We start from the raw sequence: 228,623 nt of genomic DNA on the forward strand, positions 1-228,623 counted from the left end.
GGTCATTGCCTGGCACTTGTCTGATCCGAATGTTACTTGTCACTTGTCAGCTCAAGTCTGGATATTGTCCAAGTCTTGCTGTATTTTGACATGGATATACTGGTTGGGCCTGGGACACTATCCTGAGGAACCCTGCAGTGATGTCCTGGAACTGACATGATTAACCTCCAACCACCACAACCATCTTCCTTTGTGCTAGGTATAACATCAACTAGTGGATTTTTTTCACCCTGACTCCCATTGATTCCAGTTTTGCTGAGACTCCTTGATGCCACACTCGGTCAAATGCTACCTTGATGTCAAGGGCTGTGTTGTAACCTACACGAGATGCATGGGGCCGGGTTGATTAAACTCCCTGTGAGTCTTGTGGGGCATAATCTTCCCTGCTGAGGGGCAAAGCACTCTCATCAACGAGGGAGCAAATTAGGACATTAAAAACTCTGATCCGAGTGTGAGATGGCACGGGTAGTTCCTTCTGGCACCAGTGCACATAGTGTCTTCGTTCTCCATTAATAAAACCTGTTGTTTCCTTGCGCTCCTGTTTCGTCGCTTCCACAAACTCAACACAGGCTATTAACGTTTTATCATCAATAATGCCGGAGAAATTTGAGTTGTCGACTGTGTTGTATTCCTGTGTGTCATCAGGAATTGGCTTAGTCATTTTGACAATGATCCTTGCTAATGAGATATCTTCAATGAATGCTTCATTGTCTGAACAAACCTTTCAGCCAGCCCATTTGTGGCAGGATGATAAGGAGCAGATCAGATGTGTTGAATTCCGTTCTCTTCTAGATACTTTGTGAATTCTTGGGAAATGAACTGTGGCCCATTGTCACTAACAAGTTGTTCAGGGACTTCCGGTTGCGGCTATGAAACTTCCGGTTGCGGCTATGACCAGCTAAGTCGCACGTTTGGCTGCTCCTGAGAGGAAGGTGTTTTCGGGCCGATTGGAGGGCCCCTAACGGCGCTGGAACGACGATTCCCGGTGGGGGAAGGTCCCCAGAGGAGAACCCTGCGAAATTTATGGTCATCACCCGAAGTGGGGCAGGAAAAAAAGCGGCAGCAGCGCCCCGAAAAAAGCGGGGGAAGAAATCCAAAATGGCGGCCGGCGGCGCACCCGAGGACTGGAGGAAATGGGCGGAGGAGCAACAGGCCGTTCTCCTGCGCTTCTTCACGGAGCTGAAAGTGGAGCTGCTGGAGTCGATGAACGCGACGACCACCAGGCTGATGGGAGCCCAGGCGACCCAAGAGGCGTCAATTCGGGAGCTGCAGCAGGAGATGGCTGTGAGGGAGGAGGAGGCCACGGTCCTCGTGGGAAAGGTGGAGGTGCACGAGGCACTCCACCTGAAATGGCAAAACCAACTGGAGGAGATGGATACCCGCATGAGGCGGAAAAACCTGAGGATCCTGGGCCTGGCAGAAGGGCTGGAGGGGTCGGACCTCCCGAGGTATGTGGCAGAAATGCTGGGCTCACTGATGGGGGCAGGGGCCGTCCCTTCGCCCCTGGAACTGGAGGAGGCCTACAGAGTAATGGCCAGGAAGCCAAGAGCAAACGAACCCCCGAGGGCGGTGCTGGTTCGGTTCCAGCGATTCAGTGACCGAGAGAGGGTGCTGAGGTGGGCCAAGAGAGAGAGGAGCAGCAAATGGGAGAACTCGACGGTGAGGATCTACCAGGACTGGAGTGCGGAGGTGGCAAAGCGGCGGGCCCGGTTCAACCGGACGAAGGCAGTGCTGCATGCCAAGAGAATTAGATTCGGGATGCTGCAGCCAGCGCGCTTGTGGGTGACCTATAAGGACCAGCACCACTATTTCGAGTCCCCGGAGGAGGCGTGGGCCTTTGTCCAGGAAGAAAAGTTGGACTCGAACTAGAACCAGGGGATACTTGGCGGTCGTTGCCGCTCTGGTACTTTAAGCTGGACACGTGGCTTTCTTTTGGTTGGATTTTCACTTGGCTGTATTTTTGGACCCATTTTTTTTCTCTCTACCAGTTTTTTTCTTTTTTCTGTTATTTATAATGTTATGTTGGGGGGGCGGGGTGGGGGAGGAGTGCCGGGGGTATGTGTTTCTTGTGGGGTTTTTCTTTGTATCAGGGTGGGATCGGGGACAGGGGTGGAACTGAAGATGGAGGGGTGGGGAGTGGCAGGGCGAAAGCGCGGGCTTTCCTCTGGTTTCCCGCGCGCGGGGCAGAGGAGGGAGGAGGGTGGGAGGAAGGGGCGGGGTCAGCAATGGCTCCCTTTCCCGCGCTGGAGCGGGGTCGAGGAGGGGTGGTAAGGGGGGGGATGTCCCCCATGCCGGGAGGAGTCGGATTGTGGCAGGGGCAGCCGGGTCAGCATAAACCAGCTGACTTACGGAAGTACTATGGAGGGTGCATCGCGGCTAGGAAGGGTCCTAGCCTGGGGGGGGAGGGGGGTGGGGGGGGGGGGAAGGGGAGGGGGGAAGGGGGGGCTACCGGGTTGCTGCTGAAAAGGCCAGGGAGGAGAAGTTGAGGACCGGAGGGGTGGGGGGAGGGCGCCATCGCCATGGGGAGCGGGTCAGAAGGGGAGGGCTGACTCGGGGCGAGCAGGTGACAGGATATGGCTAGTCGGCAGGGGAGAGGGGCGGGCTGCCCTTCGACCCGGCTGATCACTTGGAATGTGAGGGGGCTGAATGGGCCGGTCAAGAGAACGAGAGTAATCTCGCATTTGAAGGGACTGAAGGCGGATGTAGCAATGCTACAAGAGACCCATTTGAAGGTGGCGGACCAGGTCCGCCTGAGGAGGGGGTGGGTGGGACAGGTGTTCCACTCAGGACTGGACGTAAAGAACCGAGGGGTGGCGATCCTGGTAGGGAAGAGGGTGTCGTTCGTGGCGGCGGAGGTGGTGGCGGATAAAGAGGGTAGATATGTCATGGTGAAGGGTAGGCTACAGGGGGAGAAAGTGGTGATGGTTAATGTGTATGCCCCGAATTGGGACGACGCTGGCTTCATGAGGCGCCTACTGGGCCTCATTCCGGACCTGGAGGCAGGGGGCCTGATCATGGGGGGGGACTTCAACACAGTGCTGGACCCCGTGCTGGACAGATCGAGTTCAAGGACGAGTAGGAGGCCGGCAGCGGCAGAAGTGTTAAAGGGGTTTATGGAGCAGATGGGAGGGGTAGATCCCTGGAGGTTTGGGAGGCCGAGGGCGAGGGAGTATTCCTTTTTCTCCCACGTCCACAGAGCCTATTCTAGAATTGACTTTTTTGTATTGAGCAGGGGACTGATCCCGAGAGTACGGGAAGTGGAGTACTCGGCCATAGCGGTCTCAGACCATGCGCCACACTGGGTAGATTTGGAAATGGGGGAGGCGCGAGACCAGCGCCCGCTGTGGCGCCTGGATGTGGGGTTGCTGGCGGATGAGGAGGTGTGTAAGAGGGTCCGGAAGAGCATTGAAAGATATCTGGCCACTAATGACACGGGGGAGGTGCAGGTGGGGATGGTCTGGGAGGCCCTGAAGGTGGTGATCCGGGGGGAGCTGATCTCCATACGGGCACATAGGGAAAGGAGGGAGAGACAGGAGAGGGAGAGGCTGGTGGGGGAGCTTTTGGACGTGGATAGGAGATATGCGGAGGCACCAGAGGAGGGGCTGTTGGGGGAACGGCGCAGTTTGCAGGCTAAGTTCGACCTGTTGACCACCAGAAAGGCAGAGACACAGTGGAGAAGGGCGCAGGGCGTGATTTATGAGTATGGGGAGAAGGCGAGTAGGATGTTGGCGCATCAGCTCCGCAAGCGGGATGCGGCCAGGGAAATTGGGGGAGTGAGGGAGAGGGGTGGGAACGTAGTGCAGAAGGGGCCAGAAGTAAATGGGGTCTTCAGAGACTTCTACAAGGAGCTGTATCGGTCAGAGCCGCCGACGAGGGGAGGGGGGATGGAGGGCTTCTTGAACAAATTGAGGTTCCCCAAGGTCCAAGAGGAGCTGGTAGAGGGGCTGGGGGCGCCGATAGGGTTAGAGGAGCTAGTCAAGGGGATTGGGCATATGCAGACGGGGAAGGCGCCGGGGCCAGACGGGTTCCCGGTGGAATTTTACAAAAAATATGCGGATTTGGTGGGCCCTGTGCTGGTACGAGCCTTCAACGAGGCATGGGAGGGGGGGGCTCTGCCCCCGACAATGTCGCAGGCACTGATCTCTCTGATCTTGAAGCGGGACAAGGACCCCGTGCAGTGTGGGTCATATAGGCCTATCTCGCTCCTGAATGTGGACGCCAAGTTGCTGGCAAAGATCCTGGCTACCAGGATAGAGGATTGTGTGCCAGGGGTGATACACGAGGACCAGACGGGTTTTGTGAAAGGGCGGCAGCTTAATACGAACGTGCGGAGACTGCTAAACGTCATCATGATGCCGGCAGTGGAGGGTGAGGCGGAGATAGTGGTGGCATTGGACGCGGAGAAAGCATTTGATAGGGTGGAGTGGAAGTACCTGTGGGAGACGCTGGAACGGTTTGGATTTGGGGAGGGATTTATTAAATGGGTGAAGCTGCTCTATTCGGCCCCGATGGCAAGTGTAGTGACGAATGGTAGGAGGTCGGAATACTTTGGGCTCCACCGGGGGACCAGACAGGGGTGCCCCTTGTCCCCCCTGCTCTTCGCACTGGCAATTGAACCGTTGGCGATGGCACTGAGGGGCTCAGGGGGGTGGAGAGGGCTGACAAGGGGCGGGGAGGAGCACCGGGTATCGTTATACGTGGACGACCTGCTGCTATACGTGGCAGACCCAGAAGGGGGAATGCCGGAGGTGATGGAACTGCTAGCAGAATTTGGGGACTTTTCGGGGTACAAGCTAAACTTGGGCAAGAGTGAGGTATTTGTGATACACCCAGGGGACCAGGAAGAGGGAATCGGGAGACTCCCGTTTAAGAGAGCAGGAAAGAGTTTTAGATATTTAGGGGTGCAGGTGGCAAGGAACTGGGGGACTCTCCACAAGCTGAACTTCTCCAGGCTGGTGGAACAGATGGAGGAGGAATTTAAAAGGTGGGACATGGTGCCGCTGTCGCTGGCGGGCAGAGTGCAGTCCGTTAAAATGACGGTCCTCCCGAGGTTTTTGTTTTTATTTCAGTGCTTGCCCATCTTCCTCCCTAGGGCCTTCTTCAAAAAGGTGACGAGTAGCATCATGAGCTACGTGTGGACGCACGGCACCCCAAGGGTGAGGAGGGTCTTCTTGGAGCGGAGTAGGGATACTGGAGGGCTGGCATTACCCAATCTTTCGGGGTATTACTGGGCGGCAAATGTATCGATGGTGCGCAAGTGGATGATGGAAGGGGAGGGGGCAGCTTGGAAACGAATGGAGAGGGCGTCCTGTGGCAACATAAGCCTGGGGGCCTTAGTAACGGCGCCATGGCCGCTCCCTCCCACGAGGTACACCACGAGCCCGGTGGTGGCGGCCACCCTCAAGATCTGGGGGCAGTGGAGGCGACACAGGGGGGAAGTGGGAGGTCTGATGGAGGCACCGTTAAGAGGGAACCATAGATTCATCCCGGGGAACATGGACGGGGGATTTCAGAGCTGGCACAGGGTGGGCATCAGGCAGCTGAAGGATCTGTTTGTAGATGGGAGGTTTGCGAGCCTGAGAGAGCTGGAGGAGAAATTCGGGCTCCCCCCGGGAAACATGTTTAGACATTTGCAGGTGAAGACATTTGCTAGACGCCAGGTGGAAGGGTTTCCCTTGCTCCCCAGTAGGGGGGCGAGTGATAGGGTGCTCTCGGGGGTCTGGGTCGGAGGGGGGAGGATATCGGACATCTACAAAGTAATGCAGGAGGCGGAGGAGGCATCAGTAGGGGAGCTGAAAGCCAAGTGGGAGGGGGAGCTGGGAGAACAGATAGAGGATGGGACATGGGCTGATGCCCTGGAGAGGGTTAATTCTTCCTCCTCGTGTGCGAGGCTTAGCCTCATTCAATTTAAGGTGCTACATAGAGCCCATATGACGGGGACAAGGATGAGTCGGTTCTTTGGGGGTGAGGACAGATGTGTCAGGTGTTCGGGAAGTCCAGCGAACCATGTCCATATGTTTTGGGCATGTCCGGCACTGGAGGAGTTCTGGAAGGGGGTGGCAAGGACGGTGTCGAGGGTGGTGGGATCCAGGGTCAAACCAGGATGGGGGCTTGCGATCTTTGGGGTTGGGGTGGAGCCGGGGGTACAGGAGGCGAGAGAGCCCGGAGTACTGGCCTTTGCGTCCCTAGTTGCTCGAAGAAGGATACTAATACAGTGGAAGGACGCGAGGCCTCCAAGCGTGGAAACTTGGATTAATGACATGGCAAGCTTTATTCAGTTGGAAAGGGTCAAATTTGCCCTGAGAGGGTCGGTACAAGGGTTCTTCAGGCGGTGGCAGCCGTTCCTCGACTTTTTGGCTCAGGGATAGGGTACAGAGGTCGTAGCAGCAGCAACCCGGGGGGGGGGGGGGGGGGGGGGGGGGGTGGCAACAGCGGTTGTGGTGGGTTATTTACGGTTGAAACGCGGGCAAATTTGCTCGCAGTTCATGTCTGATGTTGATTGTTGCTTTGTTTGTTTTTGGGGGAGGGGGGAGGGGGGGGAGGGACAACGCGCGCGAGTTCGGGCGGGGGGGGGATATTTGTTAAGAGGGAATATTTTGTAATATTTTATAGTTAGTTGGGGTAAATATCTTCATGTAAAAAATTCTTTCAATAAAAATTATTTTTTAAAAAAAAACAAGTTGTTCAGGGTGACCGAATCTTGCAAAAATCTTCCCTAGTCTTTTTATTATTCTCTCCGTGGAAATATTCATCACTTGGCCATTTCAAGTCTGGGCTACCACAATGAAAAACATTCGTCCTTCGAATGGTCCAACATGAATTTGATTTCTTATCACGTGCACCGAGGTACAGCGAAACATATTGTTCTGCGTACAGTCCAGAAGGGTCGTTCCTTACATGAAAAAACATAGGACATACATAAATACACAATGTAAATACGTAGGCACATACATTGGGTGAGCATACCCGATATGAACTCTTTGCCATGGCCCGCCTGGCCATTCCCATTGGGTGTAATGGCGCCAGTGGCAGCAGGTTTTGAATGTTTGAAGGAGCCAAACAGATGCCCGCCTCCTCTTCAATTTTGCTATGGATTCCTATTCCTGGCCATCAAAAATAGCTTCTGGCTATCTCCTTCATCCTTACTATTCCACAATCACCTTCATCAAATTAAAATTTTTGAAATTTAGAAATTTTGACCTTCCTGAAGTTGGTTTAGGAAATCTTTCCGTAACAATGGCAGAATGATGACCCTTATTCTCCAGAGAAGACAACCAGCCTGTACAGTTGTCTTTGAGAAACATCTCGCTTCAACTCCGGATGCTCCTACCATCTTGCCATGAAGTATCATGCCCACAACTTCTGACAGTAGTGGATTATTTCTGGTATACCTCTTAGTTTGTCCTGAGGTTACAGGAGTGTTATTGACTTCTTCTAAATAGAAAATATTACCACTCGAACTATTCATTGATGACTCATTAGGCAAAGGTAATATGGAGAGCCCACCAGCATTCCCATGGAGATGTGATGGACAATATGTTATCATGTATGTATGTGCTGACATTAACAATGCCCATCTCAGCATCCGGCTCGCTGCTAGTGATGGAATACCGTTGTGTGGCCCAAGTATCGTTGTCAGTGGTCGACGATCAGTTAGTAAAGTAAGGTTCCTTCCATATAGGTATTGGTAAAAACATTTCATTCCGAAAATGTTGCCTGGATCTTCCTCCTCTTTCTGTGTGTAGTTCATTTCAGCTTTGTTCAAGAATCTTGATGGAAAACGTATTGGCTTCTCTTCACCATTGGTCATTTTCGTTGAATTATAGAATCTCTACAGGCAGATGGCAGCCATTTGAGTCTGCAGTGACCTTCTGAAAGAGCATCCACCCAAGCTCCCACCTCATCCCCGCAACCCCACCTAACCATATGGACACTAAGGGGCAATTTAGCACGGCCAATCCACCTAACCTGCACATCTTTGGACTGTGGGAGGAAACCGGAGCAAACTCACACAGACATGGGGAGAATGTACAAACTCCACACAGACATGGGGAGAATGTACAAACTCCACACAGACAGTCACCCAAGGCTGGAACTGAATGCGGGGGTCCCTGGCACTGTGAGGCTACAGTGCTAACCACTGTGCCACCGTGCCGCCCTAAACAAAACAAATAAAAACCTCCCAAAAAAATAAGAATACTGTTCAGAACTGTATTTTCTTGTTGGCAGTGCCTTGAACATGCTGGTTTGTCACACAACTTCCAAAGTTTAAAACTTGGCTTCACCCAAACTAATCTAATATTTTGAAGTTGATAACTGAAGCTTGCGGGATCATATCATTCCTGGAAGACCATTACAATGGTGATGAAAGCCAATGTTTGGGCTGTTAAAAAAACAGCTTGAATTTGAAATTTAGGAAGGAAGATTGACTTTGAAAAACTTGACAAGTGCAGTCAGTTCCTTAATGTTAGGTTGATGAAGCAATCCATTTATGAGCATACACAGCATGCTTGGTGGTGATCAAATTCATCTGTAGCCTCCATTAACTGAAGATCATATAATGAGCTTTCTTTTCAAAATTGACATCGTCTCCTTCCCCCATACATTTCTCCCATTTGTGAAGGAGCAGGGTCATGCTGGAACACAGTTACACTCATGTAATGCCCTGTGGACCCCTATGGTGTTGGTACCTCACAGTTTTTTAATGTGTGAATCTCGAGGCGGAGTTGAGAGAGACAGCTTCTTGAGTTTGAGGAAGCGACCAAACAGGAGCGTAAGGAAGCAAAAGGTTTATGAACATAGAATGAAGATTTTACGGACACTGGTCCCAGAAGGGACTGCCTGTGCCCATCCCAAACGTGAGCCGGGGTTTTTAATGTCCTGATTTTAATGTCCTAATGACGGAACTCCATCCATCAGCGGGGAAGCTCGTACTCCACAAGAGTCACGGGGAACCAAATTGGCCTGGCCCATGGGTCTCGTGTAGATTACAACGATTCTCTCCCCCCCCCCCCCCCCCCCCCCCCCCCCCCCCCCCCCCCACCCAATTCCAAAAAAGCATTCGCCAATGGAGGGCGTGGAGGAGGAATCCAGCACTTCTTAGCCCGTGGCTGGCGCTCAGGCATCTTTGGGGCAGGATCAGGCGGTGAATAGTGTCAGGAAACCGACATTTTCTCGTCAAGCGCCTTGGTGGTACTACCCCAGTGCCTGGTCATCAGGAGACTTGTCCCCGGCAATATCTGGCAGCACAACCACCATCTCGGAGTCCGAATCATCGGCATGTGGCATCTTGGTGGAGAGATTCTCGTGGGATGGCATCAGAGGTGATGGCAATGGTAGTGGGGAGTCAAGGGCTACGCTGGGCACTCCAAAAAGGCACCACTTAACCTCGAGTTTCTGCTGCAGAGGTTGTCAAGCTGCCTGTTCAGTTCACAGTCCCGCACACGAACCTGTAACATGCTGGCCCTGTCGGCCGAACGATAGTTCCTGGAACCACTTTGCACCGTCTCCAAAATTGTGTATGTGGACCATGTAGCCCGGCGCAATCCGTCAAAGCAGGGCATGCCTGCCAGGGCCATGCTCCAGCTGCTCGTGTCCGCAGTGTACCTTCCTGCCTATATCAGGCAGTGCAATCCTGAGGCGAGACCGAAGTTGACGAGCCATAAGGAGTTCCACCGGGGACATGCCGGTGGCGGCATGCGGTGAGGTGTGGTAACAGAGGAGAAAAGGTGCCAAATGAGTGTTGAGGGACTCCGTGGTCTGCTTGTTCTTCCCAAGTTTGATCATCTGAACTGCCCGTTTGGCCAAACTATTGGATACGGGTTGATGCGGACGTTTGTGCTCATGAAAGTCCCAAATTCTGCTGGTTAAGGACGTTCCATTAGGGGAAACGAAGATCTCCGGAAAGCCGTAGATACTGAATGAGCCGAAGTTTCTCGACCGTTGCCCAAGAATTCTTCAACGACATCCAGTGGATGTCTAGCCACTTCGAGTGACATCGATGAGGAGGAAGAACGTGGAGCCCTGAAAAGGGCCGGCAAATTGGTATGGAGGCACACCCATGGGTGACCCGGCCACTACGAGGGATGAGGTGGGAGTGCCGGCGGGAGCTCCTGCTGCCCCTGGCATACCCAACAGTGTTGGATGAGTCGCTCGATCTCCGCATCCAAATCTGGCCACCTCATATAACTTTGGGAAAACATCTTCATTTTTGACACGCTGGGCTGCCCATTGTGAAGATCAGTCGGGATGGGGAATTTCCGTTTTTGTGGAACCAGGATGCGCGTCCCCCAAAGAGGATAATATCTTCAATGCTGAACACAACAATTTTTGTCGTAAAAGCCCTCAATTCGCTGGGCAGGGCACAATGCTGAGTCCTGTACAAGACAGACCTTGGACATCAATGGGTTGCTTTGCGTCCATGCACTTATCTGGGCCACCGTGGTGACCAATGTATCTGTGAAACGCATGAGAGTGACGGTCTCATCGTACCTGGGAGGTATAGGCGGCCTTTTTGAGAGCAGGAGCCGATTCCAGATGTCCGCCTGTGCGATTTGAGTCCCGGGAAGGAGTTCCAGCATGTATTGGTACACTGCCAGTATGAGGCCCCACTGCTGAATCCTGGCCAATGTGATGGGAGGAAGGGCCCTGGAGTGGCCCTGCCCTCCCTGAACAACGCCAGTAATGTCTTGTGATTGGTCAGTACTATGAACCGATGCCCGTAGATGTACTGATGGAACTATTTGATGGCAAAGGCCATGGCCAAGCTCTCCTTTTCAATTTGGGCATAGCTTTGCTCAACTGTTTCAAGCACCCTTGAGGTGAAAAGTATTGGGAGCTCTTTGCTGTCGTTTATCCGATGGAACAACTGTCCCGATGCCATATGGCGAGGCATCACAGGTGACCAAGAGTACTTTGTGGCGTTGAAGTGAGTGAGCAGCCGAGTAGAAGTTAGCTGCCTCTTCACCTCAGTGAACACCGCCTCTTGCGGCTCACCCCAGACCCACACCTGGCATTTCTTGAGGAGACTGTGCAGAAGGGGGTGTCAGGCAGGTATCTGCAACATTGTCGGCAGGCCCGGGATGAAATTGCCGTATTAATTGATGAACCACAAGAACGAAAGGAGTTCTGTCGCTCCCTCCGACACGGAAGCCGATCAGGAGCCCGTACCTTACCTTCGACCAGGTGAAGGCCCTCCCAGTCCATGTAGTAGCCCATATAGATCACCTTGCGGACATGGAAAACACATTTCTCCCTATGGAGGCGAACGGTAGAGTCTGCGAAGCAACGGAGTACCTCATCCAGGCTATTGAGGCGATCCTGGTAGGAACTTCCGGTGATTATTACATCGTCCAGAAAAACCGCGAAGTGTGGTAGGCCCCGTAATATGTTTTCAATCACCCGCTGGAAAATGGCGCCGGCTGACAACACTCCGAAAGGTATCCCAGCGCTTTCATACAGACTCCGATGTGTGTTCACTGTCATATATTTGCGAGACTCTGGGTCCAGCACCAACTGGGGTTAAGCATGGCTCATGTCGAGCTTGGTGAAGGAGTGACCTCCGCTCAGCAGTGCACAAAGGTCCTCCATCCTTGACATGAAATAACAGTTCAGTTTGGAGGCCCTGTTCACGGTCATCTTACAGACACCACAAAGGCGCATGGTGCCGTTGGGCTTCATGACGGGACAACTGCCGCTGCCCAATCCGCACATTTTACTGGACAGATGATCCCTAAAGGCGATTGAACTCTGCTTCCACTTTGTGCAGCAGCATGTAAGCAACCGGGTGAGAATGGAGAATGGAAATACCACGGCTGTGCTTCAGAGTCCACGAAGATCTTCGCTATGGGCCTGTAATGGTGCCCAGACCATTTTGAAAACAGTGACGTACTTCACCAATGTCGTGTGGAGGCCACCGGAGCTCATCCAGAATACCTGCTGCCAATCAAGGCGGAGGCATTGCAACCAATTGCGCTCGAGCAAACGGGTGCCATTGCCCTGCACTATGACCAGGTGGTAGGCAGGTGGATTGCTGCCCGTAGGCTACTGGGGTCATGGGTTCCAGCTATTTCCTGTGGTTCCCAGGTGTATGTTGCCAACAGAACCTCGGTGTCCTGAAACGACAGGACCTGTACTATCTCCAAAGGCCTTAAGAGTGGTGGCCAAGCACAGCAAAAATGGTACCATTAATAGTTCTCTCATGTATGGAATGATCTGTCTGAACTGTTTGCAGAACAATACTTTTCACTGTACGTCGGTGCATGTGACAATAAATCAAAGTCATGTTGGACATTCGAAGGACGAATGTTTTTCATTGTGGTAGCCCACACTTGAAATGGCCAAGTGATGAATATTTCCACAGAGAGAAGAATAAAAAGACTGGGGGAGATTTTTGCAAGATTTGGTCTCCCTGAACAACCTACTAGTGACAATGGGCCACAGTTCATTTCGTAAGAATTCAGAAATTATCTAAAGGGGAATGGAATCCAACACATCCGATCTGCACCTTATCATCCTGTCACAAATGGGCTGGCTGAAAGGTTTGTTCAGACATTGAAGCATTCATTGACGGTAACTCGTGAGCAAGGATCATTGTCAAAATGACTAAGCCAATTCCTGATGACACACAGGAAGACAACACATTCGACAACCTAAATTTCCCCAGCATTACTCATGATTAAAGGTCAGAGGCCGCGCATGCACATGGCGGCGGCCTCCTGCGACTGCGCCGTGCTCCATGGTGGACTCGGACCGCAGAGCCAGACCAAAGAAAGAGACTTTCGATCGGCCGCACACCCAAGCCTCAACCCCGGCACAGTAAATCCCCAGCCATCTACAAAGTCTCCGATCCGCCCGCACCCGACCAGGGCGGCCGCGGGCTGAGTCCGCAGCCGCCACGCGAGTATCCCGACCGGCAATACGTGGTTCGTTCCACGCCGTCGGGAACTCGGCCGGTCAGGAGCGGACGATTGCTGAGCAGGCCACTGGCAATCGCCCCCCCGGCAGCGCGACGTACTCCACGGTGACCCCAATTTTCGGTGCCCGGAAAATCGTCGAACCAGCGCCAGACCTGATTACTGCGTCAAACTGGATTCTCTGCGCCGCCGCCGCCCATGATTTCAGTGTCGGGCTGCGGAAAATCCAGCCCAATGTGTGGAGATAGTGAGAAAAGACAAGAGAATGGTACCAAATCATTAATAGTAATAATGGAAAATTGTTGTTTACAAGGGAATGTAATGTAAAGGTGAGAATGTTTTTCTGCAGTTGTCAAGGGCATTGATGAGGACACATCTAGAGCACTGTGTACAGATTTGGCTTCCTTACTTAAGAAAGAACGTAGATGTGTTAGAAGCAATTCAGGGAAGGTTCACTCAACTGATACCTGGGATGGGAATGTTATGAGGAAAAGTTACAGGCTAGCCCTGTGTGCACTGTAGTTCAGAAGGTTGAGAGGTGACCTTGTTGAAACATAAAAGATTCTGACAGAACTTGCAGGGCGAATGCTGAAAGAATGTTTCCCTTGTGGGAACTAGTGGGCATAGTTTGAAAAGGGGTCAGAGAAGCCCTGTAGTGCAGAAGGAGGTCATTCGATCCATTGAGTCTGCACCGACCCTCTGAAAGAGCACCCTACCTATACCCATGCCAGCCCCATTCCCATAACCCCACCTCGCCTTTTATACACTAAGGGGAAATTTAGCACATTGTTGGACTGGGGGGGGGGGGGGGGGGGGGGGGGGGGAAACCGGAGGAAGCCCATGCAGACACAGGGAGAATATGAAAACTCCAAATAGACAATTACCCAAGGCTGGAATTGAACCCAGAATCTCTGGCATTGTGAAGCAGCCATGCTCACCACTATGCCACCTTGCTGCCCATTTAAGATTGAGATGACAATAATCTCTTTCTCTCAGATGGTCATGAGTCTTCAGGAACTCTCTTCTCCAAAGAGCAGCAGAGGCAGGGTTAATGATTATTGTTAAGGAAGATGTTGACAGATTCTTGATTAACAAGGGAATCAAAGGACATTGGGAATGTAGAGTTGAGGCCACAATCAGATTAGCTTTGATCTTATTTGATGGTCGAGGCAAGCTCAAGGGACCAAGTGGCCTACCCCTGCTCCTGATACATTTTCTCTTACACCCGTATGTTTACTGGCCTCCATGATATTACGAGATTCTTCACTAATGTCTCTGGCAAATACGAGCTTGACATTTGTGTATGTAAAACAGATCGGAGGCAACTCAATGACTGGAAATGTATCGGTCTTCGTAAGAACATCTGCATTTGCATAATCTGCTGACCTATGATATTTAATCATGTACTGATGATTAATTTTATAATTTTAGTTCACCTTGCTCAAAGATCAGTTTGTGCTCTCTTAGCACTTTCTTAATGACAGAATTAAACCTACTGATCCATACCGTAGATAACTCAGCCCAGTATCAACATATCTTCTTAATTAAGCCAATTCCTTTCCCTCCAGGAGACCTTTCCCTCCTATTGTTACTAATGATAAGTAACAGAATGTATCTTAGTTTTCCTCTTTATCATAAACTTGAACACTACAATACTGCTAATAGAGTAACTGATCAGTTTCACACCAGTCTTCTGTAAGGGAATGTGACTTAGCGACTTTTGATATTTTCCTTCTGAAATAACGGACACTGTTATTAACAATGAAAATAAGTTGGAATTGCTGACCTTCATTTTTACTGTGGGCACTGGAATTATATCTTCAACCCTATCACTCTCATCTTTCATGTGGTGTTTACCTTGCTCTCTAACTGAGACTAACTCTTGATGTTCGACAAAATCAGCTTCTGTTTCCATATCTGTCCTTTGGACATTTAAGGATTCTCAGACTCCTGAACTAACATTACATCGACCATGGCCTTGACCTGGAGGATCTTGACGGCAACCTGGAACATTATTGTTCCTCTGCACCTGCATGCCATCTGGATATCACCGGCTTTCTCATAGGCATGGCACTTTGACTGAAAATGGAGGCATTTAAATGGTTGGTGGCTGCCTTAGCAACAGTAACATCTTAATTTCTAATTCCAAGATTGTGGACTTGGATGCCATGGCCTGGATCTTATTGATATCTGGTGGATCTCCCCCGCTGGCCCAGGAAAAGAACTCTCTTGACGTTTGCAAATATTGCTGTCTGCCATTTCCATGACTGGATTTTATTGTTCTCTATACCTCACAGGAATGCGCCTCAGAGGTTGATTACTAAATTCTCACAGTACCTACAATGTCTTACTTGCAAACTGCTTTCTTTCTTAGAAGGCAACTCTCAGTACAATCTCATTCTTAGTCATACCAATATATGAGTCCAGAATCTCATTAATTTCAGAATAGCCCACATTCTTGGGGCTGCATGGGCAACATTGGCTGGACAGCACCTCATAAGCATCCTTCCTCATCATGGTGAGGGAAATATTCACCCTTTTATCATCATCTGCTATCTTACTAACTTTCGGGCAAATATGTAATCTTCATTCATAATTACTCCAGTCCTCTTTATTGTGGTTGAATTTCCCAAATATTTATTCATTGCCATTTTTTCAATTATGAACCATGCTATGTACCTGAATACGATGTGTACACACAGAGTCATCTTGCAAATTGCTCAAACTTGTCAAAATCAACTTCAAAAGTTCCAAAAATGTGCCACCCTGTTATTCAGTCCTGAATTTCTCAAACAATATGTCAAGAAAATTCCACCCCACCCTCATTGCCAGATTTCTGTTGTGCATTGCATTGAGTAAGAGTAACACATACTCAGTTACAGGCAGCCATTGATGAGCAATTTGATTTATCCCCCCCCCCCCCCCCCCCCCCCCCCCCCCCCCCCCGGCCACTGACAGAGATGGCAATACAACAAAAATCTTAGATTTTGCAATATACTATAGCTGGGACATTTGTAAAGGGGGTTGTGGCTCTGGCAATATGCAAAGCATGCAGATAATGAAGTCAATCATTGTTAAAAATCAAAGCAATAGGAGGGGGGGAGAAGGGATTCCAATATTGCTCCCTCCCAAAGTAACCATTACTTTCTCCTCAACACAGGTTAAACATGAGGATATGCTTCTACCCCTCCATTAATTCCGACTGTCCGTTACGCACCACCTTCTGCAAGAAAGAGTGAAAGAGTATATGTTTGGAAAGTGTGGTTGTTATGGTGAATAGCTGCCAGTTTGTGTAAATTGTGAAACATGTGTGTGAGGTTTGACTCAATGCCAAGTGCGTGAGAGCAAGGCAAAGCTTGTGTGCGTTGGGTATGAGTCCTGATTGATAGAGGTTGTTGGCAGGTAAATGACGGGGGTTGTGGTGAATGTCTCAGTGATTGAGGTTACTGGTGTAGTTGTTAGGGTTTGGCTTTGGAAGATGCTGTTATTGTCCTTGAACACTCATGTGAGATCATTAAACTTCCTCCTGCATTACAACCATGTTATTGCAGTTTTACTGTTAGCATTGACCCTTCTCCTCTATCTCTTGCCACTGCTTTCTGAGAATAAACCGGGAGGACCTCTGGCCCCCTCACGGTACAAGACATTTTTTCTTCTGTTCTCATCTTCAACTAAGACGTTCAGTGCAATATCTGAAAACCTTAGTGGCCGCACTTTTCCATGGTCAGCAGTTATTGATTGTTGCACAGCAGAATTCCCAATGGTCCCAGACCCTTTCGGAGCCACAATGCACGTCTCTTTTAAGTGGCACAGGCTGGATTTAAGTAAACTTGGGCAGGAAGTACACCACCACAACATTAAAACCTGCAATTTACTCTCTGTGGGATATATTTTTGGGGTCAGGAAAATTAAAAAGTAGTTTTCTCAGCACCAACAGAAGCTCCAATGGTACAGTTGACAATGATGAACCCCGCAGAGAAGCTCATTCGACTCAGCATTCAAGAGCTCAGCCAATTTTAAACAAAAACAGGCACAAGACTATTGCCTCTGAAGCCCAGCTGTTTGCAACATTGTTGGCTTATTCTGGCCTTGGGTGAGTTTTACAATTCCAGTCTATATGCAGGTTACGTAGCCAGGATTGAGTAATGAGGGGAATTGGGTAAAGCTATTCTTAGGCGTGGTGCTGTGCACACAATGCTGATTCCAGGTATAAAGTGAAGGGCACGATGAAGCTAATACATATGAACAGCGAGCACTGCTGGCTGTATGCTCTCAAGGTAATGTGCAGACAGCATGATATTGCTGTCCAGTCTGCCTTTCAATCAACGGGCACAGCTTAATTATACATGCCGATTTCTGTGCCTGTTTCTGGAATTATCCAGTTTACCCCCCAACGCCTCTTAAATAAGTTGTAAAAGCACTTTTTTTGATGGTTCTGTAAGAACTCTGCTGAGACCAGAAGTTGTTTAAGCCACTGAATTGGGTGTTTCCTGTCTGTAGCATGACTTTAAAGCTAAAAGGTGCCCCTTAGTGGTGAAAAGGATGAACTGCGTAGATAGCATAAAAGATAAGTAATTAATGGAGGAAAAGGAGACCAAGGCGACACTTTAGAATTTATTTTACTTGTATTTATTTAAGTTACTTGCTCACTCAGAAAATCTCCACTTACTATCTATTAGTGTTTGCATTACGAACTAAAACCTTTAATTATCTTGACATGTTGTGCTTTAAATGCATTACTTTAAAATTGAAATGAAAAAATGAAATGAAAATCGCTTAATTTCACGAGTAGGCTTCAATGAAGTTACTGTGAAAAGCCCCTAGTCGCCTCATTCTGGCACCTGTTCGGGGACGCTGGTACGGGAATTGAACCGTGCTGCTGGCCTGCCTTGGTCTGCTTTAAAAGCCAGCGATTTAGCCCAATGTGCTAAACCAGCCTCTCTGCACAGTTGCTCACAAAAGGTGCCTCAAACAGCAATCATGATTGATGACTTTTTGGAGGTCCAGGTTGAGGGAGGAATATTGGTCAGGACACCGACCAAATCGTCTTTAAAACTGCCACAGGACCTTTAAAATTCACCTTAGCAAATTGAACAAGTAAATGGGATGTTGAAATGAGGGATAGCATGTTGACATTTCCACAACTCCCTTTAGTCCACTGACTATCAGACTGAGCGAACTAAGCTGTTGTAGGAATCAAACCTACAACCTTATGACACAAAGGCAGGAGCATGATCTATTGAAACAAGTTGTGCACAGAGGGAGTACACAACTGACAAGAGTCTGTGACTCTAGTTAGCCTGGTATTGTCTCTTGTCATCCCTGATGACTTTGCAGAGGTCATATCTAGATTTGTACAGGTCAGGGTCGCCTGTCTTGAATGCCTCAGATCTTGCCTTCAGTCGGGAGTGAATCTTCCGGTTAAGCCACGGTTTCCATTTGGGGAACGCACGTACTACCTTCTTTGGCATGCAATCTTGTTCACACTTGCTGATGAAGCCTGTGACGGTGGTGGCATACATGTTTAGGTTGGCCGCTGAGTTCTTGAATATAGACCAGTCCATTGACTCCAAGGAGTCACGTAGGAGCTCTTATGTTGCCTTGAACCAGCACTGCACAACCATCTTAACAAGAATCTCCCGCTTAAGTTTCTGCTTGTATGGCGGGAGAAGGAACACCATCTTGTGGTCCAATTTTCCGATGTACGATCGGGGGATGGGTCGGTAGGCTTGATATTTGTGTGGCAGTGGTCAAGGATGCTGGTGCAACTGGTGGGACAGATGTGTTGGTGGAATTTTGACAGTACACTCTTGAGGTTAGCCTGGTTGAAGTCCCCGACCATGATGAACAAGGCCTCCGGGTACTCTATTGTTATTTACAGCAGTGTACAATCCAGAGTCAGGTGATTCAGAGGCCTGGGGACACTGGCTCAGCATGACTCACATGAGGGATCATTTTTTACACTAGGTGTGGGTGAGTTGCAATCTGGATCACGCCCATCCACCTGGCGAGATTCACCCCATGTCTCCTGCCCAAAATGACATATAGGGTGCGGCCTTAGCCTCCTGTTGGGCCCTGTGCACCTCCAGCTCTTCTGGAGATCAACGGCGGAGCCCCTAAATGGGTTTTGCATCGGGAACCGAACGGAGTGCGATGCTCCCGTCCCACAGCACCCGAAAAAAATCTGGTTCACTCCCTTGCCAACTGTGAAGCAGACTCACAAACCCATGTTCAGCCTGTTCGAAGCTGGAGCATCCTGGCTTATGGGATTCACTGCCCCGCAGGCACAGCATGAGGCCAGTGCGAATCACTATTGGTTTCCAAAAGCAGAAACCAGACGTAATTTATATGCCAAGAGGCTCAGAGGCCATAGGAGCCCTTGGGTGGTCAGAGGCCGCGAAGGGTAGTTCCCCAGCACTTCTCTGGCACTGCTAGGGTGCCAGGGGGCAGTGCCAGTATGCCAAGGACAGTGCCAGGGTAACGAGGGGTACTGCCATGGGTAGGGGCCTGAGAGGGATGACTATGAAAGAGGGAGGGGGAGAATTGAGTGGGGGGGTGGGGGGGGGGGGGGGGGGGTGCCTGAAGGGGACACATGGAAAGGGTGGCCATCAGTGTTGTGTCACTCCCTTGGAGAGGGTGGAAACAATACCCTGATTCTCTGATGCGGCAGGGTGAATGGGGTGGGGGTGGCCTGGTCACCGTCGTGCTTGTGTGGTGTGGCGGGGGGGTGGGGAGTTTGCCCTTCCGGTCAAAGTTTGGGGGTGTTGCCCAAGTCTGCGAGGGTGGCGATGTATGTGGGTGGGTGGTGAGGGGACCTACAACTTAACTTTAAGATTGGGGGGAGCCAGTCTTTCTGGCGTCTTTAGGTCACAGTCCAGAATAGTTTCAAGTGTTGGAGAATTTAGTGAGAATCTAAGCTCGAGAAACATTGGGCACAATCCTCCAGCTGCGCAGGAAAAGCAGCTCGCCACGGAGTAGCATGACCGGTGGAAGTTAGGAGACCCCATCCCGGGATCTACCCGGCTCGCAGCGCCTCACGAGATTCAACGCAATATCGCGCAACGTTGCAAGAGGAATCCATCCCAGAAAGGGTGGGACCACCTTTTAGCAAATCTGCACATTAGAGTGAGGCAGTAAGCCTTAGTCTAATGTGCAGATTCCTGAGGCACCTGAGGCTTTGGGATTCAATCTCTTTGCCTCGGGGACCTCGGCCGAGCGCTGTTCCCCACAAATGGGGACCAGATGGAATGGCACTTGTGGGGGTCTCCAGGGGGATTGGAGGCTCCCAGATGCATGCCATTTGGGCAGGGTGATGCCCTGGCACTGCTGGTGCCACCTGAGTATCCTGGCAGTGCCAACCTGACTGCCAAGGTGCCCAGGTGGCACTGCCAGGTGGCAAGGGCACTGACAAAGTACCATGCTGCCATTGTTTGTGTGTGCGCGATTGGGCCAAGTTTACCTGCCTTGGGGGTGGAGCCAGGAGGCCCTTCCATGTTGTGTTTGGGCAACAGGGGAGGTCGGGGATTCTTTTTCCGGGCCTCGGAGATCTCTCACTACAATGGGGAGTTCCTGCTAGCGGAGCTCCCCTTTGTAGAAAATGGGGCTATATGCAGCCTCGGCCGTGTGGTCCCTGTTCAGACCCTTATTCAAAGAGAGTCGCGTTGAATAGCCATGTATTTCTCAGCAGTGCATTATTGTGTGTGGGTGGAATGCGATGGGAATCGCGCTGGAACAGCCAGCGGCATTCTCACCAGCTTTCCCACCCGGAATAACACTTAGGCCGGAATTCTCCAGCCATTCACGCTGGCGGGATTCTCTGGTCCTGCCGGTAGTACACCCTCTCCCGTGGGTTTCCTGGTGGCGTGGGGCAGCTTCAATGGAAATTCCCATCTAGTTAATTCAAGATGTATCACCAATTCGTAACAACTTTCATTTGCAGCAGCTTTAACTTACATGCAAGTTGTGATAATCTGTTGTTCTCTGCCCCCCACAACCTCCGTGTCTTTTTGTACAGTACGTGGAAAGCCCTGCAGCCTGACTTCTCGAATTGCCAGTTTAAAATCGTACGGGCCCTTCCTTTGAAATCTTGCCCCACAGGATGGCACAGTGATTAGCACTACTACCTCACAGCGTCGAGGACCTGAGTTCGATCCTGGCCCCAGGACACTGTCTGCGTGGAGTTTGCGCATTCTCCCCTTGTCTGCATGAGTCTCACCCTCACAACCCAAATATGTGCAGGGTAGGTGGTTTGGCCACGCTAAATTGCCCTTTAATTGGAAAACAAAATAAATGGATACTTTAAATTTATTTTAAAAATATTAAAAATAAATCTTACCCCTAAACCTTATCGGTTCCGATGCCAGCATTTATGACCTTCTGTTAATCAATTGATCTGTTGAAGCTGCTCCACCCCGATGGCTTTTGTCTTGAAAAAGTTTATTTTTGATCCGTTCCTCATTGGCAGTTTTCTTTCGTAAACTGTTGTACCTTTAGCCTAAAGAAAACTGGATTGCAGATCCACGTGATTTTAATGCAAGATCAACACAGGTGCATTGAATAGTTCTTCACACTATAAGGTTTGGCACTACACTCCTCTGAAGCCCACCAAGTAGCCGGTGGTGTCACGTATGACACAAGACTCAGTTCTCAGAGACATTGCACACAACTACAATAACCCACATATATAACAGCAGTGGTTGCTTTTGTCTTCTTAACCTTGCTTAACTGCACTTGAGCGCTGGTAGAAAACTGCACCAATGCTGGACATGGGAGGGTGGTGTCTGTGGGGGAGGAGTGGTGGTGTACAGGAGGATGAAATGATGGTGGAGAAAAGACTGCACCTGGGAGACAGGCTGACTGGGGAACAGTGGGGTAAGTATCTGGGGAAGAGGGGGAAGGAGAGGAAGTGTCTAAGACTGTGGGGTCACTGATGTTGGAGTGGTGACCGAGGGACTGAATTCAGGGTTCTTGTGATAGGAGGATACAGACACAGGCAGTTGGATGCTGTAGGGTGAGTCTAGGGTCTGGTAAATGTAGGTTTCCCCAGGGTGGTCATGGAGGGGGCTAGAGAGGTGTCTCAGATAAAGGGAGGGGCAGGGTGTTCATGGGGACGTAATGTGTGTCAGTTCTGAGGGGAGGGAAGGCATGTGGAGGTAGTTCATGATAGGGTACAGGGTAACGGGGGAGTTTCAAACATGACAGAGGGAGAGGAATGGCCATATTAGATGGATCAAGGATGATGAGGAGGGAGGTTGGTAGTTGACAGGGGAGGGTAGAAGGTGATGGAGCAGATTTGAAAGGTGACATGTACCATTTTCCAAATCTGACCTTGGCCACATAGTTAATCAATGAACTCCCTCAAAATGGCAGGAGGGACTTTTCAGGTTGAATTCAAGTTTAGCACAAGTGCCCGACTAAGGGGACATCCCAATTATCGAGGAAACTAGATGTCAACCATGCCCAGTTGTGTTCTCCTCTCTCCACACTGCCGATTTGTTCCCGACTCATGGGTTTCACAACATGGAGATTCCAGCAGTGTGTGCATTCTGCAGTGTGTGCAGTGCTGTGCATTCTGTGACATTTGCCATTGGCTGCAGTCAGGAGCAGGATGAAGGGGGGGGGGGGGGGGAGTTGATGCCTTCAAGGGACACATCTGGTGGACGGATAACTAACTCGTGACTCCAAACCTCCATCCTCACAGGTGAATGGTCAAGGCTCACAAGGGCCCAATGGTTAGTCTTTTTAGGTTACAAAGGCAATGGTCAATCTATAGAGTCTTGGAGTAGTGGAGACAAGTGGAATAGTGTCAGAGGGAGGCTTCTTGCACATGGCTCTCACCTGGTCAAAGAGCAATGTCTCCACACAGTCATGTATGAATGGAAGGAACACCTATCTCTGGGATGTCCTTTACATCAAAAGGGTGGCTTGAGAATGCCATGTCTAGTAGGAGACTCAGTGAAGGGCCTGCTGGTTTTGAGATGGTAAGCTGAAAACAACATGCTCACTTAAATATACCACTTTAATTCATTCACACATCCAGTACCGTGTCAATACAGGCTGCAGGCAACTCTGCCTTGGTAATGGCTCTCATCAAATGAGGAGAGTGAGGACCCATCGCAGATTGGAACAGAGCCATGAGGAGCAAGGGTCTGATCAGAAAGAAGCAGCGGGGCCTCCAGAACGTCAAGATTCTGGTGAACATAGACCACTGCAATGGCACGAATTGGCACAACCAATTGTAGGTGGTGCTCTTATCTAGAGATTAGTGAAAGGCAAAGCCAGAGGCACCTTCGTATGCCACGGGATATGGTTGTTCACATCTTCTCAAGCATGAGCTGCATCTGCAAGAACCCTGGTGGAGCAATGGAGAACTCCCAGTCTGCAATGAGTTAATGTCTGCACGGGTGCCGTTTAAATCTGGTACAAGGACCTTTGACACAATGTGGTAACGTTGGGGTTGGCGACATCCTGCCCACCCTGCCATGGGATTTGCCGAGCTCCACGTGCATGCATAATTATTGAGCTGACTAATGGACGTTTGTGCATGCTCATCTGTCCTGCCGCCCAACGGGAACCACGCTGCATTTCCTACCACCACTGGACTTTTGTCTCCAGAATGGAAAATTCACCCGTTCATTTTTAACAAGATCACAGGAAGACTAAATTTACGAAAATGAGAAAAACATTTGGAGATGGTTGATTGGACGATAATATCAAGCACACTAATTGTGAAAATTGAGTGCTTTTAAAACCTCTTATTTTGGGACTAAAAGAATTAAAAGGAGGGTACATTGTAAAACAAAAATGAAATAGTTGAATGATAATGTTGGAAATATTTTCCGAAATATAAGCAAGACATCTCTCAAGAGATTAGGGATGAGACAAAGATAAGAGAGTTAAATCTGCTCTCAGATTAACCAAAACAACAATGAGGAAGGTTATTATGGGCGTGGTCAAATTGGAACAATAGAAATTAACTGTTCGAGCCAGGATTATTCTTGTTACAATGGATCGGTCTGCCAATCCTAATGGTATTCATCTTACAATATTAAAATAAACAGCACCGAGTTCTCCTGTCTGAGGACTATGTCCAGTGGCAGGTGAGGGAACGTGGATTGTTTTCCATCGTGGAGGCCAGCAGGAAAACACACCATACCTTCCAACCCTGACCTCATTAATTATACACCCGGGGGTTTTATGCTGTATTCTGTGGCAGGTAGGCCTGATGATCCATAGTTTTCTTTAAATTCATTTATGGGATGTGGGTGTCGCTGGTTAGGCCAGCATTTATTGCCCATCCCTAGTTGCCCTTCAGAAGGTGGTGGTGAGTTGCCTTCTTGAACTGCTACAGTCCTTGAAGTGTAGGTACACCCATTGTGCTATAGGGAGGGAGATGGCAGTGGTCAAGGGTTTGGATGGTACTGTTTAAGGAACCATGGTGAATTACAGCACTTAATCTTGTAGATGCTATACATGGCTGCCACTGTTTGTCAGTGGAGAAGGGTTTGAATGTTTGTGGAAGGGGTGCAATCAAACGGGCTTCTTTGTCAAGGATAGTATCGAGCTTCGTGAGTGTTGTATTCCATTACATTCCTGACTTGTGCCCTGTAGATGGTGGACAGGCTTGGGGTGGGGTGGGGGGGGGGGGTGGTGGGGGGGGGGGGGGGGGGGGGGTGGTGGGGGGGGGGGGGGGGGGTCAGGAGCTGAGTTGCTCGCCATAGGATTCCTAGCCCTTGACCTTCCCTGGTAGCCGTAGTATTAATGTGGCTAGTCCAGTTCAGTTTCTGATCAAGTGTAACCTCAGGGTGTTGATTGTGGGGGATTCAGCAATGGTAATGCCATTGAATCTCAAGGGGCAATGGTTTGATCCTCTTTTGTAGGAGATGGTCATTGCCTGACACTTGTGTGGCATGAATGTAACGTGCCACTTGTCAGCCCAAGCCTGGATATTGTCCAGGTCCTGCTGCATTTGGACATGGACTGCTTCATTATCTGAGGAGTCGCAAATGTGCTTAACACTGTGCAGTCACCTGCAAACATCCCCACTTCTGACCTTATGATGGAAGGGAAATCATTGATGAAGCAGCTGAAGATAGTTGGGCCTAGGACACTACCCTGAGGAACTCCTACAGTGATATCCTGAAGTTAAGATGATTAACCTCCAACCATCACAACCATCTTCCTTTGTGCAGGTATGACTCCAACCAGTGGAGAGTTTTCCCCGATTCCCATTAACTCCAGGTTAGCTAGGGCTCCTTGATGCCACACTTGGTCAAATGCTGCCTTGATGTCAAGGACAGTCACTCTCACCTCACCTCTGGCATTCAGCTCTTTTGTCCATGTTTGAACCAAGGCTGTAATGAGATCTGGATCTGGACCCTGGTGAAACAGAAACTGAGAGTCCATGAGCAGGTTATAGCTGAGTAAGTGCCGTTTGATAGCACTGTTCATGACTCCTTCCATCAGTTTGCTGATGATGGAGAGTTGACTTATAGGGCAGTAATTGGCTGGGTTGGATTTGTCTTGTTTCTCGTGTGCAAGACACACCTGGGCAATTTTCCACATTGCCGGATAGACGCCAGTGTTGTAGCTGTACTGGAACAGCTTGGCTAGGGGTGCGGCAACTTCTGGAGCACAGGTCTTGAGTACTATTGCTGGGATATTGTCAGGGCCCATAGCGGTTGCAGTATCCAGTGCCTTTTGCACATGTGTTCTGGTCTCCTCCATCATTGAGTGTGGGGATATTTGTGGAGCCTCCTCCTCCAGTGAGCTGTTTAATTGTCCACCACCAGTCCAAAGATGTGCAGGTTCAGTGGATTGGCCATTCTGAATTGCCCTTATTATCCAAAATGGTTAGGGGGGTTACTGGGTTACAGGGATAGGGTGGAGGTTAGGGCTTGAGTAGGGTGTGCTTTCCAAGGGTCGATGGGCCAAATGGCCTCCCTCTGCATTGTAAATTTTATGATTCTATGATTCATTACGGCTGAATGTGGAAGGACTACAGAGCTTAGATCTCATGTGTTTGTTGTGGAATTGCATGGCTGTCTATAACTTGGTGCTAATCCATCATATCCAAGTGTTAGTTTGAAAAGGCACCCAACATCACCGACCTATGAATCATCGAATTTACAGTGCAGGAGGCGGCCATTCAGCCCATCGAATCTGCACCGGCTCTTGAAAAGAGCACCCTACCCAAGCCCACAACCCCACCCTATCCCCATAACCCAGTCACCCCACCTAACGCTAAGGGCAATTTATCATGGCCAATCCACCTAACCTGCACAGCTTTGGACTGTGGGAGGAAACCAGACACACAGAGGAAACCCACGCACACACGGGGAGAACATGCGGACTCCGCACAGACAGTGACCCAAGCTGGGAATCGAACCTGGGACCCTGGAGCTGTGAAGCAATTGTGATAACCACTATGCTACCGTGCTGCCCTATGACTGAAGAAAGAAAATGGACATCCTGAAAATGAAGATGGATCTCCGGGAGCACTTTGATGCTGGAAGGTGGACCTCCTGAGAAAGACGATGGATCTTCAGGAACATTCTGAAGCTCAAAGATATGGGACCCTCCAGTGCATTGAATTTGGAAGATCCACCTGCAACCCCCACCCACCGCTGTGGTGTTCATGGGTCCAGGGTCCATTCAGCCCATCAAGCCTGCTCCGCCATTCATTATGATCATGGCTAATCATCAAGTTCAATACCCAGATCCCGCCATCCCCATTGCGCAGGTGAGTCCAGAGATCTGCAAACCACATTGTTCCAGACTTGTTCTACACTAGCCTCGTCTCTGAGAATTGGTCAGGCATTTATCAGCATTTCATTAGCAGTATGCAAATCAGTTTCATGCCAGCCTCCAGTGGGTTTTCTGATTTTCCTGGCAGGCACCAGTGCAAGATCCCGTGAGATATTCACACTGGCGTAAAACCAATGTTTTGGATCTCCCTCCGAATTGTCCCCCAAGCACCCACCATTGAACCTGCCAGCGCGGGTATGGGAGAATCCGCCGAGAGTCAGTCTTACGTCAGCTGCTATATCACGAATCTTATTGTTGGTTGAGATTTGGGAGTATTGCCATGAACTGGAGAGAGACCCATATGGTAGCTGTTCTCAAAAGCAGCTGTAAATCAGAACCTACAATGCAGATTATATTTCCATTGATGAATGAGCTAAAATTAGCAGACATGTTTCTTAATCTGTATCTATCTTGTGAAAAGGGATCATAAAACAGAAATGTAGAGAAGGCACATTTATCGACTAAAAGAATAACAAACTTATTATCTTATTACAATTGAATCTTCTTGTTTTATTTCATGAAAAAAACACAGGCTATTTTACACCACAAATTATTATGTACAATTGAGGATGTCAAATGGAATTTAGACAACTGCCTTCAAAATTTCGATAAACATTGTGTTTCTCTGTAAATTAATAAAAAGGCACATAGCAATTACAAACTTTGGAATAATTTCTCACATTTAGTTCGACTATCTGGACAATTAATCTATCTTTTCTACTCTAATAAGCCTAGAAATTATGCTGTTTGAAATATTACATAAAAGCGCTTCAAGTATTCATATGAAATTAGTATCCAAGGCTGTTTTTTAAAATGCATTTATGTAGCACCTTTCACATCCTCAAATTGGTCCAGAAGTGTTTCACAGTAAAGTGTAGCCACTGTTACAAAACATGAAGTGTAATGCAATTTGCATACTGCAAGGTCCCACAAATGGCAAGAGATAATTACGTCTTTTAGTGATGTTGGTTCAGGAATGAATATGGTCAGGAGACCAGGAAAACTCCGCGGCTCCTCTTCAAATAATGTCTTTAGAATTATTTGCAACCCCCTGAAAATAGCCTTGTTTTAATGACTCAACTTAAAGGATGGCATCACCAACACTGGCTAGGTAATGTGCTCAAAGAATTTGCATGCAGTTTCACCCACAGAGAGGCTCATGTTATATCACTGAGCCAAGATTAACGCCTTAATTTCATACAATTACGTTAAGCAGCCATTTGTTAATATAACATTGTATAATTTCTAGGCTATATCCAAGCAACAAATGCTTGCTCTTCCAAAATGGTAACTAATGCACAGGTTTTAAATTTGATTAATTTAGTAAGACTTGCACTTCAGCAAATTATACAACCATGGTATGGCTTAATGTACATCTACAAACTCAATACATCCATGCGGACTGTTTTCTAACACTTCAGTCCAAGTAGTATTCCATACGCTACTTTCAGTATTTTCCCTTCTGTTAATTAAATATCCATGAGCAATCATATTTAAACAATTTGACAAATCCTATTCTATAATATCTGAAATACAGTTTGTGGATAAGTTGCTATTGGCAACAAGAAGGATTTATTTTTCTAAAAGCAAAATACAGCTTTGTGCTTACAACACATGAAAATATAAACCAACTACATAACACTTTATTTTGCGCTTGAGTAACAATGCCACATTTAAACTTTAGTTTATTTGTGTACATTTCAAAGGGGTTATTATTCATCTTGCTTCCTCTTGGGTTTTTTAGGATTACGAGACCGGCTTTTTGCTTTGCAAAGAGGACAGATGGGTGCATTCCGATGGATTTGTTGATGACAAGACAAGCAAGCCTGTGGGCATAAAGACAGTATAGTTAATGCCTATACACGGAGCAACATAGACAGTGGATAAAAACAAATTACTGCAGATGCTGGAATCTGAAACCAAAGAGAAAATGCTGGAAAATCTGAGCTGGTCTGGCAGCAACTTTGTCAAAGCTACATTAAAGTTTTATTGTAGCTGTACAGGGCCTTGGTGGGACCATATCTGGAATTTGTGTACCGGTTTGGTCTTAATTGAAATAAGATGTTTGCCTTAAAATCAGTACAGAGAGTATCATTCCTGGGATGAAAGGCTTATCCTATGAAGAAAGGTTGAACAAGTTGGGCCTGTACCCATTGGAGTTTAGAAGAATGAGAGGTGATCTTATTGAAATATATAGAATCCTGAGGGGACTAAATGGGGCAGATAGTGAGAGGATGCTCCCACTTGTGAGGGGGAGGGGGGGGGGGGGGGGGGGGGGCGAGAACTAACAATACAATCAAAGAATATGCGTTCTCCCTTTTAAGACTAAAATGAGGAGAATGTTTTTCTCTCAGAGGATCGTTAGTCGATGGAGTTCTCTTCGCCAGAAAGCAGTGAAGACTATGCCCAAGGCAGAGGAAGCAGATTTTTGATAGACCTGGGAGTCAAAGATTATTGGGGGCAGACAGGAAAGTAGAATTGAGATCACAACCAGATAAGCCATGATCTTAATGAATGGAATAGCAGGTTCGAAGGGCCAAATGGCCTGCCTCTGCTTCTAAATCCTATAAAAAGGCAATCCATCAGTTCATTTTCTCCAGAACTGGTCATTTCTATCAAATACTTGCACTCCTCACTCTACCCAACACAGCTGTTGTATGCCCGTCAACGTAAATGTACCAATCAAGCAACAATGATTGGTAAAACAATAATGTGGCTTCTTTATTTGGAAATAAGACTACATGCAAATAGCGTTAACTCGGAGGCTAAGTATACATGTCTTACTCAGACCATCTCTTGCTGTGAACTGAACACAAGTCATGGGACTAATACATCACAAGCTGTCGAGGAGGCAGTGATTGACAATAGTTTAAGTTAAACTTGATTAAAGATACATATAAATAAAAGGATAACATCCCCTTTTTAAACTAGTGGTTTACTTTTAAAGAATCAAACTATTTACAAAGATAATAACATTGTGTCTGCACAATGGTTTCAAGTTAAATATATACATTTGTGTGTGTGTGTCTATATAATATATATATGACATGGGTTAAAAGTTTAGTGACTGGGAGGAAAACAGAAAGCAAAAAATCACTTTACTGTTGCCTAGCAATAGTGGTCAAGTGACACATTCACAGTAAAAAGATCGGGTCAAGTGACACATTCACAGTAAAAAGATCGGCTGGTTTCCCATCTTAAACCTTAAAAAGGAACATTTCACTGAAACACAAAGACTTAAAATTGCTGCCAATTTGCATCTGTGTAGCCAAAGTAAACTTCATGGAGATGCAGAATCCACGGAGGCTTCCGAGAGAAAGACTTCCCTGGAGGTGTGAAAAGCTACCTTCCTATCTCATCCAAATGGAAGAGTGAACCATTCAAGGGTTAATTGCTGCAACATTAAAAAAAGTATCTGCTTGGATATCACAAAGGCAAAGCAGTTCCGTGCTGGACATGAGCTGATTAACCTCCTATTAGAATATACAACCAACATTTGGAGGTCATGTGATGCAACCTTTTATGGGAGTGCTTGAATTTGGGGTTTGGCAAAGATATTCTAGCTGCTGGAGTCAGTGGCAGTCTCTTGCTCTCTCTCTGCAACATTCCACCCAAACTTTGAAACCTGTTCTGCTGCGTTAGAAGCGTGTTTACATTCCGTAGCAAGCACAGACGTTCTACTGGAAGCCACTGGATTTCGAGGACAGTGTTTCCAGGAGAAAAAGGGCATATCAACCACAACTTTAAACCAACTGCCTCAAAGGAAGAACCAACACTCTGGATATAATCAGTGAATCTTTATTGATTTCACTTTTTTATTCATCGGCACTTTAACTTAACCACATTTAACATCTGTAATGTTGTATTTTTTCTGATTTCTTGGTGTTTGAGTATGTGTTTGTGCACATTAGTGGCAAGTTAAGCTATTTTGTACATTTTTTACTATATTTTACCTGAGTGGATTTCAGCAAAATAAAACTAACCCGTTACATGTTTAACACAAGAATACTTGTCTGGCTTAATTCTTAAAAACTGCACAATCAAGTACAGACTGAATTGGCAAACCTGCATCCTTTTAAATTCGAAGCCTCTACTTTAGCCAAATGGACAAAGAGTGGAAAAACAGGAAAAGCAATCTATCCCACCTCATCTGGCCAGAACAAATTGGGTTCTATTGTCAGAAACAACCTCCTGTGGTGCTCCAAATAGACTGAAGAGCAAACTACAAGGAGTGATTTTGAGCCCTCTCTCTCCGTCCGCAGGAAACTTGGCACGGGCTTAAAATCAGGAGAAAAGCGAAAAATGTGATTCCCTCCGGCGTGATTGGCTTTTGGAATTTTCACACCCCCACCCGGGACATGATTCTCCCACCCCTGTGAAAACGGTCGTGCACGAACCCGAGAATCGGGCCTCAGAACGGGCGCCGGAGTAAAGTACTCCCGTTTTGGCGCCGGGCTGCACAGAGAATAGCGGCAAACGGCCGTAGTGGCGATCCTCCGGCGGCGCCACGATTCTCCGGCCCGGATGGGGCGAGCAGCTGTCCAAAAAAATCCGAGTCCCGCCGGCGCCGTTCTAACATGCTCTGGGCCGGCAGGATCTCGAGGTTGGTGTCCGGTGGCGGCCTGGGGGGGTGGGGGTGTCCAACCCCAGGGAGGCCCTCCGTAGTTTCCTGGCCCACGATCGGGGCTCACCGATTGGCGGGCAGGCCTCTCTGGCTGTGGACCTCTTTTCTTCTGCGCCGGCTCCTGGATCCCTGCGCCATTTGGCATTAGGGCAGATTGCGGGGTGATGGCCAGTGCACATGCGCAAGTTGGGGCCGGCCCAACTGCGCCTGCGCGGACCCCGCGGCGCCGGGTCGACGCCTGCAGTGGCAGCTGGAGCGGCGTGGGCCGCTCTAGCGCCGTGCTGGCCCCCTCCCCCAGGACCCGAGAATTGGGTCTCGGAACAGGCGCCGGAGTAATGTACTCCCGTTTTGGCGCCAGACCAGAGCATCGCAGCCCATGTACTTAGTTTGTGACTCTTTCCTAACCATCAATTTAGTTGGCAGAAGGGGAGAAAAATCAATAAATGTTTAATGATTAAACATTAAGTGGTTATTTGGTGGATTGTTCGTACAGGACTCATTCGGTGGTTTAATTGATCGGTGCACACCCAGACATTGGTTAGATACCATTTTCACTACCAACTGTCAACCACATAATTCACACTCCACGTGATAAAGAAAGCAAGAAATTACTCTCTGGACAAATATGACAATAAATGCCTTATTACTACGAACGGCTAATATAGTAACATTAGGCGGGAGCAATGGAAGTATTTGCCCAAACAAAATAAATGTTTATATTTCCAGGCAATTCAATGTACAGCCTTGGTAGATTTAAAATGCGGCTTTGCAGGGGACAGTAGGTCACACATGGCTTGCCTTTGATGCACATAGGTTTCCAGTCTTGACCTGAAACCAGAGGGTACAGCTCTGCTTTTCACAATATAAAATAGCAAAAGGATAGCTGCACTACGAGGCAGCATTTGAACAATGGTTTTAGACAATTTATGAAACAATCACGACAAACATTTATCAGCTTTACCTTCATAGGAGGTGGTTGTTGTCGGAATGTGGCTGTTTGCCGAGCGTCCTGTTTCCTGGCCACCTGAAGCTGCTGGGCAGCAGCAGCTGCTGCTGCAAGTGATTCTGGGATAGGTGGCTCCTGAGGTTCTGTCTGCCACTCTGCTTTCTGTTTCTCAAAGTAACTAAACAGCAAAGATATTGAAATTCTTACCAATTGGCAACGTCAATGGTCCTCAGGTATTTTCTGAGGTCAATGCAAGATTAAAATGCAATGCCATCGCCTTGATATGCAGGCAGTTATTAATAACAACAATTCTAGTATGGCTATCCTGCAGTCTTTAGTATTTCATCTCCCACACTCTGGAAGTCCAAAAGCACTGGGTATATAACTATCTTAAGCCATATTTACACACTTTCGCCTAAAGGTGCCGATCCTTGTTTCTATGGCTGCTGACAATCCTCCAGGACTTTATTCATGAGACCATTCTCCAACAGCAACTTGCGTATATATGTTCACTATTTGCCTTTAACAAGTAAACATGTCTCAAAAGAGGGATAGGGGGCGAACATTGAGAACCTATTCACAGAGCATCACAACAGAGCCTGATCCAGTCCTTGTCTAAAATCCACATGTATACTTACCAGCACTAATAGCACTCAGAAGCAGCAACCCTGACTATCCCCTTCTAGATGTCAAGTGCACTGAGGCCAATTATAATGCCCTGCTTCTGTCCTGGCTGAGACAACTAGTTCAGCAGAGAGCTAGAAATGGACAAGGGAGTTTCTAATCTGTTATGTTTTAATATTATATTGAACAATGTCTCCGGATACTGATGTACTGAGGAGTATTTGAGGAGGATTGTTCACAAAGGCCAACGCAACTACTTTTTTGTCACACTTATTTGCCACTCGTTGGCTATGAGGCACTGCCAGTACGAGCTCTCAGAGATGGGGCTGAATACCTTTATAAAATTCCCCCCCCCCCCCTCCATTCTCACCTCCAAAGTCCTTTCTGTGCGGCTGATAAGATTCTGTCCAACGCCATTGGTCCTCCCAATTTTTAATTGAATCAGCTGGAGGTTCAGCTAAGAGTGGTTGTTGGACAAGCAGTCTGACAACACAGGCGCAGCAGAAATTCACCTCAGCAACGAGTTTCTATCCGAACTTCAGGAAAACAACCCCTCCTTCTCCAGCAACATCACATTGTCCCATTTCTCACACTAACTGTTTGAATACTTTAAGCTGATTTAATTAGTTATGTTATCCCAACATCCTTACACTCAGGTTTGTAACTATGACAATATGTGCAATCTATGCATATACATACACAAGTACCTATATTACATTAGCATGGGTCAAAGTTCTATTATAGTATAAGAATAGGATCAGGTGCCCTTTAAAACATTTCAGGAACATGCGCCCCAAGGAGGCCTGGGAGTTGGGAGCTGGTCACTCCAGGACACATGCTGCTTGCTCTCTTGGCCCAGAGAGCTTTCTCAGAGGTAGCTGCATTCCATTTCTTACAAATGGAAGACCAAATTAGTTGCTGCAAAAAGCTTATTTCAAAAAAATACACACAAGAGTGAATCTTAAGTGGTTGCCATCGGTAAACTAACAACCCTATGTTGTGACGGTAAACACTAAGAAATCCGCCAACAGCAGCCATTCTTGGTCTTTAATGTGAAGCCACTAGCTGAAGGGTATTTTTCTTTTTGCTGTGGGCTCATGCCTGCCTGATTCAGATAAGTCTGTTTTTATAATTAATAAAAAGATGCTGGAAAAAAAGCAGCCAGTCTGGCAGCACCTGTGCAGCGAGAAACAAAGTTAATGTTTTGCGTCCTATATGACTCTTCTGGATTTCTTCATGGGATGTGGGTATCGCTGACAAGGCCTGCATTTATTGCCCATACCTAATTGTCCTTGACTTGAGTGGCTTACTAAACCATTCCAGAAGACAGTTAACAGTAAACCGCTTTGGCATGGATCATATGTAAGTCAGTCCGAGTAAGGCCATTACTAAACCAGATGGGTTTTTGTGAATTATAGGTTCAGAGTCACCATGAGACTAACTTACAATTCCAGATTTTATTAATTTAATTTACATACAACCATGATTACATTTCAACCACTTCTTCGGCGATCACTCACTAACATGTACGATGGTCCACCTATAAATTCCATGTGACTGGTCACGGTTCTATGGGTTCTTGCATGGCTGACGAGCCCGATCCGAGAGCCGTAGTTTCAACCGCACACTTGGCAGGTGTTTCCGGGAGGTGGGATCGGACCTTGCATTCTCGATCGCTATTCCGGGTTCCTTTCCCGGGTCTCCTCTTGCCATCAGGTTGTGTCCCTTCAATCAGAGGGTTCGTCCCAACGGTCTCTTCTGAGCAAGGGTCTCCCAGGCATTGATACGATGATGTTGCATTTCTTGAGGTAAGCCTTCAGAGTGACTTTGAATCACTTCCTTTGTCCTCCTCTTGTTCGGAAGCCTTCCTTGAGTTGGGCAAAGAAGATTTGCTTTGGAAATTTGGACTCTGCCATCCTAAGCACATGGCCGGCCCAGAAGCTTGGTTTCAGAGAATTATGGCCTCGGTGCTGGTGCTCTTAGCTCCTTCAAGGACGCTAATGTTTGTATGCCTGTCCTCCCAGCTGATGTGGAGAATCAGTCTCAGACAGCACCGATGGCACATCTTTAGGGCCTTCAGGTGGCGTCTGTACATAATCCAGGTTTCTGAGCCACACAGAAATGTTCGGAGGACGACTGCCTTGTACATGAGTATTAGCATGGATGTCGAAGACACTCATCCTTGGGCGTCCGATGGCAGCGTTCACAGATTGGATACGATATTGGATCTCAGCATCAATATCAGTTGATGAGTCGATTCCCCAGGTAGGGGAAATGTTCCACGTTTGGGAGGGTTTCTCCACCCTCCTTAATGGAGGGAAAGAACGGATCTTGTCCTGGGGTGGGTAGGTAAAGGGCTCGAGTCTTTTTGAGGTAGAGGCTGAGACAATTCTTTGGTATGCTTCCACGAAGGCGGTAAGCATAGCTTGGAGATTCTCTTCTGATGAGAGAGGAGATGGCGAAGTCATCCGCAAACTGAAGTTCCACGAGCGATGTCAGTGTCGCTTTCTTCTTGAATTTCAACCAGTTGAGGTTGAAAAGTTTTCCGTCGATCCTCCACCGGGAAGTTTGCTTTTGACATAGTGAAGGATGGTGGTGATGGAGAAAAGGGTGGGAGTGATGACACATCCCTGTTTGACTCCAGTTTTGAGGTCAAAGGTTTCTGTCTTATTTCCGACGGTGAGGGCTGTCCCTGACAGCTTGTCGTGGAGGAGTTGGAGGATGTTGATGAATGTCTCTGGACAGCCGGCCTTTGACAGGGTCTTCCATAGCACTCCCCAATTAACAAAGTCAAAAGCCTTGGTCAGGTCGATGAAGGCCATGTAGAGTAGTTGATATTGTTCCTGGGAAGTTGCCAAGCAGTGAAAATCATGTTCGCAGTTCCATGATTTGGTCGGAAACCACACTGGTTTTCTGGAAAGATTTCTTCGGAAACTGAGAGAAGGCAGAGAGGATTCGGGCGATGATTGTCCCGGTGATGGAGCGCAGGGGATTCCTCGGTAGCTCTCACAGTCTGTCTTGTCTCGTTTCTTGAGGATGGTGGCAATGATAGCACCCCTGAGGTCTGCAAGAATTTCTTCTCTGTCCCAGATTTTCAGCAACACCTGATGGAGAAGACAGGTGATCTCTTCTCCAAGTTTGAAAATCTTCACTGGGATCCCGTTCACTCTTGCGGTTTTTCCATTCTTCATGTGTCTAATGGCGACTTTGATGTCTTCCATGCTTGGTGGGAATCCAAGATCAACTTTGATGGTGAGTAAGGGGACTTTCTCAAACATATCTTCATTGATGGTTGAATCATATTTTAAGTTCTGTGAAGTCGTCTCTTCATCTAAGGCCATTATTTACTCTGTCTCCCAAAGGGTTCCATCCTTGCTCCGCACAGATTTGAGGCCTAGGATATTGGGTGCATAAATTGTCTTGGTGGCATTGAAAAAGCCCCAGGTGTCATGCTCGTCAGCCAGGAGTTGCAGCTCCTTAGCTTTCTCAGTCCACTATTGGTTCTCGATTTCCCTAGTTCTTCTTTGTACCTCAACCTTGGCTGATAGATGAACTCTCAATCAATTGCCTTGCCTTTGCCTTGCTGGTTATGTCATTTTGCCAGGCATGGAGATCTTTCCTCATCTTGTTGATGAGGTCTTGGATGGTGTGGTCACTCTCATTGAACCAGTCTTGGTATTCCCGTTCTTGTAGCTGATGGTTTCTTCACAGCTTGAGATGATGGCTGTCTTCCAGTTTCCCTGCATTCCATTAGAATGGTCACTTTGGAGATTTTGGAGAAGACATTGTTGAAGGTTCACTCGCGTGCTTCGCCCTTGAAACCACTCAGTGTTTATCCGTTTTCTGAGCTGTTTCGTCAGCTTACGCTGCTCCTGGTGGAGTTTGATGTATATAGAGGTGCGGATGAGCCAGTGGTCTGTCCACCAGTCATCTGCACTGGTGATTGCTTTGGTATTGAGAGCACCCATTGGTCTTGGGATCGGATGCTCATGTGCCAGTGCTTTGATCGTGGATGTCTCCAGGAAGTCTGGAACTTGTCTTTTTGGCGGAACAGTGTGTTAGTGGTGACAAACTGGTGTTCTGGGATTTAGCGAGCAGAAGAACCGCAGTGGAGTTGCAATTCCCAACTCCTTCCTTTTGATGGTTCCTTCCAGATTTGGGAGTCCTGTCCAACCCTGGCACTGAACTCCCCAAGGAGGATGATCTTATCTTCTTCTGGAATGTTGGAGAATATGGTGGAGTAGAAGCTTTCTTTGGACTTATCACTGGCATCATTGGCTTCAAGGTTTGGGGCGTAGGCACTCAGTACCATTGCCTCCTGGTTCTTGCCAAGCTCTCGATGGAATGTTAGGAAGTGGCCGTGGGTGCGGTCACAGAGATCCGAGAGTCGATTAATGTGTTTGTTCTTGATGGCGAAACGAATTCTATGATTCCATTTCTGATCCTTGGGTTTTCCTCTCCAGAAGAAGGTGCAACCACCGCCATCTTCCCTCAGCTGCCCTTCAGGTCTCTTGCAGGGCAGCGACATCAATGTTGAAGTGCCTTAGTTCACTGGCAACAAAGGCAGCTCTCCGTTCCGGTTTATTCTTTTGCTCATTATCCATGAGGATTCGTACATTCCAGATTCCAAAATTCCGTTTAACTTTGATTTAGGAGGCCATTCGGCCCATCGAGTCTGCACCGGCCCTTGGAAAGAGCATCCTACTTAAGGCCACACCTCCACCCTATCCCCCCCAACCCAGTAACCCCACCTAACCTATTTATTTTGGACAGTAAGGGCAATTTAGCATGGCCAATCCACCTAACCCGCACATCCTTGGACTGCAGGAGGAAACCGGAGCACCCGGAGGAAACCCACACAGACACGGGGAGAATGTGCAGACTCCGCAGACAGTGACCCAAGCCAGGAATCGAACTTGGGACCCTGGTGCTATGACGCAACAGTGCTAACCACTGTGCTACCATGCAGCCGACCCCAGGTTGGTGAGTCTGCTGAATGCAGTTTTCCTGCCAGATTCGGGACAAAACAGACTATTTTTAGGGCACCTTTTCGAGCCCTTTCCCCATGCGGAGTGTGCAGAGTAGATCCTGAAGAGGAGTGCTCAGTCATGAAGAAAGCTGCTGAAATTCCAAGAGTGAGATGATGGAATCAAGCTCCGCTGCCTACGTGCCGCCCGAAGCTAGGGACTTTCTGTCCTAAGCTAGGGACTCCAGATCTCTGTTCTGTCCCTGTCACCACTTGTTGATCACCGCAGGGCTTGTAGATGTGTGTGTGTGAGAGGGGGGGGGGGTTGCTGGTTTCCTCTAGGAAGACAGCTGGTGTGGGAAATCTTTTAATGTTTGTATGCCGTTACCCCTTTCCTGGACTGCCACCTTGCCGTGGTGGAGAAGAGTAAACATCCCGTTGATCCCGACCCCCCGCAGGTTCGGAGAATCGCCCGGGGCCGGCGTAAATCCCGCTCCCGCCGTGGCCGGAATTCTCCACCACCCGGGAATTGACGGGGGCGGGAATCGCGCCGCGCCAATCGGCGGGCCCCCCGCGGCGATTCTCCGGCCCGCAATGGGCCGAAGTCCCGCCGCTGAGAGGCCAATCCCTCCGACGTGGTTTCAACCACCTCTGGTGGCGGCGGGATTGGCGGCTGGAGCAGGCCCCCGGGTTCCTGGGGAGGGGGGGGGGGCGCGCGCAGGGCGATCGGACCCCGGGGGGTGCCCCCCACCGTGGCCTGGCCCACGATCGGGGCCCACCGATCGGCGGGCCGGCCAGTGCCGTGGGGACACTCTTTTTCTTCTGGCGCTGCCACGGCCTCCACCATGGCAGAGGCGGAAGAGTACCCCCTACCGCGCATGCGCCGGTGGTGACGTCAGCGGCCACTGACACACCGGCGAATGCTTGAACCGGCGAAGGCCATTCGGTCAGCCCCGTCAGCGGCCGGCGGGTGTCAAAGGCCGTTGGCGCTGGTTTTGGCGTCAGTCGGCACGGCGCCAACCACTCTGGCGCAGGCCTAGCCCCTAAAGCAGCGGAGAATTCCGCATCTTTGGGGAGGCCCGAAGACGGAGTGGTTGGCGCCACTCCGCTACGCCGGGACCCCCGCCCCGCCGGGTAGGGGAGAATCCCGGCCACGGTTTTGCTTCTACCTGCCCAAACATATTCTCCATTAGAATTGTGCTTTTAACTTTCACGAAATGGATGAAACAGTAAATGACTAAAAATGGTGCACTTTTAAATCAAAGATACTTACTCAAGGGACAGCTTTTCTTCTTCCTCGCACAACTCCGGTAATCTTTGCAAACCCAGAGTCATTCTCAAAGCATCCACGTGTTCTTTAAGAGGCTTGTATTCCTCATGCAGGCGCCTTGTAGATTCAAGCAGCTTATTTAAGTCATTTTCAGATTGTTTTATTGTGTTTTCCATCTGCAGAGGGAGATAAAACTCTATTAACAGAAGCAAACTAACCGAGTTATTTCCCCGCACCCCCATATTTCTCTCGGTGCTATCTCCCAGTGGGATATGATTTCACATGCTCAGGGAGGTGTAAAATGTTTTACCCAGGTATCCACTGTTTAGGTGTGAAATGAATGTTGGTGGAATATATATCACAAGGTTCCACAGCCGTGTCTTCCCCTGCCATCTAAATACACATTTTCCAGTAAGATTATTAGATAGACATCCGGAATGCGAATCTGTGCTAATTTGTTCTCTTTCTACTCCAGCGACTGCAAGGTCAAATCTTCATACACTTACCACAGTCTGCGACAACATCAATGGATTCAACACAGGTGAAGGTTGAATCTTCAACCCTGACATTATGGTTCAGTCACTCACCTCCTTAGCCTCGTGAGCCATAGGGATGTCATCAAGATGCTGATTATCTTTTGGGGATTTGAATGGAGGTAAAACCAGGTGAATTGACCCAAGGTGACTTGCCCTAAGATCTTCCTTCCCTCCGAATAAGGAACGACTATCAGTGCTGAGTGCTTTCTCATTTAGCATGGCCCATACAGCATCATTACTGTTCAGCACAGCCAGAAGGTTAACTATTTTTGAAAGTCAAGTGCAAGAGCGTCCTGAGTGAAGCCACGTTGCAAGGCCTAAATTAGAGGTGTGTGGGGTTGCATTTATGAACTTACCGGGCGAATTCTGGCAGGTGGGTCGTGACCCAGTGCTCATGTGAAGTGACATCAGGATTGTCATCTAAATGCTGACTGCAAAACAAATTCCCCAATCTTGGTATTTTTATCAAGGTGGGTGGGTTCTGTAAAGGTCCTTTCCATTGATTCGCTTATTTCCCCTTTCTTTATCTTTGCCGTTGCCATTTTTGATCCATGGGTGTTGAATGGACATGTATCTTTAAGTCAAGCAGCAGACGTAATGAGGAATTCAAAAGTTACAACAGAGAACACCCTGCTAGCTTCAGATAGAAAAAACTTAAGACTTTTAGGCACCCGAGAGAGGGGGTGGGACTCGATTCGATTGGTTGGCTGGCGACTAACGAATTGGCCAAACGGCTGTATTCTGCCTGCCCGGTAACATGTGGTGATTGGATCCTACCTGAGTGGGATGATGTCCAGAGACCTAAGGAGCTCAGTTTGAATCCTGGACACTCGGGGGAAGGGCCTGCTCTTTTCTCTCTCTCTCTTCAGAAAGGCTGTGAGTTGATGGATTTCTGAACCTACAGAGAACTTGAATGGATGAATCTCCCATGAAGCCATTACAGGCTGCAAACAGCGACCTGGATCTGAAAGCTTACTTTGAAGGAAGGTCTGCTGACTTATTATGTTGACCCCTCTCATTCCCTCTGTGTTTTTCCATCTTTTTCCACAATTCTGTAAGTTTTATGGTACTAAGGAGCAGCATGGTGGCACTGTGGTTAGCACTGCTGCCTCAAAGCGCCAAGATCACAGGTTCGATCCCGGCTCTGGGTCACTGTACGTGTGGAATTTGCACATTCTCCCCGTGTCTGCGTGGGTTTCACCCTCCCCACAACCCAAAGATGTGTAGGCTAGGTGGATGCTAAATTGTCCCTTAATTGGAAAATATGAATTGGGCACTCAAAACTTTTTTTTAAAGTTTTAGGGTACTTTTGGACAGGGGTGAGGGTAACCCTCGGATTAAAGTGTAAAACTTCATTGAAGCCTACTCGTGACAATAAGCGATTTCATTTCATTTCATATTCAAATGAAAGACAATTCCAACACAACTGCCCGACAAAAAAAAGCTAAACAAAGAAAAGATCAAACAAAAGATTCAGCATCTAACAAACACACCTCCATCCCCCAGCAGTGCAAATGTAAACTTTAACTCACTCAACTCTGCAACTGGCCCCAAATCAATACAGAAGGCATTACAAATAACGTCCACAGAATGAAAAACGAGAAACCTTTTTAAACATGAACGTTGCAGCAAAGTTCAAAGTTCTCAGTCCGCCACCAGTCCTTTCCTTTTCGCAAAGTCCAGCGCTTCCTCAGGCGACTCGAAATAGAAATGTTGTTCCTCGTACGTGACCCAGAGAAGGGCCGGATACAGCAGTCAAAACTTTACCTTTTTCTTAAAAAGTGTCGACCTTATCTGGTTGAATCCCGCTTTTCTCCTGGCCACCTCTGCACTCAGGTCCTGATAGATCCACAGGATACTGTTCTCCCATTTACAGCTCCGTGTCTGCTTGGCCCACTGTAAGATATGCTCTTTGTCCAAATACCTGTGGAATCTCACCACCATTGCCCTCGGAGGGGGTCTTCCATTCACAGCTTCCTCGTGAGCGCTTTGTGAGCCCTGTCCACCTCCAAGGGTCGGGAGAATGTCCCCTTCCCCAACAGCTTCTCAAACATGACCACAATGTATGCCCAAGCATCCACTCCTTCGGGCCCCTCCGGGAGCCCAACGATTCTCAAGTTCTGCCGGCGGGACCTATTCTCTAGGTCCTCCACCTTCTCCAGAAGCCTTTTCTGCTGGTCTCTCAGCAGCCCCACTTCCATCTCCACCGCAGTTTGATGTTCCTCCTGGTCAACCAGTACCTTCTCTACTTTCTGGATCTCCCGACCTTGGGCATCCAGTCTAAGCTCCAGACACGCAATTGACTCTTTAATCGGGACCAAGCAGTCCTGCTTTTGTTTGGCAAAGCCCTCCTGGAAAACTTGCATCAGCTGCTCCATTGACCGCTGGGTCGACAAGCCAGAGCTCCGGTCCACCGCCATGCTTTCTCCCACTGTCGCTTCAGCCCAAGCCTTCTCTGTCAGTCTGTTTCTGACTTTGAGAGCACTTCTAGTCCGCCTCTCCATGCACCGGTGTGGGAATTCAGTACACAATTGCCTCCATCATCAATTTTCCAAATCAAGTCCGGTAAACAAATTGGAGTAAAAAGTCCAAAAGTCCGAACCGAGTGGGAGCCACCAAATGTGCGACTTACTCCTTCATAGCCGCCACCGTAAGCCCCAACTTAATTAAAGTTAAGTGTATGAAGACAGAGTTGGCTCTTAATGGATAAGACTGTAGAGAAGCTGTGGCAGATATTTAAAGAGATAATTCCTAACTCTCGACAAAGATATATTCCATTTAGAAAAAATGGATATTGTTTAACAGAGGCGATGAAGATCTTGCCCATCGGCTGGAAAGCCAGCAGGAGCTAAATGTGGCATCTCTTAGGGAAGGCGTGCCACGTTAACTGTAAATTAGACATTAAACTGAGAAGCTTTCCCAGAGATCAAGGACCCCAGAGACAGAAGTGCCACCTGCTGAGAACTGCTGGCCAAGCAGAGGTTTGATGTGGAGATGACAGCTTTTCATTGCTCGACAGTTCCACTGTGGAGGTGGTGGCTGTTGCTGGTACTACACCCACCTGAGGCCAAGGATCACCATCGATCTAGGCACAGGTAAGCGGTAGAAGTCGCAGAACATGAGGAGAGGAAAGGACAACAGTAAGGGCAGGGGCTGGCGTCCAGTTCTCACCCCCCCCCCCCTCCCCAATCCTTCCCTTTTCAGGTCCCTGGATCAGGCACCAAGTGCTTGACAGTGCGGGGCTCTCCTGGAACACTGCATGGTCAGCCACCGACTTCTGCTGGATGAATACCAATACTGTTGGGATGAGGTCCTTAATTGGACATCAATCGCTCACTTAAGGGCTTCGCTTGGTGAGGCGCGAAGACCCATGGATGGACAGACTTAATCAGGGCAGGAAGGCAACAGGATCCCCACCTGCCACATTCCCCACTAATTAAATGCCCCTCATCACCAAATTCACCATGGGAGAGGGGCATTCAATTGCACCCAAAGACTCTATGAAAAGGATGCACCATCTCTGGATGACAAAGAGAGTTAAGGATGGTATCAAATTTTTTTTAAAAAGACTTACAGTGATGCAAAGCTTAGTGGTAGGCCAGTATAATTTTAAATATATAGAAACCAGCAAAAGATGACTCTGATAAAGGGAAAAACTAGACTATGAGAGAAAACTAGCAGGGCATATAGAAACAGACAAGAAAAGCTCCTACAAGTATTTAAAAAGGAAAAGGCTGGCTGAAGTAAGCATCGGTTCCTTAGCGACTGAGACTGAAGAATTAATAATGCGAAACAAGGAAGCGGTAGAGACTTTGAACAAGTATTTCAAGTCTGTCATAGAACCATAGAATTTACAGTGCAGAAGGAGGCCATTCGGCCCATCGAGTCTGCATGGGCTCTTGGAAAGAGCACCCCACCCAAGCCCACACCTCCACCCCATCCCCACAACCCAGCAACCCCACCCAACACCAAGGGCAATTTTGGACACCAAGGGTAATTCAGCGTGGCCAATCCACCTAACCTGCCCTGAACCGCGAGAAGAAACCGGAGCACCCGGAAGAAACCCATGCACACATGGGGAGAATGTGTAGACTCCGCACAGAGTGACCCAAGCCGGGAATCGAACCCGGTACCCCGATGCCGCAAAACAACAGTGCCAATCACAATGCCACCATGCAGCCCTAAATCCTGCGCTATAATATTCCCAGTGCATACACAGTCCCTGTCATTCAACAGGCCATCTGTAGTCAGACACATACCACTTTGAAGCCAAGTGGTATATGCCGCCCATTCAAACCTCTTTGGCTTTTTCCCCACATCCTCCCAGATAGATGAGTACACTGTGAGCCAACTGGTCTCCCTGGACACTGGCTTCCACACGGGTGTTTCCAAACTCCATTCTTCACATGGCAGAGTTGTGAGACGTGTTTCTTCTTTACCTGCTCAGCTCTGACTGCCTTGGGTCCAGTTAAAACTAACTCAACAAATCCTTCTAACTCAAAGGTGACACCTAGTTGCTAAGCAACGGCCTAGTCCTTCTTTATTTGCTTTTCAGGTTGATAGGAGGGAAGGCAGTTTATAAGATATAAATAGTTTGCAGATATTCATTGAATTTACAGTGCAGAAGGAGGCTATTCGGCCCATTGAGTCTGCACCGGTCCTTGGAAAGAGCACCTTACTTAAGCCCAGGCCTCCACCCTAACCCCACCTAACCTTTTTGGACACTAAGGGCAATTTAGCATGGTCAATCCACCCAACCTGCACATCCCTGCACCGCGGGAGGAAAGCGGAGGACCCGGAGGAAACCCATGCTGGCACGGGGAGAACATGCAGACTCTGCACAGACAGCAACCCAAACCGCGAATCAAACCCGGGACCCTGGAGCTGTGAAGTTAACTACTGTACTACCGTGCCATCCGAGCTTTGACAGGTCCTCATGGTTAAGACACAAATAGCATCCCAAAAATAGTAGAAAAGCAAGGGACAAAAGGGAGGGAACAATAGTAATAGTTAGATAATAAATACTGGAAAAACTAGTGGGACTAAAGGCTGCCAAGTCTCCGGCCTGTTGGCCTGCATCCCAGGACCTTATAAGAAGCAGTAGCAGAGATAGTGGATGCAATGGTGGTAATCTTCCAAACTTTTCTCAATTCTGGGCAGGTCCCAGTGAACTGGAAAACTGCAAATAATACACTCCTATATTAGCAAAGCGGGAGACAGAAAGCAAGAAAGTATAGGCCAGTCAGTCTAACATCCATTATTGGGAACATGTGAGAATCCTTTATTAAGGAAGTAGTAGCAGGACATGCAGAAAATCGTAATACCATCAGGCAGAGTGAACATGCTTTATCAAAGCGAGGTTGTGTTTAGCAAATTTATTGAAGTTACTTGAGGACTTAACAAGCAGGGTGAATAAATAGGAAACAGTAGATGTAGGGGTGAATTTTACAGTGGGACATTTTCCTCCCCCAACCCGGTTGAAAAGTCAGCAGGCTTTATATCTGGCTGCCCCGCAGCAATAATATGCTCGCAACAACATAAATGACTTGAGAATGGGACTTCCGGCCCTCGGGATGAGGAAGTGATCTTATTGAATCATGTAAGAGGGGCTTGACAGGGTATATGCTGAGGATGTTCCCCCTTGTGGGGGAATCCTGAACTAAGGGGTGTGTCTCATTTAATATTTACATGGGGAGAAGGTTCTTCACTCAAGGGATCATAAGTCTTTAGAACTCTCACAGAAAGCAAATGAAGATTGGATCATTCCAAACATTCAAGGCTGGATTTTTGACCACAAGACAAATAAAGGTTCTGGGGGCCAGGCAAGAAAGTGGAGTTCAGGCCACAATCAGGTCAACCATGATCTTGTTGAATGGCAGAGCAGGCTCATGGAATGAATGGTTTATTCCTGTTCCCATTTCTTATATTCTTCTGAATGCATGGCCAAGCTCCAAACCCCAGTAATGGATTTAGCTCAGTAAGGGATGTTGACACAGCTGTGGAGGGGACTGTGAGCTTTGTTTGTTTGACAGTTTTATGAGTAGAGAATGGGTGTAAATGTTTTGAAAAAGCTTTTGAATGGCTGTTTATCTTGATAGATTAATGAGCACAAGAGGAGTTTTTTACATTGATTTTTCAAGGGCTTTGTTCACAGTTTAATGAGCTTCTAAGAGGGGTGCTTTTATTCAAACATAGCTGATTATTTTGATTTCATGAGCATTCCTACGATTTCCCAGTGTAATTATATGGTTCATGAGTTCTGTACATAATGAATACTTAGTGAGTGGAAATGAAGAATATATGGAGTTATGTGGGAGGTGGGTTGGAGCAAGGGCTAGTCGACTTATCCATGTAGAGAACTCGGCTTATGTCACAGAAAACGGAGACGGAACTCCTAACCTGCCGATCTTGGCTTCTGCCCACCTCTTTTCCCACCTGGGGACTGCAAAAGGAAATGGGGCCCCCACTCCAGCCCTCCCAGGACTCTGGAAGATGAAAAGCTATGTCAGAAAATGGCATGACTCAAAGGGGGAAATCCTTCCTCTTGTATTGGTGCATGGAGCCCAATAGAAATCAGGTGAACAGCCTGAACAGCTTATATTTGGGAATAGGAGAATTCTCACCAATATCAAATTGTACAATAGTATAACCCAGGTTGCAGCAATAAAATCCTCTTGTTACCTGAACTGGATGCCTTGTGTTTTGCATTTCCACTTCAATTCATCAAAGATAAGATTTAAACACTTAAATAGGATGAGGCAAATTATTAAACACTTTAATTTTACAAACAGCACATCAACATACAGTGTAAGGTATAGTCAAATCTCAATTCAACAAACTTCAGATCCCGCCTCATAAACAAGGAAAAGCAATAAAAATCAAAATGCTAATGACAACGGGAGCTTGTCCCACCTCCGAAAATCACCCCTCATTTGGTCCACCAGCCGGGCCAGATTTAGCTTATGCAGACGTTCCCTATCCCGCCCCACTTGGATGCCTAGGTACAGAAAGCTTCCCCCTACTGCTCTAAACGGCAGCTCCCCCAGTCACCTCTCCTGTCCCCTTGCCTGGACCACAAACATCTCACTTTTCCCCATATTTAGTTTATACCCCGAAAACCGGCCAAATTCCCCCAAAAACCTCGTTACCTGAACTGGATGCCTTGTGTTTTGCATTTCCACTTCACTTAAAATAGGATGAGGCAAATTATTAAACACTTTAATTTTACAAACAACACATCAACATACAGTGTAAGGTATAGTCAAATCTCAATTCAACAAACTTCAGATCCCACCTCATAAACAAGGAAAAGCAATAAAAATCAAAACCTCATTCCTATTTCTGAGCTCATTCAACCAGAGCGTTAACTTAAAAGGTGTAATAACTGAAGGGGAAATAGAGAACTAAAATAAGAGAACAACAACATCACCCTGTCTGCTCAAACTCAGTGGTCTGAAACGTATTTGTTTCAACGCCAGAAATATAGCAGGTAAGGCAGATGGACTTAAAGCATTGATTAGTACTTAGAACTATGAGGTTGTGGCTATCACAGAAATGTGGCTAAAGGGCAGGATTGGCAGCTGAACGTTAGAGGATATAGGTGCTTCAGGAGAAATACAGCGGGATTGAAAAGGGTGGGGGGAAAGCATTACTGGTTAAGGAAAATATTATAGCCATACTTCGGGAGGACACCGCGGAGGGTTCATACAATGAGGCAATCTGGATAGAGGTCAGGAACAGGAAGGGGGCAATCAGAATGTTGAGGTTTATCACAAGCCCCCCAATTGCCAGCGACAGATAGAGGAGCAGATAGGTAGAGAGATTTTGGATAGGTGCAAAAGTAACAGGGTTGCTGTGGTAGGGGAGTTTACCTTCCCCTATATTAACTGGGACTCACTAAGTGCTAGGGGCTTGGAAGGGACAGAGTTTGTAAGGTGTATCCAGGGGGGCTTCTTTTATTTTAATTTAGAGTGCCCATTATATTTTTCCAATTAAGGGGCAACTTAGTGTGGCCAATCCACCTAATCTGCGCATCTTTGGGTTGTGGAGGTGATACCCACGCAGACACGGGGAAAATCTGCAAACTCCATAAGGACAGTGACCCAGGGCCGGGTTCGAACCCGGGTCCTTAGGCAGCAGTGCTAACCACCACGCCGCCCCCAGGAGGGCTTCTTGATGCAATATGTAGATAGTCCAACTAGGGAAGGGGCAGTACTGGACCTGATATTGGGGAGTAAGCCTGGACAGATGGTTAAGTTTCAGTAGGGGAACATTTTGGAAGTAGTGACCACAATTCCGTAAGTTTTATGGTACTAAGGGGCAGCACGTTGGCACTGTGGTTAGCACTGCTGCCTCATATCGCCGAGATCACAGGTTCGATCCCGGCTCTGGGTCACTGGATGTGTGGAATTTGCACATTCTCCCCGTGTCTGCATGGGTTTCACCCTCCCCACAACCCAAAGATGTACAGGCTAGGTGGATTGGCCATGCTAAATTACCCTTAATTGGAAAATATGAATTGGGCACTCAAATTATTTTTTAAAGTTTTAGGGTACTTTTGGACAGGGATGAGGGTAAGGTGCGAAACTGGGGAAAGGCAAATTTCGATAACATTAGACAGGAATTGAAGAATTTGGATTGGGTGCAGCTGTTGGAGGGTAAATCAACATTCGACATGTGGGAGTTTCTCATCAGTAATTTTATGCTGGAGTCTTTGAATAGAATCATCCCACGATAAACGGTATGAATGTTCGTTAGGCCATCTGAGATAAGATTGAAAACTGTTTAATGTTCGAATCCCCGTGGAGATCTGTTCAACATTTGGCTCATTAACATATGGTTCAAAAACAGCTCTGTCGCAGAGCATGCAACCTGTTGCTTTTTGAACCCGTTTGAATTCGTTGCCTCAGAGTACAACACTTAAATCTAACAAAGCGCTAAATCCTTTAGGTGGGCAAAATAGAAATCCCGAAATTCTGAAATCGCAGCTACATTTTGTGTTTTTATTTTAAATTTTCCTTCTACTTCAGGTTTGTTTCGGTTTTGGTGTCAGCCACTCTCACAGGGTGAATAATCAGTTATGCCCCAGAGAATACTTTCAGTTTATCTTGATAGCAAAGAAAGTTTGTGATCTACCACGGGAACAAACAGGGAAGCCGCTTCACTTTGTTTGGGCTTATTCATTTTGACAGTCACAGAAGATTAATTGAGAACAGACAAAGGAACGCAGCAGGGTAACACCACGGTAAATGGTAATTTAGGTTTCAAATCCCAAACAAAATGAAATAGCAATGGAATAATTGAGGAGTAGTAATAGTATAACACTGATTTTACTATATTTACTGGATTTTAATTTTTCCTGTAAAAACTAGGAAATATAACATTAGCTGCACTGAACTTTTAGAGGCTGGTTTAGCACAGGGCTAAATCGCTGGCTTTGAAAGCAGACTAAGGCAGGCCACCAGCACGGTTCAATTCCCGTACAGCCTCCCCGAACAGGCGGCAGAATGTGGTGACTAGAGGCTTTTCTCAGTCATTAATTTGAAGTCTACTTGTGAGAATAAGCGATTTTCATTTCAATTCATTTTTCATTCTTACACAGGCCCTCACAGTTTCCAGGAAGCTATTTGGCCTAGTTTTACCAACTGAAGGCTCAGACAGACTCAACACTTTGCACCAGAACAACCACACCAGAATCAAACAAATAACTTTTCTTGTTAAATTCAAATCTAAATTGGGAAAGACAGAGTTAAACAAATCCCACAAGGTTTGTTGAACTGAAATTAAAACAGAAAGTGCTGCAAATACTCAACAGGCCAAGCAGCAACTGTGGAGCGATTTGATTTCCAGCAGAACACGGGGGGGGGGGGGGGGGGGGGGGGGGGGGTCATTGACCTGGTACGTTAGCTTTTCTCTTTATACCGATGCTGCCTGACATGCTGACTATTTCCAGCATTTTCTGTTTTCAGTTTGCTTTTTAATTAGACACTTTCAACTGAATGACAACCATTTTCTTGAACACAGGGCTGAGAAAAGAAGGCTCACTTTTATGGCGATATCTGAAATACACCAGGACCTGTTTGGTTAATTTTAACCCCGTATGCACCAGGATTGAAGAAATCAATAGCAACATTAACTCTTGATGCCCATTTTTGTCACAGTCCCCTTTCTTGAGGCTGAAGAATTCCAGCAGATAAAAAACAATTATATACAATATGCCTTCAACATACCACATTGATATCAGCATGGATCAGTCGCAATTCTTCTACATGAGCCATCTTCTCTTGGAGCAGCAGATCCATTTCATGTTTGTAATCCTTTAGGTGCCTTTCTTCAGACTCCAGTGCATCAAATTCTGCCTTCAACCGGGTTTTAATTTTTTCCATTTGCACCGTCTTAGCTCTGCAATTTCAATTTCACACAAAAAAGTTTAAAGCAGCATGATGCAGAGTTTCAAAGACTTGCTTTCACACATGCGCTCCATCATTTTGTTTCACAGTATATGAGTAAATTACTCTTTATTATGTTGAAGAAATTCAATTTTACTGCTAAATCAGTCTTCGTCTCCAGAGTGTTTGAAGAACTCTTGAGGCCAGGGGAAATCTATGTTCTTAAAACTGGTGTGTTCATGGTCCTTTAATGGCCCAGTTAGCAGCAACACTCAGTGTGCGCCAAGACCTAATGTTCCCTTTCCTGGTCTGCCTTCAATTTGTTGATCTCCGCAGGAGCAGCATTTGAGATACAACTTGCTTGAACTGCCCTGATCTTAGGGTAGCGGCGGGTGTAAGGGGTACTGAGCGAAGTTGAATGCTATGCAGTGCGGCAGTTCCTGAGGAGAGTGCATGTCCAAATATTAGTTGGGCTATTAAGTTTGACTGTGGTGCCTCACATGGACAACACTGCACTGTTAAGTGACTGTGGTGTTAGAATGCTGTCAGCACCTGTTGAATCACAACAGTGCATAAGTCAACATATTCAGATGAGAAAAACTCTGCAAAGTAGAAATGTATCTCTAAATAGATCTTTAAAATCCATCTGCTCTAATGAATAAGGGATAATGTGGCCGCAGTTTAATGTCCTATGTGAAGAACAGAGCCTACAGCATTGCAGTATTGGTACATTAGCCTAATAGGTTCAAATCCTGGAGGAGAGTTTGAATTCTTTAACTTAGATGTAACAGGCTATCTTCCGTGGGTCACCACTTTGATGTAGTGGAGAGGTTTGTTATTTCTGATAGTCTCTTCAGTGATGCTGGCGGGAGCTTCTTGCTCCTGGTAGGGACATCCAGGCTAGCAGGTTCCAGGGAGGCACCAGGCAAAGTCCATCCAGAACACCCTCAGTGGCAAAACATGTGAAGAAAGACCATGTGCAGGAGCAAGGCGATCCCGGTCATTGTGGTCCAACATATCACCGGCATCTGACCACAAACCCGTCATGATGTGGACAATGACAACGCCGCAAAGCCCCCACTTACAGGCTTTGACCATTTGCCAAGCCCTGTGTCGATGGAGAATTGGTGACATGCACCGGGCTGTGTACCTGGGAGTCCCTGGCCTAGATCTGCAAACAGGCTACAGATGGATGAAGGATATTGGACACCATTGTCGGACACTAATATTCGGGCAGCAGCAACTATGATGAAACAGTCCTCTTCAGGCTACTCTCCCCCCAAATGGGAAGGGGGCGCGAAAAGGTGTCCGAAAAATAGGCTATCCCACTTTCTTCTGGCTGGGGGAATCACAGTCTGTGGGAACACCAACTTTCTGGTCAAAGAAAGAAAACTTTAAACTTAGAATCTTAGAACACTCATGGACTATCTCAGATGTGACTGTCTGGAAAGAAGAACGGCAATGGTTTCACAATGAGCTATAAAGAAAAGTCAATGTGCCCTCCCTACAGTGCACTAGTGAATCTAGGAGTATGGTGTACAGTATTGGTCACCTCATTTAAGGGAGGATGCAGTTCAAAGAAGTTTTACGAGACTAGTACCTGGAATGGGCAGGTTACCTCATGAGGAAAGCTGGGACCGGCTAGCCATATCCGCTGGAGCTAAGAAGAGTAAGAGGTGAATTGACTGAAACATACAAGATGCTGGGGGATATTGACAGGTTGGATGTGAAAAGGATGTTTCCTTGTGTTGATTAATCTAGAACTAAGGGTCACTGTTTAAAAATAAGGGGTCATCCATGTAAAAGAGAGATGAGGCAAAATTATATCTCTCAGAGGGACATGAGTCTTTGCAACTCTCTTCCTGAAAAGGCACTCAATGTCTTTGAACATCTTTAAGGCAAAGGTGGATAGATTCTTGGTAAATGTTTTGTGAGGCAAATTAATAGGGTTTACTAAATTTATTAGGGCAATCGACAGTTATTCCTGAGGACTTTTGAACTTATATAATGTAGTACAATATAGTAGACTAGAAATCGATAATTCCACAAAGATGTCAAGCATTAATATGCTGATGTGACAAAATGGACACAAACAATGCTAACTGAATGCTGACATAGCACCACTTGCAAAGAGTCAAGATAAGGGTCAACAACATGTTTTCTAGTTTAATCTATAGATCAGACACATCTAACTGTTCGAACAACAAGAAAAGAAATTGGGGAAAGGGTCATAGAAAGGAAAGGGTAAAAAATACTCACTTTTCCACATTCATCAGATGATGCAAACCAAAGATACCATGCAAAACACAGCCAGTTCATACAGGTACCAGAGGGCGTCCAGTACTTTGGAACTAAACTCTAAGGTGAGAATGAGGCATATAATTTCACTATTAGGACACAACAGGGATTGATGAAAGAGTGGGTGTTGGGTGGGTAGGAGGGGAACAGGTTTGTGAGGAACAAATAAAGACTGAATATTCACAAAACACTGAATGGAGATTGCACACAATGGCAGAACTCTGAACAGAGCAAACCTGAGTGCTTTCTCTCATTTTATGCAGATTTGTGTCCAAGGATTTATTTCAAACCCGATTCTGGCAATGCACCAGAGCAGATGCAAATAATTTGAATCATTCTTCATTATATTTTTTATTACAATTGGTCCATGTTCAATCTGGCGCTCACTCAGTCTCCTGACATCCTTATTTTCTTTTTGAAGTGTCTAATGATCTGTAGAGTACTTTCTGTTTTCCATTTACCTCGACTGTAACACATGTTCTGAAGAATAGCCTCACAAATGATCTGGTGGGTAAAGAATCCTGCGGCTGTGGAACAACGTCTCCCAACAATCAGAGCCTTCACTGGAAAAAAACTGTTCGAATGAGAATGCATAAAGCATCAGGAGGCACTGAGGTGAACATGGCCTGTTAAAAAGATGTGGGGGGGGGGGGGGGGGGCAATGCCCCTTTATTTTTGAAAGTATGATTTTTCAACAGACTGTAACTGTTGCAATTTGTACTGCGAGAGAGCAAAGTGCTTAAAAATGGACGGCCACATTCCAAGGTGAAGGTGAGACACAAACAAATTACCCTCAAGGGAGTATGAAGAGAGAGACACTTGCTTTAATCCAGACACCCATCAAAACTCGTAACTATCTGGGAGAGACATTAAAGATGCAAACTACTGGATATTGAAACAATGGCTACCATCAACAGACCCACTCAAAACTTCATGGAAATACACAGGGCTGGACACGCCGCCCCCCCCCCCCCCCCGGTGTGTTTTCCGGCAGCAGAGACGGCTCATCATTGACCGCCGGTGGGGTTTCCAATCTCGCTGGTTTTCACCCGTCCGCTGCTGGGAACACACCGCGGGTGGTAACCTTTGCCGAGACTGGAAGATCCCCCCCCCCCCCCCGCCCCAGCAGGAAGGGTTGGAAAATTCCACCCACAATAATTCATGGTAAGGCTGCCAGCGCCAGTACAGAGAGATTGCACGTGACCCAGGTAATGTCAATAAAGCCTTCAGCAGAGGAAACAACCTGCAAGCTGCTCGCTTTCACTCTCTCCCTCTTTTTGAATAAATAGGTTACCTTGTTCAGGGCCAACTCTGCCAGAAACCTACCAGCGAACCGAGAGCTCGTAATAATTGCAATATATTCCACATCTGACCATATCCAAAAAACCAGCTAACTTAAGTTGCCGCAATGTTTAAAATTGACACCTTAAGGACAATCAAAGGACACTTAACCATATATTATTTTATCTTTTGGACTCTAACACTCCGTATTTCTGACATCTATGTGTGTGTAGTTCCATTGCAGGCGTGGAGGCTATTGAAATAGTACATCAGTAAAAGCAGAAATCCTTCATGAGTGAGCCCTCACATTCCTTTCATACTTAAATCTAAAGCTCCCCTTGCCCTAACCTTGAGTTAGCAGGTTTCTCTAATTTCTTTCCTCACTCCCCTCATGTCCTCACTGAACTCATCTTGTCCATAAGGCCCATCTCCCATTGCCTTGATCCTCATAAGATAACCCCTTCATCCCAGGAAATAGTTACGTGAAACTTCTCTGAACAGCTTCTACAGCAATTATGTCCTTGCTTAAATAAGGAGAACAAAGCTGTACACACTATTGCAGATGTAGTCTCACCAATGCCCTGTAGCAAAACCTCCCTACTTCTATATTTCAGTCCACTTGCAATAAACGACAACATTCCATTTCCCTTCTTAATTACTTGCAACTGCATACTGACATTTTGTGATTTACGTACCAGGACACCCAGATCCATCTGTACCACAGGGGTTCTGCAATCTCTCTCCATTTAAATAATATGCTGCTTTTCTATTCTTCCTGCCAAAAGTGGACAATTTCATTCCGTCAAATGTTTGTCTGTTCGCTTAACCTATTTACATCCCTTTGCAGATGTCCTCTTCACAACTTATTCCCTTACCAGTCTTCATACAAACCTAGTGACCAGACATTCGGTCCCTTCATCCACGTCATTGATATAGATTGCAAATAGTTGAGACACTCAATTCATTATATCTTGCTTGATTCCAGCATTTTCCCTATGACAGATGTTCAGCTAATTGGCCTGTAGTATACCACACCTGAAAATCGCTTCAGATATCTTTCTAGCCTCTCACAATCCAATGCCTTTTCAACTCTCTGTGATTTGACTGAACAGTTCCCTGTTCGAGTATCTCTAACCTCAGCCTTCTTGTCAACTTCTCTTTATTTCCCTAGTTTCCTTAACTGGCTGCTCGTAAGAACTCTGCACTTGTTTCCTTAATCATTACTTCATGGTATGGCCTTTCTTCTAGCAAAGCTGAGAGACGTGTACCCCTTTTAGCCTTCTAAACCCAATGCTTCCAGCAGGGCAGTGAGAGCTGCCTTCACTCTCACTATCTATCTCCAAGTGCCCACAAATTAGCTAAACTAAAACTTAAAATCTTCTCTACCTTGAAAGGCCCCAGTTACTAAACACACACATGATTATGCATTGTATCTCCAAACTCTAACCCATAAACACACTTTAAAATCTTCTCTCATTCTTTCCCTTAGCAGTTTGCATTCCACAATCCAGACCAGGTTTTCCAAATGGCACTTTTAAACAAAGCTTCTCCTCCACTTTTAACAACCAATTCAGTCCAGGAGTTTACACCAACCCTGTTAGGATTTCTTTGTTTTGACTGCTGTGCAAAATGTCACAATTGCTTGAACTCTCAATTCCCAGACTGTATTCAAATGGCTTTGAACATTTCATCTACCTCTGAAGTCAACTGTCACTGCAATTATCTCTTTAATGTAGAACACTTTGTTTATTCTTCCTTGAATTGTTCTGAACAATAGCTTGGTTTCTGTTCTTTTGCCTTCAGGTTTCCGAAAGGTTCTTTCTTTCCCAATTCCCTAGTTATCTGGATTGTATCTTGGTCCTTAGGAAGATCACATCTTTGTAATTCCCTTGTCCTGACCAGCTTCTCCTGACAGACTTGAGAGCTGTTTACTCTTCAGTGCCCTATCTCCAACTGACCACAAATTCAACTAAAACTAAAACTTAAAAGCTTCTCAACCTTGCAAAGCCCCAGTTGCTAAGCAACACCCAGGTGCTTACGCCTTTTATTTATTCTTCACGCTGTGGTCCTCTCTAAGCATAATAGAAGTACAGTTGGAATTTAACCAATCCCCACACAAACGTCTTTGTCCAGCACAAGCCTAACTGTAGGTTTTACCCTTCCAGACACAGAAACATGAAATTAAACCCACTTGAAACTGTACCTTATTGTGAATGTTTAAATCCCTTAAAACTACCTTTGTTTCCCTAACAGGATCTTTCCAGAGTCTAAGGAATTTTTAACGGGTGGAACGGTAGCACAGTGATTAGCACTGTTGCTTTGCAGCGCCAGGGACCCGGGTTCAATTCCCGGCTTGGGTCACTGTCTGTGCGGAGTCTGCACGTTCTCCTTGTGTCTACGTGGGTTTCCTCCACATGTCCCGGTTTCCTCCCACAAGCCCCGAAAGATGTGCTTGTTAGGTAAATTTGACATTCTGAATCCCCCCCAATGAGGGTACCCGAACAGATGCCGGAGTATGGCGACTAGGGGATTTTCACGGTAACTTTATTGCAGTATTAATGTAAGCCTACTTGTGACACTAATAAAGATTATTATTATTCCTGTAGAAGCTATTACTATGTTTTTATATTTCTAGCTAGCCATCTCTCATCTTACTTTCTCCCTCCTTTTTAGTCATTCTTTGCTTTTTTATTATATTCTGTCCAATCTCCTGACCTGCCACTAATCATCGTGGAACTGTACGCTTTTTCTTTCAGTTTGATACTATCTTTGACCTCCTTAGTTAGCCACAGATGGTGAACCCTTTCCTAGAGTTTCTTCTTCCTCACTGAACGCTGAGGGTTTTGAAATAACTCCTGAAATGTCTGCCTCTGCTACTCCACATCTGACCTAAGCCTGAACCTAATTTCAAGGTTCACTTTAGCCAACTCTGACATCATATACTCATAATTTCCATTATTTAAGTATAAAACACCAGTCTTAGACTCACTATTCTCTCCCTCAAACTAGATATGATATTCAATCATGCTATGATCACTGCTACCTTGGGGCACCTTTACTATGAAGTCATTAATTAATCCTATTGCACATTACCAGATCTAGAATAGCCCGCTCTCCGACTGATTCTAGAACCTGCTGCTCTAAGAAACTGTCCCGACAACACCTTGAGCTCATCTTCCAGATTACCTTTTCCAATCTGATTCCTCCAATCTATATGTAGATTAAAACCACTCATGATTATCGCCATATTTTTCTCACAAGCCTCATTATTTCTTCCTGTGTAACCCATCCAAACAGTGTGTTTACTGTGAGGGGACCTATAAACTACTTCCACAAGTGGCTCCATATTTGCTATTTTTCATCTCTATCCAAATTTATTATATATCTTGATTTGTAGTCCCCTCTCTTTATTGTACTTGTGTCATCCTCAGTTAACAGAGCTATCCCATCTCCTTTTCCTAGCTTTTGTCCTTTCAAAATGAAATGTGCCCTTGAATATTTTGGTCCCAAGCACGGTGGCGCAGTGGTTAGCACTGCTGCCTCATGGCGCCGAGGTCCCAGGTTCGATCCCGGCTCTGGGTCACTGTCCATGTGGAGTTTACACATTCTCCCCATGTCTGTGCCCAAAAGATGTGCAAGCTAGGTGGATTGGCCACGCTAAATTGCCCCTTAATTGGAAAAAATGAATTGGGTACTGTAAATTTATTTTTTAAAAGAATATTTCGGTCCCAGCGTTTGTCAACTAGTAGCCATGTCTCTGAAATGGCTATCAGAACATACATACTTATTTCTAGTTGAGCGGACAATTTTCTCTCTTGTCCTTTTTGCCTTGACTGTGGCCCCCTTTCCAATGTCATCCAGCTGAATGAGGCTGCTTCACTTGCTTCCGTTCTTCTCTAATCTTAGACAGATTATCACTTGCAATGGCTTCTCTTCCTGCCCTTGCAGGCAGAGATGGACTTGCAATGAAACACACAGCACTGCAGCGCGAGACCCTGGCCAATGGTTCAATCCCATACTGAAAGGTGATTGTGTGTGCCCCCAAAAGTGCAAGTCTACCTCTGCTGCGAAGCCTTCAGCAAGGCAAAGAAGAGGCGCTGCCCAATGGCTGTGGAGGGGAGGAGCGGGTCGACTCTCGACCTCCAGATCAGGGCTGAGGAGGGCAGGCAGGCAACCAACCAAAAAGAACAGAGGTCACCAGGCCAGATAGTCAGCAGCAGCAGCCAGGCAGGAGCACACGCAGTCGTCGAGGCTCAAGGCCCAGCCACCCGAACGAGAGCCGAGAGGTGAGCAGAGCAGCAGTCAGGAGGTGCAAAGAAGGCCTGGCAAATATCGGCATCATGACTTGGGGAATCGGGGAACAGCAGCCATTGGGTGTGGAGCGACTCGACCAGAGCCAGAGGCTAGCCAGGTAGAGCTGAGAGTGAGCGGGCTGAGTTGGGAAGCCAACGAATTGGGCAGCGGGGGTGAGATTTTGGATTTCTGTGCCTTGCATTGTGTGAGCTGAGAGTGTGTGGGGTCAGGAGGGGTCACTGACATCACTGGGGGTGGGGCTCGACATCATTGAGAGTAGAGCTCGACATCATTGTCGCCGAGGGCAGGATGTGACGTGGGGCCTCCACATAGAGAGAGAGCTTGGGGCCCCCAAAAGTGTAAGTCCACCTCTGCCTGCACGATTACCGCTGGTGTCCCCGAATGGCCTATCCCTAGACCCCTCTTATTTCTCACCGATATGCTGCCTCTTGGCAACATCATCCAAAGGCACTATGTTAGTTTTCACATAAATGCTGGTGACACCCAACCCCACCTCACTATCACCTCGCACAACTCCTCCACTATCGCTGAACTGTCATTCTGCTTATCTGACATCCAGTACTGGATAAGCAGAAATTTCCTCCAATTAAATATCGGGAAGACTGAAGCCAGTGTCTTCGCCCCCACCCCTCACTACAAATTCTATTTGTCTCGCTGGCAAAGGTCTGTGATCAAGCATGTGATTGAGGTTCACAAACGTGGCGTCACTATTGATCCCAAAATGAGCTTACAACCACATAATCCTGCCATCACCAAGACCAGCTGTTTCCACCTCAATAACATGGCCCAAATTTGCAGCGATTGTAGCTCATCTGCTGCTGAAACTTTCATTCATGCCTTTGTTACCTCTAGACTTGGCCATTCTAATGTATGCCTAGTTGGTCTCCCACATTCCACCCTGTGAACTGGAGGTCATCCAAACTCTACTGCCTGCGCCTTCACACGCAGCAAGTCCCACTCCCCTGAATGCACTGACCTACATTGGCTACTGTCCAAAGCAAGGTCCTGATTTTAAAATTCTCTTCCTCATTTTCAAATTGCTCCATGACTTCGCCCCAGTGCCCTGGTTAATATTTTTTCATCAATTAACAAAAACAGACAATCTGATCATTTCACATTACTATTCGTGGGAACTTACTGTGTTCAAGATGGCTGTCATTTTTCCTACAGTACAAGAGTGACTACTTTTCAGAAGTATTTTACTGACTGTAAAGCACTTCAGGATCTGCTGTAGTGATTAAATGGTACAAACTAAATGTCAGAATAGTGAAATTACCCGCCTCGTTCTCACCGCTCCTTAAGAGTTTAGTTCCAGAGTCCCGGACACCCTCTAGTACCTGTATGAAATGGCCATGATTTGCATGGTGTCTTCAAGTTGCATCATCTGATGAAGGTGAAAAAGTGTTGCAGTAGAACCTGATCCTGTCATAAGTCAAGGTTTTACAGATGCTGGTGGGCATCTAGAGGTTCATTGAGGTTTTCACATTGAGAAAAAAAAGGTGACATTACACAGGCCGCAAAGTTAAATCTTAAGTTTATCTTTTGTTTCAATTTTTTACCATCTTCTCCCGATGCTGACAGACAAACCATTCAGCTCCTGAACCAAATGGCTGTGAGTCAAGACAGTAAGTATCGGCTAGCAAGTCCTATTATTGCAGGAATTGCATTCTCAACTGAATGGCTTTGTTTATTTTTTTCCTTTTACTGAGGCTGCTAGTGGCTTTACCCTTTTGACATAGAGGCACCTAATCAATTTTACTTTAATAATCTCAAGAATTTGGCACCTTCCTTTCCAACAGATTCGATGTTGGGATAAAAATGAAAATTTGCCAAGCAAGTCATTAATAAATAAAATTGGCAATTTTAAGATCAACCAATGTTTTTTGCATCACATCCCTCAAAGGAACTGCAGCTGAAAGAGTGAGCTCGGGGTGTCACAGCTCGTGCATCACCCAGCCATGAGACTGAAAGCCATTGTGATTGGTTGTTCTCATTCACTATTTTCTTTCTTCACTCAGATTAGTTTATATATCCAAATTCATTTTTTATAAATGGGGAAAAAGTTACAAAATTCTGGAAACAAGCCTTTTGGTCATTAAATGTTAGAAATGCCTATAATATGCTTCCCTCATATAAAACTACCCTGCTGTCTGGAGATCTGGGGAGTTCTGGCTCCTGTGGAACTACAGATTACTGCGATCTGGCATAAAATTTGCAAATGCCAACTATAAAATATAAACGGCAATGGAAAACATGATTTCATTTATTCCAGTGTTTCAGGTTGAAGCCATTAAATAGAAATTCTGAGTTCACAGTATTGTTTGGTTTGAGGGTTCCTTTCTATTGCTCAGAAAGGAACCTTTTGTGCTGAGGATTCGTTGACAAGATGCCACCCTTGGGTATCATAATGGAGGTTAGTCAGTTTATTGACCTGCCCTTCAAATAATCACCTGGTGAAGCATTCAACAATGGGGGGAAAGATCCCTTGGTTATTGCCCTGTGACAGAATCAGAACTGTAAATGCATTGTGGAAGAAAAAGTATTTTCATATTCATGCAGGGAGGGGGAACGACTAAATAAAGCTTATACTTTCTCAGTAAATTCTGAAAGTCTACCAAGAGGGTTAGAGTTACGAACATTTTTATAATATAAATAGCAAGGAATGAGTGATTGGAAGAGGGTAATAAAAAAGTTAGCTCCATCGTATGCAGGTTCTCCAAAGTGCGGGAAAATAGTATTAGAGTACAAACATATCCCTGAAACCGAGGCAGAATTTCACATTTCCTCACCGGCCTGTTCATAGGCTGGTGAGCAGCTGCAACTTTTTATATCACTTTCCTACAGTGCTCTTGCCCACCCCAGCCTCTCTGCAATTTTACTGTAGGTTGGACTAGGCCTTAGCCAACTGGCCAGCTCCTTCCCCAGTTGAGGCTCTAAAGTGGGCAATTAATGACCACCTGAGGGCCATTTCCAGCTCAGCCTCAATTTTCAGGCTGGCGTGAGGAGTTCAAGGACAGTGGAAGGGGAGCCAGAAAAAGTGACACTGCTCAGGCCTCAGGCAGGTGGGCGCCATCAACAGCTTTCAACAATCGGGCACTTCCCCCCACCCCTCAAAAGGTCATCTTCCCTCCCTGCCCTGAGACCTCCGCACTTGCCTGGTCCTGTACTCCCTGGACTTAGAATCTGGTGACTGCTTGCAGTTTCAGTCCTATGCACTGCAGGTTCTGGCACTGCTGGGGAGGGGATAGGGGTGAGACTAGAGGGAAGGAAACCCATCTCCAATCAATTAACACTCATTAAAGCAATAATTGGTTACAAGGCAGCCCGTTTCGGCGGCAACTCATTTTGATTTGATGTTTCAAGTTTCATTGGTGATTTGATTTCTATTTAAGGCAGCGTCCCTTTATGGGCTTGCCCCTTTAGTTTATCCTTCAGTTCATTTGATTTAGTTAAATTGGTTATCTGTTCTATCCCAAAATAGGAGCATCGGTGGCAATCTCCTTGGATGGCAGGAAGGAAAACCCCTCCGTACTTAATATCCTGCCTCTGGAACAGTATTACTAAGGTTTGTGACGTTATCACATCAACAAAATAGATAGTATTTTCACTTCATCACGGTCATGTGAATTTGCTATATCAAGATCATACCTCCGACTGCACCAGGACATCAGAAACTGCACTCTGTCCCAAATTACTCGTGATCAATGCCACCCATGTAAGATCAACTAAAACTTCAGCAAATTACCAATCACCATTCAATCAGTTAACTTGTCTGACATGTTTTGCCTCGTCAATTTATCAGTGATGAACTTTCTGTAGAGAAGTGTTCCTAAAGATATGACCACAGTGGCAGCCTTCCATCGCGAAAGACATTGATTTGCTCCATGGCGGTCAATTTTGCATTAAGCCTCGCTCTTTGACCATACTGAGGGTCCCAAAGGATTCCAATGTTGCCCTATCATGGTTGACTTTACCCATCGTGTTGTTGTGGAAAGAGAAGCTCTTTTTGAGCAACTTCAGCAGGCAGACAATTTTCTCCAACAGTTTTAATTGACCCACGTGGTCAAATGTCTTGGTGAGATTGATGAATGTAGTACATAGTGGTCCCCTTTGTTCACAGTATTTCTCCTGCAGCTGCCCGATTGTGAAGATTGTGGCAATTGCAGATCTGGGATAGGTGCTCAGCAGGAAGTTGCCGCCACAGTTGTTGTAATCGCTGCAGTCACCTTGTTCCTGTACATCTTTGCACATCACAGATCCTGATGCGTTGCCCGCTCACTCCAGCAGAGGCAGTGAGGTTAGTGCAGCTGCTGCAGAGTGCCAGCTTCCCGTGCTTATGGGTTCAGCTGGAATGGCATCAGCACCTGGAGCATTGCCCAGGGCAAGCGAGTCAATAGCTTTGTTGTAATGTAAGTATCCAACTCTGCCATGACCGGCAAGCTTTCTATGGTGTCCAGAGCTTCCTCGGTGACAGTGTTCTCCCAAGAGTAGAACTCAAATTAGTGTTCCACCCATTTCTCCAACTGTTTACTGATGGCCTCCCCTGCATTTGTTTTGAATGGAGCAGTTTTCTTTGCTGATGGACCTGTTGCCTTTTTGATCGCTTCATACATGCCCCGAACATTCCCACCAAAGGACTTGTGGATGTTCTGAAAAATTATAACCAATATTCATTGGTGCAAGCAATATTTCAACATTACTTCAAATGGTTCTGAGTGCATTCAGAGTCTTCTCATTTGGATCTCTTTTGCAATTAATGAAGGTGAGCTGCTTGGCTTCAATGACAGTTCTATCACAGTATGTCAGCCTCAGAAAAATTCTGCTCTTGTTTCCATATGTGGAAAGTGTGATAGTGTAGATGGCACCTCCATGCAAGTTCCATTTCGCTCTGGTCTCTGTTGTGGTATGTCAGAGAGCATCTGTTCAACCAAGCTGAGGAACTGTTGTTTTTTTTTTATCTGGGTTGGTAGTATGGCTGACATTGATACCGGGAAACATTTCTGCTTTGAATGAAAAAACTTCAAGGGTTGCATTTGAACCCTGGGAATGACCTGTGTCACAGTTGGTGATGTGTAGCTGTGGGTGTTCAGAATACTGTTCAGAGAGTCATGTCTCGTGACGATCGGATCCACTGCCCTGATCTTGGATGTCTCCAGGATACTTTTCTGCACGGTTTGTTCTGAATGAATGTGCTAGTTACACAAAGCTTGTGGTAGCAGCAAAGTTGAAGTAGGCTCCATCCATTCTCATTCATCTTTCCCAACCCATGATGTCCAAGGCAGGAGATCCATGCCTCATGGTTCGCATCTACTCTTGTGTTGAAATCCCTTAGTAGGTAAAGAGGTTCTGTCTTAGGGATTCTGCTAATATTAATGACAAGCACCTCATAGGACTGGAGTTTTGCCTCTGTAGTAGAACACAGCATTGGAGAATAGATAACCATGAGTTTAACTGTTTGAGATGAGAAGCAGTTGCAGGGAACATTTTCTGAAATATTTGTGGGAGGTTCTATCATTGAGAATAGCAAGTTCCTTACAGCGAAGCCTGCAACTTGCTCATGCATTTCCTCTGAATTCTTCCCCTACTAGATGAACTTGTAATGTTTTCTTTTAGTGATCTGCTCTCAGTGAAGTCTGATCTCTCATAGGAAAGCTATGTCAATATTCAACCCTCAAGTTCCATGTTTTTTTTTTTTTTTTTTTTTTTTATAAATTTAGATTACCCAATTATTTTTTCCAATTAAGGGGCACTTTAGCGTGGCCAATCCACCTACTCTGCACATTTTTGGGTTGTGGGGGCGAAACCCACGCAGACACGGGGAGAATGTGCAAACTCCACACGGACAGTGACCCAGAGCCGGGATCGAACCTGAGACCTCAGCGCCGTGAGGCGGTTGTGCTAACCACTAGGCCACCGTGCTGCCCTCAAGTTCCATGTTGATCATGGCTGTCTTGCGTACATTATTGAGAACCATCAACTCCTCTGTCAGTCCTTGCACATGGTCCAGATGTTCCAGCTTACAAATCAACAAGTTTGCATCTTCTTTCTTTACAAATGTTTGCCTGGTGCAATGGATACTGCCAACTTGTTGAGCAAAAACACTAAGCTCCAAGCACCAATTGAAGCAGGTGGAATATGGGCTATTAAGCACCTTAATAGTTGGAGAGCTGCCTGACTTGAGGTTGGCAGTGTCTGACCAGTGAAACATGATGGTCTATCCCGCCATCAGAGTTAGCTTGTAGCAAATGTTCTCTATGCCAAGGTTTTTCAAACTCAGGGTCACGGCCCACGATCTTCCTGATCGAGGGAAGACGTGCCCAACGGCCGCAACCAGCTTTTAAGAATGCCGGCTGTGGGCAGTCCCAGATTGGCTGCGGCGTTCGAGGGGGCGGGGAGGCGCGAGACTGGGCGGTGTACTGGTCATCACCCGCCGGAAGGGACAGGGGCTGACAGGTGGCCAGGTGGGCGCGCGATCTTAACGATGGTGGCCCCAGCTTCGAGCTCCGCTCTGGTGCTCACCCTCTGCGTGCTGCTTGGCTCATCCCCCACCACCAATCAGCAGTATGTGACCTGCGGCTCCGTGGTCAAGCTGCTCAACGGCCGTCACAACTTGCATCTACACTCCCACCATGTGAAGTATGGGTCGGGAAGCGGTCGGCAGTTTGTGACTGGGGTGGATGCATCTGTCGACAGTAACAGTTATTGGACAGCGAGTGGGAAGCCAGGCCAGATTTATCAGCAAGGAATACCGGTCAAATGAGGCCAGTCAATATGGCTGGCATATGTCAACACTGGACGAAACCAACCCTATCATCACTTTGTGTCACAACTCTATGGAAACCAGGTAGTAAGTGTTTTTTGTGAGAATGGAGAAGGAGATGACTTGGATGTTTGAATAGCAATGCAGTGAACTCAATAAGAAATATTGTGACATTGTGTGTGTTTGATAAGTTACTTCATCTCATCTAGAGTCAAAGTTTGTAAAGTAAAAACAAGATTGTTCTTTTATCCATACAACAAAGTTTGTACGTAAATTGAAGGATGTGCATGTTCAACTGAAATTGCTTTAAATTTCAGTAGTAAAAAGTCATAACTTAGAAAAATCAAAGGCTGGATTCTCCGTTTCAGGGACTATGTCCCCACGCTGTCGTGAAAACTGTGGTCTTTTACGCCAGACAAACTAGCATCAAAAGGCCACAGATTCACAGCCTTGCAGAGGGGTAGCAGGCAGCTGTCATGGAGCTCGCAGCTCCAGCTGCCGATACGGCCCCACACTTCCGAGTCAGATGCTGCGCATGCAAACGGCGGCAGCCTCCAGTGGCCCCGCCATGCTCCGTGGCTGACATGGACCACGGAAATAATGGCCCCGATTGGCCGCGCGCCCGATCCGGACCGCCGCTCAAAAATACCCCAGTCCCGAATGAGGCCACCCTGCCTCCTGTCGGCCCGCCCCTGACTGTGCCGGCCACGGACTGAGTCCACAGCCGCCTCGCGAGTAACCCGAACAGTAGGACCATGAGTGCCCACACTGTCGGGAATTCGGCCGGTCAGGGGTGGAGAATAGCGGGACGGGCCTCAGGCAATGGCCTCCGGTGGTGGATAATCACCGGAGTACGCCGCTTTTCAGGGGGAGGGAGTAGGAGAATCGCTGAACTGCCGCCGGTCCCGATTTCATGCGGGAAACTGGATTCTCTGCACCGTCGCCGAACGAGTTTTCGGGGTCGAGGTGCGGAGAATCCAGACCCGGGTATTGGAAATAAAGTTTCAAAGTCAGAAAAAAGAAAGCTGGCTGCAACCAGCTTAAGTTGAGAATGCCGCTGCGACCAGCTTTTAAATACAAACTATGGAGTCTTTCCGCCAGGAGCGGTGGCACAGTACATGCCATGGGCCCGGCATGTACACTGAACCCATGCTTTGGGTGCAAAACCACAGTGGAAAAATTGCTACATTTGTCGCTGCCAGCAAGCAAGGAACAGAACTGTGTGAAGAATTGAAGCTGGATTGTTTTGTAAATGCCTCAAACAGGGCAGAATCTCACAAATGAATCTCCTGGAAAGAACTGCACAGGAGAGTCCACGGCTGGACAAAGCAGTACTATTGTTATCTCTGTACAGAGCTCAGGGCTTCTGGTGAACAACCCATTAGGAAGAAACTGAAATCAGGAACAAAGCAGTATAAAGATGAGTTCTTGATGCATGGCCTTAATTGTCCCACTGCAAATCCTCAGGATGCAAAGCCTATGTGTTTCATATGCAGGGAAGTAATAGCAAATGCAAGTTTAAAATCCTCAAAACTTAAAAGACATTTGAAGACTAAACATGGCATGTGCGAGGACAAATCTCATGATTTTTTTCAAAAGATTCAGTGGGAACTTAAATCATCAGCTGAAGTCCTTAGCAGAAATGTAACATTGACTGACAAAGCAAGTGAGATTGTCAGGAGCAAGCAGGCTCATCTGTCGCATTAAAGGTGAGCAATAATGGTGTATCACGAAGGTCAGCAAGAGTCGGTCACAAAGGTTGACCTGTGTGGGTCGCGAAGGTCGGCCGACGTGCGTCGCAAAGATCGGCCAACGTGGGTCGGATAGGTCGACCGACGTGGGTCGCAAAGGTCGGCCGACATGGGTCGCAAAGGTCGGCCGACGTGGGTCGCAACGGTCGGCCGACATGGGTCGCAAAGGTCGGCCGACATGGGTCGCAAAGGTCGGCCGACATGGGTCGCAAAGGTCGGCCGACATGGGTCGCAAAGGTCGGCCGACATGGGTCGCAAAGGTTGGCCGACGTGGGTCGTGAAGGTCAGCTGGTTGGTAAAAGTGGGTCCCGGGGAAAAAAGTTTGAAAAACACTGCTCTATGCCAATTGGGTTTGGCTTATTACTCTTTTTTTTTAAATATCCAATAAGGGACAATTTATCGTGGCCAATCCACTTATCCTGCACATCTTTGGGTTGTGGGGGTGAGACCCATGCAGACAGAGGGAGAATATGCAAACTCCACACAGACAGTGACCCAGGGCGGAGATCGAACCCAGGCCCTCGGTGCCGTGAAGCTGCAGTGCTAACAGTGCTACACCGTGCCGCCCTCGCTTATTACTCATAACTGCCATCTCCCGCATTGTATTAATGCTTCAGAGTGAAAACTGGAATGTCCTCTCCAGAGTGCAAGCCTGGGGAAAAATTATGAAGACCCGAGGCTGCCCAAACATCAGTGTACCCCTCGCAACCTCCCCAGTTGAGTCGAAAGAAATGCAATGCATTTGGTACTGGTTAACTTGCAATAATTGCCAGAAAAGTGACATGTTTAGACATCAGTCCATCTTTGGGCTCCATTCCTGTTACACAGTGTTACTCAACTATAGCATGTCAATCTGCGTTAAAAATTCAACGCCTGGTTTTACATTAGGCTCTGCAATAACATTACTGTATACTGTAAAACTCCGCAACAACCTCGCGAGGGCCTGAAAACTGACTTGGTTAGGATATGTTTTTCTTGCCAACCACTCAGAACTCAAAATGCAATACATTAAAAGTTCACTGACAATTCTTACAGCAGCGTATCAGCCTCCCCGGACAGGCGCCGGAATGTGGCGACTAGGGGCTTTTCACAGTAACTTCATTGAAGCCTACTGGTGACAATAAGCGATTTTCATTTTTCATACTTCCAGGTGACTCAGAGTGCCGATACCGAACCTGCCTGAGGATTGTCACCCTCTCGAATGGTAAACACATTTCAAGAACGAGGGAGGACTTTTGAAAGAAAAATAAGTCTGCAGCAGGCGTTGTTTTCTGCTCATTCTGGGGCTCTATTGTGTAACGGAATCAGTATGCGTGGCAGGATACACAGCCTAGCGCCGATAGGTTCTGGTACTCATGTGGTAACAATAAGCGGTTTGCAATGTGGTTGAAAACAGCACTGAATGCTCCATAACATCCAGGCGCAGAACTGTCAACATCTGGGACCTGCTCAGAAGATGTGATAAGTGAGCAGAGCTGATAGACGACTTTACTTGAAACAGGCTGAGTTCTGTTTTGAGAGTGAGACCGTTGAAAACGTGCTAAATATTGACTCTGGGTGAAATCTGACATATCTGCAAATGCATTCTAGGCGCGATGTACACTGATAAAGGCGCACACACTTCTTTAAAGAGGAAAATCGAGAGTGGATACCACCATTGCGAATGGGCACAGAAAGCATCTAGCCCCACATATCGTTCGGATCGCGCTTTGGGTGCAACAGAGATGATTTAAAGGAGCATTTAAGCACTTCGTCCTCACCTTATTTCTTTAATGCTTTCCAGTTTGCACATGATCTCCTGCTCGTCCGTCATGTTGCTTCCAGTCGGTGTGCAGTAAGAATCTGAAAAATGCTAACAAAAGAACTCCTCTCCCTGCGCTCTTCCACACATCACACAGCGAGCGTGCACACGGCGGGGGCAAGCAGGGAGTTGCAGTTCCTCCCGCACTAAACAGAAAGAAAACCCCCCCAGTACAAACTACCATTCCCGGCAGGCTTTATATAATTCCCTCACTCACTTCCTGTCCTTCAGGACTTCACGCGGAAAGTGGGGAGAATGAAGCTCTCTGCTTTCACCAGTGAATTTGTAGCATTTCCATTTTCAGCCCTTATTTATTCGCCACACATCAGCAAAGTGGGGCCCGATTTGAAGTGGGGCTTCTTATTTGAGATTAGAAGTAATGAATGGGCGTTCCCATTCTTTACAAAGCTCCATGTAATTAAAATTCACATCTTTTTTACATCGCAAATATTAAATAACGACGGAAAATATCGGAAGTAGAAAGCTAGGCTGTCGGTGTCGAGAAAACTACATTTATCAGCGTAGTCTTTTCATCTCTACTTCCAAAATCTTAACTGACATCGTTTCAGATGAGGGCACCTACTGTGTAGGTCCAATTTCGTGTTATTAAATGGGTTTGAATTAGTTTATGGCTATCTCACTCTTTTTAATCGTAAATCTTCCCCGTGGCAGTTTTTGAATTTAGCAGCTTAAATTAGTAAATGTGTAACAGGTGTCAGAAAAAGTTATAACATTAAAAAAAATCAAGGAAATCTAGTAAAAGGGATATGTTCTGCTCGTTATAAGTCTCTTAAAAACCATTTTAAATGGAAGCTTTCTAATGACAGGGACAGTTTGGCTAGATTAATGGAACTAGTGCTTTCGGGATGTTAATGAGCCTAGCAACACTGCTTGCAGATGTTTACCCAAGGCAAGTTGGTAACAGTGGGGAGTAAAACATCAAAAGTTTGAGTAAAATGCCAGAGGATCAAATCAGGGGACAAGGTGTGAACTTTGCCATTGCGTTCCATAAAGTGGACTCACAAAATTAAGGTTTGACTTCTGAAGGGGTTCGTTCAGATAAAGGAAGATCTTCTGGAGAAAATGGTATATCAGAAACCATTCAACCTATGCCAGATAGCTGTTTTTGAGATCTCAGTCCACACAAGGAATAGCTGTTTGAACTCCCAGAAAGCCGTGCCTGTGAAGAAAGCCTGCTTGAGCAACCAGTTGTTCTGTCCTACAGGCAATTATATATGTTGGAGTTATATATAATTGCCTGGTGTGGTAACTATTTTTGGATTTTGCTAATAGTTTTTGCGAACCTATAAGGTGTTTGGGGAGAATTAGCTCTGAAATTAGGGTAATCAAGGTATTTGAACTGGGTAAATTTAGGGATACTGTATACAGCCATTGTGTAAGATAGGTGTACTTCTAGTTGACTTTATTGTTGTTTATTCCATTGTTTAATAAACATTTATTTTATTTTGAAAATCATCACTAAATGTCTGGGACATCTTTCTCGGGTTTTCAAATCTTTCTTCACATTGTATCAAATTTCTAAATATAGTTGAGGGCAAGTGTTTCAAGTTTCCCTTCTGGGATTTAGAAGGGGCTAGTTTAACACAGTGGGCTAAACAGGGGGCTTGTAATGCAGAACAATGCCAACAGTGCGGCTTCAATTCTTGTACCGTCCTCCCCGAACAGGCACCGGAATGTGGCAACTAGGGACTTTTCACAGTAACTTCATTGAAGCCTACTTGTGACAATAAGCTATTATTATTATTACCCTGGATTTTACCATCAGCTGTGCTCTTAACACAGAGATAATCATAGAATTTACAGTGCAGAAGGAGGCCATTTGGCCCATTGAGTCTACACCAGCCCTTGGAAAGAGCACTCTACTTAAGCCCACGCCTCCACCCTATCCCCTGTAAACCAGTAACCCACCTAACTTTTTTAGACACTAAGGGCAATTTATCATGCACATCTTTGGACTTTGAGAGGAAACCAGAGCACCCGGTGGAAACCCACACAGACACGGAGAGAATGTGCAGACTCCATACAGACAGTGACCTAAGCCTGGAATCGAACCTGAGACCCTGGAGCTGTGAAGCAACCGTGCTAACCACTGTGCTACCGCGCTGCCCCATGGCAAAGCTGCTAATACTGGGGCGAATTATATATAATTTTATAGGAGCTACACAATGCAACCAATACAGCAAGAGACAATTAGGACAAATCCTGGGTCTGAGACTTTTCCAGTCACAAAGTCAGCTGCAGAAACAAGGGTGGATTTCCAACTTGGACATTAATCCAGGATTCTAGAACAGCAACCCATTTTAGATGCCATCTAGTTTTCATTTGCTTTGAAATCAAGTTGAAAATTTAGCCCAGTGAGACACCTTACGCCAAAAGGGATTGGAAATAGTGAGCTGCGGTTATCAGATAGGTCACAAGTATTAATTTGTTTCTAATCAGTTCTAAATTTCCTGTCCTTTACTGTTGATCTGCCTGTCGTACATCCAGCAATACCAGTTACTGCTCAATTTTACTGACCATGGTTCTGAAATTCTGGGGCGGGATTCTCCGTCGGCCAACGGCAAAATTGGGAAACGCGATTGGGTGGACAATTGGTTCCGATGCCGAAATCGTGGCGGGCGCCGACTTCACACCAAATCGCAATTCTCCATCGCCTCGACAGCAGTGTCGATACGTTCCAGAACCCACAAATAGGAAACACATTTGCATATCATTAGCGGGACCGACCAGGTATTCTCTGGGACCTCCGCAATTTTCAGCCTACAATGGACCGAGTACGCGACGGCGAGATTCACTTGCGTTTTAAAAATCGTGAAACCGCCGTTGTGGATGATGAGAGAGAGAGAGATTGGAAGTAAGACAGGGAGAAGTGGGACAATGGGCTGCCAGACCAGACATAGGCCGGACTAGCTGTGGTGGGGCCATGGCAGGGGGGAGGTGACTGGGGAGCGGGTCATGTAGCAGTGGTGAACCCCCATGTGACTGGGGTGGTACCCAGGCATGGATCGCCATTGCCATGGCTTGCAAAGCAGCCATCTTGTCGTGCACCCCACTGGCCACCCAACTTGGTCCCTGATTTTCCAGAGCGTCACTGGGCGTTTGGGTGCCCCACCCTCGCACTCCAGCCCCTACCTACCACCCCACCCACCACTCAAACCCTAGCGTCCGCCATACCACCACCCACCATCCAACCAGCCGACTCCTGTCGGCGGGGCATCAGACAGCCTATCCAAGGCGGCGGCCACTATAGCCCCTATGAGGGCCGTGGACGGAGGCTGTGGAGTGTACTGCTGGCAAGCGCAGTGCCAGCCAATGGAACCCCTGGCAGCAGGGATGGGCCAGAGTCCCCACAATGCCGGGCACCGATGGGGCCAGGGGTGGTGGGGTGGGGGGGACATGCGGGGGCAGAGTCTGCAGTGCCAACCGGGGCACCGTGTAGCCTGTTGGACCAGGTTGGGCACAGGGGTATGCAGCATGCTAACATGTCGGTCTTTCACCCGCTGCAAATGTTGGCCTTCCTGCTAGCAGCCTCAGCCATGACGGATGCCCTGTGGAGCTGCTCGAGGAGGAGGAAGCTGCATCAGCGGAACGTGCAGCAGCAAAACCTGCACCAGAGGAATAGGAGGCAGCAACTCAGGATGGACAGCCAGCTGCCCAACAGGCCCAGGAAGAGGAGGTACATAGGAGGTGGCACATGAGGCCTTGTGTGTACCGGCAGCGCCTGCTATTTGAAGACATGCTGGATCAGGCATGCAGTCGAAGACGCTGGTTGAACAGGGAGACAGTGCAACATAGGCAACATGGGCAGCATGGTAGCATGGTGGTTAGCATCAATGCTTCACAGCTCCAGGGTCCCAGGTTGGATTCCCGGCTGGGTCACTGTCTGTGTGGAGTCTGCACCGCCTCCCCGTGTGTGCGTGGGTTTTCTCCGGGTGCTCCGGTTTCCTCCCACAGTCCAAAGATGTGCGGGTTAGGTGGATTGGCCAGGCTAAATTGCCCTTAGTGTCCTAAAAAATAAGGTTAATGGGGGTTGTTGGGTTACTGGTATAGGGTGGATCATTGCTCGGCACAACATCGAGGACCGAAGGGCCTGTTCTGTGCTGTACTGTTCTAATATCTGCCAGATCACGGCACACCTGACATCGTGGAGGGGATGGGGGAGGTCACCCACTCCTGGTAGCCGTCAAGCTGAAGGTCGCCATGAACCTTTACAGTGTCCTTCCAGTCGCTGAGTGGGGACCTGTCCAGGATATCACAAAGATCGGTGCACAGGTGCAGCCGTGCCGTCACAGAAGTCCTGTATGCCCGGTTGGGCATACAACCATTTCACTGTGGGCCGAATCCACTAGGATGCCCGGTCAGCCGGGTTCATCACCATCGCCAACGTGCCCCAGGTCCAGGGGGTGATCGACAGGAAGCATGTCCCCCTACGAGCACCTACAGATGACAGGCCTCTCTACACAAACCAAAAGGGGTTTACTCGATGAACGTGCCCATCTACCACTGGGTAGATGCCAGTGTTGTGGCTGTACTGGAACGGCTTGGCTAGTTCTGGAGCACTAGTCTTCAGTATTATTGCTGGGGTATTGTCAGGGCCCATAGCCTTTGCAGTATCCAGCGCCTTCAGCCATTTCTTGATATAACGTGGGAGTGAATCGTATTGGCTGAAGACTGACATCTGTGATACTGGGGACCCCCATCTACTTAGCACTTCTGGCTGAAGATTGTTGCCTTATCTTTTACACAGATGTGCTGGGCTCCTCCGTCATTGAAAGATGGGGATTATTGTGGATCCTCCTCCTCTAGTGAATTGTTTAATTGTTCACCATTCACGGCTGGATGTGGCAGGATTGCAGAAATTGGGCTGGATTCTCCAGTCGCCGACGCCAAAATCGCGTTCGACGAATGGCCGAAGAATCACAGATCCCGACCAAATCGGGGGCGGCGCTGCTTTTGCAATGCTCCGCCCCCTCCAAAGCAGTGTACTCTAGGATTACGCCGCGCTACTTAACGACGGTCTCATGCCATTGCCTGAGGCCTGATCCCACCCCATGATGCTCCGCTCCCAACCGGCCGAGTTCCTGACGGCGCGGGATATGTGTGGTCTCATCCGTCGGAAAATCACCGTGTTGTCTGAGGACTCAGTCCAGTGCCGCCACAGTCGCAGGAGGGCCGATCCGCGGGCAGGGGAGACAGTATTCGGGGCTAGGGGCACTCTGGTGGGGTGGTCCGGGGTGCACGAGCTGGCTGAAGGGGGGTACTATTTTGCAGGCTGGGTCTGCGAGCAACCTCCACCAAGAATCACGGCGCAGCCACTACAGGCCGCCGGAGCCACAGGTGGAGAACACAAGGGCATCAACATAATACAATACAATACAGTGGTGAATTGTGGTAGCAATACGTTCACCACAGTCGGTGCTAGCCCATTAACAGTTGCCGAATGGAGGAAGAAAAGATAAAAGACGGGTCCTTTCCAGACCCCCACCAAGGCCAACCTCAGCGTGACTAGACCGTGACTGGGCCTCGCCAGTGAAGCGGGAATACCCGAGCCAACCATGGAGCGACAGGCATCCGCCCATTCCCACTGGAAGGTGAACCCAACCTCACCGCCCCACGAGACCAGACCGGCCCACGCACAACCCCTGCAGTGACCCTGACACCGCCGCCATCCACCACCTCTCCGAACACAATCACCTACCTTACGCAAAGCCAGCCCTGCCAGCCGAGAGCAGCCGTCGACCCAGGAATAGAGGAAAACGTACCGGCCTGAAGGTGAAACTTAAATTACGCAGATACAAGACTCCTCTCCCCAGCGTAATCCTGGCGAATGTCCAAGCGATTGAGAACAAGCTGGACGACCTCAATGCTAGACTCACCTCCCAGAGTGAAGTGAGAAACTGTTGTGTGCTCTGCTTCACCGAGACATGGCTCACTCCAGCCACACCAGACTGCGCCTCCAACCCAAAACTTTTTCAATCCACAGAATGGATCACACAAAGGCCTCAGGCAAGTTGAAAGGCGGGGGTGTTTGCCTCCTGATCAACACCACCTGGTGCTCGGATGTGGTGTCCCTAGCGTACCATTGCACCCCAGACCTAGAATACCTAACCGTGAAGTGTCATCCCTTCTATCTCCCACGTGAATTCACCTCTGTACTCATCACAGCAGTCTACATCCCACCCCAGGAGGAATTAAAGAAAGCACTTGACGAACTACACTCCACCATCAACAACCAAGAAACAAATCACCCCGAAGCCCTGACAATCGTGGCTGGAGACTTCAAGCAGGCCAACCTCAGGAAGGTCCTACCCAAGCTCCATCAACATATCTCCTGCTCCACAAGAGGTGCAAACACTCTGGACCACTGCTAAACGGGCATCAAAGGAGCCTCCCACTCCATTCCCCGACCACACTTTGGCAAATCCGACCACAAGTCAGTATTCCTACGTCCGGCTTACAAACAGCAACTCAAGCGTGCTGAGACAGTTAAGAAAACCGTGCAGTGCTGGTCCGAGGAATCTGAGGACATCCTCCATGACTGCTTGGAGACTGTGGACTGGTCCATATTCAAGGCCACGGCAGCTAACTTGGACGATTACGCAACCACCATCACAGACTTCATCAGTAAGTGTGTCGAGGACTGTGTACCGAAGAAGACAATACGGGTATTCCCCAAATGGAAACCCTGGCTCAACCAAGGGTTCACTCCCTGCTGAAGTTCTGGACGGAGGCGTTCAAGTCTGACGACCCTGACCTATATAAGAAATCCAGGTACGACGTACGGAAAGTCATCAGGGATGCAAAAAGACAATACCGCATCAAACTAGAGTCCCAGGCCAACCACACTAACCCACAACGACAATGGCAGGGCCTACACAAGATCACAGGCTATAAAGCAAGGCCAGGTGGAATATCTGGGGCTGGAGCATCCCTACACGATCATCTGAACAAGTTCTATGCCCGCTTTGAGCAGTCAGCCAATGTATCAGTGCCACCCGCCCCAACAGCCCTGGGCACACCCATACCCATTATTACAGCCTCAGAGGTAAGAGCTGCCTTCTTGAAAGTGAATCTGTGGAAAGCGGCAGGCCCCGACGGGGTCCCTGGGCGAGCACTTAGAGCCTGCGCAGACCAGCTGGCAAGTGTATTCACAGATATCTTCAATATCTCACTCCTCCGCTCTGAGGTCCCCATCTCCTTCAAGAAGATCACCATAATACCAGTACCAAAGAAGAACAAGGTAGCCTGTCTCAATCACCACCGACCGGTGGCCCTGACGTCTGTTATCATGAAATGCTTCAAGCGGCTAGTCATGAGAAGGATCACTGCCAGCCTCCCAGACGGTTTGTTTGTTTGACAAGCTGCAGCCCACACACAGCATCCCAGCCAACAAGATGGCAATGAGGAGAGCGGGGCTGCAGACCCTCCGGGACGCGGTTGAGGAGAGGCAGGACACCCTGTACCTTGGCCCGGGAAGCAGGCTGCCAGCCACCGCCGTTCTCTGTACCAGGAGGCAGTCAGCGCCACCAGCAACACCGTCTGGACCAGCTTGCAGTGCCGGAAATAAATGCACAACCTCGTCAGGGTGGCCAGGGTGAGTAGGCAACGCTGTGCCCCTGGCACAACTCCACTGCAGTTTGCCTATCACTGCAACCGTTCCACAGCAGATACTGTCTCACTGGCTCTACAATCAACACTCAAACACCTCGACAACAAGGACACCTATGTAAGACTGCTGTTCATCGACTACAGCTCCGCCTTCAACACCATTATCCCGACAAGACTAATAACCAAACTCCGCAATCTTGGACTTGACCCCTCCCTGTGCAGCTGCATCCTCGACTTCCTCACCAACAAACCGCAATCTGTCAGGATAGGCAACAGCACCTCCTCCACAATAGTCCTCAACACCGGAGGAATGCAAGGATGTGTGCTCAGTCCTCTACTGTACTCCATATACATCTAAGACTGTGTAGCAACATTTAACTCCAACTCAGTCTATAAATTTGCGGATGATACAACTGTGGTGGGCCGTATCTCAAACAACGACGAATCAGACTACGGAGGGAGATAAATCACTTGGTTGCATGGTACACCGAAAACAACCTCTCTCTAAATGTTGGAAAGACCAAGGAACTGATCATCGACTTCAGGAAGCGTAGCACGACACACACTCTCGTCTACATCAATGGCTCCGAAGTGGAGATGGTCGCTAGCTTTAAGTTCCCGGGGGTCACCATCACCAACAGTCTGTCCTAGTCCACTCACGTTGATGCCACAGTCAAGAAAGCCCAACAACGTCTCTACTTCCTGCGGAAGCTAAAGAAATTTGGCACGTCTGCATCGACTCTCACAAACTTCTACAGATGTGCGATAGAGAGCATCCTATCCGGCTGCATCACAGCCTGGTATGGCAACTGCTCAGTTCAAGATCGCAAGAAACTGCACTGTGGTGAACGCAGCCCAACGCATCACACAAACTTGCCACCCCCACATTGATTCTGTATACACCTCTTGCTGCCTCAGGAGAGCAGACAGCATTATCAGAGACCCCTCCCACCCAGGCATTGCCTGCTTCCAGAAGGCAGAAGGTACAGAAGTCTGAAGACAGCACATCCAGTCATAGGAACAGCTTCTTCCCCACAGCTACAAGACAGCTCAACGACTCCCCCACGGACTGATCTGTTCCCTGTAAGAACACTATTCACAACGCCCTATGCTGCTCTTGCTCATGTATTCACTTTGTTTGGCCCCTTGTTCTGCACCGTAACGAATCACTGTTTTGTCGATGTATAATTTGTCAATGTTTCCTGTTGATTATTCTTATATCTACTATGTACGTTCCTCGGCCACAGAAAAATACTTTTCACTGTACTTCGGTACATATGACAGTAAATCAAATCAAATCAAAATTGGTTCAGGTATGGCGGCAGTTTTGCTGTCGTGTTAGTCCACAAATCCTGCCCCGGCGTCAACACTCAGTCTCAGGAACGGAGAATCCCACCACTGGTCTTTAGCAACCTGTAAACATTCAACATCGGCACCAATGATATCAACAAGGTTCTTAACTATTTTGCCAATCTATAGGGTCCTTCTTAGGGCTTAGAAAGCACATTGTGTTCTGCAACACCGAGTGCATGTGTCCCTCAAATCTCAGAAAAGTTCTGCACGATAAGTCAGTGTTACTTGGCATTGTTCTCTAATAGTGATCTCGTTCCTTCCACTTGTTCTTTCCTCAAACAGCTTTTAGGAATTCAGCTTGAATTTATACCATTGATACTACCATTCACCAAATAGCACAGTTCCTCCCAGTAAACTGACTCAGTAAGCCTTCAGTCTGACCATCATTTTCCATGGGCTGTTAAATGCTAAGAACCCCACTGATGTTACCTGCGAGAGTGTTGCAAAACCCCGAAGGATAACTTGAAGCAATGGTTCTTAGAGATGTATACTTTTTGGAATAATGTGAGGAAGAATGTATAACAGTGAGGAACCATCCCCATCATTATGTAAACAATTAATAAAGACTTCTGATGAAAAGAAAGAAAAAAACACAAGACTGTACACAATGACACTTAAGTATATTAATAACTGAACACACCATTTTATCTGAAGTTACCTCTTCTTCCCAATATATACCCACATTCCCTGAACTTACTGAGACAGCCCTTTTCACCAGCGACATCCAATTTTAGTAACTCTATAGGTTAAATCCAGCTAATAGTTACCACACAATACCGCTTAGGTGACCAAGTCTGGGAAAACATCTCTTCCTGGTTCAGGAAAGACACAAAACTGCATCTTTTAGAGGAGAATAGCTGTAATCTGACGTGGCTTATAATGTTAAATGGAACAGGCCTCGGTGGCTCAGATTATAGATGGAACTGGCCTGTCGGACTGTTGAAGCTAACCTCCTTCCCAATGAGGGCGCTGGCAGTCATACTGTTCAGTCTCTTTGATATCCCACCCGGTGGATTCGGCTGCCCACATCTCTCAAATTCCTTGCCTTGAGAAGTTATCATTCATATAGCCCCACTCAACAATGGCAAACAATGTTTTTGATATTGCCATTTGTACCTCAATGTCTCTGGACACCTGCTAATCTTGTTGGAAAAATTGCATCTCCTTATTCCTCTGGACACCTGCTCGCTGTTACTTTGCTATTATTTAGTTTTTATCTCAAGTTCACTGTTGACTTTGTTAATTTCCTAAATTCCTAACATTCACCTTCTAGATGGTCCCTTACTATGCACTGTTTGCTTAAACACCAAAACAGTAGAGACCTCAAGAATGTCTCGCAGGTAGATGATATGGAGTTGGGGACCAAGGGCAATGTGTCCAAGTTTGCAGACGACATTAAGATGAGTGGTAAAGCAAAAAGTGCAGAGGATACCGGAAGTCTGCAGAGGGATTTGGATAGGTTAAGTGAATGGGCTAGGGTCTGTCAGATGGAATACAATGTTGCCAAATGTGAGGTTATCCATTTTGGTAGGAATAACAGCAAAAGGGATTATTATTTAAATGATAAAATATTAAAACATGCTGCTGTGCAGAGAGACCTGGGTGTGCTGGTGCATGAGTCGCAAAAAGTTGGTTTACAGGTGCAACAGATGATTAAGAAGGCAAATGGAATTTTGTCCTTCATTGCTAGAGGGATGGAATTTAAGACTAGAGAGGTTATGCTGCAATTGTATATGGTGTTAGTGAGGCCACACCTGGAGTATTGTGTTCAGTTTTGGTCTCCTTTCCTGAGAAAGGACGTACTGGCACTGGAGGGTGTGGAGAGGAGATTCACTAGGTTAATCCCAGAACTGAAGGGGTTGGATTATGAGGAGAGGTTGAGTAGACTGGGCTGTACTCATTGGAATTTAGAAGGATGAGGGGAGATCTTATGGAAACATAAAATTATGAAGGGAATAGACAGGATAGATGAGGACAGGTTATTTCCACTGGCGGGTGAAAGCAGAACTAGGGGGCATAGCCTCAAAATAAGGGGAAGTAGATTTAGGACTGAGTTTAGGAGGAACTTCTTCACCCAAAGTGTTGTGAATCTATGGAATTCCTTGCCCAGTGAAGCAGTTGAGGCTCTTTCATTAAATGTTTTAAAAATAGAGATAGATAGTTTTTTGAAGAATAAAGGGATTAAGGGTTATGATGTATGGGCCGGAAAGTGGAGCTGAGTCCACAAAAGATCAGCCATGATCTCATTGAATGGTGGAGCAGGCTCGAGGGGCCAGATGGCCTACTCCTGCTCCTAGTTCTTATGTTCTTATGTCTGTTTGAAAGCATTGGACTTGATGGACATGGCCCAGAAAGCTCTTGACTATAAATGATGGTATACTTTAATTAATGAAAGAAAGATTTAGGATATTTTTATGTAATTGTGCTCACTTACGATTGAATATAGGAAGATAGAAGTAAGAGGAGGCCATTCATCCCCACGAGCCTGTTCTGCCATGTAGTTATAACGTGGCTGATCTGTTAATCAACTCTATTTACCTCACTTTGTTCCATATCCCTTGATACCTATACCTATATCAATCTGAGTCTTAAAAGTTTCAATTTACTTTGCATCCACGACTTTTGGGAAAGCATGTTCTAGACAATTCCATTACCTATGTGAGTAAAAATTCTCCCTATTTTATTCCCAAATGACCTACCTCTAACTTTCGGATTGCAGTGCAAAGTTCTGAACTGTCCCACCAGATGAACTGGTTTCTGTGTTCCTACCCCATCAAACACTTTAATCATTTTAAATACCTTGATTGTTTCATCTCCCAACCTTTTAATCTCAAACAAATTACAGACCAAACTCATGCATCCTGCCTTCATAATCTAACCCTTTAAACCCTAGATTAATTCTGGTAAATCTGCGTTTCATATCGTTCAAAGTCAAAATATCTCTTCGAAGTTTAATGCCCCAAACTGAGCACATCACTTCAGACAAGATCTGACCAAACTGCAACTGAAGTTTGTACAACTGAAGCATAATTTCCTTGCTTTTGAATTTCAGTCCCTTGAGATGAGGGCCAATACTCCATTAGTTTTTTCATTATTTTGTATACCAGAGCACATGCTTTATGTAGGTGGGCGCTTCAGTCTCTTTTGCAGCTGCACAGTTCCTAATCTCTCATCATAAAGAAAATATCATGGTTTGTCTTTCCTCAGACATATATAGATGACCTGTCATTTTGTCGTATTGAACTCCATCTGCTTCAGTTTTTCCACACTCAGCTACTCAGTCTAAGTCCCTTAGCTACATCATAGCCATGTCATCAGTGGCTCTGGGGTCAAGACCCATTCCAGAACTCGGGCACAAAAATCAAGGCTGATATTTCAATGCAGTTCTGAGTGCTGGCTTTTGGATGAAATATTAAACAAGGCCCTGGTTGCCCTCTCAAGTGGATGTAAAATATCCCCTGTCCCTATTGTGGAGAAGTGCAGCAGAGTTATCTCTCGTGTCCTGGTCAATAATTATCCCTCAAACAACTTGACAAAAATAGATTACCTGGTCATTACTGTTTGTGGGAACTTGCTGTGTATAGGTTGACTGCTGCAATTCTGGCAGCATCTGTGGAGATAGAAATAGAGTTAGTAGTTCAGGTGTCTCTTCATCAGAAGGGTTTTGTGTGCTTGCTTTCCCGGCAGCTACCATGATGACTTCTTCCCCAGTCAAAGGTACTGCAGCTTTTTGTATCACCACTAAGACTCCACCGATGGATTTTTTGGAACAAGGAATATTCCTTGCAGAAATGGCTACTTGGCCTTGTACCCTACCCCAAGATGGAGGTAGAGAGGTACTACAACAAAAGTTACCTGTTCATTAGGACCACCATCATATAGGTCATTGGGCTTCTGAAGATGCAATACCAGTGCCTGAACTGATTGGGCCAATATATTCCCGTAAGGGTCTTGTAGACTGTGGTGGTCTACTGTCCTCTCCAAATATGAATCTCCAGTTGGTCTGGAACTTAAAGAAAATGAAGTACTAGATTGATATAGTTCATGGGGCAGCACGGTAGCACAGTGGTTAGCACTGCTACCTCAAGCGCCAGGGACCCGGGTTCAATTTTAGCCTTAGGTATTAGTATGGAGTTTGCACTTTCTCCCCGTGTCTGTGTGGGTTTCCTCCGGGTGCTCCATTTTCCTCCTACAGTTCAAAGATGTGCAGGTTTGATGGGCTGGCTATGCTAAATTGCCCCTCAGTGTTCAAAAGCTTAGTTGTGTTTACTGGGTTATGGGGATAGTGGGGACGTGTGCCTAGGTATTGTGCTCTTTCAGAGGGTCCATGCAGACTCAATGGGCCGAATGGCCTCCTTCTGCAATGTAGTGATTCTATGATTCTATGATGGGAGAAGGAAGAGGAAAATACATCTTGAATGGTGTGATGGTTTTAGCTTTGTCACATCCATCTCCTCTGAGGACCCCAGTGATTTTGCTCCAGCTCTGGCATATTCCCCCTCTACAACTGGACCTGTGGGAGATAGGAGGAGGAGATCTTGGGAATCCTCTGACAGCTGATGCCACTGCAGCTCCAAGGCTTTCCAATGCAGCTGGCATTTTGATATGTTGTCTGATCAGGAGAGTTGTCAGGAAAATGAGTTTTAATATTATTTTGTCTGTAATATCACTGTTGTATTCTCATATACTGGTAAACAGGAACTTCTAAAGGATTGTGGGAAACAATAGAGGGCAAGATCGAAGGGGGAAAACAGATTTAAGAAAACATTGACGACTATGTGGGGGCATTGGCTGGTAAGATCTCAAGGAAGAGTGTGTAGATGAAGCCAGACCTGGGAGAACCAGTTAGCTGTCACCCTCAGAGAGCCCTAGGGCATCAGGGCATCATGTGATAAAGTTACTGGAATTTTATAGATTACAAAATCTATAAGGGCAGTTGCCATCAAAGGGGTTTAGTTCTGAGTTATTTGATTGGAAATGTTTTAAAATTATTGTTAACTGCGTCAAGGTGTTCTTGTGTTTTCCGTGGAATTCTTTTCCTTTATTTTTAATAACTATTTACTTCAATGTAAAATCATTGCAATTGGTCTGAGAGTTTATTGGGAATGTCAGTAAACCTCCTCATGTTACACAAATTGCAAAACTGTTCTGCCAGCTGTTTCAAGATTCCCTTTCGGATTTGGCAGCTCAGCATTTGCCAACTGCCATGCCATAACAGCATGCTGTTAACACTCCATCCCCTTTATCTACAGATTTCAGTATCTTTCTCCTGCAGGTTTACCATCTCTCCATTACCCACTTCTTAATGCAACACTGCTCTCATGATGTCCAGTGCCACTTCCTCCATTGAAGTAAGGATAGTGAGCTCCTTCGTCTGTGTGGGCCCCCTCCCAAGCATTGTATGCCCTTGTCTCCTGCAAGGACAAAAGCAGGAGAGAGATTCAACAATACTGGCCTCTCTCACCAATTCAACCAACTCATTTAAATGAGGTGCTGCATTTATCAGTGCTGCCACTGTAGAGACCTGACTCTCATTTATGGCCATTTTTAGTAGGATCACATTGCGGTTTACCAATTTATAACAACTCTATTGTTACCTTTGAAATCCCTAGCTGTTTTTAAACAGGCTACTTTTTGCACACTTATTATTTTATTTGCATCCCTTTATTGCTTCTATAATTCTCCAATGAATTTTCATGCTTCAGTGCATTTGTGTACCCACTGGTGCTGCTTCATCTACTTAATGATCTTTATGACCATACAATGCGCTGCACTCTAATCTTCATTTGTAGGAGCTTTTGATTTCTCTGAAGAACTTCAAGTACCACTCTAGAGGTGCTGTGCTTTCACCTGACAGCTCTCCTTCCCGTTGCAGTTATCTTAACAAGACCCTGATTAGTGGATAAACGTTTAGCGAATTTTAACTTTGTTTATGCTGTCAGATGGTGAGACAGAGAAACCATTGGTCATGTCATCTCCAGTCAAGTTTGCTTTATCAGCAATTACAAATCCCAGCCTTTGTGATCACAGTAATGCTCCACATGGCTGGGCACCTTAGCCTGATTGTCCATGTTAATTTGATTGGCAGTCACCTTTGTCTCAAAACCAGCCAGTGGTGTGAGATTTCCAATGTATTTAAACAATGCAATGGAAAAACAAAAGGGAATTCACAATTATATGATTGATTGCTGTGTCAATCTGAAACAGCAGGAACCCTTTATAATCTTATACTTTCTGGGGGGGGGGGGGGGGGCGGCGAGGCGAGGCGAGGGCATTGAGCACATAGGTTTTCAACTCCAGTCCAATCCAGATTTTAAACTCTGAATGTATCACGATCCTGTTGCTGTAGCTTCAAATCCATATCGACTGCAGGAAAACCTCTGCACCTCTGCAATATTGCCAGCTTTTTCTCCTACTGGTGGAGACAGCTTTCACACAGATCAGAAAAGCTGCCAAGAGAATCATTGTGGTTAAAGTAAAGGAGGGCCAAACTAAAGATAGTTGCTGTACTCATTTTTTCTCTCTTAGTTCACTGCAGCCATGTGATAAATGCTTGATTTGGATTGCGCTTTTAATACACTGGATCCAATAAAATGAAGAGGAGGCAGAGGAAGAGGGGTGATGGAACCATCAATTCAGCGAACACGTGTAGTTGGATCTGAACAGAGGCTTTAATACACTTACAATAGAGTCAGGCTATTCGTCATTGAACTTCAGGTGAAATGGCAGGCTGGCTCTAAGGCACTGATCTTTATACATCAGTCCCAGGGGGAGGAGTCCTGGGCGGAGCCAAGGGAGGAGCCCAGTACAACTCTCGCGTGCTCCCAGAGCAACTCCCCCCTGGTGGTCAGATAGAGCAACTGCACTTACAATGGGTAGATAACGAACATATATACATGGAGTGATATTGGCAACTATATATAGTATGAATCACATTCACCCCAAGGGGCACCAGCAACAAGGTGCCAGGAGAGAGGAGCTGCAGGTGGGCAGCAGGGAAGGCATTCAGAGAATGGGCATGGATATCAGAAGAAAACAGAATCAGGCTAGGACCAGTGCAAGATTCCTGCCTTTGTGCAATGTATTCATCCAGATTTACATGTCAAGAATGACTATATGCATGAGTACAGGCAATTGCGATAATTGCGACATTTGGAAGTCTCTTAGTACAAGTTAGGTCCATTAGAAGACAGCATGACTAAGGACTCAACTGATTGAGGACTAAATATCTTGTGATCTAATTAAAAAGGCAAGCGTGCCCAAAGGAAGTAGCATGCAGGTGAATAAAATTAAGATTTCTCAAATTATGTGCTAACATGATCTAAATTTGTCAGGTAAGAACATTGATGTGTGGTTTTCTCCTGTGTGGGTTTGTATAAATTGTTTATAACCTCTTTGTGTCTGTATTGCACTGCAGACTGTTTTATTGTTATAGTTATGCACATTGATTGAAGTTTATATACATTTATTATGTTTAGGAAAATGAAAATAATAAGTTGAGGAAGAGAAGCAGCTGAATACAGAATTTATACTGGGCGAAATTCTCCGTTTGGGAGACTCAGTTCTCCTACCGGAGCTGAATTGCATTGAGCAATTCAGTATCTCTCACCGTGCAAATTTATCAATGGTGAGGAATACAAGAGATTCTCTAGGGAATCACATTACTGGGCCACCATTTTGAGCAGGCGGCCCAATAGTGAAATACCACAACTAGGAAGAATGTTAAGTGCCGTCAATTGCCAGCTCAGTACTTCAAAATCACTCAAGCGTGAAGGGGCATGACCGGAATCCACTTAACTTTTTTTGATGTGGTTGATGTTTGCAAACATTATGGTTGGGCAGCATGGTGGCACAGTGGTTAGCATTGTTGCTTCACAGCTCAAGGGACCCGTGTTCGATTCCCGGCTTGGGTCACTGTCTGTGCGGAGTCTGCACGTTCTCCGGGTGTCTGCAAGGGTTTCCTCCGGGTGCTCTGGTTTCCTCCCACAAGTCCCGAAAGATGTGCTTATTAGGTGAATTGGGCATTCTGAATTCTCCCTCAGTGTACCCGAACAGGAGCAGAGTGTGATGATTAGTGGATTTTCACAGTAACTTCATTGCAGTGTTAATGTAAGCCTATTTCTAACACTAATAAAGATTATTATTTTTATTACAGTATTTAGAGTGAAGAAGATAAATGAAGCAAAGCTAACAGTTGTTTTGCGGAAGCTGTCATTCACAACCCACTATCAGAAATGAGGGAACCCAGGGAAGAGATTGCAGAGCCTTTGGATTTGATTTTTATGTCATCATTGGCTACAGGATTAGTGCCAGAGGACTGGAGGATAGCAAATGTGGTCCCTTTGTTCAAGAAGGGGAGTAGAGATAACCCCGGTAACTATAGGCCGGTGAGCCTAACATCTGTTGTGGGTAAAGTCTTGGAGAGGATTATAAAAGATACGATTTATAATCATCTAGATAGGAATAATAGGATTAGGGATAGTCAGCATGGTTTTGTGAAGGGTAGGTCATGCCTCACAAACCTTATTGAGTTCTTTGAGAAGGTGACTGAACAGGTAGACGAGGGTAGAGCAGTTGATGTGGTGTATATGGATTTCAGTAAAGCGTTTGATAAGGTTCCCCACGGTCGGCTATTGCAGAAAATACGGAGGCTGGGGATTGAGGGTGATTTAGAGATGTGGATCAGAAATTGGCTAGTTGAAAGAAGACAGAGAGTGGTGGTTGATGGGAAATGTTCAAAATGGAGTTCAGTTACGAGTGGCGTACCACAAGGATCTGTTCTGGGGCCGTTGCTGTTTGTCATTTTTATAAATGACCTAGAGGAGGGCGCAGAAGGATGGGTGAGTAAATTTGCAGACGACGCTAAAGTCGGTGGAGTTGTAGACAGTGCGGAAGGATGTTGCAAGGTTACAGAGGGACATAGATAAGCTGCAGAGCTGGGCTGAGAGGTGGCAAATGGAGTTTAATGTGGAGAAGTGTTTGGTGATTCACTTTGGAAAGAATAACAGGAATGCGGAATATTTGGCTAATGGTAAAATTCTTGGTAGGGTGGATGAGCAGAGGGATCTCGGTGTCCATGTATATAGATCCCTGAAAGTTGCCACCCAGGTTGATAGGGTTGTGAAGAAGGCCTATAGTGTGTTTGCCTTTATTGGTAGAGGGATTGAGTTCCGGAGCCATGAGGTCATGTTGCAGTTGTACAAAACTCTAGTACGGCCGCATTTGGAGTATTGCGTACAGTTCTGGTCGCCTCATTATAGGAAGGACGTGGAAGCTTTGGAGCGGGTGCAGAGGAGATTTACCAGGATGTTGCCTGGTATGGAGGGAAAATCCTATGAGGAAAGGCTGATGGACTTGAGGTTGTTTTCATTAGAGAGAAGAAGGTTAAGAGGTGACTTAATAGAGGCACACAAAATGATCAGAGGGTTAGATAGGGTGGACAGTGAGAACCTTCTCCCGCGGATGGAGGTGGCTAGCATGAGGGGACATAGCCTTAAATTGAGGGGTAATAGATATAGGACAGAGGTCAGAGGTGGGTTTTTTACGCAAAGAGTGGTGAGGCCGTGGAATGCCCTACCTGCAACAGTAGTGAACTCGCCAACATTGAGGGCATTTAAAAGTTTATTGGATAAGCATATGGATGATAATGGGATAGTGTAGGTTAGATGGCCTTTAGTTTTTGGACTTCCCATGTCGGTGCAACATCGAGGGCCGAAGGGCCTGTACTGCGCTGTATCGTTCTATGTTCTATGTTCTAAATGCAGGCTTATGAAAAATTTGAATAAAAATTATTTTTAAAAAAACAAATGCAGGCTTATTTTGCTTAACTGACCTGCATATGTCCAAGTGACGACTAATTTTGTCTCAAATTTGATTCAACATGGATTCAGGGCAAACTTAATTTTCTCAAGCCTGTATAACCCAGCCATGAATTTCCCCATTATCATTTCCATCTGTTGGTGTGAGGTTTTGGAAGCCCATTAAAAGCACACCAGATTTGACAGCTCTTGAAGAAAATGGAAAACCTGCTGAGGAATTGGGAACATTCTCCAAGGTTTTTGGTTCAAAACAAATCATTGTTAAAATAAAGCCAATAGTACAAAAGCAGTGCTGGCATGTAGATGCATGTAGAGGTTTTGTGGATGAGAAGTAGGTGGCAATATTTTTCAGCAACATCCAGACAAAGTTTGGGCAAAGCATGATATAAGAGTTCTTTGTTGGGACTAGACTTCAGGGTCTGAACTTCCTATTAATTAATTTAAATCCGTCTCATGCTCATGTGTGTTGTGCTACTGTTTCCTGCATCTGCTGCCCTTGTTCTTCTAGGCAGTTGAGGTTGAAGATTTGGAAAGTGATGTACACCATTGTGGAGGGAGTGAATATATTAGGTGAATGAGGTGTCTTATGAGTTGCTTTCTCCTGGATGATGTCAGGTTTCTTGAATTCTGTTGGAGCTGCACTCAGTCAGCCAAGAGGGCACTGCCCAGACATGTCCTCCTGCCCCCAGGGGCTACACTTACCTCTGTACCCTGCAGGAAACACCTTGATTACCTCATGCCTGTCCAAACCTGTTGAAAATGACACTGGCCTGACGTCATATCAGCGCTCGGTTAATATTCACGAGCGGGGGAGGTCAGGAGAGAGTACTCGCTAATGAATTCAAATGGGGTTCATGGACTCCCACCGCATGATTTGCACACCACGAGACAGCACGGTGGAGCAATGGTTAGCACTGCTGCCTCACGGAGCCCAGGTCCCAGGTTCGATTCCCGGCTTGGGTCACTGGCCGTGTGGAGTCTGCACGTTCTCCCTGTGTCTGCGTGGGTTTCCTCCGGGTGCTCCGGTTTCCTCCCACAGTCCAAAGATGTGCAGGGCTAGGTGGATTGGCCATGCTAAATTGCCCTTAGGTTAGACGGGGTTACTGGGTTATAGGGATACGGTGGAGGTGTGGGCTTGAGTGGGGTGCTCTTTCCAAGAGCCGGTGCAGACTCGATGGCCTCCTTCTGCACTGTAAATTCTATGATCTATGTGCAGGGTAGGTGGATCGGCCACGCTAAATTGCTCCTTGATTAGAAGAAATGAATTGGGCACTCTAAATTTAAAAAAAATAATTTTGGGGAGTGGGGTTTGGAGGGGGAGGGGAGGGGGGAATTCCAAAACCCAATCTGGAGAGAATCGCATTTTTTCATTCTCTCCAGATTTTGAGCACGTGCTGAGTTTCTCACGGGTGGAGAGTGCGAGCTCAAAATCGCCCCCAATGTCTCAACATTTACACTGTCAAGCCCCTTCATAACCTTGATTGTTTCAGTGAGTTCACCTCCCATTCTCCTGTATAAAGACTACTTGGCCAGAATTCTCCCCTACCCGGCGGGGCAGGGGGACCCGGCGTGTTGGAGTGGCGTGAACCACTCCAGCGTGAACCACTTGGCCGCCCCAAAGGTGTGATGGGGCCAAGACCTCACATTGAGGGGCTAGGCCTGCGCCGGAGTGGTTGGTGCTCCGCCAGCTGGCGTGAATGGCCTTTGGCGCCATGCCAGCCCGGGCCGAAAGGACGTCGCGGCCGGCGTAAGTCTGCGCATGTGCCGGAGCGTCAGCGGCTGCTGATGTCATCCCAGCGCATGCGCAGAAGAAGGGGTCTCTTCCGCCTCCGCCATGGTCGCGGGCCACCATGGGGGCACCCCCCGGGGTCAGATCGCCCCACACCCCTCCCAGGACCTCGACTCCCGCCCGCGCCGCCAATCCCACCGGTCAGGTCGGTGTTTTGATTCCGCCGGCGGGAGAAGTTTGTCAGCAGCGGGACTTCGGGCCGGAGAATCGCCGCGGGGGGCTCGCTGACCGCCGTGGCACGATTCCCGCCCCTGCTGTATCTCGTTTGGCGGAGAATTTGGGACACAGCGGGGGCGGGATTGACGCCGGCCCCGGGCGATTCTCCGACCTGGCGGGGGGTCGGAGAATCCCGCCCCTTGTTCGTGTTCTTGGTTTGATCTCATTTGGAGTATTGCATTTAACTCTTGGTATCACAAACAATATATTTGCCTTGGAAGCAGCATAGCTTCACCAAAATGATCCCAGGGCTTTAAACAATGAGGACAGATTACATTGACTAGTGTTATTGAAAATATGGAAAGATGTGTCATTTGAAACATGAAAGTCTGGCAATATCTGGGGCGCGATTCTCCGCACCCCACGTCGGGTGGGAGAATCGCGGGAGGGCCGGGCGAATCACGCCATGCCACCCTGCCACCCCCCGTGATTCTCCCACCCTGCCAAAAATGGCATGTCGCATTTTTCGATAGGCCGCTCGGAGAATCGCCGCTCGCTGTTTCTCACGGCGACCACCGATTCTCCGGCCCGGATGGGGGGGGGGGGCAGGGGGGAGAATAGGGGTCGAGGAGCGGCCTCCGACGCCGGAGTGAAACACTCCGGGTTTCACTCCGGCGTCGGCACTTAGTCTCCCATTGGGAGAATCGCGCCCCTGGTCTGAGAGAAACATGAGAGGATACAGGGAAAGATCCCACGAAGGGTTAATAGCAGCTGCAAAGAGCAGGGTTATAAAATGCAGATTCTTTCTCCCAAACAGGCTTAGCAAGCACACAAGATTCTTGTATGAAGCTAATAACAATGGCTCACACCTTTATTGAAATTAATTATCTTCATAAGCATCTGGAAAAGCATGGATGGGGGTTTCAGTTGAGCTAAGTGATAAATGTAAACCTTTCAAGTTATAACCAAGTGGATTTTAGCATACAGCTAAAATCAATGTTTTACACCTTTATTTAAATTAACTGTCTTAGTTAGCAGCTGGAAAGGAAAGGATGAGGTTCAGTTGAATTTGGTGACAATTCTAGGTGTGAAATTCTGCTAACACAAGGTAAATTAAAGAAAATTGGAGACTAACAGTCCACGAGAAACATAATTTAGAGCCAAAATCAAAGTCAAAATTATGAGCTGGGGACACAATTGGAAAATAAAACTGTAGAAATGACTGGTACCAAACCAAAATTCATACCCCTATTGAAACAAAAGGATTTTTGAATATCACAAAGGAACTTTGAACATCACAAAGGAAACAATGTAATCAGAGATCTGAGAGGTGAGGCCATGTCAAAATGAATACTTAGTCGTGTCAGAAAAATTTAGATTGAAGGTACTTTTAAAATCAAAGTGAAATAAAAGTTACTTTACAATAAAGTCATAAAAACTTAATAACTGTTAGAAAGAGAATATAAATGCAGAGACCAGAGCAGGAACTACTAGAACTCAGAGAGAAGCAGAGAAGGAACAAGAGAAGCAAGCAGAGTCAACTTACAGTCAGCTCGGTCATGGGAAAGATAAGACACAGCAGCCGAGCTAAAACAGCTAATACATCAAAGGAAGACTAGAATTTAAAGAGGAGGAAGAGTCAGCTCAGAGACAGCCAGCAGAGCTAGCTCTCACAGCTCGGTACATGGGAAAGATAGGAAATAGCAACCAAGCTAACCAGCGAATATATCTAAAGAAGACCAGATTTTAAAAAGAAGATTGATTGTCAAGGTGGGCCTGAAGGTCCCTTCAACCAACCAGAAGGATCCAGAAGCAAGATCTTTTTACCTTTCTGTAAAGAAAGTGATTGCAGCTTTTAAAAGAAAAAAATATAATAATAAAATAACTTTAAAGTTTTAACTTGAAACAGTGGTTATTTGCCTACTTTACTTACTTAGCAACGCAGGACCCAGGATATCAATGCTACTAAGAGGTAAGTAGGTAAAATTCTCCAGTGAAGGTATGGGTTATACCAGGGGATAACTTGAAAATATAGTTTGACCTGAATAGCACCCACCGAAGCCTGCATCGGAGTCAGTGAGTGAGAATCCATGTTCACCATTTAGAATATCGACCCTTTTTGGTATAGGTGGAATTCTAAGAATAGTGGTGAGTTTTCAACAACACTAGCCTTGTTGTCCCTTGAATGTAGAAGATTAATAGATGGTCTAACTAAATCATTTAAGATAAGCAAAGAAGTTGATAATGTTGGTAAAGAGAAAATGGTAGACCAGGACAAGCAGGCATCAATCTAAAATTAGAGTTAAGCCACTGCGGCGTGATGTCAGAAAGGCACCTCTTCACAGAAGGGGCAGTGGAAATGTGGAGTTGTCTCTCCTGTGGAAGTGATCATGGCCAGGTCAATTGAAAATGTCAAAACTGAGAGTAACAGATCTAATCTGGATAGATTCATTTACCATCATATATAATTGATTGTACAGGATATGCTGCACAGAAACAGGCCATTTTAACCAACCAGCATTTATGTTCCACTTAGGTCTCCTCACAATTGTTTCTCATCTAAACCTATAATTGTGACCTTCTGTTCTCTTCATATGCTTTTCTAGCTGCCTCTTAAATGCATCAATGCTATTCATTTCAGGCACTCCCTGTTGTAGCGCGTGCCACAGTCGCATCATAGTTGTTAAAGATGTTTTTCCTGAATTCCCTATTGGAATTCCTGGTGACTATGTTACATTGCTAGCCTCCAGTTATGCTCTTCCCCACAAGAACAAATATTTTCTCTGTATTCGTGTTATTAAAAAAAAAATCATATTTTTAAATACCTCTGAGATCATTTCTTAACCTACTTTTTCAAGAGAAAGTACCAGCCTGTCAGTCCTTTCCTGATTTGTGTATCCGCACATTTCTGGTATTATCCTTATAAATCTACTCTGTGCTGTACCCTTTCCAATGTCTCTATGTTATTTTTATAATGTGCTGACCACAACTGCACTTTCACTGTAAATGTGCTCTAACTAAGATTTGATATAGGTTTAGCATAACTTCCCTACTTTTAAATTCTAAAAATAAAATCTCTTCTTTGGTTTGCCTTTTATATGGCCTTGCTAACTTGTGGTGCAACTTTTACTGATAGGTGTGTTTGTACTCAGAGACCCCATGTTTTCTACCTCAACAAGACTTGTACCTTCCAATTAATAAGTGCCCTTCCTATTCTTCCAACAAAAATGAACTGCATCACATTTATCTGTGTTGAATTTAATTTGCCAATTATTTGCCCTTTCGTCAAATTTATTAATGTCTGACTTCCGGAGACGGTGATGTGCTGAGCAGTCTCACATTAGGGTGACTCACCTCCAGAATACACTTTTACAGAATTGGTACTTTTAGACAGAATTAGCCTGAAAATTCGGACTTATTTCACCCACAAGTAATAAAGGGAGAGAATAGTTACAACATGCCAGCGAACGGGAGTTCGAGAGACCACAGAGAAGGCAGAAGCGAAGGAAAATTGCAAGAGTGGGTAAGCGAGTTGGCGGACCCAAGAGGCGAGGGGTCCTCGGTCACCCTGGAGAGAGGGAGAGCGACAACCCGAACAACAGCCTACCCCCACCCTGCCTGGACATGGATGGAAGACATTCCTGACGAAGGAATTGATGGCGATGAGAGAGGCGATAAAAGTGAAGATCCAGGTGGCGGTCAAGGTGGCAGTGACGGAGGCTTTGGTCGCCATGCAGAAGGTGATAGACGGAATGGGAAAGAAACTGGAAGCTCAAGGGAAGATGATCCTAGAGCTGGAAAAGGCGTCGACGGACCAGAGTGACAGGATTGTTGCTCTGGAGGCTGAAATTAAAAGTTTGTTGGCAACCGAGGGGAGTCTGAAGGGGAAGGTAGAGAACCTGGAGAATCGGTCTCGGCGCCAAAGTATCTAGACCGTGGGCCTACCAGAGGGGATCGAAGGCAGGGACCTGTTGGACTATGTGGCCCGGATGCTGGGCAACCTAATTGGGAGGGACAGCTTCCCCAAGCCAACATAGATCAAAAAGGACACACAGATCACTCTGAAGCCCATGGGGGAGAGACAGCCAAGGGCAATAATTATGTAGATATCAGGATTGATGGAAGATCCTGCAGTGGGCAAGGCAGATGAAGGTGAGCAGCTGGGAAGGACACCGAATTTGAGTGTACCAGAACGTTGGGGCAGACCTGGCAAAGCACAGGGCCGGGTTCAACCAGGCGAAATCGGCCCTGTACGAAAGCGGAGTGAAATTTGGAATGCCGTTCCCAGCCAGGCTCTGGATCATGCCCAAAACAAGGAATGTTATTTTAACACCTCAGAAGAGGTGGACATGTTCGTGAAGACGAATGGCCTGGACAAGGGGCAGACAAGGCAGCCTTGAGGATGAAGCAGAGAAGGAAACGAGAAAAGAACTGTGATGGACTTATATGATGTACTGCCTCGCTTTGAGCAGAAATATCAGTTCATAGGTAGGGGCATAGACAGCGGAACGCAAGAGTGGGTGAAGAGGAGACAGAGGGAACAACTATCATGCGGACAAAGGAAAGGGATAAGATCAGCCCCAGGAGGGGGGCCGACACACCAGCGGGGAAAACTAAAGGTAGGAAACATGAAAGCAAGGGGGGCTGCGGTGCACCTCCCGGCAGGGAGGGACCGTTTGATGGGTCGGGGGGAGGGGCTGGGATGGGAAATGTAAGGGCAGAGATAGGGAGGGAGGACACAGGGGGGAGGGGGTGAGGTTAGAAGGGGGAAAAGAGGGGTTAAGAGGAAACACAACGATAAGAAAGGGATGGATCTCAGATTGGCTTCAGCAGGTAAGGTGCAGGTTGAGGGAACAAGATGGCACCACAGGCAGCAAATTTGGAGGGTCCCTAAACAAACGGAAACCCCGGAGTGCAGGGACGCACACCCATGTGGCATACACACAGTCGGCGGCCATGTTGGGTGCCCCTTGGACAAAGGGAAACCCCAGAGCACAGGAGTCCAGCCTCATGGTGACAACGGTAACCACAGCTATTTTGGGGGCCCCCTAAGACAGGGCACATCCACCAGGTACATATGGCTGATACCGCAGGAATAGATGGACAAACCCCGCCTCCCCAACCAGGATTATCACCTGGAACGTCAGGGTACTTAATGGCCCAGTGAAGAGATCCAGAGTCTTCACCCACTTGAGAAGTTTGAAATCCGACATTGTCTCCCTTCAAGAAATGCACCTGAGGGAGAAGGACCGACTGCAGGTAAGGAAGCGCCGGGTGGGACAGACATGCCACTCACGTTACGGGATGAGGGCTGGGGAGGTAGCTATCTTGATTTACAAGAGGATGGAGTTTACAGCGACAAGCATGGTTACGGACCAAGGGGGACGGTACGTCATGGTCAGTGGCACAGTAGTCCTTAAAAACATGTACTCGCCCAACTGAGACACCCCGGATTTTATAAAGAAGACCATGGTGGAAATCATCGACATACGAGGCCTTCTACTGGGGACTGTACATCTCTGAGTCCCTCGACGGGAACGCAGTCATGCAGGTCACGGGAGATGATAGACAGAGGGCGCTAGAAGCACAATTAATAATAATAATAATAATAATCTTTATTATTGTAACAAATAGGCTTACATTAACACTGCAATAAAACACTGTGAAAATCCCCTAGTCGCTACACTCCAGGGCTGGTTCGGGTACACAGAAGGAGAATTCAGAATGTCCATATTATCTAACAGCATATCTTTTGGGAGTGGGAGGAAACCGGAGCACCAGGAGAAAACCCATGCAGTCACGGGGAGAACATGCAGTCTCCGTACAGACAGTGACCCAAGCCGGGAATCAAACCTGGGACCCTAGCGCTGTGAAGAAACAGTGCTGACCACTGTGCTACCATGCCACCAATTAGGACTGGGTGAGGCCATGGAGAGCATCAAGTCCATGCAGGTGGGGAAGGTGCTGGGACCCAATGGTTTCCCGACAGACTTGTATAAAATTTTCTCACTAGCCCTTGCCTCACACCTACGGGAGATGTTCACAGACTTGCTAGCAAGGAGCACTTTGCCTCCGACGCCTCAATATCGATGGAATGCGGATCATATAGAGCAATTTCACTGCTTAATGTAGATGCGAAGATACTCACGAAAGTCCTGGTCAAGAGCCTGGAGAACTATGTACCAGAAGTGGTCACGAAGGCCAGACAGGCTTTGTCAAGGGTAAACAGCGAACTGCGAACATCAGACGACTGCTGAATGTTAAACTGACCCCATCCGGGGAGAGAACACCAGAAGTGAAAGACAGAGTCGAATGGATGTACCTCATTGAGGTACGAGAGTGGTTTGGGCTAGGGACAGGGTTCACTTCATAGGTGAAACTCCTGTGTAATGCCCCAAGACAAACGTTAGGGCTAACACCACCAGCTCTGAATACTTCCAGTTGCACAAAGGTACGAGGCAGGGATGCCCGTTGTCCCTGCTGCGATTCGCCCTGGTAATTGAACCACTGGCGATTGCTCTGTGAGATGCCAGAGGTTGGAAGTATATCTGAAGTGGAGGCAGAGAGCACAGAGTCTAACTCTATGCGGATGATCTGCTCCTCTTCATCTTGGACACTCAGAATGGCTTGAAAGAAATCAGGAGGCTCCTGGAAGGGTTTGGGGCCTTCTCAACCTGGGCAAAAGTGAGGTTTTCCTGGTGAACCTGAACGGGGGAGGGACAGAGCTGAAGGCTCTATGATTTAAACTAGCCCAAAACAAATCCTGGTACCTGGGGAGCCAGATAACCCATGACGGGACACGGATCTACAAGTGGAATCTGACCAGTCTGGCGGAGGAAGTTCGGTCTGGTTTCCCTTTTGCACAATATAAAGAGGCTGTGTACTGTCTGTGTCCCAACTTGACCACAATTCCCATTATCCTTTGCAGGCGGCCATTTTAGACGGCTACATCCTGTACGGGAATAGCCCTCTGAGCGCTAGCCACGACAGCGCTCCCATCCCCGCTGGGAAAGTACACATCCAGCCAAATGGTGGTAGCAACGCTAAAAACTTGGAACCAGATGAAAAAACACTTCAACTTAACCTAGGTGTCCACCTTGGCCCCCATCTGTGGTAACCACAAATTCCCACCAGCCATGCTAGATCCCACCTTTAAGAGGTGGAGACAGGACAGGGGACGCTAGCGATTAGGGATTTCTACATGGGGGACAGACTTGCAACCTTGGATGAGCTGACGGAGAGACTGGAACTACCAAACGGACAGGAGCTCCAACAATTACAAATCAAAAACTTTCCCCACAAGGAGACGACGAGGTACCCTCGGGCCCCGAGGGACACAATGCTGCTGGAACTACTGGACTGGGACAGTACGGAGAAAGGGAACTGTGGGACATATACAGATGACTTTTAGAAAGAGCGAGAACACCACTAGATGGAGCAAGACAGAAATGGGAAGACAAACTAGGGATGGGGTCGCTGGAGTGAAGCACTAAGTAGGGCCAACTCCACTTTCTCCTGTACAAGGCTAAGCCACATGCAGTTTAAAGTGGCGCACAGAGCGCACCTTACCAGAACCCGAATAAGCAGGTTCTTCCTGGAGGTGGAGGACAAGTGTGAACTGTGTGAGGGAGGCCCGGCCAACTACACCCACATATTCTGGGCCTGCCCCAGACTTGTCCGCTCTGGACAGCCTTCTTTGAGGCGATGTCCGAGGTGGTAGCTGTGAGTGTGGAGCAGTGCCCGAAAGTGGCAGTATACGGGGTATCAGACCAGCCAGAATATCATATGGGGAAGTGGGCCCATGCCCTTGCTTTTGCTTCTTTAATCGCCCGCCGGAGGATCCTGCTCGGCTGGTGATCAGCAGCACCACCCACAGCTGCGGACTGGCTGGCAAACCTGTCAGAACTTCTCCATGTGGAGAATATCAAATACACGACATGAGGATCGGAAGACGACTTCCACAAAGGGTGTGGGCTATTCATCAGCCTGTTCAAAGATCTGTTCAAAGCCAATAACAGATAGAATGGGAGAGTAGGGGCAGGGGGAGGGGAGGGGGGGGGACCCATAGGAGCTAACAGGACCATATAAAGCAGACAGGAACAAGCCGGGGGAGGGGGGGGGGGCAGCAAGGGAGGAACTCAGCAAAATATCAGGAGGGTACAGAGGGAAAGAGTGAAGTGAGTCCCCCCCGCACAGAGCGATAAGGACAACAACAACAAAAACAAGATGAAAGATAAACTATAACATCTACGGCGGAAGAAAGGGCCGAAGACAGAGCCCAAATAATAGAAAAAGAGAGGGGGGAGAATGGAGGAGGGGGAGCAAGGTGGGGAGGAGGGGTGTGCCTAAGAAAGGAAAACAAGTAAATTGTAAATAATAACCATCCCAATCACCTCCTGTATAGTGTAAAAATGTAAAATTCAATAAAACTTTTTGACAAAAAATTGATTGATGCAAAGAACATGAGCAAAACAAATTTTATAACGATGGAAATAATAAAGCCAACCTCTCTTATCAACAAAAGCATTGTTAGGGTTCTGCAACGATTCTTTAATATGATCTGTGGAAATCTCTTGAGACATTTAATGAAATTTACATAGCAACCTCTCAGTATGTTTTCTCATTAATAAAACTGATATTACATATGTTATGAATAATAACGAGAGCATGCGCACATTGCAATAAAAAAAACATTAATGTCGTGCAATTTTGACTTCCCCCCCCATACAATTTGGTGTCATCCACAAATTGGGAACTGATTCTGGAATCCAAACCAATAATGCAATTGAATGGTGGAACAGGTTCAAGTGGCTGAATGGTCTACTCCTGTTCTAAGTTCCTAAATGTTTAATGCATTCATATGATTTTCCTCTGTCTGTTATTTCAACAATGGTAAATACTTTTTTTTTAACGTAAATATATTATACTTTTTGAAAATGGTGGGCAGATCATATCACCAACAGAAATTCTAGGCTCAAAATACTGGGTGGCATAATGGTTGAAGGGGTCTATTTTAACCCAGTGGAAACTTGGTGGGCACTTAAGGTCAGCCATGTAACTTACTGGAACCATTAGACTTGACCACTCCCCATCTTAACTTGCTTCACTCTGCAGTGGCAAGAACACCTCCAAATCTGTTTTTTAAAGACATGCATTTCAGGTCACAATTATGTCACCAGCATTCAACTGAAATTTTTACTAGGTTGCTCGGCAGAAAGCCACAGTAAGGTTAACATGAACGAATATCACGGCTTGAAAAGGCTCAGAAAGGATACGGAAATATCAAAGGAATGGTAAAAGGTTTTGAAACGTTTTTGAAGGAGAGACATCAATAGCTTAGTTAAAGAAACTGGTTTGAAAGAGGTCTAAAAGGAGGACAGGTAGAAGGATTTGGGGAGAAAATTCCAGAGCATGGAGCCGAGGCAGCTGAAAGCATGGCCTCCAGTTGTAAGGTTGAAGGGATCATATAAGTTATCTTCATGTAATAATACAAAGCAGTGAATATACTGGCCTTCTCCACACCAGTTGATCATTTACTTAGCCTAAATAATATAGTTCCAACTGTTCATTGAAAGCTAAACTGCTGAGGAGCCTGGCGAAAAGAAAGAAAAATACTCTAATTTATATGGTGAATTCTATAACCAATATGCATCTCAAAGCACATTTCAGCCAACGAAGTGTAATGGAGTGTAGGCACTGTAGGAAATGTGCAGCCAAATTGCACACAGCAAACTCTCACAAATAGCAATGTGATAATGACCAGATAATCTGTTTTTGTGATGTTGATTGAGGGATAAATATTGGCCAGGACATGGAATAATTATCATGCTCTTGGTCTAAATTGGGATATTTTACATCTACCCAGGCAAGTAGACAGGGCCTCGGTTTAACACCTCACCCAAAAGGTGGCACCTCTGCCTCCCTCGGTATTGCACTGGAGTGTCGGTGTAAATTTTTGTGCTTAGCTCTCAGCGTGGTACTCAAATGCCAGAGTGTAACCAACTGAACCACAGCTTTTGCAGCTCAGTGTTTAAAATCCTGACTGATTTCCTATGTCTCCAGCGCTTCATCCCACTGTCTCCACAACACGGCTGAAGGACCAATACGTGCTAATCACTGCTGAGCACCTGGAATCAAGGGCTTTCCAAAACAATGGGTATGAGATGTCTAATGAGTGCTGAGACAGACTAAGTAACCACTTGGAAACTAAAATTAGATAATAGCCAGATAATCTGTTTAGAAACATTGGTTGAGGGATAAATATTGGCCAGGAGACCAGCTGTTCTTTAAATAATACCACATGATCATTTACATTTACCTGAGAGGTTGCATGAGGCCTCAATTGAACCTCTCCTGAAAGACAGCAGCTCAAATAATACTCTTTTCCCACAGCACTACACTGAAGTATCAGCCTAAATTATGCGTTAACGTCACTGGAATAGGATTTGAATCCATTATCTTCACATTTTCAGACAAGAGCACTGCCACTTAGCCAAGGTGGGACATTGAAGGGCTCAAGATGCTACTTAAGAAAATCAGGAAGATTTTCTGGCATCCTGGCCAACCTTACTGCATTAGCCAGCACTACCAAACACAGGTTAAGGGTTATTCATTGCATTGCTGTTTGTGGACCCTCCTCCACATACATGGTGGCTGCATCTGTCTGCACAACAGTAGTCACTGGATTTCAAAACAATCTCCTTTATGTGTAATCTGAAATGTTTCTAAGCTAAACAAGATGAAAACATAAGTATTTCTTTCAAACTGAAAAATTGTACAAACATCTTTGTAAATCCTCCAACTTATTGAACTCCTGCCCCTTGCAATATTTTACGGTTGTTAACATGGATGCATACTGGTTGTTATATTGCTTAGTAAGATATGAAACGAATGGGGCTATTCTAATATATTGATTGTGTGGAAATTGAGATTGTGAATGAATATGATTTATGAACATGATCACAGCATTGCAATGTTAACATGAGATGCACGAATGAATAAACGTAGACATTTTGCTTTGTTAAATATATAATTTACAATTCACGATGAATCTTGCCACCGAGGTGAGCTTTTTAAAAACATTTTGATTGCGATTTTCCACAAAAATGGGCAAGTCAACGCATTGGGTTGTAAACACATAGGCAGATGAAGCTCGATTCGAGCCTGTAGAGGGAAGTGTCGAGTATTGAAGAAAATAGGGGGGTGGGAGATAGAAAAAAAGGCGAGAGAAAGAGACGCAGGATCATGAACGAGCGAGGTAGCAGTGAGGGGGAAAGGGGGTGGAGGAGGAGGAGGAGGATGAACCGTTTCCTGCTGTAGTTATCCTCTTGCCGAGGGGAGGGGGGGGGGTTGAATCCTGGGTCTGTTTTTTTTTGGGGGGGTGGGGTGGGTGCAGGGTGCTGTCATCCTTTTGAAGACACAACGGCCCCCCCGGGGTTGACGGCATCGAGGGGCAGGAGGAAGATCATCATGTTGGATTTCGTGATCCCACTGAGTGCCAGCGCCAGGCTGGAGAGCCTCATCCCTCACATCGAGAGGCTGTTCAGGGTGAGGATCAGCGCTGGGCCTGCGGCAGAGAGCAGCAGATGGATCCACATAGACCAGGCGGCAGAGGCACAGCAGGGGCTCAGGAAAGCCAAGGTAAGTGAGCCTCCCAGAGGGCAACGATCAAGCCGGCCTGTTCCTAAAATTATCACTCACTTATTGAATGTAACTGACCCCTTTGTGTTTGAGATCGCCTGCCAAAGGTTTGAGGGTGAGATGGGGGGTGGGGGTGGAGATATATGAATCTGCACTTGTTGCTATGAGACGATATAAAGCACCACCAGGGCCTTTTGTGCTCCATAAATCATCCAGGCCTTTAGCTGTTGGTTATTTGCTGGATTTTGGTCTCTTGCACTTGTGCTACATTTGGTCAAATAAAAATACTTCATATTCCTCAATAGAAATGCTTAATTTTTAATCAGGGTGAAGGTAAATGTTTTTTGATGCAGCGCTTCCAATTTTACAGATTTTGTTTGAAATTACTGAAATATATGCTTCGGGAAAATCATTTTAAAAATTTAGTTACCTTTTTATATGGCCAGCTGGGCTGCCGAACCTTTGAAATGCCATAATAGCTTTAGCTGGCAGATAGTTTGAAAGAATCACTGCAACAGCTGGTTACCGGGCCAGGTGAAATGATCAATTGTTTTTAAAAACAACAATTTGAAAATAACACAATGAATTGTGAGTATTTGCCTCCCTGATTATTGTAGTTATTAAAGATTCAGAAAATATTAATCAAAAATCAAATTGAGTGGTATATAAAGTGAAGTTGATAATGACTCTGTAAACTTCTTTGTATCTATCAATAGATGGAGGGCGAGAAAGATGTTCTGGGTGACGAATGCAATTGCACTATCACCAAAAATCAAGGATGGAATCTTGCACATTGTTTTATTTTGTTTAAGGCCTGAGGATGTGATTTGCCGGCTGATGTGTTCACTATTGTTCTTTTATTTTAGTTGTAAATCAAATCACTATTTTTATTGAACATAGTACAAAGTTAAATGGACTTGATACTCTAGTCATTCGTATTTTACATTATCAAGGAGCATCACTTGAAGTATTTTGTCAGTGACACAACGCTATACATTTAGTTTCCATTGTCACATTGAAGACATTTTACAATTTCATTATGAGGCTCTTGCTACAAGTGGTGCTACATATTATTTTATCAGTTTAGTTGTGAAGAACAAATTGTTTTCCGGGACAGATTTTTGAAAAAAAAAACGTTAATCAGTGTTTTAACAATAGGCAATTAACTTATTCAGGCCTGTGGTCAGATTATGTCATATGTGGGTATTCAGTTCCTATGGTATTCTCATAGTTTCGGAGTGGTCAAGGAGCTTATTTCAAATTCAAATATTGGAACTCAACTACAATATTGACCAAAATTTGATTTTGCAACAGGAGTTTATCATTTTTAGGTGTTTATAAAACTAAATCTCCTTTATGTCTTTCATGGGATGTTGGTTTTATTGCACATCCCTAATTGCCCTTGAAAAGGTGGTGGTGAGCTACCTCCTTGAACTTCTGTGGTGTAAGTACACCCACAGTGCCGTTAGGAAGGCTGTTCCAGGATTTTGATCCAGTGACAGTGAAGGAACAGTGATCTAGTTCCAAGTCAAGTGCGTGGCTTGGAGTGGAGCTTGCAGGTGGTGGTGTTCTCAAACATCACTACCCGTGTCCTAGGTGGTCGAGGCCAAGTGTTTGGAAGCTGCTAACAAAGGAGCCTTGGTGAGTTTCTGCAGTGCATCTTGTGGATGGCACACACACTGTGTGTCGTTGGTGGAGGGAGTGGGATGTTGAAGGTGATGGATTGGGTGCAATCAAGCATGCTGCTTTGTCCTGGATGGTGTCATGCTTCTTGAGTATTGTTGGAGGAGCTGCATTCATCCAGGCAAGTGAAGAGTATTCCATTACACACCTGACTTATGACTTGTAGATAAGTGAACAAACAGGCTTTGAGGAGTCAGGAGGCGGCTTACTTGCCACAGAATTCTCAGCCTCTGACCAGCATTGTAGCCGTATTAGCAGTATTTGGATGGCTGGTCTTTAAAACAGCTAGAACACTAAACCTTCCTAAATACAATATGTAACTGCCTTATAACATGTTGTTTTATTGAGGAGTGTAGGCCCATATCGCGCAGGACACCACAGAGGTTAAAATAAAAGAGAAAATTCAGCCAACCAGGAATTATTGATTGAGCAGTGTCAAGCTTGTGTTTAAATGCTTGAGGCTTGAGGCAAAGAAAGAGATCCTGGGTGGGATTTACCAACCAGCCCGCCGTGTGTTTTTTGGTGGCGGAGGCGGCCTGCCAGCGGGATCTACCGGTCCCACCATTGTCAACGTGATTTCCCGGGAAAGCCTTGCACCAGCATGGGACCTGAATTTCCCACCGGTGTGAACAGCTGGTAAATCCCACTTCCTGTGTTTTGAGGTCCTGTGTAAGAATGAGATAAGCCATGAGTCCCACAAGTACCAATTTATCTTCAACAGCAAGTGAGCAGAGCTAACTGAGGTGCAGTCAGCTCTCCCAGATGGTAAACTAAATGGTTTACCTGTGAAAATGAATGAAAGTAGTAATTTTTTTTGTGGCGCATTTGTTAGTGAGTTTCACATCCTTGAAATAATTGGCCTCTGTACATTGACTGCAATGAAGACTGGGTTCATTTTTATTGAAGTTCTTCCTCTCAACGTCACATTCTGTTTAAGCAAGATAAGCACTGGATTCTCAGAATTAAATATTGGAGGACTTGGATTAATTATTTGATCTTGTCTTCCTCTTGTAAGGTAATCAAGGCTCGGAGGAAGTTAGGCTCTGCCGAGCAGCGAATATTTGAAACAAAGAGAAGCGTTATGCCCAGAATGTAGGACTTTATTTTCAGATGGGAATAGATGGCAAAATTATTTGACTGCCTTGTTGGGTTTTTGCTCAGAAATGTTTTGAAAATTATTTGTAATTATGTATGCTTTATTGTTATAAATATTGAAACTATTCAGAACAATGATGTCTGACAACAATGAGAAGCATTAATTGACAGAAACAATACTTTTTGGATCATTGGAAAAGATTATGAAATCTTCCAAATTTGCACATTTCCAATCTGCAAACATAGATACAATCACAAAGGTCTGATGTGAGATTTCACTTTGAAAGTATAAGGTAAAAATCAAATTTTTGAAAATTCCTGGTACGTATGATCTTAACATCAGTTAATGTAGCCTTTGTGAAACGTGAGTAATTTCCCACCTTGTCTGTTCCACTGTCCACTTTTAAATGTTACCACATTTTGTCTGTGACCTGCACTCACATCTTTGAAGTTAGCAGAGGGTTTAGTAAGTTTTCCTCACTGTTGCTACAATATTGACTATAAATGCTAAATTCTTATTGGCAATTTTTCAGTCTTGCCCAAATAAAGCAGGTAATTTTTCACCATGCGCATTTCATATTGGCCAAACTTTGTTAAGGGCAAAGCATGTTTAACTAACTTGCATGAGCTTTTCGACAAAGCAACAGAGAGTGTAATGCTGTTGATGTAGTATATGTTCACTTCCAAAAGACATTTAACACGTGCCACAGGCTTGTGAGCAAAGTTACAGCTCATGGAGTAAAAGGAACAGTAGCAACAGAGATACAAAATTGGGAGAGTGACAGAAAACAGAGTAGTGGTTAATGGATGTTTTTCGGGCTGGAAGAAACCTTAATCGTGGGGCTCCCCAAGGGTCAGTGTTAGGACCCCTGCTCTTCCTGATATATATTAATGACCTAGATACAGAGCACAATATCCAAATTTGGGAATGATACAAATCTTGGAAGTATTGTGAACGCTGGACGATTTTGTAGAACTTCAAAAGGACATAGACACGTTGGTGGAATGGGCAGAGGTGGCAGATTGAATTTAAAGCAGAAAAGCATGAAGTCATTCATATTGGTAGGCAGAACACCGAGAGACAATATAAAATAAAGGAGATGCCAGAGAAGCGGGATCTGGGTACATATGTACATAAGTCATTGTAAGTGGCAGAGCAGGTTGAATTAAGTGGTTAATAAAGTATATGGCATCCTGGGCTATAGGGGCATAGAGTGTAAAAACAAAGAGGTTATATTCAATTGTAGAGATCACTGGAACACTGGTTCAACCTCAACTGGAGCATTATGTCCTGTTCTGGGCATTCCATTTTAGGAAGGATCTGAGGCATTAGAACATACAGAAAAGATTCACAAAATTGGTTCCAAGGGATGAAGAACTTCAGTTATGTAGATAGATTGAAGAAGCTGGGACTGATCTCCTACGAGAAAAGAAGGTTGAGTGGAGATTTGATAGAGGTATTCAAAATCATGAGAGATCTGAAACTGGTCTCGTGATTTAAGGATCAAGAACCTGAGGGCACAGATTTAAGTCAATTGGCAAAAGAACCAATTGTGGCATGAGGGAAAAACTTTTTCATCCAATGTCAACATCATGCACTTCCTCAATCAGTAAAATCCTTGTACTATTTAACAACAATGCAACTTGTTCGGAAAACAAAGGTAGTTTTAAAGGATTTATATTTGTATTAGTAAATATTGGGCAGCACGGTAGCACAGTAGTTAGCACTGACCCACAAGTCCCAAAAGACATTCTTGTTACGTGAATTGGACATTCTGAATTCTCCCTCAGAGTACCTGAACTGGCGCTGGAGTGTGGTGACCAGGGAAGTTCCCCTCCAAGTCACTCACCATCGTGAGTTGGAAATATATCACAGTTCCTTCACAGTCGCTGGGTCAGTACCCTGGAACTTGCTCCCTAATAGATAGCACAGTGGGTGTACCTACATAAAATGGACTGCAGTGGTTCAAGAAGGCAGCTCATCACCTTCTCAAGGGCAGTTAGGGTTGTGCAAGAAACGCTGGCCTAGCCAGTGAAGCCCACATCCCATAAAAATGAATTTAAAAACTTATCAGGACAAACACAAAAATGCCAAATTTCAAGCTATCACAACAATTTATACTACAGGTGAAAGGGGCACTGATTGTTGGCAAGCCGACTCCAGCCAGTGGAGAAAGAATTGGGCTCCCCAAGCTCCTCGGTAGTTCAAAACGATGCAAGACTTGAATATATTCCCTTTGTTTACAACAAATGGGTTAATGCGTATGAATGTGTGTCACTTCTAGCCAAAGCCTGTCCATCTACAAGGCACAAGTCAGCGGTGTGAACGAATGCTCTCCAATTGCCTGGCGAGTGCAGCTCCAACAGCAGTCAAGAAGCTCAACACTATCCAGGACAAGGCAACCTGCTTGATTGACACCCCGCCCACCACCAATGCAGTGACAGCAGTGTGTACCATATACAAGATCCACTGTAGCAACGTACCAATGTAAAGATTATCACCACAGCCCCCGAGGGCCATAGGCTGTTCTCCCCTTTGAGAGTTGACTGGTGGTGATTTAACTTTGGGGTCACCACACCTCAGGCAAGGGGCAAGGTTGAGAAGGCGAGGCCTTCATGAATAACCTCAGCTGGTACAGCAATTGAATCCGCGCTTTTGGCTTTGCTCCGCATCATGAACCAGCTGTACAGCTAACTGAGCTAACTGACCCTTTGACAGCACATTCCAAATCCGCGACCTCTAACTATGGAAGTACATGAGCTGAACATGCATAGGAACACCGCCACCTGCTTGTTCTCCTCCAAGCCACACGCCATCCTGACTTGGTACCATGTCACCATTCCTTCACTGTTATTGGGTCAAAATCCTGGTATACTCTCCAGAACAGTGCTGTTGGTGTACCTGCACCAGATGGACTGCAGCAATTTAAGAAGGTGGCTCACCACATTCTCGGTCAATTTGGGATGAGCAACAATTGCTGGTCTTGCCAGAAATGCTCACGTCCCATGAAAGAATATAATAAAAATTGGGAAAATCAACACATATGTGTCACTGTTGGTTTGATGCTCAATGTACCATTCTCTCCAATGTATTAATCTGGATTCAGCTTTCATCCCTTCCTTTGAAATTAGATCTTTTACAATCGAATACTTTTTCTGTTTGGCTGTGTTTTTTAAATTTTCAGTGTGAACTAAATTTAATCATGGCTGCTATTTCCCATGTGATCTGCCAAACTTCATGCCAATTACTTTGTGCTGTGACATCGCCAATTACTATACCAGCACTTTATCCTTCTTTGATGGACATGCCCTATACTGATAAAGGAAGCAGTCTTGATATATTTTTAAGATCCACGTTTTGACCACAGACCTTTCTTAGTTTGACTCAAAGGCAGCATTCCTTTTTTTAAAACTTTAGCGTACCCAATTCATTTTTTCCAATTAAGGGGCAATTTAGCATGGCTAATCTACCTACCCTGCACATCTTTTGGGTTGTGGGGGCGAAACCCACGCAAACACGGGGAGAATGTGCAAACTTCACACGGACAGTGACCCAGAATCTGGGACCTGGGCGCTGTGAGACAGCAAAGGCAGCATTCCTGTTCCCTCAAAGTTTTGGATTCACCCTGAGGATGTGAACACATGGATTTGAGTTTATTGTCACGTGTACTAAGGGACAGTGAAAAGTATTGTTCTGTTACAGTCCAAACAGATCGTTGAATACATGAAAAAACACATACAAAATAGATACGCAATGTAAATACGTAGACATCGGGTGACCCCTATATAGTATAGTGCGACACAGTAGAGACGATGTGTGGAGAGATCAGTTCAGTCCATAAGGGGGTCATTCAGGAGTCTGTTAATAGCGGGGAAGAAGTTATTTTTGGACCTGTTAGTGCAGGGGTGGGCAAACTACGGCCCGCGGGCCATTTCTGCGGCCCACCAAGTCATTAAAAAAAAAAATTTTAAAATTTTTTTTTTTTTTTTTTTTTTAAATTTTTTTTTAAGGTTAATGGGGGGGGTTCTGTTGGGTTACTTACTGGTATAGGGTGGATACGTTGACTTGAGTAGGGTGATCATTGCTCGGCACAACGTCGAGGGCCGAAGGGCCTGTTCTGTGCTGTACTGTTCTATGTTCTATATGAGGCGCCCAGAATCATAACCGGGTGAAGTAATTATTTTACTTAATATACTATGCGGCCCTTTGTGAATTGTGAATTTCTGAATGTGGCCCTTGCACGGAAAAGTTTGCCCACCCCTGTGTTAGTGCGTGTTCTCAGAATTTGTATATCCTGCCCGATGGAAGAGGTTGGAAGAGAGAATAACTCGGATGGGAGGGGGTCTTTGATTATGCTGCCCGCTTTCCCAAGGCAGCGGGAGATGTAGAGAGAGGCAATGGGTGGAAGGAGGCTTTGCATGATGGGCTGGGCGGTGTTCATGACTCGTCGTTTCTTATGGTTTTGGCCCGAGCAGTTGCCATACCAGGCTGTGCATCTGTAAAAGTTGTTCAGAGTCAATGTGAGCATGCCAAATTTCCTTAGTTTCCTGAGGAAGTATAGGTGCTGTTGTGCTTTCTTGATCGTAGCGTCAACATGGGTGGACCAGGACAAATTGTTGGTGATGTGTACACCTAGGAATTTGAAGCTGTCAACCATCTTCACCACGGCACCATTGATGCGGATGTGTGTACGATATTTTGTTTCCTGAAGTCAATGGCCAGCTCCTTAGTTTTGCTGACATTGAGGGAGAGATTGTTGTCATTGCACAATGCTATTAGGTTTCCCTCCTGTACTCTGACTCATCATTGTTTGAGATCCGACCCACTATGGTCGCGTCATCAGCAAACTTGTAGATGGAGTTGGAGCCAATTTTTGGCACACTAATGATCCATCCCCTGACCGCACTTTGGAAAATCGGACCACAGAACTGTGCTCCTTCTCCTGGCATACAATCAGAAACACACAGTCGTGTGTGTGTCTAAGGAGTACTATAGGGGGCTAACTGCACAGATTTGTGGGGCCCTGGAATTGAGGACTATCTTGGCAGAGGTGTTGTTGTTTATCCTTACTGATTGTGGTCTATGGGCCAGAAAATCGAGGATCCAGTTGCATAGAGAGGAGCCAAGTCCTAGCTTTTGCAGTTTTGATATGAGCTTGACTGGGATTGTGATGTTGAAGGTGGAGCTTTAGTCAATGAATAGGAGTCCTTGTTGTCGAGATCCTCCAGGGATGAGTGTAGGGCCAGGGAGATAGCGTCTGCTTTGGACCGGTTGTGGTGGACTGGTTGTGATGGTGTGTGAATTGCAGTGGATCAAGGCGTTCTGGGAGCATGGAGCTGATGTGTGTCATGACCAACCTCTCGAAGCACTTCATAATGATAGATGTCAAGGCCACCAGACGGTAGTCGTTGAGGCACGTTGCCTGGTTCTTCTTTGGCACCGGTTTGATTGTGGTCGTTTTGGAGCAGGTAGGAACCTCGGAATGGAGTAGGGAGAGGTTGAAGATGTCTGCAAACACACCGGCCAGTTGGTCCGTGCAGAATCTGAGTGCATGACCAGAGGCTCCATCAAGACCTGTAACTTTCCTAGGGTTCACTTTCAAGAAGGCCGAACTGACTTCGGAAGCTGTGACGGTGGGTATAGGTGGGTCCGGGTCTGCTGGGCAGTTCCAACGGTTAGTTAGTTCCCTGCTCGAAATGAGCGTGGAATGCATTGAGTTCATCGGGAGGGGTGAGCTGATGCCGGAGATTCTACTCTGCTTTGCTTTGCAGCCCGTTATGTTGTTTAAGCCTTGCCACAACCGACGAGAGTCCATGTCATTAGTCTGGTATTGTCTCTTGGCATCCTGATGGCATTGCGGAGGTTGTACCTGGATTTCTTGTATAGGTTAGGGTCACCTGTCTTGAACACCTCAGACCTGGCCTTCAGTAGGGAGTGAATCTCCCGGTTAAACCATGGTTTTCGGTTGGGCAATGCACGGAGTACCTTCTTCGGCATGCAATCGTCCACGGACTTGCTGATAGAGTCTGTGATGGTGGTGGCATACTCGTATAGGTTGGCCGCTGAGTTCTTGAATATCGACCAGTCCACTGACTCCAAGCAGTTCTGCAGGAGCTCTTCTGTTGTCTTGGACCAGCATTGCACGACCTTAACCGGATTCTCCCGCAGTTTCTGATTGTATGCCAGGAGAAGGAGCACCGTTCTGTGGTCCGATTTTCCAAAGTGCGGTCGGGGATGGATCATTAGGCGCCCTTGATGTTTGTGAAGCAGTGGTCAAAAGGATGTTGGGGCTCCTAGTGGGACAGGAGATGTATTGGTGGAATTTTGGCAGTACACTCTTGAGGTTGGCCTGGTTAAAGTCCCTGGTCATGGCGTACAATTCATCAAGCGCCTTCTTCACTTCCGCCTGGGCGGGAAGTAGACAGCCGTGATGATTGCAGAAGTGTACTCCTGTGGAAGATAGTATGGGCGGCACTTCACGGTCAGGTATTCGAGGTCCAGGGACCAGTAGTTCACCAGGGTCGCCACGTCCGAGCACCAGGAGGAGTTGATGAGGAGGCAAACCCCTCCACCCTTCGCTTTGCACTACGATGCCGTGCGGTCCATCCATCCATCCAGTGTATTGAGAAGCCATCAGGTTGTATGGCACATTTCGGTGATGCAGGGGCGAGTCATGTGTCCATGAATTAGAACACACAGCATAATCTAGATGTGACTCTTCCATGCAGTCCTGAGACGGTGCCACATTGCCAGAAGTACCCACCTTTTGCTGAGATATTAAACTGCAATCTTTGATCCTATGTCTTTTGTTTTAAATGCCAAGGAGTGCATCCAGTTTCCCAGACAGCATTCTTCCCTTAACCCCAACCAAACAACTAATTTGGCATTCATCGTTTTGCTCTATGGTTGACCTTACAGTGCATAAATTGACTGATTACCTTAAAAGTACCCATGACAACATCAAAAGTAATAAATTAGCTGTGAAATGCTTTGCGGCATCCCAGAAAGTTTCTATATATAAATCTTTTGGGTATTTTTTTTTCTAAATGATAGTTGATGTCCCCATTTATTATCAGGAGTGGTGTTTGCTTTCCAGAGCCCTAACACAAAGGTTAGATTTGGACCTCTACATTATATTCCTTAAACATATTAACTGAATCACAATAAAGCTTGCATTTTGCTTAAACATTCAATTACTCTACCGATCTCCATGTTAGTTGACTACCTAATAGTTCTCCACCCTCACGTACCATCTCTACATTTTAAAAACCATCGTTAGAACCTCCCCTCAAAAATTGACTATCAATTTATCCACCCTTCAGTTATTTCCCTACTCTAAGTTCCCTTGTCTTTTTAACATTCTTGAATTGGGCTGTAACATCCGACAGTGTAACTGGGGGTAACCTATAGATGCACTGGGGAACCACCCATCCCCCCAAAGATTCCCAGGTTAGGTTTGCACAGCAATTGCCTGGGAAGTGCAAAATTCCCATGGATAATGAACCTTAACTGGGAACCAACCCAAATCGCAATTTAAATCGCAAACCTTGGATGGTTCCGACTGTGTTGCATCAATAGTTACCCAGAAAAAGAAAACTGATACGGGGCAGCACGGTAGCATGGTGGTTAGCATAAATGCTTCACAGCTCCAGGGTCCCAGGTTCGATTCCCGGCTGGGTCACTGTCTGTGCGGAGTCTGCATGTCCTCCCCGTGTGTGCGTGGGTTTCCTCCGGGTGCTCCGGTTTCCTCCCACAGTCCAAAGATGTGCGGGTTAGGTGGATTGGCCATGCTAAATTGCCCGTAGTGTCCTAAAAAGTAAGGTTAAGGGGGGGGGGGTTATTGGGTTACGGGTATAGGGTGGATACGTGGGTTTGAGTAGGGTGACCATGGCTCGGCACAACATCGAGGGCCGAAGGGCCTGTTCTGTGCTGTACTGTTCTATGTTCTATGATACCACTTCTAACATCTGGGTAATTATTGCACAGATCCACACTGAACCCCTACAGGACATCCCAACACCATGAACCCTCCCAAAGGACTGTCCGACCCCTGACTCTCACCATCCTCCACCAAACTGACCATCCCCACTTCTCCGCCAAGGCTCGGCCATCCCACCAAGCCCCTGCCTTCCACAAATGGCTGATCCCTCCCCACCATAAAATCCTGCCTAATTACCTTGTACACCCGTGTACACCTGCCTTCTCGCTGGCTTGTCAAACACCTTTAAACCTGGCTGGATCTTTAAACCTGTCTGCTTAATGGCTGCTGGTGCTGTATAAAAGGCGACGTGGCATTCTTCCTTCTGATGTAGTAGCACCAACTGGAGGTCTCTGTAAACAATATTTTGCTTTTCCTGTTTTTCTGCCAATGTGGTCAAGCTCACAATTTCCCACATTATACTCCATCTGCCAAAGTTTTGCCCTCACTTAACCTATGACCCAGATTTTCATGCAGTTGTGGGCTCCACAGAGCTCCCAAAATGGTGAATGAACCCGGATCCATTGTCTCATCCCCATTTATGATAGATACCATTTTCAACAGTAGGTAAATGACAGTTGTGGAATACCCGAACAGCAGGACTATGTGAACTCCATACTGAGTTGAGCAACACCCCTTTTTCACTGTAACAAGGCCTTAACCTGCAGTGTGAGAGTTCTGAATTTTTAGAGTAGTTGCAAAGGCTCTTGAAAGGCAGATAAGGTCTGTAGAACTGTCATGATGTGACTTTATTTAAATTTCTAGTCTTTTTTTAAAATTGAGGAACAGAGCTTGCCTTTGTTAGCAAGAGGTTTTAAAAAACTCAAGCTGTGAATTTATTTAAATCCTCAGCCCTTTAAAATAGAAAAGGCTGCCTGAGATGTTGACATTTCCCCAAAAGCTATTACTCTGTGATCGTTAATTCTTGGCTGCTTTCTACTGCTATCATTTCTCAGTAGGACATCCTAAATTCACAGTTTAATTGACTGTTCAAAGAGATTATTTAAGCTTTAGCTGTCTTTGATAAAAGTTACGAATACAAATCTTTGATTTTTTTATGAGGGTACCTAACAGCATGTAAATGTTTTGAATTATCTTATGGGAAAGTGAGTTTTCTTTCACTATATTAAAGACTGGAATAGCTATCTAGACCTATATTTTATTTTATCACAACATGGCTCCTGAGGTGGGCCCTTGGTACATACTGGATGAGTTGGCATGGAGGGGGTAAACAATAAAATCATGATGAGTCATATTCTGATGACACAATTCTAGTTTTTAAAATTAAAAAATATATATATATTTATTCTTTCACAGGATTGTGTATTGCTGGCTGAGCCAGCATTTATTCTCCATCTCTAATTGATCTTGAGAAGAAGTGGTGAGCTGTCTTCTTTAACTCCTCATGTGGTATAGATATACCACAATGCTGTTAGGAAAGGAATTCAAAGATTTTGACCCAGCGACAGTGAAGGAACAACGTTATTGTTCCATGTGATCTGGAGGGAAACGTCCAGGTGCTGGAGAGTATCAGTGGGTAGGTTATTGCTGAGTTTGCGCTGCTTATTCAAGAGTAGACTGTTGGGGTGGAATTGGCTAGGTTGTATTTGACCTGGTTTTTGTGGACAGGACATACCGTGGCAATTTTCTCAGTGGTAGAGCCATTGGGTTTGGGAAGTGCTGTAGAAGGAGCCTTAGTGAGCTGCTGCAGTGCATTTTATAGAGAGTACACACTGCTACCTCTGTGAGTCAGTGTGGAGGGGGCGAATCTCGAAGGTGGTGGATGTGGTGCCAATCAGGTGGGCTGATGTGTCCTGCGTGGTGTCAAGTTTCTTGAGGGTTGTTAAATCTGCATTCGTCCTGGCAAGTGCAGAGAACTCCATTACACTCCTGACTTGCGTCTTGTAGATGGTGAAGAGGCTTTGGTGAACCAGGAGGTGAGTTACTCGCCGCAGAGTTCCTTGCCTCTGGCCTGCTCTTGTAGCCACAGTATTTATATGGCTAGTCCAGTTCAGTTTCTAGACATGGTAACCTCCAGGATGTTGATAGTGGGGGAATCAGTAATGGTCATACAACAAAATGTCAAGGAAAAAATGGTTAGATTCTCTCTTTTTGGAGATGGTTATTGCCTGGTGCTATGTTATGTGACGCAAATGTAACGATACTTATCTGCCCAAGCCTAAATGTTGCCCAGGTCTTGCTGCATATGTTCATGGACTGCTTTACTATCTGAGGAATTGCGAATGATGCTGAACCTTGTGCAATCATCAATGATCATCCTCACTTCTGACCTTATGATGGAGGGAATGTCAGTGACGAAGCAGCTAATGCTGCTTGACCCTGCCATAAGGTACTCCTTCAGCAGTAGGACTGAGACGATTGACCTTCAACAATCACAACCATCTTTTGTGATAGGTGTGATTCCAACCAGTAGAGTCCCCCCCCCCCCCCCCCCCCCCCCCACACCCATCTCATTGACTATAGTTTTGCTCCTTGATGCCACACTTGGCCAAATGTGGCCTTGATGTCAAGGGCAGGCACTCTCACCTTAACTCTTGAGTTCAACTTTTTAATCCATGTTTGGACCAAGCCTGTAACTAAGGTCAGGAATTGAATTTCTCTAGTGGAATCCAAATTGAGCATCAGTGGGCAGGTTATTGTTGAGTTTGCGCTGCTTATTCAAGAGTAGACTGTTGCGGTGGAATCAGCCAGGTTGTATTTGACCTGGTTTTTGTGGACAGGATATACCGTAGCAATTTTCATATTGCTGGGTAAATGCCAATGTTGTAGCTGTACTGGAACAGGTTGGCAAGGGACACGGCTAGTTCTGCAACACAGGTTTTCAGTACTATTGCCGGAATGCTGTCAGGCCCTATAGCCTTAGCAGCACTCACTGTTTTCAGCTGTTTCTTGCTATCACATGGAGTGAATCGAATTGGCTGAAGACTGGGATCTGTTATGCTGTGACTGAGATGGACATGCACTCGCTGCTTTTGGTTGAAGATTGCTAGAAATGCTTCAGCCTTGTCTTGCACTGATGGTGCTGGGCTCCCCCATCATTGAAGTTGGGGGTTTTGTGGAGCCTCCTCTTCCATTTAGTTATCATTGTCCAACACATTCACGACTGAATGTGGCAGGTCTGCAAAGTTTAGGACGGATGCCTTGGACATGTTTGGTTATTGCATGTAGCTTCCGCTGTTTGTCATGCAAGTAGTCCTGTGTCGTATCTTCACTAGGTTGATACCTCATTTTTAGGTATCCTTGTGCTACTCCTGGCATGACCTCTTTCACTCTTCATTGATCGAGGGGTTGTTCACTGGCTTAATGGTAATGGTAAAGTGGGAATATGCAGAGCCATGAGATTACAGATTATGGCTGAATGCAATTCTGCTGCTGTGAAATTCCACAGTGCCTCATGGATGTCCAGTTTTGAAATGCTAGATCTGTTTGAAATCTATCCCATTCAGAATGGTGGTAGTACCACACAACATGATGGAATGAATCTTGAATGTGAAGACGGGACTTCTCTCCACAAGGGTTGTGTGGTGATCCCTCCTACTGTTATTGTCTTTGACAGATACATCTACAACAGGTGGATGGGTGAGGTTATATTTAAGTTGTCAACGAAGGTTGTGTCTAAGTTGTGAAATAGTGTTCGATACAGTGCTACACAACATACTTGTGAGCAAGACACTGGCTCATAGAATAAGAATAAAAAGGAAAGTAGGGACTTGGACAAGAAATTGGCTGAGTGACTGGAAGCAGAGGCTAGTGAGAGGGGCAGGTTCGATCGAGGTATCCAATAGGGAATTGAATTGCCACCTGAAAAGAAAAAATGTGCCAGGTTACAGGGTTAGTGAAGGGAAGTTAGACTAGGTAGAATGCGCTTTCAGAGAGCCAGTGCAGACTCCCTGGGCCAATAGCACACGGTAGCACAGGTGATTAGCACTGTGGCTTCACAGCGCCAGGGTCCCAGGTTCGATTCCCTGCTGGGTTACTGTCTGTGCAGAGTCTGCACGTTCTCCCTGTGTCTGCATGGGTTTCCTCCGGGTGCTCCGGTTTCCTCATACAGTCCAAAGATGTGCAGATTAGGTGGATTGGCCATGATAAATTGCCCTTAGTGACCAAAAAAGGTTAGGAGGGGTTAGTGGGATATCGGGATAGGGTGGGTGAAGGCTTAAGTGGGTCGGTGCAGACTCGATGGGCCGAATGGCCTCCTGCACTGTATGTTCTATGAATGACCTCCTGCACTGCCAAAGTTCTGTGATTCTGAGTCCTTCCTGCAGAATAGCACAAACCATAGAGCAATGCCTGTGATTACCCAGAATTCCACACTGGTAAGTCTGTCTGAGTCAAACTAAATTCATCATATGACCACGTCAACCAGTCAGAGTGGAGTTAGAACACACAAGTATGGTCTCCTGTGAAAAGAAGTGCAAACCCTACAGGTAGAGCTAAACCTGTAAGAAGGTTAAAAGTGTCGTTGATAGGTCAGCACGGCGGCGCAGTGGGTTAACCCTGCTGCCTCACGGCGCTGAGGTCCCAGGTTCGATCCCGGCTCTGGGTCACTGTCCGTGTGGAGTTTGCACATTCTCCCCGTGTTTGCGTGGATTTCGCCCCCACAACCCAAAGATGTGCAAGGTAGGTGGATTGAACACGCTAAATTGCCCCTTAATTGGAAAACAATTAATTGGGTACACTAAATTTCTAGAAAAAAAAAGAAAAAAAAGTGTTGTTGATTGGAGAGAAGGTGAACTTGTTACAGCAAGTGGAAAATCGTGGTTCGCAGAGGAAAGTGGGCATCAAAAAGGGGTGGGAGATTCCACCTATGAGCTGGCACGGCATTATGAAATACAATGAAAAGATCTTGAAACAGTTTGACAAGCAGGCATTCTTTCCAGCAAGGAAGAGGATGAGAATGACTGGCAATGGGTCCAATGGATGTCTCTGCAGCAACTGTTTGGGAAGCTTTGAAGGCAGTAGTCAGAGGGGAATTAATCTCGATACGGGCCCACCGAGAAAGGTTGAGAGGGATAGGTTAGTTGAGGAGATACTCCAGGTGGACAGGAGATACTCGGAGGCCCCGAACGCGGGGCTACTGAGGGAGGTTACAGGCGGAGTTTGGGCTGTTGACTACAGGGAACGCGGTGGAACAGCTGGGGAAGGCAAGAGTGGCGATTTATGAGTATGGGGAAAAGGCAAGCAGAATGTTAGCGCACCAGCTCAGAAAAAGGGAGGCGGCCAGGGAGATAGGGAGAGTAAAGAGTAGAGATGGGATTACGGTCCTGGACCCAGTGGGGGTGAATGAGGTGTTTAAGGACTTTTACAACAAATTATATGAGTTGGAACCCCCGGCTGCGGGGGAGGGGATGAGACAGTTTTTGGGTCAGTTGAGTTTCCCGAGGGTGGATGAGGATCCGGTGGAAGGACTGGGAGCCCCAATTGAACCGGCTGAGGTCGGGGTATTTTAAACTACACCGAGGGACGAGGCAAGGGTACCCCCTCTCCCTGCTATTGTTTGCTCTGGCCATAGAGCCATTGGCCATGGCGTTAAGAGCCTCTAGAAACTGGAAAGGGCTGGTTTGGGGGGAGGGGTGTGTGTGGAGCACCAGGTCTCGCTTTACGCAAATGACCTGCTCTTGTATATTTCAGACCCGTTGGAGGGGATGAAGGAAGTTATGCGGACCCTCGGGGAATTTGGTAATTTTTCGGGGCATAAATTGAACATGGGGAAAAGCGAGATGTTCGCGATCCAGGCAAGAGGGCAGGAGAAGAGATTGGGAGAGCTGCCGTTCAGAATGGTAGGAAGGAGCTTTCGATATCTGGGAATCCAGGTGGCCCGGGAATGGGAGGCACTGCACATCCCGGCTCGTAGAACAAATGGAAGGGGACTTGAAGAGATGTGACATGCTCCAGCTATCACTGGCGGGGAGGGTACAGACTGTGAAAATAATGGTCCACCCCAGATTTCTGTTTGTCTTTCAGTGCCTCCCCATCTTCAGCCTGAGGGTTTTTTTCAAGCGGGTGAATAAGGTTATTTCGGGCTTTGTGTGGGCGGGTAAAACCCCGCGAGTGAAGAAAGTGTTGCTGGAGCGTAGTCAGGGGGAGGGTGGGTTGGCGCTGCCGAACTTCTGTAATTATTACTGGGTGGCTAATATGGCCACGATTAGGAAGTGGGTAGTGGTGGAGGGGTCGGTGTGGGAGCAGAAGGAGGCGGCGTCATGTAAAGACACCAGTTTTGGAGCACTGGTAATGGCACCTCTTCCGTTCTTGCCGGCCCGATACTCCACAAGTCCGGTGGTGGTGGCGGCTCTGAGAATCTGGGGGCAGTGGAGGAGACATAAGAGAGTGGAGGGAGCATCAGTTTGGACCCCGATTTATAATAACCACAGGTTTGTACCGGGTAGGTTGGATGGTGAGTTCCGGAGATGGCAAAAAGCAGGAATTAGGAGGATGGGAGATCTATTTATAGACGGGAGCTTCCCCAGTTTGAAATCCTTGGAAGATAAATTTGAATTGCCAGCAGGGAATAGGTTTAGGTATCTGCAAGTGCTAGACATCTTGAGAAGGCAGGTTCCGGCCTTCCCGCTGCTGCTGCCATGGGGGATACAGGATAGAGTTAGTTCCCAGCACCTGGGTGGGAGAGGGGAAGGTATCGGATATTTACCAGGAACTTTTGGAATTGGAGGAAACTCCGGTGGAGGAGCTCAAGGGCAAGTGGGAAGACGAGCTAGGGAGAGAGATAGAGGCGGGTCTATGGGCGGATGCCCTAAGCAGGGTTAATACATCCTCATCATGTGCCAGGCTTAGCCTGATACAATTCAAGGTAGTCCACCGGGCACACATGACAGTGGCCTCGATCAGCAAGTTTTTTGCGGTAGAGCACAGGTGTGCGAGATGCGCGAGAAGCCCAGCAAATCATGTCCACATGTTATGGGTACGCCCGAAGCTTAGAGGGTTTTGTCAGGGTTACCCTAAGGCGATGTGTACAGTTACTCAAAACACGGCTGGTGCCGAGACCGGAGGTGGCGATCTTTGGAGTGCCGGAAGAGCCAGGAGTTCAGGGGTCGAAAGAGGCTGCGTCTTGTCCTTTGCCTCCCTGGTAGCCCGGAGACGGATCTTATTTTTTTAAAAATAAATTTAGAATATCCAATTCATTTTTTCCAATTAAGGGGCAATTTAACGTGGCCAATCCACCTAACCTGCACATCTTTGGGTTGTGGGGGTGAAACCCACACAGACACGGGGAGAATGTGCAAACTCCTCACAGACAGTGACCCAGGGCCGGGATTCGAACCCGGGTCCTCAGCGCCGTAGGCAGCAATGCTAACCACTGTGCCACCGTGCTGCCCGAGACGGATCTTATTAATGTGGAGGGACTCGAAGCTCCCGAGTGTAGAGTGTAATTTCTCACCGTCATGCTAAGCTTAGAATTGCTTTCACCCCTCTTGGCAATTTTCCCAACTTCTATTCTCCTTTTACTGACATAATTGATACTTTGAAGGTTGCTGTGATTTGAACTCTTATGTGGCCAAGTTCCTTGAATGTTGGATGTCCTTTAGTATCATACCAAGTGGCTGTTATTCACATGGTTATGATCCTAGACCAGCAGACCTCTAAATATTTTGTTGGGATGAATATCATTTTATTTAAATAAGATAAAAGTATGAGATTCAAAACACCTACTAAAAAAATTAAACTACAAGATTCCATAGGTTTTGAACAAACAGAAGTAAATTTTACAGTACATGGTCAGAAAGTTAGAATAATTTACAATATCCTTATATGCTAACATTTAAATATGAGGTACGTGGGAATTAACAGGCAAACTGTGGTTGAACACACCACACTGAAAAGTAGTTGGCAGATGCAACCAAGACAGATTCCACAGATTTCTCAACAATCTACCCAGATGCCAGTAAACACTGTGAGTCAACCAATTTCATTAAATTCTGTCTCTCATGAGGGATTCTACTCTTTGCCTTCGAAGATGTTGCCTTGAAATTTTCTCTAAAAGTCCCTCCCACTCGGACGGTGTCAACGATGGCTCTCATCATAAGATTTCAATCTCATCTTCTAGGATTCTGTTCCCCTGGATTCTGGAGTACACATTCCAACAACAAATCACGAGCATAACTTGAGCTCTTCGGCTGCACTGAACAAATCACTTTCTCCTTTCGGACTGCTTCCCGTCAACTTTCCCCTTTGGACCTTCCCTTTTCCCTGCCTGGGACAATTGTCGGCAATGGCATGCCGCTCCCAGTCACATGACATGGGTTTTTGTGCCATTTTCTGCTCAGGCACGCTGGGCTCCTTCTTGGCCCAAATAACTTCAAATGCTGAATTGCGCATGTACAGCTTGTGTTCCTGGTCCAGACATGCTCGGACACTCTGTGGTCTGCCGGAAGTTGGCTTTCATAGCAGCATGTCAAGCCATGTCATTGGCATGTCAAGCCAATGTATGAAATTTAGGTATTAGTAAATAATAAAGCTTTTTCTTTTTTTAAATAAATATTTTAATTCTCTTCTTTTTTCACATTTTCTCCCAAATTTACACCCACCAACAATAAACAATAAGTAGTAACAAATGCAATGTCAATCCCCATGTCAACAACAACAATCCCATCTTCCCACCAAACCCCCAAACTGCAGCCCGTATGTTAACATAAACAAATAACAAAAAGGAATCAGGAATCACCCATAGTCACCATCAACACATACAGCCCCCCCAACCCTCCCAGCCCCCCACCCCCAATGTTCGATGTTATCCAATTCTTGAAAGTGCATAATGAATTGTAGAACTCCTCCATCCTTCACCTCAGTTCAAGCTTAACCGCCTCAAGAGTTATGAATTCCAGCAAGTTCCCCCGCCATGCCAGGGCACAGGGTGGAAAGGTTGCTTTCTATCCCAACAGGATCCGCCTTGGGCGATCAACAAAGTGAAGGCTACAACATCTGCCTCCGCACCCGTTTTTAACCCCGGCTGGTCCGACACCCCGAATATAGCCTCCCGAGGGCCCAGGCCCAGTTTCACGTGCACCACTTCAGAGATTACCCTAAAAACCTCCTTCCAGTAATCCTCCCGCTTTGGACAGGACCAAAACATATGAATGTGATTTGCGGGGCTCCCCCCCGCAACGTTCGCACACATCTTCTACCCCCTCAAAGAGCCGGCTCATCCTCACCCTTGTGAGGTGTGCTCTATATATCACCTTCAGCTGTATCAGCCCCAACCTCGTGCACGTGGTGGAGGCATTCACTCTCCGGAGCACCTCACACCCAAACCCCTCTTCCATACCCTCTCCCAACTCTTCCTCCCACCAATAAAGCTTTTCAAACATGAGTTCTGTTTTACTTATATTTAGTTTCTCTTCTGCCTGAGCTGCTAGCAACATTACCTATGACTAATATCCATTCTAGACAGAATCCTTTTCTAGATGGTGCCAACTTACTGGCATAGGGCTAGTGTAGGACTTCAAGGAGCTATTTGGAGACATATTGTGAACTTTTATGGCCATTTGCTTGAAGAGCAATAAGCTCTCAAGTTTTGTTTGTTTTAATCGCGGTTCACTATGATTTTACATGTTTTATTAATTGTTGGGCCACTTACTTTTCCATTTCATCGAGAACTTTGTTGTGATCATTGCCTCTAGGCCCACTTAACTCTGTCCTTGGTCGACCTTTCATTACTGGCATGCAGTTGACCCTGTGTTACATCTTCGCTTTGGTTTGTGCCTCTGTCTAAGTTATGTCAGGTAGTGCCCCTGGCATGCACATTAGCAACCTCCATTGAAGCATGGTTTGCTTCAAGATTAAGTTGTTAGAGCAGTGAAGGACCTATGTCCTTCAAGCCTTGGCCAGCTCAGTCAATTGTGATACCATTGAGTCAATCTTGGTAGACCTTGACATTCCCGCCCCCCCACCCCCAATCTAGAGTATATTGTGTGCTAATACACTCCGAACTGTGTTCAATACAAACTACTGAGTTGTGAGTCACTGGAAGAACAGTCGATGATATTCAGAGAATCATAGAATTTACAGTGCAGAAGGAGGCCATTCGGCCCATCGAGTCTGCACCGTTCTTTGGATAGAGCAACCTACTTAAGCTCACACTTCCACCCTATCCCCGTAACTCAGTAACCCCACCTAACCGTTTTGGAAACTAAGGGGCAATTTTAGCATGGTCAATCTACCTAACTTGCATGTCTTTGGACTGTGGGAGGATAAGCAGGTGGTGTCTTTGAACTTGTTTGTCTGAAGCTGTGAAAGTTGATGTTTTGTGTACCTTCTGGAACTATTCCTATATCCTGTATCATCATCTTGAGTGGATATAACCAGTGGATATAACCAGTCAATGGGAGAGGACATGAAGGAGTCTGTTTTATTGCGTAGCTAAACTGTCAAATTGGTCTCCCAAATTGAGCATCATTCCACAGATGTTAGTAACTTTTCAAAGCTGGTATTGTAGGGCATCTGGTCCTGATCTGATGCTGATCAATTTATCCAATTTAAATTTTATATCCTGATTTGTAAGCAGTTGTTTTACTATTGAGTAGCTCGCTACATCACTTCAAATGCATTTAGGGTCTTCCATTTATTATGGTTCTTGTTTTTAGAAGGCAGCTCCAATTTGGATATAAAGCAAGTTAACATTTTGAATTCCAAGATAATACTTTGTAGTGTCAGTGATATATTCAACCAATGTTTTAAAAATCTTCCCCCAGTGCAATTATGATACATTAATTGGATTTAGATTGAAGTAAATATAATTTTGTTTAATGGGGGTTATGGATTTATGTCTTTTAATGCTGTTAGAGAAAGTCTTATGAAGTTTAAAAAGCCAAGTGTATGAGACAACTGCACTGGGTTCATTTGTAACGCACATGAAACATAAACTAGGGGCTGGTTTCGCTCACTCGGCTAAATCGCTGGCTTTTAAAGCAGGCCAGCAGCACGGTTCGATTCCCGTACCAGCCTCCCCGAACAGGCGCCGGAATGTGGCGACTAGGGGCTTTTCACAGTAACTTCATTGAAGCCTACTCGTGACAATAAGCGATTTTCATTTCATTTTTTCAAATTGAAAGCTGCCAAAATGTACGGGCTGCGATTCTCCAATCCTGCGGTCAAGTTCTGACGCCAGCGTGAAAAGTGGAGCGAGCCACTCCGGTGTCAATAGGCCTCAACTAGCAGCTCTGCACCCCTTGCTAGGGGGCTAGTGCTTCGCCAGGGTGGTGTCCACAGCGCCAGCGCCCGAATGCCTGCGCGCCACGACTGGCGCGAGTCCGTGCATGCGTGGGGGTTACCGTCTCCACCCCGGCCCCCGGGCAATTTGGCGAAGCCCTACAGGGCCCGGTGTGGAGGAACACAGGCCCCCAGGGAATGAGCCCGCCCGCCGATCGGTAGACCCCGATCGCGGACCAGGCCACCGTGGAGGCCCCCTCTGGGGTCGGATCCCCCCATCCCCCACCAGGACGGCCTCTGCAGACAGAACTTCAAGGATCCGCTGGGTGGGACCATACGTAACCCACGCCAGCGGGACTTGGCCGAACTTGGCGGGCACTCGGCCCGTCGAGGCCCGGAGAATCGCCAGGGTGGGCTGCTTTCAAAGGCCCCTGGCCAGCGCAGCTGCGATCCTGCAGGCGCCCGAAAATTGGCGCCGGAGAACTGGCAAGCTGGCGCCGTGCCCTCCCGCCGATTCTACGACCCGGCGCGGGATTGGAGAATCCCGGCCATGATATTTGACATAAAATGACTGCCATGCTTGAAGGTCATTATTTGGAAGTGTCACATGGCTGAAGTCACACATGCACCTTATTAACTTGCCTCATTCTTAAAGCAGCAGCAAATCATAACTGACTAATCTTGCTTCAGCAGTTGCGTCAAGTTGCATCAATTTTGAGTAAATTGGTGGCATCAAAGTGACCAACTGCATAATGCACAACTCCAGCTTAGCAGCAAACAACTAACCCTTTTGAGGTTATTAGGAAAATTATATCAAGATGTAAACACTCCCCACCTTGTTATATAGCCCATTGCATTACATGGTGCAATTGTTCTGTTGTGGTGTGTTGAATTGCTAAGATATCATAATCTGTACATCAGGAGGAATAATGACTTGTTCAAAAAGGGTTGTCAAAGCCTTGTACAGTTTCTGTTGGTGGAGGCAATGTGGCAGTTTGATGACTGTATATAGAAGACTGAATGCTTTGTTCAAAGCTACCCGTTGTACTGGTGTAACCCGGGTGGCTAGGACATCAGGATCATTGGGCACGAGGAAAAAAGACAATTTAAAAATGGCAGGAGTTAGATATTGGTAGAAATGTTTTGACTTCAGTTTTGGTAGCATTTATTTCCTTTCTAATTTGCTTTGCCAGTTCGTGTCATGCCTGCCTTTTGTACTATTTACTGTGAGCTGCCATATCCTTTCTACCCTTCAGTTCAGAAAGGGCACAATGGGTTTCCATTGACATTTTTCCCTATAGATTTTCTTTTTGAAAGAGAGGAAGAAGCAATAGAGGGATATCTTGGTATACAGAGCATGCCTCTCACCCACAAGTATCTCGCATCAGAATATATAGGTAGAGATGCTTCTGTATTCTACTGTCTCATGAACAGTGATTGTGGAGGCTTGCATTCCAAGCTATAGATCATCTCCTCCACAGGCATTACACTGCTGGCAACAATAATGATCATAACTGACCTGAAATGCAATGCCATGGACTTATTTCAAACTACCACTGGAAGTACTAGGAAGGATGAGGATTTTAAAATCAAGACCTTGCTTGACCAGGAGCTCATCTAGATCAGTAGGTGCAGTGGAATGCGACTTGCTACGAGTTAAGACACAAGGAAGCCTAAGTTTGGATGACCGCCAAGAGTAGAATATAGGACAATTTGTAGAATGAAAATATGCTGAGAGATTAAAGACTTTCCAGGATTATTAGTTAGAGGTCACAACATTAATAAATGAGCTACGTCAATGACCCCATTCTTATTGTTGACTCTGGGTGGCTGGTAGCAGAGTGGTTACCATTGCTGCATCGCAGCGGCAAAAACCTGGGTTCGATTCCCACCTTGGGTGGCTGACTGTGTGGAGTTTGCACGATCTTCTGTGTCTGCATGGGTTTTCTTCTGGTGTTCTGGTTTCCTCCCACAATCCAAAGATGTAAATTAGGTGGATTTGCCACGCTAAAATTGCTCCTTAGTGTCCAAAGATGTGCAGGTTAAGTGGGGTTACGGCGACAGGGCGGGGGAGTGGTCCCAGGTAGGTTGCTCTTTCAGAGGGTTGGTACAGACCTCGATGGGTTGAATGGCCTCCTGTACTGTCAGGATTCTATGATTCTATGATTTCAAAAAGGTTTTGGATAGAGTAGTGAGTGAAAGTGATAAAAAAGGGCTGAGGATAAATTGTAACAGACAAAAAATATTTCGTAGTGTCCAAAAAGAAAATTATACCAGAATGGAAGATCACAGTGCAAAATTAAAAGATCAAACAGGTAGATAAATGTTGTTACCTAGGAAGTATCATAGAATTTACCGTACAGAAGGAGGCCATTCGGCCTATCGCGTCTGCACCGGCTCTTGGAAAGAGCACCCTACCCAGGCCCTCATCTCCACCCTATCCCCATAACCCAGTAACCCCACCCAATACTAAGGGCAATTTTGGGCACTAAGGGCAATTTATCATGGCCAATCCACCTAACCTGCACATCTTTGGACTGTGGGAGGAAACCAGAGCACCCGGAGGAAACCCACGCACACACGGGGAGAACGTGCAAACTCCGCACAGACAGTGACCCAAGCCGGGAATTGAACCTGGGACCCTGGAGCTGTGAAGCATTTGTGCTAACCACTATGCTACCGTGCTGCCATGCCCTAAGTATATTAACATCGGATGGAAAGCACAGCCAAGAAATAAGACAAAGGATTGGAATGGCCAAAGATGCATTTCAAAAAAATGACCTTAAAAATTAGCTATGGAAACTAAGCTCAGACTCCTAGATTGCTACATCGCAGCAAATCTGACGTATGGTAGCGAGTTTTGGATGATCAGCGAAGCGATGCAGAGAAGAGCGATGCAGAGAAGAATAGAGACTGCAGAGTTAGAGTTTTTGAAATGAATAATGAAGACATCTTGGACAAGTCGCAGTAACAGTGAAAAGGCACTAGCAAACTTTGAGACCAAAATAACTCAAAAAGAACTATTGGAATTTCTTTTGCTGGAAATAAGAACTAATGATTTAGAAAGTCTGATGCTGGTGAGAAAGATTGATGCTAAAATAAATCTAGATGGACAAAGAATAACCTATTTAAAGAGCCACGAAACTGGATGAATGTACCACCAATAAAGTAATCCACACCTCGAGAGCAAGAGAAACGTGGAGGTCCATGGTGACCAATGCACACTCAACGCACGGAATCTGAAGAGAGAGAGAATGGGGGAGACCAGCCAGGATTGCATTGGAATAGTCTAGAGGCAACAAAGACAGGATGAAGGTTTCAGCAACAGATGAGCTGAGTCCAGGACAAAGTCTGGCAAATTATGGAGGTGACAATAGGTGTCTTAATGATGGTATGAACATGAAATTGGAAGCTCATCTCTGGATTGAACATGGCACCAAGGTTGCAATTATACTTGCTTAATCTCAGACTGCTTCCAGGGAGAGAGATGGAGTCAGTAGCTGGGAACAAAGTTTGGAGCAGGGACCCAAAATAATGGCTTCAGCCTTCCCAAAATTTAATTGGAGGATATTTCTCATCCAGTACTGGATATCCGATATGCAATCTGGTAATTTAGCAACTCATGGACAAAATGACCCCTGAGAGAGTATGAGGGAAGATGGGGCTGATTTAGCACAGGGCTAAAGAGCTGGCTTTTAAAGCAGATCAAGGCAGACCAGCAGCACGGTTCAATTCCCGTACCAGCCTCCCTGAACAGGCGCCGGAATGTGGTGACTCGGGGCTTTGCACCGTAACTTCATTTGAAGCCTACTTGGGACAATAAGTGATTTTCATTTCATTTCAAGACAAACTAAAAAGCATTATGATTTCAGGCAGGGAGCACTGGCGAGCCTTGGAGGAGATTTGTCCCAGTGGGCAAGGAGAAGAGAGGAAAGAGGCTACTGATTTTGGAGATAAAGGAATGGGCGAGCATCCTTCATGTTTGGTTGGAGGCGAGTGTAGAGGGGACAGGGCAAAGGGGTTTTAACAGACAGTTTGCAGCAAAGAAAAAAATATTGAAGCAGTCCATGTCCATATGCAGCATTCAGCATTCAGGCTTGAGCTGGTAAATGGCAAGTTACACTTGTGTCACAAGTACCAAGTAATAACCATCTCCAATAAGATCCAACCATCTCCTCTTGAAACGCAATTGTATGTGGAATTCTCATCCCCAGAAAACAAGGAAAGCTGGGTCATTGAATTTATTCAAGGTAGTGTTAGACAAATTCAACAAGAAGTGGTTCCTGTTGTACCAGGACTTCTCGTAGACTCTACTTCAGGAGAGGGACACACATGCACAGGTACTTAACCTACTCCTGCGCCCACAAGTTCAGTTGTACTAAGTCCAGCATCACCAGAGCTGATGGGCATCACCAGTGGTACTATGAAGATCACAGAAGATTCACAAGTAAAGCTTCTGAAATGCTGAAGTACAATTAAGGTATTCGTTTCATTGTATTTCAGTCTTTAAAAGGGATTAAAAGGGGTCAAGCGGCGGGCGGGGGGGGGGGGGGGGGGGGGGGGGGGGGGGGGAAGCTGGAGTCTTATTTAAATTAATTGCTGGTGTCATTACTAAGTGCCGTGATGTCATTATTTGTTGTTACCTGTGTTTTTGACTGTAGTTAGTTCAATTCTATTCTATTACTGTAATTTTGATGTTTAACCAGCTCCCCCTGTTTTTGAGTCTGTACTATATTTTAAACTTCGTTATTTTTATATATTAAAGAAGATTAATTTAGAATATATTTTCGTCTACCTTTCTGTGGTCAAGTTACCACAGCATATTTCAGGGACCTCATTTCAGTTTAACTTTAAAATCATCCATGGAGGGGATGGCCTGTGAAGTTGGTCATTGTTATACTGTTTTCCACCCAGAAAGTGGGACAGAGGGCAAGGTTGGTGTGAATTTTAATTTGAATAACACTCTCCAGATTACAGTTCATGAAAAGTAAAATGTCACTCTGGGCTATTTGGTAAGGTCTTTGGAGATTGTACGAAGAATCTGATGCTGAGAAAGATATAGGGCTGGATTCTCCGTACTCTGACTCCGACGCCAAAATCGTGTTCAGGCGGAGAATGGATTTCCATGCCGGCTTGATGCTGGTCTTCCATGCTCCGCCCCATCAAACTGGCGTCAGCGTGATGCGCGGCGCCTGCTGTTCAACGGCGTGGCACGCCTTCGGCCGGCCCACCCGCGATGCTCCACCCTCGATGGGCGAAGTTCCCAACAGCGCAGGCCACGCGTGGTCCCAGTCATGTGGGAACCCGGCGTGACAGCTGCAGACTGTGTCCAGCGCCGCCACACTCGGCCGGGATTCATGCCGCTGACTGGGGGGGCTTCTTCTAAGGCTGAAGGGACTGGTGGGGGGGTGGCCAGGGGATGGGCTGTGGGGGATGCGGTTGGTGGGTTGCGGCCGGCGCCATGTTGTATGGCTCGACCAGTGCAGGTCAAAGCCGTGTGTATGATGGGCCTGGGGTCCGGCCATTCTCTGGCCGTTTTCAGCATGATCCGCATGGAAGACCAACGTTAAACCGGCATGGAAATCCATTGTCGGCCCGAATGCCGAACACGATTTCGGCGTCGGAGTCAGAGTATGGAGAATCCAGCCCTGTGTCTTTCTCAGCATCAGATTCTTCGTACGATCTCCAAAGACCTTACCAAATAGCTCATAGTGACATTTTCACACTCTGCCGGTGCTAGACCCTCACCGGAATCGGTGAGTAGTTCACGCCTATTTGCCGGTCGTGAAACACCACAGCGGCATAGGCACTTCGCCACAGAAACGGAGAATTCCCTCCATGATAGTTCTTGCCCTGGTCATTAACTGAATTATCATATGCTGTTAATTCTCTGGTGAATTATCTGGTAATGTGACACATTTTATGAGCAAACATTTGTCAATGATGCCACTAAATTGGCCACCATTTTTTTTAAATTTTTAAAATTTTGTTGTTTACTTTGCCAATTATGTTGAATAGTCATGCGGTAAAATATTCCATAATCACATTGGTCTTCTACATTTGGGCGGCAGGGTAGCACAATGGGTAGCACTGTTGCTTCACAGCTGCAGGGTCCCAGGTTCAATTCCCGGCGTGGGTCACTGCGAGGAGTCTGCACATTCTCACTGTGTCTGCGTTGGTATCCTGCGGGTGCTCCGGTTTCCTCCCACAAGTCCCGAAAGATGTGCAGTTAGGTAATTTGGACATTCTGAATTCTCTCTCTATGCACCCGAACAGGCGCCGGACACATAGTAACTTCATTGCAGTGATAATGTAAGCCGACTTGTGACAATAAAGATTATTATTATTATTGATTAAAGAAGATAAAATGGAATTATAAATGTTGAATTGAACAATTGGTGCTATACAACTATGCCACGCTGGCCAGAGCTTTGGTAATCAAAAATAACATTGCATCATGGGAAATATGTTCATTGTGTAACAATAATAATAATTGCTTATTGTCACGAGTAGTCTTTAATGAAGTTACTGTGAAAAGCCCCTAGTTGCCACATTCTGGCACCTGTTCGGGGAAGCCGGTACGGGAATTGAACCCGCGCTGCTGGCCTTGTTCTGCGTTACAAGCCCACTGTGCTAAACCAGCCCCTCTGTGGTTGGTTGCTAACTGTTCTCTTTCACTAATACTTGTAAATCTATTTACTCATCTTGTCTGAGACACTGTTTTGAAGGATGCTCAGGTATCTTTCCACTTGCCTTCCTAACACTTTTTCACATAGCACTGACATCCAATTTAAGATTATCAGTCGGACCCGCAATATAGTTCACTTAAGCATGCCAGAAGCAGCATATATTCACACACAGAGCCCTGCCCTTTGCAAACAGGAAGAACATGCCCAAACATTTCGCCTCTTTCAACTAAACTAAAACTTGGAGATAGCCATCCTGATTTAATTCTCCATGGCAATGCCTTGACCAATCAGAATCGACCTGCCTAGTTTGAATTTAAAGAAAAGCTTGGCAGCAACTTCTCCCTAGTGCATTCCCCATCGCAATGCCTCCACCAATCTGTCCACTTGCCAACTAATTAGTGTCCTCTTGTGCATTATAAATGGTTGTTCCCTTTTGAGATTTTGCATTCTTGTGAATCTGTCCTGATGAGTGCAAGATGGCAAGCTTCAACAGCATGTGACCTTTTTTAGCAAGACCTTCACATTAGTACACCTTGTATGCCACCTCAATGTTACTTAACTGTGGGTATCAGAATTTCTTGCCCTAAATCTTATCTGTGCACGAATATATTTGTGTAAAGGAACTATAAATTAGTCAAATCATCATTGCTGCAAATTACTGTACATTTGTTAACTGCCCAAACTTAAATTTAATAACAGTATAGAGATAAATATTGATGCTTTATATATATTGCATTTTCTAGTTCTGACATTCTCAACAGATCTTTCAGTTGGGTGGTGCATATTTCCATTAAGTGTACCTAGAATTTGCATTTAGCACTTCGACATCAGTTATTCCAAATTGAGATCCAAAATAAGGGGCGGAATTCTCTGATAATGGGGCTATGTCCCCCACACCTGCGAGAAACGGGCGCGAATCACTCTGGACTTTCTTCAGGTATTCTCCTACCTGAGGGTGGTTAGCAGGGCCCCGGAGTGCTCCTCGCAACTACGGTTGGCAATACAGGACCCTGCACTTCCGGCCGGGGGTCCGCGCATGTGCGCAGCGGCGGTGGCCCCTCGCAACATGGCGGACTCAGCCCGCGGACCGGCCCTTACAATATAAGCCCTCCCAAGATGACGCGCGCCCGCCGATTGGTGGCCCCCAATCGCGGGCCTGGCCGTCCTGGAGGCCCCCCCCGGTGACAGATTCCCCCACCAGGGGGGCCGCGGACAGAGTCTACAGCCACCACTCCGAGTGCCTGTCGGGTGGAATCATGAGTGAACCACGCCGGTGGGAACGCGGCCAGTTGCCGGCGAAGAATCGCCACGGGGCCTCTTTCAATAGCCCCCAACCGGCTCCGTGTTGACTGCGCGCACGCGATTGGCGGCAATTCTCCAGTCCCCAGAAAATCGCGGGAGCGGCGTCGGACCCGATTGTGGGTCTGATACACATTCTCCACCCCTGTGCTGAGCGCGAATCCCGGCCATGGTTCCTTCTGCCAGCACTGCCCTTCCTCGACAATTATTTCTAACCTCATAGCTTTACTGTTGAATCTTGTATGTTTCTTTTGTCTTTTTCTTTTCTGGCAGGAGGTCCCAAACTGACTATCTCTGCATCTGTTTTCAGTTGACTAGTTTTCTAATGTTCATTTTCATTATTCTTCACCTTTTTTTTTAGAGCTCAATGCTTTTGTTGTATCCTGTCCCGACTAAGTGAAAGTGTGATGGAAACAATAATTAGCTCTCAATGAATGAAGAATAGCTAAAGAGTCTTTGAATGTAAAAGAAAATTTAGAAATGATGGATTGTTATGAAAGATAATAATAATAATCTTTATTGTCACAAGTCAGCTTACATTAACACTGCAATGAAGTTACTGTGAAAAGCCCCTAGTCGCCACATTCCGCCACCTGTTCGGGTACACAGAGGGAGAGTTCAAAATGTCCAATTGACCTAATAGCATGTCTTTCGGGATTTGTGGGAGGAAACCGGAGCACCCGGAGGAAATACACACTGACACGGGGAGAATGTGCAGACTCCGCACAGATAGTGACCCAAGCCGGGAATTGAACCTGGGACCCTGAAGCTGTGAAGCAACAGTGCTACCTAAGTTAGTAGAACAAAATTTCAACTCCTGTCAACAGGAAACAGATATTTTTTTTCTCCCGTCAAATTAAGTGCCCTCACCCGCCCCGATTTCCACTGCTGGCGAGAATGGAAAGTTCTACCCAGAGCTTCTCGTGTGTAACAATACGGGAGTATAAATAATCAGACTTATCAAACCATGGGGATTAATTATTTGTCAGATAGACTCTGCATTCTCTCCGTAACCTGTCTACATTTTACAATATTGTTTCCGTTCTCATAATTAAAGCCTAATGACATTCACTCATTGTCTAGCAAGTTATTAATAATAACACTTGGCCAGTGCTCCCAAGGCGAGCGTTCAAACTAATACCACCAGCTCTGAATACTTCCAGCTACAAAGAGGCACCAGGCATTGTCCCCGCTCCTGTTTGCAGTTGCAATCGAACCCCTGATGATAGCCTTGCGGGACGTGAAAAGCTGGAAGGGCATCCAAAGAGGAGAGAGAGGGTACAGAGTTTCACTCTATGCGGATGACCTGCTCCTGTAGGTCTCAAAGCCACAGGAAGGACTGAAAGCAATCAATCAGATCCTGAAAGAGTTCGGAAACTTCTCAGGTTACAAACTCAACCTGGACAAAAGTGAGGCATTCCCAGTGAATCCAAACGGGAAAGGGGCAGAGCTGGAGGGACTCCCGTTCAAAATAGCCGAAAACAGATCCCGATACCTGGGGATCGAAATACCCAGAGACTGGACACAGATCCACAAGTGGAACCTGACAAGACTGGCAGAGACAGTCAAAAAAGACCCTCAGAGGTGGAACGCATTCCCACTCTCCCTGGCGGGGAGAGTGCAGACGATCAAAATGAACATGCTGCCGAGGTTCCTCTTCCTGTTTAGATCCATACCGATCTTCATCCCAAAGCCTTTTTCCGAAACATTGACTGCTTAATTATGGCCTGCAATATTACCACTGGGCAGCAACAGCGGAAAGAGTGAGGAGGTGGATGCACGAACCCAACTCGGAGTGGGTGCGGATGGAAGAGGCCTCCTGTAGGGGGACGACCCTCCGGGACCTAGCCACAGCAGTACTCCCATACCCCTCGACGAAATACACTTCGAGCCCAGTGGTAGTGGCCACACTGAAAACGTGGGGCCAACTAAGACAGCACTTCAGGATGACCAAGATGTCTCCCTTAGCCCCCATATGTGATAACCACAGATTCCTGCCATGCTAGACGCAACCTTTAAAAAATGGAGACAGGACGGGGGAACGCTGAACGAACATAGAACATAGAACAGTACAGCACAGAACAGGCCCTTCGGCCCTCGATGTTGTGCCGAGCCATGATCACCCTACTCAAACCCACGTATCCCCCCTGTACCCGTAACCCAACAACCCCCCCCCCTTAACCTTACTTTTTAGGACACTACGGGCAATTTAGCATGGCCAATCCACCTAACCCGCACATCTTTGGACTGTGGGAGGAAACCGGAGCACCCGGAGGAAACCCACGCACACACGCGAACTGACGGAGGAATGGGAATTGCCGACAGGACAGGAAATGAGACACCTACAAATAAAACAGTTCCTCCGCAAAGAGACAGTAGGATACCCCTGGGCCCCGGAGACCACGCTATTTGAGGACCTGATGAACACGGACAGTTAGCTAGGTTGGGGGCGGAGGCTGCCTTGGGCGGGCCGGTGGAGGCGCGCGGAGCATGGGTTGGAGGCGGGCCCAAAAAGGGGATGGCTGATCGGTGGAGGGGAGGGGGAGGGGGGGGGGGGGGGGGTGCAGGCAATGAGCCCCCCAACTAGGCTGATCACCTGGAATGTTCGAGGGTTAAATGGGCCGGTCAAGAAGGCACGTGTGTTTGCGCATCTTAGGGGACTGAAGGCGGACATGGTAATGTTGCAGGAGACGCACCTTAGAGTAACTGACCAGACTAGTTTGAGGAAAGGCTGGGTCAGTCAGGTCTTTCACTCGGGACTGGATTCAAAGACTAGAGGTGTCATGATCCTGATCAATAAGCGGGTGGTGTTTGAGGCGGGTCGAATAGTTTCGGATGTGGGAGGTCGGTACATTATGGTCAGTGGGAAACTGGAGGGAGTGCAGGTGGTATTAGTAAATGTGTATGCTATGCGCCAAATTAGGATGATGTGGAGTTTATAAAGGTGATGCTCGGGAAGATACCGGGCCTAGATTTGCATAAGTTGGTCATGGGAGGGGACTTCAACACAGTTATTGACCCTGGTTTAGACCGGTCAAGCTCAAAAAGGGGCAGGGTGCCAGCAATGGCAAAGGAACTAAAAGAGTTTATGGAGCAGATGGCGGGGGGTGAATCCATGGAGATTTGGGCAGCCGAGGGTGAATGAGTTCTCCTTCTACTCACACGTGCATAAAGTGTACTCCCGGATCGCTGAGCAGCTGAGAAAAGCGGGGGGGGGGGGGGGGGGGGGGGGGGGGCATTATGAGTACTGAGAGAAGGCCAGCAGAATGCTTGCACAGCAGCTTAGAAAGAGGGAGGCAGCCAGGGAGATAGGGAAAGTAAATGACGGAGATGGGAACCTGGTTGGAGATTCAGCAGGGGTGAAGAAGGCATTTAGGGATTTCTACAGTAGGCTGTATAGGTCGGAACCCCGTACGAGGCGGGGGTGTGGAGGCACTTCTTGGAGGGGCTGAATTTCCCAAAGGTGGACGGAGAGCTGGTAGAAGGGTAGGGGCCCCGATCGGGTTGGAAGAGATAGTGGAGGGTCTGAAGGCCATGCAGGCGCGTAAAGCCCCGGGGTCAGATGGGTACCCAGTGGAGTTTTATAAAAAATTCTCTGGGATATTGGGGCCGGTGATGATGAGGATGTTGAATGAGGCAAGGGAAAGAGGGGTGCTGCCCCCGGCGATGTCACAGGGCACGATTTCACTGATTCTGAAGCGGGACAAGAACCCGGAGCTGTGTGGGTTCTACAGGCCGATATCCCTGTTGAATGTGGACGCCAAACTGCTAGCCAAAATGTTGTCCTCCAGGATTGAGGATTGTGTTCCGGACATTATTGGAGAGGACCAGACGGGGTTTGTTAAGGGAAGGCAGTTGGTGGCCAATGTAAGAAGGTTGTTAAATGTGATCATGATACCCCCGGAAGGTAGGGAGGTGGAGGTAGTGATCGCAATGGATGCAGAAAAGGCTTTTGATCGGGTAGAATGGGATTATCTGTGGGAGGTACTGGGACGGTTCGGATTTGGGCGGGTCTTTATTGACTGGATCAGGTTGCTGTATCAGGCTCCTGTGGCAAGTGTCCGGACGAATAGGACAAGATCAGACTATTTTAGACTGCATCGAGGGACGAGACAGGGATGCCCCCTCTCCCCACTGTTGTTCGCGCTAGCTATAGTTGACAATTGCTCTGAGAGCCTCAAGGGGCTGGAAGGGGCTGGTCCGGGAGTGGGTGGAGCACAGATGACCTGCTTCTGTATGTATTGGACCCATTCGAGGGGATGGAAGAAATCATGAGGATTGTAGAGGAATTTGGCCGGTTTTCGTGGTATAAGCTAAATATGGGGAAAAGTGAGATGTTTGCGCTCCTGGCGAGGGGACAGGAGTGGCGACTGGGGGAGCTGACGTTTAGATTAGTAGGGGGAAGCTTCAGGTACCTCAGCATTCAAGTGGCGCGTGAATGGGACCGGCTGCATAAATTAAATCTGGCCCGGCTAGTAGACCAGACTTTCGGAGATGGGACGCGCTCCCGTTGTCATTAGCTGGGAGGGTGTAGACCAGGGGTGGGCAAACTACGGCCCGCGGGCCGCATGCGGCCCGCTAAAGGTCTTTATGCGGCCCACCAAGTCATTTAAAAAAAAAAAAAAATTTTTTTAAATTAAAAAAAAAATTTTTTTTTTAAGGTTAATGGGGGGGGCTGTTGGGTTACTTAATGGTATAGGGTGGATACGTTGACTTGAGGGTGATCATTGCTCGGCACAACGTCGAGGGCCGAAGGGCCTGTTCTGTGCTGTACTGTTCTATGTTCTATATGAGGCGCCCAGAATCATAACCGGGTGAAGTAATTATTTTACTTAATATACTATGCCGCCCTTTAAAATTGTGAATTTCTGAATGTGGCCCTTGCACGGAAAAGTTTGCCCACCCCTGGTGTAGACGGTAAAGATGACAGTCCTCCCGAGATTCCTGTTCGTGTTTCAATGTCCCCCATCTTTATTCCGCGATCCTTTATTGAATGCGTCAACAAAGTGATCTCTGGCTTTGTTTGGGCGGGCAAGGCCCCGCGGGTAAGGAAGGTAATGCTTGAGCAGAGTCTGGGAGAAGGTGGGCTGGCGCTGCCAAATTTTATTAACTATTACTGGGTGGTGAATCTAGCCATGATCAGGAAGTGGGTGGTGGGGGAGGGGTCGGCATGGGAACGTATGGAGGCGGCTTTATGCAAGGGCACCAGCTTGGGGGCGTTGGTAACTGCACCTCTGCTGTTCCCGCCGGCATGGTACTCCACCACCCCTGTGGTGGTGGCGGCCCTGAGAGTCTGGGGGCAATGGAGGAGACATGTGGGAGCAGAGGGTGCATCGGTCTGGTCCCCAATCTGTAATAATCACCGGTTTGCCCCGGGAAGTATGGATGGGGGGTTCCGGATATGGTGGAGAGCAGGGATTGAGAGGATGGGGGATATGTTTATAGAGGGGAACTTTCCGAGTATGAGGGCGCTGGAGGAGAAGTTTGGGTTGGCGAGGGGCAATTAATTCAGGTATCTGCAGGTGCAGGACTTCCTATGTAAACAGGTGTCAACCTTCCCGCTCCTACCGCTAAGAGGGATTCAGGACAGGGTAGTTTCCAGTGGGTGGGTAGGAGAAGGGAGCGTCTCGAACATTTACAAGGGACTTATGGGGTCAGAGGCGACGCAGAACGAGGAGCTGAAGCGCAAGTGGGAGGAGGAGCTGGGAGGAGAGATAGAGGATGGTTTATGGGCGGACACGTTGAGTAGAGTCAATGCGTCTGCAACATGTGCCAGACTCAACCTGATACAATTTAAGGTCATTCACCGGGCTCACATGTCAGTGGCCCAGATGAGCAGATTCTTTGGAGTGGAAGACAGGTGTGCAAAATGTGCTTAAGGACCAGCGAACCATGTCCACATGTTCTGGGCATGTCCGAAGCTTAGGGGATTTTGGAAGGGGTTTGCAGATGTCATGTCCACGGTGTTAAAAACAAGGGTGGCGCTGAGTCCAGAGGTGGCGATTTTCGGGGTGTTGAAAGACCCTGGAGTCTAGGAGGAGAAAGAGGCAAACGTTCTGGCCTTTACTTCCCTGGTAGCCCGGAGACGGATACTATTAGCTTGGAGGGACTCAAAGCCCCCGAAGTCGGAGACCTGGCTATCGGACATGGCTAGCTTTCTCTGTTTGGAGAAAATCAAGTTCGCCATGAGAGGGTCAATGTTAGGGTTCGCCCGTAGGTGGCAACCGTTCGTCGACTTCTTCGCGGAAAATTAATCGGCAGCAGAAGTGGGGGGGGGGGGGTTAGTTTAGCTTAGAGTAGGGGGTTAATAAAGGTGGGAGGAGACAGCTTTTGCACTATGTTTACAGTTTCATGTACATTGTTTATTGTGTTGTTGTTTTAATACCAAACCATACCTCAATAAAATGCTTATAAAAAAAAGATGGGGGAACCTGTGGGGAAAATATATGGACAGCGACTGGACAGAGCCTGAACACCACTGGACGAGGCCAGACGGTAATGGAAAGCCGAACTGGGGACAGAAGTGGGGTGGGGACTCTGGAGGGAAGCACTGAACAGGGCCAACTCCACCTCCTCCTGCGCAAGGCTCAGCCTCATGCAGCTCAAAGTGGTGCACAGAGTACACCTGACCTGAACCCAAATGAGCAGGTTTTTCCCGGAGGTGGAGGACAAATGTGAACGGTGCTCCCGGCCAACCATACCCACATGTTCTGGGTTCTGAACAGCCTTCTCCGAGGCAATGTCCAAGGTTGTGGGGGTGAGGGTGAAGCCATGCCCAAATGTAGCAATCTTCGGGGTATCAGAGCAGCCAGAGCTACACATAAGGAAGAGTGCCGACGCCTTAGTGTTCGTTTCCCTAATCGCACGCCGCAGAATCCTGCTCAGCTGGCAATCAGCAGCAGCACCCACAGCTGCAGACTGGCTCGCTGATCTCTCGGAATCACTCCGCCTGGAGAAGATAAAATCCGAGGGTCGGTGGAGGGCTTCCTTATTGCCTGGGGGCAATTTGTCGGCCTGTTCCAAAACCTGTTTTGAGGCCAACAATAGCCAGTAGAGAGGGAAACTGGAAGGATTAGAAAGGGAAAAGAAAGAAAGGAATGTCAGGGTTGCACAACCTGGGGGTGGGGGAAATGATAGAAAGCCTGAGAGAGGCAAAGAGAAATAACGCAGAGGAAGAGGGAAGGGCAGACCCCCCCCCCCCCCCCCCCATCCACAAAAAGGACACGGCTGAAGCCGACAGAGGGAAAAAAGGAGGGGGGAGAAGGGGAGGAACAAGGAGAAAGGGGTATACCTCCCCGGACTAACCAGGGAGGACATCGGGAGGAGGGGGGTGAGTGAAAGGGGGGCTTGGAGGGCGAGGGGATGACACGCCGAATTAGACGGCGCCAATCTGTAAATGGAGAAACGTAAGAAAAAGCCTTTGTGCACTGTATAGTAAATGAAAACGAATGGCAGCGTACATAATTTTGAAAATGCCAATAAAAATATTGTTAAAAAAAGAATAGCACTTGGGGAGTCTGCAAATGCTTGTGGAATAATGAGTTAGGGAGCAGAGAAAGGAAGTTACAGACTAATTAGATTTTTCAAACATATTTATTTAAAATGGTCCATTTTGATTTAATAGTTGAGACTTTGTCCAGCTTTTGATTATTTTTCCATCCTTAAAATTTTTTAAAAAAATTAATTGATGGGATGTAGGCATTGCTGGTTAGGCTAGCATTTATTGCCCATCCCTAGTTGCTCTTCAGAAGGTGCTGGTGAGTTACCTTCCTGAACGCTGCAGTCCTTGAGGTGGAGGTACACCCACTGTGCTGTTCTATTGCCGGGATATTGTCAGGGCCCATAGCCTTTGCAGTATTTAGTGCCTTCAGCTGTTTCTTGATATCACGTGGAGTGAATCGTATTGGCTGAAGACAGACATCTGTGATGCTGAGGATCTCCAGGGGTGACCAAGATAGATCATCCACTCAGCACTTTTGGCTGAAGATTGTTGCGAATGCCTCAGCCTTGTCTTTTGCACATTAGTGCTGGGCTCCTCCATCATTGAGGATGGGGATATTTGTGGAGCCTCCTCCTCCAGTGAGTTGTTTAATTGTCCACCACCATTCACGGCTGGATGTGGCAGGACTACAGAGCTTAGATCTGATGGATTGGTTGTGGAATCGCTTAACTCTGTCTATTACTCGTTGCTTGTGCTGTTTGGCAAACAATAGGTCTGTGTTGTAGCTTCACCAGGTTGACACCTCATTTTTTGGTATGCCTGATGTTGCTCCTGGCATACTCTCCTGTGCTTTTTATTGAACCAGGGTTGCTCCCCTGGCTTGGCGGTAATGGTAGAGTGGGGGATATGCCAGGCCATGAAGGAGCAGATTGTGGTTGAATACAATTCTGCTGCTGCTGGTGACCCACAACACCTCATGGATGCCCTGCCTTGGGTTGCTAGATCTGTTGAAGTCTATCCCATTTAGCACGGTGGTAGTGCTACACAACACGATGAAGGTTATCCCCAATGTGAAGCCGGGACCTTGTCGAGCTCAACTCGCCAGTGCAGGAAGACAATTTGTAGATCGGGGCTTCATTTTTAAATGCCGCCTCGATCTTTCAACCCCTCTCAGCCTCTCAGTCACGCACCACTGCCTCCAGACCTCTGCTCTGCACCCAACCTACCTCCAGGGGGTCATCGATTTCCCCCTCCACTCGAACTCATAAGGGGCACCCCCTGGCAGCACGGTAGCACCGTCGTTAGCACAGTTGCTTCACAGCTCCGGGGTCCCAGGTTCGATTCCTGGCTTGGGTCACTGTCTGTGCGAAGTCTGCACGTTCTCCCCGTGCCTGCGTGGGTTTCCTCCGGGTGCCCTGGTTTCCTCCCACAGTCCATAGATGCGCAGGTTAGGTGGATTGGCCATGCTAAATTGCCCTTAGTGTCCAAGCAAAATAGTTGGGTGGGGTTACTGGGTTACGGGGATAGGGTGGAGGTGTGGGCTCAGATAGGGTGTTCTTTCCAAGGGACGGTGCAGATTCGATGGACAGAATGGCCTCCTGCTGCACTGTAAATTCTATGATTCTAACTCTGGTACAGGCAGCCTGGCACCTGGATGCCTTGGCACTGCCAACCTGGCATCCTGGCAGTGTCTACCTGGGCACCCTGGCAGTGGCAGGCTGCCAGTGCCAGGGTGCTAGGCTGACGGTGCCTGGGTGCCAGTGGGAGTGCTAGGGTGCCCAAGTAGGTCCAGACCCAGACCACTTAGGAGTCTCAAATGGCCTGGGAGATCCCCCCTGTCTACAAGTGCTGTTACACCTGGTCCATGTTTGAGGAAACCAGTGCTAAACGATGCCCAGGTGAGATCTCCTAGGTGACGCCCAGGCGAGGTCTCCTAGGTGATGCCGTTAGTTCCCAGGCGCTAGGAGAATCTGGTATAGGCATATTTAAATTAGCTTAATGGCTCACTTAAATATGTTAATCTGTCTCTTGCCCAGCGTGGGCGAGAACGAGATCGCGATGTCTCGCGAGATCTTGCTAAATCTCGTGAGACGTTTTGAGCATTGTTAAATTAAATTTGCAATAGGCCTTTCCAAAACTTATCAGCCTCATCACGTCAGCAAGTTGGGCACGACAAGGCCACTGAATCAGGCCCATTATCTCATCCCTTCTTTCATGTAATTTTTTTCTAATCCCTTAATGGCATCAGTGCTCACTGACAAATATTTTAAGGATGTTAAAACATTATTAAACTCTCTAGAGCAGTCAGTTTTTCACATATCAACAGCATCAATTTTTTCCCCTCATTATGAATCTCCATTATATCCATCAATGTTCTTCCCTCGTAACTTATTGCATACATCTATTAGCCTTCAAAAGAATTTCCCTTTTACTCCAGTCTTCTGTGTGAACCCATCATGGTGGAAAACAATTTGTTTGGATCAATTTAGTCAATTCCTTCTATAACCAAGGGACAAGGTTGAGAAGGTGGTCCTTCATGAATAACCTCAGCCAGTACAGGAATTGAACCCACCTGCTGGTCTTGCTCTGCATCACAAACCAGTTGGCTAACTAAGTGAGCTAAACTGTCCCCCAATCTACTAATGAGAATACTTAAGGTTATGTCAACAAATAGCTATTAAAACTGCTAATCCAGATTATTCCTCTCACACACACATGCAGGCAGTGCTTTCTGATTTTAAAGGGCAGAAGATTTAAGTAACTTGATAGTTTTACAGTTCTACTTATCTTCCCTTCAGGAGCATTTATGTCTCCATCTCAAAGTTGTGGAACACACACTGCGGGCTGTTTTCATTCCTGGAATGCAAATTGGGTCTGCTTCTCCTGTTCACTGAGTTTAAATGGCCCAGCCAATTCACCTGAGCACTTCATGCCATGCCCCCTTCCCCCAACTGGCGAAAATGGAATCTACCGGGAATGGGATGGGACTTATGGATCCAGTTCTCATCCGCCATTTTTAGTCCCAACGATTCTGTGAAAATCCGTAACATCACATTTAGCTAAATAATTCCCATGCCCATCCAACTCTTTTTGTTCTTCCATCTACATAATCATGAATGTTCACATAATTTTTGCCTCAACCATGAGCCTTAGAAGTGAATTGCAAAATTGCATAAATCTATCTCCCGTCAAGAAATTTCTCCTCTCTCCTGTTCCAGATCCTTTACGTTTAATCTTGTACATAATGCTGCTTGTATTTTTCCCTTCAACTCCTGTGTTTCTTTACAATTACCCCGTTCCATCCTTTCATAATTTAAACATTTCTGTTATGTTATCCGGATAAGGATTTTCATTCAACTTCCAGACTCGCTACATTACCAGATATTGCATGCGTAAAGGTATACTTTATTTCCAGAGACGTTGAGTGTTCACTTACGAGGCTGATTTATGACACTGATGATGAAGGAATATCAGAGTACAACCTAGAAGCATAACACGTTATTTAACTGACCTTTCCCGTAGTACTACTATAGTTTATGAATGCATTGTAATAAGCAAGCTGCAAGAATAGGTAGATGTCGTCAGTGATGGTGTTTGTAACCACAAATAGTAGCTGACCAAAATCTAAACATAGCCATTTCTGTTGTTTCTAATTATAAAATCTGTGACTTGTATTCGTGCATGTTCCTATCACAGCACTTGATAAATTACGTGCTATTCCCTTTCCCCTAAAGCATCTTGTATTAGTGTGTGTGTGCCTATATTACTACCTTAGATAAAATCTTGAATATAAATCTAATGGAACTCTGATAAGATGTGTTAACTACACAATGCACTTCACAACAAAGGTATATCTCTTCAAGGATTATTTTGATCAGCATTCATGTAAATGCATTATATGTAATTTGAAATACAATATGTTAAGGTTTTCAATGTTTCACCAAGCTTTACAGCAGTCTTCTTTCATCACTGTCTGTGCATTCATTCCCTGTCACTTTGCATTGCTCCAAAAACAAAATCACGCCGATGTGTCATACCAGTGATTCGTGACTCTAGTCAGATAGTGTTCAAATACTTGCAACCTGGTTGCTAGGCAGTAATTCCTGAATGCCCAACTCCAGCTTAATTCCTGCCTTTCAATGTGCAAGATTTCATGTATATCATTGGTGTTTGTGGGAAAATGACCCATCAATACTTTTAGTTATTAATTGTAAGAGCTGCTCACAAAATGTTTCTGGAAGTTTTCTAAAAGTACTCCCTCCCCCCCCATCCTCTGCAACCCCCTCCCAATAATGCAAATACAATTCTACATGAATGGATTTAGAAAATAGGTTATTTGACTGTGGGTGGGGGACCCCTGCTATGCCAGATCCTGCCTGCTCCTGTTATTCACACAAACCCACAGATTACTGGTTAACCTAACAGTTTTATTTCACCCCCCTCCCAAAAATAATCAGGGAAATTGAGATGGATTGCAATATAATTAATGTCGTACCAGGTGAGATTAATAAACTCAGCAGAAGCAGGTCTGGTGGTTTCTAGCCTATAGTAATTACATAGTCTTAACCATCTGAGGGAGAACCTGGTGAATATTCTCAATTTACTAAATCTTGCCAATGTGTTACCATGTTCAAAACTTTTGTTTGCTGTTGTGTAACTCTTCCTGTTTCTTCTTCTTGCTCATCTTTCCACTGTTAGTCATAGAATATCAGGGAAGCATGGTGGCGCAGTGGTTAGCTCTGCTGCCTCACGGCGCCGAGGTCCCAGGTTCGATTCCGGCTCTGGGTCACTGTCCGTGTGGAGTTTGCACATTCTCCCCATGTTTTCGTGGGTTTCGCCCCCGCAACCCAAAGATGTGAAGTGTAGGTGGATTGGCCACGCTAAATTGTCCCTTAATTGGAAAAAATTAATTGGATTTAAAATGTTTTTAAATCATGGAATATCATGAGGGAGTCATATTTGGATTTTATTTTTTTAAATAAAATGAACTGGCCTTTACTACAATAACAACTAATGCTACCTACTGCCACCTATGTAATAAAATATGCTAAGTCAGAATCAAACATCACACATGAATTGGGGAAGGGTTGGCAAGTGAATAAAGGTAAAATGGAAGGCTTTTGAAGAGAAGAAAGATGGTGAAAGGTGGTGTGAGTTGAGAATAAATTTTAAGATTTAGGGTCATGATGGATGAAAAACTCTGAACTGGAGGAAACCAAACTCTGAAGTTGAAATTGCAGCCCAGAATTGGAAGAATGGAGGCAGCAGTTCCAACAGGGGGACAATGTTTTGGATGTTTTCGTAAATAGTGGTGAGAATTTAAAAATCTTTATGTTAGAGGATGGCAAGTCAGTTGAGGTGATGGGTTAGTGGAACTGAGTATGGAATAAGACATGGCGAGTAAATTCATGGGTTGTGATGCCACTTCTGCCTTTGTAGCTTCATCAGGGAAGGTTACAGGAGTTCATGAACTATGAGGTTGATAGTTATGTAGTGGCTGTTGATGAATGCCGGTTGTCTCTGTTATATTCCAGCAAGCCAGATGATGAAGGGTAGAACTGGAGCCAATCTTAGCATGCTTTTATAAGTATTTATTTACAGGTGCACATTACAACACTGACCTCCTAACCCACTCACCTGCTACATATAATTAAACACAGTTATATTACAATTAACAGACACCTTGTGCAAAAATGAATCTGGGCCTGTAAAACACAGGACCCAAATGCAATTCCAAAGACTGCTAGATGCCCGAGAGACAAAATCAATCTGCAAACCTTCACAGATCATTAGATGATTATTAACTGGGAAAGTATCAGCTCATCTAAGATCTGCTTCTGCTCACCAAACTCTCTGTCGTCTCCATAACGTTAGCCCCTCATAAGTAGCTGCCACATCCTAATTCCAAGTTTCACCATCAGTTTATTACCTGTTCCCCATCGTCATACAAGAGAAGCAGACATCAAAATGCCTGTTTGTTGTTTATTCTGTCCGATTTGTTACAACTATATAACAGAACTGCTTGGCAAACTCATCAGCATTTGAAATAGAAAGGAAAGTTCAATATTTTGCCCCAAATTTTGTCAGGGTGTGGATCCGAGCCAAAACTTTCTTAAGTTTAACACTGGTGTGATCAAAGCTCAAACAATCGCCTTCTGTTCCAGGCTGAAACTCTGCTCCTGGTGTTTGAAGCCATATCCTATCCATTATCAGAAGGTTTGCTCGTCTCTGCCCGTATGTAATCCTGAGACTGAAACCTTCACTGACACTTTAATCTTCCTCAGGTTTGACTAATAAAATTTTGTCAGGTTTCATAATTCCACCACATACAATCATCAATAAAAGCAAAATACCGTGGAGGCTGAAATATAAGCAGAAAATGCTGGATGCACTCAGCAGGCCTGTCGGCATCTGTGGAGAGAGAAACAGTGAACAGAAGGGAGATACAAATTACGGCCGAAATCTTCTGGTTGCTCCCGCCCACAGGATCTGCTGTCCCGCCAATGTTCCAATGTTGACCCCCACCGTAGGTTCCCCGGCGACAGAGGCTGCAACAGTGGGCCGGCCGCCTCCAGCACCGCAAAACATGCTAATTGTTGGGGACGGGTGGAATCCCACCCTACCTTCTCGATCCCTCTCAACTGCTGTAAAAGAGTCATATAGACTCAAAATATTAACTCGCTTCCTTTCTCCACAGAAGCTGCCAGACCTGCTGAGCTTATCCGGCATGTTCTGATTTTATATGTAAACTTCAATTTGTTTAAAACTCCATGTCCTCCTCTGTTGTGCGTTCCAATATGACTGTTGAGCCAGATTGCAAGCCTGCGTGGCTTTCCACAGTGCGGGCAAGGTTGAATCTGCTGATTTTGTTTAAACTGCCTGGTATTTCTAGCTTGCCGTTTTCCCTTAGCTGCCAGTATTCTTTGCCAGTGTTCTTTGCTGTTCAAAGGAAACAACACCATGACTTGAGTTTGCTTCCTAGGGAGTTCTTTCTTACACATTTTTCTCCCATTATGTGGTGGACCTGCCACGTTTCCTGAGGTTAACCTTCAAGGAGTCCTTGAACCTTAATCTTAGCCTACCTCACAGGCAGTGTCCAAATTTAAATTGTGAATACATGACTGCCTTAGGGATTTTGTTGCCAGCTAAACATACTGCATGTCCACTCCATTTGAGCTAGGCTCTGATGATGAGTACATCTATTTCAGACATTTCTGACCTTTGAATATCTCAGTTTTGGACACTTTTTCTTCCTTCTATTTGATGCAAATGATGTTCAGAATACATTTCATGTGCAATCTGTCCAACTGTTTAATATATCTGGAGCACGTAGTTCATGCTTCACAGGCATATAAGAAGGTAGGTATTACCAAAGCTTTGTACAGTGCAGGTTTTGTTGTAAGTTTGATACCTTGTTTCTGTTACCTTGCTGTCGTTTCTCGAGATTGTGCTTCTGAGATAGATGTTGTTAACTTTTGTCCAAATTTAATTATATTTGGAGTACATCTATATTCCTTAAGCTAGTGGTGACCCCCCCCCTCACCCCAGTACCCGCAGTAGTCACTTTTGCAAGACAGTCCATGATGCTTTGAAGGTTATTCGTGACACAAGGGCAGTCATTGGAAAACAGCAGTTCCCCTATCATCGGTAATACCTTAGTTGAGAATTTCAGTTGATTAAGTTGATTGGGCAGCAGGGTAGCATGGTGGTTAGCATAAATGCTTCACAGCTCCAGGGTCCCAGGTTCGATTCCCGGCTGGGTCACTGTCTGTGTGGAGTCTGCATGTCCTCCCCCTGTGTGCGTGGGTTTCCTCCGGGTGCTCCGGTTTCCTCCCACAGTCCAAAGATGTGCAGGTTAGGTGGATTGGCCATGCTAAATTGCCCGTAGTGTCCTAATAAAAGTAAGGTTAGAGGGGGGGGGTTGTTACGTGGGTTTGAGTAGGGTGATCATGGCTCGGCACAACATTGAGGGCCGAAGGGCCTGTTCTGTGCTGTACTGTTCTATGTTCTATGTTCTAAGGTGGAAGAGATTACCATCTGTTGTAAATTGGATGTGTATTCCATCAACGTTTCCATCAAATACCCCAAAAAGCATTGCAGTCTAAACACCACCAGGGCCATGACACATCCCTGTTTCACACCACTTGTTGCATCAAAGGACTCATGTATTCACCGCAGTCAGGAACTGCTGTATTTGATTTACGGCTCTATCAGAACATCCAAATTCGGTGAAGATTTTCCACAAGGCCTCTCTATTTACTGTGTCAAAGGCCTTTGTCAGATCAACAAAGGCACAGTGGAGTCCCATCTGTTTTTATTGGCTTTTCTCTTGTATTTGGCAAGTGGTGACGGTCATGTTGCAAGTGCTGGTGCCTTTCCTGTACCCACTTTCTGGCAACACATGTTCTGCTATGTGACTTGCCAGTCTGTTGAGTACAACTTTTGCTAGAATGTTGCCAAAATTCCAATAAATATGCTGTTATTCTTGGGTGGAGTAGTGGGACTGAGTTGGGTTGTCAAATCCCAATAGAAAACAAATCTCATGCTGTCAGCATTCACAGCCCTCTCTTTATGGACTGCAATACTGGCGATAGAAGGTTGGGTGTTTGTTATGTGAAGCCTGTGACCCGCCCATTAGCAGCTAAACTCCTTGGTCCAGATTTCACCAAGACCAGCGACTCAGTCCTTTAAAATGGTGGGCGTGGCCTGATTCTGGCACTCCCACCCCATTCCTGACTATTTTTGCCAGTGCGAGATGAAAATACAGGTAACCCTCCTGCACACAGCTCCCCCACCCTTGCTGACTCCGTTTAGAGGAGAGGGTGGTTGGGGGGGCTGGGAGTCCATTCACCCCCGCACAATTTTTGTGTTGGGATCCTCCAGTAAGTTTACATGGTTCATGGACTCTCAAAGGATATGTGCACCACGAGTTGTGAACCCCTGGGGTATCCCAGTCCCACGTGGGGCACAAGACAAGAAAGTCACCTGTCCTGAATTACAACAAAAATGTTCTTTCAATTTCAATAGTTAGCTGCTCTATTATAAAATTGGTGTGTTTTCACTGCAGTGATTGATTACAGGGCTCTGTCCTGCAAAAATAAGTTGACCATTACATTCACCAACATTGTGTGGATGTTGTCATGCATTGGAGTGCTTTAACATTGGAAAATTTGCTCTTATGCATTCAGAACAAAAGAAAATTCTATTTCAAATCCATTCTGAGGTCTATCTATAGTGTACACAGGGTGAATGGCTATGGAGGACATATGTGGAGCATTGAGAGAAGGCATTTGGTGGCATGGGTGATCTGAGGGGCATGGAGGTCTCATGAGGAATCTGCAGGGTCATGGAGGTACAATGTGGTAGGGTATGAGGCAGCATGAAGGAGGCATGGGGAATGGGAGGGTGATAGTTTGAGCGCCTGATGGTTATCATTAACACTGGACCAATTAAATGGAGGTGGCCATTCCAGCCTCAGGCCACTTCCTCTGCCTCCCCAAAGCAAAAATACTGCGTGCAGTGGTCCTTTTATATGAAGAAATATCTACTAAGTTGGGAAATTTTGTGACTCTACCTTCCTGCCTCGTCACTTGTTTTCACTTATATGTCAATATTCGGAACTATTTTTCAGCTGTCAGCAGTCATGAGTCTGTGTCAATATTGTAAAAGTTCTCAGTGAGTATTTGCTAGTTTTCTAGGTGGCCCGATGCACAGGATTTAATCTTACTTCTAGATTCACATTTCCATGTAGAATAGCCTATAAGCACCAGGGTGTTGCTTCTTTATTGTCAACGTTTTTATTGTTGGATTCGAGAGCTCATTCAGATTGGCTCTGCATTTAGAGCCAATGTTGAGTGTTGGCAAATCTGATTAAAATACTGTTCTTTCCCCACCAAGGGGTGCAAGTGAGCTGATGCGGTGGCTAGTAGAAACCTGACACTGTATTCATTTCCAACTGGCATAGTAGAATTCAATGTGAGTGTGGATGTTGAAGTGTGCACAACAGTAATATTCATTTCCAGGTCAGTGGGAGGATGCCCTGAGTAGAGTCAACACGTCCTCATCATGTGCCAGGCTCAGCCTGATACAATTCAAGGTGGTTCATCGGGCACACATGACGTTGTCCCGGATGAGCAGGTTTTTTGACGTGGAGGACAGGTGTGTGAGGAGGGCCCGCAAATCATGTCCATATGTTTTGGCCATGTCCGAAGCTTAGGTTATTCTGGCAGGGATTTGCTGACATCATGTCCACAGTGCTAAAAACGAGGGTGGCGCGAGACCAGAGATGGCGATCTTTGGAGTGTCGGAAGACCCGGGAGTCCAGGGGGTGAGAGAGGCTGAAGTTCTGGCCTTTGCCTCCTTGGTAGCCTGGAGACGGATCCTATTATTCTGGAGGGGCTCGGAGCCCCCAAAATCGGGGGCATGGGTTAGCGACATAGCTGGATTTCCCAGGCTTGAGAAAATTAAGTTCGCCCTGAAAGGATCAATGTTTGGGTTCGTTCGGAGGTGGCAGCTGTTTATCGACTTCCTCGGGGAAAACTGAACTATTAGCAGATATAATAGGAGGGGTGGGTTAGGGAATGTGGGGGGTAGGGGTAGTTACTTTAGTTCAGTTTATGAGGGATCAGCGAGAGGAGATGGAGGGATTGGGGAATGGTTGTTGTTTGGGAGGGCTATGCACTGAATTATGTTTACATTTGTATTTGTATTTTTTGTTGTTATAAAATCATTAATCCTTAAAAAAAGTAATATTCATTTCATTTTAAAACCCAAATTGGAGCACTTCACCTCTCAGAGAATTAGATTTGGAACTCGTATAAGGGGCCAAAGGACCAAAGGAAGAAACAGAGATGGAGAGGATGCAGCCAGGAACATGGGAGATAGTGGAGTAGTGGACAAGTACTCCAGAGACCCAGGGTAATGACCTGGTGATTGGATTTAATCCCACCACTGCAGGATATCTGGAATTAAACGTCTAACGATGACCATGAAACAATTGTTGTGAAAACTCAATGTCCTTTAGGGAAGGAAATCTGCCATCCTTACCTGTAATAATAATCTTTATTGTCACAAGTAGGCTTACTCAATGCAATGCAATGACGTTGCTGTGAGAAGCCTCATTCCGGCACCTATTCAGGTACACAGAGGGAGAATTCAGAATGTTCAAATTACCTAAACGCACGCCTTTTGGGACTAGTGGGAGGAAACCGGAGCACCCGCAGGAAACCCACGCAGTCACGGGGAGAACGTGCAGACTCCACACAGACAGTGACCCAACCGGGAATCAAACCTGGTACCCTTGGACTGTGAAGCCACAGTGCTAACCACTGAGTTGCCCTTGACTGGCTTATATGTGACTCCAGACCCACAGCAATGTGGTTAACTCTTAAATGGCCTCTCAGTTGTACAACTCAGTTGTATTCAACCGCTATAAAAACACGAAACAGAAATGATACTGGGCGGACAACGCAACATTGACCCAGGCACCGGTAATGACAACGGCACACCCAGCACTGTCACTTGTGCCAAAGTTGGGAGAGTTGTCTCACAGACTAGTCATGCAACAGCCTGATATAGCCATACTCGTTGTGGTGTTATTCAGTAGATTTCCTTGCCCAAGTTTCACCTGATGCTATGAGATTTCAGTGTTGAAGATTCCTAGGATCATCCCAACTGTATACCACTTCCAAATGGATCTGACTTGCCAGTGGGAATAGACATATGGTGATGATGGAGGAGTTTGGGACATTAAATATATGTTTCTCTGAGTATGACTATGTCAGACCTTTGCTTGAGTTGTCTGTGGGACAGTTATGCAAGTCCCCGAATGAGGCGTTAGTTTGGAGGACTTTACAGGATTAACTGTGCTGGGTGTGGCTTTATCATGTCCAAATCTAGTTCCAAGGTCAGTGCCAGATCATCCGTCAGTTCTATTTTTATACTTTTGCATAGTGGTTTATATTATTGTTACTAATATAGCACACAGAAGCACTGGGCAGATTTTCACACTGATAAGCAGGAACTGCAAAGGGTTGCATTATGCTTTTTCACGAGCAAGTGAATAATTTTGAATAACCATCAATATTTATTTCTAACTCCTGCTTTACTTTACAAAATCTTTTTATTTTTTCAATGTTCTCCCTTTTCCTGAAAGCACTGGGATGGCGACACCTAAGTCACCATATGTCATACTTTTTCACTGTTGAATCATCACAGCTGAGCCAAATCCTGATCCTCTATTCAACCAGTGTCCATAAATGTGCTTTTCCACCAGGAATTATTAGATTGATTGATTTATACCAAAACTGAGAACTCTGGTTTAGTTTTGCAATTGGACAAGTTGTTTCAAGTATTGTGAAAGTATCTTGATCCATAAGCACTACCTGCAATGAATTGAACGTGAGACCACCTGAGGCATGGCAGCCCCGTGTTTTGTCGACCTGTCTGTGCTCACTTCCAGCTCAAGATCATTCTCATTCTTGACTGCAGTTTTGAGAAAATTCTGATTTAATGGTTTACTAAAACTTCTTGTGCGGTAATTCAGACAAAGTATTACCCTACAAAGAAAATACAGCACAGAAACAGACCATTCAGCCCATTAGATCCATCCAGCATTCGTATCCAATGGAGGATTTTTCTGACCATTCTCTTTTAATCTTATCATCATATCCTTATAATTCCTTCCTCCCTCATATTTAACCAGCTTTCCTTACCTGCATCAATGCTCACCGTCTCAACTACTTATTGCCACAGGGAGATCCACATTTTGGGTAATGAAATTTCTCGAGAATTCCCTAATGGATTTATGTAGTTACTGTATTAGATTTACTAATCCTTGTTCAGATATCTCCCACAAGTGGATTTTCCTGGCCCTTTGAGGATGGGTTCAGATGTGGGAAGGCTGTCAGAATGGCATGTGAAGGTATTAGGTGTGAGGTGTGAGGTATTAGGTGTGAGCCTGATGCCTTTTCACTGCCATGCCATTTTGCATGCAGTGGGAAAGGTGCTAAGACATCTGATTCGGCCTTGAGCCCAATTGTACATTTAATTATCAATTCAGGGCCTCTTTGTGCGTCTATGGCATTTTACTCCGGCCTGGTGAACCTATTGATTCCGTTGGTAGTGTTCCTACTTCTCAGCCAGAAAGCCCTGGCCCCCCACTCCAGGACTTGTTGACTACAGAACTCCATTCATGGAGCTTAAAGTAGATTGTTAATCAGCTTGCAAAATCATTCCAACATTGTGCACCGTTCTCCAATGGAGAAGAGGGCGAAGGTATGAAAAGCAAACAAATTATTTGGCTCACAAAGAGCCCCACCCCCCATTATATCAGTGCACCCTGCCTCTGCACCCCCCCCCCCCCCCACCCCCCCCGCCCAACCCCAGCCAAGGCACACATGACTAACCCCGCCATCCCCCAGCTACCATGTCTGTCCCTGGCAGTGAGCGTACATGTCCCTCAATGTGTCCTATTCTTCCAGGTGCAGTCCCAAAAGTGACCACGGATCCCTGGGATGCTGCTGAATATGATAAAGATTATTATTATCATAGGAGTCCATAATGTTGGGGTAGTATATTAGCACGGATAAAGGATTGGCTAACTAATAGAAAACAGAGCTGGGCTAAGAGGGGTATTTTTGAAGAGTGCCACAGGGATCAGTGTGAGGCCACAATTATTTGTAATATATATTAATGACTAGACCCAAGAGAAATAAATGTAGCATTACCAGGTTTGTGGATGACACAGTGGTAGGTGGGAAGGCAAGTGGTGAGGGTGACACAAAGTCTACAGAGGGACATAGACACATTACATGAGTGTGCAGTAACTTGGCAGATGGAACATAATATAGGAAATGTGTAGTTATGCACTTTGGTAGGAAGAATAAAGAAGCTGAACGTTATTTAAATGGAGAAAGACTGCAAAAAACTGCAGCACAGACAGATTTGTTGGCCCTCGTGCATAAATCTCAAAAAGCTAGCTCAAATTTTTAATCAGTAAGGGAGTCCAGGGTTATGGGGATAGGGTGGGTAAGTGGAGTTGAGGATTATCATTTCAGATCAATCATGGTCTCATTGAATGGCGGAGCGGACCCAATGGGCTCATCTGCTCCTATGCCTTATAATCTTATGGGACGGTTGGTGGGACATGTGTTAGCTTGGAGGGTGTAAGGAGCCATTCAGAGTGGGTGAAGATGAATGGGTTTGCATAGAGGGTTTGATGGGTCATTGGGGTGGGTGAGGGTATCAGTGGCATGTGTAGGCATGGGGCTGTGACGAGTGGGGACTAGTGGGCCTAATGTTCAAGAAAACAACTTGACCGAAGTTGATGTTAGTTGTCATAGTCCCCTTTACTGAGACGAGGGGTGGAAATTTCTCAATAATAGGAAGAGTGGTCCAGCAGGTGGAAGAAACAGAGAAGAAGCTGCTGGCCCCAAGGCAGCTTTCCCCACCTTTCTGTTTGGCACATAGAACCCTTGCGGGGGCTGTATACTTGCATTTCTTCAGCTGGTTCTGCTTACCCCACGGAGACTTGTCGGCTTGGACAATCTAACGCATGGGGGAGGGTGGGTGAGAGAGAGAGTATGTATATGAGGTATAAAGAACGAAGAACAAAGAAAAGTACAGCACAGGAACAGGCCCTTCGGCCCTCCAAGCCTGCGCCGACCATGCTGCCCGTCTAAACTAAAATCTTCTACACTTCCGGGGTCCGTATCCCTCTATTCCCATCCTATTCATGTATTTGTCAAGATGTCCCTTAAACGTCACTATCGTAAAAAGGCCTGATAATTATATTTAAATGTATTTGAATGGGGATCACCATTGCATCATTAGTAGGGGGTGGGAACAATGTGAACAGGAAATCTCGGCAAGCGTAAATAAACCATGTTTTGCGATTCCTGCAGTATGTTCCACTCCCGATCCATATTCTATACCCCCCGCTAAAACAAATGTGACGTTTAAATTCACCCTGGCTTCCAATTCCAGGTTTATTGAATTTAAACTTCGCTATCTGCGGTGTTGGGATTTAAACCCAGAGCCTGGGCCTCTGGATCACTAGTCCAGTGATGTTACCACCATCTCCTCCTTCAGCAGGTTTATAGTTTTTTCAAAAACATTACATGTGAAAACCTAACCGGCTCAGTAGAGTAATTTTATAAATCGGTTTTGAAGAGGGAAAAAAATTAAAATGGAAGCAGGCTTTTTTAATGTCAAAAAGCCCAGAAGGGCTATTTTAAAACTGAAAAGCTTGGGGGAGGGATTTTTGAAAAACAAGTTCAGGAAAATAATTTATTTTTTTAAAATTTGGAGCGCATTTTGACAACATAGGTGAGGGCTTGTTAAACAACAGAAGTGGCATTTTAAACAAAACACGAGCATGGGAGAGTGGAGCAATCCAACTCCTGTGAAATGCTGGCCAAGATTGCCTCAACCATATTAAGTTGTGACCGAATCATTCCTTTGAGTTAAGTACTAGAGTTTACAGGTCTGTCACTAGTTGGAGGAAGGAGTAATTTCCTTACATTTATTTCCGTTATAGCATTAAAGGTCAATTCTGTATAAATGTTTTCATAACCCCCCCCCCCCCCCCCCCCCGGCCATGCCCCAACTCACCTTTCTGGGGGTCCTTGCACATTCCGGACCTCACCACATATGGGCAGGACCCGATCCCTGGTATGGACACAATGCCAGCTTTGCAACTTGGCACTGCCAGCTTGGCATCCAGGTGGTGCCCTTGCCAGTCTGGCAGTGGCACCTGGGCACCCTGACAGTGCCAGGCAGGCACCTGGGTAGCATGACCAGGGTGCCACCCTGCCCCGAGGCCGAGCTCCCAGGAGCCTCTGATCGTCTGGGAGAGCCCCAGATGTATCATTCTGCTTGGTCCCCGTTTGCTGGGACCAGTGCTGAATGGCAATCGGCTGGGGTCTCCTTGGCGAGGCTGGTAGATGCCAGGTGACCATTTGTCCAGTGAAGGCAGAGACAAAGTCAGCTTCTAAGCTAACTTCACTCCGCGAGACTGGATCCTACCCATTGTGCAATGCGACGGTAGATTGTGCCCTATATATTCCTGGTCCCTCATTTCCTTAGCCTGTTGGAGGCCAATGTTGAAATTGGACTTTTGAATCTCTGTAGAAGGCTAGAACCTGAACTGGCCTCCGGTAGGTCCGCAAGAAAGCAGAGGCAAAGGAGTGTGAGATTTTGAACCAGCATCCGGAAACTTTTGAACTGTCCTACTGTTTTGAAATTCTGGTTCCTGGTTTCACTTCTACAAGGTCATATGCTCTAATTTTAAGAATACCACCCTCTTGTTCTGGATTTCCTCATCAGAGGAAATAGTTTATTTTTATCAACCCTATCAAATCAACACACAAACTTAAACACCCCGATTAAATCACCCCTGCCTTGTAAATCCAAGACAATACAAGCCAAATTTATACAATTTTCCCTCCTAATTTGAGTCTTTATCATTCAATCTGCGAGGTCTTGAGAGGCATCGCGATCTGCATCTTGCTCTCACTATGCAAGATCCAGATTTAAATATTTAAGTGTACAGTTAGGGTTACTTAAATATGTCAGCACCGATGCTCCTGAGGCCCAGCAATGAATGCCAACTTCTGGGAGAGCTCACCATGACACCATTTAGCGCTGGCCCACACAAACATAGACCAGGCGTAATAATGGTGGGGTGGGGGTGGGTGGATTGAGTGATCGGGGCAGCATTTTAAAATAGCACCCTACTAAACACCCTCCGAGCGGGACACATTTTCCCCCATTAAATAGCGCCCACAGTGCCCAAAACTGAATCCAATAATGGAGGTGATGTTTGGCCAAGTCTTTGTACAACTGAAGCATCACTCCTCACTTTACCCGTGGAGCCATTTTGACTACCTTTTGCACCTGTGCACTAGTTTGTAGCAATTTGTTTATCTGCATTAAATCTCATTGCTCCGGGCCGCACAATGTCACAATGGTTAACACTGCTGCCTCACGGCGCCGAGGACCCGGCTTCGATCCTAGCCCTGGGTCACTGTCCGTGTTGTTGCTTTGTTTACTTGCTATAAATATGGCGGTTAATATGGTCGCCTTCCTTAATCCTAATTATGTTTACTTTCAGAGTCGCCAGGTATCTCGCGATACCGCCACAAGTTTCAAACCGAATACCGATTAAGGAGCCAATACACCAGTTAGCTAGTTCAAAGTCAATACTATTTATTTACACACACAGTAAGATCTACTCATGCACAACAGTACTACAAACTAAACTTAGTCATAGGAACAATGGCCGTTGTTTGGATCGGAAGCTGTCGGGTTCGAAGAGATACATGAGAACAGCTAAGGTCGTCCGTCTGGTAGCGAGCATTGACCTTGAACTTACTTGCTTCTGGTGATGCTGGTGGATGGGTCTCTCCGCCTGATAGCCAAATCCAAGAGAGCGAATCTTTCGTGGGGGTTCCTTCTTATACTTGGAGGGGCATTGCGCGCTTTTAGGCGGGCCTTAAACTTGGCCCCAATTGATTGAGCCGCTTCTCGATCATTGTTATCGATCTTGTCCAATAAAGGGATGGGTGCCCTGATGGCTGGGCGTGTCTTCGGTGGCCGTTGGCCTTGCTTTGTTTGTGTCTTTCTGGCGCCGCGATGTCTGCAACAGTATCAACTATCTGAGTGTTAGTCCTTTGTTTCCTGGAGATGGGCCATCAATATGCTAATCGACCCAGAGTTTCGATTCCGTCTGGTAACTGCTTCCCTAATACACATTCAGGCACTGTGCCTGCTTGCTGTCTAGCATTGTCCACATTTCCCTACATTCTTTGTGAGCGTCCATTTTGTGTTCTGGAAGTGGCCATCCCAGATGGCTACAGTGTGGAATTTTCAAATTCTCCCCATGTCTGCATGGGTCTCACCCCCACCACCCAAAGATGTGCAGGGTAGGGAATTGGCCATGCTAAATTTCCGCTTAATTAGAAAAAAATAATTGAGTACTCTAAATTTTTTTTTTTTTAAATCTAATTTCTCTTCCAAAGCCCGATGTGAGATCATGGAGTGTGGCTTGCATCCATACTATGTACTCCTAGTAGGAGTCAGCACCCAGAGGTTTTAGGAGAAGAGGGAACAAAGTCACTCTTAAGTGTATCATTATAATAAAATTCATTTTGATTACGTATAATGTAAGGAATACTACTTGGTTGCAATAAAACACAAGGGCCATTCAATCTTTTGGTTCAGCCAATGTATATAAACCTGGGGAGTGAGGTTTGTAACGTCATATGAATCCTGTGATTAGATTCTTGCCGTACGAGCCACTGACGGGTATCCCCTGTATCACTTCCACTGTTCCCCCACAGTGATATAATTTTTCAAAAGAGGATCATGTGAAATTACAGTGCAGTTTCAATCACTTTTAATTGCAGCCACTAACTGCACCTGAGGATTACATGATTATACGTCAGTAGTACAAGGATTTAGCGCGAGCGATTAATGAACGCAGTTTGGCCACTAGGTTTATTAAATCCCCTGGAGCCAATATGCTGAAAGAAGCTTGAACATTATGAGACGTGCTTCTTATGTCACATGTTTAATTAGGCTTAGTGATCTTTTTAATTTCTAAGCTTGGCACATATCCCATAGTATGTGGTCTCAGTGCCACCAGTTTGCAAGAAAATGGAACAACCCAAGTGTGATTTTCAAGCAGATTTGGATAAACGGAGAATGACTTGATTTCAATCATAGAATCGACGGTGCAGAAGGAGGCCATTCGGCCCATCGAGTCTGCACCGACCCTTGAAAAGAGCACCCCACTTTATCCCACACCTCCACCTTATCCCCGTAACCCAGTAACCCCACCTAACCCTTTTTGGACACTAAGGGCAATTTAGCATGGCCAGTCCACCTAACCTGCACATCTTTGTACTGTGGGAGGAAACCGGAGCACCCAGTGGAAACCTACGCGAACACGGGGAGAATGTGTAGACTCCGCACAGTCAGTGACCCAAGCAAGAATCGAACCCGGGACCCTGTAGCTGTGAAGCGACGGTGCTGCTGTGCCGCCCAATCAGTTATTGCTTCTCTTCTAATTGATCTCTGGTACAACTAAAACCATTGGTGACTGGCCTTTAAATATTAGTATCTCATCCTAGTGCTAGCAATTCAAAGGACCCTCTCCACTTACAAACTGTAGTTAGAAAATCAGAATGTAGAAATATATTGTTGTACATTCTGAACAGTTCAAGTGGACATAGTCCAAAAATGTCAATTTGACTGGAATCCAAGTGATTAAGCTGTATAAAGATATGTATCCATGGGTTAATTGCAATGGTGACAAATATCTTGGACGGAATTCTCCAGTAGGCGGGATTCTCGTTTCCCGCTGGCAGTGCAACCCCACCATGGTTTCCTGGCAGCGTGGGTTGGCTTCAATGGGAAATCCCACAAGCGGTGGGAAGAAATAATCCTGCTGCCAGGAAATGGCATGCCGTCATCAAACACATGGCTGGGAGACCGGAGAATCCATCCTGTAATGAACTCCAATTGGCTTTATTGGTTGGCCAATTGGAGTATGAGCTCCCTCAATGATAGCTCATTGAGGGGGCCCATATAATCACCTGTGTAGGCTTTGTGAGCCTGTCTTAAGTTGACTGGACAGCTAGCAGCACTGTTTGTAGCTGCTCCTGTAATATCGTTATTGTAAATAAATATTGGTGTGGTGACGGAACTCCTGCCTCCCATGGATTACTACAGTGGCGACGAGGTAAACTAAGAATTTGGCGGAGACCAGCTGCCGCACTCGGAGGGTAAGCCTTGCCATTTTAAAAATGCCATTTTTTGGAAGGTTAGAGGCATTCGACCTGGCTATTGAGGACTAGTCCCAGTATGTGGAGAGAATGTGTTACTTCTTCCGGGCAAATGATATACTGACGGACGAAAGGAGACGGCTTATCCTGCTGTCGGCGTGCGGACCCTCAGCTTTCGCCATTACACGTAGTCTGACTTATCCCGATGCGCCGGACACGAAAACTTTCCAAGAAGTAACGGAATTGGTGAAAGAGCACTATGACCCAAAACCACCCCTCATTTTGCGTAGGTACAGATTCTACACAGCGAATCGGGAAGACAGGGAGTCAGTCACGAATTTCTTGACCCGCCTGAGAAGGCTGGCGGAAAAATGTGAGTTCGGTCCAACGCTAAATGAAATGCTTCGGGACCGGTTAGTCTGTGGTATAAACGACCTCACAATACAGAAACGCCTGTTGGCGGAAATGGAGCTCGACTGCAGGCAGGCGTTACAGCTCGCACTGTCCCTAGAAAAGGCAGCCAGTGGGGCGCAGGAACTACAGGGCACGCCAATGGAGGTAGATACCTGTGAGAGGGACTACCACAATGGGTCCTGCTACCAGATAGCTGCTCTCTGGAAAAACCTGAGGAATAGAGGGAAAAAGGAAAACCCCAGAACTGCCCCCAAGTCTGCCAGGACTAACTGGAGACAGAGGGAAGTACCGGCTGAGGCTCCCCCAACAGAGAAGGACCGTTTCTGGCACCAGACAGAGTGGGGTAACAACGACAGAAACCCTAGAAGGAGGTGGCAAAAGAGGAATAGCAGGTGGGGACACAGGGAAGTACACAACCTAGATGCCCCATCCTCCTCCGAAGGGGAACAATTATATAATATTGCAACGAAGAAAGCAGAACCCATTAGGATTACCCCACGGGTGAACTGGCGGCTGACAATAATGGAAATAGACACGGGTGCGGCCGTATCAGTAATGGGAGTGGCAGCATTTAGAAAAATCAAAGATGGACTCCAGCCACTAACCCTAACAAAAACATTGACGAAACTTAAAACCTACACGGGGGAACCCCTGGAAGTTCTAGGCACGACTCGTGTACCCGTGGAATATGAGAAACAATTGCTCAGATTACCGTTGACTATAGTAGAGGGCTCCGGACCGAGCTTAATTGGACAGAACTGGCTGAAAGACCTAAAATTAGATTGGATGAAAATTTTCCAGAGTAGAAGTGGGCAGTTGAGTGGAGTCCAAAAATACCCGGAGGTCTTCCAGGAAGGTTTGGGGGAAATCATAGGCGCCAAAGCAACTTTGCACGTGGAGCCAGAAGCCCTTCCGAAATGTTGTAAGGCCAGGCCGGTACCTTTTGCATTAAGGAAGAAACTAGATGACGAAATAGAAAGGTTACGGCGCGACGGCAATATCAGACCAGTACAGTTCTCGGAATGGGCAGCGCCGGTGGTACCAATTTTGAAGCCAGACGGCTCGATACGTCTCTGTGGAGATTTCAAACAGACAGTAAACAAATACGCACTGCTGGACAAATACCCAATCCCGAAAATAGACGACCTATATGCCAAATTGGCAGGTGGGCATTTGTTCACGAAACTGGACATGAGCCACGCCTACCTGCAGTTAAAACTGGACAAGGGCTCCCAGAAGTTCGCTACGATCAACACCCTGAAGGGCCTTTTTCGTTACACTAGGCTACCTTTCGGAGTGTCATCAGCCTGCGCTATATTCCAGCGTACGATGGAAAATATTCTGCAGGGACTACCGCAGGTGGCGATTTATTTGGACGATGTCTTAATCACGGGTAGGACAAACAGGGAACACTTAAGGAACCTGGAGGAAGTGCTCAGGCGTTTCGCAAAGGCAGGCGTACGGCTAAAAAGGGAAAAATGTGTTTTTCTGGCCCCACAAGTGACGTACCTGGGATATAAAGTAGACGAGTCAGACTTACACCCATTAGAAGACAGAGTAAGGGCAATAAAAGAAGCCCCAGCTCCCACCACGGTCCAGGAGTTACGATCATTCCTAGGGTTGGTAACCTATTATGGAAAATTTATTGAAAATAGGGCGTCCATCCTAGAACCCCTCCACCAGCTACTAAAAAAGAGGCAAGAATGGAAATGGTCCACCCGCCAAAACCGAGCATTTAGGGACATTAAGGAACAGCTGTCATCCGAAAATGTCCTAGAGCTTTATGACCCAAGGAAGGAGTTGGTGGTCACTTGTGATGCATCCCCCTACGGGGTAGGAACGGTCTTAGCATATAGAGGAAGGAATGGGGAAGAACGGCCAATAGCGTATGCTTCGAGGACCTTGGCGATGGCTGAGAGGAAGTACGGCCAAATCGAGAAGGAAGGACTGGCGGTGATATTCGCAGTAAAAAAATTTCACCAGTATCTGTACGGACGGAAATTCACCATAGTGACGGACCATAAGCCGTTATTAGGGTTATTAAAAGAAGACAAGTCTTTTGTCATCAGCTAGAATCCAACGCTGGGCGTTGCTACTGGCGGCGTATAGATACGTTCTGGAGCATAGACTGGGAATGCGAGTAGCAAATGCAGATGCTTTGAGCAGACTTCCCCTCCCGGACACTCCGCCGCAAATACCAAAAGTAGAGGAGACAGTAATGACTCCAAATTTTTTGGACACCCTACCAGTAGACGCACAACATATTCGGTTGTGGACGCAAAAAGACCCAGTTTTAGCCAAGATGAAGCATTTACTGCTAACAGGGGAACTGAAAAGACCAGTGGAGCCCCAGATGCACCCATACTGGAGCAGAAGGGACCAAATAACCGTAGAAGACGGTATCCTATTATGGGGAGCCCGGGTAATAGTCCCAGCTCAGGGCTGTCAGGCAATCTTAACCGAGTTACATCACGGACACCCAGGGGTGTCTAAAATGAAGATGCTAGCTCGAAGCTACGTTTGGTGGCCAGGTTTGGACACAGACATAGCAGCCTTGGTATGTCGGTGCCAGGAGTGCCAACAGGGGCAAAGAGTGCCACCAGCTGCGCCATTGCACCCGTGGGCATGGCCAGGCAGACCGTGGACCCGCCTGCATATTGACCACGCCGGCCCTTTCATGGGCTCAATTTTTTGGCGACAGTGGACGCCCACTCCAAATGGTTGGACGTCCACCGGGTAAACACGGCAAGCACAGCATCGACAATTGAAAAGCTCAGGGCCTTGTTTGCAACACATGGACTTCCGGAGGTATTGGTGTCGGACAACGGAACGGCATTCACAAGTGGGGAATTTGGAAAATTCCTGAAGGAAAACGGAGTCCGTCACGGCCCCTTACCATCCAGCGACCAACGGCCTGGCGGAGAGAGCGGCCCAGCCACTTAAAGCAGGACTCAAGAAGCAGCCGGTAGCATCAATGGACACAAAGCTCTCCCGCTGGCTGTTTGATTACAGGACCACACCGCATTCCACAACGGGCATACCGCCAGCTGAGCTCTTAATGGGAAGGCGGCTGCAAACGAGGCTCAGTCTCCTTTTCCCAAATTTAACGGGGAAAGTGGAGAAACAACAGGAGGCCCAACGCAAGGGGCATGATAATAGTCAGCAGCAGAGACATTTCCAGGTGGGGGCACCGGTTTGGGTCAAGAATTATGGGAATGGACCAACGTGGGTCAAAGGCACGGTAGAGTCCCAAACAGGGCCCATATCCTATGAGGTTTCAATAGGAGGTAAGGTGCTGAAGAAACACCTCGACCAAATAAGGGCAGCGGACCCACACCTGGAGGCAGGCGAAGGAGGACCGCCTCAAGCTGGGATAGCCCAGACGGAAAGAATACCCACACCCCAGCCCCGAGCAATTTCTCCAGACCCCGTCATCCAGTCGTCAGAGTCGGAGATGGACACACTCGACGAGGCCGCCGCGACACCTCTCCCCGAGGAGGAGGAAGAACAACTTCCAAGGAGGTCGTCAAGGAAAAGACGGGCACCTATAAGGTACACCCCGCCCACTTCGGAGAACGACCTGGCGGACGACACAAAGGTGACAGATCCAGACATGAGGAGCAGGAAGAAACTCAGAGGAATGCCAGCTGGCAGGAATTTCTCGGACCTTGGGGGGGAGGGGTGTAATGAACTCCAATTGGCTTTATTGGTTGGCCAATTGGAGTATGAGCTCCCTCAATGATAGCTCATTGACGGGGCCCATATAATCACCTGTGTAGGCTTTGTGAGCCTGTCTTAAGTTGACTGGACAGCTAGCAGCACTGTTTGTAGCTGCTCCTGTAATATCGTTATTGTAAATAAATATTGGTGTGGTGACGGAACTCCTGCCTCCCGTGGATTACTACACATCCCCTCATTACAATAGATTTTGGTTGATGAGTTAGAGAAAGTACTGGTGAATTAGTACTTGATAAAAAGGATGAATCATAAAAAATAATAGGAAAATTTAACTCGGCATCAAAATAATTTGGGAGAGTGTTGCGAGGAACAGAGATGTTAGCTCCGATGTTTATGGGAAGGAGGAGCGTATGTGGGGATAGCCAAAAATGGTTGAAAGATCCCACAATACGCGCAGAGCTGCTGCTGAATATAATAGCAGGACCCACGATACTGTTCTTTTTGTTCTGTTTTCCGCCCTGCAGCTGGGCAAATTGACAGCCTGGCCAGGCGACTGGGAGTGAAGGCCACTGATAGGGATGGACCCAACAATCAGCAGGTGGCAGCGTTGCCGATTGGGCTGGCAAGGAGCTTGTCAGTGTTTGGCAGGGAGAGCGAGATACTGCAATCCCAAGGGCAGAGTGCCAAACAGTGGGGGAGAAGAGTTGTTGGCAGGGGGAGAGAGACAGTGATCAGCAACGGGTAGAGATTTAAGACTCCATTGGGGTCCTGGGGAAGCACCTCTACCACTGGCCAAAAGAAGTGCTTACACAAGCACTTGCCTTGTACAGCCCACATTGACCCCTAGCCAACCCAAACAGCAGCGTGGAATTTAAATTGGATGCCCAATTGTACTGTAGGAGCTGATTTTAAATATTCAAATAAAGTGTCCCACTTCTTCTACAGAAGGTTACCCTGATTCCTGCTGCTATAAAACGGCACTAATCTCTCCCATCTCACGTGCGGTGGGTATTAATATGGAGACTGTAATGCTGAAGCATTGACGTAGAATGGTGGAATGGAGGATGCAGGCGATACATTGTGCTCCAGAGTGGAGGCTAGGTCAAGAAGGTAAAGACGATTATATGGACATGATGGAAATTTAAACCTGCTGGATTTCTCCTTTCTGTCTTTTTTTCTATCTCTTCCCTCTCTCTTTATCTCTCTATCTCTTTCCTTTTAAGTCAACAACTTCTTCCTTATTTATCAAATAAATGTACGTACTTTTCAAATATGCTTTTTTACTGTACCGTATTTACGTATGTTGAAGTACTAATCTCAGTTTATGTATTTTATTCAAAGCTTTTTATACTTCAACAGCTCCAGGGACCCGGGTTCAATTCCTGCCTCGGGTGACTGTGCATGTGGAGTTTGCACTTTCTCCCCGTGTCAGCATGGGTTTCCTCCGGGTGCTCCCACAGTCCAAAGATGTGCAGGTTCGGTAGATTGGGCGTGCTAAATTGCTAGGCTGCGATTGTCCGCAACCACGGTGGGTGGGAGAATAGCGGGAAGTCCGCTCCCGCACCTCCCGCTATTCTCCCACCCCCCCAAAATGGTGTGTCCGGTTTTCCGACACGCCGCTCGGAGAAACGCGGCGGCGGCCCGCGATTTTCCAACCCGGTTGGGCTGAGCGGCCTGCCGTTCCTGACCTGTTCATGACGGCGGCAACCACACCTAGTTGCTGCCGTCATGAACATGGCGCGCCAGGTAAGTGTGGGGCCTCAGGGGGGCGGATCGGGGATCGAGCACCACGACCGTGCTCGAGAGGGGACTGGCCCGCGATCGGTGCCCACCGATCGTCGGGCCGGCGTCTCAAGGGGACCCACTCTTTCCCCTCCGCCGCCCCTTCAACGAAGGCAAGATCAAGTCGCCGCGTCTTGCGGGGCGGCTGAGGGGAAAGACGGCAACCATGCATGCGCGGGTTTGAGCTGTCTAACCCGCGCATGCGCGGCTGACATCATTAGGCACCGCCGCGGCGTCTTGGCGCGTCGGGCTTTGAAGCCAGGGACAAGGCCCGGCCGCCGAGTTTCCCGGTACGGCCCGCCTATCCCCCCGGGTAGGGGAGAATAGGGGGCCGGGAGAGGCTTCCGACGCCGTCGTGAACCTCTCCAGGTTTCACGACGGCGTCGGGCCTTGCGGAGAATTCCGCCCCTAGTGTCCAAAAGGGTATGCGGGGTTACCGGGATAGGGTGGAGGGGTGGAGGCATGGGATTAAGAAGGGTGCTCCTGTCAAGGGCCGGTGCAGACCCGATGGGCCAAATGGCCTCCTTCTACACTGTAAATTATTATTTTTTAAATTTAGAGTACCCAATTATTTTTTTTTCCAATTAAGGGGCAATTTAATGTGGCCAATCCACCTAAGCGGCACATCTTTGGGCTGTAGGGGTGAAACCCACGCAGACACGGAGATACACTGTAAATTTTATAAATAATGTCTCCCTCTCACTATTTAAATGCACTCCTGGCTGGCCTCCAACATTCTACCACCTGTAAACTGGAGATCATCCAAACCACTGCTGCCTGTGTCTTAACTTGTACCAAATCCTTTTTACCTTTCATGCCTGTGTTTGCTAATCTACATCGGCTCCTGGTCAAGTAGCATCTTGATTTAAAAATTCTCATCTTTCTTTTCAAATCCCACCAATGCCTCGCCCATTTCTATATCTGATCTTCTCTGAGTGAGTAATCTGCGCTCTTCTATTCCTGTTTTTTGACTTATCCCTAATTTTATTCACCCCACCCTTGGTGCCTTCCGTTGCCTCTGCCTTGAATACCCTCCCTACAATCTCCAACCCTCTAACTCAGTTTCTCCATCAAGACACTCCTTAAAACCACTCTTTGTCCAAGCTTTTGGCAATCCGACATCCCTCCTTCTATAGGTCGATGTCACACTTTGCTGTACAATGCACTTGTGAAGCATTATTACATTAAAGGTGATATATAAATATAAACTGTTTTACCAAAGTTTGACTTCTCTAATCCTCTCTCATGGCTCGTTAATTTCTGTTGACTTTCTAAAATACTACAAATTAGTATTTTGGTGCAACACGGCGATCAGACTAATCGACTGTACTACAACAAATGAAACGTGGTGGTCAGGATTTTCCGAGACCCGTCGTGGATGGGAATGGAAAATTTGGCCAGCCAGCCAAAATTCCATTGATTTTAGGCAGCACTGGAAAATCTGGCCGGTGTTTAAATCCAAGGGTTCTAAATGTTTGAAGTGCCAGTGAGCTGATTAACCTTGGCCTATAATGCCAGTCGGTTACTTGGTCAAGTGAGTGGGGAGAAGCTGAATAGCAGGTCCTAAGTGGGAGGGGAGGGGAGAGGAGACGAAGCGCAAATCTTTCTAGTAGAAATTCATTACTAAAACCCAAGAATTTGATTTCAAATTCTAGAATTCTAAGGAATTTCAATGACAGATGGGGTAGCTCCAAATAGTGGAAAGAACTTGAGCATGCGGCATTCTTATTATTGACAGTGCCAGAGTAATTGATACACCAAGCTGTCTGTCTCTATCCCAGTAAGAAGTCTTACAACACCAGGTTAAAGTCCAACAGGTTTGTTTCAAATCACTAGCTTTCGGAGTACTGCTCCTTCCTCAGGTGAATGGAGAGGTAGGTTCCAGAAACATTTATATCGGCAAAGTCAAAGATTCAAGACAATACTTTGAATGCGAGTATTTGCAGGTAATTAAGTCCTTACAGAGCCAGAGCGAGGGATAACCCCTCGCGTCAATGCCAGATTTATCAGTCGCATTCACAAGACAGTCCCGAACATCACCCAAGCACAACGCAGTGCTCTCCAGACCAACCGCATCATCGTCATCAAACCAGCAGACACCGTATGAGCCACTGTCATACTGAACAGAACGGATTACTGCAAAGAAATGTACCGACAACTCAACAACCAGGAACACTACAGACAGTTACCCGCAGATCCAACCAAGGAACATACCAACTCAACAGACTGTTCAAGACCTTGGATCCAGACCTTCAGAGCACCCTACGTGCTCTCATCCCACGTACTCCCCGCTTTGGAGATCTCTACTACCTCCTGAAAATACACAAGGCCAACACACCAGGCTGTCCCATCGCATCAGCCAATGGGAACCTGTGTGAGAACCTCTCTGGCTACATCGAGGGCATCTTGAAACCCATCGTACAAGGAACGCCCAACTTCTGTCGCGATACGACAGACTTCTTACAGAAATTCAGCACCCATGGACCAGTTGAACCAGGAACATTCCTCATCACAATGGACATCTCGGCACTCTACACCAGCATCCCCCATGACGACGGCATTGCTGCAACAGCCTCAGTACTCAACACCGACAACTGCCAATCTCGAGACGCAATTCTGCAACTCATCCGCTTCATTCTGGATCACAATGTCTTCACCTTCGACAACAAGTTCTTCAGCCAGACACACGGAACAGCCATGGGGACCAAATTCGCACCTCAATATACCAACATCTTCATGCGCAAGTTTGAACAAGACCTCCTCACCGTACAGGACCTTCAACCGACGTTATGCACTAGATACATCGATGATATCTTTTTGCTTTGGACCCAAGGCGAAGAATCACTGAAACGACTGCACAATGACATCAATAATTTCCAACCCACCATCAGACTCACCATGGATTACTCTCCAAAATCGGTTGCATTCTTGGCCACACTCATCTCCATCAAGGACGGTCACCTCGGCACTTCGCTTTACCGCAAGCCCACGGATAACCTCACGATGCTCCACTTCTCCAGCTTCCACCCTAAACACATTAAAGAAGCCAACCCCAATGGACATGCCCTCCGTTTACACAGGATCTGCTCAGACGAGGAGGAGTGCAACAGATGTCTACAGATGCTAAAAGATGCCTCGTACGAACGGGATATGGTGCTCCACACATTGATCGACAGTTCTAACGCGACACAGCAAAAAACCGCACTGACCTCCTCCGAAGACAAACACGGGACACAACCGACAGAGTAACCTTTGTCGTCTAGTACTTCCCCGGATCAGAGAAACTACGACATCTTCTTCACAGCCTTCAACATGTCATCGATGAAGAGGAACATCTTGTCAAGGTCATCCCCACACCCCCACTACTTGCCTTCAAACAAACCATTGTTTGCAGCAAACTACCCAGCCTTCAGAACAGCGACCACGACACCACACAACCCTGCCATGGCAATCTTTGCAAGACGTGCCAGATCATCGACATGTGTACCACCATTACACGAGAGAACACCACCCACCAGGTACACGGTACATACTCATGCGATTCGGCCAACGTTGTCTACCTCATATGCTGAAGGAAAGGATGTCCCGAAGTGTGGTACATTGGCGAGACCATACAAACGCTGCGACAACAGATGAATGAACATTGTGCGACAATTGACAGGCAGGAATGTTCCGTTCGAGCCGGGGAACACTTCAGCAGTCAAGGGCGTTCAGCCTCTGATCTCCGGGTAAGCGTTCTCCAAGGCGGTCTTCAGGACACGCAACAACGCAGAATTGCCGAGCAAAAACTTATAGCCAAGTTCCGCACACATGAGTACGGCCTCAACCGGGACCTTAGATTCATTTTGCATTACATTCACCCCCCCACCATCTGGCCTGGGCTTGCAAAATCCTACCAACTGTCCTGGCTTGAGACAATTCACACCTCTTTAACCTGGGGATACCCCTCTGTCTGGCTCTCTAAAGACTTAATTAAAGTATTGTCTTGCATCTTTGACTTTGCCTATATAAATGTTTCTGGATCATACCTCTCCCTTCACCTGAGGAAGGAGCAGTGCTCCGAAAGCTAGTGATTTGAAACAAATCTGTTGGACTTTAACCTGATGTTGTAAGACTTCTTACTGTGCTCACTCCGGTCCAACGCCGGCATCTCCACATCGTCTCTATCCCAGATTAAGGGCGTGATTTAACAAAAAATTCCGAACAATCATTTTGGGCGCGATTGGCGAGGTCACGGCCCGTATTTAGCAGCACTTAGTGCTGGAAATGAGCCACCAAAAGCCTCTCGGCATTATTGGCTGCCTCACTGCCTGGTTTGCCAGGTTCGGGCCTCAGCACCTCGCCGCTAACAAGGGAGAGCTGCTTTTAAGTGCTCCTTCACCACTCACTCCCAGTCAACACACAAGCATGGCAGCAGGCAGACCTGCTTCGCTTTGGGGTTGATGCCGACCTGCCGTCGTGCAAGATGGGACACTGCTTCCCAGAGGAAGTTACATCCTCTCTCCTGGCATAGTCCCACTTGCCACCTCTCAAGTAGCCCCCCCCCCCCCCAATCATGGCTAGAATCTTGCACCCTCCCCACATCCAATCTTAGTGCTTGTTCATTGTAACACCCGGCACCCATCAGCACAACCCCTTCATGTCCGGGTGCGGTCCCCACATGTGCTACCTGCTATGGAGCCCTCTGACCCCCCAGAAGAAGATAGCCCATAATAACGGAGGGTGGAGTACCATAGATCTGAGTCCTCATCTCCTTATGAGGAACGGGCAGGGTTGTCCAAGGCGAGAGCAGTCACTGACAGTGAAGTTGGCCTGAGGCACAGAGGTGAGGTTGCACTGCCCCTTCACCCAGATGACCAGTCTCAAGTGGGTTGTTCATGTCAGGCAAAATGATCCTTCCCTCTCATTGACCACATGTCCATTCAGAGACACACACCTTAGTGGGCGATATTAGTGGACTGGCTTCTGGGGCACAATTTTCAGTAATGTTTCAGTAATGGCCACTAAATCATAGTCATTCATGATGATTTGTGCCATCAACTCATTTACCTTATTCCGAAGACTACGAGCATTCAGGTAAAGTACCCATATGTTGGCTTTTAAACCTCCGTTTTGAATCTTAACATCTCTGTCAGTAACCTCTCCTAAGTTATTTTTCCTTTAAATTTTTCCCCAAATTTTCCTTATCGCATATCTTCATTGAATAACCTGCTGCTTCATTTTCCATTTATGTTTTTACTTCCCATTCTATTCCTTTTAGTATTACTGGGCCTATTCACCTATTCACTGAGCTGTCCTCAGTCACTGTACCAGTACTGTGGCCCTTTTTGAGTCCCAACGGCTATGGGCACAGGAGATGATGCCGACAATGTGTGGCACCATGCCCAACACTGGTAGGAGGGCGAACGCAGTGCAAAACCTGTAACTCAACGTCCGCGCCTTGAATGGTGGTGTCCAAGGCATAGCTCAGTCAGTGACGACCATGGCTGAGGGCCTGGACATCATGTCCCAGTCACTGAGGGACATGTCCCATATGCAGATGAATGTTGCCGAGGAACTGCAGAGCGTGGCCCAGTCATTGAAGAGCATTGCTGAGGCTGTCGACAGCATGGTGTAAACAATGTGGAGCCGCCAGGACTGGCAGAGCCAGATGACTCAAACGCCTCTAAAGCTTACTCCAGCTGGCCCTTCATCCCATGGAGACCTCCAGGGCCCTAAAGCACCATCAGGGAGGAGGAGGCTCCAGAAGCCAACCCAAGGAGACAACAGCGTTCTCTACCCCTTCCGAATCCCCACCTTCCCTGACTCCGGCGCATATCAAGGGCAGCGGGTGAAGCCGGTGACACCGGCAAGTCAGCTGGGGCCCTCTGGCTCCAGGCCTCCCAGAGAACGTCCGTCAAGGGCATCAAAGGCCACAGGGCGTGGAAACTGCAGGCTGCCTCCACCTCTGATGTGCATGAATCTTGGCAACACACCATGGCATGGTGACTCAATGGTTAGCGCTGCTGCCTTACGGCACCGAGGACCCAGGTTCAATCCCGGCCTTGGGTCACTGTCCTTGTGGAGTTTGCACATTCTCCCTGTATAATGGAGTTGTATTTCTGTAAGCGATAACAGACGCCTATTTATTGCAGTTTGTCTCAACCCCACAACCCAAAAGATATGTAGGGTAGGTGAATTGGCCACGCTAACTTTCCCTTCAATTGGAAAAATTAGGTATTCTAAATTTTTTTTAAAAAACCTGGCTGTACACCTAAACATAACACTGGGGCACGTAATACTAAGAAGATTGAGGAGCACTGAGTGGGCACTGTGTGTGTGTGTGTGTGGGGGGGGGGGGGGGTGGGGGGGGTCAATAGCTAGGGAAAATGTTCCCTCTTAAAAGATGTTACACATGATGCATGTGAAGCCTCTGTCACGTTAATTTTCACAGCGGGCCTGCCCCGCTCCCATGCCCCCTGTTACCTTCTGCCCCCCCCCCCCCCCCCCCCCACACACACACAGTGCTACTCTGTGAATTGGCCAATAGCCTGGTGCCTTTATGTGCATTAATTAATTTCACTGGGGTGAATCCTGAACAAACTATATCATGGGCAGAATTTTCCATTCAGTGCATAGAGTGGTGGCACAGGCTGCACAGCCAGCTTGCTCACCAGATGCTTCATCCGATTCCGGTGCTTATGTAGTTACATTGTATAACTTGTGTTGCCCTATTATGTATTTTCTTTTATTCCCTTTTCTTCCCATATACTTAATGATCTGTTGAGCTGCTCGCAGAAAAATACTTTTCACTGTACCTTGGTACACGTGACAATAAACAAATCCAATCCAATCCAATCCAGATAATTCAGCACTGTGCAGAAAAAAACCTGTAGGCTTGACCCAGGCTGTCATGCTGGTGGGATGGGGCTCAAAAAACCAGCAGCCGGGAATCCTGAGATTGGCGGCCTTTTTAAAGGGAACGGCGACCTCGTCTAGAAAACACAGGAATCCCTCCCCCATCCCCGAACATGTACAAATGGGACTCCCCACCCCACAGAGACTGGGACCCCCCCCCACCGATAAGGGGAACCCAACCGCCAATGCAATTCCAAGAGGGGGCCCCCCTGTCACTAGCCTCATGGAAGAGGGCAGTGCCAGCATATTGCCCAGGCATGTTCCTCTCCCCGAGCAGCTATACCTAGTGCGCCCCAGCTGGTTTCCTTCACCTGGTTCCTGCCTTTTAAAAGCCAGTTGTAATCCTTGTCAACGTAACGTCACGTTGGCAGTGAGGGAATTCCTAATGTGGGCTGTCAATATGGCAGAAAGCCCTCTAATTCTATTGAAATGTACTGAAACAGGAAGGTCGGGAACGTCGTTACGTCACCGGTGGGGGTGCAGGGAGAATCTCTTTTTCCAAGTCTCGTGATATTTTGCGCCCACGTCGTCATTTGGGCTCACTGTGAACACAGGCACAGAATGGTGGCATGTGAAATATACAAGGTAAAAAAACATCCAACCATTTTATAGGCTCAGTTATACTTGGTTTTCCCAATAGAGCCATTAGGGAAGCTGTGGAATTTTAATTTCTGGTAGATGCTGAAATTGCATTCTGCTAAATTCCACAATTGTATATATTGATTGCACAAAAGTGCACAACTAAACTTAGTATGCAAACAGTATTAATTATTGTGGGTTGTTTTATGCACAGGGGCGGAATTCTCTGATCCTGAGGACTGTTTCTCGATGGCGTCAACATGGCCTCGGGATAAACAATTCTGGCCCCTACAGGGGCTGTGTCTCCCTTCTCCGCGCCGATCCCGACGCAACATGGCGTAGGGCTAAAGGGGCCGGCGCGGAAAAAAGGAGGCCCCCAGCCCGAGAGGCCAGCCCGCCGATCGGTGGGCCCCGATCGTGGGCCAGGCCACAACGGAGCCCCCCCCCCCACAGGCCGCCCCCCCCCTACACTTCCACGCTGAGGTCCCGCCGGCTGAGAGCAGATTAGAACGGCGCTGGCAGGACTCGGGTTTTTTTTGCTACGGCACTCGGCCCATCCTGGGCCAAGAATTGGTGGCGGGGCCGCGTACAGCGGCTCCAGACCAGCGCCACGCCGACCATGCTGCCGCCAATGGCGCCGATTTTCCACTCTGTGGAGAATCGCGTCTCGGCGCCAGGCCGGCGAGGCATGATACACGCCAGTAGCGGGGATTGTCCCAGCCCGGCCCCGGGCTGAGAGAACCCCGTCAAGATATTTCTATGCCAATGTTTTGAGTGTCCCATATTCTGATCTTTGGTCCTTGATTCATGATAGAAAACTGGTTATTTAGTCACTGTATCCAAACCTTCTGAACTTCTCCACCTAACCACTTCTGTTTCATTCCCTCTTGCCCCTGCAAAAACTGCCTTAAAATCCAAATCCTTTGACCATGCCCTCAATTCCCCAGTTCCCGCCAAACTCCTCTTTTTTTGGCTTGGTATCCTCAGAAACATTCTTCTTCTTGTAGATCATTTATATAAATGCAGAGCATTATCTAAAGTCACACATTTATGTTGTATGTTTAATCTAACTCAGAAAAAAAATGCACAGATTGCGATCACCCACTTCAGTTAGAACTTACAAGTTTGTGTTGCTGTTCCTGTTTCATTATTGCTCCACCCACACATAATCCATATGACTGTTTACGAATGCTTTTGCTATTTAATATTTTTAACACTGAAACTATGTGATTCGAACATGCACACGATGGGACGTGACAGTTTCTCTTCCTCGTGGCCAGGGCACAGCTTTGTTACACAATTGGAATTCTTTAACACAATGACTTGAATAAAAATGATCCTGACGCATTGGAAATTTCTTTATGTTGAGCTTCGCCAGTGAAGGCCATTCTTTTCATAGTTTCGCAATGTTTACAAGACTTGAGGCAAAATGAAAGTGCCACAAGTTTTTGGGAGTATAGTCACCTGAATTGTAAAATTAGTTTTAAAGGAAGGCCATTAGTTCAAAATAAAATCCAACTTGCTTCTCCTGAAAGCATTGGTTGTGAGTTTCAACTGTCACCTGGCCCTGGAAAAAAGCCCTGGAAAATACATCAGTTGAAAATTGGCAAAATAAAATTCACCTGCCCCATCAGATAATTCAGGATTCTGTTCTTTTTATTTAACGCTGCCTACAGCCCCCATGAAGAAGTTGAAAGTCGTCGGCATTGAAGATCAGTTCTCGGATCCATTCTCAAAATCCAATTATTGGTAGTTTGATGATTCACTGTTCCTGAGAATTCTGGATGGGGAGTCGGCTTTATCCCACCCAGATACATCCCAAAGTCACACAAACCAGAGCCCAGGTATCTAGCAGTGAGTAATGCTAGCATGTAGCGCTGAACTTAGACACTGAGAGGACAAAGTTCGCTTTCAAAGGTAGCCCCATCTTACAAACTGATCTACAGTCCATCCTCCATCCTGTTTTCAAATGTCAGCCAAAAGGATGTTGAGGAAAATCTTGCCCACCTGAGGCTAAGTATGAACTCATATAATCAAGAGCTTGTTTTCATGTTTTGATTGCAGAGAAGCAAGCCTTTGCTGTTGAAGCAATGTAATTGATAAAACTGGCATGATAGAGGGCAATAACAGCAGGGTTTACTTGCTGCTCAGGAAGAACTTCTAGTATAATTTTCCTGCTGAGCAAGGGCTCCAACCCACACTTATTCAATGATCATCACTTGGTTATTGCATCCTGTTTTTGAATTAAGCTGAGATAGAGGATTGAATTAATACAAAGATGAAAAGTTGGTTTGGTTTGAGTCTGTGTCTTACTCCGTAATCCATTACCTGGACCAGTCAGGTCCGTTGCACTCCCGAAGAGAGGTAATAATTGATCAGTCAATCTTGTTCATAATGGGACCTAAAGGGATAATCAACCACAACTCTCATAACTTGTATTAATGGAGCATCTTTAACATAATGAAATGCCCTAAGGCACTTCAAAGTTGCGGTACAAAACAAATGGGATACCGAGCCACAAAAGGAGATATTATGCAGATGGCTAAAAGCTTGGTCAATCTGATAAGTTGTAAGGAACATCTTAAAGCAGGAAACAACTTCTCTCGTGCCTTTAACGTTGGGCTGGTTTCTCGGTGGAATTGTGGGATCCTCTATTCCCACCGTTTGTCAGTGGGATTTCCCGGGAAACCCGCAGACAGGAACAGAGAACCCAGTGGCCGGAGAATTCTGGCCAGAATGAAGTGTGCCAAGGTGCAAGCGCTATAAAACAAAATATTAAGCTGTGCTACAGAAATAAATAATTAGGTCAGATAATTAAAAGCTTGGTCAGAGGTTTAGTTGGAACATCTGCACGGTGACTGACTGTGCAGAGTCTGCACGTTCTCCCTGTATCTGCGTGGGTTTCCTCCGGGTGCTCCGGTTTCCTCCCACAGTTCAAAGTCATGCCGGTTAGGTGGATTGGCTGTGATAAATTGCCCTTAGTGACCAAAAAGGTTAGGAAGGATTATTGGGTTATGGGGATAGGGTGGAAGTGAGGGCTTAATGTGGGTGGGTGCAGACTCGATGGGCCGAATGGCCTCCTTCTGCACTGTATGTTCTATGTATGTTCTATGTTCTATCTTATGGAAGGAATGTGAGGTAGAGAGGTTAGGAGAGGGAATTTGAGAGCTTAACATCCTTACATAGCAACCAATGGTGGAGCAAATTAAATCAGGATTGCTCAAGGGGGCAGAGTTTAGTAAGTACAAATATCTTGGAGGATTGTGGGACTAGGGGTATTATAGAGATAGGAAGGCAAGAGGCCGTGGGAAGATTTACAAAGCAAGGATGAGAATTTAAAAATTGAGGCCAAGAAGGACAAGGTTTACCGCTGTCATACTTCTATAGGATCATGTTTGTGATTTTGATAAGAGACAGCATATTGATGTGGAAAGAACATACGCCTGATTGGAGAGAATCAAACATAGAGTTTTGGGAAAGATAGATGCAGATTTGGGAGGCAGGAGCACATCCAAGGACTTTTGAGAGGCAAGGAAGTCGGAAATGAGGGAGTAATTTGCAAATACAGTTGAATCTATGGATTTTCCGAGCGCGAGAGATGATGACAGCAGATTTTAAGGAGAGATAGGCAGAACCAGAGGAGAGAGAAGCATTAAGAATATCAGCTAACATGAGGAATGGGAAGGTCTATTATTGATATAATTTAGCTCCATTCAGCTCCAGATAATTGTACAAACTAACATGAAGAGGTAAGTCAAAGCTAGGGAAGCTTACCAACGCTCTGTGCTGAAAAGCTGCCCAGATGTGAAAACTCCAACAATGCTCCTGCGCTCACTTTGGAGTCCATAAGCCTGATTTTAATCTGTACCTAGATCTCTGAATCTAGGTTCGAAGTGTGAGAAGATATACACTCACAGAGTCATACAGCTCAGAAAAGGCCCATCGTGCCTGCGCCGGCCAAAAACAACCAGCTAACTATTCTAATCCAATTTTCCAGAACTTGGTGCATAACCTTGTATGCCCTTGGATCGCACGTGCACATCTAAATACTTCTTAAATACCCTTATGTGAGTCTCTGTCTTCGCCACCCTTTCAAGCAGCGTGTTCCAAACTCCTTCCACCCTCTAGGTGAAAAGGTTTTCCTTACATCCCCTATAAACCACCTGACACTTACCTGAAATATCTATGTCCCCTTGTCATTGATCTCTCCACCAAAGGGAAAAGTTTTTGTGGGGAGAAAAGTGAGCTAACGTTTTGAGTCTGGGTGAGTCATCCAGACTTGAAACATTAGCTCCCTTTTATCTCCCCAGATGCTGTCAGATCTGCTGAGTTGTCCAGTATTTTCTGTTTTTGTTTCAGATTCCAGCATCCGCAATAATTTGCTTTTATCTTCAGAAAACGTTTCTCCCTGTCTACTCTATCTATGCCCCTCATAATTCTATACATCTCAAACATGTCTCCTCTCAGACTCCACTGCTCCAAGAAAAACAATTCAAGTCAGTTCAATCTCTCTTCATAATTAAAACTCTCCAGCCCAGGCAACATCCGGTTGAATCTCCTCTGAACCTTTTCCACTGCTATCATATCCCACTTATCATGTGGATTCCAGAACTGTACACAATACTCTAGCTGTGGTCTAACCAACATTTTATACAGTTCCAGCATAATCTCCCTGCTCTTAAACGCTATGCCTCGGCTAATGAAGGCAAGTATACCATGTGCCTTCTTGGCCACTGTATCCACCTGCTCTGCTACCTTAAGGGTCTGGTGTACATGCACACCAAGATCCTTCTGATCCTCGGTGCTTCACAGGGTCCTGCCATTTACCATGTATTCCCTGGCCTTGTTTGTCCTACCAAAGTGCATCATCTTATACTTAGCCGGATTGAATTCCATTTGCCACTGATCAACCCATCTGACCAGACCTTCTATATCTTCCTATATTCAAAGGCTATCCTCCTCACTATTTACCACCCCAACAATTTTTGTATCGTCCGCAAACTTACTGATCAACCCTACAATATTCATAACTAAATCATTTATATAAACCACAAACAGCAAGGGTCCCGACACTGATCCCTGCAGGACCCCACTGGACACAGACTTCCAGTCAGAAAATTGCCCCTCGACCATCACCCTCTGCTTCCTGCAACTCAGCCAATTTTGGATCCAATTTGCCAAATTTCCTTGGATCCCATGAGCTCAGTCTCCCTTGTGGGACCTTATCAAAAGCTTGGCTGCAGTTCAAGTAGACTACATTGAATGAATTTCCCTCATCTAAACACGTGGTCACTTTTTTGAAAAATTCAATCAATTGGTCAGACATGACCTCCCTTAACAAAACCATGCTGACTGTTCTTGATTAATCCCTGCCTCTCCAAATGCAGCTTAATTTGGTCTCTCAGAATTGCTTCCATTAGTTTCCCACCACTGAGGTTAGACGGACTGGTCTATAGTGTCTTAGTCTATCCCTACCTCCCTTCGTGTATATTGGCTCTACATTGGCTGCCCCCCCAGTCCTCCGGCAACTCTCCTGTGGCCAGAGAAGGATTGAAAATTATTGCCAGCGGCCCTGCTACTTCCTCCTATGCCTCACTCAAGAGCCTGGGATACATTTAATCCCACACTGGAGATTTGTCTACTTTAAAGCCTGCCAAACCAGTCAGTGGGCGGCACAGTAGCACAGTGGTTAGCACTGTTGCTTCACTGCGCCAGAGAACCGGGTTTGATGCGCAGCTTGGGTCCTGTTTGTGTGGGGTCTGCACGTTCTCCCCGTGCCTGCATGGCTTTCTTCAGTGTGCTCCGGTTTCCTCCCTCAAAAGTCCCAAAAGAGTGCTTGTTAGGTGAATTGGACATTCTGAATTCTCCCTCCGTGTACCCGAACTGACGCCATAGTGTGGCGAATAGGGGATTTTCACAGTAACTTCATCGCAATGTTAATGTCAGCCGACTTGTGATACTAATAAAGATTATTATTATCAGAACCTCCTCTCTGTCTATGTTAATCTCCTTACTTTTATTACAATCCTTCTCCCTGGTTTCTATGCCCACACTCCCTCTCACGAGTGAACACTTACACAAAGTATTCATTTAGAACCCTACCCACATCCTCCAACTCCACACACAAATTACCACTGCGATCCTTAATGGCCCTACACTTCCTCTAGTTACCCTTTTATCTGTAATGTACTTGCAAAACAAATTAGGGTTTTCCTTTATTTTACTTGCCGGTTTCCTTTCAAGTCCCCTTTTTGCTTTCCTAATTTTCTTTTTAAATTCGCTCTTGCCACGTTCTATGCGCCTTCTGGACACCTGCTGATTTGAGCCCTTGAGATCTGCCATGTCTCCCTTTTTCTCCTAATCCAATGCCGTATATCCTTCGATATCCAGGGTTCACTGGATTTGTTGGTCCCACCCTTTTCTTGATGAGAACATGTTGGCCCTGTTAGCGGTCAGACTTTTGATTTCAGCACCCACACACCTACCATGTTATGGAGGTCTGCCGGAAGGTTTTAGGGTGGGCACCTGTCCTATTTTGTATGCATCCCCATTGAAAACACATCCAACAAGAGGCAAGTGAAATCCAGTCCATTGACTCTCCTCTCCACAGATGCTGCCTGACCTGCTGAGTATTTGTAATTTTTCTGTTTTTTTATTTCACATTTCCTGCATCCGCAGTGTTTAATTTTTATTTTTATTCCAAATTCTGCCCTTGTCACAGTAACAAAATCGTTCTTATCAAAATTATAAATAATCTTCTATGTGACGAAGGTAAACCTGCCCCATCATCCTCTTTGACCTGTTTGTAGTTTTTGACCTGGTTGAGCACACCATTCCCCTCCAACACCTCTCACTGTCATCTTGCTGGGTGGGACTGTACCACCTAGTTCCATTCTTCTCTATCTAATGGTAGCCAGAGTATCACTTGCGGTGGCTTATCTTCCTGCTCCTGCATCATTATCTCTGGTGTCCTCGTGTATTCTTAGCCCCCCTCCTATTTCTAATATGCTCTGTGACAACATCATTCAAAAACACATTGGTTTCCATATATACACATGGTATTCATCACACCCCTCTATCAAACCTTCCACTGCTTCTAAATTGTCAGGCAACTCATCTGACATCCAGTACTGGTTGAGCAGAAACTGATGCGTTCATCAGATTATAATTTATTGTCACGTGTACCGAGGTACAGTGAAAAGTGTTATTTTATGTACCATCCAGGCAGATCATTCCATACATGAAAAACATAGGACATATGGGCAGCACGGTAGCATGGTGGTTAGCATAAATGCTTCACAGCTCCAGGGTCCCAGGTTCGATTCCCGGCTGGGTCACTGTCTGTGTGGAGTCTGCACGTCCTCCCCGTGTGTGCGTGGGTTTCCTCCGGGTGCTCCGGTTTCCTCCCACAGTCCAAAGATGTGCGGGTTAGGTGGATTGGCCATGCTAAATTGCCCGTAGTGTCCTAATAGTAAGGTTAAGGGGGGGAGTTGTTGGGTTACGGGTATAGGGTGGATACGTGGGTTTGAGTAGGGTGATCATTGCTCGGCACAACATCGAGGGCCGAAGGGCCTGTTCTGTGCTGTACTGTTCTATGTTCTATGTTCTATGATAATTACACAATCTAAATACATAGACACAGGCATCGGTGAAGCATAAGGGGTGTAGTGCTACACAGTAGAGAAGATGCGTGGAGAGATCAGTTCAATCCATAACAGGGTCATTCAGGAGTCTGGTAAAAGCAGGAAAGAAGCTGCTTTTATATCTTTTAGTGTATATTCTCAGACTTTTGTGCACATTCTCAGACTTTGTATCTTCTGCTGATGGAAGAGATTGGGAGAGAAAATAACCTAGGTGGGCGAGGCCTTTGAATATGCTGCCTGCATTCCCAAGGCAGCGGGAAGTACACACAGAGTGAATGGATGGGTGGCAGATTCGCGTGATGGACTGGGCTGTGTTGAAGACTCTCTGTAGTTTCTTACAGTCATAGGCCGAGTAGTTGCCATACCATACTGATGCAGCCAGATAGGATGCTTTCTATGGTGCATCTGTAGAAATTGGTAAGCATCAATGTGGACATGCCACATTTGCTTGGTTTCCTGAGGAAATATAGGTGCTGTTGTGTTTGATCATAGCGTCAACGTGGGTGGACCAGGACAGATTGTTGGTCATGTGTACACCTTGGAATTTGAAGCTGTCAACCACCTCCACCTGGCCACCATTGATGCAGACAGGGGTGTGTACGACACTTCGCTTCTTGAAGTCAATGACCAGCTTAGTTTTGTTAAAATTGAGGGAGAGATAGCTGTCGTTACACCATGCCACCAGGTTCTCTGTGCGCGATTCTCCGCTCCCCATGCCGGGGGGGGAAGAATCGCGGGGGGGCAGGACGAATCACGCCACACCGCCCTGGCACCCCCCTCGATTCTCCCACCCCCCCCGGATGGGCTGAGCGGCCTGACGAACCCGACCGGTTCACGCCGGCGCCAACCACACCTGGTCACTGCCGGCGTGAACAGCGGGCCTGTGGGGGGGGGCGGAGGGAGGATCGAGCACCACGGGCGTGCTCAGGAGGTGACTGGCCCACGATCGGTGCCCACCGATCGTCGGGCCGGCGTCTCTAAGAGACGCACTCTTTTCCCTCCGCCGCCCCGCATGATCAAGCCGCCATGTCTTGCAGGGCAGCGGAGGGGAAGACGGCAACCGCGCATGCGCGGGTTGGAGCCGGCCAACCTGCGCATGCGCGGCTGACGTCACTTCGGCACCGCCGGCCGCGTCATTCTCGGCGCGCCGCTTTGACGCAAGCGTCAAGGCCCGGCGCCCGAGATTCACGCATCGCCGCTCCTAGCCCCCCCGGGGGGGGGGGGGGGGGGGGGGGGAGAGAATAGGGGACGAGGAGCGGCCTCCGACGCCGGAGTGAAACACTCCGGGTTTCACTCCGGCGTCGGCTGTTTCTCTCCGTTTCGGAGAATCGCGCCCTCTATCTCCATTCTGTACTCTGACTCATCGTTGTTTGAGATCCAACCCACTACAAAGCGGGAGTCTAGAATGTGGTGCAGAATGATGCCAATGGTGCAGGTCCAATCCTCGTACAGGCTGTGGTCGTTCATAGCGGGCTGCCTCCTTGCTTGCCACACACTTGCTTCGAATGATGACCCTAATGCTTAGATAGCCACTTTATTCTCTTTCTAATAATAATGGTCCTTTATGAATTATGACTAATTACCATTGTGGGTATGTGCAGATTATGGAATATTTAGGAATTCGGAGTTAACTTTGTTGAGTGATGGGGGTTTAGGGGGCCCTAAGGATTGTGTCCAGCTCGTGGTTGTAGCATGAATTTTTATTACTTCACTCCTCTATTAAATTAGCAAGTTTTTGTTACGCCACCAAGGCTTTGGCAATTATCCGATTAAACTGGAGTGAAGCTTGCTCTGAATGCTTAGTGAATAAATGTTTTTCTGTGACTGCAAACCACAACTGTATAGATTTTTGTTTGTTTCATTTGGTAGGCATCTGTATTGGATTTTATCCAGGAATGCAAATGCTAGAACTGTTGCCAGGAAATCAAATTCTGTGCATTGATCTGCAATGTTTACATGTTGGTGCTGACCTTCATTTAGGCCAGCTATTGAATTGGAAATTGAATGGGACAGTGAATGCATAACGACTGGTATCATTTAAATGAATGCGCACACACCGCGTCATGGGAGTTCTATCGGTAACTGAGTTAGCATGCTCAGCAGTACTACTGACTTAAATATGAGTTATGGAACTGCAGTGTAAAGCTGTAGTCTTGCACATTTGCACTGTTTATTTTCTTACGGATGTACATTTGGAAGGTAGATTCAAATGAAGAAAGTCCTTTGGCCTCATGCATTCTGAATATTAGCTCTGGGCGCAATCTACTGGCCTCACCGTTAAATCTCGCGACAGGCCTCTTGTAAGATTTACAATGTTCGTTATGCTCATGAGATGTAACCTCAATGGGCGGGATCCAGATTTGCACATTCAAGTGAGTCGTTAGTGTCACTTGAATGTGTCTACACCGGAGTGGCCCAAGGCCTGGGACCGAACGGCCTCGTCTCAGAAACCCTGCCATGGTGCAGTTTAGCACCTGTCTCCACAAACATGGACGAGGCATATCGGCATTTGTAGGGTCTCCCAGGCGAACGGGGACCCCGAGTAGTCAACTCTGGGAAGGGTGGTACCCTGCCACCTGGGTGCCCTGGCAGTGCCACCTGATGCCATCCTGGCAATGCCAGGGTGTCCAGGTGGAACTGCCAGGCTGACAGGGCACTGCCACGGCACCAGGCTGGTGTCATGGTGCCCATGTGGCATTTTAACCATGCTGGGAATCGGGTCTGGGGCGCTCTGCCCTCATGGGTTGGGGCGCGTGGGGCTTGAGGACTCCATAATTAGTAAGTTGTGGAATTGGGGTGTCTGGGGTGGGGGAGTCCGAGGGATGGGGAGCCATTTTTCTTCTTGCACTGATGAGTGGAGGTGAAGTTTGCACATTCTCCCCGTTTCTGCGTGTGTCTCACCCCCACAACCCAAAGATGTGCAGGGTAGGTGGATTGGCCACGCTAAATTGCCCCTTAATTGGAAAAAAAATGATTTGAGTACTTTTAAAAAAATTTTAAATCATGCCCTCTATGTCTGTAATGTCAGCCAATAGTGTGTCAGCCATATCTAGGCATGAAGCTTGAACCTACAACCTTATGACCCAGAGCGCAAGATAACAAAGTGCAAAGTGAAACTAGAGTAACATTATCACTAAGGATTCAATTGGTAGTAAAGGACAGCATTGAAAATTGTGTGTTAGAGACAGTGAGGAAATGACTGCGGTAAATAATTCATTTAGGACCCAGAATGATGTTGTGCATTCCAATTCACATTCCAATGGCCTAGGGTTAAAGCATCACATAATAGTGCATTGCACCATATCAATTCCGAATGTGTGCTGAATTAGCTGATTTCAGATGGGGTAGCAGCAGGAATAAAATTTAGCCAGGATTGGTGATAAATGTGCTCGTATGGGTGTAAAATTGGGCTTGTCCAACACCTTCCGCAAAGAGATGTACCAAATTTTGTTGGAGTATAAAGATCAGTTCTGTGGCCTGGTGTTCACAATGGGAAGCAATGCTCACAGAAAATGCATCTCGAAAATTGAAGGTGAGCAGCGTGTGGTTTCTCATCCATTATTTTTAATGATAATAGCAGACAATGCAGCTGCAATTTCCAGAAAATGTTGATGGCATGGTGTTTCAGAAAATGTCAGTGCGTCATTGGACAATTCAGCTGTGGAAGACATCATGGCTGCGATTATTCCCGCCCTCTCCTGATGTCCACCTGTGCACTACCCAGCACTGCTCAGCTTAGATAATCTCCTGTCCTTAGATCAGGAATCAAATCAGTTGTCGCAATTGCCATAGACCAGGGAATTGAATTTGGGGTGTTCCCAGTCTATAGATTTTGACAATAAGGTTTACTTGCCAACAAAAATTGCATAGAAAGCTTGCAAATATGAAAACACTTTGATTCATAGAAGTTATAGATTCAATGAAAAATATGAATTTGATTGAATGTTGAAATCTCCTTTTTTTATGATTCTGTTTGGTCACTATGTGTACTGTAGTTATTTCTCAATGCCTGAGTGAACCACAGCAAATTAGTGTTCATCACCTAGCTGAGGGCTTGGCGTATGGAAGTGCTAATATACATAGACGTCACTGAAATAGCTCAGTACTAGAGCACGATTCGTTGTTGTCTGAATTTCATTGCGTCATAGCTGTGGGCGGGTATGAGTGTGATAAAGAGGAATGACTGGTAATCCCCCAAAGCAGTCAGACGCTGAGCTTGCCAGAACAGAAGACGTATAGTTGTACAGCTCTCTAGAATGGAGTACAGACTCTCAATGCACAGTTTAGACCTGCTCTAAGCTGGACTTTACTGTGAGTATATTATGGACTATGGAAAATATATTATCACCAGATTTAAATAGTTTGTCTCCCCCAACTCAATATCTAGACTTTTCAATATTATTTGATAGTAGAGCATGTGGTGACAGTGTTGCGTAGGAAATCAGCTGTATCAGTGGTTTTAATAAAATGTGTTAAAAATAGAAATGTTTCATTCGGTTTTAGTATTTCAGAGCTGCAGCTCATTAGTGCTCTCTCCGTTTAACCATGCTGAACACTAGAATGATACCAGGGATGAGAGATTATAGTATGACGAAGGAGGGTGTGAATATTTGATGTTTTGGAAATCATAGCATGTTTTGAGAGGGTAAATGCTGTCAGATCATTCCATTGCTTGGCAGCACAGACTCAGGATTTTCACTAAAAGAATAGAGGGAATCTGGAAGATGATTTCTTGCACATTTCTTAGACAAGGGAATGTGTTGACACAAGTGCTTATGGAGGAGTATAAAATGAAGAGTATAAAAGGTTACAGGGAAAGGCAAAGAAGTAGGATTAGACAGTTCCAGTTCAAGAGCTAGTGTTGGCCCAAGTGTGCCAGATAACTTTCACCGGTGCTATGAGTCTGTGAATAAATTTTCTTGTCACAAACATATGTCTGTTTAATTATATTGATCTTTGCATTATTCCACTTGAATAAATCAGCAATAATACCAATATATTAAGCTTACATGGATGTGTGTCATAAGCATTTCGGTAACAAGTAATGGATAGCTTATAGAATTGTTCTGATATATCCACATTTAACTCTGATGAAATTACAGAATTTAATGACATATATGAGGAAATTCTACTTAAAACTTGATATTTAGGATTTCTTAATTGATTTAAGATATGTTAACAAATCTTGCGTACTTGTGATTTAAGGTGCTTTTGAACACCAAAGTAAAACCTCTTTCTTGTCTGGAAAATGTCACTGTGCTTGATGTTCGAGGTAATGAAGCTCAGGTTTTGAAGTGAATAATGCAGTTCTCAAACAGGGGGTTCTATTTTATCTCGAGCAGTTAAAAGGGGGAGCAGTCACTTACCCCACTCTGATCCTGTTGCCTTCCCGCTGCACTTGTTCTTTTGGGGCAGGCTAACATTTTTTTAGGTTTGCTTGTGGGTCAGAAAAAGCAGGGGGAAGGCAGGAACCTGCTATTTAGTAGGCTGATCAGCCATGATCATAATCAATGCCGTAGCAGGCTTGGAAGGGCCAGATGGCCTACTTCACTCTTATTTTATATGTTTCTGTGCAATGCCCTGGGATCTTAGTTTGAATCCCACCATGGCAGCTGGTGAAGTTTAAATTCAATTTTTAAAATCTGGAATTAAAAGTCTAATGATGACCATGAATCTGTTGTCGATCTGGTTCACTATTGTCCTTTAGGGAAACAAATCTGCCATCTTTATCTAGTACATGTCACTCCAGAGCTAGAGCAATGTCATCGACTCTTAAATGCCCTCGGAAATGGCCACTCTGTACAAAGCAATTAGGGATGGGCAATAAACGGCCACATGAATGAATGAGAGAAAAGATATCATGAATTATTCAGAGTTGTAATTTACCAGAGGGGGTTTAGTTTTCTAATTCTGTGGCTAGCCCATACACACTTTGCCAAATCACCCCACTGCCATTTAATGGCTGTCAGTCCTTCAGTTTGTTCAGAGCGAGACTTGCACCCCAAATTAGGAAGAAGTCCTACCTCCGAGAGCTGCCAGGCAATCTCTCTGAGCTCGATGGCGTCACCAGGGTGGTGGCCACTACAAGGATTGCATCAAGTCCCCAGAAGCGATTGTCACTGAGGTTGGAAGGATATTACTGGCCAGGCAGGCCCCGGCTAGGGGTTGGAGCCAGGGTGAAAGCATGGAGGTCTATAAAGGAGGTATCTCCCTTTGCCCAGCTGTCAGCCTGAGTAGTGAAAGCTGCTGAGCTGTACATTTGGCGTGGTCCACTCTCGGTGGCAGCGTCCCATGAATGAGCGGGCCTCCCAATGTCCTCTCCCCCCACATTATTAAAATGGCAGCAGGAAGGGTGGCTAAGCATTGGGAACAGCGCTTATACCATGGCATCCAATTTTGCAGCCTGACCTGCTTGCCAGCCGGTTGGGTGGCGGGGTGGTGGTTGTGGGGGTTGGGGGGGGGGGGGGGGGGGGGGGCGCAGTATGAATAATATCCAGTCCAATATTTCTGTAAAGGATACAGCTTCCTCATGATAACAGTCTTCAGACCAAATGTATCTGTCAACTTCATGCTTGACCATTTTATGCTGTCTCATAGTGAACTTGACAGAATCCTTTTTGCAATCATTGAATTTTACAATAAAAATGGAGTTGTGAAATCCAGTAAAATAAAGCAGTCAAATAAATATTGAGCAAAGTAATATTAGGAGAAAGCTATAATTTTGATTTTTTTTCAAGTACAGATAGTATGGTGCAGGCGGACTTTAAATTCTATGATTGCACAAGCTCCAGTATACTGTTTACTGATATCTTAATAGTATTGTTTATGGAAACAGAGTGTACTAAAGAGCACTGTGTAATAGTTGATAGTTGTAGTTAGTCAGCTCAAATTTGTAACTTGCCACTAGCATTAACAGAACAGCTGTTGCACTCCAGATCGTGCCATTGCAAAACTGCTGATATTTTCCTTTACTCTTCAACTGCTTGTTTGAATTGTGACTGGCTGCAGAAGGAAAACTGTGTTTAAGATAGCGTTTCGCCGATCATTCTTGCAATTATTGATTTATTAAATGAGGCAAGTAACAATACTTCTCTGGATGCTCCTGGAAAGTTCAAGTATTAAAATGCTGAAAGCTAAACTTTGAAACGATCAGATGTAAATGATGTTGAATAACGGAGTTATTGCTGTCAGGGAAGGGATAAATAAATTCAGTGTCCAGATTAATCAAGCTACTTCACAATCCAGAGACTTTTGAGCTGAATTCTACTGCAGGTTTCAGCACCCTGACATCAAGATTGAAATGCGAGTCTCGGACTGGCATTGCCAGCAGTGCACCTCTCGGCACAGTCTTCCCTGAGGCAACCTCCTAATTGGCTGCCCTTGGTTTTGACTATCCTATTAAGGGCGGCATGTAGGCTCTCGATGCTGCAGGCTCAGTCAGAGCTCCGCAGCTTCAGCAACCCCACTGGGAGAAGTGGAAACTGCTGAGGTAGTTTGGGGACTGCGAGGATACCTCATCATGGAGTTACCCTTGGATCGGTCTGGAAAAATTTTAAATTGTGAATACCGAAATTGGTAGCCTCATCAGAACAAAAGAACAAAGAAAAGCACAGCACAGGAACAGGCCCTTCGGCCCTCCAAGCCTGAGCCGCCCACGCTGCCTGTCTAAACTAAAATCTTCTACACTTACGCGGTCCGTATCCCTCTATTCCCATCCTATTCATGTATTTGTCAAGATGCCCCTTAAATGTCACTATCGACCCTGCTTCCACCACCTCCTCCTGCAGCGAGTTCCAGACACCCACTACCCTCTGTGTAAAAAAAAAACTTACCTCGTACATCTCCTCTAAACCTTGCCCCTCTCACCGTAAACCTATGCCTCCTAGTAATTGACCTGTCTAACCTGGGGAAAAGTCTCTGACTATCCACTCTGTCTATGCCCCTCATAATTTTGTAGACCTCTATCAGGTCGCCCCTCAACCTCTTTCGTTTCATTGAGAACAAACCAAATTTATTCAACCTCTCCTCATAGCTAATGCACTCCTTACCAGGCAACATCCTGGTAAATCTCTTCTGCACCCTCTCTAAAGCCTCCACATCCTTCTGGTAGTGTGGCTACCAGAATTGAACACTATGCTCCAAGTGTGGCCTAACTAAGGAGGTTGTCTCAGAGCAGAGAGAAAACCACTCCCAGTGAACTGTTTGGGTTGCACATGCAGCCTTTCCAGCCCAGGAAAGACCCTGGGTGGGATTCTCCGACCCCCCACCGGGTCGGAGAATCGCCGGGGGGGGCAGCGTGAATCCTGCCAGCTGCTGAATTCTCGGGCGCTGGAGATTTGGCGGGGGCGGGAATTGCGTCGCACTGTCGAGGCCGTCGGCAGCCCCCCCCCCCCCCCCCCCCCCCCCCGGCGATTCTTCGGCCCGTGGTGGGCCGAGTGGCCGCCCGTTTTCTGCCGGTCCCGTCGGTGTAAATTACAACAGGTACTTACCGGTGGGACCTGGCTCCGCAGGCGGCCTCTGGGGTCCTTGGGAAAGCGCAGGGGGATCTGGCCCCGGGAGGTGCCCACATAGTGGCCTGGCCCGCGATCGGGGCCCACCGATCCACGGGCGGGCCTGTGCCATGGGGGCACTCTATTCATCCACGCCAGCCGCTGTAACAGTCCACGATGGCTGGCGCAGAGATGAACCCGCCCTGCGCATGCGCTGGGATGACGCCAGCACATGCTGGCACTCCTGTGCATGCGCCAACTCACGCCGGCTGGCGGAGACCCTTCGGCGCCATTTGGCGTGGCATCAAGCCCCTTCCGCGCTGGCCGGCGCGGCACAAACCACTCCGGCGTCGGCCTTCTCCGCACCTTCGGGGCAGCCCGACACCAGAGTGGTTCACGCCACTCATTCGCGCCGGAGTTGTCTGCCTCGCCGGTACGCAGAGAATCCCGCCCCCTATCTCTGTGGCATGGAGCCTCTTGCTCCAATGCCCCCGACGCCCACTACCGTCCTCTGACCTGACTTAGCTCCCCACTATTTTTCACGGTTCCTGCTTCTAATCCTGTCTCAACTGAGCCAGGTAAATGCAACCAATATATGCATATCAGTAGCAGGGGATAGAAAAGATTATACCTCAGCACTGTCTTAACAAGATCACTTATTTCGTAACCTCCTGATACCTGGGGAAAAACTAACTTCAAAGATAAATTCGAGTATTATTTCTCATAAATTATCTGATGTTGGGAATCCACGTATTTAGAGGCAGAATTAAATGCAACCAACAACCCACCTCCCACCCCACCACCACCTCTACCACACCATGGGCCCTGTGGCTCATTGAGGGTTCTGTCAGCAGCAAGGTGTCCCCCCCCCTGCCGGTGACAGCACTCCGCCGAGGCCCTCCACACTGACCCTCATATCCCAACCTCACCCAGGCCTGCCTGACTGGTCACGACGAGCCCATCCCACTTGTATGGCTTCTGGGACCTTTGTGGTTGCTTCTTATCCTGGGCCTCCTGCAGTCGCATCACAACATGCCCAGTGGCAGTGCTGGGACTGAAAAGCGAGCTGAAAAGTGTGTTACATTTTTCTATACCAAACTGCTTATTGCTAACTAACTCGTATATTGCAGTCACTGGATCACAAAAATGTAAACACTATTTTTGCATCACTGCCAGCATCATTTGTCACTAGAATTTCAGTCAAATGCAATGGTGGATCTGTGGAGTTTTTCAGCTATGTCCACTTGACCTGTGAAAAATGTCGAGTGGTCCAACATTAGATATTCTGCTGAGATTAGGTTGTGTCTGAAGTGTGTACTTTGAACAAAGGGGTGATTTACTTGATTATAGTGACAGGGGGAGTAAATTTGGATATTGAAATAGAAGCATATTGACCTTTTGGAATTTTTCCTGAAGTGTATTGATACCAATATTGACATTAAAAATTATTGTGTGCTGAAAAGCTATATGGAACATTTGAGCTTATTCTCCAAAATAACTGATTGGAGTCAAGTCAACTGATACATTTGTACACTGCTGTTTAAGTCCTTTGATCGATGGCAAAATAAATATTACAGTGCTTCTGGTGTTGTGGGGCGGGATTCTTCGTTGCCCAACGGCAATATTGTAATCGGTGGTCGGGCAGACAATCGGCGACACCCAAATGGGGGCCGGGGCCAGTTTGACGCCAGTGAGCCACGCTCCATCCCCAAGGAAATGGCGTAATCGCGACGCGCGCCGTTGCAACGGTGTTGGCGTGTTCATCGGCCGGCACCCCCGAGATGCTGCTCCCCCGATGGGCCAAGTTCCCGGCCGCGCAGGACACGTGTTGTCTCCGCAGTAGGCAACCAGGCGTGTTGGCTGCGGACAGTGTCCAGCGCCGCCACACTTGGCCGCTGGTCGTGGGGGCTTCTGCGAGGGCTGGTGGGGGCTGGCTTAGGGGTGGCCTGTGGATTTGTGGATGGCTGGTCGGGTCCACGCACGGCCGGCTTTATGTTGTACGGCGCAATTGCTGTAGGTCATCAGCCGTGCGCCTGCGCAGCCCAGGACCCAGCCATTATCCGGCCATTTACAGCGTGGGAGCCGGGAGTTTCACCCGTGTCGTGCTAGCCCCTCACCTGTCCTGGAATAGGTGAACGGTTGGCGCCCATTGTTTCATCGCAAACCTCCCGCGAATTCTCCGTTCGAGCCGGCACGTAGGCGCTGAAACGGAGAATCCAGCCCGTGGTCTTTTGATTGTGTGCCTATTTTCTTATCAATATAAAGTTAAGAGTCCCATTTTGTTTTAATTTTGTCTTAATTTTCTTCTCTTTAATTCCCTCACATTCTGAAGAGACTAACGTATCAGTTGCCCTCACAATACTTCATTGAAATGGAGTTAGTGTCAGGCCAGAATTCAATCGGAGGCATTGTAGTTGAGTCTAATCCTGTGGTCACATTCTTTCCAGTAAGGGCCATGCATTGGCAATCCTGGAGTGGGGATCATGGCCAACTTGCACACCTGTAACCTGGGGAATTAAAACAAATAATAGCATGCTTATAATACCTTGACTATCATCAGATCTTTCTGCAGAAGTTGAGAAGAAAAGAAACATTTTAAGAATACAGACGTTCCATATCCTCTGTGTAGTATATGTATGTTTAACACAGATTCTTCCAGTACCTGGATATTGAACCATCACTGAACCACCTGACTGAAGTTTGTTTTTTAAACTACAAATAAATGTCTGTTGATTTACCTGATAGTTATAAAATAGTTCAGATTTGCATCATGTATGGTGTGCCTTTGTGTTTGATTCCCTCTTCACTTGATCTGTGGTTATCAGTAAATCCAATACATGCGGCAACCAGTTTAAAAGCTATCAGCTACATGTGGGCAGCTCTGAAGATAACACACTTTAGCCTATATTCTCTGCTGCTCTAATGCTACAAATGTCTTATTCTTATCAGTATAATGAATATCTCTGGTATCAAGTGTCATTGAGATTGCCCAGCACAAGCTTTGAAGTGTTAGTCGACTCAGATATTTATTTCATGGCCCTGGAGACCAGGGGTTTTTGAACTACGGGTTGCGACCCGTGGTTGGATTGCACACGGGTGTCGGGAGGGTCACGGAGCAATCAGTCGCAGCATTCCCAATCGCGGAGGTGATCGAGACCCACCATGAACGCCAGAATAAGATCATCAAACTGATGGGGGATTACCTGCTGAAAGGTAAGAGGATGCTGGCAGACCGTGTTATCAGGGATGTGGAACAGTCCTTTTTCAAGAGAAGGAACAGAAAAACTATTGTGTCGCCTGTCAGGAACTGCATTCTGATGTGGACAAGGACACCCAGCTTTGAACCAAGAAGCGGCCCTATCTCAAGCGCGGGATTGACAGCACATTTTCAATGGCCACGAGGAGCTGCTCCCCTCCTGCTCCTCTCTAGATCTTTCCTACAACACCAGGGCTCTGCCCACCCCTTGTCCTGAGCTCCCTGAGCCAACCCCTCCCTGTGCCGAGTGCACGCACCCCGGGCAACCCGCGGGCCTCTGCCCACAGGGAGGCCGAGCGGGCCATCCTGCAGAGGCTGGCGTGGGCCAGCGGCTAGATGTATCCACTCTGAATCTGATAGTGCAGTTCCACATCAGGATCTGCAGGAGACACAGTTCCCTGTTACATCCTCCAAGCCCATGTGACTGTCTGACCCTCTCCACCATATTTAATTTTTCCCTGTTGGAGTGCAAATGGAGCCCAGACTGCCAATAGCCATTTATCGGTTAACTACGTTTATAAGGGGCGGCACGTGGCGCAGTGGTTAGCACTGGGACTGCGGCACTGAGGATCCGGGTTCGAATCCCGGCCCTGGGTTACTGTCCGTGTGGAGTTTGCACATTCTCCCTGTGTCTGCGTGGGTTTCACCCCCACAACCCAAAGATGTGCAGGCTAGGTGGATTGGCCACGTTAAATTGCCCCTTGGAAAAAATGAATTGGGTACTCTAAATTTATTTTTAAAAAACTATGTTTACAAGGCTTCGGTCTACCTAGCCTCGCACAGGGCTAGTGTGAGCTGTATACCGAGTTGCAGGGCCTCTGGTGAAGAGCCTACTAAGAAGAAACTGAAATCAGAACAAAGCAGTATAAGGATAATTTCTTGCACCAGTGCAAATCAGGATCCAAAACTCTTGCGCGTTATATGCAGGGTGGTACTGGCAAATGAAAGTACTTTAAAACTCCCAAAACTTCAAAGGCATTTGAAGACTATTCGTGGGGAGTTCGAGGACAATTCTCTTGATTTTCACAAAGGATGCAGTGAGGACTTAATCAGCTTAAGCTCTTAGCAGAAATGTAACATTGAATGACAAAGCAAGTGAGATTGTAGGACTAAGCAGACTCCCCTGTCACATTAAGGTAAGTGAAAATGGTGAGTTGCGAAGGTCGGCCACCATAGCTCCCGAAGGTCAGCTGTTTGGTAAAAATGGGTCCCGGGATAAAAAGTTTGAAAACCACTGATGTGGTTTAATGTTGCCTTTGAAAGAATTGTTGATTTTCTTTTGTACTTTCCTATGTCGCTTTCCTATCTAGCTTATGTTTTTCAGTTTAATGAGAGTCCTTTCTGTTTAAAAGAAATGTTTAAAATTTACAGCGGAGCAGTCAGCATCTGTAAAGAGTAAAGAAAGGCAGATGTTTTGGATGTATGTTTTCTTCAGGAGAGAGCAAGAGAGAAAGATAAATTGTCATTTAATAAGGGTTTATTTTTCTCCCTATTTTCTTTCCATTTTATGTTTAGATTATTAGAAAACCAACATTCTATAATGTGATCATTAATTCATTATAATAAAGATAGAATGTTGGAAACCTTCAGCCAGTGGACCTGTGCAATTAAAGCTACAGCACAGTAGCATAGTTACAGCGCCAGGGTGCCAGGTTTGAGATCCGGCTTGGGTCACTGTCTGTGCGGAGTCTGCACGTTCTCCCCGTATCTGCATGGGTTTCCTCCGAGTGCTCCGGTTTCCTCCCACAAGTACCAAAAGACGTGCTGTTAGATAATTTGGACATTCTGAATTCTCCCTCTGTGTACTCGAACAGGCAACAGGATGTGGCGACTAGGGGCGTTTCACAGTAATTTCATTGCAGTGTTAACCTACTTATGGCAATAAAAATTATTTTTAAAAAGCATAAGAATGTTTCAAGAAAGAACCACGGGCAGGATTCTCCACCCCGCAGCAGCAATTTTCTGGTGGGGTACACCGTTGGGATTATCTGTTTCGCCGGCTCGTCAATGGGGTTTCCCATTGTAGGGCAGCCCCCACGCCATCGGGAAACCCCCGGGCTGCCGGCAAAACGGAGAATCCCGATGGCAGAGAATTCAGCCCTACATATTTTAATCCTCAGTTACAGTCGATAATACCTTCTAACTAGTCAGTAAGGATACATGCTCAAACCTTTGTGTTTCTCTCTGTGCTGCTATGGGTATGGTGTTGGTCTTTTGATTATGCAGAATGCAGTTTTAGGAATTAGGTGAGATTAAAACAGCTCCAAATAATGGTGGAATTTAACTGTGGTTAACCTGCACTCATTTTCGATTTACTTAGTTACAAGCAAGGAATAGCTTTCTGGAATAGCTTTCTGATACTGATCAACCTTCATATTTCTCTCTGATATCTCGTATATATAAGATGTGAGTATTTGCATGTAAGAGAATACGATTGCAGGAGTGCAGAGAAAGAGCAGGGAAGTAGGACTAATTTGACAGCTTTTCAAAAACAAAGGTACAGGTATGATGGCCAAATGGCCTCCTGTGCTGTATGATTCTGAGGGATTTTTTTTACCGGTTACTGAATTAATTTTGTAATCTTGATTTGCAAAATGTTTAAAGGTCAGAATTGCATTTCCCCTGAAGTTCACAGATGTCAAGTTCAAACATATTTCCCAATTTCACTTTTACTGGGTTTGAAATGAAAGATTTTGGCAATATTTTTCAAGTCGATAGAAAATAAAAACTTATGCTGTGTATAACGAGCTGCCAATTCATTACAAGTCCCTTTTGCGCTACTGCTTAGAATTTAGGAATGATATGTGAAAGCTTTCTCAATAGAGCACTGAAACAAAATCTCTCTTCCTGATTTCTCTTGTCTTGTGATCTGACATAGTGATCTCCCTCCCCAACCATTGCTTCCTCTTTAACTTAAGGAACAGATCAGTGCATAAAATCCACCCTAGGAATTGATCGACATATGGAAATCAGTTTGTTTACTTTAATCAATGATTGTCTTTAAGGTTAGGGTTCCCAAACCTGCTACTTTTGAGCAGAGTCTATTGGACTAAGTCATTTGTCAACTAAGTACTTTTCTTTTTTTTAATAAATTTAGCGCACCCAATTATTCTTTTCCAATTAAGGGGCAATTTAGCATGGCCAATCCACCTAACCTGCACATCTTTGGGTTGTGGGGGTGAAACCCACGCAGGCACGTGGAGAACGTGCAAACTCCACACTGACAGTGACCCAGGGCCAGGATTCGAACCCGGGTCCTCAGCGCCATTGGCAGCAATGCTAACCACTGTGCCACCGTGCTGCCCCCTCCAAGTACTTTTCTTGGGCACTTGGACTAACAAGACATAGTATGCACGGTTCAGATACGCACAGTATCCTGGCTGTCATGGCTTGTAACAAAACCATGTTGTCCCCACTATTTAGAAAGCACACCACTTCTTTGGTCGCGATAATGGCAACACTTGGGCCAATGAAAGTTGCTGGAAACTTTGAGCCTGAGAGAGCAATACAAATTGAAGGAGAGAGGGAGAGAGAGAGAGACATAAATACAAACTGGAGGAGAGAGAGAGAGACAGCAATAGAAACTGGAGGAGAAAGAGAGAGAGACAGCAATACAAATTGGAGGACAGAGGGAGAGAGAGAGACAGCAATATAAACTAGAGGAGAGAGAGAAAGAGAGACAGCAGTACAAACTGACGAGAGAGAGAGAGACAGACAGACAGCAATACAAACTGGAGGAGAGAGAGAGAGAGACGGACAGCAATACAAACTGGAGGAGAAGTGGAAAGTGGAGCTGAGTCCACAAAAGATCAGCCTTGATCTCATTGAATGGCGGACCAGGCTCGAGGGGCCAGATGGCCTAATCCTACTCCTAGTTCTTATGAGAGAGAGAGAGAGAGAGACAGCAAAAAAACTGGAGGAGAGAGGGAGAGAGAGACAGGAATACAAACTGGAGGAGAGAGGGAAAAGAGAAACAGAAGAGGAAATGTTTGTGCTTCCTGAGATGTGCATTTGTGTAAAGTGTTTTATTATGTGTGAGACAGCTTCAGTGCTTCATCCTGAGGACTGAGCTTGATTTCCTGGAAGCTGGTTTTCAGTGGTGAACTTTGGGAACTAGTGAATTGAATTATATTTGCTTTTGGTTTTATTTATTATATTGATAACTTGCCGCATGTTGTAAAAAGTCATAAAGTTGAATGAAAATTTCAAAGTTGCATATATCAATATGTTCTAGTTGATTCAAAGTTTACTTGGTGTTTCTCATAGAAGAATCATTCAAACATTTCTTATATATTTTGTGTACTTTGATTTATAAGTTATTATTCATTCTGTTGTAAAACAAAAAAATAAATTGCAGGTTTGATGATATTCAGGCACTGAACTAAGGTAAATTAAACAATGGGCCGATCTAATGGCAATGAAACAGACCCATGGTGGGCACATTTAGCCGGGTGTTTCCCGGTGCAAGCCCCACTATCTAACGGGTCTTTGTTTTATTTTGGGACCTCAGCGAGGAACTTAGTCTCATTTGCTGCACTGAGGAGCCATTTTTAAATGGCCCCCAATCTCGAGACCCCCCTAGCACTGCCAGCCTGGCAGTGCCCCTGATGGCACCCAGGTAGGTTGGTGGAATCCAGATGGCACTGCCAGGGTACCAGGCTGGCAGTGCCAGGGTCCCACCAGGCATCAGGGGTGCCAGGGTACTACCCTGCCCAGAGCCCAGCTACCCAGGATCCATCTTGGGAGGACACCCCCTACACCTACCTAACCCCCACCTAAATGCACATCCAACCTCCACCCCTTTCCAAGCCTGCAATCAGGCCATCAGGAAAAGGGGCAGCACGGTGGCACAGTAGTTAGCACTGCTGCCTCACAGCTCCAGGGACTAAGGTTGAATTCAGGCCCCAGATGACTATCTGTGTGGAGTTTGCACTTTCTCCCGTGTCTACGTGGCTTTCCTTCGGGTGCTCTGGTTTCCTCCCACACTCCAAACATGTGACAGTTAGGTGCATTGGCCATGTTAAATTGCCCCTTTGTGTCCAAAAGGTTAGGTAGGGCTACTGGGTTATGGGGATAGTGTAGAGGCGTGAGCTTAAGTAGAGTGCTCTTTCCAGGGGCCGATGCAGACTTGATGGGCCAAATGGCCTCCTTCTACACTCTCTAGGAATTCTATGATATACCTGGAGCTTTGACACAGGGGTGGGCATCCTTACAACTGATAAAATATCAGTAGCTGTGGAATAAGTCCATTTAGGGCCTCCATTGATCCAACGACAGGCAGGCTAACCAACATCTCACCTTCCACTAATAAAGGCCCTATGCCAACCCAGCCAAATTTGCACCCCTCTCCACTGCTTCTGTGGCATAAAATTCCAGCCAGTGGGGAGTAAAAGAAGAAGATAAATATTGGAGAAGTGTGTGCAAACGAAAAGGATTGGTTTCTAACAGGGAGTCCTTGAAAACTCTTTGCCTATCCAATCATTACAGTAAAATGCATCAATCCTTCCTTGGATTTGCAAAGCCATGCGCAGAGTGGACAGGGCAAGCCCTTAATCCATCTCCTTGTTTGCTCCAAAAACCAATTCAAATTCAAATTGAATCCTATTCATGGTCCACAAAAGAGACATTCTAGATCCAAGCTGCCAAGAACAGGCATTACACCTGATCTCAAGCTTGATCAATTGCTTTAGTGGATGAATAGGGGCTGATTTAGCTCACTGGGCTAAATCGCTGGCTTTTAAAGCAGACCAAGCAGGCCAGCAGCACTGTTCGATTCCCGTATCAGCCTCCCCGGACAGGCGCCAGAATGTGGCGACTAGGGGCTTTTCACAGTAACTTCATTGAAGCCTACTCGTGACAATAAGCCATTTTCATTTTCATCTGAACGAATGTAATTGATAACGCATGTTGATTAGTCCTTTTAAATCTGTATGATATGGCAAAGCTGAAGTGGAATTGTCTGTTTTTGTACTATTGTTAGTCCCTTTTGCCAAAATTTTAATTCAGTCAAAACCCACCCTTTTGAACAGAGTTGAAATCCGGCCCTTTGACTTAGGGGAAACCCTGAGCTATGCACTGTTAGTTTCTGGATGAAAATTCTTTTTGATGCACCTGATTGGGTGACTCAACCTATGATTTCAGTGTGAAATCATTAGATGTCATCCCTATAATAGGTACACTTAGTGTATGTCTTTTAAAGACAACGTTTTCGCGAATATGAAGGAAAGTGACAATATTTGTCTGACGATGAGTTCATGTACTTGGGAATACAAGATGAGAATTAGAAAAATGACTTGAATTTATAGTGCATTTTATGTCCTCAGGAAGTCACAAGCAGTGAGTTATGTTCACAGTATAGTCACTGTTGTTATACAGGCAAATAGTATGGGCAGAATTCTCCGCACTCACGAAGGGGCGGAGAATAGCGGGCGGCGTAAATTTTTACGGCCACGCTGGTCCGACGCCCTCCCGCTACTCTCCCCCCCCCCCCTCCCCCCACGCCCGCCTCCCGACACGAATCGCTGCCCACCGTTTTTTTACGGCGAGCAGCGATTCTCAGCTGGCCGATGGGCCGATTTCCAAGGCCTTTACGACCGTTTTTATGAACGTCAAACACACCTGGTCTGACCGTTTGTAAAAACGGCCGTAAAGTCCCGATCTGGGGAACCATGGCACCGATTGGCACGGCCGTACCAAGGGTGCCATGGGCCCGCGATCGGTGGGCACCGATCGCGGGCAGCGGGTACTTACCCTGCGCACTCTTTATCCTTCCGCCGCCCCGCTGTATCCATTTGCGGGGCGGCTGAGGGGCATACCGGCCCGCGCATGCGCGGGTTTCACGCATATGCGTGGTTGGAGTCGTCCAATCCGCGCATGCGCGGCTGACGTCATCTGACGCGTCAGCCGTCGCTAACTCTGGCTGGCGGGCTTAACGAAATGCTAGCCCCAACCGGGGACCAGAATCGGTTCCCGGTCGGGGGGGGGGGGCGGAGGCTGGCGTCAAACCCGCCCGTTTTTGACGCCAGCCTCACAATTTCTCCCGGGTGCGGAGAATCACGCCCTATGTTTTTTGTTGACAATAGTTGAGGGATAGCTGCTGGCCAGGCAACCTCCATGCTCTTCCTTGAACTGCCATGGACATGAAGACAGAGCTTTAGTGGCTCAACTGACAGATAACCTTTAATTGTACAGCACCCCATCAATACTGCACTGAAGTTTCAGCTTACATTGAGAACAAGGGCTATAACTCAGCCTTTTGATGCAGATGTGAGGCTAAGTTAACATTTTAAGAAGTTAGGAGTAAGAAAGGAAGTCAGGTGGCACTTGTCCCCTCAAAGGGGAATAGAGTTGTGGATTATAGTAATAAATACAGAACGTGCTGGAAAAATCTCAGCAGGCTTTGCAGCATCTGTAAGAAGAGAAAGAGTATTAAAATTTCAACGCCCAATTGACTCGGGTACCAAAAAGAATCATAATGAACTTGAACCATTAGCTCTGTTTCTCTCTCCACAGATATTGCCAGACCTGCTGAGCACTTTCTATTTCAGATTTCCAGCATCTGCAGGATTTTGCTTTTATTGTAGATAACAGTGGGCCGGTTTAGCTCAGTTGGCTGAACAGCTGGTTCATGATGCAGAGCAAGGCCAACAGCATAGGTTCAATTCCTGTACCGTATTCATGAGGCTCTGCCTTCACAACCTTGCCCCTTGCTTGAGGTGTGGTGATCCTCAGGTTAAATCACCACTAGTCAGATCTCCCCCTCTGGTTGTCTGGGACTATGGTGACTTTGCTTCCTTTAGATAACAATGTCAGAGAAGACTTCTGGTGGCGGCCATGGAGGAGTAGGTCGCACATTTGATAGCTCCCACCTGTAACGGACCTTTGGATCTTTCCCCCCGTTTTTTCCGAATTTAATGGGATAAATTGGTGAAACAGTAAGGAGAAATTCCCCCTCCGGTGTATGGAGAATTGGACCAGAAGTGGCTGTGTGAGAAGACAAAGTCCTATAAGGGAGACGTAAGTAGAGCTGGTAACGCGGGAAAGTATGGTGGGGCATCAGGGCCATGGGGAGACGACACAGTGGTTGACGGATCAGCTGGTGAAGTTTTTCGAGGATTGCTTCGCCAAGCTGAAGAAGGACACGCTGGACCCGATTAAGGCTTCGATTGATCCAGTGGTTCAGAATCGTGCGATCCAGGAGGTGGAGAAAAAGATGTCCGAGTACGAGGAATACATAACGGTTCTGGAGACCAAGGTGGAGATGATGAACGACTGCCAGAAAAGAATGCAGGAGAAGCTGGAGGACCTGGAGAATAGATCCAGGAGGCAGAATCTCAGAATTGTTGGCCTCCCTGAAGGCAGTGAGGGATCGGATGCAAGGGCTTATGTGACGGACATGTTGGAGAAGTTGATGGGGGCTGGGGTGTTCCCTCGGCCCCTGGAATTGGACAGAGCGCACAGAGCCCTCGCGAGGAAGCCCCGAGCGAACGAGCCGCCGAGGACATGGTGGTACGTTTTCACCGTTTCATGGACAAGGAACACGTTTTGAGATGGGCCAAGAAAGAACGGACCAGCAACTGGGAGAACTGTGAGTGTGCATCTATCAGGACCTGGGAGGGGATTTGGCCAAGAGGCGAGCTGGGTTCAATCGGGCCAAAACGACCCTCTTTCAGAAGGGGGTGAAGTTTGGGATGCTGTGCCCAGCCCGTCTGTAGGTCACATGAGGAACAGGACTTCCACGTTGAAACGCCAAAGTATGGACTTTATTAAAGAAATGATGCTGGAGGCGAATTAAAAGACACTGAAGCCTTGGAGAAGTACTGTGCCAGCGATTTGTTGTGTTGGATTGTATAAATTTAAGTAGCGCTATGTGAAATAATGGGCTTTGTGATTGGTTAAAGGTTGCTTGTCTTGCAGGGAGCTGGTTAGGGGGGGGATGGGCTTTGAATTTGGTCCTACTTTTTGGGTGATTATTTTTCTAAAGTGACTGTTTCTTCACAGTTTTTTTCCTGATGTTTGTTTACTGGGGAATGTGATGCTTTTAAAATGTTTATTCATGTGGGGAGAAGGGAGAGAACAATAGGGAGACAGACTGCTTGGTGCTAGGGGCGGGCGCTATCAAGTCAGCATGGGTCAGCTGACTCTCGGAAGTGCAGTAGGGGGTGAGCAGGTGTTCTTGGGGGTTTAGGTTTCTACTGTTGTTGCTAGGGGGGTGGGGCGGTGGGGGGGAAGGTGCTTTGCTGACAGGGGAGGAACTGATACTGGGGGACAAATGGGAGGTTGGGAACGGCAACAGCCCGAGTGGACTCGAGGAAGCAAAAGGGCGCGAGTTCGAGGCTGACCTAAAAAGGATGATGGCTAGTCCGGGAGGGGGAGGGGGGGGGGGGGGGGGGGGGGGTTGAAAGCCCCCTGTCCAGGCTGATCACATGGAACGTTAGAGGACTGAATGGGCTGGTCAAGAGGGCTTGCGTGTTCTCGCATTTGAGGGGGCTGAAGGCAGACGTGGCAATGCTACAAGAGACAGACCTAAAGGTTACAGACCAGACGAGATTGAGGAAGGGGTGGGTCAACCAAGTGTTCCACTCAGCACTGGACTCAAAGATCAGGGAGGTAGCGATTTTGATAAGTAAATGAGTGGCATTCGAGGCAGGGAAAATCATGTCAAACAAGTGGGGTAGGTACATAATGGTGCGTGGGAACCTGGAGGAGGTGCAAGTGGTACTTGTGAACATATATGCTCTGAATTGGGACAACGTGGAATTTATGAGGCGGGTTTGACCCCAGACAGAGTCACATAACCTGATCATGGGAAGGGACTTCATAACAGTCATTGATCCGGAATTGGACCGGTCAAAATCCAGGACAGGGAGAAGGCCGGCTGCGGCAAAGGAATTGAAGGATTTTATGGAACAGATGGGGGGAGTAGACCCATGGGGGTTTGCACGGCCGAGGACGAAGGAGTTTTCTTTTTCTCACATGTCCACAAGTTATATTCTAGCAGCGACTTTTTTGTTCTGAGTAGGGCGCTAATACCGAAGGTGGTGGATACTGAGTACTCGGCAATTGTAGTGCCGGATCATGCCCCACACTGGGTGGATCTACGGGTTAGTGTGGAGAGAGGGCAACGCCCGCTGTGGAGACTGGATATAGGGTTGCTAGCGGACAAAGTGATCTGTGGGCGGGTTAATAAGTCCATCCAGAACTACCTGGAAACAAATGATACGGGGGAGGTCTCAGAAGCGACGGTCTGGGAAGCTTTGAAGGCAGTAGTCAGAGGGGAATTAACCTCGATATGGGCCCACAGAGAAAAGGTGGAAAGGGCTGAGAGGGACAGGTTAGTTGAGGAGATACTCCAGGTGGGCAGGAGATACTTGGAGGCCCCGGAAGTGGAGCTACTGAGGGAGCGGCAGAACAGTTGAGGAAGGCAAGGGGGGGGGGGGCGCGATCTATGAGTATGGGGACAAGGCAGGCAGAATGTTGGCACACCAGCTCAGGAAAAGAGATGCGGCGAGGGAGATAGGTAAAGTAAAGAGTAGAGACGGTAATACTGTCCTGGGCCCAGTGGGAGTAAACGAGGTGTTTAAGGACTTCTATAGTAAATTATATGAGTCGGAACCCCCGGCTGGGATTGAGGGGATCAGGCAGTTTTTGGATCAGTTGAGGTTCCCAAGGGTTGATGAGGACCTGGTGGAGGGGCTGGGAGCCCCAATTGAGATTGAGGAAATAATCAAGGGGCTGGAGGGCATGCAGTCGGGCAAGGCCCTGGGGCCTGACGGCTACACAGTGGAATTCTATAAGACGTTTTCAGAGATATTGAGCCCACTGCTGGTGAGGACATTTAACGAAGCAAGAGAGAAGGGAGTCCTCCCCCAACAATGTCGCAGGCCTTGATTTCATTGATCCTGAAACAGGAGAAGTATCCGGAGCAATGCGGGTCATACAGGCCAATTTCTCTACTGAATGCGGATGCCAAACTGCTGGCTAAGATACTGGCCACAAGGATAGAGGACTGTGTCCTGGGGGTGATAGGGGAAGACCAGATGGGATTTGTTAAAGGCAGGCAACTCAAGGCCAATGTTCGAAGGCTTCTCAATGTTATTATGATGCCCTCAGAAGGAGAGGAAGCGGAGGTGGTGGTAGCGATGGATGCGGAGAAGGCTTTTGATCAGGTGGAGTGGAATTACCTATGGGAGGCGCTGTGAATGTTTGGGTTTGGTGAGGGCTTTATTGATTGGGCGCAGTTGTTCTATCAGGCACCAGTAGCGAGTGTGTGGACCAACCAGCTGAGGTCAGGGTATTTTAAACTACACCGAGGGACGAGGCAAGGGTGACCCCTCTCCCCATTACTGTTTGCTCTGGCCATAGAGCCATTGGCCATGGCGTTAAGAACCTCTCGGAACTGGAACGGGCTGGTTCGGGAGGGAGGGGGGGGGGGGGGGGGTGGGGGGAGCACCGGGTCTCGCTTTATGCAGATGACCTGCTCTTGTACATTTCGGACCCCCTGGAGGGGTTAGGGGAAGTAATGCGAATTTTGGGGGAATTTGGCAATTTTTCAGGTATAAATTGAACATGGGGAAAAGCGAGATGTTTGCGATCCAGGCAAGAGGACAGGAGAAGAGACTGGGAGAACTGCCGCTTAGAATGGTAGGGAGAGGGCAGCACGGTGGCCTAGTGGTTAGCACAACCACCTCACGGCGCTGAGGTCCCAGGTTCGATCCCGGCTCTGGGTCACTGTCCGTGTGGAGTTTGCACGTTCTCCCCGTGTCTGCGTGGGTTTCGCCCCCACAACCCAAAAATGTGCAGGTTAGGTGGATTGGCCACGCTAAATTGCCCCTTAATTGGAAAATATAATTGGGTAATCTAAATTTATTTTTAAAAAGAATAGAATGGTAGGGAAGAGCTTTCGATATCTGGGATTCCAGGTGGCCCGGGAATGGGAGGCACTGCACAAGTTAAACCTATCCCGGTTGGTGGAACAAATGGAAGGGGACTTTAAGAGATGGGTCATGATCCCGCTATCACTGGCGCAGAGGGTACAGACCGTGAAAATGATGGTCCTCCCCAGATTTCTGTTTGTCTTTCAGTGTCTCACCATCTTCATCCCTAAGGCCTTTTTCAAGCGGGTGAATAAAATTATTTTGGGCTTTGTGTGGCCAGCTAAAACCCCGTGTGTGAAGAAAGTGTTGCTAGAATGCAGTCGTGGGCAGGGTGGGTTGGCGCTGGCGAACGTCTGTAATTACTACTGGGCGGCTAATATAGCCATGATTAGGAAGTGGGTAGTGGGGGAGGGGTCGGCATGGGAGCGGATGGAGGCGGCGTCATGTAAAGACACCAGTTTGGGAGCACTGATAACGGCACCTCTTCCGTTCTTGCCGGCCCGATACTCCACAAGTCCGGTGGTGGTGGCGGCTCTGAGAATCTGGGGGCAATGGAGGAGACATAAGAGAGGGGAGGGAGCATCGATTTGGACCCCGATTTATAATAACCACAGGTTTGTACCCGGTAGCTAGATGGCGGGTTCTGGAGTTGGCAGAGGGCAGGAATTAGAAGGATGGGGGACCTATTTATAAACGGGAGCTTTCCCAGCTTGAAAGCTTTGGAGGATAAATTTAACTTGCCAACAGGGAATGGTTTTAGGTATTTGCAGGTGTGAGACTTCCTGAGAAAACAGGTGCCGGCCTTTCCGCTGCTGCCGTCACAGGGGATACAGGATAGAGTAGTTTCCAGTACCTGGGTGGGAGAGGGGAAGGTATCGGATATTTACCAGGAGCTTTCGAGGCGGAGGAAACCCCGGTGGAGGAGCTTAAGGGCAAGGGGGAGGACGAGCTAGGAGGAGAGATAGAGCCGGGTCAATGGGCGGATGTGCTAAGCAGGGTTAATATCTCCTCATCATGTGCCAGGCTTAGCCTGATTCAAATTCACGTAGTCCACCGGGCACACATGACAGTGGCTAGGATGTGCATGTTTTTCCGGGTAGAGGATAGGCGTGCGAGGTGCGCGGGAAGCCCAGCAAATCATTTCCATATGTTTTGGGCATGCGCGAAGCTTAGAAGGTTTTGGCAGGGTTTTGCTCGGGCAATGTCCACGGTACTAAAAACGCGGGTGGTGCCGAGTCCAGAGGTAGCAATCTTTGGAGTGTCGGAAGATCTGGGAGTTCAGGCGAAAGTCTTGGCCTTTGCCTCCCTAGTAGCCGGGAGACGGATCTTATTAATGTGGAGGGACTTAAAGCCCCCGAGTGTAGCGACCTGGGTTAGTGACATGGCTGGGTTTCTCAGTGTCGAGAAAATAAAGTTTGCATTAAGAGGTCCAATGTTAGGGTTCTCCCGGAGGTGGCAGCCGTTCGTCAACTTTCTCGGGGAAAATGAAAATGCCAGCAGATGCAGTATTCGAATTGGGGGGGTGGGGGGGGTGGGGGGGGGGGGGGGGGGGGGGGGGGGGTGGAGGGGTAGTTGTTGTATGGTTGAGGTGCTGGAAGATTAGGATGGGGGGTGGGAAATGTTTATTTTACCATGTTGACGTCATTGTTTATGTTACTGTTATAAAAATTTTCAAATACCTCAATAAAATATGTTAAAAAAACAGAAGGACACTGAATTTAAACAAGTGGATTGCTAAATTATGAGACGCACTTTCCTGTGAGTGTGGTTTTCAGTGTTTTTAAACAGACTTCTCTAAACTATCTGCCTTCTTCTTCTCCAGGATTATATACTATCCCTGTGCTCCCCTGAACATAAGAAGTGTGAAAGCATAACATCAACATTGCGGAAAAAATTAATTGAGCTGAAGGACAACATCGAATATGAAAGCCAAGCTGTACTGGAAATAAAAGAGAAGAGTTTAGAGATAACTGGAGGACAGATTAACGTAATGACTGCCTGGTCAATGTTTGAGAAGCTGAATATGGAGAACAGTTCCTCCAAAGAGGCCAGGAGCCTTCATCTAGAAATTGGTGACTGCAGTGCAGATTCTGAGGACTGGACGAGCTCTGAAAGTGATTCCGAGCAGCTGCCTAATAAGAAAAAAGGGACTGAAATTGTGAGCAAACCACACCGGCAGCTCTGCCGTTCCCCTTGCCTCGAATGGCCAGTTCTTTCCAAATGCAGTGTCTTGCAGGATTTCCAGAGTGAGGACAGCAAATCCAAACTTGATGATGGATACAAGGCTGCTAGTTTAGATAAAGAATACCAGGCCAAAATGGAGTTTGCCTTAAAACTAGGATATTCAGGAGAACAGATTCAGACTGTGCTCAATAAACTGGGGTCAGATGCTCTTATTAATGACATTTTAGCTGAGCTGGTCAGACTTGGGAACAAAAGTGAATCTGAACCACAGCCACCCAGTATGGGTAATACAGGTACCCTGGTGTCCAGGGGCCAATGCGTAAAGGAGATCACTAGCCCAGAACTGTCTTTGGAAGATGAAGTTGTGGATGATTCAGACAATTTGAGACCTATAGTCATCGATGGAAGTAATGTGGCCATGAGGTATGTCCAGAGATTTTCTCCAAAGGTTTTTACTTATGTTTATTAATGGGATGTGGGCATTGTTGACAAGGGCAGCATTTATTGCTCATCCCAAATAGTGAGCCTCGTCCTTGAACCGCTTGCTGCAGTCCTTGTGGTGTAGATAGAACCACAATCCTTTTGGGAGTGAGCACAATATTTTGACTCAGTAATAATGAAAGGGATGTCAATACATTTCTAAGTCAGGATGATGTGTCACATGGAGGAGAGCTCGGAGGTGGTGGTATTTTCACGTGCCTGCTGCCCTAGCTCTTCTAAGTGGTGGTCATTGTGCCTTTGGGAGGTGCCCTCAGAGGAACCTCGCTACGTCGCTGCTTGGTGTCTTGTAGCTCACACACACTGCTGTTACTATGTGTCCATGTGGAGGAAGTGAATGTTTATGGTGGTGAATGGGGTGTCGATCAAGTGAATTACTTTGTCCTGGATGGTGTCAGGCTTGTTGAGTGTTGTTGGAGCTACAGTCATCCAGGCAAATGGAGAGTATTCCCTGACATTCCAGATATATGCCTTGTAGGTGATGGAAAGGGTTTTGGAGGTCAGGAAGTTAGCCACTCATTGCAGAATCCAAGCCCCCTGAACTTAAGTTATGACATACTGCGCATGTTCATTTTTATTTTTTCCATGAAATGCCCTTCCTCTGCCCCCAACCCCTCGCTCCCCTTCCCCTCCATCCTCTTTGCTGGAGTATCATTCTACAGGCAATGGTTGCCATTTTTCACATGCGATCATTACCAGCGAATAACAACATACATCATTGCAGAATCATCCAGTCCTAACCTAATGTCTGCACACCCACATCCAACAGATAACAGTAGATAGTTACTAGGATGAAGAACTTCTGCTTAAGGTCCCTCCCCTTAATTGATCTGCTTTGCTAGTTATCATCCTACCTTTCTTTTTCCCTTGGGCTCCTTCGAGTGTCATCTGCCACCATAAACATTCACTTCCAGATGGTTACAGGGGAAATCACATGTATCTCTCAGTCTGTGCACAGCTATATCAAGCAAGTCATCAATACTCTATTACCGACTTCCGGTTGCGGCTATGACTAGCTAAGCCGCACATTTGGAAGCTCCTGCAACAAAGGTGTTTTTGGGCCAATTGGAGGGCCCCAACGGCGCTGAAAAAACGAATCCCGGTGGGGGAAGGTCCCCTGAGGAGAACTAGACCGATTTTATGGTCGGTACCCGGAGTGGAGCGGCAAGAAAAACGGCAGCAGCTCCCCAAAAAAAGCGGGGGAAGAAAATCAAAATGGCGGCCGGCGGTGCACCGGAGGAGTGGAAGAAATGGGCGGAGGAGCAGCAGGCCGCTCTCCTCCGTTTTTTCACGGAGATGAAAGTGGAACTCTTAGAGTCCATGAACGCGACGGCCACCAGGTTGGTGGGAGCCCAGGCGATCCAAGAGGCGTCGATTAAAGATCTGCAGCAGGAGATGGCCGCGAGGGAGGAGGAGGCCACAGTCATCGGGGCAAAGGTGGAGGTGCACGAGGCACTCCACATGAAGTGGCAGAGCCGCTTCGAGGAGCTGGACACTCGGATGAGGAGGAAAAATTTGAGGATCCTGGGCCTGGAAGAAGGCCTGGAGGGGTCGGATCTCCCGGGATATGTGGCGGAGATGTTGAGCTCCCTGATGGGGGAAGGGGCCGGTCCGGCGCCCCTGGAATTGGAAGAGGCATACCGGGTCATGGCCAGGAGGCCTAGGGCAAACGAGCCCCCGAGGGCGGTGCTGGTGCGGTTCCAGCGGCTAAGTGATCGAGAGAAAGTCCTGAGGTGGGCTAAAAGGGAGAAAAGCAGCAAGTGGCAGAACTCGACGGTAAGGGTGTACCAGGACTGGAGTGCGGAGGTGGCAAAGCGGCGGGCCCGGTACAACCGGACAAAGGCGGTGCTACACGCGAAAAAGATCAAATTTGGAATGTTGCAACCGGCGCGCTTGTGGGTCACCTACAAGGACCAACATCATTATTTCGAGTCCCCAGAGGAGGCCTGGACCTTTGTACAAGAGGAAAAGTTGGACACGAACTAAAACCTGGGAGCACCGGCGGTCGTAGCCGCCGGGGGACTCTTGATTGTGCAAGTGGCCCTTTTCTTTTTCAGGCCAGGTCGGAACTGGGTAACAGTTTCGTGGAGTGTTTGGGGTGTTTTTTCTCGAACGGTTGACTTTTCTGAATATTTTGAAGGTTTCGAGTTGTTGGGTGTTTCTGTATATTTGTACTGTTGAAATCTCTATTGTGGGTCGTTGGCTTCTTATGGGGTGTTTTTTCCCGTTTCCAATTTCCCTTAGTTATTTACCCCTCTTACCCTTTTTCTTTGGGTGCTTGGGGGGGTTTTTTGGTTCTTTTTTTTTTCTTTTCGGGTTATGGTTATCTGCGGTTATTTATACTGTTTGATGGAGGGTGATGGTTGGGCACACTGTTAGTTGATAGTTAGTTAATTATTTTGGTATTTAAGTATGTAGTTAAGTATTTATGTATTTAGTTGCCATTGGGTATTTGTATTTATATCGTTAAGTTGGGGAGACGGGACGGGGGGGAGCGGGTTGATTATGCGGGTCTTTCTCGGGGGTGTTAAGGGGATCTTTCACGGGCGCAGATGGGGTGAACCGGGAGGAGTCGGAATGTGGCAGGAGCAGCCGGGTCAGCGGAGACCAGCTGACTCTCGGGAGTACGATGTGGGGTACATCGCGGCTAGGAGGGGTCCTAGCCAGGGGGGGGGGGGGGGGGGGGGAAGGGGGGGGGGGACTGGGGGGGGACACCGGGTTGCTGCTAGAAAGACCAGGGACGAGAAGGGGAGAGCCGGGGGGGGGGGGGGGGGGGGGGGGGGCATCGCTAGGGGAAGCGGGTCAGAAAAGAAGGGATGACCCGGGGCGAGCAAGGGACAAGACATGGCTAATCGACAGGGAGTAGGGACGGGTCGCTCTGCGACCCGATTGATCACGTGGAACGTAAGGGGGCTGAATGGGCCGGTCAAAAGATCAAGGGTCTTCTCACACCTGAAGGGACTGAAGGCTGATGTAGCAATGCTGCAGGAGACTCATTTGAGGGTAGCAGATCAGGTCCGCCTGAGAAGGGGGTGGGTGGGACAGGTGTTCCACTCAGGCTTGGATATCAAGAACCGGGGGGTTGCGATTTTGGTGGGAAAGAGAGTGTCGTTTGTGGCGGCAGAGGTGGTGGCAGACAAGGAGGGCAGGTACGTGATGGTGAGGGGTAGGCTGCAGGGAGAGAGTGTGGTACTGGTAAATGTGTATGCCCCGAACTGGGACGACGCGGGTTTTATGAGGCGCCTGCTGGGCCTCATCCCGGGACTGGAGGCAGGGGGCCTGATCATGGGAGGGGACTTTAATACGGTGTTAGACCCTGGGCTGGATAGATCGAGTTCCAGGACGAATAGGAGGCCGGCAGCGGCAGAGGTGTTAAGGGGGTTCATGGAGCAGATGGGAGGGGTAGACCCATGGAGATTTGGTAGGCCTAGGGCGAGGGAGTATTCTTTTTTCTCCCACGTCCACAGAGTGTACTCTAGGATCGATTTTTTCGTATTGAACAGGGGGCTGATACCGAGAGTGCAGGACACGGAGTACTCGGCCATTGCGATATCGGACCATGCACCACATTGGGTGGACGTGGACATGGGGGAGGCGCGGGACCAACGCCCGTTGTGGCGCCTGGATGTAGGGCTGTTGGCGGACGAAGAGGTGTGCAGAAGGGTGAGAACGGGCATTGAGAACTATCTGGGTACGAATGACACAGGTGAGGTGCAGGTGGGGACGGTCTGGGAGGCCTTGAAAGCAGTGATTAGAGGAGAGCTGATCTCCATAAGGGCACACAGAGAGAGGAAGGAGAGGCAGGAAAGGGAGAGGCTGGTGGGGGAGCTCCTAGAAGTAGATAGGAAATATGCGGCGGCGCCAGAGGAGGGGCTATTAAGGGAGCGGCGTAGCTTGCAGGCCAGGTTCGACCTACTGACCACTAGGAAGGCGGAAATGCAGTGGAGAAGGGCGCAGGGTGCGGCGTATGAGTACGGGGAAAAGGCGAGCAGGATGCTGGCACACCAGCTTCGTAAGCGAGATGCAGCCAGAGAGATTGGGGGAGTGAGAGAGAGGGGTGGGGATGTAGTGCAGAAGGGGCAAGAGGTGAATAGGGTCTTTAGGGACTTCTATAGGGAATTGTATAGGTCTGAACCGCCGAAGAGGAGAGGGGGAATGAAGAACTTTCTCGACAAATTGGGGTTCCCAAAGGTACAGGAGGAGCTGGTGGAAGGGTTGGGGGCGCCGATAGAGCTGCAGGAGCTAATTAAAGGGATAGGCCAGATGCAGGCGGGGAAGGCGCCGGGGCCGGATGGGTTCCCGGTGGAGTTTTACAGGAAATTTGTGGACTTGGTGGGTCCAGTGCTGGTGCGAGCCTTCAATGAGGCGCGCGAGGGGGGGGTTCTGCCTCCAACAATGTCGCAGGCCCTGATCTCCTTGATTTTGAAGCGGGACAAGGACCCGGTCCAGTGCGGGTCCTACAGGCCTATCTCCCTCTTAAATGTAGATGCCAAGCTGTTAGCAAAGGTCCTGGCAACCAGGATAGAGGACTGTGTGCCAGGGGTAGTCCATGAAGGACAGACGGGGTTCGTGAAGGGACGCCAACTTAACACAAATGTCCGGAGATTGTTAAATGTGATTATGATGCCAGCAGTGGAAGGGGAGGCGGAGATAGTGGTAGCGCTGGACGCGGAGAAGGCATTTGATAGGGTGGAGTGGGAATACTTGTGGGAGACGTTGGAAAGGTTTGGGTTTGGGGAGGGATTTATCAAGTGGGTAAAACTGCTCTATTCAGCTCCGATGGCAAGTGTGGTAACAAACGGGAGGAGGTCAGAATATTTTGGGCTCCATCGAGGTACTAGGCAGGGATGTCCCCTATCTCCCTTACTCTTTGCATTAGCGATTGAGCCGTTGGCGATGGCACTGAGGGGTTCAGGGGGGTGGAGAGGACTGACAAGGGGAGGGAGGAACATCGGGTCTCGCTCTATGCGGATGATTTGTTGTTGTATGTGGCAGACCCGGAGGGGGGAATGCCGGAGGTAATGGGGATACTAGCGGAGTTCGGGGACTTTTCGGGATATAAATTAAATCTGGGGAAAAGTGAGGTCTTTGTAATACACCCGGGAGACCAGGGGGAGGGAATTGGGAGGCTCCCCTTCAAAAGAGCAGTTAAAAGTTTTAGGTATTTGGGGGTGCAGGTGGCAAAGAACTGGGGGACCCTACACAAGTTGAACTTTTCCAGACTGGTGGAGCAGATGGAGGAGGAGTTTAAGAGGTGGGACATGGTGCCGCTGTCGCTAGCAGGGAGGGTGCAGTCAGTTAAAATGACGGTCCTCCCGAGGTTCTTGTTTTTGTTCCAGTGTCTGCCCATCTTCCTCCCCAGGGCCTTTTTCAAGAAGGTAACGAGTAGTATCATGGGGTATGTGTGGGCACATGGCACCCCGAGAGTTAGAAGGGTCTTTTTGGAGCGGAGTAGGGATAGTGGAGGGCTGGCGTTACCCAACCTTTCAGGATATTACTGGGCGGCAAATACATCGATGGTACGAAAGTGGATGATGGAAGGGGAGGGGGCAGCCTGGAAGCGCATGGATTAGGGCGTCCTGCGGCAACATAAGCTTAGGGGCACTGGTAACGGCACCATGGCCGCTCCCTCCCACGAGGTATACCACGAGCCCGGTGGTGGCGGCCACCCTCAAGATCTGGGGGCAGTGGAGGCGACACAGGGGGGAAGTGGGAGGTCTGATAGGGGCACCACTAAGAGGGAACCACAGATTTGCGCCGGGAAACACAGGAGGGGGATTCCAGAGCTGGCAGAGGGCGGGTATTAGACAACTGAGGGACTTGTTTATAGAGGGGAGGTTTGCGAGCCTGGGAGAGCTGGAGGAGAAATTTGGGCTCCCCCCGGGGAACACGTTCAGGTACCTCCAAGTGAAGGCATTTGCCAGACGACAGGTAGCGGGGTTCCCCGCGCTCCCCGACAGGGGGGTGAGTGATAGGGTGCTATCAGGGGTCTGGGTCGGGGAGGGGAAGATCTCGGACATCTATAAGATTATGCAGGAGGTGGAGGAGGTACCAGTAGAGGAGCTGAAAGATAAGTGGGAGTTAGAGCTGGGGGAACAGATAGAGGACGGGACATGGGCAGACGCCCTGGAGAGGGTCAACTCGTCGTCGTCATGTGCGAGACTAAGTCTCATTCAATTTAAGGTACTGCATAGAGCCCACATGACGGGGACAAGGATGAGTCGGTTTTTCGGGGGTGAAGACAGGTGTATTAGATGTTCGGGAAGCCCTGCGAATCATGCACATATGTTTTGGGCATGTCCGGCACTGGAGGAGTTCTGGAAGGGGGTGGCAGGGACGGTGTCGAGAGTGGTGGGGTCCAGGGTCAAGCCAGGATGGGGACTTGCGATCTTCGGGGTTGGGGTGGAACCGGGGGTACAGGAGGCGAGGGAGGCTGGAATATTAGCCTTTGCGTCCTTGGTGGCTCGGAGGAGGATCCTGATTCAGTGGAGGGACGAAAGGCCTCCGAGTGTTAACACCTGGTTAAACGACATGGCAAACTTCATCCAATTGGAAAGGATCAAATTCGCCCTGAGAGGGTCGGTGCAGGGGTTTTCCAGGCGATGGCAACCCTTCCTAGACCTCTTGGATCAGAGATAGAAACTGAGGCCATGACAGCAGCAACCCGGGAGGGGAGGGGAGGGCGGGAGGGGGGGAGGGGGGGGGGGGGGGGGGACAACGATGAAGGAAGTACGGTAGCGGCGGTGGCACGGGCAAGGCCTGCCCGAGGACGCTGCTAGAAATGATAAGTTGGTCTGACTGTCGGTTCGCCGGTGGGGGGGGGGGGGGGGGGGGGGGGGGGACGCGCGGGTAGGGGGGGGGGGGGATTCTTTTTCTTTTTCTTGTTAAGTAGGGGGGTTTGACTTTGTTTTGTTATAATTTAAATGTAAATGTGGGGGGGTTAAAATGTTTGTATTTTGAAAAATTCAATAAAAATTATTTAAAAAAAAAATACTCTATTACCCTGTGTGCTAGGCCAACCACTGCACGACCTGTCTCATAGCCCACAACAACTGGAGTGGCTGGTGTTTCTCATGTTCAGTGCGTTATAGACTGCCCTCTGGAACCATGACGAACCAACAGCTCTTTTCGATAGGAAGGCCGATTACTCAGTTAATGCCCAACCGGATATGTGAACACCCCAGACTCTGCCCCAGTATCACAGCCATCTGTCATGACACCAAAATTCTGCAATATCGAACCAGAGAAACGTTACAGTGCAAAAAGTGGCCATTCAGCCCATCGTGTCTGCACTGGCCAATAAAGAGAACAAAGAACTTGCCGCTGATTTTAATCCCATTCTCCAGCACCTGATCAGTAGCCTTGCAGGTTACAGAACTTCAGATGCAGATCCAGGTGCAGATGCCCACCACCCTCTGGGATTTTATAACTTAAAATGTCTGTAAGCAGGTTCATTTTCTATGTAGGAACACTCCATTTATTTGGGAATTTGCTATAGTATCAATCAACTGTAATTAATGAATGCAGTCTTTAATCATTCCAATTCTGTACTGCATTGGCCAAATCACTGTCTCAGAAAATACAACTGAAATATAATTAATTATGGCTTGTTATCTGCATAAAATTAGACTTGCTTGCTTCTTAGTCACTGCTTAAGGGTACTTTTTGGAACACTGATGTATTGATATCAAGCAACTAATTTCAAAAGGAGAAATGTTGACATTGGGGTAAAGGCACTATTTGGTGTTACGTTGAAAATGTCAGGTTTAATCCATTTCCTGTGATGGGATGGCTGGCTTCAAATGAACCGGCAGTTGGGTGACACATTTTAGCTTAAGCATCCTGGCTGGTACAGTGAACAAATAAAGTTGCAAACCTGATCATTACCTAGTTTTGTTTGATTGGAATTCTGAGTGTGTGGATGTCAAGTGAGGATAGGATTAGGCATGGCTGTGTTGCCCTTCATAGTGTTCAGCCCGTCATTACTCGCTATCCAAGCTTGCACAGGGACAGAATCGTAAAAACAATAGCAATTGGTGCCTTCCCCACATGCCCATTTTCTTTCTCATTCGTGCACAATCAGGACACTCGATCCCTATTTTATTTTTCCTTTTCACCACGTCACCTTGTAACTGCATGGCCCTCTCTGCCCCATGGCTGTTTCCTTTGCCATTGCTTAAGCTTCCTGGATGCCCAAGTGACAGATGCAAAGATTAACTATGCTCCTGGAAAATCTAGTTCTGGCAAAGAACTATACAAAATGGGACAAAAGGTAAAAACAAAATGAAACAGTGAAAGGAAAAATCCTCTTTCAGTAAGAATTCCTGCTGAGAAGCAGAACTATGATGTTGTTTTCCCACCATAATTAGTGATGGTGTATTGACATTGTGGTGCGAATGCCGTTAAGAAATGAAGACAGATGCAGCACTCTGTGAAATGCATAACACCCCAGTTGGGACTATTTTTACAAATCCTTTGCTATTCTAGCGAATATAATTAATTCCTCCCACGAAAGCCTACGCACGGTGATGCTTTTCATGATGTCATCTGCGTCTTCCCTAAATCTCAAGGTAGTCGATATTGAGCCGGGCAACAACATCTGTTCTCTAAAATCCAATTTTCTGGAGCGGCTGAGGAACCGTGTTTTGTTTGTTGCTTTGTTCAAAAGCCTTTGTTTTTTTTCTATTCACATTATGACCCCAGCTCCATGCCAAGGAATTTAGTTTATTGTAAAATATCGCATTAAGCCCATTTCCCACAAGATGCAAGTACTTTGTGTATCTAATTTGCAATCCCATTGAGGAATAGTTAGCATGCAATGAAAAAATATTTAATATCCTTACCCCCATTTCAAAAATGCAATCATTTACCTTGGTTGTGTTAATAAATGTTCAATAATAATGATGATGAATTACTGTACCAATACTATCCCACTCGTGTGACTTCACAATTACACCAACTACAATGTCAGCCAAGGTCAAGCTTGAAAGGAAGAAATTAATCCAAGCTTTAATTTTCTCTTGTAGTCATGGAAACAAGGAAGTGTTCTCTTGCCTTGGGATTCAGTTGGCTGCAGAATATTTCCTGGAAAAAGGACACAAAGACATTACCGTGTTTGTTCCTGCGTGGAGGAAAGAACAGTCCAGGCCAGATGCACCTATTAAAGGTAATTAAATTTGTCACATTGCGATTATGTTTAATGCTCTTGATTATTTAAAAATAGATGACATTCTTTTTTAAGTGTGAAAACTGGAAGATCTGAATTAAAAATAGAAAATGCTGGAAATACACAATTCCATGAATATTTGAAAAGAGAGTGGGGGTGGTGGGAACGATGACATATCCAGCTCATGACCATACTCACACATTACAGGTTGGATAACAGTGGGAACTGTGGTGAGCTGTTTCACCAGCTGCCCAATCACTGTCACTATTTGCTGCATTTTCTGCTCCAGGTGACTGAGAGTATGCCCACATTAGGTAGCTGTGTGCAAGTTATAGGATGTTGATCGAAAATCATCCTTTGATACACTGCCAGAGAAGGTCCCCTATTGGCCTGCCTGTTGGTAGGCTGTTCAACTGTGGATGGAATCAGAGGGAAATCTCATAATGTTCTCACTTTGAGGTCCACAAATGACACTTTTCAACAGCAGTCACTGAATGGTGATCAGGAGTGATAAAAGTACTAGATGTATTTTCATCACTCTCTAGCCAGGAGATCCCAATTGACAATCTCGCTGAATTTGGCTACTGCGTCACTGCCCAGGAATCAAATCTGAAATACATTTTGTTTATGATAAGAGTAAGTCGGACAATGTTTTGAAAATCCCTTATATTGAGTAATCCCTTATATTGTTGCTGTTTTGCGCTATTTATTTTGACGTTTTACATTCTGGATTAATGTGGTCCTGCTGCATACTGGCCCTTCTAGTTTTATTTCTCCAGTGCTGCAGAGTGCGGATGACAATTTTAATGTATTTTAGGGATCAGTCAGAAGTTCCTTTTGACACCTCTCATTGATATGGTGTTGAATGTATTTGCTTTATCGAAAATTAAATTAATATCAAAGTAACTGTTCAATTCTACAGATCAAGAACTACTACGCAAACTTGAGAAAGAGAAAATTCTGGTCTTCACACCATCTCGACGGGTGCAAGGGAGGAGAGTGGTGTGCTACGATGATCGATTCATAGTGAAGCTGGCCTTTGACTCAGATGGCATTATTGTGTCAAATGATAATTACAGGGATCTGCAGAATGAGAAACCTGAGTGGAAGAAATTTATAGAGGAACGTCTTCTAATGTATTCCTTTGTGAATGACAAGTAAGTGTTGTAAACACAAATTCTTCCCTTTCTGTTATGGTTTTCTTTCTCTATTTAAATTGTGTTAATCAAATTGAGATCTGTTAGTTACTTAGTGGAACTGAACTTGACTATTGCTATAAAAAAAAAAGGCCGTCAAAACTTTTTGTTTTGCATTCATCAGGACAGACACAAGAATACTAAATTTCAAAGGGAGCAACAATTTACACTGCATGAGAAAAGGGTTTGATTGCTTGGCAAGTTGACTCTGGTCAAGGCACGCAATGGAAAGTATTTCATTTCAGACATTCAGGGTATCAAGACACATGAGATTAGACATTGAAATATATTAGATACAAAATAAACCTCCATCTACTGTGCCCCAACAAACCATCTCAGCCACAGTTTTAGAATTGAAGATTTTATACTTCTAACAGCACTGTGGGTATACCTACACCACATAGCCTGCAGCAGTTGAAGAAAGTGGCTCAGCACCACCTTCTAATGAACATTTGGGGATGCGCAATAAATGTTGGCCCAGCCAGCGACGCCCATATTGCAGAAAAGAATTTGGGGTGAAATGACCTGTTCCTGTGTGGTAAACACTATTCAAATGTAGGGCGCGATCTACAGGCTGCATCATGCTCGAACAGGAGCACGGCACAGCAGGTAGATGCCGGGTGAAGCCTCCCGCAGACCTCCCAGCAGCCAGTACGCCTTGCAAGGCGATTAAGATCCCGCTCATAATGGGTGTCACTAAGCCAAGTCAATTTAAAACCAACTTCAGCGAACTCATTCGGGATCTACCGGCTCCCCAGGGAGGACCCATCCGGGCACAGTTCAGAACTGGCCCACACAAACGTGGAACGGCACCTGAGGGAGTGTGGGGGGGGGGGGGGGGGGGGGCCCAGGCCATTGGAGGACATTAGTTGGTCAGAGAGAGGGCAGGGTGGCCCCTGGCCCTCCCCTGGAATGTGGCACTGGCACACCAAGGTTCCCAAGTGTTACTGCAAAGCTGGCAGGAGCTTTGCCAGGGTGGCACTGCCAAGGGTCAGACCTGAGGTCATGCCCATGAAAGGAGGGAATAGGGTGGGAGGGGGCTATTGTGGGGGAATGCAGGGTAGGTAATTAGGGGCCTCTGGGAGTTTGGGGGGAATGAAGGGTAGGGGTCCTGGAAAGGGGAGGAGGGGCCTGTAAGGGGTTGTGGAGGGCCTTCAGGGACCCCATAGCGGTATGTCATCACTTGCAGTGGTGCATGGTAATGCCTTTGTGTGTGTGTGTGTGGGGGGGGGGGGGGGGTGACATTGCCCATGGGTGAGGGGTGTGGGGGCCTCTCAAGGTCACTTAGGGATTGGGACACCCTTTCAAAATAGCGCCCCGATCTCTAAGGAGTCAGTCTGGCGAGTTCAACTCCCGAGTGAGGGCTAAACGGTGAGAAACTCCCCAGGGCCCAAGAGAGTGGTTAAGTGTCATTAGATAGTGGTGGGGAACTCTCTGATTGTCGGCAGGAAGCTCCCAACAAAACCGCCACAAATAATCCTTGGAATCGTTCCCGTTAGATCCCGCCCGTAATGTTTTCCTGACCATCCATGCTGTGGATTCAGCATGGGATTCTCACTTTATTTTCAATTGGAGACAGTTTTTTGCTGAACTCTTGAGAGAATTCAAATCTATTTAATGTATGCCGCTTACAGCCAGCCGACAGTGAAGACATTCCTCAAATTTTGTCAATTTGAACGTGGTTCCAAAGATGAATGCCCCGTTTGTAACTCCATTGCAGTGGTATGTAAAATGTGTATAAATTGCACAAATGAACAGTGGTTTATTTTGTCATTTCAAGGTTCATGCCACCTGATGATCCCTTGGGACGTCATGGTCCCAGCTTGGATAATTTCCTGCGAAAGCGTCCTGTTATTCCAGAACACAAGAAACAGCCTTGTCCGTATGGTAAGTATTTAGAACTAGTGGTTAGCAGTGGGAGATGGAGGGATGTGTTACGCACTGAACTATGTTTACATTTGTATTTGTATCTTTTATTGTTATAGAACTATAAATGCCTTAATAAAAGGTTTGTATAAAAAAAACTAGCTGTCAGTTAGATCTGTGAATTAGTTAGTTCTTAACTAATTTGACCAATTTCGCTTTGGTTCAAACAACTTAAGAAAACATACTTTGATATTTTGCTAATTTTTTCCCCTCAGCTCTCAAAGATGCTGACTCTTGCTGAGGTATAATTGCATGAGTGTTGTCAGCCCTGCTGTCATCCATGAGATGATTCTTCACATATAATCAGTTAAATGTGGATAGGCAATTTGACTGTTGAGAGATTCACAAGCACTCATACGAACAGTCTTGGCTAAAGGCCACACAGATGCAGTAGCGAGCAGGGATCATTGGTTAGATTACCCAATTATTTTTTCCAATTAAGGGGCTAATCCACCTACTCTGCACATTTTTTTTTTTGGGTTGTGGGGGCGAAACCCACGCAGACACGGGGAGAATGTGCAAACTCCACACGGACAGTGACCCAGAGCCGGGATCGAACCTGGGACCTCAGCGCCGTGAGGCGGTTGTGCTAACCACTAGGCCACCGTGCTGCCCCAGGGATCATTGGTATGATCAGGAACAGATCCTGAGATTAGATCACTACCTTGTGGTCTAAATAATTAAAAGTCTTTCTGCTTTTAGGAATTGTATCTTTACTCACTACATCACAAGGGAGCAGAAACCAACTGATAACAGGTTACCTGAGAACAATGTATTTTGCTTTATAGATAAGAACATTGTTTTGTGGGTTAATGAGGTGTACAAGATGTGCAGTGTACAAGATTATGAGGGGCATGGACAGGGTGGATAGTGAGCAGCTGTTCCCCTTAGTTGAAGGGTCAGTTATGAGGGGGCACAAGTTCAAGGTCAGGGGCAGGAGGTTTGGGCGATTTGAGGAAAAGCCTTTTTACCCAGAGGATGGTGATGGTCTGGAATGCACTGCCTAGGAGGGTGGTAAAGGTGGGTTGAGCACTTTAAGGCTATAGGGCCAAGTGCTGGCAAATGGGATTAGGTACGCAGGTCAGGTGTTTTTCATGCGTCGGTGCAGACTCGATTGGCCGAAAAGCCTCTTCTGTGCTGTTTTATTTTTTGAATGATGAGGAATAATTATGTTGAAAGGAAGTTTATTTATCAATCTTGATCTTTCTTGGTTTCTGGTTATGATTTGACAGGGAAGAAGTGCACTTATGGACACAAGTGTAAATATTACCATCCAGAACGTGTAAACCAGCCGCAGAGATCAGTTGCCGATGAGCTTCGAGCCAGTGCTAAGTTGTCTGCTGTTAAAACCATGAGTGAAGGAGCCCTGGCAAAATGCGGCATTGCTATATCGGGTGTGAAAGGAGAAACTGTCTCTGAGATCAAGCGTGTTGCTCCAAAACGCCAGTCTGACCCCAGCATACGATCTGTAGTTTGCGAGCCAGAGGAGAGGTTGACACCAGCTCGCAGACTTGAAACTAACTCTGTGCCTTCTTTGGTCACTGCGTCAAGTGTACCTGCATTTCAGCCCAATAAAAACCATGCAGCCAGTGCCATGAGTACCAGATCTGCAAGCAGCCCAGTGCCATGTTCCAAACAGTTCACTCACCAGAAATCCTCACAAGATCACTTATCCACTTTACATTATCCACCCATCCTTGTAACCAACAGCCATGGAAATTCTGTGAGTTATACAGAACAGTATCCTAAATATGACTCAACTTTGGACACTGGCTATTACTCTATGATAAGTGACTTTTCAAACTTAACTATCAGCAGTATGCGTAACCGTGACAGTTATTATGGATTGGAATCAGACCCTGGATTGTATTCCAGAAACACAAGTCCTCATTCAGAAACCTGCATTACAAGCAACGATTCCTACTCTTCATACAGTGACCTGGCATACCTTGGCACTGTAGAGCCAGGTCCAGAAGATAATGTGAAAACACATCAGCCACAATCGCAGAACAGGCTCCAGCCTTTTGTTCATGGCTACCATGAACCTATAACAAGAGTGCAGAGCTATGGACCAGAGGAGCCAAAACAACCCCAGCGTAAACAGTCCATCTCTCATTTAGTTCCTCATATCCAGCATTCTGCTGTTGGAGCACGTTCCAGTTGTCCTGGGGATTACCCTGTTCCTCAAAACATCCATCCATCTGCAAGTAACCATTCAGGGCGGGCTCTGGTAATGACTAGGCTGGACAGCATTTCTGATTCACGACTGTATGAGAATAATCTAATGAGGCAACGAAGACCTCCACTCTGCAGAGAGCAGCATACTAGTTGGGATCACCTGCCATGTGTCACAGATTCATATAGATACCCTTCATATCCTTTGACTAATAATCTCATGCAGCCCGGTTATGAACCTAGCATGTTTAGAAGTATGCCAGAGAAGATTGAGCAGATCTGGAGGTCGCCCTGGCAGGGGATGCCCACTGAACAACAGGACCATCTGGCAGTGCGGGAACATCAGTACCAAACCTATCGAAACCTCTGCAACATCTTCCCAGCAGACATAGTTCATGCAGTAATGGAAAAGAACCCTCATGTGACTGACCCCCAATATCTTGCTGCAGAGATTGTTGCCAAACAACTACGTTCTGGACGGTGAAACACAAACTGTTTGAAAGATTGAAGACCAATTATGTATTGACAGGATGAACTAAAAGAAGTCTGTTTAGTGCACAACGTTTGTGAAATAGAAGTTTGTAATACAGTGGCTTTAAGAATGTTATAAATAACATTATGGCGTTGATTATCTGTAAGAGGTTTGGTAACTTTGAAGAGGAAATTAATACCTTACTTTTTTTATAAAGCATACTACCCATCTACTTTTGACTTTTATAAGTTTCCAAGTTACTAGAAGAGTAGAAATTTTCAACTGCCCCATTATAAATTTTGCAGCTTGGAATTTTAAAAAGTTGCAAGATTACAAGAGGAAATGGATGTAATTTTAAAGAAGCAATGTTTGCAAATTGTGCAGACAAGAACATAATCGTGTTAAAGACTACTTCGAGCAAATTAAATTTATAAATATTTGAACATTGCAAATGACTTGCATAGATTCAAATGATTACACTTCACGTATGGTATCTATTTCCTGTTTCAACCAAAAGAGCTTTCTTGGCATATGGCACTTCAGACCATTTCCTTTAAATCATCTTTTAAGGGTGGAAAATATGCAGCCAAAAAAAATCCTTTTTAAAGCATTATTATATGCTGTCTTCAGGCTGCACTGATGTGCCAGTATCTTTAAAAGCAATGTATACTATTGCTAAAATTTGATGAGCTTGATATGTTTCAAGCTAGGTCTTGTTGATTTTAAAAAAACGTTTTTCATGTAAGTTGAGAAGGCCTTTAGGGGCCTTTTTTTCTTCATGAGAAGGTCTGACACTGCCTAAATGTTTCTTACTGTGAAACACATGGAATGTGAGGCTGCAGTCAGGGTTGTTTCTGTCATTTTGCTAATGGCTTGCGAATGCTGTGTAGCTGTTTCTATTTCCTACAAAGGCAGCATTATCACTTTAGTTTAAAACTACCAAGTTTGTTACAAAGTTTTACTTCTGTCGGTGCACATTCTTAGTGTTTCTGAAACGTAAACATATTTAGATTGTGTAACCACTAATATATAGAGTACACCAACCTTCTTGTACTATCGCTTCACAAAACGCCTTTCTGGCGGCATGTGGTGCAGTGGTTAGCACTGGGAATGCGGCACTGAGGACCAGGGTTCGAATCCTGGCCCTGGGTCACTGTCCGTGTGCAGTTTGCACATTCTCCTCATGTCTATGTGGGTTTCATCCCCACAGCCCAAAGATGTGCAGATTAGGTGGATTGGCCACGCTAAATAATAATAATAATAATGATCATCACTTATTGTCACAAGTAGACTTCAATAAAGTTACTGTGAAAAGCCCCAAGTCACCACATTCCGGCGCCTGTTCGGAGAGGCTGGTAGGGGAATTGAACCCGCGCTGTTGGCTGTGTTCTGCATTACAAGCCAGCGATTTAGCCCACTGTGCTAAACCAGCCCCACCCCTTAATTGGAAAAAATAATAATTGGGTAATCTAAATTTTTTTTAAAAATGCCTTTCTGTATATAATTAGTAGACTGTAAGAGTCACCCTGCTGCACTGATGGCTAGCGTATTCATCCACTGAGTAACTGAATTCTGTAGAACATGAGGGTCCTAAGTTCAGTATCTGTGCTGTGTTGGCTGACTGCAACCAGGCTGGTAGTAGGGACACTGCAATTGGCCTCTAGAGATAGGCAAGAGGGAAAAAAAAGCCAGAGTTACTTGTTTTCCCACCCCCATAAAAGGAGGGAAAGTGCATTTATGTTGTTGGATAAGGACTGTTGGCTAGAATCGAGCAAATAATGCCACCTGTTCAGGTTCAATGTCTAGATCAACTGTTCATGGAGTTCATGTGTTCCACACTGATGTGGAGTGGTGTCCCTCCATCAATATAACCAATTGTTTCTCTGTTGTCGAGAGACATGCCTGTGATCCTTCATGGACTATTGCTAATTACCTGCCTTATCTACCTGGATAAGGACAGGGTTAGTCTGAGCATTGATCTCTAAACTAACTTCCAACTTTCTTAGCCACTTTAGTGAGTTTACACAGGACTGCTGCTGCCCAGGGAACCAAGAGTCAGCACCGTCAGGACAGTTGATTAAAACAAAAACACATTTATTTGTTGCATCTAATACTAATTTTATAAGCTTACATTTTAATACAGCAAACAGCAATGCCTGGAATGATCAGAAATGACCTTTGTTTGTTGATACAAATTGTATCTTTTCTTGATTGTAGAAAATTATTTATTAAATGTACAGTTATCATCGGTAGAATAGCTTTATCAAATCTTGCCACAATGTTTGTGACACTATGTGTCACTGGGAGTAGCCCATCGGTATGTATGAATTTTTACTGGGCACAGTCGTTTGTAGACCTGAATTTTTAATTCATGTTCTTCAGATGTGCACACATATTGTGTACAATACTTGCATCATTATTTATAATGTATTTATTAGGATTAAAAAATATTGTTTCCAATAGCAGCCAAACGTAATTCAGGGTTCTGTTTTACACTAGGCTATCTTATTGCAAAACGAAATAATCATATTGTTTATCCACTATACTTGTCAAAATCTGTTTAAATTTCAGGCAAACGTCCCTTAATTATATCTGCTCTAATCATTTGTGCTTACAAAATAAGATTTTACATCCATATTCTCCTGATGTTTATTTCATATTTTCCCCACTTCTGATCCCTTTTTTGGATTGATAGCCCAACAGCTCATTCACTACCAATGCCAGTGATTTATTCCTTATTGTCATTGGTGTTCTGTCTATCGTGTAGGAGGAGCAAAATAAGTAAGGCAGCTAATACCATATAATTGTTGAGAGTAATAACCTATTGGGTATGAATATATTGGAAAAAATTGCAGTTTAACTCAGTACCATTTAATTTTTTGCGTTACGTTTCCTGTGATATTTAATTCATCAACTCAAAACATTCCGGCAGTTGCCACCGCCAGTATTAGACCTGGATCTAGTCGTTCTTCAATGGAGCTCAAAATGCTCTTTTTAATACACCCTTATTTGGAAGTGTAGAATTTATTACAGTATTTCTGGGTGATTTTCACAATTCACACACTATTACACTTAACGAAAGCATCCGCTTTTCACTTCCCTACGATAGAACATAGTGTTCTACCTAGAATTTCAATTGTGAAATTGAAACTAATATTGAACAGGTAAAAAGTATAGAATTGAGACTCCTCATTGGGTGCCAAATATTCAGCCTCTGAAAAAAATGAGTGAATCTCTTGAGTTTTATTTGAAATTTTTTTTTTGATTGTTTACATTTCTCCTAAACATTATGATTCTTGTGTATATATAATACGTTACTTTCCTGATGTCAGCCCAGCCTTTATTTGACAAAATTTTGCACAGTTGGGACTAAGTCATCCCACTCAGAGTATTAGAGATAAGTATAAATTGTCAATTAAAACCAGAGATAGCTTTAATGGAAACAATATTTTTTAACCTTACTGCCTGCATAACCTAGTTCTTACAATGATGTAGAGGGCTCCTCCCTATGAAGAAAATATTAGAAGTGTTTCTTAAAAGAAATATGGCTAAGTTCAAGCTACAGCCTCTCATTTTGTTTGAATTGAGCAGAATATCAGACTACAAATCTATCCTTGTCCCCTTCAAATATTTTTTAGAATTACCATTAAAGATTTTCAGTTTTTAATAATTAATTTAGAAAGAAAACTTTCTAAATTTTCTTTAGAAACTTTCTGTAAGAATCCATAAGGGCCGGAATTCTCCGGTCGTTGCGATCAGTTTTCCTGCTGGCAGCGTACCCCTGCCAGCGGATTTTGCGGCAACGCGAGTGGTTACAATGGGAAATCCCATTGACAATCGGCAGGTAGAATCCCCCCGCCAACAAATGGCATGTGGCAGAGAAACATACGGCTGGCGGATAGGAGAATCCCACCCAAGTTCTGTATAGGTTTGAAACTGTCTGGTGAAGGCTTAACAAATGGGATGCTGCAGCTTTAAGCAACATTGTTGATATTCAGGATGTGATTTTCTTCTATTAGATTTACATAAGAACATTTTGTATCCTCACCCGCCTGCCCTGTTCTTTGCAATGGTTCTGAAATCCAACTAAAGGGCAATCCTTAGACGTTCCTAAACAATTTGGGGATAGTTATCTTTTGCATAAGGAATGTAGGGTCTCTTCAACCAGTTGCAAGAATGACGGTAATCTGTCCGATGAGCTAAACCAAAATTTACATTATTTGAGAAACACCAATAAAATGTTTTGAGTGACGTTAAGTGAGACCCTCCTGGTCACTGCTTTTGTTGGCTGCATCTATAACCTGGTCTATTAATGGGAGAATAAACTCAATTACTTATGTTTTTCCCCCTGTAAAAGACTTGTAAAAATTATTTGGCTTGATTAATTGCTTTCTCTTTGCTACATATCTGGAGTTTGTACACTTCCCCAGATGTGATCTAAAATGTGTACCATATTCAGTGAAACTTGTTTGAAGAGATCACAGTTTGTTGTAGAGTAGATATACTGTGCTTGGATAGCTTGTGTACAGATAGCTTAATATTGTGTGAAAATATAAATAGTATATATAAATATATATATTTTATTAGATTAGTCCAGTTGTTTTATTGATCTAATTTTTGTTCTGTTCCTTACATAATGAACATGTTGGCTTTTATCTGTAGTAAAACGAAAAACTCTTTGGGTTTGTAGTCCCAAACAAAATGTAAGTCTTAATGACAAAATGTGTCTCTGTCACTTTGAGAATTTAAAAAAAGGCAAATGTGTTTTTAAGCACGCTACATAACCAGTACCTTTTAATGTGCAACATGTATGGATACCGTGTGATAAATTGTGCCAAGTGCTGGATGGTATAATTATGCTTTTAATTTTGAGCACAGCGAACTTTAGCTGATACTTTAATGTGTTAATAAATAGAACAAAGCTGCTATGACTTATCAACATCATCCATTTTCATTGTTGGAACACAAATCTAATGTGCTTTGGTTTTACTTGATGTCCAAGCAGCTTTTGTACAATGAAACTGATTTAAAATGGGTGCATTAATGAGATAAATTACTACCGTTTATGTACACAAATACTGCACAGCAGAACAATTCTTTCAGTATGCATCCAGTGGCTAGTTCTAAATGAAATCATGCTGTCAATAGCTTATTAAGACATTGGGACCAATTTGCTACAGCTAAAATTGTCCTTTATCGACTTTGCTATAATGTTGTGCAATACCCTTCTTGTACAAGACTCCACCTCGACCAACAGCAATGCTAGACCTGTAATATTGAATATAGCTTAAAATGCTGTATGCAGACACAGCCCATTTTTAAAAGGACAACCTCCAATAGTACTGTATTGTGTTTTCCACACTTAAAGAAAAAGCAAACATTTTTCACAGCCACCACTACAATTTACGCAAGTCCTCGAGAAAGCACTGCAAGATCGGCTATCTTTTCAACATTATCATTTTTGCCCGATATGTATGTGGTGTTGCAAATGTCTTTGTGACATTAAAGTGGCCTTTAAAACCAATTTTTCATAAACCGTTATGATTTTGCAGTGTTGCCTTCATTGGATCTGTACAATTAGAAGTGAACAGAGAGATTTTACTTTGAAAGTGGTATGAATATGAAGTGTATATTCAGGTAATTAATATTCAGTTTATTGACGAGTGCACTCTAGGAGTAGCAGGGTAATGAAAATGATTTATGTGCCTTTTCAAACAGGATTATGGACACAACTTCAAATGGGTTAGTATTTCTGTGCATTGGAACGTGTTCCATACGAGGTGTGCAATTTAAGAATGTTTTAAACTTAGTGTTTAACGTTTTGCATGAAGTAAAGGTTATAACTACCAAAAAACCTGCCCTATACAAACGTTCATGTTTATTATTAGTGTCAAATGTAATTAATATGTAGTAAAAGAATTTTAAAATAATTTACTGCAGAACTTATGTTACATGTATTCAATAAAAGTTACTTTCTAGAAATTTATGTTGATTTCTTGCATTAGTCATTCTAAGGGGAAGGTGAACTTGATATCTCAGCAGATCACTTATTCTTGCAAATATGTAAACAGAAGCTTTATCATGACTTTTAAAAGGATTTAAATGTTTTCATGGGATACGGGCATCATTGTAAGGCCAGCATTTGCTGCCCATCCCTAATTGCCCTGGAACTGAGTAGCTTGCTAGGCTATTTCTGAGGGCAATTAAGAGTCAGCCACTTCACACTGGATCTGGAATCACATAGAGGCCAGGTTGGGTAAGGATGGCAGATTCTTTCCCTAAAGGACAGGAGTGAACAAATGTATTTTTATGATATCTCCTTTCAAGACTGAAAAATTGAAGAGCAGAAGTTTCAGACCCTGCCGGGGCCAGGCAGGGAGGCAGGTACACATGCCATTTCCCAGCTCCACCCAGTCCCTGGGCTAATTTTCCCCAGAGGCTGGTTGAAGAAGGGATGGCAAAGCTACCCATTTACAGTAGTACGTAGCCCAATTAACCTCATTAAACATAGATTTTCTGACATCAACTGGAATTTTTCAGTCTGCCTCCATATCCCAGGAGTGGTCAGAAAACAGGGCAGTTTCCTGGAGGTAGCCTCTCGGGCTAGTCCCCTCCACAACGGTAACCTGGTGCTGTGGGCGTCATTTACTTCAAAGTTGGAGAAAAGATGTCTTCACCTACCTGGAAAGGTAGCCTGCTGCTTATTCAATGATGGAAGACCTCTTATTGGCTGCCAGCTTCACAAGCCACTAAAGATGGTAGGGGTCCCAAAGCTGTGGGGAAAATCCTGTCCCAAGTTTCTTCTCAACTTAGTCTTCTGCTCTGACAATTGGTCCTGCATCAACTCTCTAGTTTGTTAATTTATGTTAATGACAAAATTATAATATTAGATCAAGAGGGATATATCAGCATAGATTGAGAATTAGTTAAATGCATTTTGATAAATACAAGGTAAACAGGTCGGGTCAGCCTGGTTTTGTGAGGAAAATCATTGTTTTTTTGGACATTACATGTTGTGGATGTAGATTCCCACAAGGCATTTGATAGGGTACCATATCAAAGGTTATTGTTCAAAATAAAAATTCATGGTGTAGGGTGTAGCATATTTCATTGGATAGAAGATTGGCTAGTTATCAGGAAACAATAGACAAATGGGTCAATTCTGGTTGGCAAGGGAAACAAGTGCTGTGGCCGTTACTATTTCTATAAATTACTTGGATGAAAATAGCATGGTTGATAAATTTGCTGATGACATAAAGATAGGTGGAAAGTGTTACGAAGAGGACATAAGAAGGAGACAAAGATATGTTACTAGGTTAAGTTAGTGGGCAAAGATCCAGCAAGTGGAGTATAATTTGAGAATATGTCCAAAGATGTGCGGGTTAGGTGGATTGGCCATGCTAAATTGCCCGTAGTGTACTAATAAAAAGTAAGGTTAAGGGGGGGGGTTGTTGGGTTACGGGTATAGGGTGGATACGTAGGTTTGAGTAGGGTGATCATGGCTCGGCACAACATTGAGGGCCGAAGGGCCTGTTCTGTGCTGTACTATGTTCTATGTTTTATGTGCTAGTGTCTATTTTGGTACAAAGCATTAAAAAAACATTGTGGTGAGAGAATGCAGAGGGATCTGGTGTTCTAGTGCATGAATCGCTAACGGTTAGTATGTAGGTACAGTAAGTAAGTAATTAGGAAAGCTAATCATTTATTGCAAGAGGAATGGAGCACAAAAGTAGGGCGGCTATGCGTCAGTGCTGCAGGGCATTGGTGACACCTCACCTGGAGTTGTGTGTGCAGTTTTGATCTCATTTAAGGAAGAATGTAGATGCGTTGGAAGCAGTTCAGGTTTACAAGACAAAGACTCGCAATGGGCAGGTTGGCGGGGCTGGCTTGTGAGGAAGGATTGGACAGGCTAGGCTTGTATCTGCTGGAATTCAGAAGAGCAAGAGACAACCTGCTTAAAACATACAAGATCCTGGCTGGGATTCTCCAATCCCGCAGCCATTTTCTGACGCCGGGTGAAAAGCGACGCCAACCACACCGGCATGAACGGTCCCCGATAATCAGGAATGCTCCCCTTCCTAGGGGGTTAGGTCGGTGCCAGACTGGTCCCCGCAGCTGCAGCTGGCAGTTCATGCATACGCGCTACAGCTGGCGTAAGTCTGTGCATGCACATGTTCCTGTCTCCACGCCGGCCCCTAGGCAATATGGCGGAGCCCTACAGGGGCCCGGCGCTGAGGAACATAGGCCCCCACGGAATCAGCCCGCTCACCGATCGCAGACTGGACCACCACCAGCCCCCCCACTTCCAGGACAGCCCCCGCAGACATACCTTCCAGGTCCCGCTGTGTGGTACCTGAGCAACCCACGCCGGCAGGACACGGCCATCAAATCGTCGTTGGGGGGGGGGGGGTGCTTTCAACGGCCCCCGAGCGGCACGGCAGCGATCCCGCGGGCACCCGAAAAGCGCCGCCGGAGAATCTGCTATTCTCGCGCCCCATCCCCCGTGGATTCTCCAGCCCGGCGCTGGGTCAGAGAATCCCGGCCCCTGATTGGTGGAGGTAGAAAGAATGTTTT

At 46.6% G+C, this 228,623-nt stretch overlaps 2 protein-coding genes across 3 annotated transcripts; one reads left to right on the forward strand and one right to left on the reverse strand.

Moving 5' to 3' along the window:
• Window positions 1–27,204: 27,204 nt before the first annotated feature.
• Window positions 27,205–68,448, reverse strand: zc4h2 (zinc finger, C4H2 domain containing). The gene is made up of 5 exons (XM_038775248.1): window positions 68,239–68,448; window positions 49,916–50,087; window positions 39,154–39,326; window positions 32,306–32,468; window positions 27,205–28,546 (listed from the first exon to the last, which is right to left on the reverse strand). The coding sequence occupies exons 1-5, from the start codon at window positions 68,289–68,291 to the stop codon at window positions 28,433–28,435; spliced, it is 675 nt and encodes a 224-aa protein (XP_038631176.1). The 5' UTR covers window positions 68,292–68,448; the 3' UTR covers window positions 27,205–28,432.
• Window positions 68,449–100,429: 31,981 nt separating this feature from the next.
• On the forward strand, window positions 100,430–221,250 carry zc3h12b (zinc finger CCCH-type containing 12B). Of its 2 annotated transcripts, none has more exons than XM_038775618.1 (6): window positions 100,430–100,664; window positions 204,255–205,039; window positions 214,141–214,280; window positions 215,203–215,437; window positions 217,257–217,363; window positions 218,635–221,250. In XM_038775618.1, the coding sequence occupies exons 1-6, from the start codon at window positions 100,494–100,496 to the stop codon at window positions 220,059–220,061; spliced, it is 2,865 nt and encodes a 954-aa protein (XP_038631546.1). In that variant the 5' UTR covers window positions 100,430–100,493; the 3' UTR covers window positions 220,062–221,250. The 2 variants fall into 2 exon arrangements, with proteins under 2 accessions (XP_038631546.1, XP_038631547.1); XM_038775619.1 differs by lacking the exon at window positions 100,430–100,664 and adding an exon at window positions 183,011–183,122.
• Window positions 221,251–228,623: the final 7,373 nt, after the last annotated feature.

Source organism: Scyliorhinus canicula, chromosome 17 (genome assembly GCF_902713615.1).
Source record: "Scyliorhinus canicula chromosome 17, sScyCan1.1, whole genome shotgun sequence".
NCBI lineage: Eukaryota > Metazoa > Chordata > Chondrichthyes > Carcharhiniformes > Scyliorhinidae > Scyliorhinus > Scyliorhinus canicula.

What these genes read in the sequence shown, in the direction of transcription:
- zc3h12b (XM_038775618.1), top strand. Translation starts at nt 100,494, where the DNA reads ATGTTGGATTTCGTGATCCCACTGAGTGCCAGCGCCAGGCTGGAGAGC. An exon ending in TATTCCTTTGTGAATGACAA is followed by an intron (nt 215,438 to 217,256) that starts GTAAGTGTTGTA and finishes TGTCATTTCAAG; the next exon opens with GTTCATGCCACCTGATGATC. An exon ending in GAAACAGCCTTGTCCGTATG is followed by an intron (nt 217,364 to 218,634) that starts GTAAGTATTTAG and finishes ATGATTTGACAG; the next exon opens with GGAAGAAGTGCACTTATGGA.
- zc4h2 (XM_038775248.1), bottom strand. Translation starts at nt 68,291, where the DNA reads ATGACGGACGAGCAGGAGATCATGTGCAAACTGGAAAGCATTAAAGAA. An exon ending in GAAAGCATTAAAGAAATAAG is followed by an intron (nt 50,088 to 68,238) that starts GTGAGGACGAAG and finishes TTGAAATTGCAG; the next exon opens with AGCTAAGACGGTGCAAATGG. An exon ending in GAAGAAAAGCTGTCCCTTGA is followed by an intron (nt 32,469 to 39,153) that starts GTAAGTATCTTT and finishes TTTGCTGTTTAG; the next exon opens with TTACTTTGAGAAACAGAAAG.